Raw genomic sequence first — 288,358 nt, forward strand, 5'->3', positions numbered from 1 at the left:
GCAGCCCGCTCACAAGTGACTGCCGGGCCGGCCGCACCCCCTCCTCTGCAGCTCCTCACCCGGGATCTGCCCCGCCGCCCTTCCAAGCGCCAATGCGGCTGGTGCGTGGTCTTTGCTTCCACTCTGATCCGCCTGATCATATGCTCACTTTTTATAAGGTGGTCTACGTTGGCATGTCCCCTTAATTCTGCCCCATATACCCCATACAAGGCTGCGGGTAGGGTCTGTTTTTCATAAAGATTCAAGGCAGCAGAAATAGCATCCCCCCATGTTTGAAATGGAAGGACTTAATTGCCCCACTGAATGTGACGGAGTGACCCACCTGCTCAACCCAACCTCCCATCTCTTGAAATCTCACCACGAGGTAATAAAAAAATGTAACTTTGGTGCGAGTTGTACTCCTTCCACCTCAAGAACCAATGGTGTGTATTTTGTAAAACGAGGCTTAAACAACAATACTTTGGACTTTTCTATATTCAATTCCAGATGTAGCTCTTTGCATTTAGACATAAAGATCGCCAAGGATTTCTCCAGACCTTCTGGGGTGGTAGGCACAAACACTGCGTCATCCACATAGAATGGCGCTGGGTAATCATTTGAATCCATTTTGGGACAGTCTTGGCACCCCTTCAACAACGCATCAATTATTTCTTGGATATACAAGTTGAATGGAAGGGGAGCCAGAGTACAGCCTTGCTTTACTCCCTTGTTGACCACAAAGGATGTTGTTTTCACCCCCCAGTCCATAACGGACTGAAGCGCTATTTCCAGAGTATAACAGAATAATAATACAGGTTGGATGGGACTTTACGTGATTTGAGGAGGCGCCACAGTTTTTCACTGGAGACTGAATCAAAAGCTGTCCTTAGGTTCAAAAAATAGCTGCCACAATTATATTCTTTTTAGGACTCTGTATTTCTGAATTAACATATACAGCATGAGGCAATGGTCAAGAGAGCCTTTGTTTCTTCTAAAACCAGCCTGTAAGTCTGTAATTACATTACTGTTGTCAACCCAGTCTTGAAGGTGTCCAAGGATTCCCTTTCCGAAGAGTTTTCCCACACTGTCCAATAAAGATATAGGGTGGTAATTTGCCGGGAGGTTCCTTCCACCCTTCTTATATAAAGGAATTATCACAGCCTTGTGCCTCGACTCTGGCATTAAACCCTTCCTAATGATGGAATTAAAACCGTACACAAAACCGGTGCCCAGATACCCACCTCCTCCCTGAACAAATCTGCCAGTATCAGATCTGGGCCTGCTGCTTTACGATGTTTCTGAGTGTTTATGGAACGTTCAACTTCACCTATAGTAATGCATAGTTAGTCGGACGGAAGGGTTGCAATACAAGGGAGGGGATACTGAGTCATAGAGTCCTGGGTTCCAGACAGATTCGAGAAGTGCTGCAATCAAATATCTGGTCACCTTTCAATTCCTTCTCTGTGACCCATTATTTGTAGTTTGTAAGGCATCCGCCAGGGAATTCCATTTGTCCATCACAAATTCTTTCTTTTCTTCCTGGACTACTTTTTTATATTTCGAATGGGCCTGACATAGATTCGTTTGTCGATCTCCCTCCCTGGCTTCCAGACAATATACTATCTTCCTTTTGGCTGCTCGGCACTCCTCATTATACCACTCATTTTTGTGTGTTGCCTTCTCCTTTACCTTCCCCACTGGGGCTGGGGTATGTGGGAGGAGCTTTTCATTAAGCTTTCTGTAGGACTCCAGAGTGTCCGAGTCGTTGGCCTCATTATCACAAATAGCCTTACTTTTACTGTGGATAGATGCGTATATTGCAAGTTTGGACTCCTTTTCTAATACTTTTACCCATTTAACTGATTTACGGGCGTGACCAACAATATTCAGTACTTGAGACTTTGTTTTGGAGCTTGGAAGCTATGCCGACGGTCCCTTCTATCCATAAGGCACATTACTAAGGGAATGATCACTCTCTGTTCTGTCCTGTAGTTCGAAATCAGCAACCCTTGCTCAATGTGCCTCTGAGATCAGGATGTAGTCTATAAGTGACGACCCATTATGACCGTTAAATGTTTCTTTAGCCGGCTGGTATTTTGGGGCTCGCCCACTGCACGATTTAATACTGTGACTATATAATATGCAAGCAGATTCTATTGCATGCTGATGGGTTCATGCTGAGGCTGTGGCCACTACATCCAGAATGTCCCAGGCCATGTCCTGGTCCTCCCACATATCTTCCAATTCGCCCAGAGGTTCAATCTGGAGATTTAGGTCACCAATCGCCAAGGTCACCTTATCTGTGCTTTCGCTCACATACTTCTGATCTAAGGAGTCCTTGAGGCGGGTGAGAGTCTCCATTCTAGCTTCCCCCTACCCAGTTACAATAGATAGAAATAGAAGTTCATGGGTGCCTGTTTCACACTCCTTTACCTTCCATCCTAAATTTACATCCAGCCAAACTAACAACCCGCCACTTGGTCTACCCTTCGCATTTTTTGAAGCGGATACAGGGTATAATTGGTACCATTGAAGAGAGACGGGTTTGATGGCCCATGTCTTCTGTAGTGCTATTACATTGAATACTCTAACAAAGGAGCAACATGACGTATTGACCATCAATCTATTCAAGCCAGCAACGTTCCATGACAGTATCCTTGTTCTCCTCTCTCTTCCTTGTTACAATGGTTCGTTATGCCCAAACAATCAACGTCGTCCAGGTCACCAGTGTAATCATGCTGGGGTGCATTAAATAACGAATTCCTTCGTTATGCTATTTGAGCCTTCACCACATTGACCAACTACTCTATTGAGTGGATTGTTACTTGCACACAGGTGTTGAAAAACATCTGCCGAGCTTAAGACAACCTTGGTTTTATTAGTGGTGTATGCCCTCCGGTCAATGCTTACTTGACCCTCAGCCAAGTCCCAGGATCGAAGGTAGATCTGTATATAATCCTAATGGGAATTTGGGATCCCACCCCCTGCAGCATTCTACTATATTGCCGTGAATAACCGACAAACACCCCTTTATATGCCGAATCCAGTGTGTGCATTTATTTTTTAGACTCTCAGCCTCTTCACAGGTTCTAGGGGCTAGTCTGGGCCTATTAATCATTACGACAGAGGGGTGATTGTCCCTTTCCTGGTTATACACCCCAACACCATTTGATCTAGGTTGTGGTCGGTTTCGTAAGGCAATTAGGTTTGGACCAGTCAGTGGATGGGCTCCCCAACGTTGTGTGTACCTAATGGGATTGTCAAAACTCCTGTGTACCTCTGGTCCCTCCCCCCTGTAGATTAGTTAGAATCCTTTCCTTTCTGGGCAATCTACTCATTGGCATGTCCTGTGGCTTATTCGGGTGCCCCTTTAGGTCCCGTGTAGGCCCTCCCACCTCACAATTACAACCCATTCTGGGGCCATTCCTGTTTCTCAATTCTGCCAATTTAAGTTTAATTTCCCGGATTTCCCCACACAATCATTCCGACTATTGTCTTTCCCAGATCAGCTACAATCAACTTGGTTGCTGTTTTTAGATTATGTTACTCCTGTGTCATGTTACATGTCTCTGCACTGGTGGACTCAGTCTGGGTACCCACTGAGCACTGCTTGTGCCCCGTTGGAATGAGCCTACCAGGGGGTGCCATCTTCCGTTTCCCTTTTAGGTGGATCCTTTCTTTCCACTTGCTTATGACCTGACACCCCCTTTACATTTCACAAAAATACTTGCCGGTGGGGGAGAACTCGCGGATGGGAGTATTAAACAAGCGAGGGGCTCAAAGCGATTTGCTAATGGGATTGCGTGAAGACTCTGAGGTTTACCCCAAACTCTTCCCAGTAGGGTATTGGGATTCTCAGCCCAGATGTTAGATATTTGGCCGGGGGACCCATCATTTGTATTGGGACCAGATACAATTGTGTCAATTATCTCAGTATATATTTCTATGATGTCCGCCCTCTCTGCTCCCGTGGCTAGGGTATTGTTTTTAACAGGGAAAGCGTAATTTGTGCCCCCTTCTTGACCTGACAGTTGTGATAGGCCAAAGGGGACTATCAGATCCTCCTTCTCCGTCAACCATCTTGTTAAACCTACCGTTTTCGATTTCAGAGTTGGGTCTATATCGCAAAAGTCTATCAAATCTGCATTTTCTGGCATAACCGCACAGTTTTGGAGACCTTTTTGGGTGCCTGCGGTATTTGAGTCACCCTTTCCCCCTTGGTATTTAAATTCTCTTTTCTTCTTACACATTCTGCGACATCTATGGGCCTCATTCCGAGTTGGGTGGTAAGGGAAAAATGATGCCGGTAAAGGAATACCGGCATCGTTTCCCTTTACGGCCCATTCTGACCCACCACACCGTTATTTACGGCGTCGTAAAGTACGATGCCGTAAATAGCGGTTTAGTGGCACGCGCACGACACGCCATGCCGTAATTAGCGGCATGGCGTAAACCGGAGCTGATCCCAAGTAAAGCGGACATGGAAAAAACGGCCTCCACAAGACCGCAAAGTACCTTACCGCCATGGAGTAAATACCAGCATCGCTGAGAAGGTGTAAAGGACCCTGAGCAGTGTTTCCAAGAGGAACAGGTGCACTCAATCAGTACAGGTGGAGGCAATGGAGTCTGGCACAGCACAAAAGGAGCACACCCACACACCACACCCCCTCCCAGACCAAAATGATACCGATTGTAGCAGCATTCCTGGAGCTGGCGGCCCTGCTTGCAAGGTAAGAACAACTACAACAGCAACAACAACAACCACAGCCACCACCACAGAGGATACACAGGAGGAGAAGGAGGGTGAGACAGGGCCAGCATGCCCTACCGGTGCAGCCACCATTACCACGCCGGCAGCCCCCAATCCCCCGCATCAGAGCCACCCCCTTCAACCTCACACCAGAGCAGATCCACACCCTGTACCGGCTTGACTGGGACACCATTACCAGCATAGTGGACATGATACATGATGATATCGTGAGCCGCATAGAAATACGCACTGCCACCCCCCCTCTACTGAAGGTAGTGTCTGTTCTCCACTTCCTTGCCACAGGCACCTACCAGCATACAGTGGGGCAAATGCATGGCATTTCTCAGCCCATATTTTCACGGATACTCAAAGAAGTGTTGGATGCCCTCCTCACCCACACAAGGGAATACATATCCCTACCCCAGACTCCCCAGGAGATCTACGACACCAAAGCTGCCTTCCATGCACTGGCAGGCATGCCAAATTGCATAGGTGCCCTCGACTGCACCCACGTTGAATTGGTGGTCCCGCATGCCATGGAGGTGCCGTATCGCAACCGCAAGCAATACCACTCCATCAATGTCCAGATGGTGTGTAATGCCAGTAAATCCATCACACATTGCAATGCCCGATATCCCGGATCAACTCATGACTCCTTGGTTCTGCGGAACTCAACACTACCACGCTACATGGAGCGACATGCCGGACGTCGTGCCTGGCTGCTTGGTGAGTCATCTGAATGGGCCATGGCGTTGCTTTGGGGCTGTGAGTAGTTCTGGGAAGGGGGGGGTTCATACTCCACCGGCCTGGGAAGGGGGGGATGCATGCTCATCCCAGTAATCATCTGTGGCCATGCATGACCAGTACAATTTTCCACCATGAGGGCACACACGATTACCTCATTTCCACTTCCATGCAGGTGATGCTGGCTACCCTCTGAAGCCGTGGCTCATGACCCCCGTCCGCAACCCACAGAACAGGCACGAGGAGGACTACAACAGATCCCATACCCGTACACGCGTGGTGATAGAGCAGACCTTCGGGCTCTTGAAGGCACGATTTCGTAGCCTCAGCCGTTCAGGTGGGGCACTCATCTACAGCCACGAGAAGGTGTCCAAGATCACCATGGCATGTGTAATGCTACACAACATGTGCATCCGTCGGAATGTGCCACTGCCCCCTGACGTGGAAATGCCACCACCAGATGACGATGAGGGGGAGGAGGTAGGAATGGCAGGACAGCAGCCGGGTCCCGATGCACAGGAGGGACGTTCTGTGCGTCAAGCATTGATTGGACAATATTTCTGACTCACAAGTCAGCTGAGGGTTTCAGGATGAGAGGACATTGGGCACGGGGTGTGGGGATACATGTACACCATGTACTGTGCGACATTAAAATACACAAGCAAAATGATCAATGTCCACTCTGTTTTAGTGAATGAACAACCAGTGTATTAAAAAGTTTAAGTTTGAACGTGTACAACAAAACCACCACCCTCACCCCCCTCCCCCTCCCCCCAACTCCCAATGACACACCCTCACCCCCCTCCCCCTCCCCCCAACTCCCAATGACACACCCTCACCCCTCCCCCTCCCCCCAACTCCCAATGACACACCCTCACCCCCCTACCCCTCCCCCCAACTCCCAATGACACACCCTCACCCCTCTCCCCCTCCCAAATGTGTATGCCAGGATGTTCATTGGCCACTTCGTAAGCTAGGGGGATTCATGTTCTGGCGGCGGAGTGTCCGCATTGACCGGCGGACAGGGCTGGTCTGTGTGGATGCACTTTGTGATGGTGGGTACTCCCACTGGGGCTGTGGTCTTGGGTGTGCTGCCTCCAGGGCATCAGCAATCCGGCCCAGCACCTCACAGAGGCGGTTGGTGTTTGAAGTGATTACCTCACCCAGGGCCTGCAGGTCATTGTGGCATTGTGAATGTGATTGACGGTTGTCCCGTAGGAAGTCCTCCAGCAGGGCTGTGATGCGCTGCCCGTGCACTCCATCCGTGGATGGTGTGGCAGATGTGGTAGCCAGCCGTGGTGTTGACCGTGCAGGGCTCTGTGGGCTTTCGGCAGGGGAGGAGGATACAGGACAGGCAGGTGGTGCTCCTTGGCCTGTAAGGATTGGAGTGTCACTCTCCCCAGAGTCGCTGAGTGCGACTTGTGTGTGAGATGGTGTTTCTGGCCTGTACGCTGTGTCACATGTCTCCCCCACGTCAGATAGGTGAACCGATGTAGGGCTCTCCGGCTCGTCGATGAGGCACATGGCAGCGTGCTCCCCTGCCACACTAGATTCCTCTGAGTGGACTGTGGGGTATGTGTCCATTCCCAGTGCAGGCATGGGTAGGGGTGTGGGTGGGGGTTGTGCAGCCTCCATGGGGGTTGCTGGTGCAGGTGGTGTTGCCTGTGGCCTCCTCCTTCCTACAGGCTTCCGCTGTCCCCTGCCTGTGCCCCTGGAGGTGGAGGGCTGGGTGGCTTCATGGCCCTCAGTTTCATGTCTGCTGCCTGTGGGGTGGAAGAGAGAGATGGCATTAGCTATGATTTGGGGGTCAGCATCGCTTCAAGGCTATGGTATGAGAATGGTGTTGCAGCGTTTGGGTGACATTTGGGTGGTGAGTGGGACATTGATCTGGGCTAGGATGGTAAATGCATGCAGGTGTCTGGGTCAATCAAGCTGGCAGAGTACTGTGCTGACTCACAGTGACTGCCTCTTTGTGTGTTATGGGCAGTATGGGTTGTAGCCTTGCAAGTGGCATCAGCCTGGGTCTCACTTGTTACGGCATGATTGGGGGGGGGGGCATATGTGACATGACTGCTTGCCCATCCCTTGGCGGTGGCTTGAATTGGGAATGCATTTACTGTCTTCACTCATGACACTCACCTCCATCTGTGGATGACGGGGCACCGCACTCCATCTCGCCGACCCCCTCGATGGATTCAGGGCCCATCATGTCGGCACAAGTCTGCTCCCAGGGCATCATCTTGATTGGAGATGCTGGGCCTCCTCCTGTCTCCAGGGCCTGGGTCCTGTTGGCCGATAGGATGGCCCGCACCCTGAGACGGAGGTCGTCCCACCTTTTGCGGCAGTCCCTTGTTGTGCGGGGGGTGTTGCCGACAGCGCTCACCCTCTGGGCAACCAGGTCCCATATTTGTTTTTTTCTTGCTATGGTGGCCTTGCGCATATCAGTGCTGAACACCACTTCTGCATTGGCATGCAGGGTGTCTACCAGGACCTGTAGCTCATCCTGTGTAAAGCGCTCCTTGCGGAGGCGTGCGGCTCCTTTTTTGAGTGCTTTTGGCATGATATAGGTGAATGCTGGGAAGTCTCAGGTTCAGAATCTTCCTCCGGGTTCTGTATCAAGGGGATGGCAATGGATTGTGTTTTTAAAGATGGCCGCCTCGCTCCTTCCCGTTCCTGTGCGATGATGTAATTTCCATATCCGTTAATTAGCGGTGACCGTAATTTACGGTGTCCGTAAATTACGGTCACCGCTAATAACGGATAGCAGAGCTTCGGTGGTGGTGTTGTAACGACCGTCTCGCTTCATGCCGCTAAGGGGTTTTACGGGCCCTTTAGCGGTATGCCGCTAGGGGATTTACCGGCATGGCGGAAAGCTCGTGCCCGCAAAGTCGGAATGGCCTGCAAATTGCGGCGTTGTACCAGACCGGACTCGGTCTTTCCGCCATGCCGGTAAAAACCCATACTTACCGCAAACCTCGGAATGAGGCCCTATGTCTTCAAGGTCGTGCAAAAAACCCTTGATCTCGGAAGTCAGGTGATTAGCCTCATTGATTGGTTATAAGATTTTTCAGATTTTGTTTACAGTTGGACCCTGACGGTAAGACCCCTCTGCTTTCCTCTAGACCATTATGCCAAGGATTTACATGAAATGGGGTCAATCAGGGGTAACTGTAAAGCGATGCCGCTATGCAAAACTACTACACAATATTGTACTGGGCTATACAGAACTGTGCAAGATTCAGCAAGCCTCTACAAGGCTAAACAGTGGAAATTGCTATACAAATAGCACGGTTACTTAGCAAAAGTTAATACGGATGCTAAATAGTTTTCTGTGCAAGCAACTATTATGCAGCTCATAAAAAGGTATTGTGAAAGTGTATAGTGTGATATAATACAATTGAGACAATTTTGAGGGTGAGACTATTTTAAATTAATTAAAAAAGCTCTTTGACCGAATTCATAAAATTTCAGATGTGTAAAATACAAAATAATATAGTTTTTTCCAGTAGGAATCACTAACTAGCCAGCAATTAATAAGGACTGTTGGATAAAAATGTTTGCTGGGTCTTGGAGGCAATACAGCTTGCAGTCAATAAAGGTGAAAGCTAAACGAGGTATAAAAAGAAAGGCTATGGTGACTGTAGAAGTGTAAACGGGATGTAATTTGAACTCCAAGATTTTACAAAATCTCCAAATGTTACCAGTCCACCAAAAATTTCCCAGAGTCTTAGGTGTGCGTGGGCCAACAGTCAAACTAACCAGACTCAGGAGCGAAGAACGCCCGATTGGATCGAGGGGCACCCACAGTCCGACTCCTCCCCTTTGCTCACTGGGTCTGGATTAAGGACTAAGGATCAACCCACCTGCTCACCTCTCACCATGCCCACTCAGTACTTTTCGGCGAGTGGGTAGAGGGTAACAGTGGGTGTCGCTGATTCCAGGGGCAATTGAGGCAATTCAGGTCTCTTTGCAGTCGCTCTATGTAGTACGTTGTGTTAGTGCCTCCCCACCTCACGGGTACTAGGGAAACTTGGCGGATCTAGGAGATTACAGGCAATACTGCCTCCCTTCCGCCTCCTATTCCCTTTCAATTCAAAGGATCTTACCGGCTGCCTCTCTCTGAATGGTGACGCCCCCTCTTTTCACTACAATCATCTTTTGTAGATTGGAACTCAGACACTGGTTTTCCAGCTGAAACAAGGGGCAGACCACTTCCACCCATAGCGAGAACACCTGCATCGCCAAGACGGCGCCCTTACTTGCTGCAGGCTTTCGCCAGTCTGGGGAATGAGGCTGCAATTTAAATCCAGGGGGCGTGGCCAGGTGATGAAGGGCAAAGAAATCCTGCTCTACTGCGCCAACACTGCAGCCTTACTTGCTGTGGGCTGTCGCCGCTACAGAGAATGAGGCTGCAATTTAAATCCAGGGGGCGTGGCCTGGTGATGAAGGGCGAAGAAATCCTGCTCTGTGGCACACCAAGTTTAGGAGGAAAGTTGTTAATTCCGCCAGTGACTTAAATATATGAAATATAGGAGGGGGCAAGCATGCAACCTTGCTTTACCCCCTTTCTTATTAGGATAAACGAGGAAAGCTCACCCAAGCCATTTAGTGTTATTTGCCCCACCGTGTTCTGATGTAATAACTGACAGAGCATTCGTAAATGATCGGCAACACCCTGTATCTCTAGTTTGTCCCATAGTTTACATCTATGAATTGAGTCAAACGCTGCTACGAAGTGAAGGAACAGGATGTACAATGGAGGGTTATTACGTTTACTTGATTGCGCAATCAGCGCATTCACTATCAGAATTGTGTGGATTGTGGATAGGCCTTTCCTATATCATTATATGAAGACAGTTCAGAATCTGATTCGCATTAACCCAACTAGTCAATTCCTTCAATATACATGAGGCAAAGATTTTACTAGCTCCGTCCAAGAGGGATATTAACCTGTAATTATCAGGGGTATCTCTTCTCCCTTTTTTATGCACAGGAATAACGTGTGACATCGGCCAGGAGTCAGGAATCACTTCTGTGGAACCTCTTGTCTTTCTGTCCTGATCCAATATATAATGCTCATTTCGAACACTACTTTGTCATCTGATGGGTCGTCTCTAAACATATCCTCATCAGTGACATCAGTCAATCTATATCCTTCCCCAATGGAAATTACTGTTCTCCATGGCCTACCTTTATCCCAACCTTCGAGCATAGCCAATTCCCCTCGCACTATGGCTGCCTGTAGTTCCAAGAGTAAAACCTGTCCCCCTCTTCGTCCATAGGTATCTCTGGCCTGAATAGAAATTCATCAGGTATTCTCATAATATTGCCTACTAAACCGGGTAACCATGTTAACAAAATGTGTAACCCATAGTGGAACACTTCTGGCTCTAACGGCATTCCTCGCAGCGCTATTTGCCCAGTAAATTCCATGATAAATTTGCCTACATTTAAATAATGTATTCCTGGCGTTGAACACACTATGACCTCATCAGTGAAGGAAATCGTCATGTTAAGCTTCGTCATTAAATCTCAGCCCAGTATATTAAATGGTGTCTGCCTTGAATACAACAACGGGACAGACATATCACACTCTCCTATAGAGACTGGCAGTTTCTCAGTAAAAGGAACTACTTGTAGCTCCAGAGGACCCTTGAGCATTCATGGCATTACCTGATGACAAATATTTTCCTTCTCGTATACATGAGCGAGTTGCCCCAGGGTCTACTAAAAAAGAAAATGATTTTCCTCCTATGCTAATGTCAACTCTCGGTTCCTCTTGAGGAGTTGGCATCACCAATAGTACTGAACACATCAAGTCACCCTGTGAGCTGTCCTATTGTGGGTACATAGTTATTACTGTAAAAGGATTCCCTCTCGTGACAGTGACACCACCTACACTAGGAGTCAATAACTGTCCTGTGTTAGCACTCTGTTGCATCTGCATGGGTGTGTGCTGCAAACTCTCCTCTTGAGATGGATTCAATGGTGCTTGCTATGGTTGTAGAGTCTGTTGGGTTTGCAGCACTTGTGCTTGATACACTGTCTGATCTTGGGTGTAACCATCCCTACTTTGTGGGCTATATGCTGGAGGATAAGCTGACCTCTCTCTTGAGAATTGCCCATTATGTAAATACCCTTGGCTCCCATATGTTCGCACAATGGTTCCGGTCATTCCACATGTCCAACACACAGGAGGGAGTCTTCTGATTTGCCCTCCCTGGATGCTTTGACTATCATTCTGAACATTCTGAAAACCGCCTTGATTATTCTGAAAGCCTCCTCTTCCGCGGAATCCTCCTCTGCCTCTCAGCATATATCCGTTCCCACCTTGATCCAACTGCAGTTGGTTATTCACCTGCGGCATATCTGCTGCCTGCTGTGATCCTAGCCCTTCTCCGCTAGTTAACATCGCCCCTTCTATAGCATATTTAGACAGCTTTTTCTGTACTCATTTGGCTTCCTCAAGTTTCATAGCATCTTCCCTCTTTCGAATTTTCTCTTGCTGCATTCGACAATGGTGCACAATGGTCAGCTGTATTTCTGGCCATGGCTTTGCCTCCATACCCACTAGATTCTTGAGCGGTCTCTGTACCTGGTCTGGCAGTCCTGACAACACAATATATGATGCAATACAGGAAATAAGACAAACCTCCTACAGTTGGCACATGAAATCCCTCTGGCTGGTCACTTGAGTTTCAATAGGACCAAAGAGAGACTATCGCTGTACTTCTACTGGCCCAAGATGGGTGTAGATGTAGATATGTTCTGTAGGCAGCTACACTTTAGTGCCCCTCCCTGTGCTGGGAGTCCCTTTTGAGAGGGTGGGAATCGACATTGTTGGTCCCCTAGACCCTCCAACCTCCTCAGGCAACCGATTGATATTGGTTGTGGTAGCCTATGCTATAGGTATCCTGAGGCAATGCCTATGAGAACTGTTACTTCTCAGGCAGTGGCTAAGGCCCTCCTTGGTATTTTCTTTTTCTACCATGGTGGGGTTCCCTAAGGAAGTCATCTCTGACAGGGGATCACATTTTATGTGCCACTACATGCAGACCATGTGGAAAAACTGTGGAGTGACTTACAAGTTCTCAACAGCATACCGTCCCCAAACCAATGGGTTGGTGGAGAGGTTTAACTGTTAACTGTACCATGAAGATCAGGATAGGTGCTTTAGAAGAACCCCTTAGAAGAAAGTAGGACCTTCTACTGCCATGCCTTCTCCTTGATTATAGAGAAGTACCTCAAGCAGGGGTGGGTTTAGCCCCTTTCACCTTCTTTATGGTAATCCAGTCAGAGGCCCTTTGGCCCTGATCAAGGAAGAGTTGGAGAGTGCTCCTTCCATACAGCCAGTGAGAGTCACTGACTATGTGCTAGGCCTCAGGAAGAGGATGGCACTGATCACAGAAACCTCTGAAAACCTGAAAGCTGGTCAGGCTCTGGTCAAGCATTGGCATGACCAGAAGGCCAACATGGGGTTCACTCCGGACCAGTTAGTATTGGCTACTGTGCCTACAAGGCAGAGGGCCTTACAGGACAAGGGGATTGGACCTTTCAAGGTTGTAGTTAAGCTTGGAGAGGTCAATTATTTAGTGAACTTGGACAACACCAAGGAGGCCCCGGGGGTCTATCACACTAACTGCCTGAAGGCTTATGTTTCCAGATCAGAACTAGGAGCTTTGCTCTTAGCCTCTGATCAAGAGGAGAGTGAGCTCTCTCCCTGATCTCCTCAGGGGACAACCTTCAGATGAGACAATTGAAGGAGTGGAACACTCTTCAAATTTGACCCTGCAGCAACAGGACGACTGCAAAGCTCTGTTAAAATCAGTTTGCCTCCCTGTTTTCTCAGACACCAGGCTTGACCCCTTGGGGCCAGCATGCTATTCTCACTGGTGACAGTCTCCCTGTCAAAAGCAGGGGCTACATAATGTCAGATCCTGTCAAATTCCATATAAAAGGAGAAGGTCAAGAAGATGCTTGACCTTGGAGCTATTGAGTCATCTACTAGTCCATGGGCTAGTCCAGTTGTACTAGCATAGCTATTGTAATATATAAAGACAAATACTATCCTTGTGATTGAAGTCACCTCCGGGTGTAGGAGAAGCGTATGACTCATATCCAAGGATTATTCACTGTCTTGTTTGATTCTGAAAAATAATTTCAAAGTCTATTCGTATTACAATCTTTTACCTTTTTAAAGTATGCTTATTTAAAACTGACGTTAAATAACTATTTATAACTCAAACCTTGCGTGTAACTTGGCTACTTGAATTTACAGATTTTAATTGTACATCTCTACAGCTCACATTTACCCCTCTTGAGCTAGGCATGGCTGCTCAGTCATACTACCAACTTGTGTAGTGCAGACCTATATCAAAAGGTGGGTTACCTAATACCAAGCAGATAAGTGTGGTGTACTCTCACACAGTGTGACTCCACCAATTCTTACCTAACAGAAACGCATGGTCATGAATGGCGAACAGTACTTTGTATCGATCCCACTGTGCCCCTATAAGAAGTAACTGATGCAGATCTGTTTGAAAACAATGACGGAGAGATCTTGGAGAACTGTATTCCTTGTGAGATAGGTGCAGTAAAGGAGAGCGCATTGCCCACTGATGGCGGTAGTTGGCCCACCTCCCTTTGTTGAACAAGAGTACGCACCTTCCCAGTTGTGGACATCTAACCCACATGACGTGGGGCTTCTAGAGGAAGTGACCCCAGTACACAACACTAAAAGCAGGAGATATTCCTAACCCTGCTACCATTCTATGTAGTATCCCTAAAGAAGAGACCCATTTTACAGTGGTGGCTCTCAACAACGCCTTCTTTTCGATACCCCTGCACCCCGATTCTCAATATCTTACTGCCTTCACTCATGCCGGAGTTACAAACACACTCGTTTGCCCCAGGTGTACTTCGAAAGTCCAAGTATCTTTAACAGAATACCACACTCTGACCTAGGTAACATTGAGGTACCCAGCACGATCATCCAGTACGTTGATGACCTCCTTTGTCTGTAGCAAACCTGAGCAGTACTGCCGCAGAGATGCCATCACACTTCTCCAACTATTGGCACAGTAGCGATACAAGGTTGACAAAGCAAAATGGTAAAAGAATAATTCTAGACAGGGGAGCATCAGTGCGCGCATCCCCTTGCCCCATCACTATAAAAGACATGCAGCAATTCTTGGGGCTATGTAACTATTACAGAGCATTGATGTTAGATTATGCTGCATTCACATGGCCCACCTACAAGCCCTCTAAGAAGCGCAGAAAAACAACGATGCACTCCAATGGACCACAGAAATTGTTAAAAATGGCAATGATCTCAAAGAGGTAATTTCAACAGCCCACATTATAAGTAGGAATTCTGTTTATTTTTGCACTCCAACAGGCAACTCATGTCTGCAGTACTGACCCAAAAAAAAGCACAATGGGCCACATATCATTAGCCTATTACAGCGGCACATTAGACTTAGTAATGCAGGGACAGTCTGCATGCGAGCAGGCACTTGCAGAGGCCGCATTTGCGATTGAAAAGAGCTCAAAATTTGTAATGGGATGTTCCGTCTAGTTGTATGTGGAACATGCAGTATTGGCCATCCTAGAGGTCCAAATCAATGTTGCCCACACAGAGGGCCTCAGTTTACGAGATCATTTTATCCAGCCAAAACATACACATTGTCCGTTGCAGAACAGTTAACCCTGCTACCTTCCTAACAGAAATGTGTACAAAGCAGGATCCAGCAGAAAATGATTGTGTGACTTACAAGGGAGAGGAGGACAACACCCCCAAGGCCTTAGATAATCCACTAGATGAAGGCGAAGTGCTTTTCGCTGATGGGTCAGCCACAATTGACCAGAACACAGTCCAAAGACATACTAGTGCCGTGGTAGTGCTCTTAGAAGCAGGCAAATATGAAACATTGGTAAAAAAAACTAAAAAAAAGACTGCCCATGCACCACTCAGCACAAGCAGCAGAGCTCATAGTGCTCATCGAAGCACTGCGGGCATCAAAGGACTGCTACTTGACTAGCTATTCAGACTCAGCATACGTCACCACACCAGTGCATGCTGGTCTCTCGCACAGGAAAAGAGGGTCCCGTAGGGTGGACAGTTTCCCTGTGCAACATGCTGCGTCTCTGGATGCCTGGATTTCCGCCCAAGCTGAACCGTTTGCAATGGGGGTTGTTAAATGCACCACCCATACCAACAACACAGACGATATTTCTTTGGGAAACGCAGCTGCGGATGCCAAATTGGCAGAGTATCTTCCAGTGCGCACACCCGAGTACTTTGTCGCCACTCTGCCGACACAGACTGAAAATGATCCATACACTGCACTCCCCACCACACAAATAGGAGAGCTCCAATGCAGAGCACCACAAGAGAAGAACCTCTGGCTAAAAAGGGAATGCAAACAATCACCCACTGACCTTCTGTGGGGGCAGCAGTTCACAGCCAAAGCGTTATTGCAAACATCATTTGGACAACTACATTACACCTCCCACAGCTCTAGACAACACATTGCAGCAGACATCCAAGAGGACTGGTTCTTTCCAAACCTCCAGGAACACCTTGCATCCATGATCACACATTGCACCACATGCCAAGTATTCAGCACTGGGATGACGCTCTGAACATTACGGAGCAGGTTGCACCGCCCAATTGGGACATTCTGTGAGCTACATATCGATTACGCGGACATGGGTGAAAGATGTAACGGAGCACGATATCCGATTGTCAATGTATGCCCCTTCTCTCGGTGGATTGACGTTGGTCCTTGTGCACCTACCGGATGGAAAATGTGCTGCTAAATTTGTTTTCTGAGAGGTTTTGCCCTGATGGGGTGTGCGTGATGTTTTGAGGTCCGACAATGGCACCCACTTTTTCAATGAACTCTTTAAAGAGATCACAGCACTACTTGCCATTAAGCACCGGATGTGTTCAATTTACCACCCTCAGGATCAAGGGAATCTCGCAAACTCTCCAAACATTGCAACATGTTAAAAAAGAACTGGGTTAATTGCCTACCCCTGGCCCTATTCATCTTACACACGCAACCAAGCAAAGACCATCACCTTTCACCCCATGAAATAGTAACTGGCAGGTATATCAGCATCCCCATCTCCCCAGTGAGGAAGGCATCATAGGGCATCAGCGGTTTTAGGTGAGGGGTTCAAAGGTTACCTAACAAATTTAACACGTGCAATTTAATGTCTCCTGCCCCCACTAGAAGTCACACCGAATACTACAGAGGCATCCAACACAGATCCTGCTCCTACCCAATCGCTGCCGCCAGAAGAACTTACATCAGGAACTTCACTCATAAATAGAACAATACCTGATTCCATGACCCCTATGAAGTGGTGTTTTCCACCCCTCTCGCTTTAAAAGTGAAGGGGCTTTGATACTGGATTCACCTTTCGGATGTCTGAGCACCCCCAACTATTTCTCATTAAATTTCCCTATACTCATCTACCTCATATGTAAATAAATACAACATCTACAGTGCATTTATTGGATACTCTCTGCTGCTAAAAACAAGAGCACTTTATGATAAAAACAAAACTTCTCTAAATCAGAAAACTCTTTCTCCCCCGCTTTTGTTCCTTTACCTCTTTTTTCTTATCTCTTCTATCCCTAGCTCCCGTTATTGTTTCCCCTAAAGGTGTAAAGAGAATCGGGCAACCTACTTCAAATGGTTCATTGTATAAAAAAGATATTAGAATATAGATATAACTCTAGATGGCTATACTCATATTTGTGAGGCTTACGCTTTAGTGCTGCAATATTTACACACGTGATGTTTTTCTTCGTGGTTTATTGGAGCAGTTCTTTTATCGGGCAAGCCATCTAAAAGCGGAGCGGAGGGGGAAAATAACAAAACCAGCAATGTAACTGTAAATAACCATAATGTTCTTTCGGGGAATATCAGTAGTAAAAATAGCAGTAATTTGCAGCCACAACCAAATGCATCAAAACGTTTAACTGTAAGTATGACTGATCTATTGATCAATTTATTTCCCACCATATTGAGAAACATTTTCTGTAACACAAGTATCGGTAACAATGCTAATATTAGCAGAATAATGAAAAGAAATGTACCACGGTTAGAATAAAAAGACAAGCGCGTAGGCCCAAATATGATGCATACCATGATTTAGGCCTGGACGCCCTTGAAGATGCATCCGGAGCTATCTAACAGCTGGAGCACGGACATGAGTGCGATAGGAAGACAAACCGCCAACGGTAGCAACTGTTATGCATGCTCATTATACTGCATTTGCCAAGGGGCACCCAAGGTTTTAGTTCCACAAGAAGTACTCATTATAGCTGCACAATGCCTAGCACATCTTGCGCTATGATGGATGAAAGGCACTTTTTAGGCACACAGGGTACAGTTACAACTTTTGAATCCAGATCCCCTGCAATGCACTGAAAACCCAAAAGGACTTAATTGTGTGGAGCAGCCGTATCTGGTCATCAAGGGCTCAAGTAGATCAACAGCAAAATGGCAGGGTACAACACTCATCTGCCTAGCAGAAGGTCTCCCAGGATACAAAGAAGTGGTGGCAATAATAGAAAGGACATGCACACAAACTTGGGCTGACCATATCACAAAATGAAAGTGGATTGCGGTAATGGATAAACAAGTGAAAGTGCATCTAGAGGAGAGCTATGAACTGTGCTTCTATAGTGAAGGAACAGTCTTTGTTGGTGCCAATGAACATTTTAATCAGACACTGCTCATACCAGACCTGAAGTGCACAGCGGCCGTGATGGACTATTACTGGGTGTGTGGCCAACAAGCATACTTGCACCTCCCACCATCATTGAAGGGCTACTTTTCACTGGCCACACAACACTCAGCGCTGCTGGTAATCCCGGAAGAACATTTGAAAGGAGGCCCGCTGCCAGATACTGCCCCAACTGTCTCTCCTTTATTTGAAGAACAAAACACGTTTCCACCACCCGAGTTCCACATCCTGCCAGGAAGAAGCCAGTACAAGTTTCTAAAGAGAATGAACGATCCAATTACCTGTATAAAGACTCTTCCGCACTGCTTGCTGAAATTCTAGATGAATACAGACTTCAGCTGAAACTTTCTTTGCCTCACTCCGGCTGCCCGGCAAACAAGTAGCCACAAATGCAAGTGTATTGTTTTTGTATTTTTAATGTTCTATATATAGTGCATTTATCCAAAGCGCTTTACATAGGAAAACAACGGAACATAAAAACAGTGGTGCAGATCATGGTTCAGCTACAGCTGGTAACAATAAATCAGGGTACTGAAGCAGGTGAGTTTTAAGGAAGAATGGAAGAAGGAGTAAGAAGTAATGGAGCGAAGGGACAGAGGGAGCATGTTCCAATCAAGAGGTTGCAAGTGTTTGCAAATTGTGCGTTGGGAATTAGTTCAACTGACAAACAACATTGAGCACGGCTTCTACGTCATAAAGGTCGAGCAGAGAGCACAAATGCTGATGACAATGCAAAACAGGTATGTTCTTGACATGTAACAGTGATGGAAGGAGGTGTGTGCCTCAAGGTTGGCGATTCTTGCTGCACATTCGTGCCTTCAGAAGACACAGAAAATGGGTCCCTGCCACACATCATCACAGTCATGCATGGTCTACAAGCACGCAAGAAGGAGGAATATGAGGAGAGACTGGTTCGCCCTAGCCTTTGACTGGGCGCCATCCTGGCTGGGAGCGATCATGAAGATGCTTGTGCCTGTCATCGTATTTACCTTGGTCATCTTCTGTATCTGCCAAATGGGAATTCACTGTTGTGCCAAAGCTGTGCCTAGTAGCGCAATGATGATGGTGTCAATTGGTGTACAAAAAATACCTCGCAATACAAAAAGAGAAAGAAATACAAACTGACCATCAACAAGATCACTCTATTCCCCGAATGATCACTCTCCCCTATGGAGATGAACTAGATAGGTTGTACCACACAGTAATTATCCCTCCTCCCGACCCTTAGAATTATGAAGAAGTATGGGTAGATTTAGCAGGTGATGATGGATATTGTTCTCCTGAAGAATATGCCCAGGGAAAGCCTGTGGTCAGTATGTAGTTCATGGATAACACAATCCACCATATGATGAAGCAGTGCGTAGAGAGAATGAGTGCAGGCGCACAGGAGAATTTCTGTCATGGTTCCCCACCATTCACATCTTAGACGGACAACTAGGGTGCGTAGGAGAGTCAGGCAGTCGAAGGCTGGGGCAGCAAATAGGGGGTGAATTACTCAAAGTCTGTGGATAACTGGGTGGTGTTTATCTTAGTATACAGTGTCTATTCCTTAACTCTCATTGCAGGAAACCTGTGACTTCCCTAGGCAAGGTGGAGACTCTGATAAGCAGAGCCGATTGGCCATGGGTGAGTGTAAGGTAGTTTGGAATCTTATCTAGGATTCTAAACTGACTTTCATTCAAGTAATTCCCAGAGCAGGTCACAGCAGGTAGAGCTCCAGAAATCTGAGACTTGGAGTTCAACACAGAGTATCTTTCAGCCCATATCTACAAGAAGAGCCTTCTGAGTCAATTGAGATTAACCAGAGAAGTTAAGAGTTTGAGCAATTGAAAACCACATCATTAAGAAGTTACGGCGAAGAAAGGAAGTTCAGTCAATCAGCTATGTCTAAGAACTAAGTGGATTTATTTCTGAGAAAGATAATATGTAGAGAACAAAAAGAAAAACTGTAGAATGTGTTAATGATTAACCTTGTTTTTATTACTGGCTCCAGAGAAGCAAGAACATTGAAAAGAAGTTCCTTGTTACAGTTACCGAATAGTAGCATGTATTTTAGAAATGTCTGTGAAGTAAACTGTTTTAATGAGAGATTAAGTTAATTGTGTGCATTTAACCAGAACTAAAAGAGGCGGGTGATCGAGCGGTTGCCCGGGTGCCATGCAGCGGTAAATTAATTCCTTGCACACTGACAATCTAATCATAATAAAGCATGAGGAAGTATACTGTTCATTGGGTGCTAGAGAAAATGACCCTGGTACTCGAGAGTGCCTGACTCGCGTACACTCTGAAAATCTCTCCTGTGAGAGAAAAGACTGTCATCTTCATGGGGGGAGTGCCGAACTAGACTACGTGAGTGAAGGAGTCCAGGCCACGCTAATATAACCCAGTCGGCGCAGCAGTTCAGGGAAGTTTTCTTTTCATTAGAAGTAGCACAACATTGTACTGAATATGTCAAGCATAGTAAAAGTTTTGGAAAATTAAATGTTTAAAGTGAACCCTGAAGTTTACCTGAGTTAAGAACTTCAAAGAACAAATCAGAAGTACGTTCTGGAGATATGTATAATTCCATTTTGATTGAAAAGAAGGAAGAAAATACAAAAGTGAAAATGTTTATAAAAACAGCAACAGTTTTCAATTTCCTCAAGTGCCTATCAGACAAAAAGGCATAGGCAGCAGATACTGGAAGGGGTTTAAGGGAATTAATTCAATTGCTGTTGAACAGAAATATTAAGGAGTTAAAATACAAGGCCTGCAAAGCCATGAAGCATTAAAGCACAGTAGGCTGAAGATTGCATAGAGAGATTGGACCAGGCACAAAAACCACAGTGAGATCTGCCACGCTGCCAACCGCCAAGAAACCCTCCTTTTTTGTATAGGATGTTGCCAATGTGTTTAGAAGGAATGTGCCGTTCAAGGCCACGAGAAAGTAACAGGTGCCTTGACTTGCATGCTCATCATGGCCGAGCCAAAGCAGGCCCCTGACCCCCACCCAACTACACGTTATAGACTTTATAAACATCTGAGACCAGAGACCCCCCTGAATTCCACGATAGTCGGTGACCCCAGACCACTGTCCATAAACTAAATGGCCATAAAAGATCTGAGAATATGGTAGTGCCATTTTAAGTTCACAACAATAAGATTTGTAATGCGAGGTGCAGGGAAAATACATTAAAGTACAAAACGAGGGGGGAAACCTTGGGTGCAGATGATGTGATAAGGAATGAATGGAGTATGTGTGTATCAGCTTGATCTAAGACTTTCCTTGTGCCAGTCCCCGAGCCACCCAGGTGCACAGTTTAATGTTAGGAATAACAATGACTCATAGTTAGAAGTTAATTGCTAGTTTGACCTCGGTTCCCTAGAGATGAGCCCAGCAGCACCCACGTGGACGAAGACGGACAGATGAAGATGGACCAATGGCCTGAAATCCCATAGGGAGCAGAGCCTATATGTGTAGTGCCCATCCAATAGGGACGATAGAATGTATTGTTGATTTTTACGCCATGAGTGACGCTGTTTGAAGTTATAACATACTGCCCGTGGTTTCGGGAGCTCTGAACGTTCTGTAACAGCAGAGTCCTTTGCTGATACATATTTTGTATGGAAATAATAACTTGTTATCCTTCCAAGAATTTCTTGAGCCTTTTCCCCTAGTGGGTTGTATTTTTCTGGTGTGACCAGTGGCGTGCCTTCTCCAGTCAAACAAAACTGTGCCCCTAGGCACCCGGCTTCAGAATAAAGCAATTTTGCAGATTCTGCAAACGTAGCCCACGCTTCCCACGTGCCACACACCAACAATCCTCACGCAAGGGAAATCTATGCCAGTGGACGTCTGTGCACCAGCATGCAGCTGTCTGGGCAACTTAATGAAAATTACAAGCATAGCGCCACTGTGCCCTTTATATACGATAGACACATTGTCACAGGGGCTATGCAACACTGAAATGTTCTTAAGCAGACAACTGAGCCAAATCTTGAGTATTTTGAAGTGTGGTCCTGGACTAAGCTCCAGATTATGAAAGCCACCCGGATGCACATTGCCGATATAAATCTTCAGCACTTCTACTCAACCAATGGTACATAGGGAAAATAAGTCCTTGCGTGATTGGGTCAAGTGCTTCACTGGATTTTTCTTGTTGGGACACAGGTGGTTCGGTTGATACACTGACGCTTGGAGCGATGCTGCTGCAATGAAAACAAACAGATAGTCAAGGATATATGGGTCTACCTGAGTCTTCAAAAATTAAGATTATATGAGCAAGGGAGGGAGTACACAGTACACTGTAAATGCAATCCCCACCAAACTGGACATGAGAAAGGAACAGCCTAACAAATTGGTTTGAAATCCCGGATTGGTTTTGTTTAAAAAAAAAAAGGCATCCTTATCTTCGGCCAGTCCTGCTACAGATGTCAGGATTTTTGATGGTGCCATTGCTTCTGGGGACTTTGGTGTCCTAGATGGGATGATAGAGCCAATTTGTGTTGCTGCAATTGAAAAAGAAGTAAAATAAAAGAAATATTATAGACCTACCAGATTGACCTTACCAATATTTGCACACTACACTCTGCCAGTCGGCGCACATCCTCCCCTGCACACAAAGGGACTTCGGGTGCAGAGTCCTAGTGGGAAATCTCCAAAGTTCCCTATAGGCTAGTCCACCCCAGCTAACAGAGAGCCACAGAGAAAATACCTGAAAATGTGACTCATACCCAAGTCAAAGGGGAGAAATTATAGAGAGAGTGAGAGAAAGAGAATCAGCTTGTTATGTATTACCCTTTCTATTCCATGCCTTGAATAGCTCAGAAGTCCAGCCTGCTGGCATTCCAATCATTCATCTACATATTTTACATAGAATCTGACACGGTAGTGCTTAACCCACCAGCTAACTTTCGGAAACATTGAGCAATAGCCATTTAGCTTTTACTGCAGTTCGGTGACAGCGCTGAAGTAGCAGCAGACTCTGCCGCAGCTGCCGTGACAGACACAAGGGCCCCTGGCTTCTCTGCAACATATGCCACCGTGTAGGCGAAGGTCTGGCACCACACAAAAGGAAGCTGAGTTACATGAATTTCACTTTAAATCACTTCTATGGCAGTGGTGCACCCAGAGCACTATTGGTAATGTCATGATATTTAGTACATCAAGGCATGCAAAGACTCGCTCTATCGTAGATTGCTACCGGGTTAGCTCAGCAGGTGGAAAAAACATTGTCGAGATGTTATATATGCAAAACTTGTTAATCAAATGACTTTCTCAATTACTTATAAAAAAGCAAGTGCTATAAAATGTGTTTGGCAATTGGTTGGGGGTATTTCTGCCTCTGTAGTGAAAATCAAAAGTTGGCACCCATGAACCCAAAGTTTAATTTCTCAAAAAACGAATGAATGCAAGTTTCAGCAGCATTTTTGAGTTTGGAAATGACTTTTCCTATGAACGTGTAAAATGCACATTTGAACAATAATATGCACCGAATGTAAAATGCCGGCTTTGAACAGTGATGCCCCCTCCCACCCCAGTGATGTTTATGGCCCATTGATTCCAGTGGTGTCCCTTTCAGGACAGAAAAAACAAACTGGATGAGCAAAGCCAGGAAATGCGCGAGTGACGGCTGGGGAAAAGAGCACAGCGAAGATCAGCGTGCCCCCAGCTTCCCTCAACAAAGCTGCGGACTTGGTAAAGCCTGGTCACGGCACAGGCAAGCCGGTCCCGGTAAACTGCCGGACATCTGATTTCGGATCTCGGGCCTGGCTAAAGCCGGCCCATGGACCAGAGGGGTGACGAGGCAGAGGGGCAGCCAAAGCAGGGCGACCAGTGTTGTATGATATCCGGCTCCCCCACGGCAGATTGCTGGAACACAGCAATCTGCCGTGAGGTAGCAGGATATCATATCGCCGGCAATGCGTGCTTCCGCCCCCGCTTGCCCCCTCTCCACTGTGGCCCCCAATATGGGGGCACAGAGGGAGAGGGATGAAGGGGTACCGGTAAAGGTGTGAAACACTCGCTTCTCGGCACCCCCTCCACAGTGGTTTGGCATCCCTTACCAGGCAAGAAGACGCTGGCAGCACCAGCAGGAAGCAACAACGCAGCCTGGTCGCACGAACCAAATGCAAGAAAGCGCACGTCCAGGATGTGTTTATTACCCGTTTCGTGTCCACGCCCCATCAAGTCGCACTGACTGAGCATGTGCACGGGAGGAGGGGCAGTGGCTCGTCATGCACACTTAAATGAGGCAAAAAAAGGAATTATTGTTTTTCTTTTCTCGCCGTCATTCAAGACCTCTGCCTATAGTATGGCTAGTTTTAAGGCTAAATACTCAATTGTTATCTTGCTGGCAAGACTACGTAGGAGTCTGCATTTTCACTGTATACTAGCATAGTATACATGAACATGCAGGCATCTAGTCAGTGAGACAACACAGGGAAATGAAGGAACTCTGTCTTATACAGACAGCGGAAGAAAAGCCATGGGAGAATCAATAAAGACATCTTGTGGTACAGACAGACTCGGGCTGGTACAGCTCAATGCACTGCCTGGCAGCACCGAGTGGTAAATGCTTAAGTGCCTAGTCTCCAGGATTAGTGCGTAGACTTCAGTTTTTCTCTGGGTCTCGGTGAAGAGCATGGATTCTCTGGGTTTTCCGTCAATATGAGAAATTCCACCATGTGATTGGACTTGGTACTGAATGCAAATACCAGGCATCCTGAGGTAAATCTCTCTCCCCCACCCAGCGCCCCCAGCTCTGATGCGCAGCGCTTCGCAGGGCGATGGGTGGGTGTCTCAACCCCACCTGCCATAAAGTTCTGAGCTGCTTGCTCCGTGTTTGGAATTCCACTGCTTTGAAAGAAATTGTGCCTGCCTGCGTGCAGAGGCCCCCCCCTGCCCTCTGGACCTCCCTTTTTGCCAGTCTTCTCCTGCCATTTGGTGGCCATGAGACCGTGTAGAAATCTAGAGTGTTTCTTGGTGTCGCGTTATTTATGATTATTTTTTTACAATATGGTGGCATGACCAGAGCTGTGTGGGGAGGGCTTGGGTGACGTAATTCTGTTTTTTTTGTTTCTCTTATGTATGCAGGTATGCTGCAATGTTCAAATTAGAACCCCTCACCTCGTAAAGGAAGTAAAATGACAGAATTCATGGCAAGGGAACTGCTGGTGCGTTCCCGCCCCCCGGCAGTTGCGGCCGCTGCTCTTCCTTCAGAGCCCTGGACTGTCGCTGCACTCGTCCCCCGGGCTGGTGGCAGTATATATATCACCCTGTAGCAGGAGGGCTCGGCACATGCCTGCCTATCCTCTGGGTTTATCATAGAGACTCAGGGTTTTCAAGCTCCGGGTCGTTGTCGAAGAGCGTGGAGTCTCTGTGTTTTGGCAGCAGGGCCAGAGTGGCTGCAGCTCTGAGGCTCTGAAGGGCTGGAGCAATCAACATTGAAGCGGCTGTGGCGGCATTTGCATCCCTGAAAAGGGTGCTTTTTTAAATTGTCTGTGATTTTCTAATTAAGGGTTACTTTCATTTGTTCCTGCCAGGGAAGCGCTGATCAAGGGCTTGATAAAATGTTAAAGATATGTCACAGCAGGACTATACAGGCTGCAAGCATTTTCCCCTCATTGTCATGGTTTCTTTTAAGTAACCCACTTGGCACGTCTTATTGCAGGCATTAGCAGATTGCATGTGAATGGCCCATTTCTGTGTCAAGTCCCAGCTCACTGGGATGGGCTGCTTAGCATTTAAAAGCTGAATAGTCTGCATCTATGCTAAAGTAAATACCAGACTAACAATGCATTCTAGTCTATGCCATGTCTGCTTGGTTGACATGAAAACAATGTTTTTACCCTTTATGAGGAATTGCACATTTTATTTACGTCCTGCATAACAAGATGCGTGACGGTAGGAAATGACTGAACTGCATTCTGGGACTTTTAGTTCTAATGGGGGAAACCAGGGTTATATTCTCAAAAGCAACTTAAAGAGGCTGGAAGGCCTCTCCGAGTGGAATGGTGAATGGGTGCGTATTTCAAAATGATGTTTGGAGGCCCCCTTGCTTGCAGCTCAGAAGACCTGCTTGCAGATGTTAGCAAAAATGCCTTTATCTGGATTAGTGTAATTCTTCCAAATGCAAAAGGGCACTGTAAAAATGGTAAATGCGTTTTTTGAGGGCACTGTTCCATGTGATGCAGTTTTGTGCACATAGCATCACACATTCAATATAGTTTACCTTTTTGACATGTGGGCGGAGCCTTGTGTAATTGGACAGAGTCTTGTCAGAGGCAGATTTAACCGTCGCCAGGCAGACAAATGGCGAGCGGGCCCCTGTGCCTTGCCCCGCCCCTTCCCACACTCATCAGATTGTACTTTAAGAGCTGGAACAGGGCCGATGCTTGTGTGCAGCATGTATGGCTGCACTTGGGGGTCGGGGACAGCGGCGGAGCTCATGGGGCCCTGCGCAGAGGGTGCCATTGACTCGACTCAGTCCCTCCCTCTCTCTATAGCAGACTGCAGTGTGGGCCTGGTGTTCTTCCCATGTGGTAGTGATCTGTGCTCTGGTTTATAGTCAAAAAGTCGAATGAAAAACATCGAATTACAAAAATGTCGAAAAAAAAAATGTCGAATTTTTTTATTGTTTTTGTTTTTTTTAATGGGGGGTGGGGGGTTCCCCCACCAACCCCCCGTTTATTTTTACCAGCTAAAGCCACAAAACATATCAATAAAAAAAACACATTTGGGGTTTTTTTCGACATTTTTTTTTCTTCGATATTTTTGCAAGTCGACTTATTTCATTCGACTTTTTGACTGGACACCCTGTGCTCTCACTGCTCAGGTACACCGACGGGCGGCCCATGCTTGTAGGCTGCTTCAGAGAGGTTACAAAAAAGTTATGTTTTGTTGAATATTATGTTGATTGTGCGTCCCATGTTTCTAAAACTTCTGTGCTTTTCTTTATGTACTTTAAACAAGGATTTATTTATTTGTGTGGATGAAATTAAATGTACAGCCCTGGTCGTTTCTTTTTAGTATGTGCTTCTCACATGACACCCTGTTTCTATGACTTCCAGGCTTTGCGTTTGCTGAGCCTATCCAAAAGCAGAACATGCTGGTGGTCTTCCTGCATATGCCTAAAGCTAGACATGCCATCAGATACAGATGGAAATTTTTTATAGAACCCTACACACGTTTCATAGAAAACACTGATCATTGTCCAATAATTAACAATTTCAAACGTTCCTTAAATGAATAGCTTTACTTTCATTATGATATGGGAGCTTATCTCTGGCTTTTCAGTCAACACTTATGTGAAACGCAATGACGCCATATTGTTCTCATCAACACTGTATCCGGCGTTGTAAGCTACTAGCCATGGCTTCTGAATGGTGTCCTCATGTACCATAAATGAATGCCGCAGATGTAAATGGGTACTTTACTGTATTAAAAAGGTAATACGTGTTTTACTTCTGTATGTAACAACGCTAAGGACACCAGCGGCGAGATGCACAAAAGGTTTCTGCAGGCTGTAGTAATTATCCAGTGAAATCACCTCCTGTAATGTCCTCTCCCATTGCCATGAACCCTTTCATCTGCAACATTAGCTTCAGGATTGATCTTTTAATATTACCACTGTTGACAGCAAAACCTGGCGAGGAGGCCCAGCTGTCTCTAGCTAGAGTGACACCCCCAAACAAAGAAAACTTTTTTTTTTAAACAGAACTTAAAAAAATGAATCATTTATCCCTAAAGATCATCATTGTGCAACTCCTCCCACTCTAGGCTCCGCCTCCATGACCCGCCCACTTGGGGCCCTCTGTCAGTTTTGCCCAAAGGGCCCTTTGCCTTAAATCTGACCCTGAGTCTTGTTGGCTGTGGGCGGGGCATAATTGGGCAGGCATAATTTTCAGGGTTTTTCATTTTCAAATGTAGGCAGGTATGGCTTGACAGCTCCAGAGCCATCCAAGCCCGGCGAGCCTATGCAGCAGTACATAAAAAGAAGCTGATTTACAACTGGGAGAGTTAATTGCTGTTCAAACAGTGAAATCCGTGTTGCACAGATAAGGATGAAGAAAGATAACGTATACACTGTGCGGTTTTGTATAAAGCCGGTGAATATAAACCTGGGCCCTCCCGGATGGGACTCCCGAGGGCATAAGCTGGGAGGTGGGGGGTTTGTTTTGGGGCACCTTTTAGGTGCTGCCCTACTTAGCATGCATGTGTTTGGGCGGGCAGCTGGGTCCCTAGAACAATGGAGACCAAGACTGCCGGGTGCCCTCCAGGAAAGTGAGTTGGCAGGGGCAGGCGACAACAGGGAGTCACTGCCCCTGTCGCCTCACATCAAAGGACCCCCCTCCCATCCGGGCAGACTCGGAGCGGGGGCCTTTGATGATCAAAGAGGGGCTGCCTTGCCCCCAGGCAAACATATGCCTATATCCTGCAAGGGCAAGGTAGCCCCTCTCACTCTTTGCCTCGCCCCCTGACGGCTCTAGCAGGCACGGACTGCTGACAGGAGAAAAAATACCTCCCTCCAACCCTGCAAACAGCCTCTAGGAACCCAACTAATGGGGGCCAGGTAGATACTTAACATTGCAAAATTAAAGAAACAAATGGAAAAATTATTTTAAACCTACATAAATGCAAGGAGAGGCTAAAACGCCGTTTTAAGAACCAAACACAACGCCAGGAAGGGCGTTAGACCTTCCAAGGGGTAAAAATACTCAATCATGTAAGACCCAGGCGCACAGAAGCCACCGCCTAGGAAAAAAATGCAATAAAAACACAGAGGGGACCAAAAGATAGTGGATTATGATCGGAGAGAAATCCAGTTATGCTCTAAGAACCCTCCCCCGAGGGAAACTAACTAATAAAAGCGCTTAAGGGGTTTCCTTCAAAACACAAGTGAATCACGAGCCGGGTAGATGGTTTTGTACGATTGGACCGAAAAAAAAGGTCCGACTGTACAAAACGACCGAAAAATGCTACCACCAAAGGTTCGAACACCAAAAGTTTGAACCTTTGGTGGTAGCATTGCAGGTAAGTAAAAACAAAAAAAACTGCAGGGGTGTCCCCCGTAACACCCCGCTCACTATACTGTAAAGCATAGTGAGCGGGGTGCTGCGGGGGACACCCCTGCAGCACACCCGCAAATAAATAAATAAAATAAATAAATAATGGGGGCTACAGGGTTGTCCCCCGCAACACCTCACTCACTATACTTTACAGTATAGTGTGCGGGGTGTTGCGGGGGACACCTCTGCAGCCCCCGTAGTATGTAAGTGTGTTCGCATGAGAAAGGTGCAAACTTTTGGTAGTTTGCACCTTTCTCATACGAACATTCCAGCAGCGGCAAAATCAGCCGCGTTCGGATTACTTAGAATTGTGAATATTCATAGTAAGCCTCGAGGAACCCACCCCCATTTGAAAATCAATGCAAGGAAAGCGCTCAGGGGGTCTTACATAACACAAGTGGATCATGAGCATGGTAGAGTCCTAGTAAGCCTCCAAGAACCCACCCCCTTTAATAAACTATTCAACATATGCGAGCAGGATTTCTTTTTTTTTTTCAAAAAAACAAGTGGATCATGAGCAGGGAAAAGTACTAGTAAGGCTCTAGAACCCACCTCCATGTATAAACAATCCAATAAAAGCGCACAGGGGGTCCAAACACAAGTGGATCATGAGTAGGGTAAGTTCTTAGTAAGGCTCTTAGAACCCACCCTCAGTGGCGAAATAGTTCAGCAAAAGTGCTGAGGGGGTCTCACAACAGAAGTGGATCAGGAGCAGGGTAAAATCCTAGTAAGGCTCTAGAACCCACCCCAGCTAGAAAATAAGCAAACAAAAGCGCAGAGGGGGTCTCATAGCACAAGTGGATCAGGAGCAGGGTAAGACCCTAGTAAGGCTCCACCCCTGAAGAAATAACAATCCCACAAAAGAGCGTGGGGGCTTCAAAAACATAAATGGATCATGTCAGTAGAAAATGCCAAATTTAACTCCAAAGGGTTAAACCGAAAGGCTAAAACGCCTCCATAAAAACTGCAAAACACATGATCAAAAACCCACCCCGAGGAGTATCAAATGCAAGAATTTCTTTTTTTTTATTTGAATAAAGCTACAGTTTTTACATAAAGAAAAAACTTTTGTTTAAAAAAAAAAGAAAACTCCAATCCTTCATTAATTAGTAAAATTGACGTGCCATTCACATTTCCACAGACCAGGAAAGGCAGATAAGACTTTATCTTAGAGTTCCATAGATCATGCTTCTAAGCAGCAGAATGAAAAGGAGAAAACCAGAACAGAATAGAACCAAAAAAAAGAGAAAAAAGGTAACAAACACAGATATCCAAGCGACCGTCTTTCATACAAGTGGGTACAGAATCAGCTCAGACATCAGCTTCGTAAACACAGATTAAGGAGAAAACTGCAGAAGCGCATTGAAATAATTTACAATGGCGCAAGCATGTTTGACATTGTTTCCACTGGAAAGAGACACCACCAGGCCACCATGTCTCCATCATGGGGTGCAAATTGTCCAAGGTACCTAGAGCATAAATCGCAGATTGCCTGGCAGTCCAAAATTAGATGTTTCAGTGATTCAACTGTCCCTCGACAAAAGCGACATAGGTTGTCTTTTGTCAAAGGATCTTTTCTTTGCCATAGGATTTCCTTAGATTTCAGGATGTTCAATCGAAATCTAAGAAATTGCTCACGATAATATCGAGAGTAGCATCGTACCAGGTAGGATGATTGAGAGTTTAGTTTTTTATGTTCAATGCACAACCAGTTTGTCGAAGCCAGCTTTTCACGTTTTTCTAGGTTGACAATCCATGCCGAAGATTCAAATTTTCTTTTTGCATGTTGTGGCCGGATGAACAAGTCGTAGTTGCTAATTTCCACGGCATCGACCCATTCTTGCACTCTTGATCGCCATTGGTCTAATAGGCAGACATGTATTAACTCGTGTTTGTTTGTGAATATGCAGTAGGCCGATGCTTTGCTATCCACTGTCATCTTTCGCAAGAGAGAGTTGGATTTCCAAATAATGTGACTGTACAGTGAGTTCAGTGATAGTTCATGACATAAGGATATGAGTGAGACACATTGGGGAGGGTTGAGGGCACGCCGCCAGAAGCGTCCTTCAAGCTGATTCCAAGTTTGCTCACTGATGTTCCAGCTTACTTCTGCACCAAAATTAAGTATGGGCACTACCTTTTGCAGGTAGAACATTAGGATTGGTGCTAGGGAAAATTCGCCAAAGCTTTTATTTATTTTTGCGGCTTGGAGAGCTAATCTTGAGGACTTCAGTTTCAGATCTTTAAACCACTGGTGTTCGCAAATTGAGTTGTTAAACTGAACTCCCAGATAACGTATGGAATTAACTGAAGACAAAGGCTGGCCACCAACAGTCCACTTGAAGGCTCTGTCTTTCCTACTAGTCACAGATCCAATAGACACAATTTTTGTTTTTTCTGTGTTTATTGAAAGTTCGTTGGTGGATAGGTAGTCATAAAGACAGAGAAGAAGGCGCTGAAACCCAATCTGGGTTCTTTCCATCAAAACCAGGTTGTCTGCAAAGGCAATGTATCTTACAGAGATCTGGTTTATTTTAGGTGGAAAGCAGTGAGCCTGCTCTAAGTGAAGAGGTAGATCCGCCAAGAATAGCTTAAATAAGTCAGCTGCAAGAGGGCACCCCTGCTTTACTCCCCTTGTTGTTAAAATATTGGCTGATAATTCTCTGGTCTTATTGAGACGCACCCGAATCGAAGTATTCGAGTGAAGGGCCATTATTGGGTTAAGGATGCTGGCTGGACGGTATTACCCAAATTGTTTGTTTACAATTGTTCGAATGACCAATTGACCGAATTTAAAGGGTCACAATTGACCTTTTCACAATTGACCATATATATATATATATATATATATATATATATATATATATATATATATATATAGGGGTTTTGGGGGGTTTGGCATTGGGTGGGGGTCGTGGGGGATTTCCCCCCACATATATGTTACAATTGACCTTCACAATTCGGTCAATTGTGAAAAGGTCAATTGTAATTCGAACAGTTGTAAAACGAACAATTCGTATACAACTGGCTGGACAGTTCCATTTGGGCAGTTTTGACCAGAGCAGATCACGATTTATACCATCAAAAGCCTGCTTCATGTCGATGAAGGCTAGATGGATTTTAGATCTCGCTTTCTGTGCTTCCAATTTCAAGATGGTTAATATTGAAAGATTTACATCAACACCTATGTCCTTTGAAAAACCAGTTTGACGTTCATCAAGGATACCAGCACCTTGAGCCCATTTCACCAGATTCAATCTTAGATTAGAGCCAAAGATTTTGCCAATTGAGTCAAGCAATTCAATAGGACGGTAATTTTCAGGAATGTCCCAGCAGCCCTTCTTGTGAATCGAGACCACGATTGCTGTTAGCCATGACTCTGGGAGTTTTTTATATTTGGCAATTTTCCTGATGAGGCCCTCGATAAAAGGAGCCCATGTCAGAATGTTTTTCTTAAGCATCACATTACTGATCATGTCAGGGCCAGCAGCAGGAGAGTTCTTTAGCATCGTGATTGCTCGAGTTATGTCGCCCTGCGACATTTCCACATTCCAGGGCCCGTTTTCACCCCCAAGTTGTGGTTCGGGTTCGAGGTTCAAGTTGTTGAACACCTTGGAGAAGTGCATACACCAAGTATCACCCGCAATGGTATTCTGGGTCGAATTTAGGCTGTTCACATGGCCCATGTTCAGAATTTGCCAGATATCGCGAGTATTTTTCGTTATCATGAGCTTCATCATTAGTTCAGCACGGTCTTGCTCAACAATAATTCTATGAGACATTGCCCAGTTCCTATAGACTGAGCATCTTGCCTTCACTTCTTCTTGCGTTTTGTGTCTTGGGATGTTTTTTTTTATTTGTCTCCAATCCCTTCTTAGTTCTTTCTTTTTCTCATGCATGAGCTTACTAAACAGATATGTGTGGCATTTATGTTGTTTGTTTGGATCGTTGTTGTATGTTATATAGATCGATAGCAGGGGGGTATAGTCCACCCCATGTGGCGAGCTCAGATGTAGTTAGGCAGCCAATCTGGTTCACGCTTAGCCGAAGGCGATTGCTGCCCATATTTGCCTCAACTGGTAGATTGTATAAGGAGGTAGAGGTTGTTGCTGCCAAAAAGCATCCAAGTTTTAACAGCATGTGATCGCTATTGGTCATTTTTTGGGAGTGCAATGTAGTAACCTTCGACTCAAATTTTCTTGAGACCCAGATGTAGTCAATAATGCTATGTGAAGGCCCTCAGTGCCAGGTTGCTCGCGCGGGAATATCACCTCTTACCGCACCATTTAGCATCACACAATCGCGCATTTTCATCGCGTTTGACCATCTTTGCTCTCTCAAGAATTTGCAGAGGGGGTTTTCAGACAAAAGTGGATCATGAGCCATAAGAACAGTAAGAAGTCACCCTGCAAGCATGTGAGGGTGCAAGTGCCGAACCCAGATCAGGTTTGACGCAAATGGAAGGTACATACACCACCTACGAGGATGGCAAACAATATCCTTCAACAAGCGCATACCTCTCCACCTCGCACAGAAAAGACAAGTGAAAAAGGAAAGACCTGCTGCAAAGTCAAGTATGCAATGAATAAGACACAGTGTTGTGGCCTTCAAGGATGCTTGGGTTACTTCTAACCGCCTTTATTTAAAGGACATAACAAGATGGGCATAAATTGTCCATATTCAGGGCAGGGGCAACTACTCACAGTTCAGCCATTGGCCTGTGGGTGATAGAGACTTGCTCTCCACTGTCGAATATTGTTGAGTGTAAGGAATTTCTCCATTTCTCGAGAGACCAACTGGACTCCATTATCCGTCACAATCTCCTCGGGGAGGCCTTCGCGCTGGAATATAGCGGTGAGTGCTTCGATGACTGTGTTTGTGGTAATGTCCGAGGTGAAGTCAACTTCGACCCACTTGGAGAAATAGTCGACCGTGACTATCCCACATTTATGTTCTGGGGGCATGCTGTCCAGAGGTCCGATGAAGTCCAGCCCTAGTTTGCGCCACACCCCTTTGGGGACTTCGGTGGGTAGCATGGGGGCTTGTCCCACGGCCAGGCGCTTGTCACTGTTTCTGCACTCATGGCACCTCTGAACCATTTGTCGTATGTCCTGGTCCATGCCTGGCCACCAGTAGGCGTTGCGTATCCTGCGTCTGGTCATGTTGTACCCCAGATGGCCTGAGTGTGCTCTGTACAGTATCACTTTGCGAATTCCACTGGGCAGGATCACTTGGTCGCCTCTCAGAATGAGACCGTTCATGGCGGTGATTTCGTTGTTCAGCTTCCAGTAGGGACGTAGGCCTTCAGGGATTGTTCTTTCGTCAGGCCACCCATCGTGGACCCAGGCTGCTACGCGCCGTAGAGCATCGTCCTGCTCGAACTCCAGCTGCCAGTGGCGCTCGCTTAGGTCCATGTACTTGCCGGTCCTCAAGTCACTGATAGAGGCTACGCATTCATCTGCTAAAAACGTGGTCCCAGGGCCGTTTTGATTCAGGAGCCTGGACATGCAGTCCGCTTGCGCGTTTTTCCAGCCGGCAATGTGGGCTATCTCGTATGTGTACTCTTGGAGTTTGGCGGCGATCCTGGCCAGTCTCGGGGTGGCAGTCTTGGTGCCACCCGGGCTCCATGTGGATGAGGGGTTTGTGGTCGGTGACCAATCTAAATTTAGTGCCCCAAACGTAGGACCTGAAGTAGTCGACGACCCAGGCACATGCCAACATTTCTTTCTCTACGGTGGAGTATTTCTTCTCCGCTGATGATAGGGCTTTTGATGCAAATGCCACGATATTTTCATTGTCGCCCTTCTTCTGGGTCAGAGTGGCCCCCAGTCCGTACGCGCTGGCGTCCGTTGTGATACATGTGTCCCATTCAGGGTTGAACGGTTTTAGGCATGGTGCTTGCAGGATCCTTCTTTTAATTTCAATGAAGGCTTCATTTTGCTCTGGGCCACAGGAGTAGGTTTCCCCCTTTCCTCAGGAGTTCTCTCATGGGGGACGTGGTTTTGGAGAACCTTCGGACGAATTTAGTGTAGCACTCCGCTAGGCCCAGGAACGAGCGTAGTTCTTCTCTGGACATCGGGGCCAGGGCGTCTGTTATGGCCTCCATAGGGTTCTTCTTGGGGCTCACCCCTTCGCTTAATATGCAGCACCCAAGGTATTCTACCTTGCTCACTCCAAAGACACATTCCTCATGGCGTAGATGAACGCCTGCCTCTTGACGCTTGCTCAGGACTGCCCCGAGTGCTTTGTCATGGGTCTCGTTGTCCTTGGCATACACGAGGATGTCGTCCTGAAAGAATGAAACATTTGTGAGTCCTTTGAGTAGTGAATTCATCATCCTCTGGAATGCTGACGCTGCCGAAGACAGCCCAAACGGCATGCAGGTGTATTGAAAGGTGCTGAAAGGAGTGATAAACGCCGTGAGGGGGCGCGAAGATTTATGTAGAGGAATCTGGTGATATGCGTCACGCATGTCCAGCTTCGAGAAAATTGCTGCTTCTTTCATCATGAGGACAATCTCGCTGATGCTGGGGAGCGGAAAGCTGTCGGTAACAACTTCTAGATTAAGACTTCTCAGGTCGATGCATATTCTGAGGTCGTTACTGGATTTCTTCTTGACTAAAACCACTGGACTCAGCCACTCAGAAGATTCTACTGTCTGGATGGTTCCTTCTTCGACCATCTTCCGAAGGTGGGCATCTAACACAGGTCTTGCCGTGGCCGCTACTGGTCTAACTTTATGTTTCACCGGCACCGCATTGGGTTTCCAACGAATTTTGTGGACAAAGTCTCTCACCTTCCCCGGGTTCACGGAAAACAGGCTTGGGAAAATCTCCTTGAAATTTTGTGCTGCTCCTGAGGAGACCATGAGTACCTATTCCAGAGTGCTGGGGTCCAGTTTAATACTTAATCTGTGTTGGTCGTCCCATCCAAGCACGGCTGGCCCTTTGGGTGAGAAGTACACTTTGGTGGAGGTAGACCTCCCTTTGAATTCAATTTGGGCTCTGATGTAGCCCAGTAGGTTGACGGTTGCACCACCGAAGACCGTTGGTTTTTGCCTGGTCGTTCTGATTTCCACTTGTGCTTGTCCCATCGTCTCCTTGTACGTGTCGATGGGAAAAATTGTGAGGTTTGATCCTGAGTATGCCATGACCCGTGTTTTCATTACGTCCACTTTAATGGTGCAGTTTGGCTTTTCTCTCCTGGCGTGGAGGGCGTTGACCATGACCACCATGGGTCTGTCCTGTACCTCGTCATCGTCGCTTGAAGCGCGGTCGCCATCGACGCGGGAGATGGTTTTTTCCCCGCCACGTGCATGCTGGGGCCACGTGACCAATGCGTCCGCACTTGGAGCACTCCTTATTCTTGGCGGGGCAGTCACGATCATTCGCCATGTGTTTGGTGCTGGCACATCTGTAGCATTTCGACACATCCCTTTGCCTGGGGCCTTTGTCTCTGGGGCTGTCACGGGACTGCTTGTCTCTGCGCCCTCTCCATGAACTTGTCCTGCACTTTCCTGTAGTTGGTGTGAACGACCAGCATGTCACAGATGACTTGTTCTGCGTTATCACCGAAAGCGCAAAGGGATGCCAGCTCTCTCATCCTGGTGATATAGTCATCACAGGTTCGCTCCCTTCTTGTTTACGGGTGTAGAACCTCAGCCTGTGTAGCACCACGTTCTCCTTGTTGGTGAACCTCTTCACTATGCAATGGGTTGCCTCCTTGTAGACATTGTCGTTGTCATCGTCCACTGGTATGGCCGTTAAACTGGCAAAAATGCGCTGTCCTTCAACCCCCATTGCGTTTAGCAGCATTGCCTTCTTCCTGGCGGAGGCATATCCTGTGCCGCCTACAGCCTCCAGATACGTGGAGAAAAGGGGTTGCCACTGCATCCATGGAATTGCCGGGGTCCTAGGTGAGGGGAGAAATGCAGGGGGCGGTGTGATGCCTTGCATGGTGGGCCCGTGGGGCTTTTGGTATCCTCGTCGCCAATTATGTTGTGGCCTTCAAGGACGACAGGACGCTTGGGTTGCTTCTAACCGCTTTGATTTAAAGGAAATAACAAGATGGGCATAAATTGTCCATATGCAGGGCAGGGGCAACTACTCACAGTTCAGTCATGGCCTCCCAGTTACTTCACTGGAGGCAGGGTGTGCACATGGATGGCACACTGTAAACTTCCAGGGCCCCCATGAGGCCTCCTGTGGCATTGGACTTATGCCCTGGAAGCTAGCTGCATGGGCTCCTCAGGGCCCTAGTTATGGTGGCTCCTTATCAGGAGTAGCGCTGTCACCAGACCGCTAGTCTGGCGCTCCGCCAACTTCTCGCGGCAACGTTCTCTTGCGGAGCATGGGTCTGCGAGATCTCGTTATGCCTAGATCTCGCGAGACCACGCTTCCGCGATCATGTGACGTCCCCACACACAGCTCTCTCGTTATGCCTAGATCTCGCGAGACCACGCTTCCGCGATCATGTGACGTCCCCACACACAGCTCACACGCTGGGTCCACCAAATGTCACAAGCATGAGTATGAAGGGCGGCAGGGATCAGCTTTGAGTGGGCCCTACATGGGAGTAGGGCCCCCCCCCCCCGGTCCCCCCGCTCACCTGATTCCTCTGTCCCCAAAATATATTGATATTCTCTTTATGATGATATTATGGTTGGTTTTCTTTTGCACGATGGCTGGTACTAAAATAAAGCTTGTGGCTAAAGTTTTTCCACCTTACATGCTTGTTTCAATCTCCTCATTCCTGACACTGTCATTACTGTCATGTCATTTCTGTCACCTGTATGCCACTCCCCACACAAAAACACTTCCAGGCTTACAGCAAAATGCCACTGCCATTTGGAGGTGGAAAGCACCCTTAAGCAAACAATAAATCCGACTTGCTTGCAGCCGAATTTGTAAAAAAACATCTGCCCTGAGATTCACTCGGTGTGCGCAACGGCCACGAATCACTTTTATTTGTGGGCGGGGCGGAGTGCCGGGGATAATACCTGACAACCAAGAAGACACACAAAGACCCGCTGTAGCTGCAAACAAAATAGAAAATACAATCCCAACGTCACCTAAATGTACCTGGCGCTTCGGAACACTTCCGAGCTGTAGAAGCGCCTTATAAATACTGTACACACACAAACAAAAAACACCTGCACGTGCCTCGCATGGAATGCTACTTCCTCCATGATTCTTTTTCTAAGCACGTAGACGTCCTACGTGAAAACGTCACGGCGAACTAACGGCATTTCCAATCACGTCATTTGGCCAGAAAGGCATTTCAGAAAATGTCGGCACACTTTTAAACAAACACACAATGCAATCGAGTCTCACAGGGACTTTAACTGTGTGTTTCAATTGATAATGAAAGCACCATAAGGCCTCTGTTTACCAAACGTTCGTTTTCAGTTTTCAGGCAGCATCAGGTGAGTGCGTGAGATCCAGCTCCTGTAGTGAAGTTTATACGCATTTCTTTTAGCATCCATTAACTTAGATCGTTCTCACCCCTTTGTTGTTATATTGGTAACAGGAGCCATTTTACAACATCTGCAAATGCACGCTGAAGCTGTCATTTGTTGTACTGTGTACTTAACATACGTTGAAATTAAAAATTGTAAGTACGTGACATTCCAAGCAGCTGGTGTGGAAATTACACAGGGCAGCCTTTTGTTGTTGATATCGTAGACACAGCAGCTGCTCCTAAGTTCATTTATGGTACATTTCAAGCTCTGGGATGCTTGCAGACGCAGTATCTGCTGTACGGATATTTTAAAGACCCTGTTCTGGTCTAAGTGACTATAGGGATGGAAATGGAAACGCATGTAGGTGGGGGGGAGGGAACATAAAACATGTCACCTCTTTGGAGGGGTGGGGTCAGGGGTGGGGCCACCGGCCAGGTTGCGTAATACAGTATCCCATCATCATAGAACCCAATCCTAGCAATTTGCATAAAAGCAAAGGGCATTATGGGAACATCATAATGTCCACAATTTTAAATGTTAAACATACTGGATAGCGATTCACTTAGAAGTCCTTTTAAAGGCATGGTCTAGTAAACATTTTTATTGTCCCTACGGGTCGGCCATGTTTTTTTAAGCCTAAGTGGCTCGATTTTAGAAAACTTTCCTATGGACCTTACCCGAGTTTTCGTCCATTAAACGCACGCGAAAACAAGCACCAGGGAGCCGCCATTTTCTGATAATCCTATCTTTTCCCCGATCGCCCTGGCTGACCTGCTTATGCGGCACTAAATCAATTCCCCCCGCTCCTGAGCCTGACATTATCAAAACATTCATATTCCCCGCCTCTCCCAGTGACGTTACTGTGCTGCGTAGGCAAACGCGCCCAGTCGTCTTCTGCGCGACTCCACACAGAACCCGGAAACCAACACAGATCAACTCACAACACAGCGCGCCACAATTCGGAATATGAAACTGTACTTTAAAATGAAACAGCAACACGGTACATTTGGTAAAGTACATTTATTTGACATTAAATGTTTAGAGAATATTCAGCAATTGCCATATGAACTCCGGAAGCCATTTATTTTCTTTTATCTGTATCCGCAATAACTGTTCTGTTTCATCTTGAGTCACGCGCTGTTCTTTTATGGTACACAGGGTGTTCATTTTCGTAAAAAGAATCACTTTGGAAGCACGGTGAACCGCAAGGCTGTTCCATCAACTAGGCACTAGTCCAGCCTAAAGGTTGTTCTGTTGCTTCTAGCCACTAGTACAGCATAAGGGCATGTGGGCCCTTGGCGATCGTCCCATAATATGGTGGTCATGCTCCAGTTGTTGACACGAAGCTGCAGGTGTCTGCTGAAGAATCCATCCGCCGGTGTCTCAAACAGATGGCAGTGGCAGAATGGGATCAAATGCCTGTTATGAAAACAAAAAAATGATAATTAGTCTCGCTAGCTGAACTTCATTAATATTACTCATTTTATTTATTACGGCCGATCAGAAACTATTTGCTTGCAAGGATAGATCAATGGAGTATGTTCGTCTCTAAAATCAATGCGAAAAGTAACAAGATAAATCGAGTCCAACACACAATGATAAACGACAGTTAGTCTACATGCGTGAGGAATGATGATATGGCATTTGTAACGCGCCTATACTCAAGTGTTTCTAGGCATGACGAGGCAGGTGGGGAACAAGGGCAGACAGACAACGATCCTACTAGGCCAGGTGTCTTTCTGATCGCGCATGGGGAAGGGCTGTACATGGTTAGTTGAATACAAATTAAATAATAGGGCCAGCTGGTAGCAAGTGCAAGGTAAATGCCTGGAGAAGGGGCTGAAGGATACAGAGATAGTCCCGTAGTGCAGGTAGGCAGTGCAGGGAAAAGTGGCTGGGCCAAGGACCGAGATCGGTGAGACCAGTGGACCTGCATGCCCATGTGCCCACTAAGCACAGTTTTACTTGCTTTTCCTAGCTCTTCATTCATTCATTTATTCATGCATCCATTCATTAAATCTTCATTCCGGTATAAAAGCGTGTAAAGATTTACTTACATTATATTTGAAATTTCCATTGTGTCTCTTCGTAATGCAGTCTGTAAAACGGACCGTGCTCTTGACGATGATTTTTCGTATACTGACCTAAAATGAAACTCGGTCTAGTTTCTGAATTTTCTGCCTTATCGTCTCTTACGTTATTGCGCACTCCCTTCAAATGTAGTTCTTTCGGCATGGTCCCTGTCTCAAGGTCAAAAAACAATAGACCCTTATACTTCCAGTGCGACTTGTGGGCCTCATCTGGGCGCTGTCCTTCGCATTCTTTATTTGCAACATCAGGTAGTATAGGCATCTGTGAGAACTTGACGTTTAGAATCCGTCTATGTAGTGCGCCTCAATGTGCAAATGCCAACTGGCTTCTCTCCCAAATGCCATGGCCCGCTTGGCTGGCGCGTTCTAAGTGCCCCAATTTTGTCCCCGTTGTCTGCGAGCTTTGCAGCCCAAATTGAGACATTTAATTTTTGGCGGAAGGTCAGGGAAAGTATAAAGTACCACAGGAGTTGAGTTAAAAGTGAGATTTATTGTTTGTTTGTTTTATTATTTGCAATATGCAAGCCTCCCCTCTGTTAACAGTGCGCAGCATTTACATTTACATGAGATGAGACATGAAAAAAATATATACATACACATATGTGAGGTGAATAGAGAGAATTCAAAGATGACACCCAGCTTGTTCGCCACCCATGATGGTGAAGGTAGGGGTTAGGTTTACAGGTACACTGTACAATAACATTTATTTACAAAAAGACAATCGTATTGCAATTATTTAAACCGGGATTTGTACTTCACAATCAGCTGTGCTTCGGGTGGGCATGGCACAGTCGCAATGTTCGGTGGCAATGGATCACTGCTCTGCACAGAAACGTGCAAAATTCCATATCTGTGCTTCTCTAACACAGCAACAATAAGGCCTTTCACAAAGTCGAACTGCATTTCATCATAGACTGGTTTGATCACCCATTGCTTGCTTCGTTTTGAAAACACCTTAGTGTAGCGAGGCATCCTTACTTTACCCCTAGTCCTAGATTGTTCACGTCCGACATTGCTGTTATGGGCCAAGACCGCTAGTAGAGTGCGATGTTTCATGCCCCGAAAGCTAAAATGCAAGCGCTTTGGCCTGTACTTTAGGCACATATTGTGGAACACCTCCAAATATCCTGTGTGACAGAATTCTGTCAGTCCTCTCAAATCTCTTGATAGAGTTTTGTCGAAAACAATCTTCTCAATGGCTTTGTGTGTCGGTGAAGATGGAATCAATCACTTCTTCTTCCGTGCCTCCTCTGGGGACAAAGGGCCATGTTCACATTGGTGGAAATGTTCATTTGCTGTCCACCGGTGAACGTTGGTACAGTGGTGCATCAGTGACTGCCATTTTTCAAGTAGTATTTCCACTGACCCCTCACAAGTTTTTGAGCTCCACCAAAGATGGTTGGTGATAGAATGTGACCACTGCAGCTGAGATTTTCTTATTGATTGATTTAGCAAGATGCCATACGTCAAATTGATGTTTAATATGTGGGAACTGCTCTCTCATTGTCTTGGCAATTGAAACGTGTCTATCCGTGGCTATGAGGTTGATGTGCATTCCCCTCGATTGTAGATATTCCACTGATTTTATAAAACCTAGTTTCTCCATGGCCACTGAGGATGTACATTGTGTTACCTGCACGACCACCGAACTCACAATTTTCTTACTATCCATGTCCTGAAAGTGGTAGGTGCATTACTTGGCGGAAAATCCAGGGCTGTCGCAATGTCCATCGCTGGTTAGCCTGAATCGTTTGCCTTCGAATGTACTTGCTAGAGACAGTTGTTCAATGGCCAGAAACAGATAATCACGTTGGTATATGTAGTACAGCGCTTTAGAAATGAAATGGAGTCCCACAAACTGAAAGAAAGCCTCTAACTTTCTAAAACTGGAGCCACTAAAAAGTGATGCAGCTGCACACAGTAGATTGCCTGCTGGCAGGTTCCCCAGCATCGGTTGTGCAGACCATGAGAACCTATGATTTAATCTACAGGCGGCATTTATTTTGACGTTACTGCCTTTTATTTGACGAGTCACGTTAATCAATGGCTTCCCACATACTTTCCCTCTAATGGAATGCACACATTTCAGCATACTTATAATTTCCATCAAACAACTGTCAAATACAATGCATTTGCTCTCTTTCATTAGCCTGTCATCATGCGTCAACGTTGTTTCGGCCTTTGACATTGTGGAGATTTCAACACATTGGAAAGTAATATCGCTGATATCAAGTTCTGATGCGTCTATGGATGCTGCGGCTGGTTCATTCTCTGTCATTTCAACATCTATTACTTCAACATTGATGGGAGAACACAACAATGTCGACAGGTTTTTTGGTGGCAAATTTTTGGCGGGTGTACATTGTGTAAATTGATCTGCAACCACTTCAGAGCTATCTTCAATACATTCAATAACATCTTCTTGTGGTGGTGCGGTCGCACTGTAGCTATGGTCCAATGCAACTTTGCTGTAGTCTCCAAACACAGTTAATTCATATTCTGGCCATTGGACATGAGCATCTCGAGCCTGAACACGCCTCGCCTCATTTAATAGTTCCTCCATAGTGTACACGGTCTGGCAAGCCACATCTCTCATTCGCTTCACTGTCTGTGTATGTATAGTTCTGACACCCACGGGTAACTGGAGGAGAGATTGGAAAAGGGATGTTCAGTTTAAACACAAGATGGAGTGTAGTAGAATTGACTGGAAAAAAACATAAAATAGTCCCCAGCACAAACATTTTTTTAAAGTTATGAACTGTTTGTAACTAACCTTTTTTTTTTCTTTGCAACTTTTTTGACTCGACCTTCAACATCTGCACGCTGTAGCTCCGATTCGTTTCCGCATGTCCTCCCTTCCTCTTGCGCTGCAACGACTATATTTTCTGTATCTGCATAGACAGCACGGAATGAGGCTCCATCGTCTCCCTGAAACATAGTACTTTCATTACTGTGTATCAAAATATTGTTAGCATAAAACACATGTGAGGACGAACACACAGGTACATCTCAATAGCCAAACACGATTTAAACATTGTGTGCAACAATCAAATGACAAGTATTCGACCAGTGATGATCTATTTCGATGGAACTGTCAGTATCCATACCTCTGGCTCTGCATGGACTGCCATGAATGGTTGCATGGGAGAGGAGGCATCCGCATCTCCCTGAAACACAGTACCTGCATTAGTATGCTTTTCAATATTGGAAACACAACACACACTTGGGGTCGACGGCACAGGTACATGTAAAGAGATAACCACAAATGATGCATTGTCCAAAAGAATCAAGGAAAATCCAAATATGATCACATTTCATCGACTTATTTCAACGATTCCTTTACATCTGCATCATCTAAATGAGATGTTGTGATTGTGGTGGAAGCTCCGTCGTCTCCCTGAAACACAGTATTCGGATTAGTATGGTTTTCAATATTGGAAACATAACGCACACTTGGGGTCGAACGCACAGGTACATATAAAGAGATAACCGCAAATGATGCATTGTCCAAAAGAATCAAGGAAAATCTAAATATGATCACATTTCATCGACTTTTTTCAACGAATTATTTACATCTGCATCATCTAAATTGGATGTTGTGATTGTAGTGGAAGCTCCGATGTCTCCCTGAAACACAGCACTTGCGTTAATAGGGAAGAAAGTATAGCAAATGGAATCATGTTATATGATCACGCATGATGGAGCTGTCATTATCTATACCTCGTGCTGCTGAAGAATATCTATGGATGTTGCAAATGTAGTGCGCACTTCCGAAAGCTGTTGCGCCGATTCGTATACTTGAATGTCAGGCTCTGCATCAAGTGCAGGGGTTGACGCTCCATCAACTGCCTGAAACATAGTACTTGCATTAGTGAGGATTACAATTGTGAAAACATAACACACACCTGGGGTCGACAGCACAGGTACATATCAACGGCTAACCACGAATGAAACATTGTGTAGAACAATCAAACAACAAGAATTCCAGCTCTGATGATGACGCTCGATGGAGCTGTCAGTATCCATACCTCCTGCTCTCCTGCTGTTGAAGAACATCTAGAAATGTTGTAGATGTGGCGGACGCTTCAGCATCTCCCTGAAAGATAGTACTTGCATTAGTATGGATAACACTAATTAGAACTGAAAACAAACACCAGTGGACGATAACTAAGGTGTATATCAATTGGAAAGCAGTAACCAAACATTCAGTAAAATAATTACACGATAGAATAAAACTATTACTTGACATGCATAAAACAAGTATGTAGCGGATTAGCCTAGTAAGATTACCTGATACGCGCTAGAAGTGGTTGATAACTGCGACCACGTCAAGGATGTAGAATGTTCTTGCTTCAGATTCAAGGGATAGTCAAGAAGTTGTAAAGGTCAATTAATGATTGATAATGAAATGCCAATATTAAAAATAGCCATGTGCGCCGCCAGAATACTTGAAAAATGCTCAATACAGCACAGTTCCCTGTCCCCATATATATATATACATTGCGTTTGTGGGTTATGAAATCGAAAAAGAATATATTGATAAATGTCATTATTCAAAAAACTATACACTCATATCAATATCGAAATTATTACAAGGGATAGAACACCTACAATATCAATTAATCCATTCGGCTACCTACACACTACCGCAAGGCCTAAAGCTAAATCCGGACACTTGACTCACCGGTGGCGGAATGTGGGCGAATAGAGTAGGAATAGCGTTTTCGCGCAATTTCCGTGTCGTTCGCCGTTTATTCTTCTTTGTTACCCAAGAAGTTGTGTACATGTCCAAGGAAAAGTGCCGGCTGCAGATGCGGTATCGATCACCCCTCTTGTCCTGTAAGACTTGTTGGACTCTACTTTCCAGCTCATCCAGTGGATATCCGCAATGTCTGACCCATTCTCTTATTCGATCAACAGTTTTCGGGAATACATGCATTGTAGTGCCTTCAGATTTAGTATGGGTCTTCGAAGGGCAACCGCTAATTGAACAGGCAGGCAGTGTTGATAAATCTGAAAAGTAAATATCAACATTATTATACAATCTTCAAGAATAAAGATTTGATACAAAAGTAAATGAATCATACAATGATCAATGCAAGGTTTGTTTTGGTCGCAGGAACTATACCAGTTCATTATGTGCGGCTTAGTATTTGCATAAGTTGCAGAAATGTATAAATGATGTGACTAAAAACTGAACATGTGACTCATCCCTTGGATGTTCTGTATTGCACGAGAAGGAAACATGCTTACATTATAGACTGGACCCCCGAAGGGTGCAATTCGATGACAATAGACACAGATTAAAATAAGTAGATCTATTGATAGCATAGCAATGGAAACTCAAGTCAATAGCAATGAGACCAATGAACCTAGCACTATTGTGTACTCAACTCGTAAATAGATAGAAATTTAAAAATCTGCGAAATATGACTAGGATACATGGCCTTACCTTGACCAACAAACAGTTGGATTCAGCAAGCAGAGCAGTATGTTTCAGGAGAATAGGTGGGTGGCCACGGGTAGCACACTGATGGGTTTGCTCTAAGCGGTCACAAGTTCACGGATAGCACGACGACGAGCAGATTAGCGTAGATCTCAGTGGTTGCCAGGTAACACGTTCAGGAGTTGACTTGCAAAGCACAAAGATGTTCTCATGAGACATATCAAGTGGTTTATAAAGTATTAGAAACAGGGGTGTGTTTGTGAATGAATGACGTATGTCGTGGTTTTAGGGGGGCGGCCTGCTTCAGGGGAGGTCTGGCTGGAGACACAAGGTCTGAGGAGGCCATGTGACCGATGGCCCCTGGGTGTGGGACACCTTTTGAAGTTCACATGTAGTTTGCGCCCCTGACAGCCCCCCATGCCAGCGGGCATCCACCGGCGCGAACCGGCTTTGATACAGGGGGTTGGATGGATGGGCCTGGGGCGTGCAGATAAGGCACAGGAAGACTGCTGAATGGAGGCACACTTATGTGGATTGCAGGGGGGCGGCCTGCCTCAGGGGAGGCCTGCCTGGAGACACGGGGCCTGAGGAGGACATGTGACCGATGGCCCCATGGCGTGGGACACCTTTTGAAGTGTACATGTAGTTTGGCACCTTGGCCTTTCGCGCCCCTGACAGCCCCCCATGCCAGCGCGCATCCACCGGCGCGAACCGCCTTTATATTAATATATAGTATATCACCTTTATATTAATGATAGTATATCGTTGCTTATCAATAACAAATGCCACACACCGGAGATTCTTGTGAGCACAGACCCACTCTTCAACCGGTGTATTATAGTGGTGAAGACCCTAAGGGCTGTATAATCCAATGGTAATTGTTAGTATAGATATATGTGTGACTTTTATAGAGACATAACCTACTGAAAGACTTTGAACAAGTGTTATTTAGTGCATGCATTATCGAGAATATGTTATGTTAGCTTAGATAGATAGTGACCACCCTGCTTCACAGCGACCAAACCTTCACCCATTCGGAGCACAGATGTCTGACGTCCATCCTTGAATGGAGACAACACTTGATTCATTTAAAAAATCGAGACAACCGTTGTTAAATATATTGTTAAAATATATGTTGTGTTTTATTTTGTATCTTATTTTCATGACACAAAAATACAAGACTTTAAAGATTACACAGGTCAGGTTGCAGCACAGCGAGAGAAAATCCCCTGTACTGACCGCTGTCACTCGGGAACGTTTCTCTAATGACACGAACGGCACAGGCGGGTATCACTCTTCGAACGCGGTGTCCAAGCCTCCCGTGAAGCCACCATGTAAAGGAACGATAGGCCACCAGCCTGTACCACCTGTGAAAAGGAATGAAACAAACTGTTTTTAAATGACCAAGATAAGTTTAATAAACGTTTGTTGTCAATGACAATTCTTGTAACTAATGGCATTTTACACGGACAAATGCTATCTAGACAATGCACAATATTGAACGACTTACATGCGTTACAATGATATGTAGATGTAATTGTGGATATAGTAGAAGAACATGAAATAGGAGTGGCATGACAAGCAGAGTATACTTACTCGTTACTCGGATTACGAGGACGAACAGTTGTGCGAAGTTCGTGCATAAGCACCATCATTATTCTCAAAACGGCCCGTGTGAGGCAGGCTGCCCTGAAGTCTGGCAGCTCGGTGATGCATTGCGGTCGTGGCTCGCCTTCCGAAATGTAGGCCAGGCATCCCGAGTTTTCTCGGCAGCAGCAGTTCTCGTCCTCACTTGGCATTAGCTCGTACCGATTGCATGTGCACCAGGTGGAGACGCCGTCCATTCGACTAGGCCCAGGCTCTTCATCTGTTGATTCGTCCTGCCAACTGCCGTCCGAATCCCCATCGTTTTCGCGTGCTTCCCTTTCCAGTAGTTCCTCCTCGGTATACTCGGGCTCGTACATGTAGGGCATTATTGTAGCCATTGTGTGTTTAAACAAACTAAAATAATTTGTAGCGGTGGTACTGGTATCTGTTCACACGGGCTACAAGCGGCGAAGGTAGCTGACCAGAGCACTGAAACGAGTCACAGAATACTCAAAGTAACACAGAGAGAGGAATGGAATCGAAAATCTGCTGCTGTGTGTTGTGAAACGGTCTGTTTATACTTATTGAGGAAAGAGGCGTCCTGCCATTTCCATGGCGACACGTCATTAGCTGAAGCGCAGCGAATGTTGACACGAGACGTGCTTTGGCGTTGGAAAATGGGCGGTACGAGTCTGCTGATGACAGGCTCAGGGGCGGGGGAATTGATTTAGTGCTGCAAAAGCAGGTCAGCCAGGGCGATCGGGGAAAAGATATGATTATCAGAAAATGGCGGCTCCCTGGTGCTTGTTTTCGCGTGCGTTTAATGGACGAAAACTCGGGTAAGGTCCATAGGAAAGTTTTCTAAAATCGAGCCACTTAGGCTTAAAAAACATGGCCGACCCGTAGGGACAATAACATTTTTTACTAGACCATGCCTTTAAGTGATTAATGAACTCTTCTCTTTTGATTGGTCACAATATTCATCCTAATAAAGAGATGTCTGTAAATTACAGGACATATTGGAGGGGAACGGTTGGGGTGAAGTGGGGTGTAGGCGAGTTGTTGGCTGTGACGGGTACGGATTTGGTGAGATGGCCGATATGGATGATGGGGTCTCCAAAGGTGTGTTTAGAGTTGGCGAGTGTGGTGTCGAAGAAGCAGGGTTTGCGGGTTGAGATCAAGACTTTGGGTCAGGCGTATGTGGCAGGGAAGGAAGGATGTAAGGTGTTCACGGATGGTTCGAAAGATCCTGTGTCTGGGAGAGTGGGTATGGCGTATTATTTGGAAAGCACTGGGGAGTATAAAGTGGGGCGTCTGACGAATGATGTGTCTATTTGTACGGCTGAGTTGGTGGCGATTGATAGGGTGTGTGAGTTGGGGTATGAGAAGGTGTTGGTGTTCTCGGATTCATTAAGTGGGTTGCAGGCGATTGTGGCAGGGGAGGGTGATATGAAGGATGTGATTTTGGACATCAGGAGGAAGATTGATCGGTGTGTGCGTGGGGGAATGGATTTGGAGTTGGCGTGGGTCCCCAGTCACAGTGGCATTTTGGGTAATGAGTTGGTGGATCTGGCGGCGGGTGAAGTTATGAGGAGGGGAACGGTTGATGTGAGGTTGCCTTTGAGTGTGGATGAGGTGAAGGCTGTGGTGGTGAGACGGGTCATGGATGAGTGGCAGGAGAGGTGGGTGAATGGGGTGAAGCGCAGGTGGATGTTTGGTGTTCGTGGGAAAGTGTCGTTGAAGGTGGACGCGGGAATTCTGGAATGAAGGAGGGGGGAGGAGGTGATGCTGAATCGGTTGAGGATAGGGCATGTTGGGCTGAATGACTGTCTGTATCGAGTGGGGAAGCGTGAGTCGAGGGACTGTGCAGTGTGTGGGGTGCCTGAGACTGAGGGACATTTTTTGCTTAGGTGTGAGAGACATGTTGTGGAGAGAGAATTGATGAGGGTTCAGTTGTCTGCGCTGGGTGTGGCTGAGATGAGTGGGAAGGCTTTGCTGCGAGGTGACTGGGTGAGAGGCAGGAGTAGGAGCAGTGTGTTGTTGGATTTTGTGAGACAGACTGGGCGGTGGGAGGAGTTGTGAGTTTATGTGGGCTATGTGTTGATCGGTGGGTTGGTGCACATCATCCTATTGGATGGGGAAGCGCCTGCGTGGGTCCGCCCGCGCATTCAGTAATTAAGAAGAAGACAGCGGGTGTACTGTACGTGAAGATGTTGCAGTTTCTGCTTGGAGTGCTAAGACTTCTGAAAGCTCAGTTGAAAAACCGGCTGCTCGTGGTGCAATGTAACAGGCAGCGCTCCTTGCTAAGTGTTCTCTCGTTGAGGCAGCAGGACCTGGGTGAGAGTGAGACATGTGACTGAGTGGAGCTCCATCCAGCAAAACGTTTTTTGCCACAGCGCTGTTCCGGATCTCTCTATCTCTCTATCTCTCTATCTCTCTATCTCTCTATCTCTCTATCTCTCTATCTCTCTATGTCTCTATGTCTCTATGTCTCTATGTCTCTATGTCTCTATGTCTCTATGTCTCTATGTCTCTATGTCTCTATGTCTCTATGTCTCTATGTCTCTATGTCTCTATCTCTCTATGTCTCTATCTCCTCTGCCGGCTAATAGATTGCAGACGTGTACTGTCTCCAGTTCCAGTGGCTATTCTGAAATAATGCTTCCCCAGGGCTAATGGCTGCAGATCCTGTACTTTCTCTGGGTCTAATGACTTTTCTGTGGATATTACCTGCAGGCACAGTGTCTGTTCTAGGCCTAATGACTGCAGACACAGAAACAACACCTCGACGAATATCAGCAAACACTACCTTCTCTAGCGCTAACGGTAAAGGCCCATCAAATCCCCTAGCTGGAGCGAATGAGTGTAGACACAATACCTGCTCTGGAGCTAATGACTTCCGATACAGTATGCCTGCTCATCAGCTACATCTGACAATACCTGCCCTGTGGAAAATAACTATAGGCACAGTACCGGATCTGGAATACCGAGTCCAGACACAGTACCTGCCCTGGAACGAATGACGTTTGATACAGTACCTAATAATACATTACATATGACAGAATACCTGAATGATGGCATGCACAGTACGTACTGTGGGACGATTCCAGTCACATTATCTGCTCTGGACCTAATGGTATTTAACACAATACCTGCTCATGAGCAAATCCGGGGTTAATGACTGCAAAAACAGTAAAAAACCCCATGCACCCTTCTCGTGTCCTTTCCCACTCCTAATTTCCCCCTGACACCTCGAACCATACTCTCTGAAATGAACGTACAGTGTGAATAAGTAATCAGTAGGGATAAACTATCATGCCACGATTTTCTAAACGTGTTTGGTGCAACTGATGGGATGCTCATTCACTAAACGTGCGCAAAAAAGGTGGTTAACTGTGCACAAAGACATTTAAATCTGCTCATCAAAGTTGTGCACATTGAGGTGCTCTTTTCCCACCAGATGCACAACTGCGTGTTAAGGATTTCTGGACTCTGACCTGGAGGGGCAGAGGTTCAGAAGGCCAGCCTAGTTTCTTGGAACAGGGTAACCTCTGGACAAGCCAGACCAATCAGGGTAGCTATAGCAGGCGGTCAAGACTAAGTCTCCGCAAGAGTGAGGGTGACTGAAAGACCTCAATGAGCACACAGAGCAAGGACACTTACAAATTACTCCAGACAGGTGTTATATCAAAAATATAGACACATTTCTTACAAGGCCTTTGTAATATAGACCATATCAAGAGAATCACAGTATCTCTCAGTAAACCAATACATCACACTCCATACAATATATATACAAGACAGGGGGGCCTAAGGGGTAACTGCACAAAATATGTCGACAACCTAGAGGGGAAGGAAACAAGCAGTGCAGGTAATCTTTAGGCCCAGTTCAACATCAATAATACACCTCACTACGAGGCAGTCCAAGCCGTACGAGGAGAGGAGCGTTGTGCTCAATAGTACATGCATGCGCTTGTGCCAATGGGCGGAATAAGGTCTCTTCAATGATGAGGCGATGCAGAACAAGTTCCCACTATTCAAGAAGGGCCCCCACTTGAAGGTAGAGGCAGTTTGAGAGTGCGGGATGGAGTCGCTATTTTGCAATAGCAGTGGAAAAGAGAGGGGCCCACAGGGGCCACTGGTGCGTAAAAATGGGCTCTTGCGCTAGGGGCCACCGGTTGGGGTAAGGAGTACTCACCGGTCCCCGACGCAAGCAGACCCAAACTTCGGCAGTTCAGTCCACTTCGCTGGCAGGTTCGAATGTGGCAAAAGGACGTCTCGGCACCTTTCATTTCCTGAGATGCATCGATGATTCCCAAACGGGACAGTGGCGATTTCTCTGCTCTGGGTGGAGGAGTCGACCCAGTTTCACTGCAGCAGGCTTCAGGGGCAAGAGGGTCACAAATGCAGTGAACTTGCACTGGACGTTGCCACGGCAGCACTGGACGTTGCCACGGCAGGGCAACACAGTAACCCTCAACTTCCTCACTCCGGTCCTGGCGCACTTGTCTCAGTTCAGACCTGGGAACGCCAAGTGTATGAAATTCGGTGTGAGGGTGCCGTGGACACAGAGCTAGCAGTATACCAAGTTTCGAGGGCCTCCTCGAAACAGTGGCGTTGACAGAGCAAAGCAACTGGGTAAGCTGGTCAGTCCACTGGTTGGCCCAGGGACACTTCTGAGAAAGCTTACTTGCAGGGTTTGATGAAGGTGCTGAGAATAGTTGGTCCCACTATTCCAATAGGTCGAAGCGCCTTCTCAGACCTTCTAGGACGACCAGGTGCAGAGGGGTCCACACGGGACAACAGCGGTTCCTCGGCTTCGTAGTTACAGGATACTTCGATCCTATCCTTTGTTCGGTGTGAACTCAGGAGATCGACATGGTAGTGGTGTTGTCAGCCTCCTCTTATCCAAAGTTCCCTTTGCGCCAAAATGGAGAGGACCCAATGGGAGATCTGCTCACAAACACTCACTCCATACGTGGACCAATCATGGACCACAGTGGTCCCAGGCATTCATGGTGCTCCAGACTCTCTGGCACCCAGGATGTGTATTTGAATCAGACATTCCAGCCCACATCCTGGAGGGGCCCACACACGGCATGCAGAAGCCCGTGAAAGCATTGGGATTCGTAGGAAAGTGCATGACCAAATAAGGACTGACCTGGGTTGACTCGACCTGGGGAATGTGAAGGGGCAAGACGGCCAAAGGACAGGACAAAGAACCTTGTGGCATGGCCATTTTGGAGCCAGGCCACCTATTCATGCCAAATGCGGTAACCACAGTTAACATGGCAGGAAAGGGTTAAAAATAATGCGAAAAGATAGCAGCCAAGTGTGCTATATGGTAAGATACATTGCGCACTTGTTACATGTTGCACAAAAGTTGCAACATGAGGAAAGGACTCAGGGAAACACATTCTCCCAGTACTGACTGTCTTAAGGGCATGTCAGTTTCCCCATAAAAAGTGAGCGAAAGCCCAGAGGAGTGCAGCTGAAACAAAATTTCCCGGTGCCTATTCGGAACAGGTGCAGGGGGATATAAAGTGTATGGGAAGGTCACTTCTGATCCTCTTATGCAGTGAGTGAATGCTTGTCTTGATATTGGGAAAATCTTCCTCGGGACCAGCCCTTGAGAGCAAAAATTACCCAATTCAGCCCAAAATACAGGTTCTATTGTGCCAAGCACTGAACCCATGCTAGTGACAAATGACACCTTCAAAATGTTTTAGCATTTATTCTAAACAGTGAATTTCAGCAACATCTTGGGATTCAAGTTAGAGAAGATTACAAAGCACAATACCTAGAGAAATACAAAATATAGAGAAACATAGAACTTAGAGAAACACAGTCTTGCGCCCCTACAATCAGCACTGGGAGACCCTGACCCTCATAAGCTAGCTGTTGCAAGCCCCGCTCGGAGGACAGCGCTGCAGGGTGCCGACAGAGCAGCAGGTTCCGGACACTCGATTTTGCTCGAACCAAGTCCACAGATCGATCTCCCACCTGAGTCATGTGGGCATGCATTTTTATAATCTCGTGCTGTCAGTCCATGACGCACAGTTCTAGAACCTTCCCTGTGCAAAATATAGGCTTGCTCATGGAAAAACCCAGCTCTGTGAATTTCCACTGTGCTCCTTTCCTGTGCCCCTCCCTGCTTGGAGCCCATCTGCGCGAAAACTCAGGAATGTCTTATCAGTGCCTTCCCAGAGAAAAGAGGATTTGTTTACGAAACCATGCAGGGCTACAGTTAGAAAGGCAGAATATTCTAAGAGAAGTCGAGATGAATTAAGCCTATGTGAGCAAGCTCTAAAAGGCATGCACTCATAGCTTAGTGTTCATAGCGCTTAAGATTGGCTATCTAAGCGCTATATAGGTGCCATAATGTTCCAAACACTCCAATAATGTCTATTAGCTACAGAACTGGGGCCTTCGCCCTGCCTGTATATCTACAATGCATAATGTGACCTACCACTCCTACTAGGCCTGCATATTGCTTGTAGCTCACTACTGCGTAATGGAAGTGCTACAACAGACTACTGTCAGCATTTTTGGCACATACTTTGAATAAACTATTGGCTTTCAGCGGCTAATGCTGTCATCTAAAGCCCTGATTGGCAAATTTGCAATTTTGTGTATCACTACACTGCTGTGTGTGAATAAGCGAGGGAATGTTGTGTGTGTGTGTGTGGAGCTGATTTTGGCTGGTGAGGGAGCACAGTAACAATGCACTTTAAAAAAAAAAGTATTTTATTGGCATTTTCAACAGTAAGAACACATATAAACCCCCCACCCCTTTGCGCTCCCCCTTACCACCCCTTCAATCCCACCTCTCTCGCCAGCTGGTGTACGGGCACTTGCACCATTTGAGAACCCCCCTTCTATAGTCTTCACCTCCCCTAGAAACTTCAGCCACATCTCCTCCCAGCTTCCTGTGAAGGCGACATGCCCAAGTGGAGTGAGTACTCGCACCAGCCATCTAATTTTCCTTGGGCACCATACGGCCCGTGAGTCCTGTTGCAGGTGATGCAGGACAATGTCCTAGTCCGAGAGAAACCATTGGTGATCCCCTTGAATCGATAGGTCACCTACTCCAGGTGCCACAAAGTAACATATTTTACTAACCCATTCGTGTTCTGTGGGGGCAGATTTTTGTTTCCATTTGTGTGCCACCACAAGTGTTGTCTCCGCTATCAGAATGACGTGTCGTTCTATGGCCTTTCAGGGGTATCTTTTCCGAATATGGTCACCAAGGTTAATATGGAGGTAAACAAATCACCAGAGAGGCGAGGAGGGGAAAGGATACAGGATGACACGGACGCTCCCTAAATTCTGTCCTCGGAACTTTCGTATCAAACAGACCTTCCTAATGTACCTCCCTAGCTGATATCGAACAAAAGCTAGAGGAGTGAATCAATGGAAAGGGCATGGAACACACAAATTGCAGGAAATCACCAGACTGGAAAACAAGCAGGAACTATTCAGTATTTGCTCTTAATTAAACACTGATACAGTAATCCCCCGAATGAACTAGACTAACCTGAGAGTAACACCTCCAGACCTCTGGGTAGCTTTGAATACACCTTCTTTCTTCTCAGCAAGAATTACGAGGCAGTCCAATTTGGTCCGAGGTGTAAAGAAGAAAATAGAACAAAACGAGGAAGTGAATGTGTTAGTAAGGGGCTAGCACCCGAACGGCACGAGGGATGCACTCGAGTCAGGTTGGTACACGTAACTCCTCTGGTAGGCGACCAATAATATCCTGTGCACGTATCTTTAATAATGAATGGTAGGAGTAAGGTTTGCTCAAATGGTGGTTCCTTTATGTGTGGATGAAACAACGGAACACAGGAACTACTTAGTTCACAAGTTGCTCTGCGTGTAATAGAAAACACCAGAACATAACACGTTTAGCTGAAGAACTTTGCAGGAACACGTTAAGTCTTCAAACCACGGTTGTGATGATAGTTTTGCCCTTGCTGTGGTCTAAAAACAAAGTAGCGCTAAGCCTGTCGTGAGAACTGGAGTAGGAAGGCTGATTATGTAAATGGTCCGTAAGACGAACCAAGAGGTACTGTGTAGATAGAAGTCGTGGGCAGAGACAGAATTAGTCCATTGAGCAGGCTGTAGTCGGGTAACAAGGAAACAGAATGCTGTGTGCGGAGACTGAAGCTGGAATGGAGTCAAGGATGTCCACGGGATACAAAGTAGCAAGAAACCAATGAAGAACAAACAGAGAGAGCTTCGGGAGCACAGCTATTCAGAAGCACCAAACGGCTGTCTGAGCAAGTTTAAATAAAGTCTGAGGAAGATGTAATCTAATCGCGACACTGTTCTCCTCGTCACGTGATAGTTCAAAGCAGTAACGTCCGGACGCAATGTGCGGCGTCCCTCCAACGCATGTCGTCTCCATGGGCATCTCCCTGTGAGTTGCCAACGTGAATAGAATGGCCTGGCTGTCGTTTTATAAGCAAACTGCCTGCGTTCACGATGCAGAAAGACAGACAATCTGGTTTTGAGGCTGCTAGGTGTGGAAACGGGAAGGAGCAGACGCAGGCATGACACTGAACAACGCCTATGCCCAGGATGGCAATCCCTATGTTGTCCGGCATCTGACTCCCAAAAATACTATTCATTGCTGCACAGATCATGTCCCAATAAGGCTGTATGCTTGGGCATTCCCACCAGATATGCTTCCACAATCTCAGTTCCCCACATCCCCTCCAGCAGAGCGCTGACACAGTTGGGTAGGATTTTATGTAGTTTTTCTGGAGTGAGATGCTATTGGACCATTATCTTAACCCTCATCTTCTGAATCTTGATGGCTCGCGTGAGCTTGGGGATATCTTCCCATAACTGAGTTCCCCCTCGAGCGACTGCCCCACTGCATTTTCCCACCGCTCCATATAGTGCCATGCCTGGCTCCTTGCCCCTTCTGCTATAATCCTATATAACGCTCCTACCAAATGCCTGTCCCTGTGTCCATCGTTGCGAACCGTTCACAGGGCGTGAGATCCCTTGTGGCCGCTGACCTGAACACTGGGTTCGTAAGCCAGGGCCTCAGTTGAGTAGCGATTAAACCCCCCCCCCACACCCCCCCATCTAGCCTGAAGTCCTGCTTGCATTGTGCAAAGGATTTAATGCCCTGACCGAAAACATGTCACGTAGTTTGCGGCACCCTGCCGCCTCCCACCCATTGAAGGGAACCCTTTCCATACCCCGGGTGAACATGGGATTGCCAAACAGCGACGTCAGCGGGGAGGGGAAGGTGGTCATGGGTACCCTCTGCACCATCTCTTCACATAAGTCCTCCCTAGGGCCCCTGTCCTGCTATGGTACATTTGATTTGTTGAGTTTCTCACACACCTTTTACTGCGCCATACACGATTGGATGTAACATAGAAAAGAATTTTTGTGATTCCATAAATTGAAATGTAAACATCCGTAAGAGTGATTGAAAGAATTTTTTAATAATAATGGCCCTTTCTGATTACACGTGTTTCGACACCTCCATGTCTTCATCAAATCAGGGCAAATCTGTGAATTTGTTCATCCAAAAGTAAATAGAATGTTACACCATGCCAAGTAAAATGTCAATGCCGTGAAGTGTCCAATTATACGCAAACCTATTTCAAAAGCCATTATCAACACAAAGTGCGTTTAAGTTGATGAAATAATAAATAAGAAAAATCCATACAGTATTTACCAATTCCACAGAGATTGGGGGGGGGGGAGAGGGGAGGATCAGTAGGGTTTGTACACATAGGGTGAAAAACAAGGGATGTGGAGAGGGAAAAGACAGAAAAAATATAAAGGACAAGGCCAATCAGCGGATTGATTAAGGTCAACATTTGCATATTATTAATTAATATTGATTTTACTCAAACTATAAGTCATATTGTTTTAGATTTTAACTGTCCATGCATATCCAAAACATCTTAAAAGCGCCTAGTTTTAAGGTTTGGGCCAGGGCGTTAATCCTGCAGTGTTAGTAAATCATGAAAGGTGAAAGAACATAAATGTGTCCCAAAACTTGGTCATATTGTCTAGGATTTGGACTACCTGAGAGTATCCACCGAAATGCTATAGTGCCTAGTTCCCAAGTTGTGATTTGGACTAGAACATCAGTAATACAGCATGCATACTTACCGTTATCAGTTGTCAAATGAGTTTGTATTGCGTCGAGGCTAGTGGTAGGTGTTCTTGGGTTAAATCCCACATGCAGTTTAAAGAATAGTAAATGTCATGCTACGTAATAACATGGTCACAAACTGACCTAAGATCCTTGTTGCAATAGATTTCAAACTTGTATGTGTAGGTTTATATATACACTTATGTGGTGTGATTGTGGATCTGCCTAGAGCATCGTAGATTACATAATCGTGCTAGCAAATTATGTCTAAACTAATTTTTACACTGTCTATGGTGCCGTAGAGTGTTGTTTAGTATATGGTATCCTGATCCTGCACGTAATGTGCTAGCAAAATGTGTCCAAACTCATTTCTACACAGACCTTCCAGGATTTTGCGGCATGAAATGGCAAATTTTGCGCCACAAACCTTTATTTATCACAGCATTTTTGAGGGACATTTTGTATTAACTGGAGGGTGTAAGATTGCCACATTGCAGGAAATAGGCAGAGTGCAAGGCTACAAGAGAGCCAGGGTATCACTATTATGTATCTTTTGTATTAATTTAATAGGAAGAGTCCCAGATGTCTCTGGCTTGGCAGAACAGTGTTTGATTTGGCTACATTTCTGGTTTAATGTTCATGCCTATTTAATAGTATTAACTAAATTGATCATTATCAATTGTAATGCTGAACATATTCCCCTTCTATGTTCTCCAATCCCCCAAACACCCACACACCTCTCTCACCAACACACATCTCACCAACTCTCCATCACAACTTACATTCCTTAACCTCTCACTCTGTCATACAAATACTCACGTGCTATGTCACACTGTCAAGTCACAATTTGCACTGCCCAGCCCCTGCCACACTCTAAATCATACTCCCATTTCACACCTTTATAATCTACAATTCCTCCCGCAATATACAGTCCTTTATTCTTTTGTGCTGCTTCTGCATCTTGCATCCTTTCTCCTATTCTATCGCACTCTTCCCTCATCCTTTTTCCCAATCTGAAGCTCACTTTTAAAAAAAGAACGGAGGATATGCTATTTTTAGACAACCCATTTTTGGAAATGAGCAGGTCACCTTATTCTCAAAGGGGACCGTCGCATTTCCACAGGCTTGAGCTGTAGCGCAAATTGTGCGCTGGCCAGCTGCCTAGAATGGTGTTCTGGGTTGTTTGACCGAAGTGTAATTATTTGCAGCGGATTTGCTGAGAATTGATTTGCACTTCAGCCAAACAACCCAAAATGTACCTTTCACCACTTACTTAACTGCTTGGTCGCTGCCGCTTCCCCTGCAACCTTGCAGTGCCAGATCCGTCCCTTTAATGCGGGTCGGATCCGACTCCGCAGGGTCCCTTTTTCGTAATTTCTTTTTTTTCTGTCCCCGCCTCCAATTTTGCAACCACCTTAGACCAAAAATACTGAACACGGAGAGCGGGTGACACCTCCGCAAAAAAAAAACGATCGAATAGTACTGGACGAAATAGGTCACATTGTAACATTCGATAGATTTTTGTCATCAAAATGGACAGTACTTTGAATAGAATCGCTCTCCCGACAGTGTTCTGCAAGCTCCCAGCGCCTTTCACAGGGACAGGCCCTCCAGGTGCCTGCCGCTGTAAAATGCAACCCAAAAAATGCATTTTTATCCTGTTTGAGGAACAGAAATGCAAGAGACACAGCAGCGGTTCATACCTTAAAAGAAATGCATGACAGGGTTAGGAAAGACCCTGTCATGCAGTGGCAGCCCCACATCCTGTGTGCGTGGGGTTGCCTACAATTTCTGCACATTTAAAAGTGCATATTGCTTGGAAATGAGGGATGCGCTTTTATATTGACAGAAACGCCACTTTATTTGATCAAGGAGGCGAAAAAGGCCATCTGAATGGGCGCGCATATAAAATGTGCCCATTCATGTGTCCCTTGTGGATTGGGCTGCACTTTTTTGGGGCGCAAGTGATGAGATGTGTTAGCGCTGGCACCCTGAGTATTATTCTTTTTAAAACAGTAATTTTTGCAATTACTTTTAAACAAATGTGAAAAAACCTTTCTTTTTTTTTAAAATGATGTTTTTGCGCAAAACGGCCGTTTTTGCGGGATCGCAAAATCGCTATAAGCGGGAGGGTGTATCTACACTGTATGTGGTGCTGTAGAGTGTTGTTTAGTATATGGTATTCTGCACATACTGCGCCTTCAAATCTGCCTTAAGCGTCTCGCGGTAGAAAGTTGCCCACATAGTTATTCAGTGTTGCATGACCCCCGCCCCCCCTCAGCTCCCTCCAGCCATCTACCAACACCAATTGGGACATGTGTTCGTTCGAGTAGGGAGATGGCTCCACCAGGTTGTGGAACACACTTGCGCTCCTGTCTTCTCTTGGGTCCCACGCCAGATTAAAGTTTCCTACCAATATTATCTGCCCTTTGGCAAAAGTCTCCAACTTAGTCAGTGTTGCCCCGCCAGCAAGAACCCATCTTGCCCCCTATTGTGGGCATACCATGCTGCCACTGTATATGCCATTGGAAAGAGGCCACCAGATACCTACCCTCTTTCGTGTATAACGATAAACACCCCTGTCTTCCCTGGGGCATTGGATTGGAGCAGATGGCCCCTTGATTTTCAGTTTATGCCTGTCCGAACGTGCGTTTGTTGGAGGGCTACAATTCCCGACTTCCCCCAAGAACTTGAAGAGGAAGTACCAAGCACCATCCACACTCCAGCCGCCCCCTTCAAAGTACCAGGTACGTTCACGCCAAAATATGTGACGTTTGGAGAATAGATAAACCAGTAGAGAGTCGCAGTTGGGCTCTGCCCAGTGCCTATTGGAATAACGGCACCTAAAGTACTGACACCTAAGAAAACCTGGACAGTAAGGTAACCATTGAGAAAACCAAATCTACACGCAAGACAAAAGGATGTTTGTCAGAATGTAATACCCAAAGAAACCAAGAAGGTACTAAAGGAAGACGAATGGTGACGTCATGTGAAATCAGACTGAATGCACATATAGAAGAGATAATGACCTGAGAATACTGACAAGGATACTAAATGCCATGGATAAGGGACATCTTGAGCCTAAGGTGAAACAGTTGATGTCAAGATGAAGAAACTTATGCCATATGCACAATGAAGATATTCAGTTAGTTTAAACGTGTACAGATGCAGGAAATTGCAAGAAGCAAAGAAATCGTGAAGCTTGCTTATGCTTAGTAGTAAAATAGATTGCGGCATGTGCCAACCCTACATATATATACCTCAAAAGCACTTTATAGATGAGTGAAAATCCACTACGCACATGAGCAGAATTGTACAGACATTACTAAAGGTCTCAGAGGAGAGTGTTGCAGCAAACAAATCGAGAATTAAGACGGAGAGAAACCCAGCTGAAGGTAACCATGCCAAGAAGCCAAGGTCGTATCGGGCAGGAAAAGGCCAACAGTTGATACAATTAAGAGAAAAAGAACAGAGTATACTGTGCTGAAAGGTCAAGCTAAGCCACAGATGGTAGAAGACTGGCAGAATTAAATCAAATAAACGAAATTGCATGAAGAAGTCGATTTCAGTGTCCTAATCATGTGACAAGGCAGGCAGGAAGGGATGAGACTTTCACACCTACGTATGGATCCCTGCTATACCCATGGTCCTTAACTTTCTCAGACCAAGAAGCAGACTTGAGGTCAAACTACAAAGAAGTAATTGACACATGACCACTGAGGTGATGATTGATTGTAACATAATTGGGTGGAAGCTGGGGTGCAGACAAACTCCCTGCACCTGGCTGGTTGTTCTGCATGCTGCTAGACGTGAGTGGGAAAGTATGACCTGGGTTAATGCCAACCCTATCATAGTGGACTGTGTAATCTAGGGTCCTATAGTAAGTAGAACCAATGAGGAGATGTATTTTTAGTGACGTTTACATTAGACATCTTGAAGGAAGGGCTTAGTTACCTCACTTGACATTTATTATCCAATCCTTCTCCCCGTTACCACATACAGTTATACTACCTATGTTAACGTTACCTTCCTATAACTAGGTTTTTAAGATTTTGCGTCAGCAATTACAAGTTTTTGATATAAATACTATGTTATTTCTGAAATTAAGTGCAGTTTAAGCGAGAAGGAAGATCGAGCGGTTGCTGATGTTCGTTGAACTCCCTGTTTTTTGTACTTGTCATTAAATGGACTCCCTTTGCCAAACTATTCAGTTGTCATTATTATTTGGTGCAAGAGTTTGAATCTGCATCTCCATCTATCTCGAGGGTGCTGCTGCTCATCTTAAAGGGCTGTTTGGAGACCCCCAAGTCATATGGGCCGGCTGGGGTTCATCCAGTTCAAACTGTTCCACCTCCCTTCTCTTAACCGGGGAATTAAGCCCCCTGACGTTTAGGGAGGTCACCCAAAGCACTTCACTCTTTCCCATGATCGTTTTACCGTGCAGCTCACACTAACAATGAGTGGCTGTTGTTGTGATCCCCCGTCCCCTCTCAACCAGCCTCTAGCTCCCCCCTACCCTCCATCTCTGTAATTGAGCCCTTGTAATTGAGCCCTTGTAACAACCCAGAGCAAATCTGTGCGGGTCCCCCTAAACCCATGTAGATAAACCAACACATCCTGTACCACCCACCTCCACCCGGTATCTTCCCCTAATCTCCCCCAGGCGGGCTACAACATTCCTTTTGTAACCCCCCCCCCCTTTTCCATCAGCGAGGCTCTCTATTCTGAAGTTGGATCTTCTCTAGCGGTTTTCAAGGTCTTAGCTCTGGGTCTCGTTATTCTGTCTTACCCTTGCTAATTGCTCCACCACCTCGTTGATCTTCTGTGTGTCCTCTGCGACCTCTTGTATATGGCGCTCTCCGCTGCATCGGTCTGCTTCTCTTGTTTTTGTTCATTGTTCACCTTTTGCAACGATTGGGACAGTTCCGCTCGCATCATGCTCCACTGTGATTGAATGGTATTCGCCATCTTGTCCATAACATCCTTAAAGCATTGGCAAAGGACCTCCTGGGTGACCACTTAATCTTTTGCTGTGCCTGCCAGCGCCCCCAAATCCTCTCCTGCCCCAGGTCCCTGATCTCCCCAGCCAGTACCTCACTGTCTATGTGTCAGTCTCTGCAGATTGCCCTCCTGTGGTTTCTTCACCGACTTAGGGGCAGCTTGCATATCCTTCCCCTTGTTTTTGGCATTGTGCGTAGGCAGTTCTGATGGGGGAGCCCTGCCCCCTCCTCTTCTCCCTGATATTGTGTAGCACTGTTCAGACCTCTTCTGGCCATTGTTACAGGGCGTAGGAACCTCCTCCCTCTGCCGCTTTGTGTGTCTGCCCTTGACTGTGCAGGGGGTTGGAACTCCCCTCTAACTGTGCGCTGGTGTGCCACTGTTTGTCCTCCTTGGGTTTCAAATTACCCTCCTCCTGGCCTTGGTGCCAGAATAACTTTGCACTGAGCCTGACCAAATGGCCTCTCCCTTATTCTTCCTTGCCCACCGCTGATGTAGGTGGACTCTTTAGCCCTCTTGACTTTAGCTGTGCGGCACCTCCTAGGCCTCTTGGCCGCTTCGGGTGCTGTTCGATGCTGTGCAGCTCTCAGCAGTGGGCTACGGCTATGAGATCCTCCTGATCTCTCTGATTAGACACTGCTTCTCTGGTGCTGGGGGCGCTCGGTCCTCCCTCGATCTTCCAGCTGGAACTCACCAGCCGGGGAGCCCCCGCTCCACGAATCTAACCCCGGTGGGCCTCCAATATTGCAGGCAGCTCCTTCCTGACGGGCTTCTGTTGTCCATCAGCGGCTGCTTTCCACCACCCCGCCTCCCAGCCTCACTGGGTGCTCCGCCGCCCCAGGTATCCCCGAGTGGTTCTTCTTGCTCGCGTGAGCGTGTCTCTCAGCTTGGCCTGCACCAGCCGCGTGTGCAATGCCTCCGTACATCAGATACTGCAGAGACGAAGGCCGCACACCCGCCTCTGCCAAGGTCCCCCAGCGATCCGGGCTGCTGCACTCCACCACCTGAGCCTACATCGATAAATCTCCGCCTGGGGAGGCCTTTATTGTCTTTGGGCCGGGGGGGGTAAGCGCACCATAATCGCGGAATCCCAATCACAATGCACTTTTTTATGGGTGTTCATCATAGATGGCAGTACAAAATGCAGGTTTTTTTTGTTTTTTTTGTTTTAGAAAGCACGATATGTGCTTTTTATGTTGCTGCACTGTTTTTTGGGGCTGCACTGTTTTTTGGGGCAATCAGTCTAGCCATTCTTTTCTGTGGCATGAGAATTTTATTTCTAATGGGATTCTATGACAAATGGAGCATGATGTGTGTTATGTGTCTAGACTGGCATTTAGAGCAGCCAGTTAAGCCATTTCTTATTGTGGCGAGGCTTTTTTCACCAGACAACCAGGTTAAATCAAACATGAGCATTATTACACATCTAGACTCGCCTGCTTTGTGCAGCCAATTTGGACTTCTTGTTGTTAAAAGACATTTTTAAAGGCAAAGCCAACAGGAGTGTGTGGCAGAGCCATGGTGGGCATGTTTTATTATAGTATTATTACTGGCATTATGTTACGTTGATTTGTACCGTGCACTGCTACCACCCAGTGGCAGTGTTCAGGCGCTCGCAACGGCTCTGCAAAAAGGGGGCGGTGAGGTTAGTTGGGGGGAAAAGGGTGAGATTCTAGGTTCAGAACCTGGAAGAACTGGCATCTGTGAGTGTTGTTTTGCATGTGGGCATTTGTGAGCGGCCTCGTGCATTGTAACCATTTGGCTAGGATTCCATGCCTAGGTGTGTGGTAGTGTTTTGTGTTGGTGTTAATGTTGTGTGGTTAAAATGGGTTTGTCGTGTGCACTGGTTAGAAAGTGTCCATAGTGTAATCTTGTCTTGGAGGAATTCTGCTCCTTGTCTGCGCAAGTCTTTGTGGGTGATGCAGAGGGCTTTGAATTTGATGCGCTTTTTTACTGGTAACCAGTGTAGACTTTTCAGTGCTGGAGTGATGTGGTCTATTCTGTTTAGTCTTAGTAGGATCCTGGCTGCTGTATTTTGCACTTTGAGAGTGTTTTGCAGTGGGTTTTGAGTTTTAGGTAATAATTTATATTAAATGTTTTTTTATTAATATGAAATGTTTACATAGATTGAGAAATGTATCATCTTAATAAAGTCATGTGCTTTAATATGCAAACTTTTTTTTAGTGTTTCAGTGTATTTTTGAATGACAAATACAGGTATTGCGAGTGTATAGTGTTCCTTCTCTTGCCTTTGGGGCACAGCATAGAGGCAATGGGATTCCTTAGTCTGGAAGTTTACACAAGCCCTTGTTAGGGGGATGAATCGCGGGGCCATTCAATAATTTTCCCCTCAATCTTTGTATATGTGTGCTGTATTTTGCACCCTTTGTAGTTTCTTGGTGAGTCTTTCTGGTATTCCTAGGTAGAGGCTGTTTGCGTAGTCAATTTGTGTGTGTATGTGGGATATGATTGTGAGGGTTCTTTGGGGGAAGGAGAGGTAGTGAGTAATCCTCTAAGTAGTCGTAGGAGACAGAAGCATTTTTGGGCGATTCGTTGACTAGCGGTTCCAGCGATTGTCTGTTGTCCATGAGTATTCCTAGGTTGTTTACTGCATTGGTAGTCTCCGGTTGTGTTCCCATGCTGATTTACCAGTCCAGTTGTTGGTTCCCTCTGTCGAATCATGCGGGTGAGAGCATTCTTTCTGTTTTTGCCGGGTTCAGCTTGAAGTTGTTCATTGTCATCAAGTTGCTTATGTCAAACAAAGGGGAGGGTCTGGGAATATCTCTACCGGCACGAACGCAGCCCAATGACCTGTTGGGTGAATAACCCCTGGGAGAGACTCTACCAAGTCTTTAGCTCTCTGTCCCTTTCACAGAGAAGACCTTTCCCCGCATATCAGTCTTTATCATGCCCAGGGGCAGTCTAGCACCAAAATGCTAGGCAATTCTCCAGTTGTATATGTCTGTGAGGCAGTTGTTGAGGTTATTTTGCTCCCATGTTCTGTTTGCTTTCACATCGGTTGTGTGTCGTCTGCGTAGTTGTAGGCGGTAAGTCCGTGGGATCAAATGATTTTTCAACAGTGGGGACATGTAGATGTTGAAAATTAGAGGGGATAGACTGGAACACTGTGGGACTCAGCAGTATATATTTTTGGTTTTTGAGGTGAACATTGGTAGGTAGGTTCTTTCGGTTCGGTTTGTTAGAAATGAGTTAAGCCACTTTAGTGCGGATTCCTGTATGCCACATTTCTTCAACCTTTTTATTAGTGTTGCGTGGCTGATTGTGTCAAAAACTACTGATATGTCCAGTAGAATGAGGGCTGATTCTGTTACTGTCATCGGTCTGAAGCCAACTTGTGATTGGTCAAGTATTCCGTTCGCTCTGTTTAAGAAGGATTTTGTAGACCTGGTACTCCAGGATCTTTGCTGGGTAGGGCAGGTTGGATATCGGTCTCTAGTTGCTTGGGCCTTCTGCGCTTTCTGACCTTTAAATCAGTTGTTTGATGTATGCTGATTTGAAGGAGGACGGTACTATTTCTCTTTTGAGTGATAGATTCATTAGGTTCCGGAAGCGTGTCGCTGGGGTTCTGTGGTTGAGGATTCCTTTGAAGACATCTGGGGCGCGGGGGTCCCTTGGAGATCCTTCAAGTTTGGTGTTCTTCATCAGTGTGGGGAAAGTTTCCTCTGTGATTGGTTCTAGTCAGATGAGGTTTGCTGTAATCTGTGTTTCCTCTGTGGTCCATTGGTCGCGGTTGTATTTGCCCCGGATAGGTTGATGGTCTCCTGTACTGTCTATTTTTGTTCTCAGATGGTTGGTGGTGATGTTGTCACAAAGTTTCTGTAGGGGTGCAGGAAGAGGTTTTTTTTTATCTCTTTGATTTTGAAGAGTTTTTTCTGGGCCATGGATACGACTAGGTGGTAAAGAAAGCATGCTCCCCAATGTTCTGAATATGCAGAATGGAGTCACATTGCCCGGCTATGCCCCCAGAGAAATAAGGCAGAGCCCATGGATATCGGAGTCATCGTTGTGCCCAAGGAAGGAAAATATCCACAGCCCGAAGGACCCCCGAAATCCTCCCGAAATCCCCCTATGTGTACACCTGCGAAGCAGAAGTGAATGGACAACCGACCTGGGTCATGATCGACTCTGGCAGACGGCAGTTTGCGTGGAACTGGTAGGTGCTATCCATGAGACTAGCACATTCCTATCTGGTGTGTGCATGGGGATGTGAAAAGGTACCCTACGAAAGAGATCCAGGCTAAGATTGCGGGAGAACAAATAGACTTGAGGGCAGCAGTGTTGTCTGTGCTGCCTGAGCCCCTAGTAGTGGACTCTGATGTCCCCAGCCTGCCTCGTATCATCCAAACCATTGAGCAAGACTGGCTGGAGAGGGCACTGTTCCACGATTGCAAGATCTCTCCTCCTTCTGTTAACAAAAGGAAAAGTAAAGCCGAGAAGAGGGCGATACAGAGGAGGTGGCTGGAGAAAACCATGGTTACAGTAACGGACTGGAAACTAGACGAACAGGGAGACAGCTTCCAGAAGGCCCAGAGCTAGATCCGGTGCATAGTAATACTCGAGCATCCACAGAGGAAGCACAAATAGGGGAGGGCCCATACTTTATCAGACATGAAGGATTGTACTACCAAGTGATAACCAAGCCTGGTGAGTCGATTCAGCAGCTATTTGTACCCACTAAGTACCAACAGCCCGTCCATCTGCAAGTTGGGGAGGGCCACTTAGGAGCCGTAAAGAAGACACAGAAGATATTGGGAAGATTCTTTTGACCTGGTATATATAGACAAGTCACTTCTTTCTGTCAGTAGTGTGAAGCGTGCCTGAAAAAGATCAAATCCGACATCCCAAAGGCACTGCTGCAACCTATGCCCTTGACCCTCGACCCTACGAGCAGGGGCCACAAGTATTTGTTAGTAATTGTGGACTATGCAGTGTTTACCCAGAAGCCTTCCCCTTGAAGAGCACTAACGCACAGCGCATTTGTGATGCCCTGGTCCCGTTCATAGCCAGAGTTGGCATACCACGAGAAATTGTAACGGACAGAGGCAAGAACTTTGTCGACAGTTCTTAAACAAGTCTGTGAAACTTTGCACATTGAACAACTGAGGACTGCCGTCTACCATCCCGAAAGCGATGGGCTGGTGCAACGGTATAATTAAACTATTAAGCAGTTGTTGAGGAAAACAGTGAAGGCAGAAGACCGGTATTGGGACAGACTAATAACTTGGAAATCTCTGACCCTGCGGAACACCCCTCAGTCCACAACAGGGTTTGCACCCTTCAAACTGTTGTTTGGAAGGTCAACCGGACACTACTCAATATATTGAAGGAAGGGTGGGAAGAACAGCCCCAACAAGTGATTACCCTGGCGGGCTATGCGGCGCAGCTCAAAGAATTGGCCAGACTCCTCTCCAACAAGCCCAAGGGAGACGAGAACAAAGCTACAACCGGGGCACCGGAATCCGTATGTTCCAGGTTGGGGACAAGTGTTGGTCTTCCTACCGACTAAGGAAACAAGATGTTAGCGACCTGGAGAGGACCCTATGCCATACACCAAGCCATTGGTCCGGTCACTTACAAGATATGCCAGGATGATGGATGGAACTCCCAACCACAGTCACCTTGATTAGCATCAAGGAAGTTTCTACCAAGGACCTACCCCAGATTGGGGATGATGTTGGAAAGGAGGCCCTCAAGATTAATCCAGACCTACAACCTCAAAGGGTGGAACTGGTGCAATTAATCAATAGATTTTCCCCAGTGTTTTTCAATTACCCAGACGTACCACCAAGGCCTACCATCGAATAGAGACAACTCCAGGGACCACCGTTGGACTACGCCCATATAGAAGCCCGAATCCAGACCATGAATCGGGAGGTGCAGTCAATGTTACAAATGGGAGTGATAGAACCGTCCCACAGCCAGTGGTGCTCGCCCATCGTACTAGTTCCCTAGCCTGATGGTAGGTCCAGATTTTGTATGGACTTCTGCAAACTAAATGAGATCTCCAAGTTTGACACATACCCCAATCGAAGACCTCCTAGAGCCAATTATCTGACCACCAGAGACCTATCAAAGGGATACTGACAGATTCCCCTGCATCCTGAGGACAAGGAGAAGATGGCTTTTACCACCCCCTCAGGGCTATACCAATTCACTGTCCTCCTTGGTGCCACGGCAACCTTCCAGAGACTCATGAACACAGTTTTGAAGGCCCATGAGCAATACGTGGGGGCCTACTTGGACGACATAATTGTTTACCTGAGGAGAGCACTTGAAACACCTGGAGGCTATTTTAGAAACCTTGCAGCGAGCATGACTCTCACGTTACCCAGGTGGCTAACTTTCACACTAAATACTTTGGATACTTTGTGGAACAGGGTACAATACAACCTCAAAAAGAGAAAATGGGGGCGATCCAGAGATTACAGTTCCCGGCCAACACTCGCCAAGTAAGAGCCTTTCTTGGTTTCGTAGGCTCCTACCGTCGATTACATTTCTTGATGATAGCCGCACCACTCTCCAATCTTCTGACGACCTCCACCACCGCAAAACTAATCTGGAGAAGTGAGCCACCATGACAGCCACCTTGCCCTAAAGAACTTCCTCACCGATGAAGCAGTGCTACGATGCCTCAATTATTCTGCACCTTTCATTTTACATACTGAAGCTCCCGGAACCGGCTTCGGAGCCTTCCTGTTCCAAAATAAAGGAGAGTCCGAACAGCCAATCCTCTTCATCAGCAGAAAACTACTACCCCCATGAGATGAGTTACGCCACCATCGAGAAGGAGTGTTTGGCCGTCAAATGGGCTATTGAGTCCCTGCAGTATTTCCTTCTATAGGCCGGCAGTTAACATTGGTGACAGATCACTGCACACTAGTCTGGTAAGCGAGGAACAAGGACACGAATCCCACGATTTTACGATGGGTTTTATCCCTGCAATGATTCTCCTTTCAAACCATTCACTATCCAGGGCGACTGATAGCTCTAGCAGATGTTGTCACATGCTCATGCCCTTCCCGAACGCAAGGTCCTAGAAAGAGCACCAAAAGGATGTATAGCTGGCTGGAGGAGGAGGGACAAAGGGAGTGCTTGATAGACCTCAGAAGACCAAGGGGCTAATGGATCCTTTTCTTTTGTGTGTTAGTTGACAGATGTCGGAGGAGGTCGAGAGGTACGAGTGGGCATACTGAGGGAAGGCGAGTTGCAGTGAAGCCGTAACAAAAGCTGATGAAGGTCGGCCTGCGTTGGGCCGATAATACTGGTGAATCCGGAGGAGTTTTTTGTTGCGCCACGCGAGCGCTGTTGAGGCAGCCCACTTACAGGGCTAGGCAGCAGACACCAGAGAGCCGGCTATCTTGTAACTGTGTGGCCGCTGACAGACAAGGCACCAGTGAAGAGTGAGGTGCAGCAGTAGGAAGCAGAGGAAAGGAGATTCCAAGCCCGCTCCTCACCCTTTTCACTCTCCTACTATGACACGACGAGGGACAATAAAAGGTAAGTGGCAAGAACCTTGATAGCACTGGCAATGTTGTAAGAACTGATAGGAGGTGGAGGGGGCCAGCAGGAGCCAGTTGTATGGGAATAATATAGCAATAATCCCGGGACATTTACAAGCTGCCCAGTGTTGAGTTTTTAAGACTTTAAAGACAGTTGAAACAAAGAATGACGGTTAAACCAACCCTCTGAGAGTCCGTCCTTATTCCCATACCACACTGTGACAAGATTGTTTGCCGATGTGGCGTTGTACTGTTTGAGTTGTCTTTTGGTATCTTATTTTGTCTTGTCTGGTGTATTGTTCTCTCCATTTGGTAAACTGTTAACTATTTATTTTTTGGACATTTTTTAATTTCTTTATTTGTTTATGCTGCTTTTCCACGTATTTTCTCTTCCCCCCCCGGTTCTTCCCCCTGTTTAGCCAGTGCGTAGATAGCCACCACCAGGTGGGCATTTCCTGAGTCCCTTGTGAGATAGCTATTGAATGGGGTTAAAGCTTGTCGCCCCCTTCCCTCACTGGAGTATTTGGACATATCAGTATCTTTCCTCCGCCCCCACTCCGAAGTAATTTTTACATTGGATAAAGGTTTTAATTTCAGCTCCCTCGAACATATCCCAGAGTCTGAGACATCCCCCTTCCTGCCATCTGTAAAACCCCTTCCTTTTCATCCGTGGGGAGAATTGAGGGTTGTCAAATAATGGAGTGCACAGAGAGGGAAACGTGGTAAAGTGGGCTGGCTTCGCCAGCATGTTCCAGGTCTCCTCCATGACCAACACTATTATACATGTTTTCCTGCCTGTTTTCTTTGGGTTTCCACAACACTTCGGCCAAGTTCCCTCTTACCACCGCCTCATCCATACCTTCTCTCGGTCATACCACAGCCAATCTCTTACCACTCTTATCTGTGCCGCCTGGTAATATACTCGGCAGTCCGGTTGTCCCATTTTCCCCCCTGTTATTTCTAGGCATCATCATGACTCGCCTTGCTCACCTCATTTTTTTTCTTCTGATTCCCCATGAATCTCCCCACACAATTCTGAAGGGTTCGAAAGAAAGATGGGGGAACCCATATAGGATGGTTCATTAAATAGTACAGCACTTGAGGGAGGATTGCCATTTTAAGCACATTAATTCTGCCCATCCAAGTTACATTCAGCGGGTCCCAGTTTACTCTTAATTCTCTTCAGCCGGGGTGGGTAGTTGGCTGCATAGAGCAGCTCCATTTTATTTTTGAGATTGACCCCCAGATATTTTATGGAATTCTCCGCCCATCTGTATGGTAACTCTCTCTGGAGGTCCTGTATCCGGGGGAAAGGGGATCATCAGATTCAGTATCTCAAGATTTGTGGGTGTTTATTTTAAGTCTTGCTACTTCCCCAAACCTTTTCATCTCCCCTTCCAGGGCTTCTAGGGATTTTTCGGATTTTGTAGGGGCAGCAGCATATCGTCTGCAAAAGCAGCGATTTTGAGTTCCCACTTTCCAAACACAATTCCCTGAATCTCCTTGTTGGCCCTCACTGCTTTCAATAGCGGTTCCAAGTGGATGGTGTATAACAGTGACGAGAGGGGGGGCGCCCTGTTTCGTTCCCCTTTGGACACGGATAGAGGCTGATAACTGTCCGTTTATTACCAGGCGTGAAGAGGGGTTTTGATAATTTATCCCTGATTTTAGACCGCAACTTTCGTTGGAAAGAGGAACCTCCTTTCAAAATCCTTTTCGGCATCAAGTGTAATGAGGAGGGAGGGCATGCCCCTTTTCTCCACCTTTTCAATGAGGTGAGCTTCTCTTGGTATTGTCACTTGTCTGTCTGCCCTTGATAAATCCCGACTGGTCTGTGCTGATAAGTGGGAGTACCTGCTCCAGCCTATTCATTAACATTTTTGCGTCAATCTTAGCATCCACATTTATCAGGGCTATTGGCCTGTGTGATCCACACGAGGAAAGGTCTTTACCCTGTTTCGGTAGCATACCCACTTTCGACTCTTTCATGGACGGGGTAATTTTCTCGGTCATTCCAAGCTCGTTATAAAGAAAGAACAGGTAGGGTATTAAATAAAATTCAGAAGTAAACCCATCCAGCCCTGGGGATTTATTGATTGGCAGGGATGAAATGGCCCTCCACACCTCATCACTTTATTTTTTTCCTTTTCCAGTACCTATTTCTTGTTGGGGTAATTTTTGTCACCCTTATGCCTGCTAGGTATTCCTTTCATTCCCCTTCTGATGTCCCTTCTGTGCTCAGAATTGTTTTAGCCTTTTCCCTTCGGAGCATCCTTGCTAACATCCCAAACTTTGTTTGCTTTAACATAATAGTTTGGTTTAAGAAACGCTAGGGAGCGTTCCACTGCCCTTGCCTGTATCTGCTCTAATTGCCCCCCTATTTCCCTATATTCCCTCCAGGTTTCTCCGCTTACTCCTTTCCCCATACGAACCATTACCTCCTTAAATTTCCCTTCAAGATCTCCTTCCACTTTTCTTGTCTCTGTGTTTTGCTTGCTATGATCCGTCCCCTTATAGTGGCTTTAAACGCATCTCATTGTATCTGTAAGGATGTATCCCCTTCCCTATTGTCCTGCAAAAACTCCCTAAAAAACCTCCCAAATTCCATCCCCAATCTCCTCCCTCATGGGTAGCACCATTTCCACATTCCCAGGGGTCCTCCCTTCCTTGCTAGTTTCAGTACAATGGGCACATGGTCATAGATGGACATCACTCCCACCTCCATGGCCCGGCCTAATAAAAACTGGGAAGGACTAAACGTAATCGATCCTTGATGACGAGCGATGTACATGAGAAGAATGTGTAGTCTTCCCTGTCGCCTTCCCTCTTCCTCCATATGTCGATCAGACCCAGTCTTTCCATTTTCCCTACTAATTCCTTTGATTGGCTTACCCTGCGTTCCCCCCTGCATTTTGCTTCTGTCTTTTCCTGGGTCCTGTCACACATTGGGGGGCGTATACTGTGGCCACTGTATACCCTTCTCCCCACCCTTACACCTTAAGTGCCAAGTATCTACCCAGAGAATCCCTTTCCATCCCTTCAATTGTAAGATCATGGTTACTATCATGGTATTCTCACTTGATCCCTATCTCGTAGTTGTACATGAGTCTCCTGTAGTGTGATGATATCCGGTCCCTCCCTCCTCAGAAACCTTTCCAGTTTTTTTCCTCTTCACTGGGGAATTGATACTGTTGATGTTCATGGAGATCACCTTTTAGGGCTTTCCGTTCAGTCCCCGTTATGTAGGTAGTTGCTAGTGCTCAACATCCTCCTTTGCTTACGTTCACCCCCACCCCCACCCACCCTTCCCTACGCTGGGTGGAATCAACAAGCCTCAACCCCCCCCGGAATCACTCTCGAGAATCAACCACCCCCTTCACCAGCGCGTTGACCTGCAGATACTCCCATATAATCACTGTGATGGCTCCTCCCACTCTGTCCCTTCCCTCCCCCGGGACTTGAATTGTCTCTTTCCTCGTCCTCCCCAGGCATAGACCAACTCCATTTGCCCTAAACGTGCCTCTGTATGATGTCTCCCCATTTTATCCCTTTGTGGTTGATACCCCCCTTTTTTCCTCACATCACTTGGCCTTTCAGCTGGGGTTGATAACCCCCCTTCCTGCACCTTTTGGGTTTTGCTGTTGACCATTCCCAGCTACTTGGTTTGGACTGACCCTCTGTGTGGGCTCGCTCGTGCTCTGGACTTCTCCTTCTATCCCTAAGGTTCTCAAGCATTCTTCATAAGAGCCGATCATTCTCTGTTTCTCTTGCCATTCGAAAAGTACTCAAAAGGGAAACTTCCATCTATGTCTAATGTCCTTGTCTCTTAGCACCTTCAGGACAGGGGCCATTTGTCTCCTCTTTATTAAAGTTATTTGGCCCAAGTCTTGAAACAGGAGGATGTCCGCTCCATTTTTTGGTATTTGGGCCACTTTCCTTGCTTCCTTTAGGATCTTCTCTTTCGTAATGTAATCGTGAAGTGCCACCAGGACATCTTAGTCTGTCCCCTTCTTCCACTGTTCGTGGCCCCACTATATGGACTCTGTCCACTCTTATGTCTTCTGGGTTCTCCGGGTCTAGGAGATCACTAAATATATTCTGGAACGCCTCCCTCAAATCTTTATCGGGCAAGGTCTTAATATGAATATTTTCCCTCCTAGACCTGTTTTCCAGGTCTGGAGCTCCAGATTTTGGGTGGCATTCGCCAACTGTTCCATAAGCTCTTCCGTTTTGAATCGCCCTCTCATTTATGTTGACTCTCTCCTCAAGCATCACTTTTTATATCCTATAAGGCACCCGCCAGATCCTCGCTCCTATTGTCCATCTGCGGTTGAACTGTGTCTGCAATCTTGTCTCCAAAATTGTTGACATATTGTTTCTGGACTATTGCAATAACTATCTTTTCCGGGGTATCCTGTAAATGGGGATTCCCCCTTCTCTCCCTGACCCTGAGCGTTTGGCGGAGCCATCTCTCAACCCCATATTTTCTGTAGACTCGTATCTTGGGGTTTCTTGACTCCTTTTGACAGGGGAGCAGGGTCTTTTCCCTTTTGTTTTGGACATTGTGAGTTTCTGGGGTCCTATTTCTCGTGCGGTTTTGCCTTGCTGACAACAGTGCCTGGGAGGGCAATTCGGCTCCTAATTACCCCTTTGACGTTTTGGAGAACTTCGGTTGCGGTGCTCTCCTTCCAGCGGCCATCTTGGAATCCTTATGGTTGTTTTATTTGGAGTTTTTTCAGTTCTTCTGGGAGCCATTTTGCTGCAGTTCTTTTGGTATTGCTTTGAATGTTTTAGCTGGTGCTAATTGGTCAAGGGCTTTGGTGATCCAATTGTTATGTGTCTTCTGTTGTATCTATGTTTGTTATGGCTTCTAGGTCCAAGTTCTTCCAGTTTCTTTTGTTGCTGGTGTGCAGTAATTCCTTCCTTGCCGGTAGACCAGTTTGGGGTGTGATGTAGAATGGTATCAAGCAGTGGTCACTCTACACCGTTGATGTAGGTTGCGCGGAGGTTCCGCCTCCTTCGGTTTTCTCTGTTGGCGTGTATTAATTTATAATAGTAGAATATTGCTTTGTTCGCAATGGCTTCATAGTTGTCTGATAAACGTGCTCGTCCTTCGCTTAGGAGGTCAAGGATTTCTGGAGTGTATTGCCATGGATCTAACGTTGAGGAGGCTGCAGCGTAGTTTGCCGGATTGTTGTTACTATTGTTTGTTCTGACCGGTGTGGTGTTGGTTGGGTTTCCGTGCCAGGTGGGTTTTCCCCACTTGAGTCTGTTGGGTGGGTTGGTTCTTTGTTGGGAAGTCCCTTTGTCGCATAGACTGATCAGGTTTATGGCGGGGTTGGTTGGTTCTGGTTAGTTCCGGTTGGTAAATAAGGTAGCTACCCCTCTGTTCCAGTCTTGGTGATGTAGGGGGTGTGGGGTGTGATGGATTCCAATTTGTCTCTTGTTTTGGTTGGGGTATTGTCCATGGTGGAGACTGGATTGGGATGGTTTTTTAATGTTCCGTTTGGTGTCTTGGTTGGGTCTGTATTCATGTTGCTTGTTGGCTGTCAGTTCGTTGTTGCTGTGCCAATTTTGTTTACCACATTGCCGTATGTGGAAAAGTAGCGAGCAATGTAGTCCGTCTTTTTTTTTGTAAGTCTCCTTGACCCATCTGTCGAGTATTTTAGGTTTGTGGGATTATGCTGGTCGGTGCCTTCCTGAGTGGTTTGGCTTGTCTTATTATTTCTGTTGTCTGTTCTGGCTTCTTTGTCTTTCTTGTGGCCAGGCATGATTTGTGTGTTGTGTTCATTTGAGTGGGCGTCCTCTTTTGATTAGTGTTTTTCCTGGTCTTTTTGGGTTAGTTTCTGCTTTGTGGTTTGTCGCATTTGGCAGGTTATGGTTAGTTGAGATCTCAGTTGATGGGATTTTGTGGTTCTTGTTTCTTTCTTTTTTGGATCCTAAATCCTGGAGTTCCTTTTGGTTATGGTTGTTGATTGTTGAATTCATAGTTGAATTATATGCAAAGCAAACATGAATACTGTGTGAATGAATATATGTGAATGCTGTCATATATTAGTGCAGTCAGCATTTAAATGTATTGATTGTGAGGGTGCTGGGTTCCTGCTTTTGGCTGGAATGGCTGGCCCAACATAGTCTCAAGCTTTAACCTTGCCGCATTGGGGGTCATTCTGCACACGTGCAACTAAGCAACAGTGGAGTGACGATCTGTATTCCGCATATGATCCTACAAACTCTGATGTTCTGAAGTAATCAGTAAGTCCTCCCCAACACACATACATACCATTTCCCCTTCAAACCGCCCCACCCCCCCAGCCCCACAAAATAACAGATGCAAACAATGAGAGTAAAAGGGTAGGAAAGGGGTAAAGGACAAAATGGAGGTAATGTATCCTAAAGAAAAACATATCAATAATACATGCTCCAACGATGAACTATTCTTCTCGCTCTGCTAGATGAACCTTAATCGCAGTTGGATGCCATGGCAGTGTTCTCATTTGGTCTCAGAACCTTTCCGTCCCATCTCTTACACTCGTTGGGGTTCATGATATTTTGATAACCCTTTCAACACTCTTTGTGGGTTCTTGACATACACCCAATCACCTTCTTGAAAAGATGAAATGCAGGTACCTTTCATTTTGTCATAATACTCGTTGTATTTACATTGATTTTATTGGACCCTCTTGAGTATACATTCCATGTCTATACTTTTGGAATGGTTCCTCTCTGCCCAAAAAGGATTTAATCTATTGCACACGGATTTAATCTATCTACCTCTCATTACAAAAGGCTCAACACCGGTGGTGGAATAAGGAGTCATCCTGGAAGCATTGAGTGTCTCTTTCAATGGCAAAGAATTTGCCACTGCATTTTTTTATAGTATTTTCGATTACGCCATTCATACGTTCAACTCAACCATTCTCCACAGGGTAGTGAGTCTGTGGTTGATGCCCCTATTCTTTAGAAACTCTTGCATTTCATTAGAGACAAACTGAACACCATAATACATCACTATTTCCTCTGGATCTCTTTCTCTATTAAAACGTCCTCCAAAAACATAACTTTTGCAGTGTTAATGGAGTCCTCTGCAACCCCCCATTCTATTCACTTGGATGTGTAGTACTACTAGACAAATAATGAAAATCTTGTAATCTTCTAGCATCACAAATGGGCTGGTAATATTCGTTGCTAGTTTGCACCAGACCTTGCCTGGTATGTTTATCCGAATGAATGGTGCAATGTGTGATTTCTTGGATTTGTCGCTGTTGGCACAAGGTTGACCTGTTCGGTCTCTCTCAACATATTTGGCCACCAGTATTTTTCTCTTGGGCGTCTCTTGGTAAGATTCTTTCCTAGATGCCCCTCCTGTGCTAGTTGGACAATCTTTCCACTGAGGCATTATGGGGGAATCCAGTTGTTTGCCGCTGAGGAGACATCCACAGACAACACATATCTCATTATTTACTTGAGAATATCCTTGGAATTTGTGTTCCTCCTCTGTCCACCCTTATTGCGTTCCAGCCACATCATCACTTCATATCCTTTCACTGCCTCTTTCCATTCATCTTTGGCGCTCACTGGTAGAATTTGCGCTATAATGCATTCCTCTGCGTCATCTTCTTGCATTTCTTTATCTGCATCATTCCATGGCAATCTTGCTAGACAGTCCGCTACAACATTCACAAGGCCGGCACATATGTCACTTTGATATTATATTGCATTATATCCACCATCTACCTGTTGATCCTTTTTAAAAACTGAGAGAGAATTGGATGAAGATATAATGTGGACGAGAGGTTTGTGATCGGACTTAATTGTCACTGGCAAACCCCATAATAATGTTTTAAAATGTCTCTGTGCTCAATGAATTCCTAAAGCCTCTTTCAATTGTAGAGTAGTTCCTTTCTATTTAATTCAAAACCCGTGAGGCAAACGCTGTCAACATCATTTCCATCTTGGATTTGTTTGAGTGCACACCCCACACCAATGCCACTTGCATCAACCGTCAATATGTTGGTAGCGGATGGAGAAAACATTGAGTTTGGGAGCTTCTCTCACGCTTTCTTTAATATCAAATTTACCTTGGCATCTCTCTGACCATTCATACAATGCATTCTTTTTCATGAGTGCTCTCATATTTTCCATCTTTTTGGCTTAGTTGGGGAAAAACTTTGAATTGTATTCTACCATACCCAAAACGAGCGCAGTTGGTCTTTACTCATTGGTGGAGGTATTTTCAGTATCGTTTCCACTAGCTTGGCCTTGGGTTTTATCCCATATTGAGTAATAACATGTCCTGGGTACGTCACTTCTGTTACTTTGACTTTTCCCACTTAAGAGTGAGTCCTCTATTACAACTAGTTTGTAGCACATAGTTTGTAGCACTCCCAACAACTATGCATCGTGCTCTTCCTCTGTCATGGCTGCCATCAATATATCCTCTTGGAAGTAGTAAACTCCCTCCAGGCCCCCCAAACAACTGTTGCATCAATCTCTGGAAGATGGCGGCTGCTGATGCCAAGCCGAATGGCATGTGTTAGGGTAGACCTTTCATTTATGTACTAATTCCCTTTAACCTTGGAGACCCCCAGCCCTTTTGCTGGACTAAGGTCTTTTTAATTTTAACCCCTGAGTGAGTGGGATCTTTGTCTGCCTCATCTGTTTTTACCTGATTTGGATTTTGTTTTCACTGTTTTTGGAGTCTGACAAACTCCATCTGCTTTTTGTATGGTGACGCACAGCACCTTCAGTACAGTGTCACTGAGAAATCCTTTGAATTCCTCATAAGGTTTAAATACCTTTTTTCTTGTGTGAACTACAGTTCCCAAGAATAGTAAAGTGAAATTGACTTTACTGATTTCTCTTTGTAGGGCCAGCACTCACCATCTTATGTGGAGTGCTGGGGGGCTACTTTCTTGTGTAACATTTTTATGTTACCCTCACTACTCTAAATGGCTGGTGGCAGTGGTTTAATTTTTTCTACCATTGTGCTTTTCTACCTCCGGTTGATCCCTCGGCTGCAGTACAGCACCCATGGTTGACTATTTTGTTAAAATGGCCCATGTCTTCTTTTATCGCCATTTTCTGTTTGTGAGGTCTTTCATGGGTTTTACTCTGTGTATTGAGACAGGTTTGAGGCCTTCTTTTGTCTTGCCTTTGGTGAGCTTCAGCCCTGAAGCCCACCCCTGTTTCCAGTGTGTCTGGAAGGACAGGATGTGAGGGAGGGTCCCGGAACTCCCCTGTCCTCTAGGAGTGCCTGATTGACTGGACAGCCACCCTGCTGTTTTATTGACAGTTTAGGCTGTGCATGAATGGGAGGAATTTGCTTAAATGGCGAAGGTTTTGGGACTACGGGCAGAGTCGACCACTGGCAGAAACACCCGATGAAGAAACCATGAACGAAGCTTGCTGCAACCTCCTGGACCTTTGAATTGCCCGGTGAAGCCCTGCTGCTGTGCTGACCTCCTTTTTCACCTCGACAGAGAAGCTCTGGACAAAACGACTTTTCCCTTTGGGTTAGTGGGACCAACTAACCCCAAGACCAATTGACTGGACCACCATCCCTGACTTGCTGTGCCTCTCCGTTCCTGTGCGAGCCCACTGCCCGGGGGCTAGTGTCCTTAGTCGATAGCAACATCTGCCGTGGGACGAATCTGGCTAGAAGCTTCAGGAGCCTCCTAAGGACCCTCTAGGAGCAGGACCTCCAGATCTAGACTCCCCTCACGAACGTGCAGGACCGAGGGAGTGAAGGAAGTCCAACCAGTGTCCGTGATCCTCATCAGTGATGTTTTCTAAGCGCTGCAACCAGGTGTTGCTGAACCGAAAGAACCCGTAGCTGCCGACGACCTTCCCGAGTACTGCCCGAGTACTGCCGCAGGAGCCCTCCAGGCAAACTCCCTCTTGTCCCCACGACTTAGGCTCGGGAACCAGGGTCGAGAACCAGACACTCGCTTTAGCAAGACGGAATCCAGCTGCACCACTCTTCTAACCAGAGGTACTGTTTAGGCCTGGGGTACTTACCTTATTGCCTTAAGCCACACTTTTCTGACTGGGGAATTGCATTGGCTTACCTTTTTTGATTCCAACTCCCTTCTCACAAGCTTAACAGCTTGTGACCCTACAAGTGATATTCCTGAACTCTCAAACGTTGCAAGACTTTAATCCAAGAAGTGCACCAGGTCCGTAGACTGTGTTCAAATGACATTGACTATCCTGGCTCCCTAAAGGCACTCTTCTTAATCCAATAATTTTGATATTGCTTGTCCCTCATAGGTTGTGGGTTGTTAAACCCTGTTACTGCTGTGAAAGGCTTAACTAGACTTCATTGGAGGATTCAGTTGTCCTAGCATATTCTGAGAATCTGTTCTAACATTTTTACTTCCCTTAACCTTTCTTTTCTGCAACTCTGAATCTGCCAAGTATGCTAGTGTAGTATAAAAAAGCAAATACTATCCTTTTTTGAAGTCACCTCTGGGTGTAGGAGAAGTGTATGAAGCATATCTAAAGATTATTCACTGGCTTGTTCGATTCTGAAAAGTAATTTCAGAGTTGTTTATTTGTATTGTTACAGTCTCACCTTTTTAAAGTGTGCTTATCTAACACTGACGTTAAATAACTATTTATAACTGAAACCTTGAGTGTAAGTGTTACTTGGCTACTTGTATTTATGGATTTCAATTAAACTGCTCCACATCTCACATTTACCCCTCTTGACATAGGCCTGGTTGCTTAGTCACACTACCAACTTATGCAGTACGGACCTATACCAAAAGGTGGGTTACCTAATACCAAGCAGATAAGTCTCTTGTGTAGTCTCACCCAGTGTGACTGCACCAACTCTTACCTAACCGCATGCGCTTAAATCTGAATGCCCTTAGAGGTGTCACAAAGGAGGTGAGATGTTTAGATTCCTCTTCCAGTACAATTTGGTGATAGGCCGACGATAAGTCGAGGGTCATAAATATTTGTCTGGTTTCATCGTCGGCAACATCTCATTAATGTTTGGAAGTGGGTGCCTGTCAATCCATATGCCAGAGTTAGGATCCCTCAAGTCTACACACATTCTGATACTGTTGCCTGGTTTCCGAACAATGACGATGGGGGGGCCAACCGTTCAGAGGATTCCATCGGTTCAATGATTTGTTCATTGCACAATCTCCTAAGCTCCTCTTGTAGAGCGTCTTATGTACCAACTGGTATATTGCGTACCTTGTGCACAATAGGTTTCACATCTCTCTTCAGGATTATACGATGTTGAAACCCTTTAAGCTGTACATTGTATTAGTTAACACTTCTGGAAACACCTAATAGGCTGTCTTGTGAGAGAAATGCGTGCTCATTCACGCTCCAGCTGGGTTGAGCCTCTCCTCTGTGTATCTTCATGCATAGAGCGGATTGTTACTCCCACCCTACAATGGAGGATCCGTTTCTTGCTACCTACAACTTAGAATATGTGCATCTATCCCTCAACATCAGATGAATCCACTTGTAACCAACAATACAGATGGGGCTCTTGCCATAACCAACTGCTCTAACATTTGTTGGCCTTAGTTCTTTTAAATCTTCACCTAGGATGTTGGTATGTATATTGCAATCTATCATGGTATAGGGTGAGCCTGTATCGATCATTTATAGAGTGTGGCCGTTTACAACTAGGTGCTCCCATGGGCCTTTTGTTGTGCTATTGTTAATTGACAAAAGAACTGCAGGCATTTATCTGTCTTGTATAATGGCACATTGGCATGTCTGAAACCACCACAACAATAACATACTAAATTTGGGTTATGGCTTGCTCTGTTGGGGTTTTCAGGCCAATTCCCTTTTTGTCTTCCTGGGATTTGGGTCCTTTCTAATCATTTCTAATCATTTCTAATCATTGCCACTTCAGAACTCTAATTTTTCTTTGTTGGGGTTTGGGGATTCACTATACTTGAGAACCTGCCTGCATCCCCTCCTGAGTACTTAAGCCTTGGTTGCTTGTCCAGGCTATCCTATAGAGAACCTTGGCTAGGGTGTACTGTGCCTTTGTCCCAACCATATGGAGGCCAGAAGTACGTCTACCCCACCACCAGTCTTTATAATATTAAACTTGCATATGACTGGTTGTATTCTCACACTTGGGAACAGGGGGGAATCAGTCAACAAGATAGTGTTGGTTCCCTTTATTGTGTATTTGGGCCGGTCTGCTGTCTTTCCCACTGCAGAGGGCCTGAGACATTAACTCCAGGTGGGCTTCTCTTGCAGCGTACTGCTAGTAATCCAAAAATGGGTCCAAAAGAAAAGCAGTCTATTCAATTCTCCCTTTTCTCTTTCTGCCAGTCAGTGAGTGTGCATGTCCCCATATAGGAATTGGTTTTGGCCTTTAACAAAACCGCACCCTTAATAGGTGTGTATGATTTCTCTAATCTAATCAGTCAATGTATGTGATTGGACAGTATCCCAAAAGTGACCATCAGACTAAACCACCCCCTCCGTGCTCATGTTAATGAAGGGGGCACTAGTGGGAGTGATACATCCACCCAGTTTCCCTCTCATTTGATTTGATGTCCCCTTGGATAATTCTACATGAATCAATTGTAGTTTTCTGGAACATCCTATTCCTCACATATTATCATGTTGCTAATTGGTTCGTCGGATTGCTATCTCAGGTTAATCCCCCTCATGCGATTCTCATATCGGGATGAAATATGGTTGGTATTATAGGTTTTCTTGTTTTACCCTCTGATATTTTTACATAAATTCCACTCCCAGCTCAGAATAACGGGCTCACTGGCACGAACGCTAGGGTATTTGAATCCGTTACGTGTATTGTTACTGCTCGAAAATATCCACTTGTGCCTAATTTACAAAATGAAATGAACGTCAAAATATCGTTTTACGTTCAGCTTATACGGCTATTCACCCGAAACATGTAAAACAAAACTGAAGCCTCTAGGACCTTCCCTTCAAACGTTGATTTGTTATGTAAATTTCACATAGTGCATTTTCTTGCATATAATAAGATGAATCACAATCTGAAATGGCATACCTTCCCCTGCTTGAGATCTAGGCCATGTTTGACTGTTGAGAATTCTGGTAGCCATGGTGCAATGTTCCGCTGCTCGGAATCAATTCTGTATATTTTTAAGGGGTTTAGGTAGGCTCAATGACAAATGGGGTTGTGAGTAACGTTTTGTTTTGCTCTGGAAGGGCTATGAGCAAAATGTCCCAGCACAGTCATAACATTTTATAGTTGAGCTTAAAAGCCTGTGTTCATGCTTTTCTCAAGGGAAAGCATCACCCATATCCTCTATCTTGTTTGGGGATGTTTGCAATTTTACCTTCTAGGACCAAGGCGCTGAGATAGCACAGAGAGTAGAGCGTTCGCTTTGACATCTGTGCATGAGCCTGCCAAAGCAGGTTTGAATCCCAGCAGGGCCAAACCCAGCCTTTTATCTTTCTGAGGTCAATAAATGAGCACCACACACCATGGGTAAGCAGTGCTCAGATGCCTGAGGGTTATTAGCGCTATATATATGCAAATTATTATTATTCAGCAATGCAGCCTTCCTACCTTTCTCCATTGGCCAGTTAAACAGAATAACATTATAACATCTTGGCAATAATTCCTATGAACATTTATAGCTTTCATATTTCTGTATGTGTCTTTTTTTTATGTAGCTGATTCTCTGCTCTGGAAAGGCAAGTATACACAATGCAGGGTCCAATTCCGAGTTTCCTCTCCTATGTAATGCTGTACTTTTCATCTCCAATCAGACAGCTCTCCAATTAACAAGATTGCTGGATTCTTCGTGTGACTGAAGAGATTCCTTTTTGTGCTTTGACCTATAATGTTGGACATATACTCTTGTTTTAGATGGGCTTGTAACATCGCACGTGACATTTTTTGAGTTGCTGTGACAGACTGTAGATCTCTCGTTTGCTCTTAAATGTAAAGTTTTGTTTTCTTTTCTTTCACATAGATTTCACTATACAATGCTTCATAATAAACTGAAGGGGTGTAGTAAGAGCTTTAGTAAATTAAAAGAATTGTCGGGTAGAGGGAAGGATGAAATCCTATTCTTAATCTTTGAAGCTTACTTTTCTATTTTTTTAATTGGGTTTTCAAAGTTATAAAATCAACATTTCCTCTCTAAATCCTTCCCCCTCCATTCCACACCTCACTTGTACACAGGACAACAAATCTTGTAATGAGTTCAGAGTGTATCCAGTATTCGTAAGTTCTGCAGACAATATTGTTCCATATAGTCTCCATGTAAAAAATTCAAAATCGAGGCCCATTCAGATTAACTTATCTTGCTCCCCCTGAATCGTATAGGTGACCTATTCTAGAGATACACAATTCGACAGTTTATGGTATCAGTCTTTAATGTGTGCATGGTACCAGTCTTTAATGTGTGCAGAGTCAGCAGATTTCAAATTCTGAGCCAGAACTAGGAGGGCAGCCAGCTGAAGAATAAAGAAAGCATTTCTCTTATGCGTTGGCCATAGTAGATTGCCCTGTTGCGCCATTCCCAACAGGATTTCCCCCTAGGAGTCTTTGCGAGTCAGAAGCAAACATTTCCTTCATATTCGTTTGGACCTCCCTCCAGAATTGGGGCAACTTAAGACATGCCCACCATTCAACCAATCCCCTCTCCCCCTGCATTCCCGCCAACAAAAAGCTGAGACCGATGGAGCAATCTTATGTAACCGCTCAGAGGGTATAGTGCCATTGGAACATCAACCTAAACCAAAATTCCCTAATTTATATGAACCTAGTAATTGCTGGGGATATCTGACTATAATCGGGACCATGCTTCATTTGTTGGTGTACACCCCGAGGTTTTTACCCAGGCCCGTTAAGTGAGATCACTTGACGGGGGCTCAACTGTCAGAAACTTGCAAAAGTGTTGATATCAAATGTTTATCCCCTTGATTTGAAGTAAAAAATTGCTCAAATGGTGTAAGTGATCTTAAGACTGCTGATTTATTAGATGGAGCCATCAACCAGTAACATACTTGGAAATATTTGAACCGCTGACTCTCCTGGAGGGCAAGCTCCTCTTTATACAGAGAAAAAGACTTCATGTCCTGGCCGAGGAACATATCTTGGAACTTAGTACAACTGGCTGTTTTCCATTCAGAGAAGGAATTGGCTAAAAGTCCCTGCCTGGGTAAATTGTGGATTTGCAAACCGAGGTGTAAAAGGGGAGGGAAACTAAGTAATGTGATTTTGCTTGATCCCCTGATCCCATATTTCCTCCACTAGCCTAGTAATTTCACATAGGTGTATGTTTCCACGGTCTGTCTGTCCTAGGCAACCACAGTTTCTCTCCCATTCTAGGCCCCAGTATAGGTCTTTCCATACAGTACCATCTTCTATCGGACCCATCTCCGAACCATTCCTTTATCACTCATAGCTGTGCTGCTTGATGATATTCTTTAAAATTACGGAGTCCTACTCTTCCTCCCCTGTTTGCAGGGAGCATTAACGTTTTCAATGCCACCCTGGGAGGTTTGTTTTTCCATACAAAGTTAGATATTGTTTTATGTAGTGTATGAAATATGGCGGCCCACGAACAAATGCAATACTATAGGTAGAATTACCAACTTAGTTTCATTGCTTGGCAGGATGAATTCAATTATGAAAAACCAGGATTGTAGACGTTTCTGAATCTCCGCCAACAGCGTGTGTAAATATGCAGAATACAATTCCCCAAGTGACCGTGTAATATTTACTCCCAACACCCGAATACCCTTCGGTTTCCAACAAAGCTGTGATGCTTCCTTTGCTTTGGACACCTTGCTTTGTGTGAGCGCGAGATTACAAATTTCAGACTTTGTAATATTAATTTTGAGACTAGCTATTTTGCTAAACCTTTATGATTGAGCAAGTACCGGAGGTAATGAGTTTTCAGGGTTAGTAATCGTCAAAAGCATATAATCTGCGTATGCCATCAATTTATGAGTATCCCCCCCCAAAAGATATGCCTTTTATTGTGTCTGATTAACGGAGCTGCGACAATAGGGGTTCTAAGTGAATATGTGAAAGGGGACACCCCTGTTTCGCTCCTCTTCAGAGGAAAACCTGCAAGGATAGATGACCATTTATAAGCAATCTAGCCGAAGGGTTCACATAGTTAGCACATTTACCATCACTAGAAACCTAGGACCAAAACCCATTGCAGTCAAGTTGTTAAACAAGGACGAATACTCCACACGTTCAAACGCTTTTTCAGCATCCATTGACACTAATATGGCCCGTCCTTCTTCCTTGCCACCTTTTCCCCTTTATAAATCCCGTCTGATCGGGGTGGATGAGATTGGGCATAATGGCTTCCAATCGATTAGCAAGGATTTTTTAATGTTTTTTTTCCTTCAATATTTGAGAACAGTTGGCGGGCACGACCCACACTTTACTGGGTGTTTCCCCGGTTTTGGAATTAAAATTATTTTAGCCTTTTTCATTGAATTTATTTTGCCACTCTTGGCAAAGACATTGTAGAGGTCAGTTAATTTCGGGACCAGGGTTGTTCTGAACTTTTTATAAAAGGCGGCAACGTACCCATCTGGTCCTGCTGACTTATGTATAGGAAGATTAGCTATTAGGTACATCACTTCCTCTCGGGTAATATTAGCTAAAAGTACTCTCTTGTTTCTGAAATTTTAGCCAACTGAGTTGATAGCAAGTAGTCTTTTTGTAACAATTGGTTGGGGGAGTCTGATTTATATAGGGCCGAGTAAAATTCTTGGAATTGAATTAGGATTTCTTCCGTCGATGTTACTTTCTTTCCTTGTGTGTCTTCGACCCCTCTGTATTGTTTGGACCGCCATTTTCTTTAATTGTTGCCTAACATTCTATCCGCTTCTTTTGCCTTTTATATATACCCTCTGCTTTAAATACAGTAAGCTTTTTTTTTTGTTTGTTCTTTCATGGGGCATATCAAGTCTAATCTTCCTCTTGCGCTTCGGTTTTGCTGCTGCCTTTGCCAGCGATGTGTCTACCTCCATTCGTTTTAAAATCTCCTTTACCTCCACCTCCATTTCAAATTTACGCCTAAGCTGCTCCTATGCGCTTGTATTGCATTGAGTTCCCCCCTAAGGGTCGCTTTAAACGCATCCCAAACCAGATCTAAGCTTGCTTCCCTCCCCCCCGAGGTTGGAAATAAAAAATAGTTTATCTTGCCATCTATTTCCTCGCATAGGACCTGATCTGACAGTATTTCTCTGGGAAATGTCCAGCTCCATAGCTTGGGAATAACTGTAGGGAGATCAAGATCAATCGTGAGGGGGGTTATGGTCGGAAATGTTGATAGTGTGGGTATCAATTTGTATCACTCTACCGATCAATCTAACTGAGGCCCAGAAATAGTCAATCCTTGAAAATGATTTGTGAACATGGGAACAGTAAGTATATGCCCTTTTGCCATCTTTCAAGTTAAGCCAAACGTTTTTAAGCGTCTACTGGTCAAATTTCTGTCTTAGCTGTAAGGAAGGTGGGGGCAGAGCACACTTGGTAATAGAGCTGCTGTCTCATACGAGGCCCCATGCAATTTTTAAATCCCCCATCAGAATCACTTCATCCTGAGAAAATTGTTCCATACTTGCTAATGCTGTCTTCAAGAAACACTCGTTAACAGTGTTTGGGGCATATAAAGAGGCCAAAGTTAGGATTAGTGGTCCTATCTGTACTAAAAGAAAGAGGAACCATCCCTCTTTATCAGCTTGTACTTTCATAATAGAAACCTGCGTGCCCGCCCTGAAAGCTATCAATACCCCCGCTGTCTTGCCCTTATCGGTGGCCCGCCTTAGTATCGGAAATTGTTTTAATTTTAACTTGTATCGGTCTTGATACCTGATATGTTTTGCCTGTAGCGCAATAAGATAAGGCTGATATGTACTTAAGAAAAGGAAACAGGAACGGCTATTAACGGGGGAAATTAAGCCCCCTAATGTTTTGAACACTGAATAACACATTTTTATGCAGCCGCCATCCTGGGTATACATTCTATAGCCAAACATGAGCCTCAGATTCCCATCTCGTGTTCGTAGTCCTTCAGGATGTTGAGGGTTGCTTCTCTGCCAGGGAGGGACCCTTTTGGACATTAGTGAGTCTGTTGCACTGTAGACCATTCCCAATGTTGTGAGCCACCGGGGCATGTGCCCGGGTGTAGTGCTTTAATCTGTTCTTCCTGGTGCAGACGCAGAATATGGGCCCCCTCCTCCTTAGTTGTAATACAGTAATGTTTGCCCTCCCAAGTAAAGGGAAGGTCAAATGGGAAGGTACATCTACATAGTATCTTCCGTGTTTGCAAATGTTGCAGGATTTCTTGCATGTCTCATCTTTTTTGTAGTGTAAGTGGAGAGCTCCTGGTACTATTGAATTTCCTTCCCATTCCGTGTGATCTGTGTCGTTTTTCTCGCTTATTGTAACGGTTGTTCCTTCTGGGGGTAACATGCCAATGCCACCAAGGTGTCTCTGGGCTGGGCAGCCGGATCTTGGCGCTTCAGAACCTACCCTGTGGATCCCATATATTGGAATTGTTCCCGCTGATTCTTTGTATAGTAAATCTTTGGAAACTCCCGTACCTTCCTCTCTCAGGGCCGAATCCTTCACTGACTCGAATATTTCATATGCAAATGTTGGACCTCGATCTGTTCTCCAGATACTCACACTGCAACTCGACATTATGTGGTGCTCGCGCCAACTGTTCAAGGCGCTCTTCCGACATCGTGGATTCCTGTGCCAAGTCTTGTAGTGCCTTTCGCATATCAACTAAGGCAAATTGGAATTCTGTAGTGAAGTTATCGAATTGCAATTGTAAGAAAGTAGAAGGTTTGTCCAGAAACACTTGAAAACATCTTTCCATATCTTCTTTTGAAGTGGCCATGTTGGTCACTGCATTGTCCCCCTGTCCTCTGGCAATTTGCCTGTGTGTTCTGGGTGTTTCTGGGCTCCACCCGATCTAAGCCAGCAGGTTCTAATGGGATTCTCTTTGGGGCTTGTTGGGAGCGTGGAAAGGCGCTCCTTCCTTTTCTCTTTGGGCCCTGGCATTGAACAAATGCACCCCCATAACTGCATCTACTATCAAACAATAGTTATATTTAGTTGCATTCCTTATTTTCCAGCCGCACTTTAAAGTTTAAGCCTTCCAGGAAGTATCGTATACAGCTAATCCAAGTCCCAACGTAGCAGTCCGTAATGTGCTTCTTCCTCTAGAAAATCGTGGTCAGTAGCAATGAATTTCACTCACTGTTGTAGCAAAATTTGCCGTAATATCCTGTGAGGATTCTCTTGGCCTTGTTTGTTCTGTGTGGATGACGCAAGTGCCCCTTCAAATTATGAGGATCCCGACCAAAGATCTGTCCCATCAGTAATTATTCTCTCTGGGGGTCCACACTTAATGTGACCCACCTATAGCAACCTTTAGCACTCCTATCAGGCCCGCCAAAAATCTGGGTATAAGTACAGTCGTTAGCCGCTGGACCTGATAATTGTAACTAAATCCGTTGCTGCGCTAATTCCTGTTACCTTGCGGTGTTGTAGGAGCTTATGGCAACCCAGATGTGGCGCTTCCACATTCAGTCTTTCAAGCGTCCGCTTCTCCCAGCTCCCGTTGCGCCGAGCCTGGCTGGGTCCCGGCTGGGCAAAAAGTGAAGATTATTAACCGCATATGTTGCGGAAGCTATCCAGACTCCTGAAGGGTCACATATCCATATGGGCTGCAAGGTGTGGAGCAAGAGGGACACTCACCAAGTCTGCTTTACGGGATCATACCCGTTACCAATGGATCTGCGGGTCCCTTCGGGAACTTGGCAAAGTATCGGGTGGTGCCCCGAGTAAGGTTCATTTAGTCCCGCTACAAACCATGTAATCGAGCTCCTCCAGGGGATGCCAGAGTCTCTCCCTGCCGACGTGGAGAAAGGGCGGGGACTGCTGCCTCTCAGTCTGCTGTTGAGTCTGAGCACGGTGCGCAACTCGCTTCAGGGCCTCTCCTCCTTAAATCCGCCTCAACAATCCTTTCTAGAGGCTATCCTCGCCTCCGCTGTCGCCAGTTATACCTGGTACGTTTCCCATGCTTTTTGTATGCCCTAAAAAGCTTACATTGCAGGTATAAGCTTACGATGGGGTACAGAGCTCACTGTCGTGACTTCAGTACTTGTTGGCCATCTTGGAATCTGAAGCTTACTTTTCTATTCCTACAAACCCAATTAAAGATCCTCAGTTTGTATGCGAACACTGTTCTGATTGATGTACTCCAGAAGCTACATTTCCAATCACTAGCTAGCTCAATAACTAATTCTAACTGCACCCATCGCTTACACCTACACGGTATAAAATTGGCTGTGCTGTTAAGCAAGACTTCATATGTGGCCCTCCAAAAAGTGTTAGCTTTCACTTTTAAGCGGCTGTTTCTTGACTGCAGTACAGTGTCTCTGTGGAACCTCTTGGCACATCAAAAAAGAGATCTCAAAACGGAGACTTCTCAACTTCTCGACTTTGCCAGAATAAGGGCAAGTGAATCTTTTTGGCTGGGTGTAAACGTATGCCTGGCTGCTGATTCGTAGTGGTGGTATGAGCAGGTGCCCTTGTGATGAACATCTGACCAAATGTCAATACGCGTTAAACAAAAATGCATTTGTGTAAGCCTGCTGCAATGGTAAACTCAACATTGTAGTTGGGAACAAACCTATACTAAAGAGTGGCGGTCGCCATGCTATAGTTAGTTTGAGTATTGAGATACATGGGGAGCTCAAATTGATTTGCTAGTAACTTTTGATTCGCATGATGGATTTGGATGAGATTTTGCAAACTGACAACCCCAGACCAGATATTTTGGGAAACATTTGTTAGAAAATGAAAAAGGTATTAAGAAAATGAAAGCAACAAAAGTGCAGTAAAAATATTTTACAGAGGAGAGGGTGCCTCCTGCTCCTGCTCCCAAAGGTAGAGCTTTATCTCCCATGGTGCTTTGCAGCAGAGAAGCCTTTTAGAAATGAAACTCTGCCATTTCTTTTTTGTTAGATGTGGGAGATATTCGCAAATATCTGAAAACAAAAAGTATAAACAAATGCCTTTTGAAGCAGGAGAAGGATGAAATGACCTCATGCTAGAGGTGGGGAGGAAGAAGAGGACATCATGTGAAATGTGGGTCGAGTGGGGGTTTCCTATTCGCAGTGCTGCATAAATTGTGCTTCGGCGATAAGATGCTGCGAGCAATCTCGGCAATATATGCAGAGCCCATGACATGAGTGGTAAATGGAAAGACCTCTAGGGCGTTCTGCCTTAAGAGAGGCATCAGTCAGAGGGTGCCCTCTGTCCCTACTGCTTGCTCTTTCCATACAGCCATTGGGCATCAAAATTAGACAAGAGGTGCAGATAGGGGGCATAGTGGTGGAGATACGGAATATAAGCTCAGTCTATATGCAGACGTCGTCCTTCATATTAAAAATATTGTGAGTTCAGTCCGGGGAGTGCTTTGGATTTTAAATGACTATGGGCGAGTGTCAGAATTTAAAGTCAATACTAGTAGATCAGTCCTGTTATCTCTTCAGTCGTGGTGTGCGAGACCAGGAGGATGTTATAGGTATTTGGGTGTGCAGATCACTGGAAACCTGGATGACCTACATGCGATTTTTAATTACCCACTGACGGTGCACAAACTCTTTGGAGACATGGTCAAGACTCGCCCTGTCCTGGCTCGGTGTGCTGAATGCAGTCAAAATGACACTGCTCCCTAGGGCCCTCTATTCATATCATGCGCTGCCAATCTCAATGCTAGACTTCCACTTAGTGGAGCTGAAGCGCAGGATCAATAGATTCATATGGCTGGGGCGAAAGCAAAGAGTAGCTATTTTCCCAACCTAAAGAGCAAGGTGGGGCGGGGGGGGTTACCAGACTTTCAAAAGTACTGTAGAGCAGCCCAATTCAGAGCACTAGTCCCAGAGAGTAGAAACAATGGGTACAAATGGAGAATTGCTGGTTTCGGCCTGTAACTTTTGGCGACTGGCAATGGGCCCCGCCAACAGCGATTCCACGTAAAGTCTATAGGCATAGGATCTTGGGTGTGCTGTGGAGGGGGAAGGAGATGGTTCGGGTAATGACAGCGGGAGTCACATATGCCCCCCCTCAATCAGGGATGACATACCAGACTCATCTAGGTTCCAGGACTGGTACGAGGCGGGGGCTTTAGAGAGTGAGGCAGGTGGTTAGAGGGGTAGCTATTGTGGATATAGGGGTGCTGGATGACAGCCTTGTTGATGTTCAAATACCTCCAACTTAAAGGGGTTTTGATGCCTGTGAAATGGAAAGAAATTCTGCAAAGGGGGCTGACACAACTGAGAAAGTGCTGCATACTAAGGCGTCAACAAAGGTATTCGTTTCAAAGCTATATCAGACCCTGTTATCTGCACTCGGAGGGGACAAGAGTGTGCATAAGTGGAGATTTAGGGGGGGTGGAAATCTGGGTATTGAATTAGATGAGGATCAGTGGAGGATGTTGTCCACAGAACGTCCATTGCATTCCGGTATAAGCTGCATGGCATTAAACTATTGTACAGATGGCAATGTATGTCTGTCGAAGATGTTTCCGGCAGTAGACCCAGGATGCTGGAGGGAATGTGGCCAGAAGGCAGATTATTGGCACATATGGTGGGTGTGTAGGAGGTGAATGGATTTTGGAAGGACGGCCTTGGTTGGATTAAAGAATTTGGGTGGGATAGACAGAAGCCTGAATCCCTTATTAGTGCTGTTTGGGGTGGAAGTGCGGGAAGATGGGTGGATGTAAATCTTGCATATGGTTTACTTTTTGCTGTTGGCTGCCCGTGCATGTTTGGCAGAAGGATGAAAGAAGGCAATACTTTGAAGCGAACAACAGTGGGCCTTGAAATCCAGGGATATATATATATATACAATATGGAATTCTTGATTTGGTTGTTACATGACCTGCGACAATCGCGGGAAATGGAGGGCCGTCCTTTCTTAGCCGATAGTTCCAAGGGTGGAAAGCTGATGTAAGCGTATGGACATGTGAATGACGACTCGGCTTATGGACACTAGGGGTTGAACACAGCAGCGTGATGTCCTTGAAGACTCTGTTGAAAGAAGCAAAATCAAACCCTTCTGTTGAGAGAACTGGACCCTGCAGTGGTTCCACGGGAATAAAACAACGTGCAAGGAGGACAATCCCTAAAATCTGAGCATTCACAGTGACGACAAAAGGCAAAGTCCCCGTCTCTTGGGGGTGGGGGATGCTACATCAAAATGAATGATGGCTTACTATACATCTAGCCCCTTCCTGTAATGCATGGCTATTTTAAGAAAAGACCGTAAGGCCCACGCTATTAAAACAGAGTCCGCAGTCAAAAGAAGCAAAACTGCAGGCATATAGGAGCGGATGCTAGTTTCCCGTAAAATCGGCAGTATGATCGACCGTCTGATGCTGCTGTATCCAGGCCAGAACAGTAAGGGATGGGCCAAGTCCTCTTTTTTGCCTCCACATACTGGGCACCCCATCAAATCGGGGTATGCACTCCATTTAGCTGTGTAACCCCTCAACTGGAGGCAGTTAAATCTCTCACGGGTAATCAACCAACGGTCTTTCTTAGTAGAGCATACAGAAAGTAACCAAAGTCTAATTCACATACTGGCACTTAAGTTTATAGAGGAATGTTTATGGATCCAAACATTTCCCGTTGTGCAAGCAACTTTGTCAAATTGCATCCCCATTTTGGCTATCTGACACATTCAAGTACTGCAAACTGCATTTGTGATTCTTTTCTCAGCAAAATGAACTGCTACTGGAGTGCATATTTGCAGTCAGTATATTCGATTTATGTATAGACTGACATTGTTTCACTTGCATTGTTGTTAATCCTACTTAATATATCTGTTGGACATTTCATCACGTACACTAGATTAGATGAATCACATGTAGCAAAATCTTTAAAATAAAAGGTCTTGTATGGATGTTGTATTTTGTTACCTTTGATCAGATTGTTCAAGTGTTCACAATTTAGGCATGCAAATGAATTTTCTTTCGAATGGTTTTGGAATGCTTTCCTGATCGGCTTTAACTAAAATACTTTGTAAAGATCTTTAATGGTGGATTATGGAGCAGCTTCTTAGTTGGATTGTCCAATTGCAATAGTGTATACATTGAGGGTACTTTATCATGTTAAAATACCAAAATAAAGAACAGTAAAAATGACCACTTTTATCCAAAATAGCAATTTAGTATAATTTGCAAGGAACCTTGTCCTTTAGCTGTACCATAGAGATATGGAGTCGGATCCTTTTGTGACTGGTCTCCATGGTAGCCATCCTACTATCTTTCCCACCTCCCTCCTCCGCAATAAAGGAAACGTGTTTGTGCCTGTGTATGCTTTGCTACAGAGCGGCTTTTTGCCTTATGTTCAATTCACCAGAGACCATGTTAAAAGTACTCTCTTCGTTCAGGCCTGTCGCTGGGACCTTACACAGGTTGTAGAGCCTGCTCTGGTGGGCTATCTAGCAGCCCTGTAGTTATGGGTAAGTAGCTCAAACCATAGGAAGAGCACTTTTTGGGCGGCTTATAACTTCACCCCCCCTGGACGAATTCTCACGAAACTTTTCAGAAAAAGTATATGGCCCAGTCAGATTGATTATCCAAAGTTTGGTGAGGTTTCGTGCAGGGGGGCAAAGTTATAATTGGGTGGGGGGAGGTCCAACATTTGTGTTTTTTTCCCCATAGACTCAATGGAAAAAACATTCTGCTCACGCCTACAGCCCAAACCGATACACGGATGTTCACCAAAATTGTGCCATAGAGCTGCGGCTCGGTCCCGAAAGCGTGCATTTGTAAATTTTGGTGTAAATCCGTTCAGTAGTTTTTGTTAAAACAACGAAAATAGGTAAAAATATATGTGATATCTGGGTCCGGTCCGGGGACTCTCTTCCCTATTCGGCCTCCGATTGGTCCGGTGATTGGATGGTGAAAAACTTGAGCTGTGTCGAACCTTTGGAACGGTCACCATGTTGGATTTGCGTGCAGTGCCTGTAGTCCGTGGACATTGCAGTAAAAACGTACTTGCCAAACTAATGAAACATCTCTGGGGAGTTGATGGGTGAAGAGGATGGGATGGGATGGAATATGGCCATAAAATGGTAAAACCGGGTGTTCATTCATCTCTGAAGTCTGCAAACAGTTTGGAACAGCCCTGTGATGTTCGCGAACATCTCTGATGTTCTGGGGCATACATCCATATTTTTGCATTACAGTATTGGTGAAAAGCAGTTTTTGAAAGGCGTATAACTTTGGCGCCACTCAATGAAACGGCCTGAAATTATGTGATATTCTAGACGTTGAAGGCAAGTCCCTGAACCCTCACACCAGAGAGAATACAACTCGATGGAGAAGAAAGGCCCAAGTCGATCTTGTAAGGATAACCAGTTGAAATCTCTCACACAGATAAGAATGAGGGCAACATCAAAGAACTCTGCTGCTAAGAACGTTCTGCCAATAAAAGAGTACAAACAGAGGTTTTAGAAGAGACACATCGTCATAGTGACGAAATACATATAATAAAAACCTGTGCGGCTGGTTGGTGTGCGCCTATACAGGATCCGCCTGTCCCATAAGGGATGCCAGGTTCTGGGAAAATACTCATTTGTATTCCTGCTTGTTCTCAGAACATAGGTTTAAGGCAAAATGAAACAACTGGAACATAATTCCTTTCTCTCTGAGAGACACAGGTTTTATTGTATAGCTGGAGTCCATGGGAACCTCTCTCTCACTCCCCTCCCCATCCAAAGGAGAGTTTGTATACATTTCATATCTAGTGTAGTCTTACAAAAGGTGTTTGACCATGGCTAAAATTGTACTCCTGCCAAGGCATTGGCTTACCCTCTCGCAGCTGTTCCTAGGCTCTGTAACATCCTACCATTGGCTCTGTAAACGAAAGTGGTTCGCTGAACCTATACATAGGCATTCCTAAGTGCTAATGCAAGATATGTTCAGTTTTAATGAACCCATGTCAGAAACCGGCTTCCAAAGCTTGCAATTTTTCAATGCAAAGCTCACAATCGACCCTTTTCTCACATAGTTCCCCTAAACATAAAACTTAATCTGCCACGTCTATAGCTACCATTTTTTTTCCTTTTGTGCTTTCTCACTCTCTAAGGACCTCATGGTGGCAACAGTAAAGACAGACACAGGTGATCACAGTTCAAGGGTGTTTATTGAACTTATAGTGGGTGAGAATAAAATGCCTACTCTAAACCTAAATCTAAGATGGGAGCAAGCTACGACCATCAAATTATAATAAGGCAGTCCTAGTGGCATCTTGTCAAATAAAAACCACCTATACTAAAAGAAATATTGCCAATCCTTACTACTAATTTATAAAAAGCGTGTGGGATCATGTTCACCAGAAAAGAAAGAAGTGTTCACAAAAATGATAAGGCAGGATGGTATGGCTGGGTCTCCCTTCGCCACGTTTTAAGCACGGGACAAGGCAGGACTTCTGAGTACAGCACGCCTGGGCCTCGTCAGCACGAGGTTCACTGTTCCATTCAACAATATCAAAAACCTTCAGAGGCCATGTCTCTTTCCTGCAAATGTCTCTTGCCCTGAAAGGCCTGCTGGTTTAAAACAATAAACAAACAAAAGTTCCTTTCCGTTACATTGGGTGATGATTCTTCACCCCTGGGTCCTCCTCTTTCGGGCTCAGACCCCTCTACAATATCAGCCTTTTCCATCAAGTTCATTATTGCTTGTATTCAAAAGACATTATCTGTTGCATTCATTTGTTGGTTGGTGATGGCTTTTCACCCTTGGATCCCCCTCTTCAGGGCTCAGATCCTTCTCGAATGTTTGACTCCCTCCGTCGGGTGCACTACTGCTCTTCCTTAACGCAGTTCCTGTATTTCTAACACAGTTCATGTATTCATTTTCATCAGAAAGCATGGTTTCTCTTCTCCTAGCTTTCTGTCGGCATCCCTCCGTGGGGTTCACACTTGCCTTGTTTCACAGTTTCATCAGAAAGCGGGGTCTCCCTTCCCCTAGCTCATGTGGCGCCGGACCCCTCTGCACCTGGTCCATGGGCTTTCTTTAAAGTCCAAGCACACACCCACAAGTTCTTTCTTCTTGCGTTAAAAATGTTTCTACTTGCAACCTTGGGCTCAACACAGTTTGATTTGCTATCCGCTTTCTCTGACTCACTGGCTGTGCTGAACCCTTTGGCTTGTTTGATCTCAAGAGTCCAGGACAGTGCCATGGTAGCCAGCTTGTCTCCCCGCCTGCGGTATCCATGCGGAAGGCCCACGTGCACCGTTGACATCTGTTGCTCCGCACGTGATTTCCCTTTCGGAGGCTTTGCAGGTCTGAGTTGAAAAGGGCAAGGGCAGTTCCCCCTCATCGTCCCTCCAGGTCTCGCTGCCTTTCTCGTCCGTTTGAACTGCTGGTGTCGTGTAGCGGTCCCGTGTGTTCGGCCTTGCTCGAAGTGTGCTTTCGTGGCCTGCCTTTTATCCCAGTGGGGAGTGGGGAAGGTAAAGGGCCGTCCGGTGTGCTTGGTTATTGTCAATTGCCTGACTCTGCCGGACCCGTGTGTTGGGACATGTCAGGTAAACGGCTCTGGTGTTAGTCCGTTGTCTGTTAGTGTATGAAAGTGTTTGTGTTGGAAAAAGGGGAGGGGGTAGAGCTTCTAACTATCCTACAGGGTAGGATGGTAAAAGGTGTTACAAGGAAGGGGATACCGCGTCTCAACTCTTGGTGTCCCACTTCCACTCCCCGAAGAACCCTCACCCAGGTGATCCTCCCCCACTGGTCCACCCCCAGGAACTGGATCCAATAGCGATGGCCGTGTCCTGGCCACCTGGACGACATATCCCCGGGGAGCAGTGAGTGAGACACCTTCGGGTTTCTAACAACTCTCACCAATGTTAAAGGACACGCATACTAAACAGTTCTACAATACGCAATCATGTCTGCCCTTGTTACTTCCTGCTTGGAGTGAGCAACCCTACACGTTCCTTCTGCACCTTCATAAGATGGGCTCTTAGCATAGAATAACATAATGCATAATACAAGGGACTGTTTGATTGCCTTTGCAATTTTGTCAATAAAAACATTCCTTTTAATTCTGGGCAATGCCTCAGGGCCGCCCAAGGCGAGGCAGGGTAAATGCTGTTACCATGCAGCAGGCCAGGGAGAGGGGCAGCCCCCACCCACAAGCCTGCCCTTCTCCCCCACAGGCGCAGAGACACAGTCTCTGCCACACAAAGACTGGGAATGGTGAGTTATGAACAATCGCCTCACCCTTCCACGAAGTAACAAGGTGCTAAGCACCTAGGGGAAACCAACAGTCAGGGCTCGGATTCAAAGACCTGCCGCCCCCCCTCACCCCTATCGGGGGGCCAGACAGTCGACTACACCGTCCTGGGGGCTTGACCACAGCCACCACCACTATACACATCAAAGACCTGGGTCTTATAAATAAGAGCAGCATGCTCTAAGAAAACACAATCTGTTTGTGGACCCTGAACGGGGGACCAAAGCAAACAGGAGGTTCGCTGTTCACTCAGCGTCTTCCACTCTTTATTTCTTTACCTTTTAACTTTCACGTTTGCTGTGAGCTTAGCATTGTGTACTTCACTATCATTTTCATGTTCGGCGTACACGCTGTGTCATCCTCTTACTTTGAACATTGTACTGTTCTCTTTAAATTACCGGCATCCGCGCTTCGGCGTGGAAGAACAACAAACCTATCCCCCGCAGTTTAAGGAGGCCCAGCGGTGTTTGGAAAAACAGAGCGAGGCGTTTTTAAGGACCAGGGAATCGTGAAGCTACAGCGAGCCCCTGGAGTGAAGTGCTGAAGAAAGGAACCTGGCGCCGCGGCGATATTGCTACATTATTTCAAGTAAGTCAGCCACGGCGCCGGGTGGATGCAGCGCTGGCCGCTGCGCAAAACCGGGCAGCCGAGTGAAACAGACTCGGCCTCCTTTTGAGGCAAATCAACACAAAATAACAGGCCCGCTACTTACGGGCCAGGTCCAATTTCACACAGAGGGGGCCGCCGCAGGGAGAAATTTACATCAACTTCTTCATTGGAAGCAAGTCAGCACAAAGCAACAGGGTCTGCTGTAACGCGCCTGTTGTTTTCAATGCCTAAAAACGCCAGTTTCCCAAATTGAAAAACTGCACTGAATGTATAAGGTTAGCAGGAACACAGGGGGGTGGGGGGATCTGCCGGAGTAGGAAAAGGCACGCCCAACAGTTTTTTTTTTTTGTGCGGGAGCATGTGAATTTTGTGTTAGAATTAAGAGGGCACTAATTAACCTACCGAGTGTTTATAAAATAGAAAGATTTTACCTGTAAAGGTAAAGGGGGGGGTTACAAGAAGCAAACTAGGGGCCGAGATCATGTGGTCGTAAGTTTGGATCCCCCAAGGAGGTGTGTTTTGTAATTGTAAACGTACTAAAAACACAAACCACTTGCAGACCCACGTATTGTGCCATAATAAGCCCCTTTTTAAGCAGGTGCAAGACAAAGGATGAAGACACAGGTTCGAATCCCGGCAGGACCAAGCTCAACCTTTTCATCCTTCTGAAGTTGATAAATGAGCACCACACACTGTGGGTAATAATAAACAGCGCTCAGATACCCTTGTAGGGCCTTTATAAATGCTAAATTGTTCTTAAAACCATGATACAGTGTTACAGGTAATTTTATTCTGCAAAACAGTATAGCCAACAAAGAGCATAGAATCAGAGGTATACAGGTGCAACATCAGCCAGTTAACAAAAGCGGGCAGCAGCATAATTACGTTTTGCATACATATATTTTTTAATGCACGGGCCAACAAGCCATTTGGTGAATTAATAGTCACTTTCGCAAAGACAACTGGGTAATTAAGCAAAACACAAAGGGGAATAAAGTATTGACAATTATGTTTTTCAAACAGGCAAAGAATAATGGCACCCAAACGAAAACCACAGAAACCCAAATCACCCCACCTGTTGGCAGCAATTGAGGCAGCTGAACATTATGGTTGGGCCTGGGTCAGGGAAAACATACGGCCTACCAAGAGAAGGGGTACCCTTGCCACCTGGCCAGGAGGGCGACCCACCACTAACGAAGAAAAGGAAACCGACAGAGGGCATAGGAAAAGGTAACAAAAACAAAAAACTGTCAAAATTATGCGAAAACATGCAACAATTATTGCTCGAAATTAGGGGTAAACAACCACTCCCCCCAGGCGGGACGGGGCCCGCAGGCTCCACCATACCACTAGAACCAGACATCATTATAGACCCCCTGCCACCCACACCAATATCAACAACACCTGCGCTACCATCCCCAGCAACACCACCAACAGCAGCCGCCATAGGTCCACTTGCGGCAACACCAGACCCGATAGGTGCACTAAAAGCATGGGCAACCCCCAGTGCGAACACACCGGGGCAAACAGGGGGATACGGCAACAGCCCATCAGACATGGTAATGATCAGCAGTGCCCAATTAGATCAAAAACTGAAATCCTTCCAAACAGAAGTCCTGAAGAGATACAAAAGATGCCTGGCATGGAACATTGACATTACCATCAAAGAAGCCATATGAGTTCATCGAAATCTTTTCTCTTATAGAAGACCAACGAAAAGGGAGAGATGCTTTTATGGATCCCAAAAGATGGAGGAAAAAGCCATAGCCAGAAACACCCAGGTCGAACAGAACTGGGACAACTGGTTACAATCCTTCGCCATCCTGGCAACTATCTACGAGGAAGAATTCCCAGAGGATGGTAAAAACTATGGGCATACATGGACAAGATCAGAGAAGTAAACATAGCTCAAAGGGGAAAAACCTGGCTAGCATATGATATTAGATTCAGGCGGAGTATGTCAGAGAGGCCAGCCATAGAATGGGATGAGGTACAAAATGATTTATACATGCTAAATGCCGAGCCTCCATCAGAGGAAGAGGCCACCCAAGCAATACCCAAAAACAACAGAAATTCACAGGGCCCCGAGACTTTCAGAAAATGAAAAACACAAGAAAGGGGAGCACCCCTTTCGGAAGAACCAGCCATGGGTGGCTAAGTCTAATGCCCACAGGCAGAACAAAAATCACTGCCCCAAAGCCAATATCCCACGTAGGACTTTTGGAAAAAACCTGTGCACCTGGGGGAAAGAATGCTGATTAAAAACACACTTGCTCAAACTCCAACGACTATCCTGCAGCAAGCAATTGCACCAGACTTCCAGCCAAAAATGCAAAAGTCTAGCATCAACACCGCCCCGCCAACCCCACTTTTAGAACCAGGCAGAACAATTTTAGAGATGCATTGATGAACTACCAAGACAAAGAAACCAGCAAGGCAATTCTGCAAGGTTTCACCAAGTGTTTCATCATTCCTTTCAAGGGCACAGGGACACATAAAATCCCCAAAAACCTGAAGTCTGCCATAGACAACCCAGAAATGGTGGAGAGCAAAATTGAGAAGGAACTGCTACTAAGCAGAATCGCAGGCCCCTGGGCCCCATGCCTTTCACAGAGTACATAGCTTCACCTCTAGGACTGGTCCCCAAAAAAGAACCTGGGAAAATGAGGCTAATCCATCATCTGTCCTACCCAAAAGGCCAATCACTAAACGATGGCATCCCCCACAAGGAGTCTGCGGTATCCTACACACACTTCCAAGAGGCAGTACGACTCATACAGGAATGTGGTAACAACGCCCTGATGGCCAAATTAGACATTGAATCTGCCTTCAGACTACTGCCAGTCCACCCAGACTCTCAGCAATGGCTAGGCTTTACTTTCAAAAACAAATTTTACAACGACCCATGCCTCCCATGGGATGCGCATTATCCTGCGCCCTTTTTGAGCAGTATCCTGCGCTCTATTTGAGCAGTTCAGCTCTTTTTTTTTTTCCAATGGGCATTCCAAAAAGACCTGGGGAAAAAGTAATTCGCTACCTCGATGATTTCATGGTAATGGGACCAGCAAATTCTGAAGAATGCAGCAGAGCCCTGGCCAAGTTAGAAAAGATGGCCGCACAGTGGGGTATCCCCCTGGCAGCAGAGAAGACCAGACCAGCCACCAGCATAATCTTTCTAGGTATTGAGATGGATTCGGCAGGAGGCTTATGCAGAATCCCAAAAAACTAAGATGGCAGAACTCCTGGAAAAAATACAAGGCTTAACAACAAAAGACAAAGACACAGTAAAGTAAATCCAGTCACTGGCGGGAAGTCTCATCTTTGCAGCCAGAATCATCCCCCAGGGGAAGATATTCTCCAGAAGCCTAGAACTAAAAATCAAATCATACACCAAACCCCACCTACACATCTGGCTAGGCAAAGAGGTTAAACAAGACCTGGACATTTGGGGGAATGTTCTCACAAACTTCAACGGGACCTCACTTTGGAGCACGCCATCGAATACATGGACAAAAAGGGTCCTTTTCACTGATGCAGCCGGGAGCAGAGGCTTTGGAGCCATACTAGGCTCAGAATGGGTGGCAGGACAGTGGTCCACGTCATGGCAAACTGCAGGGTGGACAAAAAACATCACCCTCCTAGAAATATTTCCCATTTGGCTAACCTTACGCATCTGGGGCAGGCAGCTAGCTAACACGGACCACTTGGTCTGATGTAACAACATGGCGGTGGTAGGCTCCATAAACAGAAGATCTACCAAATGCCAGTTAGTGCTGAAAGTCCTACGAGCCATTACAGCAGTCACACTACAAGAAAACATTGCGGTCAAAGCAAAGCACGTCGCTGGAGCAGACAATAATATTGCAGATGCTTTATCTCGTTTTCAGTGGCCAAGATTCTGGGAGCTAGCACCGCACGCCCGAGAACAGATGACAGCAATACCAGCGGAATGCTGGTCAGTAATGGGAAACTAAGAAAAACGGCATCAATGCCAGCGCCAGAGAGCCCAGGCCGGGATGCCCAACAAGAACCAGGCACCTCAAAAATGGGTGCCAACAACATGCCCACAGATAACACTAACCCTGGCACGGGGTTCCTCACAGAGATGGCAGAGAAAGCACTAGCAAGCACTACCGCAGCTCAGTACAGTCAGTGCTTACAAACAGTATTCAATGCTACAGGTCTAAACCATGCAGCTTTGAATTAATAATAGAATTAATAATGATTAAAGACATAAATATTTTTAAAATGGGCGTATGAGCAGGGTTTTAAGAGAGATTGGGCAAAAAGACATCTGGTAGCAATTTCATATTTTTCAAAAATACGGGGAGACTCACACCCCACCTAGAACGCACTGATCTTCTACGCCATGAAAGGCTGGGGCAGAACAGAGGGACCCCAAGTAGACACCGGCCGCCCCCTAGATTTCAACAAACCGGTAAAGATAGCTGAACTGGAGGCCATATGATGGCACCCATACAAGATCATGCTATTTAAAACTGCATTCTTTCTGGCATACTTCGGGGCTTTCCGGGTAGAAGAACTCGTCGCCTCCAGCACCAAAGCCAACAAAGGGTTGGGCATCATGGAGGCCAGGGTCAGACAAGACGGCGTCGGCATAGACATCCAACAGTCCAAAACGGGGGCCAAAAGAACCATCAAAATTTGCTGCATTGATGATGTGGCAAACTGCCCAGTATGCATCACCAACCTTTACTACACACAAAGGCCCAGAGTGGGGGGTGGGGTTTGATCCACAAGGATGCCTTGGCACTAAGCCGCTACCAATTTAAAGGGGTGCTGAGTAAGGCGATCAGCAAAGCAGGATGGGATCCAAGGGAGTTTGGCACCCACTCCTTTAGAATCGGGGCGCCAACTCAGCATGGCAAGGAGGCCTAGCACCACAACAGCTAAAAAACATAGTGGGATGGAAGTCAGACTGCTACAAAAGATGCATCAGACCACAACTAATGTAGCAACCCCTCCCTCTCTCCCCCCCCCGCTCTCCCCAGAAACAGACGGGGAGAAGACCCCACTCCGATCAGAATGGATAGTTGGTCACTCATTCGTCGTCGGGACAGTTCGATGGGCAGAAGAAACCAAAAAGGGCCCACCCTTTAGGAACACCATCGCCTCCTGGTGGGGATACAGAGGCCTCCTCTGGGCCAACATCCACGATACATAGGCCGAGCTGGTCGCATACAGAGACCCGCCAGAATTCCTGATAGTACACCTAGGGGGCAACGATGCGGTGACCACAGGAAGGAGAAAACTACTTGAGGAAATCTGCTCCTCCCTAGCTGGCATTTTACACAACTGGACAGACACAGAAATATACTTCTCGGCCATCATGCCCAGAATCAATAGACATTTCCAGAAGGAAACTTAACAGGGGGTTAGAGAAATTCTGTATAACAAGAGGCCTGGGGTTCATAAAACACCCGGCCATTACTTTGGGTGACCCAGATCTTTTTCTTAAAGACGGCACCCACCTATCAAACCAGGGCATGGAACATTTCTTTTGGAAAATTTCAGCAACCGTAGCCTCCAGAGGGTGCCAATAAGTGAAACTTTCGGGGGAACACGGTCAACCGGCAACCGGCCCGTGTGTGGCGGCACGGGCCAGAGGGGGTAACCTCAGGACCTGGTGCCCAAAAGTATGATTATTGTGATATGATTATTGTTATTTCCATAACCATATCTGCACAATAAAATCCTACAGCCTTTTATTGCCAACACTTGACAAACTTTGTGCTCCAACTTATTTACTTGTGAGGGTAAGGGTTCGGCAAATAGAAGTTGCATGCATACGGGTTCAGCGGTTACTCTTATGGGAGGGGTGGCAAGGTGACAGGATTTAGAATATCACAATGCTATGTGGTAATATTTAAAGCTAACAACGTCAGCTCACACCTGTTCAACCTGACATTTTCGTTTTGTTTAATTTGATAACATATCAATTGCATGTGGCACAAACAATGTAACTTGGTGTCTTGATCTTATAGCATCGGCCTGTTTCATAGAAAAGGCTGCAGCCACTACATCCCTTATTCGGCAGTGCTTTTTTCCACTTGGTCCAATGTATAAGAAAACTATGCACATTGTCTGTTATTTTTTTTTTATTTTTTTACTTGTAACAATAACGTCCCTTTTTAACAAGGTTTTTACATTGAATTTCATAGGTTTTTATTAGTGCAACTTTAACCATAACGACGTTTTTTTCATTGAATATGTATATATTACCACACTAGGGGCATCCAGTTGTACTGGCATCACACTTCCCGCCTTCGCTAAACCGGTCTTCCTCGTTGATCATAGAGGGCAGGCCAGAATGCTCCCATGCAGTGCATAGTGTCATTTATTTGACTAATACATACAGGAGCGCACTGCTCGGAATACCGGTTGAATGTGTCACCGTGCCTCCCTTCTACAGGAGCTAGTGCCTGACCTATTCTGCATCCTGTTTCTACCACGCCTTGCCACACATCGATGGGTTTTCCCGAGGCCTTAGTCACAGAGGTGGATAAGAATATTTATTAAAAGTAGCTTTATCATTTTATTGCAAAATGCCTTTCTCCTCGAGAAATCTCAGGTTGAAGCACGCAAAGCTTACACATAAGCTGGTGGCTCTGGAATGTATTTCCTTTCGTTTAGGCCTGGGCGGCCCTAAGCGGCTCCGGCTGGGTCAAAACTTGGGCTCTGTCCTGACTCTCATCTCGGGTCAATGTTTGCCCAAAGCAGGGGACGGTTTCGAGACCCTCCACCTGCCCGTAAAAAATATAAAAACTGCCCGCACAATGGGGTCCTGATTTCCTGACCTGCCCCAGCCAATCAATGAGTGGCTGGGACTGGTTGGCCTGGACAGGAAGTCAGGTGAGCATGCACGTTATGCAGCGTTAAGCCGCAAATGTGACGTTTTTATTTTTTAGCCCCGGTCCCACCATGCACCCCTTTTCATAGCCCCCAGGTTCCTCGCCCTTTCTTCTCAGACCCTACTCTATACACACCCCTTTCAGCACCCCCAGCTCCTGACGCAGGCCTCTCGTGTTTCGCGCGTCCGTTCCCCTGGCTCGGCTCGCGTTTGCCCCTAAGGGTTGGGGGCCTGACTCTCCCAGCTAAAGTTTCATGTTGTGCCTCTTCCCTCGAACCCCCGCCCCCGTTGAAGTTTTAGGCCAGCTATGGAGAATATGGAGAATCGGCCAGGGTCCTCTAGCTTTTAAGCGCTGGCCTCGGGACGGAACCGCTCTTCGTGCGGCTATTAACGTAACATCATAAGGTGGCCAGGTGCACTGCATTCCTGGGTCAGCTCTGAGCCTGTACTACGGTCCGCTCGGCTGAATTTCTGGGCATTTAGTGGCCTTCAGATTCCGCCCGGCGGACAGGAAGGAGGCAAAAGTTGACAGCCCCTCCCTGCCTCCTCCCTCCCTCGCTCTCTCGTGTCGCTTCGCCAGCAGCTGCGGTGCACGCAGCCGCGCGGCAGAGTTTCTGTGTGAGAAGGGAGTGGTGCTGACTAATCCAGGGCTGACGAGCAGCTCTGCCACCAGAAGCTCTGCCACCTTCCCTCGCCAGGAAGCTGCACCTGACCCGGCTAACGACCTCTGCGTTGTGCTCCAGGGAACGCCCGCCCAAGACCTTTGCCGCAAAAGAGTCCTCCACCCTGTCTCTCGAAACGGAGTGGAGCCAGCGGTACCAGGCACTAGAAGAAGGCAGTGCTAGGAAGCTATAGACGGGCTATGGCGAATAGCCCCTTCTAGGAGACTGGGACCAGAGCCCGGGCTCCCCTGGGGTCGTGTTCCCAGAGCCGCTGCTTCTACCCGCCGGCGTTGCGAGGTACCCGAGACCTAGAACCGGTAAGTTGGTAATCGGGCTAGGGGAGTCCGTGTTGGGTTATCTGGGACCGTATGAAGGAATAGGGTAAAATCCAGGCAGCGGTAGCCTCGGAAGACTGTAGCATTCGGGTGCCGCATCCCAGGCGCCTGCTGGCAGGGTCCCTCCGGACACCCGCCGGCCGAATGCTCTCCCCTTTCAGTTCAAAAGGGTGGCCTTCATCTCTACCTATTTTCAGCTCACCTGACAGGTGGAACACGTTTTTCAACATCGGGAGGAGTGAAGACGGACCAGTACAGGGCGAGGCGCGTATTTAGTGCACGTGTCCAGTCAGAAAAAGTAATGTGGCAAATAACTCGGCCAGAACTGGCCATGAGCCGTTTTGAGTTTCTTATTGTTCCACCTTCGTGATGCTCTGTATTGCACCCAGAGGTCGACTCGATGCTTAGTGAGCTCAGATCTTCTTCTGACATTGGACTGCCCTTTGGTGCACGACGGGATGGATGTAGAAGGCCTGCGTGGTTACCTGCTGACCTACGGCTAAGCTGTTTTATCGACACTGTGTGGATTTTTCAAATGGCTTCTTGTCGTGGCGTCTGTCGAATATATATAAGCGCCGTTTTGCGACTGAATTGACATATAGCTCAGCTGTTGTTCGCTTTAAACTACATACGTTATTGGCTATTTGTATAGCACTTAGTGACATTATGGATTAGAAGCGCTGTGGTGGATGAAGGCACTTTAGAAGACCGTAGTCTGTGCAAACCTGAAAATAAAGAGCATTTACATTGTAGACAGAGACTATTCAATTACTAGCAGAGATGACTTGTTTAAAAAAATTAAAATCATGCAGCTCATTGTGTTGAGGCACAGAGATGAGTGCTATTTTTCGTGGCACTCGGCTGTACTCTATAGGTTGCAGGGCAACAGGGGAGGGGGTATGGGTATTATAGTTTATCAACCTCTAGGGCATCTGCCTATAGTTGAGGGCTCTGCTATACTTTACATGCAGAACACATGCACACTGAATAACATATACCATATAAGTTTATATAAACTCTGCTCGTCATTTAGTGGAACTAGAAATTGTTGTGCATGATCAGTCTTCTCCTTCACAAGTTTAACAGAACACCGACATTAATTTTCTATCTTTGGCGTCTATTTTGTATCTACTTGGCATGACTCTTTTGGTCTAACGTTTGTTTCCCTTCTCTGTTCACAGATAAAACTCCACCGTGGCTCAGTCGTCGCCCTTATCTTGGGTCCGAGACCTGGTCCCTCGACCACCGTCTCTCCTGATGCCGCTTGGACTTGGTCGTCGGAAAAAGGCACCACCACTTGTAGAGAATGAGGAGGCAGAGCTTGTGCGCAGTGGCATGGCCGGGGTGGGCGCAGGCATATCTGGAGGCGGTATTGCCACTATGCAGCCTGGACTACCTCCCCCTCCGCCCAACCTGCGGCCTAGGCTGGTCTTTCACACCCAGCTGGCCCACGGGAGCCCCACTGGCCGTATCGAGGGCTTTACCAACGTGAAGGAGCTGTACGGGAAGATTGCAGAGGCCTTCAAGATTCCACTTTCTGAGGTGCATTTACCATGTCTCTGAGTATGGGAAAGGTGGTGGTGGGAGGGCTTCACTGGGAGGATATGCAGTGGTTTCCGCGGTTCCCATAGAGGTAAGAATGGGCTAAGCTACTTGATGGCATACTGGCAGGAATGTATTGTGGTTGTCGAGCCTAATTAATGGGGGAAGGGGGCAGGTGAGAAACTGGGTTGGCGGTATTGTGTGCCAGTTATTATGAGAAAAAATACTCTGCTACAAACGAGCACACTGTGAGTGCCAGTGGATTGTCACTTCTCTGAGGGTTGTGTTGTGATTGTTAGTGAACAAACAAACTGGACTGAATGTAGTATGGGTACTCTGACATATATTGATTTCTGCCCTGCAGGAGTACAAGGAGCCATCACTTCTTTCTACAAACCAAGGGCCAACACAATTTTAAGAGTAAAGCAGGTGCAGTTAAGATATACCTCCTTCACCTTTTGTTGGAACATGGGCTGATGGAAGATTATACTCTTGATGGGTGTGAATGTGGTTCAGTAGCAAACCAAACGGCGAAGTAGAACCGTCCAAAATAAAGGAATGTTCATGGTTCTATAAAAATATATATACTTTATCGAAGACCACCACGCAGAGTATTACCTAACTAGAAAAACACTACAGAAAACCCACCCCTGTAGAATGATCACAGAATATGCAAAGATAGCAGATGCAGCACTCTGAGTAATGATATAGGGGGAGAAAAGGCCATTTTAGACCACAATGTTGAAAAAGGATATGTTCTTTGGTGCAAAGGAGATGAAAATGACCTAACCAGTGTCTGGGGCCCACAAATGTTCCAATGGGTCAATAGTAACTGTTTCCTGCTCTTGGTGGCACGGCAGTGCCAAATCTGACTTTTTGGTGCAGTGTGTTAAATTTGAAGATTACAAATGGCAGTACCGGGGAGTTCCGGTGGTTTGAATGTGTCGAATGGTTCTTGAAACATGGATCCCAAGTAGTTCAATGGTAAACACTAGGCCCCTGGCTGTCATGGCACAAGGTCTTGCTCTAGCAGCGGATCACTCCTCTGGTTGTTGTGAATCTCACTCCAGGAACTTTGGCATAATATGGGTCCTTGGACTTGGGCTCCCAAATGGGGGAGGCTGGCACACGACTGCAGGGGTCCTTCAACACCATGAGGTACCGCTATGGCTCTGCAGAGAGGCAGTTGTTTTTCCAGGAGCAGGTTCAACCCCCCCAGTGGTCCCTGGTAATCATAAGGGGACAGAGTACGCCTCTACTTGGCACACCTCTCTTCACTTCACAACTTGAGGATTCTAGAAAGGACTGCTCTCCCCGAGTTCAAACAAAATCTTCTTGAAGAGTGGAGTCCAAAAGAGGATTCCAAGATGTTTCTGAGAAGTGGCGTGAGACTGATTTTTTTTAAAGGTAAAAGCCCACTGTGATTGGACTTAAGGTAGCCTTGCTTAGTGGTCTAATCCCTGTTATTAAAAGAAATGGACTTTGGCCTTCTGACATCACAGCCAAGTGCTTTTCTCTAAAGGAAGTCGAGGGGACCGAAGGAGCGAGAGAGTGGAAGTCTTTCCTACCTGTACAGAGCTCTACTGTCTACATTAGCCCTACACCTTTCCTAATAGGATAAAATGCCTTTGGAAATGAAGCACTTTGGTGTGAGGCTACTTCCTATGAATCTGTCTTTCTTTCATGCATGGGCCCAGGACAGCTGCCTTTTGTGTGGCTGTCTCTGGAGGAGGGCATTCCCTACCTTCACAAAGAGATCAAAGAGGAGGCATGGCCATTCAGGTCCCCGTCTGTCACATTGCCAGGATCAGTTTGGCCAGAATGCATATCACCTTCCACAGCTGAGCTAACTGACGGGAGCTGATGCGTCTGATATTAAATTGGATGTGGCTACAGTGATCATAAGTAGGACCATGCACCATGAATAGACTCGGGCATGGCTTATTTTAGAGTTTACCCTGCCACCAACTTGGGCTACTTATGATCATCATTATTCTGGTCCAGGGGTGCATATCTTTAAATGCAGCACCTGCCCTGCAAAAAACAGTCGCTACACCTGTGATCTCTGAACCTGCTCTGGGCCACTGGTAGAGTAGGCACTGCGGATCAGGATACTGATGAAGCACGGCACAAGAACACACTCTGCTTTTTGGCATTGAGTTTATGAAAGGGGAATCTGATCGGCAGATTACCCTACCAGGCCTTTCACACCGTTGCCAGATGCAATTCATCACAGGTACAGAGGCAGTAATCCCAATTAGGGAACCGATGGGAAGGGATCGTCACAGTTTAAGCGCGTTTCTTTGATTTACATGGTGTGCATGCTGTAACACAGTATGTGCGTTCTTTACAAAGGGTTAATGTAATTAATTCATCTTTTTTTTAATGCACTGAATACCGGAGACCAGTTTCCAAGCCCAGGATTCAAACGTGTTGCTCTGCATTGTCTTGCTTCCAAGACCAAATTGTAGCCCCTGAGCTATCCTCCCAGCCCTAGACTGGTGGATGTTCTTTTTTTTACTCTCGTCCATCAGTCGGGGGGATTCAGACTTTCCTGTGACTCTTCACCATCTTCCAATCTTCCGTCGGCCATCAAAGATTTGATTAACATTTTTCTGGCCAAGTAGATTTTGAGACTGCCCGAGAATGGGGCCTCTATAATCTTTTTTTCTTGTATGAGCAATCTTCCAATTCATCTTGTGGTGTATAACCTTCTATGTCACAGAACCCGTTTACACAATGGCCTGCTATTGCTGCTGTCCCCAGAAACGGCTTTGCAGCCTTTTAGGCATCTTAAAGGGGGAAATACATTTTCGACATATCACCATTGTTACTTTCCAGACTTTGGACTGAAAGGTATGATTGACAACCTGGAGACATAAGAAAAGGTCTCACTTTCAGTTTTTACAAATAAATACTTAAAGGAAACCTTGATTTCCGTCTGTATGTTAAAAAAAACAAGACTAAAAACGGAAAATGGTGAGCCTTAGTTTTAATGTAAAGTAAGGAACCTTTTATTTTTAAGTTCACTTATCACATTAAGTTAGTATAGGTCAATGTACACCTAAATGCCAAGGGATTAAATCGCACCCAATGGGGATGTGGATACCCTGTGTGGTATGAACCGTGGCATGACCACAGAAATTAATATAATGTAAGAACAGGTGTTTTTGGCACGAAAATTCAACTTGTATTAGAGCTCAGCGCTCCTGATAATATTTAGAATTGGTATGCATTAAAGTTGTGAGTAAAATGATTTTTTTACAGAGTAAAAAGCAAGTCTCATTTGCAATGGGAGTAGCTTATAAGTAAATCAAACTTTTCTTTGGCTAATGCAAGTTAAATAAACAAAAACAATTCTGACTTTTTACACACACTCAAACAGATCACTTTCATAAACCTAATATCTTCAGATTCCTAAAACCAAATAAAAAACCTAAAACAAGCAAAACCAACACAAGAAAAATAAAGAGCTTTAACATTTGATCATACCTCATCCATCAAACCCCTAACTTGCCTCCATTCAGGACACTACCCATTTTATCCATAAGTTTCATGGCCCTCAGGAGATGGACCACTTCAGTTGTGAGAGAAATCTCATTACCAGATGCTAGTCTCTCCCAAAACATGGGACAGTCCAAGAAATCTGTTATGAACAAATCTACTAAATAGACCGACTGTCATGATCTCTGCTTCCAAAAGGTCAGGGTTTTCCCAACTCCCTTGGAAGCAGATCCATAACCCAGGTTCCGAGGGCCAACCAGTCCCAATTGGGACCTTTTGGACCCAGTCCTGGCGCCAGTGGCACCAGGCTCATAAATGTGCCCAGTCCCAGCGCTGGAAGCGCCGGGCTCATGATGCTTGGGTGGACTTACCTGCAGCAGACCATGCTGCTTACTTGCCTGCCAGCTGAGCCTCTGATCCTCTTCTGTTTGGAACTACTTTTCCTGTTGGGTGGAGCAGGAGCCACTCCCTAGATTCAGAACACTGGAACTCTTCTGGAAAGCAGGAACTCTTTTCTTACCTAGGCGTGGCTGTGGAAGGAGACACCTAAGCACTACAGGAGGCTATTTAAACCACACCCGGTGGATGAATCTTGCTTTGCGTTATTCTGCATCCTCTGCAGCAGAACGCTCATCGTGTCTTCTGCATCGGATCCTGGGCCTAAGGAAAAAGGCTTACCATCCTGAATCCAGTCTTCAGCAACACCTATAAAGACAAGAAAGAACAGGTTAGCATTCCGGCATCTGAAAGACAAAGGCTTACCTACTCTTCGTGCGCTCCGGAGGTCTTCACACTGCATTCCGGCATCTGAAAGACAAAAGCTTACCGACTCTTCGCACGCTCCGGAGGTCTTCGGCGCTGCATCCTGCATCTGAAAGACAAAACAAGGTGCGTTTAAAGACATTGGGGAACTTTGATACTCACGTGCTATTACTCCTTTCCACATCAACCCCAGTGGGTATTCCGGCACCCTGCAGCCGCTCCGAACTCGTACCTGCAAAATAAAAGACAGTTAGAGCGCATCGTGAAGCAGGCAACAAGCGCTTACTTACGTGCTTCCAAGCGCTTCTATTCATCATACGGACTCCATCTTCAACTCACTTCAGCCCGTCATCCGCCATCGCCGGAACCTGCAAAACAAGAGACTGCTAAAGACTTTAAAGACAATAGAATTACTCGAAACTTACCGTTCGTGCAGTAAACGACGGACAGCAGTCCTCTGAAGTCAAGGGGCCTGCGCTACCGATCCAGTGAAGAAACTGGTTACAGCACCCTGCCCCGAGGCAGATGGAGAGCTCGGCATTCACTTACCTAAGGTGAGAGCGTTAACCTTTGGGGGTCTACAGGAGAGCAAAAAAGGGAAGAGATAGGGACACCCCAATAACCCCAGTTCATTAATCCCATATTTTCTGTCTGCAGACATCTTACTCTTGAAGTCAGGCATACAGTGCACAGAGGTCCGGCCCAAAGAGCCAACCGGATGCTACACATCACCTTTGAAGATACGGTAGTCGCCCAGTCAAGACCGGCGCCTCTGCGAGAATCAGGTGAGCGTTACACCGACCCTCAAGGTCCACGTGCCCGGACATTCATTTAAGACCTGTTTAGTGGAGTGCTTAAGACCCTGCTCTCATCCCTGGCAGATGTCGGATGGATATGCTTCTCTATCTCTTGCATGTAAAATTTCTAGTGTTGGCAGTATATTCAGCCTAAATCTAAGAAAGTCAATTTGCATTCGGATCCGATGACCTTCTCAGATATGTAGCCAGAAACGATCTAGGTTTATCGCAGATGGTGAGAGATGAGGAAAGCTTTAGTAATCTCATTAGCTCAATGGTTCGTATCCAGTCCCCTCTTTTAATGCTTTCTTTGGTTTGTAGCGGGTTCTGTAGCAGGGTATCTGGGTCCGAATCCATTATCCTAAGAATCTCCATGGATCTCTCCTTAAGAGCACATAAGAACCGATTGTCTCCCTTCTGAAACTAGACCCGACATATCCTCGTAGAGGGACAGAGATGGAGGGGCAAGAATTAATCTATACATAGAAATTCACCTTCATTCCATCCACGTTAAACGAGAGGTCAGGCCCAGTTCAAAACGCACGGAAACCATCGGGACTGAGTTAGGCAGGTTCAGCGTTCTCTTCCACAGCTTTGCCTCAATCAATGACAAAACACTGGGCATTGCATTCCATACCGAATAGTAAGGAGGGAACTACTTTTCCCACATAGTACTGAACCAGTGGTAGGATAGAAAATGTACAGAATTTCTTGTAAATTTTTATCATCTGGGATCCCAGTTTCAAAATTTTGATTTCCAGGTCCTGGAGAACTGATTCTTTTTTAGTTGGAAACGCCGAGACCTTACAGCCCAGGTAGGTAATCTAGTTTAGAATTGGCACAACTTCATTATTCAATCCCAGGTAAAAGATTTTACCTTTTTTCTGAGGTTGTTTAAAAATTACAATACTTGATTTTGAGGGATTTATTATCAGTTGTTTTTTCCTAGCATATTTTGCAAGGGCTTTTAGTAAACGCTGTAAGCCAATTTGCGTATAATCAAAAATAGTGATGTAATCTCCGTAAGCCAGACAAACTATCTTTGTTGTACCCAATTTAGGGCTCACCAAAAGTAGACCTTGGAGCCAATCAAAGAGGTCCACCCGAAAAAGGTTGAAAAAAGAAATGGGGCAACTAGGCATCACTGTCGAATGCCCCCATTTATTTTAACCTTCTTAAATAAATCCCCTAACATAGACAGCCTAACACAAGAGTGTAGAATTCTGATGTAGTGCAATCAGAAGTGACAGCAGACTATCCGGCATGCCCCAGTGTATTTTTACTTTTCCCACAGCCTACCCCTATTGATGGTATCAAATGCCTGGGTCAAATCGACCCTGGCACCAAACGCGGATTGCCCATCTTTTTCTAAGCATCCCGCCGTGATACAGCTCAGGACTAGGCCATTTAATGAAGTTGATAAGCCCTTTCTAAAGCCCGTTTGGTATTTGGATATTATCGTGTGCTCTTTAGCCCAGACTTCCCGGTCTCTTAATACAAACCCCGTAAATATTTTACTGTCCACATCAAGGAGCGATATAGGGCGGTAATTGGATGCCGCTAGACGGTCACCAAACTTAAAAATGGGCATAATGATGGAACTTTTACAGGAATCTGGGAAACTGCTGGTCTCCACAATCTGATGAAGGCCTTTCAGCAGTCTAGCCCAGACTAATGGATTATCTTTTAATATGGCATTGGTAAGGCCATTGAGACCAGCCGCTCTAGAGCCTGATGATTTCATTATTAAATTTGCAATCTCCTCTGTAGAGGAGTATAGAACCCATGGTGATAAGGAAGGACTCCCTAGAATAGGACATATGGAGCCAAGATACACTTTCTCAAAGCGTTCAACCCAGACCTGTTCTTGAATAATTGCATCCTGCGGTTGGTTAGTCCTAGGATTTATCAGAGCCCAAACATTTCGAGAGTTCTTAAAGCAAACCGCCCTCAGCATTTCTTCCCCATCTTTCTGCAGTGTCAAGGCCAGATGAGATCTAAACCAATTCCTATATGAGTTACTTATTCTTCTGTTCTGCTCTCGGCAAACCAAATCATTGAGCTCATTTTCTCTTTTTTATGAATCTTCGCACTCTTCTCCTCTCTCTTTTTTTTCCTCCAAGATTTGCAAATCTATATGATGCACATGCGGTGGCCTAATTTTCTGTGTTTCAGTATTTGGAGGGTTAAGGGACCAGAGCAAATCTACAAAGGTATGTGGGCTATACTGCCGTGATAAATCCTGATCAGAAAACTTTACTACATATACTTCCAGATTTCTATTCAAAATCTAACCCCCTTTATTACATCTTACCAGTCTATTTCCTGTATGGCTAACCAGTGAGTTTTTAGACTGATCATGTCCTTGACTCCAGTACCACCCCAAACTGAGCCTCCAAGAGATCGTGGTCACTCAAGCCCCCCATGTAACTTTAAAATTCTTACAACATTCAAATAGACCCCTTGCGACACAAACATAATCAGTGATTGAGTGAAGAGATCCCTCCTTTTCCAAGTCAGAGCCGCAGGGATGTCACCAGTCGCACTTCCATTGAGAACCTGCAAGTCCCATTCTTCCATAAGCTGACACCAAAAACTCCCATCCCGAATCTTTCGAATATCCCCATCCCCTACCAGATGGGATGCTTCAAGGCACTGTGAGTTTAGGTCACCCATGATAACCATCTCATCCCTGTGGAAGCAGGACATTGCAAGAGTCAGGCGATCATCTAAATTCTGAACAAACTCAATGTGCGGAGTTCCAATAGAGATTGACCAAAAGCCATCCCTCTGAGCCTTTTTTGCTCTTCACCCTGGCTCTTACCATCAGGAGACCTGGGAAATCATCATAGAGCATCTCTGACTTATCATAAATTAAGTTTCTACAGAGTATACACAACCCCCCCCCTCCCAACTGGCCTCTCCACTCCTAGTAGCTAGCTGATAAGAAGAGAACCCCATCAATATCAAAGGCCAATCTCGCCCAGGATTCCTGAAAAAAGATTACATCAAAATATTTAAACACATAACTCTTCATAGGTTCAATACAAAAGGAGTTGAAACCTCTCGAGTTCCAGGAAACCGTTCTTATGAAAGAGACTCTTCTCCACTAGCCCTAGTTTAAGAAAGATCTGAGAGACTATCTCTGGCACTAAATCCAGGACTGTTGGAGTAGCTGGTAGAGCATTAACTTTCACCATGGACAAAGCAGTAGAGGGAATATTTGACATAGAGCTTGAGGTCAGTGTCTTTACATCTTGCAAGACAGTAGTTATCATTAAGCCCCTCCTATCCCAATCAGAAATTGCCCCCAAAAGGGATTCAAAACCCAGTCTAGATCTCAGTATGACTTTTGCAATGTCTGTATTTGGCAGAAACGGAAAACCCGCTCGCTCAATGTCTGCCTTTGTTATATATTTTAGGCTGGGAATTGCTTTAATTTATTTCTTCAAGAATTGCAGATCGATTCAAAGAAAGATTAGATCAACTGTTTGGAGCAACCCTTGCCAAATAAAGAGTTACATTGTGCGATGAATTCTTCAACTTACCAGGATTTAAAGACAAATGTTGGCTATTATTGATGGATTTCATAGTGGGGACTTCGTTTCTAGGAGGAATCCTTAAACTGTTTACTGACACCCCCTCTGCTACTATGCCGGGAGCGCCAATGATTGGCCGGCCATTAATGCAGACAAGCCATTAGAAGATTGATCCAGGCCCTTTACAAGAGTATTCAACCCCCCCCAGGCAGATGTTCCTCACTTGTGTTCTTACCCATCTCCTTGCCCCTGGATTTAAGGAAGATTGGGGCAATCTTACGAGGGGGATTAATCACTGCCACCTTAGAGCTTTTTTTTAGGAAGATTGGAGCTATCTTTAGATCTGGTTTAATTGAGTCCGTCTGACTTCCCACGGTCATTTTCATGATAACCGGATCCAGGATAACAGAGGACCCCCGAACCTGACACCAAACAAGATTATTTTGTAGTAGGCCTCCTTGCTTCAACCAATTGCCCTTTCCTCTTGTTCTTTGCCCTCATTTGCTTCTGAAGGCCTTGTAGGTTACGGACAAAGCGGTTCGTACTGGCTATGGAATGGGACTTCTTTGGTCAGAGGTCCATTTTGACATTTGCTATTGGGGATTCTACACAACCACCAACTTGTTTAGATAGTAACATTTGATTTCTCTTCTTTTTCCTTTTTGATTTCCCATTAAGCTTCTTCTTAGTGGTTTTTTCCTGTTGATTTTTCGTGACATATAGGGCTTGGTCAGAACCAGCCATTGTTCCCACCGCCTGCCCAGATGTGGGAAGTTCCGACTCCACAAGTTGAGCTAGTCTCACAAATACATCCATGGTGGATGCAGACATAGGAGTATCATCCAAACCCACACTCGCGGACATCGCCACCTTGGGCTTTGAGCAATGATAACCTTCCCCCTGTGCAACAGTACTAGATTCAGCAAGTTTCACACTCAAGGAAGCCGTTTCCAGTTAAGCTCCCTCCGATTGCTCTACCAATAAATCCTTTTTTGAGCAATGATTTTGTGAAAAAAGACGAGATTCCTCTCAAATTTCACTCATTAGATCGTTTACCGCCGATTTCAGCGCCACCATTGAGATCTCATTGAGATCAAGGTCCTTGGAAATCTCCAGCAGCAAGCGCGAGTGACATTGAACTTCTGTTTTTAGACCCTCAAAGACCTTGACCAATGAGCTCAATACAAAATTTAAGGCAACAATTGAGGCAGAACCCAACATTTGATCCCTTGCCTCAGCCTCCCCAATTTTGTCCTTTTTTACACTAGATGCAATGGACTTATGCTGTACTGAAGTCTCTACAGCTCTAGTTGCATCCAAAAGAGCAGAGATGGCATTCAATTCCTCAAAGTTTGGCGGAATGTTGGTATTATTAGTGACCTCCTCAACCAAGTCTATATTTGGCACTACCAAGGCAATATTTTCCCCTTTGGATTTGAAAGGCGCCGTGTTGCATAACCACCTTTCCAGACTTCTGCCCTTCATCTCGGAAGCTAATCCGTTGCCCCTCCCTTCCACGGGTAAATAGTTAAGATAGTGTTTTTTATCGAGGTTGCTGTCAGGGTGTAATCTCGTTTCATAGTCCAGCAATCTTGCAATAGGTGGGTATTGGGTGTAGACACTCCCACCTCTTTTCGATCCACTGTTGGTAAAAAAAAAGTAAACCAGAGCCATAAGGCACCTGGCCATCCATGGGGGGGAAAAAACAACCTTTACCCTGCAGACCACCATTTTCAATCTGAAGGGGTCTACAGGACAGACTGTCCCACATATGGGAGGATGATCATTGTCAGGCTGTACCTCCAGTACTTTTTGATCAGCATGCCCCAGAACGGAAGCACTACGAAGATTATAGGACATTTTTTGCTCATGGCTGCTTATGAGACCTCCCCTTCTTGTAATGGCACCAGACCTGGGACTAATCCTTGTTGTGCTTAATGATCGGCTCAAAGGTGAGGCACCCGCAGTCTCCAATAGTAGCGCACCAATCAGAACACACTCACCGGAGGCTTCCCCCTGATTGTTAGGTCAAACGATGTGTAACCCTTAAATTGACAGGCACTTTCCTAAAGCTGTCAAAGGGAGACCATGCCGGCGATAAGGGGAGGACCGATTGCACAAAGAATAGAAAATAAACTGCCTGCCTGCCCGCAAAAAGGGGTCAAGTGACAGGGTGCTGCCTTACTGCTTGCCTTTGCACTAAGGCACTCGCCGCACTCCCCGCAGCAGCTCATGTCGGGTCCGAGGGCCAAGGGGGTTACCTTAATTTTGCTGTTCAGTCTGGTCTGGACTGGGGATGAAGTACCGGTGGCATCTCCCACTCGCCGTGGCACCAAAAGCACCAGAAGCAGCAGGCGCCTTTTTCCAACTCACAACTTATCCCGGTGGTTCTCCACACTCTGCACTCGAAGCTCTTCCTGCAGCTTCCAGGCTTGTTAGAGGAAAGTACCTGGGGGCGTCAAGCCACGCTGCTCTCTGTGTTGAAATCACGTAGCGGCCGCTTTCGACGCAAAATCTGAAACTATTTTAATTGTAAAAAATGTAAAATCTTTCTTTGCACCTAGCTATTAGTGCACATTAACAGATACATTTTACCTTTTTAGATCAGGCAGTACTAATAGAACAGTTTCTTCATATCGCTCTAATGTACAGGGGCGAAAGTAGAGGGACGGGCTCCTTCCTATTTATTCATTTCGTATTTTTTGTTGGGAGTATTTGCTTATTTTAGAGAGTAAAATTGGCCCCTTATATGTAGGGCTGTTAGAACGACAACACCATTGTTTTCCAACCGACTAATGTCCGAGAAGTGGTTATGGTGTTTTGGAAAATGAGATTTTACTCGCAGTCTTCCCATGTGTTTTGAAGAGGGGTGTTTTGCATGACAGTCTCGCAGTAGTGTCACATGCGTGTTGTTTGCCTGTTTTCTTTCCTTGGACTCTTGCCCCACATGGTGATAGGCAGAAGGGTGCAGGTGTTCTAGCCGAGAGTAGCCCATGCTCTCTGGTTTATCTGGTTTTTGGTATTTTGCATTTTATCACTTGATCAATCGGTTTCACCTCCAGACTGAGCAACATGCACCTACGTCATTTCAGAGCTGGGGTGCTGTGATTATTCATAGAATTTTGGTGGAGGGCTTTTATGGCCGGGTAGTAGCTTGCAATTTTAAATGTTAGCTCCTTGAGAATAACGCCTTCAACAAATTAAGGCCTCATAAAGTTCAATCAAGATCCAGTCAGGGAAAAGTTCAAGACCATAGATCCATCTTGGAATGACTTTCGCAACATAAAACCTCAAGGCCGGCACAAGCGAAAATTGACCATATTTAATGTCCACCTGACTCTTCTGAGTTGCAAGTAGTACAGCGGGTGGTCCATAATTGGATAGCCCAAGTAGACCAAATGACTCATGGCTTTGATCTTGTTTATGGTACAGGTAAAGGAGGATTTCATTTGGATTCTACGTAGCTTTAAAATAACTTTTTTGGGACTAATACATTATTTAAATCCATGTATTCTGTAAAGCTGTTAATAATTTCTGGAGACCGATTAGGGGGTTACATCGATTAGTGTAAAGTCATCTGCGTAAGCCGCCCATGAGCACTGGATATTGCCAATTTTGGGGGAACCATTGATGCTTTATTCAGGTATCGACCGACATCTGATACAAATAAATTGAACAATGTCGGGCAAACAGATACCCCTGTTTTAGTCCGTTAAAGGTGGGGATGGCTTGAGTCATTAGGCCTTCCTTCTTACCCGAACAGAGGATTCTTTGCAGAGACTAATCAGAATATTCAGAAGGCCAATAGGCAGACCCAACATATGTAACTTGTGCCACAGCTTCCTGTGGTCGACTAATTCAAATGCCTTAGAGAGATCCATTTATGCAACATAAACGGCTGCAGGTGTGTTGTGGACAATTCTAATTTCTGTGTTCATTACCTTCAGCCCTGGGGACCCCTGGCTCTTTTGCTGGACTTTAAGACTTTTTAAAGTTTAACCCTGGAGTTAGAGAGAACTTTCTCTCACTTTCTCATGTGTGTTTTCACCCGATTTGGATTATGTGCTTCCTCCGTTTTTGGGGTCTGACAATCTCCATAGGCATCTACTTTATGTATGGTGACACACAGCACCTTCAGTGCACTGTCAGAGTAGATTTCTCAAGGTTTAAATAAACGTTCTTGTGAGAACTACTGTTCCCAAGAATAGGAAAGTGAAATTGACTCTACTTAGCTTTTGTCTTTGTAGGTCTAGCACACACAACATCTTATGTGATGTGCTCGGGGTTTACCTAGTAGCCCCTTATCCTACATTCTCATGTAACATTTTTATGTTACCCTCACTACTTTAAATGGCAGGTGGCAGTGGTTTTAATTTTTCTACCATTTTGCTTTTCTACCGCTGGCTGTATCCTCAGCTGCAGTATAGCTCCCGAGGGTGACTGTTTTGTCAAAATGGCCCTTGCATTCTTTTTTCGGCATTTTCTGTTTGTAAGATCTTTCTTGGGGTTTACTTTGCACGTTGAGCCAGGTTTGAGCACTTTGTTTGTTTTGCCTTTGGCGAGCTTCAGCCCTGAAGCCCGCCTCTGTATCCAGTGTGTCTGGAAAGGCAGATGTGAGGGAGGTTCCTGAAAACTCCCCTGTCCTTTGTCTCTAGGAATGCCTGAATGCAACCGTCCTGATGGCTGGCTCTCTGGCTGTCCTTTGAGGACCGCCACCCTTTGTGTGATTGACAGTCTGGGCTGTGCATGAATGGGAAAAACCTGATTAAAAGGCAAGGGTTTTTCAACCAGAGACCGAGTCGACCACTGGGAGAAACGCCCGATGGCGAAACCGAGAGCGAAGCTTGCTGCATCCTCCTGGACCTTTGAATTGACCGGTGAAGCCCTGCTGCTGTGCTGAAACTCCTTTTTCAAATCGACAAGTGAAGTCTGGAAGGGACGACTTCTTCCCTTGGGTTAGTGGGACCAACGATCCCAGAGACGAACTCCACTGGACCATCTTTCCCGACTTTCCCGACTGGCGGTACTTCTTTGTTGCTGCAGGAACCGAATGTCGGGGGTTGAGATATCCATAGTAGAGTGCAACGTCTGAAATCTGGCCAGAAGTTCCAGGAGTCTCCTAAGGACCCTCCTGAAGCAGGACGACCAGAGTTTGAGTACACTCACTAGAGTGCAGGACCCAAGGAGTGAAGGAAGCCCAACCGGTATCGGAGATCCACGGTGATGCTTTTTACTGAGCGCTGAAACCACAAAGTGCAGCTGATACGAAAAGTGCCAGTAGCTGCCGACGACCTCCAAATTGCTGCTGCAGAAGCCCGTCGGACGTCCTTCCTCTTGTTCCCATGACTGAGGCTCGGGAACCTAGAGTCTGCATCGCTGCAACAGTACAGAATCCAGCTGGACCACTCTTCAAACCAGAGGTACTGTTTAGACTTTGGGTCCTTACCTCATTGTCTTTTTGGCTGTGCTCTTCTCAGTTGAGATTTGCATTGGCTGCTTTTGAGAGTTGATCCCAGCTCTCCTTTCACAGGCTTTACAGCTTGTGACCCTACAAGTGATTGCTACAAAACACTCTAACTTTGCAAGACCTTTCTTTCTCAGAAGTGCCTCAGCTCCATAGACTGCTCCAATTGACTTTGGCTGTCTTGACTCCTCCCTGCAGACTCTTCTAGTCCATTGACTTGACTTTGGTATTTCTGTCCCTAATAGGTGACTTGTAGATCTCATTGGAATATTTAATTGTCCTCCCCTATGCTGAGAACCTATCTAACCTTTTTCCTTCCTTTAACCTTTCCTTTCTGCAAAATCAGAATCAGCAAGTGTAACTAGTGATATATAAATGCTATTACTGTCCTTGTGAATCTAGTCACCTCCGGTGACGAGCATATCCAAAGAGTATCCACTAACTTGTGCTGATCCTGAAAAGTTGTTGCATATCTTGCCCTTTTTAAAGAATGCTTATTTAAAAATGGATGATAAATAACTATTTATAACGGAAACCTTGAGGGTAAGTGTTTTGGTTACTTGTAAATATGAATGTTATTGCTACATCTCTGCAGCTCACATTTATCCCTCTGGCTGCGCAGTCACACTACCAACCTGTGTAGTGCAGGCCCCAACCTTTGTAGTACAGACCTATACCAAAAGGTGGGTTACCTAATACCAAGCAGATAAGTGTTGTGTAGTCAATAACAAACCTCTGCAGTTGATGCCCATACCTTTTCGAAAACACAGCTGGAATATATTTAATATATTCATATCCCTACTGCAATCTTCTATGTGTTTCAGAATAACAGGGGCAAACATTTTCGAATTCACTAAACCATAGTTATTGCATGGTGCTCAGGCAAATGCTGCTCCAGGGTCTGAAGGTGATCTCGCACACCTTTTCCAGTTGATTAAGGCTGGAATGAAGAACACAGAAGGTTATTTTTCCCTAGGTCCCTTACTGACTTTTGATGCCCTCGTAAAGCACTTGACACTACTTCTGGTTCCATCTCAGTACTTTTTAATACATGAACAGACACTAGGCCTTTCTGATATGTCCGTGTATGATGCAGAGACCATTTGCAGTCAGGAATATGGTACCATAAAATTACCGGAGGTGGAAGCTGAAGGGTTAGGGAGAAGGCTGGCAAATAGTCATTTTCACAACTAAAGAATAACTTTAGCTTCCTTTTGGGATTAGTCCTTTTTGGTCTCTGGTTCACTTTCCTTTGGTGTTGTTAATAGCAATCACTTAGTCCTTGGCTTTAGGTGTCCTCCACTCCTTCCTTGTATGGTGTGCTCTTTTGGTACAGATGTTGTAGGTCTGATTCTTGTTCTGGATGCTGGGCATCTTCCTTGTCACCTGGCACTTGCCCCAGAGGTCTTTTTACTCAAGCTCTCCTTGAACGTACCATGTCCACTTGCCACAGAGCGCCTCTCATGATGGATCAGGAGGCCAGTCTTCACAATTTCCATGTTTCTGCTCGGCTTCTCTCATTCACACCCTCCTTTACTATAATCTCTGTGACCCTCTCCCTCCCCTCAATGCCTTCGTTGTCCTAGGTTGAAGAGGAATAGTATGAGAAGGTGAGAGACCTTCAAAGGAGTAAAACAGTGTTTCACCACTTCCTTTCTACTCTCTTCTTTGGAGGTGCTTCCTTGCACCCCGTTCTGTTTCTCCCGTTCTCCTGCTCCCTGGCAATTCTCTATAACAAAGGTTCTAGCTCTTTCTCTTTATTCTCCTCTTCTCCCCCTCCCTGGGCTTTCATTTCATGCTGCAACTCCTCCCTTTTGTAGGGCCTCAGTTTCCACTTTCTTTAAGGCTATTCGTCTACATTCCCATTCTTGTAGACGTGCCTCTCCCTCTTTGTACACAATTTTTCTTGTCCCTTCAGTATTTTTACTTTTCCTACTTCCCAGCTTGCTTTCTTCTCTTTCCTCGCTCTGTGTTTGTTTGTCTGCCTTGCTTTCTAAGTCTTTCCTTTCAACCATTTCTCTTTTCTGCACCTATGTTGTACTGCCCTCACCTCCTTATTTACTCTGTCACTCCCACAACACAGTAATTCCACCCCCCTCCAACCACTCCTAACCCTTTCTTTTTTAGCCAGTGGCACAACACACTATCCTTTCTCCCGGACTCTCCATCTCCTGCCTTTGGAGTTTGTAAAATGCTTCTGATCATTTTTATTGGGCATTCGTTTTCCACTCGTTCCTCTTGATTTCAAAAGGGACCTCTGGATTCAGATTAGTCCTGCTGTGTTGGAGTCTACTTTTGCTAGATGCATCTAATTGCAGTTCGCTTATTGGCATGGGTCTGTGACGCTAGCCTTCATCAATGTGAACTGGCATCTTTAATTTCATTGACTGCTGTTGAGTAGAGTCGATGGTCTCGTGCTCTGCCATGCCCCACCTGTGCCGAGCAAAGTGTTTTCCATGACCACTCTCGGGGCATGCAGGATGTCTTGCAAGGTACTTAGGTTTGCTGGTTCAAAGTCTTTCTCTGGCCTCACCCCTTTTGCACACTATTCCATCCCTTTTCCTCATAGTTCTCAGGTTGCTGAAAGAAGCTGCGGTTTGAAAGTTTTAGGAGCTACGATAGGATAGTATAAATGTAGGATTTCTATGGATTTATGAGATTGAGGGTTCCTAGGTGTACTACCACTGGGCCCCAAGTTAAATCTACATCCCAAGGTTACCCAAGTCCCTGCACCAGCCTAAACCATGGCACTTGTCACAGCTGGAAACCAAAAAATCCGGAATACAGGTAGTCTGGCCTCAAAATTTGCACTAGCCATTGCCTAGTGGTAATTTACTCTTGGCGAGTAGGAAAAGTGTGCTGTGTACATGTGGTAAACTGGGGTGAAAGTGACATTTTACATGTGGCTAGTAGCTTGCAATTTACTACCCCTCTAGGTGGTAGTCTGCACCCAGAACCTTATAGATATAAAAATATCATTTCATAGCCAGCCACGGTTTACTCAGACCCACAGATGCCTTCTAGTTTTGTAACGTGAAAGCTAAACTAGTCCCTCAATTTGCCATAAATTACCAGCGTCCATCCACATCTGATCTAGTCTCCTTGACCATTTGCCACTCGGGAAGGGGGAGTTCTTGGTTTACATCTAAATGAGGCATCATCGGGTCTGTGTAACCATAGAACTAAACACCTAGTCTAGCGGATTGGGGCACTCCATCTAAAACTGGAGTAGTGTCAGGAGAGGGACTATGCTATCCACCTTACAAAGGCGTGGATGGCTTACCTGTTTAAAATGACCACTTTATAGAGGCACGCTAAAAGACTAGTCTGACCACTATTTGCATGCTTTGTAAAGGAAGGTTATAGCTACCTTTTACATGTGCGTACTGTTCTACCCACCAGAAGACTAATGCCGACTTAGGATTTGAGTTTGCTCCAAGAGCCTCCAATTCCTCCTCCTTGGAAGCACACAGAGTTCAATTATTTTAAATATTTTTTTTTTCTTCTGTGGCACTTAACCACTGAGGGTTTCATTTTATTTTTTTAAGTGTCACAGAAACCAAGACAACATATTAGAAGATTGGTGTGCTTCCACTGAGGGAGTATAAACATAAAAGAAGCATCACACATATAATTACAGATTTTAAAGACATGTAGTGGCCAGAAAGTGAAATGCTGTGGTGAGTTCTCAGGCTACCGTATTGCCTTCTGATAAGGGACACCTCACCAGTGCATTACTGGCATTCAGTAGCCTCTACTGAGCAACTTGGAGCAAACTCCTTGTTGATCCAGTTCTTCTCCTGTGCCATTGTTAGACAAAGTTTGTATGCAGTACCCTCTGGGAACACTTGAAACCACTCTGACTACAGGTATAGGAAACCCAACCTTTGGTATAAGCTTGCACTACAGTTTTGGTAGCGTGTTGAGCAGCCAGGCTTATCTCAAGAGGGGTCAATGTGAGCTGTAGTAGAGTTACAGAGATTTACAGTTACAAGTATTCAAATAAACTCTTACAGGTTTCGTGAATAAACAATTATTAATTTATTCTTTAGTCATTTAGAATAAGCCTTCTTCAGAAGAGAGCAATATAACCGTAACACTCAAATACACTTCATGAAATACACACTCTTAATATCTCCTTTGGGATGGCCCACAGCCCCTACCTACCCCCTCAGGTGACTTCAATTGCTAGGGTGCTGGGGACATTAATATATCACTGTTGAATTTAGAGTCCTATAGTAATAGGTCAAAGGAAAAGATTACTTGGAACAAACAAGAGACCACAAATATACTTAAGCGGGCAAATACTTTCAGATCCCCCAATAAGAGTCATTCAGTGGAAGAGGCTAAGCCAAAGTCAATAGGCAAAAGTCTGTGAGCTGAAGCACTTCTTTGTAGGTAAGTAGAAAGTCTTTGCACAATGTTTTAGAAGTCTTTGAAGAAAAGAAAAATCAAATGTAGGGCCACAAGCTGATTAGACTTGAGTAGTAGAAGATGCAAGCAACTCTACAGTAAGAGGTAAGTTCTCTCAGACTTTGTACAGTACATTTAAAATGAAGAGAAGTTGCAGCAGATGACTCCTGTTCCTGTGCAGCTCTGCAGATCTCACTGTTCCTGGGCCTCAGTCATGGGGACAAGAGGAAGGGCGTCGGGGGGGGGGGGGGGGGGGCGAGGGGAAGGGGGACTTCTGCACTACACTGGGACGGTCAAAACTCGCAACCGGCAAATATTACTTTCAGTGGCTGTTCAGTGTTTCAGCTCCTCGCGTCTACTGCAAATAGTAACACCGCAGTTCCTGGCTGTCAAGATGGACTTTCCTTGCTTCTGGGGTCCTGCACTCTGTTGAGGGGGCTCTGGCTCGGTCAGTTCTGCTTTCTGGGAGTCCGGAGGATCTTCCTGGAGCTCTAGGCCAGCTTAAAAGCAACGCACACAATCTCCTCTCCCTGGCTATATGGTTTCCAGCAACAACTCTGGAAATTCAACCAGCTCTGAGGTGGATGTCCAGGTGACTTACTTTGGAGTTGATTGGTCCCACCAACTCAAAGGGAGAAGTCGTCCTTACAGGGGCTTCTTTGTCGATGCGAACTTGATGTTTCAGCACTACTGCAGGGCTTCACTGGGCAAACCAACGGTCCAGGAGTTGTAGCAGGTGTCTTCTTCAAGTTCTTCTTCGGTTCCTTCGTCCAGTGGTCGATTCTGCCTTCCAAGCCAAAGCCTCATATTTTTATTTAGTTCTCTCCCATTCATTCCAGCCTAGCTGTCAGTCACCCAGCAGGGTGGCTGTCCTTGCCGGGCTGTCGGCTGGCCAATGACCACAGAGTGCTTTTGGGTCTCCTCGGAGATTAAGCACAGGAAGTTTCGGGCACCTCTCAGTTCCTGCCTACTACCCCAGACACCCTGGAACCAGAGGCGCACTTCACTTGTGAATCCCGCCAAAGGCAAAGCAAACAATGGGACCAAACCTGGTCTGGCGCGCAGAGTAAATCTCAATAAGAACCTTTCCACAAAGAAATGGTGAAAAAATAAGGCACCCTGGGGTGCTTTACTGCATTGCGAACGCAGCCAGCGGTGAATGCACACCATGGTAGTTAAAACGAAACTACTGCCACCAGCCATTCAGTGAGAAAAGGGTAACATAAACATTTTTATATGAGAAGCTAGACAATGGGGGGGATACTAGGTAACCCCTCCAGCGCCCTATTGTAATATAGTGTTGTGTGCTGGGTCTAGAAAGTTACAAATGTAAGTAAAGTCAATTTCACTTTACTGCTCTGGGAAACATTAGTTTATCCCAGAGAAGGTATTTAAACCTTTAGGAAATCTGAAAGACTTCCCCGTGCCACTGCACTGAAGGTGCTGTGTAACACAATGTAAAAGATGATGCCTATGGAGTTTGTCAGACTACACAACCAAAATAAAACTGTGTACAAAATCACATTAAAATACATGAGTGGGAAAAAGGGTCTCGCTCTCTACGGGTTAAAATAGGTCTTCAAAATCCACCCACGTTGCTGGGGTCTCTAAGGTGGAGGGAATTAGCACATTTCTGAGAATTCTTCCTAACAGCCATCCAGGTGGATTGCTTCTGGGAGGAGTTGGTGCCTACAACCCTTCAATTCTTGGAAGAATCTGATAGTTTGAGGCCCTTCAGGACCAGGGTGGATCTTATTGTGCACCTCTGGTCCACTTTAGAAAAGGTGGGGTTACGCTGGGTATAAAAATCCTCATGCTTTTCTGTAGCTAGAGGTTGATTACTGAACGTCCATGTCCAATATTCCCCCACAAGAAGGTTCAGGGTAGACCAGACTTGGGTTTTGGGTTGATCTATTAAAGGGAATGCAATAAATTGACTCCTTCCCTGCAGGAGTCCAAGGATGAGTAGAGGCTAAAACGCACAAGAGTAAACTGGCACAGTTAAGAGATATACCTCCTTCGCCTTTTGTGGTAACGTGGGCCAAGGGAATGCTATATTCTCCAGAGGGGAGTGAATACGGTTCATTAGCAACTCAAACAGCGAAGTATAGCAGTCCAAAATAAAGGTATGTCTAATTGAGTTTCTAGAAACCTATATACTTTAATCAAACACACCATGTACAATTATAACTTAAGGGACAATTCTCATTTATGGCTAATTTCCCTCACCTAGTGAGTCCCCTAGCAGCTTTGCTAGACTTCTGGAGTTTATTTCTATCACTTGGTAAGAGTGTGAGCTTTTCCCCCACTCTTACCCATGTTTTGCCATGTGTCTTTTACCTGTTTTTGTGATTGTGGGCTCTGGAGTACACCACTTCAGTAACCCCCTTCTTTTGTGTGTTTCACAGTACCTTCAGTGAAGTGACACAGGGTTGTCTTTTTAGACTTCCCACCTGACTACAGTCCCCCAGAAAAGGGATAAGTTTCCATTAACTTTACTTAGTCAAATTACCACAGATCCAGTACACCCGATCTTCCATGGAGTACTGGAAAGGGTTACTTTGTATCCCTTTGTATCCCTTTGTATCTGTACTTCCTAGAGCATTGTTTCGCTCTTTTAACATTTAGACTTGGCTGGCGGCTGTGGTATCTACCCTAACTTTTCTACCGTGATTATATTAGATAAACGTGGTATTGTTTTAGGCTATTATATTAGCCTCGAACTTAAACCTGCTTCACCAAATACTTTTTCTTTTGCCTCCGGTCGGGTTTATTCGCCATTTCTTTTTGTTAAAGTCCTTCTTGTCTTACTTTGTGCGGCAAACCAGGTTTGCCTCCATTGTTCACCGTCTTTTGGCGGGCTTCTGCTCGGAAGCCCTCCTCCAGGCACCTGGGTGTCTAGGTGGGCTGAATGTGAGGGAGGGGTGTAGTCACCCCCTGCACAGGGTATCCTAGGAAACCCAAGTCGCACTTTGCCATGATTGGCTAAGGTGGTTGTCCTGGCCGGACAACCCCCCCTGCTGCGTCATTGACAGCCAGGCTGTGTGAATGGGGGATTTTCGCATAAAAGGCAGGTCTCTTGGGCTAGAAGTCAGAGAGTCCCCACAGGAACTACAAGGAACCGAAGAGAAGCGGAGAAGAAGTCGACTGCTGCAACTACCCCGTCCCGGTGAAGCCCTGCTGCAGTCCTGACCTATCTACCCTTCGACAACCAGAGAAGATCCAGTCCGGAGTCGTCTTCCCTTGAGCTTGGTGGGGATAACCAGCTCATCTTCCACAGCCAGAGGATCCTCTTCTTGGTCGAAATCGCTGCACACTGCTGTAGTGATCCGGATAGCCGTCTGAAGAGCCTCTCCTGTTTTTAAGGAGTGCACCTTTTATTCATCCCTTTGTAGTGCAGACCCCTCCAGTCGTCGTCCTTCACATCGAAGCTCCAGGAACCGTGGATCTTCGGGAAAGCATCAGGAACAACTGCCAGGGCACCAGCTTCTCCATTGAATAAGGCACCGTGTTCTGCTTGAGGAATTAGGGTGAATCCCTTTTCTTCATCTCCAAGGCTTGCCCTTGTCTTCCCTCTTTCTTATAACTTTTGCTTCCGAACATTGACAATATCCAAGTACTCTTGGCTACGTTGAATCGTGAACTGCTCGACTGATCCTCGACAACAGGCACCCAGTGTCACTTGACCCTGGCTCCGGCCCTTTGACTCTTGAATTCCTGTCTGAGTGTCTGCCTAACTATAATATTGCCTATGATTTTTGCCTCCAACTCCCTCTGGGTATCTCAGGTGCTAAGTGTGTTTTTTTGCCCCTGTAGCATTTCTTGTCACGGATACGAGTTTATTTAGTAGACCGAACTGTCAAAAAGTGATCGCAATCGTATTCACTGTAACATGTCTTGTTTCATAACACCGGTCCATTCAAACACAGGGTACTTACCTTGAGTCATACCGTACAAAGGGAATTGGTTAGTCGTAGTATATTTTATGTGTGGTTTTGAATTTAATAGAAGTGTTGTGTTTATAACAAATGGTTTAAAAATAAATGTACTTATATTTTTCTACCTGAAACCTTGAGTCAGTATTTGCTTGAGAGACAGTAATTGTGGTCCCTTTGTGTAATCTCTGCTACTGCTCATATACTCTTGAGATGAGCCTGGCTGCTCTGCTACTGCTACCACTAACATAGCAGTACAGGCTTGTACCAAAGGTAAAACTTGTATTGCCACCTGTAGTCTTAATTGTGTGTAGTGGTCCCTAAGGGCACTGCACAGGATTCTGCCTAACAATAACTAACTAGAAGACACTGTAAAAACCCACCACTGTAGAAAGAACACTGAATGTACAAAGATAGAAAAGGCAATAAAAGACCTCATTGCTTGAAGGATATGTTCTTGAGATTGCAAAAGGGATTAAAATGACCTATTCAGTCTCTAGGGCCCAGTGAAGGACTGGGAGGGGGGTGTTGAGGTGCACAGATGTTGGTCAATAATGCCTTTGTAAAGGACTTGGTTTGTTTCGACTGAGTCAAACTAGGCTTCTCTGTCGTTCGTGGGTTCTCTTTGGTTTGAAGATGCTACGGTACAGCAGCAAGCTGGCGTCCAGTCTGGGTTGAACGAAAAGTAGCTGCTGTCTGAAATGTTCTACCTGAGCTGTGCGAATCAGGTGGTCACCAGGTTCGTTAGCCGGGCAGGTACCGAGATGTGCAAGCGGGACAATTCTATGCAGGGGCTCGGAGGTCTCGGTTCAAGAGACACCAGCGTTGGTGGACTGGTGTACAGGAGTGGAGATGACGAGGTTGGTGCTTCTGATGGGGACTCGATCAATGCACAGCAGCTGCACTTCATTGGATAGAGTTGAGGCAACAACATGCTTCTGCTAGCGTGGTGTGGTGGTGAGCAGAGTCAAACTGGAAAACAGCAGCCTGAAGAACAAGGCAGCGCCAAAGGGTCCTGAGATTTTGCTCGGTGTCAAACACACTTAAAACATAGTGGGCCGACGTTGGTGACTAGGATCTCTACTTTTCTGGATTCCAGGTGCCGCAAGTCCCTCTTTGGGCTTATGACAGCTATCTGTTGTGCACCTGTTGGGCGAAGGGTGTTGCCTGCCCTCACAATGGGATCAACGGAGAGGCATGACCGTTCAGGTTCCTGTCCTGTCATTTGGCAGGCTCAGTCCATCTGACCGGAATACACATCTTCCACTGCTGAACGGACTCGCAGGAGCTGACACGTGTGATATCAAATTGGATGTGGCTGCAGTGTTCATAAATGGTGCCATGCACCATAGCTTAACTCAGGCATAGCTTTGTTTTAGAGTTTAACCAACCCCCATCGTAGCTACTTATGATAATCTTGGTGTTCTTTTTTACAGGGGGCCATATCCTAAATACGGCCCATGCGCTGCAGCGACTTGGCTATCATTGCAGCAGTCAAATGGGAAACTGTGACCTCTGAACCTTCTCTGTGAAATTGGTAGAGCAGGCGCTGCAAATCGGGATACTGGGTCAACTGGCCATAGCTACACACTTTGAATTTGGCATTTTGAAGGGGGAATCTGATCAGCAGATTACCCTTTTAGAGATGGCATTATACTCTCATTTAATTTAAATAAAAAAAAGCCAGGACTTCACGACATTGGCAGATGCAATACATCACAGGGATGGAAGCCTTTGGCACTCTGAATGCCCTTTCAATCTCTTTGTGTGGTTAGAGGTTTAAGTCCATGTTCCGCATAGTCGCTACCCAAACCTCCGAAGACCCTATATCAGATATTCGGAAGACCCACAAGTGTTTCGTTCACACAGATCTAGTGATCTGTCTCTTCTGGCAGTGGGGATGCTCTAAATGTACCAGGTTTACATTGTGAATGGAATGCAGTTTTCCAGAGGTGGAGCCTTGCAAAAGCATCTGTGCATTTATCCCACTACTCCTTTTATTTATTTCCTGAAGTGGAAACCTAGCTCGAGGGCAGTGGAGAGCTTTGCAACAGGATTGTGCCAGAATTGGGCTTGGCATTTTATACCTTAACACAGTACTGTTGGTGGGGGAAGAGCAGTATTTTTATTGTGTTGCTGAACTGGAGGATGGTAGGGTTATTTTAAGCCTCTTTCTGGATTATGGTTGGGGCGTGGCAGGAGAAGGACTGCTTGCATGTTTTCTCTTTGTGGGCTTGCTTTGACTCCAACCTTTTGATAGTCTTGCTTTATGAGGTACGAGGGCCTCGAGAGGTGTGGCGGTGTGGAGTTTAGCCGCTATATATGGTGTTCTGTTTGAGACTGCTGTGTGAGTGATACATGCAGTTTTTAATATGTTCTTGGCAGGCAGGGGGAATCCAGTGAACTGTGCGCAGTGTTGGAGAGATATGGTCGAATTTGCGGGTGCTTTTTAATGAGGCGGGCTGCAGCGTGCTGTTGCTTTGAGGGGGGCAGGTATGTAGCTAGAAACCCAGGAAGGAGGGCATTTTCCCTGATAAATGTTATGTTATGTTATTTTGCATTTATATAGCGCCTTATATACCATTGGTATGGTCTGAAGGCGCTGGTAGGTTGAACGCCCTTGGGAACCGAAGTTCAGGTCAGTAGAGAGAGTAGGGGGGAGTCAAAAAGTGCGTGTGCGCACCATGTATGTGTGCAGCTGGTGCGAGAACAAGTGGTAGCTGCTTCTTAGCTGTAGGTGTGGTGGTTGAGAGATCAGGAGTATGTGTTCGCTCTGGTCGGCTTTATCCGTAACGAGTGTGGCTGCGTTAGGCCTGAGAAGAACGCCTGGCTGGGTGGTGAGAAACCAGCAATGTTTACTTGGAGTGATGTGGAGTAAGCGCGAGATGTAGATATGAGAACAGTTATACGGAATGGTGTCATAGTATCTCTGTGTTCTAGATGAGTGGTGGTGTAAGGGAGAGAGTAAGCGTGGGGTGTGGCGTGATGTATGTTTTCAAGAGTTTCCTTCGAGTGAGTGAGATACTGAGGGTTTGGACAAGCATACGGGATTTGTTCTGGGAAATTACGGTTGGATTATGCACTGTGTGTGGATCTGTAGCCATGCGGTTTTTTATGTATAAAGAGCAAAGGCAATGAAAGATTCAATATGAAATGATGGGGACTCTAACCCTATACACATGAAGTCATAACAGACTTGGTATAATAGTTTTTAATAGCATATTATTACAAAATTTATTCGGTCAGAGAGTATTACACAAAATGTAAACCCACATAAAACCCACTACAAATACAACCTACATAATACAATTCAGCAAAAAATACCTTGCTAATGTTCTATACACCTACATGAGGAAACAGCAAAAATGAACAATGATCCACTTTGTGTAGTCACTTCATCGGCCCAAAAGGTTCTGTCCCTAAACAAATACTGGGACATTCATAAGGGGCTATTCACCAGAAGTTCAGAGATTTTCTTTTTTGATAGGTCACTTAATTGGTCTCCACAGTTTAGCAACCACGCCATACAAATGTCAAAACTAAAACAATAAAAAGCCACCAATTTATACCACCAAATTTATTGATATCACTAAACAACACAGACAGCTCCGCAAATGGAAAACAATCTGGTCAGTGAATGTTTTACACAAACATACACTCATATTGGATCAAAAGTACCTGCTCACTATGCATGTTATTATCCCAAACATACTCCTCCTTAGTAGGACTGATATTGGTTAGATGCAGGCATCAATTTGCCTCCGCCAAAGCACTGAAACGAAAAGAACGACAGTCCCCATGCCAAATGAGCACCGGCTCTTTGGAATATTGCCCAAACGCAAAGGATGTTGAGAAAGGTAAGGAAGCACACATACCTGGTAAGTCAGGTAACCTAGAAGCTTGCAAACGCTTCTCAAATGATACCAAATACAAGTTGGTACCTATGTAGATACAGCAGACCAATAAAGAAAGACATATTCAGGGTTTATTTTTACATTTCAGACCCAATTTAAACGTGCCTCCACATAAAACATGTCCATCTACAACTAGATTATCCACAAGGAAATCCTGTGAACCAAAAAATGGTTACTCTCTCACAGCATTCAAGTGTCACGAAGGAAACATGATGGAAACCCCAGCAATATGGCACACTTTCAGCTAGTTCACAGAAACCAAAGATAAATATTGCAGCATATTACAGCAAGGATTCAATCATGCTTAATCACCGAAGAGACTTCCATAGTGGCAAAAAGAAAAAATACTTGTAACTCTTCTAGCCCAAGCAGTGCATGATTCCCCCAAATAAGTGGAAACGCCCACAAGGCACCCAAACGGAGCGCCGACTCGCGAACTTGTCGCGGCGGGTTTCTGCAAAAGTCACTAAACCACACACATGCATTCTCCAACTCACTAGTTTTCATCCAAGAGGTTCACTCCTAAAATGCGGAAAATCTACAGAGCCCCGCACATCTGAAAGTTTCAAAGTAAACACTGTCTGGCTTTACCCAGACTTCAACAACAAATGGCAATGAAAAACTGACTACCCGATTTGTCGGACAAGCAAAAGGAAGGGAACAGGCTCAAGCACCACTGTGCGCCATCTTGGAAAATATCATCTGATACAGAAAAGAAATGCCAGGACCATAATTAACACATCTTGGTTCAACCATTCGTATTGTGTAGAACACATGGTAAAAAAAAAAAAGATTCCTTCTGCTTAAGGACATTCCATTTCATGTTCCAATATTTTCGTTCTACTTAAGGACACTACATTTCATATTGCGCTTGCACTAGGTACACAATTTTCTATTAAAGAGTTGAATAAATCACCAAAAAAGAATTACTCATAAAAAAAGAAATAGAAGATATGCCTTAATAGGTGTTCCTGATACACCATTTGACGTTCTGCATAGGGCGGTGCATTTCATATTTCACTTATTTACACAGGGAACACACTTATCTCCTAGTCATTGTACTAACTGCACCAAAACATATCTCATAGAGGTCATGGCACATCATTTGCATAAATGGTTCTCATACATGACCCTTCTGAAGCATAAGGCAACACCAGGTCTCACTGATGGTACCCCCAGAAACATATATCATCTCCTGCTTATAGATAGTCATTGTGGAATATAGACATGATGCCATTCAAGCCCCTCATCTAGCCGTGTGATAATTGGTTTTAAGAATAGTTTTCTGCTCAAAAGTGAGTAACCTTTGACATCTTCTTTCGTCCTTTTAATCTTCTTCAAAATGACCCACGTGATATTCTCATGTGTGTGTGCCCTTTTTCTTTATAATGTTTAACCAAAGGGGCCTGTATACTGTGCTCTGAGTCTGGTTTTGCATTTTTTGTTGGTTTTTCCTCTATATCGCTGCCCACGCGGGCAGGTAATGATGTATAAGACATTTTTGCTATTACAGTTAGTTTGATTTTTGATTCCCTGTTGAAGACCGATGTCAACTTCATTTGTTTTGATTTTGTATTGCCACATGACACAATGTCCACTGGGAAAATGCCCTCTACCGGTGTTATGCCCCACAGCGTAGATTGTTTAACTGGTTTAGGTGGTTTCTCAGTAAAATTATTCCAGATGTTCTGACTTCTCTTGAAAGCCCCCAAGGGAAGGAATATTTTCTTAGTAAACACCTTCTTCCAATTTCTCATGATGACCGACTTTATTTTATAAGAAAGATCTGAAAAGGTGTTCACAAATACTGGTGCTGTTTCTCATTTGGCTTTTAACAGAGATTTCTCTCAAAGAGCCTCCCGGTTATTATTGTACGTTCTCTTAGCCGAATCTTTGACCAGTTTGCTGGGGTAACCTCTGGCAACTAACTTGTCAAAAAGCACATTGGCACTGTCTTCATAATGCTCTTTCATACTGCTTTGGCCTTTCAACCTTAAGAACTGGCCAAATGGTAAATTAGTTTCAATGTTTGGCATGATGACTCAAAAAATGGAGCAGAGCATTTCTATCTGTGGGTTTACTGAAAGGGTTGACCCAAAGTTTACCTTACTGTTGAAAGATGGTAATATCCAAGAAGTTAATCTCTGCACTACTGATCTCCTTCGTGAATTTTAGAAACCTATTCTGAGCATTCAACACAGTAAAAAAACGCAATTGCATCTGTGTGGGATCCCTTCCATATTATGAAGATGTCAATGATTCCAAGCCATTGTCTGACTCTTAACAATCCTTTTATCTTCATATACTACCTGTTTTTAAAAACATTCAACATATAGGTGACCTAAATGAGGCGCCATGGCTACCCCATCGCAATTCCCTCTACTTGTTGGTAAAAACGTCCTTGAAAATGAAAAACATTTTTGGTCAATGCATATTCAGTACACCACAGAATTAACACATTACTAACTGGATGATCATCTGTTCTGTCCAATAGTATATCCTCTACTACTTCCATAGTTGCCCTTTGGGGTATAACCGTGTAGAGAGATTGTATGTCAAGACCTAAGTGGGTTTCAGGGTCAAAAGAGGCACCCTTGATCTTACTGATAGCATCCTTGGTATGTGCATGTGGACATAGCCGGCATTAGTGAAGGTGCACAATTTGGTCTTGCCTCACCCCATGGTAAGGAAGCAGAGTAGTTCATTATGCAGCACGTTGCTCAGAGAATGTGATGAAATCGGAAGAATTTGCGGCAGGATAAGTAGCGGGCGATTGAAGTTCAGTTGTGGTATAAGCGAGTTTCATGACAAGCCCTTTTTTTGGTTCCATAACGATTGTTTGTAGGGGAGCAGCACAACAGTGACAAGGCCTATACCGACCGGCTAAGCCTCATCCTGGAGGACGGGGGCTACAGCATAAGCACACAATGTTTGGGGCAGTAGTTCTGATAAGTTAGAGGTTGCAGGACAGATGGCAAGGCCGTGTTTGGCAAAAGAGTTGAGAGGTGGGATATTAGGTGGCCTCTGGGAGGTCAAAAGTGATATATGTATAGGTTGACGTGGCAGTACCGTTGCAGGAATAGGGCAGACAGGGCAGACAGCAGTAGGGACCATTGGGAACAGAGAGGTGTGTACTTCTAGGTAAGGTAGATGGGACAGGGCAGGGGGGGCAGCAATCAGTCATTGAGGTGGCTGTAGCATATCTGTGTGCCGGCGGCGTACTACACCAGACAGCAGTTACAGGTTCTTGAGGGTAGCATATGGGAAGTGGCCATGAACAAAGGTGAAAACTACGAGTGTGCCTGTGTGCGGAATCGGGAATAGATCGCCTTACCTTGCGCAGCATTGTTTGGAGCAAGAGAGGGTTACATCGGACAGCGAGGTTCAGGAAATAGCAGTGAAGACCACAGTCAGATAGTCATCGATGGGCAGATAGTGTGGGTCCGAGGCGCCGTTCGTGCTTGCATTGGGGCTACAAACAGACCCTGGGCCGGCTTCCTGAAGCAGGAAACTCGCAAGAGAAGCCTTGGCCAATCTGCAAACAGCGGAAGCGGGCATTTCTCTGTTGAAGGTCTTCACAGCCGCGAGGTAGTAGCAGCAGCCCGCTATGCATGAATATTGAGAAGCCCAGCAAGGGCTTAGCTGCTGCAGAGCTCTGTGGCCAAGATATTGAATAGTCAGATGATAGTGATTGGGGAGAGAACAGAACATTTGGGGACCCCACAAGTGACGGGGAGTCGGTTGGATCTGAATGAGCCCATCTGTACGACCATGTGCCTATTGGGTAAGTGAGATGCAAACCATTTTAAGACTTGTCCAAAGAAGCCCATCCTGTTGGCGTGGAGGGACACAAGTATTTGGTGATAAACTGCGTCAAAGGAAGCTGATCGATTTAAGAGGACTAGTTGAATCGAGTCCCCAATGTCATGATTCTGAGTGCATGCATAGTCACTACTTGGATGGTTGCAGTCTCAGTGCTGCATTTGGGCCTTAAGACAGACTGGTAATCGCAGAGTAGGTCATGCTGTTTATTGGCAACTACTTTCTCGATAAGCTTTCAGATGAACGGGAGGCGGGGAAATGATAACAAAGTTACAAGTAACACAATGGAGGCAAGGGAATGTACCAGTACGTTGGGTTGTAGGTCCTTTTATTGCTGGTTTAGTTTGCACCAATTCGTCCCTTAGGTTCCTACTACGTTGATATGCAAAAACTGGTTTTTCATTAAACAGATTCTGTACTCTGTCATTTTTTATTTTATTTTATTTTATAATTAGGTTTATTTCTCTAGTTATGAGCCCATTAGTCTCCAAAAATAGTTTAATCCTTCTTATTCAAGCCTACTGGCTTGATTGCAGCCTTGACACTTGCATCGCGCCCTCTAGCGAGGAGCCGCGATCACGTGTCATATTTAGCTAGGTTGCTAAGCAACACTCTGATGCAGCGCGGCCAGTCTGCTACTGGCAGACATAAAGAGAACAGCTCCGCTATACTCTGGGTGACGGTAAGCTTATTCTTTACACTTTACCACAAACGTTGTGAATTGCAACGTTGTGAATCTCGTGGGATTCTAAACAAGATGCGTCTATATTTACAGAGACTGCTTTACATTGGGTTCGGGGAGCGATTCGTTTTTCTGACGATCTCAGCCCCTTAGTTGAGTTGCCACATTAATTTACTTCATTCAGGTAACAGACAACATTCCGTTTTGTATGGCCATAATTTATGAAGACATGACTTTTCACTGTTTGATTGCTTTTATTCTTTTTTCAATTTCCGGTCCTCCTTCTACTTCTACAAACATTATTGCTGGGTATGTTTTTTATTATATTTTATTTTCATATGCTATTTAACTGGATGCTAATTCTATTTCGACATATTTTCATGCATGTTTCACATAATGGTCATATCCTTGGGCTTGGATTTGTTTCATAATATTCACGGTATTGTTACTTTCAAAAATATATATGTTATGTTTATGTTGTTTAGACTTGCCCTGATGAAGGAATTTGTATTCCGAAATGCATTGGCCCAATTTGAGTCTGTTGAAAGAGTGACTTGTGGCAGAACTCTTCCTCACTAAAAATTATTAGTGACTTTGCATTATTATTTTTGGATAGATAAAATCATCATTGAGAAAACAATATTACTTTTGAGTTTTTTTCTAATCATCTTTTATCTCTACACTAAGTGTCTACCAACATTGTAACTAATTAAAACCCGGATTGGGATTCAGAGAGCGGCTGTATGACTGGGTATTGCACCTGGTCTCTTGCTTCTACCATCAGGAAAAGGGAGACATTTTCCTGACTCGCCAAGAGCGTGTAGCCCAAAGTGCTTGGGACTATATCTGGGGGGAATGGCGCCCTTGCTCTGATAAACATGTGAGCAGTATTGTTTGGGACATTTCTATGCGGGATGGGAGATATTCGCCCTGACAACGTGCGATACACAAGACTATTTTGAACTGAATAGAACTTCCAACAAACCTGGAAATGAAGCCCTGGAGAAAGGAGTCATTCTCCTGGTATCGGCCTGAATGATACTACTTTAGTTATAGTTTCTAGTGTAAGTGACAGAAGACAGGCTTTCATGATGTAGGACAGTGGACATGTTGAGGTGACGGATATCCCGACAGTCACCGTAGATCTTTTAGTTGAGGCATGTACCTCCCACCCCTAGGCTTTCCTTTCTCTTTTTCACTGAATAAGTATTTACCTACAGACCTGCCACCTCCGTGTCGGCCTCCTTCTGCACCCTTATACTGGTTTGGAGGTATTGATGTGACCCTTGCTTTATCAATTTTGTTAATGAAGAAGCTGCTTTTTCCTTTGCAAATCTTTTGTGAAGCCTTCACCTGGGCACAGGTGTAGGCTTGGATCAGTATTTGACTAGTTCGAATAAGGCTTTGCTCCTGTTAGAGGATGCCTCAATGGCGGAAATAATCCCTTAGCCTCAGAGATCATATGTTTGCGTTTGGTACGCAGAGATTTGAGGGATAAGAGTTCCTCTAGCCTGTGGTCCTTTTGCCACTGCTTTTCAAAGGATCTGATGGACCGTATGTTTTCGGCATGCTTAGGTGTGTACCAGGGTGCAGAAGCTTTGACTTTGTTGCGATTAAACTTCAGAGTTGCTTGGGCATCCACAAGTTGGTTAATTGTATCCAGAAGGGCTGAGGCATTCCCTACGGTGGGGAATGTTGTGAACATTGCCTCTAGTGTGTCTAGCTGGAAATTCTTGGAAGAGTCTGTGCTCAAAAACATGGTGTTTGGCCTGACCTTTGTGGGGCAGCCTTGTGTGCAATATGAGAAGGGGGATTGTGGCATGGTCAGTCGAGGGGAAGGGGGGGGGGGGTTTTGAGCATGAGGGTATCGGTACAAAGGTGACAACTAGGCCAAGGTGTGTGACCTTTGACATGTGTGTGGGAGATTACGATCTGTTTATGCTCCTGGAGTCGGTCAGAGATGATGGGGAGTACCGTAGGTCTTTTGCTGGTTGGGATCCGAGGATGTTGAAATCTCCAAGGAGAGAATGAATAGAGTAGGAAACCTTTGCAGAGGAGAGAAAGTTAGAAAGGTCATTGATGTAGCTGCCACTCTTTTGAGGTAGCCTGTAAATAAGTGGGATGTAACAGTTGTTGATTGAGAACTAGCATGACAGGGATTCAAAAGGAGCTGTGTGTGGGATTGGGGATTACAATGCAGAACAAGCCAATCGTATGGATGACTATCACCCCACCTCCAGTTTTTCTTGTGCGGTCATGAAAACCCATGGCGGCTTCAGTACTTTTTGCCAGATCACCTTGTTCCAGCCAATACACATTTTTTCCACTGTAGCTGATCTGATTTGTTTGTTCCATCTTGAGCCTCTTCCTCAACGTGTTGCCTTCTATCTCACTAGTGGGCACGAGAACCTGGGCCATCTAGTTGCTGACATTCTGTTCAATGGCCATTAGTAGGCTGTGAAAAAAATGCACTAGATGTCAGTACAAGTTTCTGTCTTCAATTCTTTCAGTGGGTTCTAGACTGGATCACTTTGGTAAATGGCTCCACGGAGCAAGTTCTGGTATCACAAGACCAAGCCTGTTGATCATAGTGTCAATTCAAATCTGAATATTGCAATTTCTGCAAGGTTCTTTGAACTTAGCTCCAGGGACTTGACAATTGTAAAAAAGAAGAAAATACTCCCAGCAGCAGTTGTCTATTCCCAGCAATTGTCTACTCCCAGTACCTTTTCACTGACCCTTCATCTTTCCGTTCTGTGTGCTCTTTTGTGTATTTTTTGTTTTAGTTTGGTCTATGAAGTGAAAAACAGAAAGAGCCACCTATAAGCCAAACTATTGCATTACAGTACAGGTAGGGGAGGAGGGATACAAAGCTTTTACCTGTTCGGTTATTACTCACCCATTGACTGCCAATGGCCATGCTAATCCTTATGTCCATCCCCAGTCACTTCCTGACCCTCCCCATCCAAAACATATCCTCCTGGGATCTCTTTGACCTAGATTCATCAAGCCTTACCATCAAACCTTGAGCTTGTACTGCCTGCCATGTTTTAAGCAGTTTTCTGAGCGTTAATGACTTAATTGGAGCTTTAAACGCAGTACTGGTGTAATAACAATTCTTAACCATGTCAGCCTTCAGCCACTCAATTTATTTCTTTTAAAAATTGTTTATTGAATGTTCAGAAAGAACATTAACACCTTATACATAACGGGCTACTAATTCAAAACATGTTCACAGTATGACAACAGGCCCATTAAATGTCAAATGCGAAGTGCAAAAATTGTGAAGGAAGGACAAGGGGATAAATAGGAGGGTTAAAATGTGAGCCATACAAATCATTAAAATCATCCAAAATGGCTGCATGTTTATCGAGTCACAGATTATGCTTGAATGGACACTTTTTTTCCATGCCGGAAACGACAAGCTGTGAAGCCAGTCATCAACCATAGGTCTGGCATCACTCTTCTAATGCAGCAGGCTATATATTTCTTAGCAACCACAACAGCCCTATAAGCCCAGGAGAGCTTAACAGCAGACAAACCAATATCAGCTGGCAATAGGCCAAAAATACATCACACAGCTATGCAAGGTAAAGTAAGGGCCAGCACAAGGTCCATACGCTGGAGAACTTCCCCCAGTACGGTTGGACTTTCTGACAATTAAAAACCATATGCAAAAGCCCTTTTACAATTCCAACATAACTCCTACAGACTCAACCCGCAGGAAACCAACCTTGCAGGGGAACAATAGATGTAATGAATGATCCTGTGCTGTGTAAAGGGCACATTTAAGTCGATCTTGAATGCTGTATGGACCAGCACATATGAGACCATTCAATATCGGAGAGTTAATTGGAGCTGTAAAGGTACTACTGGTGTAATAAAATGTCCTTAACCTGGTTTCACTTCTGCCACTCAATTTTTAAGCATTATGCATGTCTTGCACCGAAATACTGTTAAAAACAAAGCAAACCTCACTTGCGGTCAGTGGCAAGCCCATGCAAAGAAGCTAGCTCGATAAAGCAGCTTCTCAGGCCTCTGGTTTCCGTAGTTGGCTTCATTAGTCAAGTTGTTTTCTTTGCATGGCCTTGCCACTGTGTTTGAGATTGGCATCATGCAAGGAGATGAACAACAGATTCAAAGTTGAACTATCTTTTATTAAAGAAAATGTCAGGATGGAGTAAGGCCTAACTTGCCCTATTCTAAGGTGGGATTTCCCTACCTAAATAAATGAGGAACGTCAGTGTCTGTAAGTTCAACGTGAAAGTCTGTGTCTAAATCCTATACTTGCCCTCACAACTAGTACAAAACAGTGTGTAGGGATATTCACCATAACTCAAATAGTGTTCCAAACATGAAGTTCTGAGCTACTTTCTGCTCTGGCTTATTAATCCGCTTTCTCTCCCAAATGCCAATAAATTCACCACTAAGTTCAGTTTCTCCTCCTTTGAGTATTAAATGAAATACAGTTGTATTAAGGTCAGGATGCCCTTCCCCAAGTTCAACACAGTTCCATGATACCAAAGCTTAGGGTTACCTTCCCCAAGCTTAATGTTAATGTCAAAAACAAGTATCTTGAAGCATTAGTCTTTAAGCTGAACTTGTATAACTCAGGGTTCCCTTCCACATCTTTGATGCTTATCAATATGTTGTTTCCTGCTTTCACTTCAGAAAGATTTCTTGTTGACATAAAAAAGTTCTCTGGTCAAGGCGCAGTTTCAGACCACACGGTCCACCCATTACAGATCATGCAACCAGGAACTTCCAGGTTTCTTTTAGAGTTCAGGATATGATTCAACAAACCGTTGTTTAAAGAGCAGCTTCACAACTTATTTATTGTGCATTTGTTAGATGATTATACAACAAGTAAAATGTGTTTCAAATCGCCCACGGGGCAAGAGGGAGGAAACCTGGATTAGAATACAATGAATACACTGGAGGATAAAGACGAAACCTACTAGGCCTTGTGAGCATTCAGATTGTGCAGGTACAGAGATAAGGCGATGGGAGGGGAAGTGCTGGAGTGCCCTGACTCGCGAGAGCAGCAGGTGCAAGTACCCAGTGTAGGAAGTGCTAAGCAACTTTCATCTGTTTAGAAAATGGGATTGTGCAGGCCTACAGTGGCGAAGGCTATAAAGTGCCAGGGCAAGAGCTGTGTGTATGCAGAGGCTGCAGGTGACTGGGTGTGGGAGGCCAGGGCCACGAAGGACACATGGTCCCTGGTCACCAATCACTGCAACTGTGAGATTAGCAGAGGAGGGAAGAAGGTAAGGAGGAAATTAAAAGGTAAGTCTTGAGGAGCTTCGGAATTTGTGGAGGTCCGACACAAAACAAAGAGATGGGGAGAGGGGGCTGTTCCATAAGAGGGAACCAGCTGAGGAAAGATGTAGGCCTCTGTTTGGCAAAAGGCTTGACACACAGAGTTGGTACCCGAGGAACATGGAGGTCTAGAGGGAGAGTGTTTAGTAAGAGCAAGTTGCAGATAGCGTGGTCCCTGGCCACATCACAGCCTTATGGATGATGCAGAGGGATTTGAACTTGATCCTTGCAGCAGCCAGTGCAGAGTTTTTAGGGCAGGAGAGAAGCGGTCCCTGGGCTTGAGGCCAAGGATAAGATTAATACCCTATTCTGGATTAGCTGGAGCAGTCGTAAAGTGGAAGATGGTAGATTCAAGAGAAGGCTGTTGCAGTAGTCAAGCCTAGAGAGAGCCAGAGTTCTGTTAACATTGAGCTTCTGGGGGAAAGGGAGAAAAGGGAGAATTACTTTGAGAAGGAAGAGTTGAAAGTTGGACTTCTTGGCAATGTCCTGAATGTGAGGGAGGAAGGAAAGAGAAGAGTTGAAGATGACTCCGAGGTTTCTAGCTTCAGATGAAGGAGAAGGGGAAGAGTCTGTGGAGGATGGCCACAGTTAGGGGTAGAAGGAGGGAGCAGGGGGCCCCAATAGGAAGGATCTCAGTCTTGCTGGCATTGAGGCATAGATCGTTGGAAGTGCACCAGGCCTGGATTGCAGATGGGCAGTCCGGAATGATGGAAGATGCAAGACAGCCGGTAGTTTGAAAAAAGAGTTGTGTGCCATCTGCGTAAAACTGGAAGTTGGGGGAGAAGGTGGAAATGAGGAGTGCCAGCTGAGCAAGATAAGTGTTGAAGAGCCAGATGGAGAGGTTGGAGCTCTGGGGAGGACCCCCATAGGTGGAGAAACAGGTAGGTGAGGAAAAGGTATGCAGAATAATCTGGGAGGAACGGTCAGTGAGTGCAGAGGAAAGGGTGCCAATGTTGTCCTTGATGGTTCTGGAGAAGCAAGGGGAAACCTGTTTAGATGAGACTTTAATGGAGAGGACAACTTGATGACCTAATAAGGTGTGACAGGGGAAAGGGAGGTGAGGGAGGAAGGAGGGTGGGAGGCCATAGGAGGCAGGGCAGTATGGGAGGGGCTGAGAGCAAGTGTTCTCTGGATGTCGAGTTTTAGTGGTGAAGTGTGTGGCCAGTGTGTTGTTGAGGGCCTGGGACGGATGAGGGGAGGAGGAAACTGCGGAAGGGTTGGCTAGTGCCCTGCAAATTTTAAAGAGTTCAGCTGTGTTGTTGGAAACACCAAATATGCGTTCCTGGATGTGAGCCCTTTTCTTGACACGGATGGAGAGTTGTTAGGGAGAATTCTCTGTTTAGGCTGAATTTCCCTACCTAGTGAGTCCCCCAGCAGCTTTGCTGGATTTCTGGGGTTTAATTTTTTTCTCCTGCCAAGAGTGAGACTCTTTTACCCTCACTCTTGGACATGTTGAGGTGTGTTATCTTGGACAAACCTTGTGTTGAATGGGCTATGGGGTCTTTTACTCCATAGGGCCTCATGTATTTTTGTGATGTGGGTCACACAGCACCCTCTGTGCCGTGACCCAGGGGTGTCCTAGGGACTCCCCAACATAGACTCCATACCCTGGGACTGACTACTGTCTCCCAGGGCATGTAAAGTCACCAAAGACTTTGCTAGTCTTGAATCCTGAACAGAACCAGTACAAACCATCATATTGTGGACGTACTGGCTGGGGCAATTCGATTGCCCCAGGGTCTGTTAGTCGAGGGGGCACGTCTCCGTCCCCCCTGATCGAGTTTTGGCTGGTGGCAGTGGAAACTACTTTTTATATTCGACCGCGAATATTTCCCTATGGGATTTCCCATTGTTTTAGGCTAACACATTTAATTAATTATTTACGGTAGCCTTAAACATACCGCCGGTTTATATATTTATTTTTATAACTCCGGTTGGGACTTTTTGCCAAAACTTGATTCTAAAATGGCGTTGGTGTTCGCCTCTGTAACTCTGACCCAAAGTGGAGCCCTTTGTTCCACTTTTGGCGGGCTTCTCCACAGAAGCCCTCCAAAGTGGTGCCACTCTGTCTGGGGTACTTAGGAGGGGTGGAGGGGGATTTAGGCACCCTGGACTGAGTTACCTTGGTAACTCAAGTCGCACTCCGTCCTGATTGGCCCAAGTGGTGAGCCGCCCGGCTCACCACTTAGCATGTTTGAGTGACAGCTAGGCTGGGTGAATGGGGGCTTGCTGCATAAAAGCAGGGCTTTGGGGACTGGGACTTCAGAAGTCGCCACAGGACCAAGAATCCGACGAGGGAAGAGCTGAGCCGACCTGCTTCGACGACACCACCCGGTGGAGCCCTGCTGAACCGTCTCACCACTTTTTCCCGACGACCGAGGAGAACTCTTAACGGAGTGGCTCCTTCCCTTGACTGGTGGGGACAACCAGTTTTCGCCTTCTTTCCGTTCTTTTGAGGTATCTCGTGGCCGCCTTGCCTGTGCCAAGCACCCCGGCATCCGGAATACCACACTTTACCCCCATACCGCGAAAGTCGGTACCAACCCTTTAACCGGAGGACTCCGCGGCTGGTTTCTTCCCGGGCAGTGCTACGACCTTTCTCTTCTGCTCTTCAGCGAGATATTCTTCTCCCCTGACCGACGTCGAGCCTTGCTGTCACTGCCTGGAACAACTGCCCCCGCTGGAGGATCCTTTCCGCTTAAGGTACTGTGTTCCGCCTGGCTTCCCTTGCCACCGACTGTACGGGGTAGATTTAGTCCCCGGCTTTCGAACCTGGGAGTGCCTGGGACACTTTGGCTAAACTTTCTGAGCCACTCTAAACTCTTTTTGACTCTTTGCAAGACTTTGAATCTCTAACTAACAGTGTGATCTTGGGCACATTTTCGCTCCGGCTACTCTAAGAGTGGGCCCTGCCTAGTGACTTTTGCTCACCTGTGACTTTATTCTTCTTTAAGCCTATTGCAAGTGTTCTGGACCTTAGAGTGGTGTGTCTAACCTATTTCTGCTTTTTCTCTCCCTTTCTTGGAAACTACTAGAGTGTCATCTAACGTTAAGCACTCACCTCTGTTTTAATTAAGTGGTGTTAACCTAGAGTTGTCTAGATAGGAGAAAGGATTGAATTTACTTTCATTATAACTGTGTTGGAGTGTTTTTACCATATTCGTTGTTAGAGTGTTTTTACTTATGTGTGTTTTTAAATAAATAACTATATTCTTTTGAAACCAAGCTCTGGTCAGTGTTTGCTTGTGCTATTGTGTTTTGGTACATATTGTGTATACTTTGCATACTGCCTAACTCTTCTTGAGAGAGGTCTGACTGCTCAGCCACAGCTACCAGGTAAATCTGGGTGGTGCGGACTGCTACCAAAGGGGTTTACTGCTCTACCTGTGGTCTTAAATCTTTTGCAGTGTTCCCCAAGGGAACTGCACAGGTTTCTGCCTAACACTGGTGTACAGCGGTGGGATTTGTATTGAGTATACATTTTATTGTGCTTTAGATACCTTAGTGCAACTAACCACAAAGCTTAGCACTGAAAAAGTAAAACCTCTAACATGTCAGTTATAGAAAGCTATAGTCAAGAGTCCCTTGCAGCCAAAACTGCTGATTGTTTAAGAGTGCTCTGTAAACATAAGGATCTCCTGACTAAGGGCAAGAAAATGGAGCTGATTGAAAGATTGTTAGCTAACCAAAGTCTGGGTGATGGTTCAGAGGAGCCTACCACTCCAGCAACTGTAGATGACAGTATTGAAGTTAACATGGAGCAAAATGTTGATGATTCTGAGGAAGAGTCAGAAGAGGAGGGTGAGGCTGTTGTAACTGTCCCCCCTAGGCCTCTGCCTGCTCTACCTGCTGTACCTACTGGACCTTTACCAGGTCCCACATTTAGTCCTCAGTACTTTGAACTGGAGAAAATGAAGCTAGAATTGGAGTATAAGAAACTTAATGCTCAAACTGACAAAGAACTAAGGCTAAGGGAAATGGAGCTCAAGTATGACTTAGAAATGAAGAAATTATCTGTTGAGAATGTTTCTCTCTCTGGCTCCTCTAGAAGTTCCAGTCCTAAAAGACCCCGGATGCCTAAAGAATTGGTTGGTATGTATGAGCCTAAGTTGGATGTGTTGGATTGGTTGTCTCTGTTTGAATATAATCATGGGCTCCAGAACATCACAGGAAATGACTTACTCACCTGGTTGTTCTCTAGGCTTCCCCCTGTTGCAACTGATGTGGTAATGGAGATGGGGGAGGAGGATAGGAAGGACTATGAATGTGTGAAACTAGCTTTGATAGCTAGGTTTGGGAAGACCCCTTCCCAGTATCTTAAGAGGTTTAGGAACCTCAAAAAGCATGATGGTACCCCTTGGGCTACCTGGGTGAGTGAATGTTTGAAAAACTTAGAGGGATGGATTAAGGGTTACAAGGTGAACACTTATGAAGGTATGAAGAATTTGTTTATGTTGGAGACTATTTATGATGCCTGCTCTCCTGAGCTCAGACAACACTTGGCTGATTCCAGGGAGTTAGATTCCCGGAAACTGGCTAGGGCTGCTGACTTGTGGGCTGCCAACAGGGCCACTCACAAGGATTCTGGGGTAACTCAGAAGAAGGATGGGGAGAAACAGCCAAAAACAGACTCCAAAGAGAATTCTAATAATTCCTATCCCAAAGAGGGCCCCAAACCACAAAATAACCAGGGTAAGCCACATGGGAAACCTAGTCAGGCTACTGTACCTTCTGGCCACAAGCCAGAAGGAGGTCAGAACAAGCCACCCTTCCAGAGAGCATTTGGACAATGCTATGTCTGTCAGGGTACTGACCATATCAAAGGAGATCCCAAGTGCAAGGGTAAACCTGCAGGGATCAGCGCAGTCTCCTTAGCCTTCACTCCTGAGGATGAAGTACAGATGGCTAGTGCCCACTTTGAACTCTTTGCTGAAGAACCCTTGGGTCTTCAAGCAACTGTAAACTTAGAGCCTATGGGTCTGGTTAGTCCCCAGAATAGGGTTGTGTATAACTCCCTACCTGTTAACTCTAAGGTGTATTATGTGGACAGTGTTCTTGTCAATGGCCAGGATACTCCTGCCAGGAGAGACACTGGGGCCAGCAGAACAGTAGTGGATGAAAGCTTCTTTCAACCTGAGGATGTGGCCAAAGCACCCAAAGGTCCCACTAAGATGTCTGGAGGCCCTGTCCAAATGGTTCCTATTCTACCAGCCCTCATTCAATGTAACAACATGACAGTAAGGATCCCTGTCAGTGTTCAGACTGAGGTACCTGGGAAGGTCCTGTTAGGGAATGACCTAAGAACTCTAGGAGTAGTGTCACATACCCCCAGGCCTCCCAGTATGGAGAAGCAGAACTTAACCAAATTGGCTAGAAAGGCTACCTTGAAGGACCCTTCTAAGCCTGTGGGACCCTCTACTGAGAACCCCACTACAAGCCCTGGTGTTAGTAAGTTGACCTCTAACCCAGGCACATTTCAGGATAGTATGCTAGGAACATGGGAGCCCCAACCAAGCGCCATCATTGTTCCCCTAGTCTCAGAGTCTCTGACTCCCCCTGCTTCTGAGGAAGAGGTGGATAGACCAACTAGGCCCCTATCTGGACCTGAGAGAACTGGTAATTCTCAGTGCTGGTGGAAAACCAGAAAAGGAAAGTCTAAGGCCAAAAACCTTCAGACTGTTGGACCTTCTACTGAAGACCCCAACTCAAATCCTAATATTAGGGGGGAAACTCCTAAAATAGGTAAGGGTAGATCTAAGAGGAAGGGGAAGCAGGTACATTGCCTAACCCCAACCCCTCCAACCAAGAGGCCTAAGACCCAACCTGCTCCCACAAGAGAGGTGGTGAGGAACCTTGGAGGCCCCTCTAGATCTAAGGGAATCCTTTATAAGGACCCCTTGAAAAAGCCTAACATAGGTTCAGAAGTTGTACCAACTTCTGAGGGACTGGTCAACCAGATCCCCTATAACAAAAAGACTGATGTTCCTCAAAGGGTCTGTAGGTCCGTTAGCTTACAAAAGAAAACCTTTGAGTTCTCCATTGAACATAGGTCAAGGTGTCACCATCAAAATGCTGATGGACTCTCTAGGATGTATATCATCGACTAGAGGTATGAGGTTCATCCAGGAGTGGATTAAATCCTCCTGTCCCTTAGTCTGGGGGGGGCGAGTGTTAGGGAGAATTCTCTGTTTAGGCTGAATTTCCCTACCTAGTGAGTCCCCCAGCAGCTTTGCTGGATTTCTGGGGTTTAATTTTTTTCTCCTGCCAAGAGTGAGACTCTTTTACCCTCACTCTTGGACATGTTGAGGTGTGTTATCTTGGACAAACCTTGTGTTGAATGGGCTATGGGGTCTTTTACTCCATAGGGCCTCATGTATTTTTGTGATGTGGGTCACACAGCACCCTCTGTGCCGTGACCCAGGGGTGTCCTAGGGACTCCCCAACATAGACTCCATACCCTGGGACTGACTACTGTCTCCCAGGGCATGTAAAGTCACCAAAGACTTTGCTAGTCTTGAATCCTGAACAGAACCAGTACAAACCATCATATTGTGGACGTACTGGCTGGGGCAATTCGATTGCCCCAGGGTCTGTTAGTCGAGGGGGCACGTCTCCGTCCCCCCTGATCGAGTTTTGGCTGGTGGCAGTGGAAACTACTTTTTATATTCGACCGCGAATATTTCCCTATGGGATTTCCCATTGTTTTAGGCTAACACATTTAATTAATTATTTACGGTAGCCTTAAACATACCGCCGGTTTATATATTTATTTTTATAACTCCGGTTGGGACTTTTTGCCAAAACTTGATTCTAAAATGGCGTTGGTGTTCGCCTCTGTAACTCTGACCCAAAGTGGAGCCCTTTGTTCCACTTTTGGCGGGCTTCTCCACAGAAGCCCTCCAAAGTGGTGCCACTCTGTCTGGGGTACTTAGGAGGGGTGGAGGGGGATTTAGGCACCCTGGACTGAGTTACCTTGGTAACTCAAGTCGCACTCCGTCCTGATTGGCCCAAGTGGTGAGCCGCCCGGCTCACCACTTAGCATGTTTGAGTGACAGCTAGGCTGGGTGAATGGGGGCTTGCTGCATAAAAGCAGGGCTTTGGGGACTGGGACTTCAGAAGTCGCCACAGGACCAAGAATCCGACGAGGGAAGAGCTGAGCCGACCTGCTTCGACGACACCACCCGGTGGAGCCCTGCTGAACCGTCTCACCACTTTTTCCCGACGACCGAGGAGAACTCTTAACGGAGTGGCTCCTTCCCTTGACTGGTGGGGACAACCAGTTTTCGCCTTCTTTCCGTTCTTTTGAGGTATCTCGTGGCCGCCTTGCCTGTGCCAAGCACCCCGGCATCCGGAATACCACACTTTACCCCCATACCGCGAAAGTCGGTACCAACCCTTTAACCGGAGGACTCCGCGGCTGGTTTCTTCCCGGGCAGTGCTACGACCTTTCTCTTCTGCTCTTCAGCGAGATATTCTTCTCCCCTGACCGACGTCGAGCCTTGCTGTCACTGCCTGGAACAACTGCCCCCGCTGGAGGATCCTTTCCGCTTAAGGTACTGTGTTCCGCCTGGCTTCCCTTGCCACCGACTGTACGGGGTAGATTTAGTCCCCGGCTTTCGAACCTGGGAGTGCCTGGGACACTTTGGCTAAACTTTCTGAGCCACTCTAAACTCTTTTTGACTCTTTGCAAGACTTTGAATCTCTAACTAACAGTGTGATCTTGGGCACATTTTCGCTCCGGCTACTCTAAGAGTGGGCCCTGCCTAGTGACTTTTGCTCACCTGTGACTTTATTCTTCTTTAAGCCTATTGCAAGTGTTCTGGACCTTAGAGTGGTGTGTCTAACCTATTTCTGCTTTTTCTCTCCCTTTCTTGGAAACTACTAGAGTGTCATCTAACGTTAAGCACTCACCTCTGTTTTAATTAAGTGGTGTTAACCTAGAGTTGTCTAGATAGGAGAAAGGATTGAATTTACTTTCATTATAACTGTGTTGGAGTGTTTTTACCATATTCGTTGTTAGAGTGTTTTTACTTATGTGTGTTTTTAAATAAATAACTATATTCTTTTGAAACCAAGCTCTGGTCAGTGTTTGCTTGTGCTATTGTGTTTTGGTACATATTGTGTATACTTTGCATACTGCCTAACTCTTCTTGAGAGAGGTCTGACTGCTCAGCCACAGCTACCAGGTAAATCTGGGTGGTGCGGACTGCTACCAAAGGGGTTTACTGCTCTACCTGTGGTCTTAAATCTTTTGCAGTGTTCCCCAAGGGAACTGCACAGGTTTCTGCCTAACAAGAGTCTGTATTGCCTTTGTAGCAGGTGGCTGGCCAGTTCGTCAGAGGGCCAGCCTGAGGTTTGCCACTTCTGTTCCGCAGTCTGCGCTTGCGTTTCTGGGCTGGAAGTTCTGAGTCGTACCATGTATTACGCTTGGAGGAGCGTAATACATGGTCAGAGTCAGAAGTAGCGTCTATGGTTGGTGAAGAGGGAGGAATGAAGGTGGATGGGAAGGCAGCAGCTGACAGATGTTTGTGAACGAGGTTGACAGAGCTGGTGGAGTTGCAGTCAGAGGGCCGAGCGGACCCAGGTAAGAGGAGAGGAGAGAGTGGTCTGACCAGGAGAGAGGTGTTTTGTTTCTTTCCTTCAGCTTACTATAGGTGTTGCCTTCATGCATTTCAACATCTCTTTACTTCTGTATTCCAATAAAAGCTAGCTTACTTATTTAACTCAAGACAGCGTTCAATAATGGTGTCTTTTGTTCAGTTAATTCAGTCTGGTATTCACCTTAATTTATTTCAATTATTTCATTCAATTAAATATTCATTAGAAGCAACGTAGTTGGTTTTATCCCATATGTTTATTTACTTTCACTTGTTTCATTCAGTTCGTTATTCAATATAAATAACGTGCTTTGTTTCAGTCAATGCGCTAAGTTACTTTCTTTCCTTTCATTCAGTTCGGCATTTAATAGAAGTAATGTAGCTTCATTCGATTGACCATTACTGTTTGTTCTGTCTGCTTCAAGCGCCCCAGGTATTTTAAGTCCCAGACGTTTACCCAGTATTGGCGGCTCCTTCTTTCTGCTTATGTCTTCTGAGAGACGGCCAAATAGCCGGTCGCTCCACTTCTCTGGCTGTTATGTGGGGCTACACCTTTGCCTTCCTGCAGTGCCTGCTGCTCGCCTATCCCATTCTGGGACCTCCGGTCTTCCTTCACCCTCCAACATGATTCCCAGGGCTTCTTGTGGCATACCTGCGTCTCGGCTTCTTTTCCCACACAGCTTCCACTCTGGTCCTTCTGCTCTCCAGGTTTCCCCGGTCTCTGACAGCTTCTGATGACTTCACCATTTATGCACCTGTGCTTGTTGAACAAATTGCAGGTGCGGGTCGGGGGATGAGGGGAGGGGAGAGCGAAGTGGAACACTTTTAATGATTCATAAAGGTCGGGGGAAGATAAAGTTAACTATCCTGAGGATACACACATAATCTGTTGGTTGTCTCCATGACATCAGTCTGGCTTCAGAGCCGCCAGAAGAACACAAACTGCTCTCCTGAACATCCGTGAAGACCTGCTCTCTAAACTTGGTTCTTATCTCCCTCTGTCCTCTTCTTACTCAATCTCTCTTATGCCTTTGACACGGTCAACCATGTCATCCTGCTCAACTGTCTCTGTGATAACCTGGGTATCCCATTCAGGCCCTAGTCTGGCTGACCTCGTGCCTTTCTGATCGACCCTCCCAGGTCCAACTTGGGTCCTTCCATTCCTCTATATCACTCTCTACCTGTGGTGCTCCCCAGGGGTCTAACCTCTCTCCCTGGCTTTTCAACCAATACCTTTCACCTCTCGCCCACTGCATTGCCGCTCTCTGTTCCAACTTTCAGTGCTATGTGGATGACACTCGGCTTGTTTTCAGGCTCTCCTCTGCCACCTCTTCTCCTACTCTCATCTCTGACTGTCTGCTATCCAGGAGCGGTGAGCCACTAATGAGCTCTGCCTTAATGCCAATAAGCTGGAGATTCTCCTCATCAGCACACCTGCACCCTCCTTTCCGGTCACTCTCTGGCCGGCCTTCCTTGGCCCTCTTCCTGCTCCCACCTGTGAGGCTAAGAACCTCGGGGTCATCTTCGACTCCACATTCTCCTTTTCTCCTCGCATCTGTGACGTCTTTTAAGAAGTCAAACTATGAACTGCACCTCCTCTGAGGTATTCTTCCTTTCCTCTCCTTCCCCCAGAAGCGTTCTCTCTCTCGGCTGGACTACTGCAACAGCCTCTTTCTAAATCTGCCTGCTTCTACTCTCCGCCCTCTGCAACTAATACAGAACAGGACTGTGAGACTTGTCCTTGGCCTCAAGCCCAGGGTACCTCTCCAGCACTGAAATCGCTTAATTGGCTCTCATTGGCTGCAAGGATTAAGTTCAAGACCCTCTGCATTGTCCACAAGGCCTTCTGGGGCCTGGGTCCTCAATAACTCTCTTCGTAAATAACTTCCCACTCTAGCTCTTCGCTCCTCAAATTCCCTCAGGGCCAGATGCTTCTCCAAGCAACGAGTTGGTGGTAGATCTTTCTTCGGTTGGGGCCTCCCTCTGGAACAACCCCCTGCCTCTCTGAAACTTGAGGTGAACTATCTCCGGTTTCAGAAGCATCTCAAGACCTTCCTCTTTGCTTCTGCCTTCTCTCTTCCTTTCCCCTGCTGATCTCCTGTCTGATACTGCACTGGTCACCTAGCTACCCTCTGATTTCAGGCCCTGATCCCTGCCCGCCTAGTTGTACACACGCACTGCCTCCTGGCAACCCTTGTACTTGGCTCTGTATCTGTAACCCTACAGTCCCCCCTAATTGGACACCCACTGTCTGCACTTACCCTTGCACTTCCCACCTACTGTCCGCACTACTTCTTGTTGTTTTAATCCCATGTACATCACTGCCACCCTCCCCCCTGCGCTTTCACAATCTCAATGTCACTTGGCCTAGTAAGATCGTTCTCTGTCCTCCCTCTGTTCCCCACCCTTGCCTCGTTGCGCCTTGAAACACTTGGGCACGTTATAAATGTCATATCATATCATAAGGAGGATCCTGAGATTTATTCCCATGTATTTCATCCTTATCTTTTCTCTTCCGTTTAATATATCTGGTGTGATGCAGATTCCTACCTTTCTCTGATACCAGAAGAACCGTATCCCATAACCTTATCTGGTATATTCTTCCAGGAAGAAAGATATGGAATACTGTGTCTCAACTATGGGCATCCCACTTCCAATCCCAGGGGATCCTCCCTCGCTTGTCCGCCCCCAGTGGCAGGATCCAAAAGCGATGGCCTTTCCCTGGCTACCTGCATAGTGGATCCCAGGGGAGTAGATGTGAGAACATCACTAGGTTTCTCACCAGTGATAATGAATAGTTGCAAGAAACCCTTGTGTTCATGGTTTTTCTGTCTGCACATTACCCATTACGTTCCAAATGCATCTACCCATTCAAATGATGTGCAAGGCAGCCACTTTGGCTTCTGTAAACGCTGCGTTTTTAACCTTGGCTTCTGAGTCAATGCTTGTTTTGGCCATACCATGCCATTGGATGTCTATGGTTACACCCTTGGATACAGTAGTCAATATACTGACTCGGCCCATAATTACTTCTTTGCTGTAGAGTCTATCTTGCTTAAAGGGTTTTGGGGGTAACAAGAATAATTGGTTTCCTTTTAGTTTATTATTACATCATCCCCACATCCTTTAAGTGATGCATCTGCCATACCTTCCTGAGTGGGTGCCTGGCCTATTTCTGTGTATGTGCTCCTGATCCTCTTTGGTTTTTGACTGCTTTGTCAAGTCTGTGGCTCCTTCCACCTGTGGAGACTTACTTACCATATGTAAAGTAATTGGGATGATTAAGGGTATGCAACAGTACACTGAGTCAATTGCACCCTACAGTTACAAGCACACTTTGCTTACTAGCTCTTTAATGGCCATGGTCGTTTAGCTGCAAAAGGGGTCATTGCAACACCGTCTTTCTGTGGGAGCCCATTTATAAAAATTCTCAGACAAAACTTAGTACTGTTGGTCAACCCCTCACCTCTGTCCCTTTCCCTCATTGAAGGTGTTTTCAAACCCAACGTCTGATATTGCCTTCATTATAGTTGTGCAATACATTCCGGGGGAAGTAGGATATCAAATGTTAGTCCTATATGTTATTTTTTTTGCACGAGAAGTTCATATGTCTTATAGCGACTTATAAGTTATGTAATATGGATCATATGACATTATGATGAATGTGAAAATAGAGTTGGATGCTAGAATAACTGCACTACATAGTATCGCACTCTAAGAATCAGCATCTATAGCGATGTTTGTAATGGTGTCAAATGGTTTTTATCAGGGGGGTGTGTGTGTGTGTGTGTGTGTGTTTGTTTGTTTGTTTGTTTGTTTGTTTGTTTGTTTGTTATCGGCCATCTGCTCTACGTTTTCAAGCCCGTACCCAAGATTATTACTGAAGGAATTAACATGTCTGGTAAGCCGGATCTGCTAGCATTCTCACAATTCAATTCGCTCACAATGTTGTTAGTTTGGCTGGGTGATTCCAAGGCCACTCTCGGTCCTCCCCGATTTTGGTTTCTGGCACCTACTAGCACTTTTCTTCCTCCTTGGGGACTGGTGGTGAACCACCCTCCATGTGGGGCACAAGTTTGCTCTTTGTGGTGATGGGACCTGCTGGCAGTTGGGCTCTTACATTCCTTCTTTAAGGGAAAGGACACTTGCACATTGCACTGTTGTGATGCCAAGGTGGCATGATCATATGCTCCTGTTTCTCACTGGGAATGCCAGCCCTTCCCCAACTTACTTGTAGATTCTGAGGGGGCAATGAGATGCTCACTAGCTGCTTCCTTAGACAATCTGCTCTTACCTCCTGCCAATCTTTTTTCTCTCTCAGGTCATGTTTTGTACCCTGAACACACACAAGGTGGACATGGACAAGCTTCTTGGTGGTCAGATTGGCCTGGAAGATTTCATATTTGCTCATGTAAAGGGCCAGAAGAAAGATGTGGACGTGTACAAGTCAGAAGATGCTCTGGGGCTGACCATCACAGACAACGGAGCGGGCTATGCTTTTATCAAGGTAAATAATACTTTCCAATCCTCTGATGTGGGGACATGGACCAGGTACTAATAATTGCTTTATATTACCCAAAATACCACTGTTTATGCAAGCACCGCAGAGGCCCTACCCATTCATTTAGGACTCGTTTAGACTTAACGATGTTGTAAAGCCTATTTTGGTGTTCCATTATTTGAGTAGGTGGAAGGGGAGGGTTAGTTGAGCCTGTTGAGTGATGAAGGCCAGAAGGGGCTGAATTTGCATTGAGTTACGTTTTGCCTTACACTGGGCAGACTGAGGGAAACTTGCAGGTTGGATGCTTGTGTACGGTATCAAGGCATAAATTGGTTTTCAAAAATTGATTAGCAAAGTTTGCTAATTATCTTCTTGATTAGAAATGTTGTCCTAATATTTTGAATGTCGCAAGAAGTTATTTGTACCGAAGACACATACTTCGGCGGTATACCAACCTGCTCATTTTGACATTAAAGAGCTGAATCTGGCCTTGCAAATTATTTAAAAGCTCGGCTGGACTCTCAGGTCGAGTGACTGTTTGCCTCCTTGACCTAATAAAAATGCATTCGAACCATGGCAATGGATGATAAAAAATGTAAATGCATTTTCTGTAAAATGGTGCATGTCACCACAAGCCAACTTTATGTTAAGCACACTGCTACCAGCCAGAGGCCAGCCATGCACAGTGAAACCTTTGTCTTTTTCCGCAAACAAAGTATATTTTAAATAAAAGTTGTGCACATCCTCTGCAAATGTTACTCGCCTTTCATAAAATCTACTGGACTATGCGAGTGGGGGAGTAGACTTTGCGAGCCCTGGTTGAGATTCTGTAAAGTGTTTCCTGCTTGAATGGACACAAATAAATAGATGAAATAAAAAGGCCCTGAAAACAGTTTATCCAGCTCTCTCCTTCATGTGCCAATATATAATGTAAGACTGGAGAAAAATGAACTCTGGATGCTAGCTACAGTGGATGGTATTGCAGTAGATCTGTAGATGTATAGTCTATATGGAACTACTGATCACTACTTTGCATTAACATCTAGTTAGCTTTGTGTATTCATTATGTAAGAGGAAAGAAAGTAAGACTAGGTTGAATATTGTAGTTTGTGGCCAACATTCTCTCAGGGTAAGCTGGTATAAAGCAACAGGATGATGACCTAGAATGTCAAGCAGTATGCGATCAGCTCATGGGTTGAGTACCAGCTGCATAGATGCATGCAACCAGCAGGTCACAGAACTAGGTTTGCCATCAAAAGCACTTGGCTGTGTGATCATGTACATTTTCAAGAGTTCACTCATCAATATGATGCAACGTCCCCAACAAAACTAAATATATTTGACACTGAGATTTAGATGCGCTAACCTACACTTTACTGTAACGCCAGGAGACAGTGCAGTGTTTTATAGTAGCAATGTTGTAATTATGCATTATGTAACAACTGAAATATTTAGGAATGGAATTACATGACTGTCTTTTAAATGAAAATTAAGTTAACGCATACTAGTCTTTGCCAGGCAGGATATAGTTAGCTAATAAAAGTGTTATCCTGATTGCATCTGGTGTGCAATTATTTGAAAAACAGAAACATCTTGCCTATCACGTCCACACAGGCCTCTGGCACTTAAGACCGGAGGAGATGATTATTGCTGCACAGCCCCTCTCTCCATCAGCCCTTTTGAACTTGCAGTCAACTGAGAAAAGAGGGTGGGGAGTGCCTGCTGGCAAAAGGAATGCATGATGAGCTGTGCTTTCATTGAACATGGTTATTTAAATAACTAGGTTTGCTACCAGTGTTTTATCTAGCAAACCTACAGAATTGTATAGCAAATTGCTATGCAACAATGTTTATTTTATGCCTTGCGGTATGGAGGGCTAAATGCATTTAACTCCATGTAAGCAAACATTTTAAATATGACACTCTGATCCAAATTGCTTCACTGAAAAGCATCAGCACAGATATAATGTTGGTGTTAATGTAATATGCATACATCTCTGCGTGAGAATGTAAACCATGAGATGTAAGAAAACCGCAACCTTTGATCTAATGCACTGTAAATGCTAGTCGATCACTTGTCTTATTTCAATGTATATAGGGTTAGTCAGATCCTTTCGGGCCCTGATCTTTAGTTCCCACTGTCGTGTGCTTAATTTCCCTTCACGTGCATGTTTTAGAATTCCTGCTGATGGGATGGGTCAAGTGGCAATTCTAAACCCATTAAGGAAACGTGCTGCCTTTTTAATTCTCTGAAAAACATAACACCTCCCTACAAACGTCTCTCCTCTCACCAAATGTGTCAGTATAGATGGCCTCTGTTCATGAAATAGGATTGGAGATGACGAGTGTTGTACGTAAATCTCTCCAATGGGAAGAGTTTGGCATTTTATGTATGAGAAGAACATACCCCATGGGATACGGGTCCGTGATGATTGACATCCTTGGAGAGATTTCTCTACCCCTGCCCCAACACCAAGAGCTAGCCCTTCAGCCACAGCTGATGACTTGAACCATAGCTTCATTTGATTTTCTTCATCCCTCTCGCTACTGTTGCTTGCAATTAAGGCGGCGCCAATGCCTGGCTCTCATTCATGTTTTAGTTTTGTCCCTTTTGTGGTGATTTACCTCTATTCATAAGCCGAAGCTATTGCATTGGAGTACAGATGGATGTGAGGAGTGACAAGCAGTTTGGGGGATTTGTACCCATCTCTTCATCATCCTTGTCCATGCTAATAATCCATTCGGTCATTCCTATCCACTACCTTCTCATCCCTACCCTCCTGCAATTTTTTTGAGTTCACTCACTCACACAGTAGCATTGTACTGTATTGGACCTGTCAGTGTTGCCTCTAAGCAGTCTTCTCAGAGTTAATAGCTTAATTGCATCTTTAAGCAAAGAATTCCTGCGGCACAAAAATGTCTTAACCAAATGTGGTTTCAGTCACTTTATATTTATGCCCCTTGCATCTGTTCCTTGCACGGAAGTCTTTTTGAAAATGGAGTATTAGTATAGCCAACCGTGTTTACTAGGGTATAGTTCAAGGGTCTGCAACCTTTGGCTCTCGATATGTTTTGCACTGCAGGTCCCATCAGCACTAGCTGAGTAAATGGTGAGGGATCATGGGAGTAGTGCCTCAAACATTGGAGAGGCAAACGTTGCAGACCCCTGGATCGGTGTTAGATTTGTGAGGCACTGGCATCCCACGGTTCCCAATCATGCACAGGTAGTAGTACCATTATGGCAGTGGCTAGCAAATGCCTCTCCCACTCATACATACAAGCTAAACCCGCTTCTTATTAAATGGGTGCATTGTTTAGTCAATCCAGTCAAGCCTACCTGAAACCCATGTTACTTTTACATCCAGGTTTGACTTTTGTTTTTTTTGCTTACCTTTTCTCCCCCAAAAGATCAGCACCCCAAACTAGTTTGCATTTTAATTTTGGAGGTTGCTTCTTGGGCCTCTTCCTGCTCACTACTCTTCTCTATATAAAGTACCTGTTTATTATAAGTGAATGGCCTGGAGATAAATCTAGAGATGTTTGTGTGACATCAGTGCCCCTTAAAGGCTAGAAGAGCCGGGTCTGATTCATTCACGTGTCACCAAGCACCAGATATGACTGTCAGATATGCTAGGCCTCTGGAAGTAAGAACCTGTCGCAACATCTTCAGATGGCCGTCCCGGCGCTGCTCTCCATTTCTGTTTAGTGCCCTTAATGGCCCTTCTCTTTCAGTAGGAGCGAGCCTGCACTCTTTGCTTGATGTGCATTTCCTTAGCACAGGGTGTAGCCAGGAGCTGTCAGTAGCCTTGAATGAAGCAGAACCACCATTTGTTGAAAGTGGGAACACAACGCCCCAGTGTTTTTTCCTTTTTTGAGGCATGTTGCATATACCCCCACCCTCATCAATTCAAGTCCTTTTTAGAATGCTGCTACTTTTTTCCAAGCCCATTGGTAAAAACACATTAGGTTGTGGAGTCTTGTTGATGTGTCCTGCCATCTGTTCAGGATCTTTCGATCAGTTTATGAATGACCCCGTAGCATGTACATAATTCCCTTTTTGAGCCCATGATAACCTCGGGTAATGCTTCTATCCTGTGGACATAATTGGGCCACATTTGCCCTAAAAGTTTAAGGGACTAGTCACCATTCCTTTAGCATGTGATGCCTAATGGGCTTTCTTGTTTACCCACTAGAGGATTAAGGAAGGCAGCACTATCGACCGGATGCAGCTGATCAGCGTTGGCGACATGATCGAGTCGATCAACGGGGAGAGCCTGATTGGTTGTAGGCATTACGAGGTTGCTAAGATGCTGAAGGAGCTCCCCAAAGGCAAAACGTTTACATTGAAATTGATCGAGCCACTAAAGGCATTTGGTGAGTACGGAACAGGATTTCTCTGTAGCTTATGCTCGTGGGATGTTAGGGTAACATCGCACGTGGCATTCTGAACGCCCTTCTCGCCTCTTTCCTAGTCTCTCGTCTGGGTTTTTGTTTCACTCTTAGTTTTCGACAGCTATTTGTCATTCACTCTGTGCATATGTGCCACTTTTTCCATTCCTCCCACACTGCCTTGGCCTTCTTCCTTTTGCTTCTTTAGTTGCCATATCTTCAATTCTGTTGTTGCTTTGAATCTGCAGCCTCCCTGCATTACTTTTATTCTGGCTTGCTTCCATCCTCACTCTGGCTGCACATGTCGTTCCTCCCTTTGCCTTCCTTTCCCTTCCTCTTCTCGGATTGTGCTTCCACACGTTGGATCTTGTGTATCTTCGGGCAGGAAGGGTGGAGTTCCTGACAGACCTGTCTGATGGATTCTGCAAAGTTGCTGACAAAGCATTACTCTGCAGAAGGTACTTGTTTTAATGTGGTGAGTTTCCTGCTTCTGCATCTGTTTGAACACACAGACGTGTTGCTCCCAGCAAGGTAAGCATATGCTGAATGGTTGTTAAAAACGTAGGGTGTGGGGGCTTGCACTGGTGAAGCTGTGAGCCTTTCAGCTGTTTGACTTTGATGTCGGTTTGTCTACATAACATGGAAGTTACTAATTTGAATAATGCAATTCACGTTAAGGTGGACTTTACACTTTTGAGCAGTTTGAAGATCATAGAAGCTTTTTTTTGTTATATGGGGTGGAGGGGTATGTTGTGGACCTATTTCGGGAGGAAGCATTGAACGTTGCTTTAAGGCTTTTTAGGGTACTTCTAACTGATTCCATTTCCCCTAATCTTTGTAGATATGATTGGCCAGAGATCTGGAGGTGCTAAAGTGGATTCAAACCCTCAGGTTGGCACCGGGAGAGGAACTCTCCGATTGCGATCTAAAGGACCTGCCACTGTGGAGGAGCTAGTAAGTGCAAAACAAACCGGGCATGTATTGCTGTCTGGGCGCTCCCCTTCCTGCCCATCCCAAGAAAAAATGAATTGACAAGGTCTGATGTGGTCTTACTTTTGGCATTTGATACCCCATCTGCCAGTCAGTGTTCCAGAAGGTCTGTATCCAGTCTTTGTGGGGGATTGGTTTGTGGGTACAGTGTAAAATGACTTTCATGGTTCTTCTCCAGAAGTTTCAATCCACATTGTATTGAATCATTTTTACTCCCCTGCCCCCACACACTTCAGTTTGCCACCTTTTGACCCCACCCCACCTACCTTGACATCATTGCAATGCAATCCTTGAAGCAAGCACGTTTAGCAAATTGCAATTAGTAGCAAGTAGATGTTAATTATAGATGGACTGGAGGCCAGTCAGTCATTTTCAAAATCAGGTCCTGGGTTGATCTCGGCCCGAAAACCACCAACTCTGCTTAAGCTGTACCCTGCAGCTACGACCACTACCGGCCTTGTGGGTGGGGTTTGCTTGCTTATTCTACAGCCTCGGTCATGGGACTAAATACCCATCACCTCAAAGTCAGAAGATGGTCCTAGGATTGTCCGTCAATTGTGTTCCATAGACTGATCATTGCATCGTGTAAAATGCAATTGCTTTGTGAGGAATTGCCATATGGCAACGGTTTACATCCCTGTTTTTTAAAATTTGTGGTAAGTAATAGAATGATGAGGGTAATTGCATCTCCAGAATGGGTAATCTGCTAATCGGATTCCCCTCTTCCGTTGACCCTATGCCAAAAGCAAAGTGCACTCATTCCCTGCCATATCAGTAGCCTGATCTGTGGTGCCTGCTCTACTTGTGGCACAGAGCAGGTTCACGGGTCACAAGGTGCCCACTTGACAGCCGCGGAGACACCCAAGTCCCTGCGGTGCATGGGTGTCATTTAAGATGTGCCTCCCCTGTACCCAAAACTATGATGCTCATAAGTAGCCCATGCTGGTGGCAGGGTAAACTCATAATAAAAGATATGCTTTAACATAAGCATAATGTATGGGACTACTTGTGATCACGACTGCCAAGTTCCAATTGATATTGCACATGTATCCGCTCTGCTGTGGAAGGTGATGTGTATTGTGGTCAGCCTGATGTAGTCTGTCAAATGGCAGGTGAAGAACCTGGAGTGCCGGGGCTCCTCTTTTGATCTCTTTTGATCTTTGTGAGGACAGATAACGCCCTCTGCCTGCAGCACATAAGGCAGCTGTCTTGGGCCCAGGCATCAAAGGAGCACACCCATTCAATAGGAGTAGCCTCACACCAGGATGCTGCATCTCTAAAGGACTTTGTTCTCAGTGAGTAGGGAAAGGAGCAGGAATATGATGGGCAGGAGGGCTATGGTCAGTGGAAGGAGGCTTACACCATCTTGATTCTCACTGCCACTCCCCCCTCTCTCTTTCATATCCCCTCAACTTTCTCTTGAGCAAAGCACTTTAGGTGTGTTATCAGATGGGTAAAATCCATTTCAAGAGCAGTGATCGGGCTGCTAAAGTAGGCTAGCTTTAGTCCAATCACATATTTGTGCATTTAAGAAAAGGGGTCTTCCACCCTTTCGTGAGTTTCATTCAGATTCTTGAAGGGCCGCAGAATCGTTGTGGTGATCTCACTGGACTTCCCTTGGAGAGTTGCATCCCCATAGCCCTCAACCGGATGTGAATAGGAAATCGTCCAAAACAGAAGGAAGATGTGTCCCATACCACTCCAAGGGCACATCAGGAGTAACCTCTGCTATGCATCGGGACCTAATAATCTGCACCAGAATCTGCTGATCTGGGAGAGCAGACCCTGAAGGGAACCATCCTATTCTTGGAGTCCCACTGAGAGGTCCTCGCAGCAACGGAGGACCAGCCGAAGCTTTGTTCTACAGCACCAAACCTGTAACTCTGTGCTCACCGCACCTGGAACAAGAGGGAAAATCAGTTGCGCTGGTTGCTGCACTCCTCCACCACATCGAACATTGCTCGCACTTTTGACCAGATCGACACTGCATCTTGTCCTGGCTAAGCTAGTCACCTGCTAGGCCTGACGTGACCGCCAAATGCCGGGACCTGACCCAAATCACTGTAGAGTCGCACGCTGTCTCTCTTACCGGGGGTAACAACCACAACCCAGTTAGATCTTAAACTGCTGTCTCATCGACACACCCAAGATCACCACTTCGCTGACTCGAACCGCTGGAACGTCCCTCATTGATCCTCTCCCTGCAGCTAACCGACTCGGCCTGGCCAACTGTGAAGTGTTCCTGGGACAGTCCCCCGACCTGCGTACTTGATGGCCTCCCTACCCGTCAGGCTGAGAGATTCCTGTGTCTGCGGAAGCTGCTGAACCACTGACAATCCCCCTTGAAGTGTAATTCTCAGAACTAAAATACAACTCGGCTCTGTTAACTACACCCCTAAGGGAAAGCGGGAAGTGGATAACATAAAAACACCAGGTTGGTAGCGTCAAGACTAGCCGATGCAGAACCTGCAGTGAATACATAAACGGACACAAATCCTCTCATTACTTACTTAACATCGGGGTTTATAAAGACTTTAAATCCATAACTAAAGTGTAAAGAATCATACCTGGTCCTTCTCCTAAAATTTCTTAGAGAAGATTGCAGAAGTTGCTGAAAATCTTTCTACCTCTTACTTGTTTGAAGTCAGCAGCAACTTCTTTATATTTAGCAAACCTGGGAAGCCTTGACCTTTGCCTTTTTAAAATTGAACATAGTTCCAGTACAGGTTGGCTTTAATGAATTCTGTTCCTCATTCTTTTCATTTAGTTCCAAACAAGTTCACAATGCAATAGGGTACGTGGATTCTTGAAGAAACGCACGCAAAAGGAACACCCGCGCTGCAGATTCCACATGCAGAAGAGTTCACGCGCTTGAGCACACATGCGCTGAAAAACCCCCGCCCTGAAGATTCCTTAGCAATTTCTGACGCGCGCACGAGCTGAAGAAAACTCGTAGCAGTAAAAGAGTTTTTGCACGCGTAGGAGTTCAACCATACGCCAAAGGCAAACGCGTCACACGTATTCCAAACGAGACGCTCACACGTCAAACCTTGCGCTTACTTTCAAAACGAACACCAAAGTTTACGCACTCAAACAGTTCAAAGTTACAAGTTCAAAGCTCAAATTTTACGATTTCTCACTTAGAATGACTTCAAGATAAAAGCTGAGCAGTGGTTTTAAAATCCAAATGAAAGTCACTTATCTTCAGAATGATTTTCAAAGAACTTCAGGATTTCCAGTCTTTAGAACTTTTTCCCGACAATCAAGGATCTTCTCCTGAAACCCCTGAAGAGTAGCAGCTGGACTGCTAGAGCCTGAAAGTTTAATTCCCCCAGGCTCAAGACTTCAGCAGGAGCAGCTACTACACACGTCCTCACAACTGGGGTTTAGATGATGAAAGGCAAAGAGTGACAGTTTAGAATGTTCATTGTTGTCCTGCTGTGCTCTAATCGGAGCTGTCACTGAGAAACTCCATCTTGCCTTGGGCCAGAACCAGGATTCTGTATTAAGAAGTTGAGGCCAAACCAACCACAATAGAAAACTTCCTACCCACACAAGACTAATCTATAAATCCCCAATAAAGGGGGTAGTAATAAAGGAAACCTGACAATATCGCACAAAGCACCCATCTTCAGACCTACTCGATGCACGCTTGCTGCTGCTGCCTCTACAACCCGAACTGAGTCTGATCATCTTGTATCTAGGTTCAACACCGGGTCTGACTGCGTCAGCCCCCAAGATCTGAATCTAGGTAATGTTGACTCTGAACTGCCCCCTCGGTCCACTTGGACCCTAGAGACTGGTTCGGTCACAATCCCTCCTGTTTTCACCAAGATATCCTTTTTGTGGTTAGTACTTTACTTGCCACTCCAGGAGCCACGCTCAAGTGCTACTTTCTCCACTCTGTCGCATCTTCTCTGTTCTTCCTTTGGGGTGGGTTTTTGTACAGTGTTTTCATTTGTTCTACGTGTGTGTGTGTGTGTGTGTGTGTTTCTGAGGCTTGTGTGGATCTGCCTAGATCACATGCTATGCATAGGCCGACATCTAGTGGTAGTCGTGAAGTATTACATGATTTGTTTTCGAAACTCGAAAAGGACGTTGACTGGGCATGTCAGTAATACTATTCCTAGTGTGACGTCTATTGTACCCATGGTCCTTCATGTGTCGAAGGTCCCTCAGATTGTTTTTTTCCACCACCGTAGTCAGATGCTTGTTTGCAGAGTTCTTCAGGCTGATGCCTTTGATTCGAAAGAGTTTATCTTAGACTTTTTTCCTATTCTTTCCATAACCGACAATTGCTCTCTGCATGATATTCTGCAATGGAGTTTGAAGGACCGACCCATTGTCGACAACAGAAACATCGCCTCGCGGACACTGACCGCAGCCTACACAGGCCTCGGCCCATCACAGTAGGGAGAGGCCATACTTCTCATTTTAGAGAATGCCTAATCTTTTACCCTAATTTCCTTCTCTTCGTCGTGCTGCTACTTCCATTAACCATGAAAAAAACTCCTTTCAGGTTTTTCCCTTCCTGGTATAGGAAGTACCCCTGGGTAGAAACACAGGGTGTGTAACTACGGTCTCCCACGGGGATCACCCCGAAAAGAAATGCAAATCTTGCAAGCTCTTTCAATCCTAGACATTAAAGGACCGTTGAACCACGCACTGGGCCGCCCACGCTATGCAGGCCGATGCCTACATGTCGGGTTCCAGCGCCAACCTCCTGCAGGAGCAGATAAATAGCCCACCTAGTCCCTCAAACCAGTACATCCAACAATCATTTGAACAATTATTGAATTGACCAGAGTGTGGGAAAAGGGGAATTGGAGAACAAAGCAAACGATCAGGAAACACTGGAGTTCTCACTGATAGAAACCTTGGGACTCTGGTTACCTGCAAATGAAACAGCAATTATTAAATTTTTAATTAAAAACTCATTACCATTTTCATTATGTACTTTCCCTGGACCCCTTGTTACCTGACAGTCTCTGTAACTTTACTTAGAGACTTTTGAAGGAATATCTTTATCATTTTACTTGCTCTTCTCTGCTGAACTCTTAAGACTTCTAAATCCTCAAACTATCTGATTAACTCTGTTGTGAAGAATCTTCAGTTTTCTAGCCTTTGACTTGTAAAGAATGCCTTTGAAAATGTGTTGTACAGCTCTATTGGGACTTCCTGCCAGATTCTTAAAGTGTCTGTAACTTGCTGAATTCTCTTGTGTTTCTAGTAATTCGATATTGAATTCTTCATTAGTTATTTTATTGAACTATGGCGCGCGCACCCATTACCTGATGACTCGCGCCACCAATGGATTACAACACTGAATAACGCCGCCTTCTAATGTTGGAACCACGCGCTGCCACTGGATCGCGTACAAAAATGAATTGCAGTCTTTAATTTCATACGCACTCGTTTGCAACTTGGAGCCACTCGCTGACTAAGGATCGAAACCACGCTACAAAGAGGACTGCTGCACCGGCTAATCTCCACAGATACGACGCAACAAAAAATACGTATACGCGTATACAAGAAACTTCCTGGACGCGCCGCCCCACGTCACAAGGTCCTTTCCTCACTCTGCCGACACGCGGCGCATTACGAATGCCTCTGCTCTCGCTGATTGCCTTCTTAAGACGCGCGCAAGCTATGTTTTGTTATTTCAAAAAATCAATGCGCACATAAGAGATCGAGCATTCAATAGAGCTTTGTAGTTACTTTTCTTTTCCAATAACTATTTACATTGATTGCACAACAAATAGTCTTTAACTTGTCTTCAATAAATTCTTGAAATAAATTAACTTTCCAGAAACTGAACTTGAGTTAACTTAAATTATATATAAACTGTCTCTCACAACTTGGTTTAAGCAATACTTTTTCCTTTTCACTGGCATTTTCTGATGAATTGAATTTTGTATTCTGAAGTTTCTTTAGTTTCTTCTTTGAATTACTGGAGCTCTGCTGCGCTGTGACCATCCATGAATTGTTCCTGAATGAAAGGCAGTTTAGAACCTTTCCTTAGGTTCCAAACTGCATCACAGTAGCCAATGACCAATCATTGCTGGACAGGGAAGTACTCCACCATCTTGAGCTGGGAAAATAGTTGCTGGCTGATTATTAAAGCTCAATTAAGGAAATGCCTTTTCAATGCAATTGACTTTACCTAGTTAGTAATGCCTAACCTAAAGTCTTCTATTTCCCGGGGACCTGACACTACGTTGACGTGGATGGAGCTTCCAATGATGACAGCGTCTGTGTCCTAAATGACACAGACTCCCATGTGCAAACCCCCGACTCCAACAAGCAGGCCAGCAGACCGGTTACGGGTCCTGTTACGGAGGCTAAACCCGGCGACTCAAGCATGCACACTACACACTACACGCCACACCAAGCACACCCCACGGCTGACTGTTGACCATGCTGTCGACCGTTGAAAGCCGCGCAGTGTTCACAGGAAAGGTCCTCAAACATCCCTGTCCTCTGGGCCATCACGATTGCCGCATGACAGGCTTCCGAAACGGACCTTTGATTGAGTGTCTGACACCGCACATTAAACAGATGCCCTTCTGCGTGCCGAAGACATGCGTCGAAAGGTGCTTCGACTGCCCCTTCCACTACCTCTAAAATGAGAACTCGTTAAAAGACCCGTCCCAGGCCCTCATTTAAAATCCAAGATTTCGAATCTCCCAAAAAGATGAACCTCTACCTAGGTCCTCCTAGGTCTCTACCTAGGTCTAGGTCCTCCACTTCTCAAGATTGTGGCCCCTCCAGATATTAGGACACCCCTACACCCTCAGGCACCATGCACCACAAGGAGCCTACATCCTTGCCAGACACACCTACCTCCGTATTCCCAAGGTCATCTGAGTGGACTCCAGAAAGCTGTGATAGCGTCATGAGGAAGATGCCCTCTTTTGCAGACTTCATGGGCCGGCACCATACAGAACTGTTTAGTCTTCTGGGCCCATCTCACATAGCTAAGGATGAACCAGCAGCCAGGAAGGCATGCCTGAAGACTGTTCAGCCCAGCACCTCCACCCAGAGCCAGGCTATCCCTTGGCTCCCCCTCCCAGGACTTATATTTTGTTGACACCTCAGGTCACTTGAACCTGGCTCTCAAGGGGACTAGTATTATCAGGACCAGGATGACCAAGACAAATTTAACGATGACGACGTCTACGTCATCCAGTGACCAGACCATCAAGGCCAACAAGTGACTGATTCCCTGGTCGACAACCAGCTCCAATACAATGAGCTGCTCCTCAAGGCGCAGTGCATTTTAACATAGACGCACAGGAGTTCCAAGTCGATATTTGTGGAGGACATCCCCTGACATCCCCTGGAGACAAGAAGTCTGCAACACAGTTCATTCTGAGACGCATTCAACCCTATCTCCTAACACCTAACCTTACTCGAGCAGTCAATCCCCGCATTGCGAAGGCGTTCAGACCGGCCCCTACCGACCTTTTAGCCATCAGGGGTCCACTACAACCCGACTCCCTGGTGGTTACCACAACTAGGAAAAGAGCAGGCACACCTTTTAGCCTCTGCAGAGGCCCCACCAGATAAAGAGTAAATATATTTCTGATGTTTGTTAATCTGCTTAGAATCACATGCTGTGCATAGGTCCGACATCCAGTGGTCACTGCGGAGTATTGCATTTTGTTTTTCGTAGCCTAAAAGGGACGTCGACAAGGCGTGTCTGAAATACTATCCCTATAGTGACGTGCGTTGTACCCACAATCCCTCACGCGTCGAGGTCCCTCAGATTTTTCTTTCCGCCCAGCTACTGGTCGCCTTTACGCAGAGCTCCTCGAGAGACATTGCAGATTTCATCTCCTCGACCTTTGGTCGTTTTCCTATTTAATATATAACACATCGATCCCTCCCTCGACGCAGTTGTGAAGCTGTCTCCGTTGAGCAAGATCTTCGACGGAGGGGACGAGCGGAGGAGATCCTTCGGCGTTGCCGAACACGTGGCCTGGCCTCGCAGGCCAAATACAGTAGGGAGAGTGGGGTCGTGGGACATCTCTGGTTCTTTTCTGAGAATGCCTTTCCTTTTCCCCTTCCTTTCCCTTGGGGTCGTTATCACGATTTATTGCCTCGGCTATGGAGAGGACACCCTTTAGGTTTTGCCCGCGTTGCAAGGGCAAGTTTACTTGGAAGGACAAGCATTCACGGTGTAACCGCTGCTTGCCCCTCGATCACAAAGAAGAGGGTTGCACGGCTTGTCGGCTTCTTAAGCCAAAGACTCTAAAAGACCGTAGGGTCAAGAGGTGGGCGGCCTACGCTATGTCGAAGCCCGATTCTTCGCCCGCCGCTGCTACCACCGACAGTGACGAGGAACGTGATAACACGACCTCCGCTACGGAAGTCGTAGACCCCGCTAAAGAGCGCTCGCGCTCTTCGTCGTCTGTCCCCGGCCCCGACGGGCTCGGCTCACGCCCTGCTTATGGGGATGAACACCCCGGCGACACTGACGCACACGATACCACACATATGCACACAACCCATGGCTCTTCTTCGTCGAAGACGAAGAAAGCATCAGCGCCCAAGGAGACGCAGGTTCCACCGGCGGCCTCCTCGGACCGTTCAGGTTCGAAGCCCCTCTCGCAGCCGCGACCAGCGACTGGGCTTTCGGCAAATAAGGGCGCCGCCCCTAAACCATCGGCCGGCGCGCACCAGCAGAGAGCGCACGCCGCCGTAGAACTTTCGACACCCGTAACGTCGAAACCACAGCCCTCTGCTGACAAACGAGTCGCAGAGAGCTTGGCGAGGATCGTTGTAGCCGACGCCCAGAAGCGTATGCCGAAAGACACGTCGAGCGTTACGCAAAGGTCGAAAGACATGCCGAATAAGCCCGAAGAAAGACAGGGACTACCCCCTTCAGTCGGGGGGACCCCCAGCACACCGGAAGGCTTTTTGGAAGGCGACGGGACACTTTCCTCGACCTTATGGGAGAGGTCGAGCCGTTTTCAGCTAGATGACACTAATTTTCCCTCGCTAGACCGCTCAGGGGTACCCCATGAAACCATGGAAAGGCTCCATCTCTGCATGGAGAAAATGGAGAGGTTTATGAAGACCCAGAACCCTCCCACTCCCAAGAGGACAAGAGAAGGGCCTCAGGAGGACCCCAGGGCCAAATATCCGAGACTAGTCTATCCCCAGCAGGACACAGCCTCAGATTTCCATAATGTGTATGACCTGACTGGTGACTGGTGAGGAACAATACTTGGAGGAGGAGGATGAATTTGTGGACGATGAAGAGGGACAGAACCAGGAGGAAGGTCTGGAAGACAGCCCAGACATGGTAGGAGAAGGCTTCGGAGAAAATCCAGAAGAAGGACCTTCTCATCCCTGGCAATCCCCATCAGTATATTCGGACACTGATGTCCTGAACCTAAATCCTCCTGACAATTCACCTGTTAGAAACACGTCTCCCATTGACGATCAGCCCACATTCAATGCCCTGTTGCGCAGAGCAGCAGCACATTTCGAACTGGACACTGGGGAGATCTCTCCTGAAATAGACTTTGTGGAAAGAGTAATAAAGGAGAAACCCCCGGTCAGCCAGACCATTCCCCTCCTCGCTTCAGTGAAGAGAAGAATCATCCCTTCGCTATCCACACCCGCACTAATCAGAGGAGTTAATCCAAGAATTGAAAAACTTTTCACTCCTTCACCCTCAGACCCGCTGTACATCAGGGGACATTCCATTCCGGATTCCCTTGTAGTAACTAATACAAGGAAGACGGCAGGGGTGCCGCTGTCCACCAGCGAGGCACCACCTGACAAGGAGGGCAAGAGGTTATATGCCCTTGCAAAGAGAGTCACATCCTCGGCTGCCTTTTTGGCAAGAATTGCGAACAACAATTATTTGCTAGCTAGCTACGCAGACGCGCAGTGGGCCAAGCTGCGCAAAGACGCCGAAGAGGCGCCGGAACCACTACGTACACGCCTCCTATCAACTATTGGCGAAGGAACCCAGGTCAACCAGAGTATTGTAAAGAACTCTCTGGATGCTGCAGAGACAGCGGGACGTTCCCTGGTTCAGGGAATACTCCTAAAACTCCATGTATAGCTGCGCAACTCAGGGTTCAAACCGGAGACACAGGTGTCTTTAATAAATAAACCTGTTGAAGACTCAAACCTCTTTGGGAAAGCGGTGGATGAGGCTCTGGAGATGGCTAAAAAAGAGTTTGATACTATCAAAACTCTTGACCAGATCTCTAAGCCCACTACCAGACGCGGCTATGGCAACAAACGCTTTTTTTGTGGCCAACGCCAACAGCAGAATCAGCAGCAACAGTACCCTGCCACCAATTACCAGACCAATAGTGGCCAGTACAGCCAAAGAGGCCAGCGCCGTGGCAAAGGGAGAGGTCGGGGATCCACCCCCAGAGGCTCCCAAGCCCCCAACAACACCAAGTGACGCGAAGATTCACGCCCCCTCCCATGCAACACCGGTCGGGGGCCGGATAACATCCTTTCTTCCAGCATGGGAGGGAATAACATCAGACCGCTGGGTACTTTCCATCGTAGCCCACGGATACTGCATCGAATTCAACGGCTCCCCAACATACAGACTCCCGAGGGGACGACGCATGACACCAGAACACCTTGCCATCCTTCTCCAAGAAGTACAACAACTGCTGGAAAAAGGAGCCATAGAGGTCGTGCCTCTATCTCAGGGAACGGAAGGTATTTATTCAGTGTACTTCCTTGTACCCAAAAAGGATCTAACCATACGCCCTGTATTAGATCTGCGCCCAGCGAACAAGTTTATCAAACCCCAGAAGTTTCGTATGGTGACCTTACAGGAAGTGATCCCACTGCTTTCACAGGGAGATTACATGACAACATTGGACATGAAAGATGCATACTTTCATATTTTAATGTTGCCAGCGCACAGAAGATACCGCAGGTTCATGATAGAGGGCAAACACTACCAGTTCAGAGTGCTACCCTTCGGCATAGCATCGGCACCAAGGGTATTCACGAAGGTACTGGCAGTGGCAGCGGCCCACCTGCGCAGGTTGTCCATCCCAGTTTACCCTTACCTCGACGACTGGCTCATAACAGGGGATTCTTACGAAACATGCTTCTCCAATACCCAAAATACTGTAGACCTTTTGTTCCAGTTGGGCTTCTCCATCAACGAAAAGAAGTCCAGCTTAGACCCCAGCCAAATCAAACAATTCCTAGGGGCTCTAATTCAAACAAAGGACGGCCTTGTCTTCCCCTCCAGCGAGAGGGTCCAAAACATGCTGTTTCAGATCCCCCAATATGTGACCGGTCGGGAGGTGACGGTACGCAAAGCAATGCGCTTGCTAGGTATGATGGCGTCGTGTATTTATTTGGTACCTCACGCGCGCCTGCGCATGCGCCCTATGCAAGAGTGGCTCAACAGCCACTGGTGTCAGGCCAGCGGACTATGGGACGATCTGGTGGTGGTCTCGCAGGCCTTGGTTCTCTCGCTACGGTGGTGGACAAAGGAAAACCTGGAAAGAGGGAAAACCTTTGCCACACCCGCGGCGGAAGCCACTCTAACCACAGACGCATCCCTCACAGGATGGGGGGCTCACCTATCCCATCAGACTGCTCACGGAGTGTGGACTCCGAACGTAGCTTCCAAACACATAAATCTACTGGAGCTACTAGCTGTGTTCAAGGCGCTAAAAGCCTTCCAGGAACACCTACAAGGCAAGACTGTGTTGGTCCTTACAGACAGCACCACAGCCATGTACTACATCAACAAGCAGGGGGGCACCCACTCTCCAGGACTGTCCAAACTGGCCCAAAATATATGGAAGTGGGCTCTCAAACAAAACATGTTCCTACTGTCACAACATGTACCAGGGGAACTCAATCTGCTGGCAGACAAACTCAGCAGAGATTTCCCCCTGCCCGAAGAGTACGAATGGCGACTGCACGACGACATCGTCTTCGACGTCTTCACACAATGGGGTTTCCCAGAATTAGACCTGTTCGCAACCCTGGAGAACTCACAATGCCAAAGTTACGCCTCCAGGTACCCCCAGAACCAATCCAAGGGGAACGGTCTGTCGATGCAATGGTCAGGGAAATTTGTTTACGCTTTTCCCCCCCGACTCCCCTTCTCAACAAGGTGGTGCACAAGATGCACCAGGAACAAGTGACCATGATACTGGTGGCCCCAATGTGGGCCCGACAGCCATGGTCTCTCACTTGATGGAGATGTCTCTATCTCCCCCAGTGAAACTCCCCTGCCCGTACAACATGCTGTCACAAGACAAGGGCAGGACTCTGCATCCATGCCCCCAGAACATGAACTTAGCAGCTTGGCTCCTGAGATCATAGAATTCGGACATCTACAGCTCCCGCAGAGATGCATGGACATCCTCAGGGAAGCCAGAAAACCTAACACTCGCCACTGCTATTCTAGTAAGTGGAAGAGATTTGTCATCTGGTGCAGAGGAAAAAGCATCAACCCGATTGACTGCTCTCCCACACATATTGTTCTATACCTGACCCACTTGGATTCAGGTCTAGTGTTCAATTCCATTAAAGTCCACCTAGTGGCACTTTCTGCATACACCACTTCCCAACTCAAAGTGTCGTGGTGGAAGATCCCTGTTCTAAAGGCCTTCATGGAGGGAGTAAAGAGAATACCCAGCTCCCGGATGGGACCTTAACGTGGTACTTATCAGCCTCATGGGCTCACCATTCGAACCCATGCACAAAGCATCTCTTAAACACCTCACTCTTAAGACTGCTTTTCTAATAGCTATCACCTCCATCAGGAGAGTAAGTGAACTACAGGCTCTTTCTGTTCTAGACCCCTTCGTTACAGTTCACAGAGATAAGGTGATTCTACGCACGCACCCAAGGTTTGCTCCGAAATTCCACGTAAACCAGTCTATAGAACTGCCAACGTTCTTTCAAAATCCTTCCAACTTGGGAGAAAAAACTCTGCACACACTAGATGTGCGCAGAGCGGTCATGTTCTACATGGAAAGAACCAGACCACTGACGAAGACTAATCAGTTCTTCGTCTCGGTGGCAGCAGGAAGAGAAGGGGATGCAGTTTTAAAGTCCACTATTTCTAGATGGATTGTTCAATGCATCACTCTCTGCTATACTCTTGCTAAGAGAGAACTGCCCTTTAAGCCAAGAGCACACTCTACTCGAGGCACGGGGGCGTCCATAGCATTCATTGCAAATGTTCCCCTTGAGTCCATCTGCAAAGTGGCTACCTGGAGTTCTGTGCACACCTTTACAAAACACTACTGTCTAGATGCACACTCGAGATCTGACTCCCAGGTGGGACAGGCAGTATTAAGACATCTTTTCTCTACTGTTCCTTCTCATAACCCACCGCCAACTCCGGGTACTGCTCGCTAGTCTATGCACAGCATGTGATTCTAAGCAGATTAACAAATATCAGAAGACAATGCATTACTTACCGTAAAAGCATTTCTGATGGTTGTATCTGCTTAGATTCACATGCGCCAACCCTTCCTCCCCGCTCGGATGGAAGGAACATAGACTTCCTTTTATATCTCTCTTTTCTGTACTCACTCACGTCTAGAAGGCTCCCTCAGGGCAGAAAAATACAAACAGAGGGACCTCGACGCGTGAGGGATTGTGGGTACAACGCACGTCACTATAGGGATAGTATTTCAGACACGCCTTGTCGACGTCCCTTTTCGACTACGAAAAACAAAATGCAATACTCCGCAGTGACCACTGGATGTCGGACCTATGCACAGCATGTGAATCTAAGCAGATACAACCATCAGAAATGCTTTTACGGTAAGTAATGCATTGTCTTACACTCTTGGCAGGAAAGTGGCTTACTCTGATGCCTCTAAGACCAGGAGATCCAACAATAGTACCCTTTTGGCTAGCCACAGTTGCCATAGATGGAACAAACTGCTACTACAAATTGAAATCGTCCCAGAGCCCATAAAATCTCAGCTCCTAAAAACTATAACTGAAAGCAAACTGGTTTCTAACTGCATCATAGAAAACAACCTGGATGCTGCGGCCGTATTATAGCTGTAGACCCGCTCATTAGTTGTCATGCCTGGCTTAGACAATCCGAATTAGTTTGTCCCTGCAAACCAGGCAAACAAAGTTATTTATTCAACGTACTTCCTTGTACCAAAGAAAGACCTAACAGTACTAGACTTGCTCCCAGCAAATCTGTATGTCAAGCCACAAAAACAGTCATTCCCCTTCTAAAGCGGGGGACTAGATGGCAACATTGGATATGAAAGTTGCATAATTTCATATTTCAATGTTCCCAGTGCACAGAAAATACCTGCGCTTCTAGATAGCAGTAGAACTCTACCATTTCAATGAGCTCTCCTTTCGCATAGCCTCGGTCCAAGGTTGTTCACAAAAGTGATAGCAGTAGCAGCAGCGCATCTACAGAATCCATCCCAATGTACCCTTACCTGGACAGCTTGGTGATAACGGGAGACCCCTCAAATTTGCAAATTCAACACCCAGAGAACTATTAACCTTCTATTCCAATTAGGTTTCTCCATCAATGAGAAAACGTCGTCTCGTTCCCAGTCAAGCAAAACTATGCCTGGGTGCTATTATAAAGACAAGAGATGTTCTGGTATTCCTCTCAGACAAGAGTTCCGGACATGCTTCTACAGATACCTCACTATACAGCCGGTCGCCAGATAACTGTACGCAAAGCAATGCGCCTGCTCGGGATGATGGTCTTGTGCATCTACTTAGTTCCACATGTGCGCATGTGCCCAATGCAAGAGTGTTTAGCAAAACCATGGTCTCAGGCAAGCGGACAATGGGATAATCTAGGGGTAGTTTCGCTAACCGCGGTACAGGCTCTTCGCTGGTGGTCCAAGGACAATTTATTGAAAGGAAAACCCTTTCGCAATCCACCAATACAGGCGATACTAACAATGGACGCCTTACTCTCAGGATAGGGAGCCCATTTCCTGCACCACACAGCTCATGGGCAGTGAACACACACCACAGCCCAAAACCACATCAACCTCCAAGAACTTATAGCAGTTCTCAAGGCTCTGCAATCATTTCAGCAGCATGTACTAGGTCAGACAGTACAAGTCCTCACTGACAGCACCACTGCCATGTTCTACCTAAACAAGCAGGGAGGGGCACACACTCTCTCCAGGTCTGTCCAGACTATCCCAAAAGATTTGGAAGTGGGCACTCAAACTGAACATGTTCGTAGTCTGTCAACACGTTCCAGGAGAACTCGATGCTGTAGCAGACTCTCTAAGCAGAAATCATTTTCCAGAAGAACACAAGTGACAACTCCAATGAAGATATTCTAGATGATATCTTTTCCCTATGGGGTTATCGCCCTTTAGACTTGTTTGCCACAAGCCAAAACAAACAATGCCCATAATTTGTGTCCAGGTTTCCCCAACCAAAGTCCAAGGGTAACAGCCTGTGGATGAGTTGGTGTTTTGCTTTCCAAACATGTGTAGGGACCACAGAATGACCATTTGCACCACTACACAGAATGAAAGTTCTTGGACTCAGGAAGGCAATGATGCACAGTTAGACCATTAGTTGGAATATAGTTGGCTCGTTACCAGCCCTTTATTCATAGTTCATAGGCATACATAAAACAACTGAATAAATGCAACTTATCACAGATAGATACATATACAGACTTTAACAGAAACTAATACATCACCGTTGGTGGAGCTGTAGAGAACACCTTCATCTCGCCTGAAACACTGCAAAGTCACAAAGCAGGTAGGCAGAGAGATTAGATCAACTAACGTGGTCTGGAACGGAGCATCCTCCCTCTCAGCAAGGCGTTTCCTTCACTCCCTCAGCGGATTCATCCACTCTTCTTATATGGTCAGAGTCTCCGCCTTCCATAGGTTACCGAATGTCCCCGGCCTGAGTGACAGACTGCAAGTATCGGAGGCCCTCTTAAGGTGCAAATATCCAGACCATGGAAAAACCCATCTCGCGCTACTCTGGTCCCGTTCCCAGCACCCCTTATCGGTGCACCTGGACATCGCTGCCTTTCCTCCTAGCTCATCCTTGAACGAACAATGCAAAACTATCCTACGATGTGAGCTTGTCTACTTTATACTAAAATATCGTAAACGCTGCAGAAATTATGTTTGCGTCTAACCGAGCACACAGCAAATGCAGACTTTCATTGCAATCTGGAAGTGAATGTCCAAAATGGCCACGCACCAGCGCCGTGTTTTAGCTCATTTTCGCTCAAGCACTACAGTTGGTCAGGGAAATTTGCTTATACTCCCGTTCCCCCTCTAACCTCCCCATCCCCCGACACCACCCCTCAGCAGAATAGGGTGCATGATGCACCAGGAGCCAACCACGCTAATCCTGATCCTCCAATGTGGGCAAGACCACCATGGTTTCTACACCTGCTCAAACTGGCAATGTGCAAACCAATCAAACTCTTGTGCTCCTACAATATGCTTTCCCAGAACGGGGGTTGGGGGGAGGGAACAACACTCCATCCTCAGTCTATGAATTTGCCAGCCTGGCTCTTGAAGTCATATAGTTGGGGCACTAAAAACTTGTATGGATATCCTAAGGGAAGCACGGAAACTAAACACTGACACGGTTACTTCAACAAGTGCAAGAGGTTTGTAATATGGTGCCAATTGCAACCCTTAAAACAAATAGAATGTTCCCCTTACCCCATTCTACACTACATGCTTCACCTACTAGACTCTGGCCTAGTATTTAACTCAATCAAAGAACTTAGTGGCTCTGTCCTCATACTCCACTTCACAAAACAAGGTGCCTTGGTGGAAGGTTCCCGTTATTAAAGCTTTTATGGAGGGAGTCAAAAGGCTATACCCTCCCATTGCTAACCCTCCACCGGATTGGGATCTTAATGTTGTGCTATCAGAGCTCATGGGTCCGCCTTTCGGGCCTATGCACAAAACCATCTTAAAATACTTGACCTACAAGACTGCCTTTCTAGTAGCCATCACCTCAGACTGGTTAGTAAGCTACAGGCACTGTCCCTAGGTTTTCAACTAAATTCATATCCAAGTTCCATGTCAGCAAATCCATTACGTGACCTACTTTTTTCCAAATCCATCAGCTGAAAGGAACCTCCATGCACTAGATGTAAGGAGATTGGTCTTGTACTACGTAAACAAAACTAAGCCAACTCTTTGTTTCCATAGCAACTGGCAGTGAAGGGTGGGGTCACATTTCAAAGAACGTAATCTCCAGATGGATAGTGAAGGCAAGCGTCCCCAGCCAGCACGATCCTCCCCGCAATGAGAGACAATGAAGGACTCTCCCAAATCGGGAATGAAGCCAAGACAGAGTGCGGGTGAGCTTAAATGGGAGTTTATCAATCAGAATAGGGCATGCAAAGAACTCTGCAAACTCCGAGAGCGCTCTGTCTGACAATAGCAAAGACAGGCGTATATATTTACAAAAAACGTCATAAGAACCTACATACTATAGGGGGCACAAGTTTGATGGGATTGGGTGGCGATGACTAACTATAGGTGCTGCTGCGATGCGGTTGGTCTTGGCTGGAGAACGTCACTGGTCAGCCTCGTGGGTTGGGCTGGGCCTGGCAGGTTGGCTGAGTTCATCCGGGCGGTGTTGTTGTGCCATCGCGGCCAGTGTCAGAGATGAATGTCTTTTCCTGACTTATTTGCCCTAGCCCATGCACACCGCAGTCATTCAGTCATTGCAATATTATCTTTTTTAGTAAATCTTCCAATAGGTTATTCTACAGGTTAATGCAACACAGGAGGAATGCACCTTGTGAGGGGTCTGATGGTAATATGTCAGGACATGGTTACCATTGTCCTGTTGACCGGGGCCATAGGTCGAGGTGCTAAGCTTCAGGGCCTGGGACGGGTGGTACAGGCCTTTCTATCTTGTTAGAAGTTGTTATGGATGTGCCGCTGTGTGTTGTCAAAGTGTTGGGTGTCCTGATTGCACAGGGCCATAAGTCTAAGATGATCCGGTGGGTTAGGGGGTTTACGAGGGGGCGCCTTTGGAAGAGTGTGTTCAGGCGGAGATTTACTGCTGTGCTGTAAATAATGCAGGTGGCGGGCCGCGGCCTTGGGTGCTGCAGAGGGGGCTGCAAATCTTTGAAGCGGCCCCAGTCTGGTTGGGGGAGGTGGAACAGCGCGGCGCGGGCCTCTGCTCTCATGTTTTGGCAGTCTTCGCAGGGTGGGAGGGGGAATGGCCTTGCACGTGTTCACAAAGGTATCTCCCTCGTGTGTTGCCGACTCTAGGTAAAAACATCACACACATTTGAACACTCTATAATACTTATTCAAATCACTTTAAAACCTGCATTTCAACTTTGCTGGATGTGACTCGATTATACCCAGTCTGAGCACCTTACTCGTACACTATGCTTTAACAACTACAGTATTTGGTTATAGGCATATACATTTGCAGTAAGTGAGGTAGTAGAGCAACGTTGGTGGAGTACATAGAAGATGACCCGCCACTGTACGTGACGGTGGTGGCACATAAGGGGCTTAGGCATACACACATGACACGTGCATTCTCGCGCATCTTTCACATGAGCCCTCTGTATGGTTACATTCGTCTCCTTATGTACTCTAGCAGCATTAGTTCGGTTATAGCGCAAAACCCATGGAGTGTAAGTTTCCCAGTGATACACGTACCAAATGGATCCCTGGAACTCTCCTTCATTATTAGTACCCAACTGCAGTGGTGTGGGCTCGCCATTGCTTATATCATGGAGGCATGCTTTCTATGTTTATACATTTTACAGATTTTTGTAATATAAGAGATTTTGTGGAGGAAAGCATACTTTGAAAGTGGTCTTGGCATTCATATGTAAAGGCTTTCTGCCATCTGATGACCATTTTACCGTTCTCTTCATCGCCCAGGCCCGCTGGCCGGGTCATGTTGGGAGCGATGATACACTGCGGAAGGTAAAATGTTACAATGTTAATGTAGTATGCTAGCTCATGTCCGTCTTGTTCGTGGGAACGGGCTCGCAGCGGATCTGCCAGGGTGCTGCGGTGACGGGGATAACTGGAACTCTCCGAGGGTGGGGGCCGCGCTACAGTGCGCTGAGCTCACCCCATCTTTAGTAGACAAAATGGTTTCTGAGGCCTAGCTAAATTCAATACATGCGGGCAATGTCTTCAGCAGGTGAGCCATCCACCACCTGGGCCCTGGTGGTAGGGAGGGGACGCCCGATGAGCCATTGCCCTCTTCTGGGGTGGAGATGTGGGCAAGGGGGGTCTTTTGGACCACTCCTCCCCTACATTTCCCCCCCTTTCGTTACTTAAGTAACGAATACTTTAAGTCCTCCATCCTTCTACACTCTGCTTCGTCCATCACCGCCACGTCCCATGCAGGTGTGCCTTTTATGGGCATCCATGCTCTGCACACCCCCCGTAAGCTTTCCCCTCTTCTGGCATATTCATCTGGGGTACAAGTCAAATATATGCATCCGCCATCTCCCGCCAAATCTACCCACACCTCCTGATACCATTCTAGTACACGGGGCTCTCTAATGGTGGTGTGCCATGCTTTATCTATGATATCTTTGTCGTGATAGATAGGCACTAGCTGATATCTTGGTGTGTCATCTGTTCCTGTTTGTACCTGCACTTCCTGCATGTTTTGTATTGTCCCACGGGTGTTGCCCATTGTCACCATCATAATTGCACCATTTGGTACTGCGTTAGCACAAACTCGAAGACCCACCTGGCACAGGCAAAAAATTAAGAGGAGGAACACCACAGCTGGCATCAAAAATTTCACAGTTGTTCCAAGCCATGAGGGGACCCAGGAGAAGATGTTGTCGAACCATGTACTGTCTTCTGCTCCACCTTCCATTTTCATTTTTTCTCCTAGTTTGTGGACTGCTTCGATCACATGGGACAGGGAGCCGTTCTCTGCGTCTTCAGAAGGTACGAAAGTGCAGCAGGCACTTCCTATTTTTTGTTATCTGGAGCTATTTTGCGTTTGCTCTTGCTTGGACACTTGAGACGAGTGAGGCAAAGAATGTTTCTGCTGAGCTGAATAATCGATATTTGACTGGGATCTGAGCCAATAGTTCTGATGATTCCTTTGATATGTAGTTTGATGCTCGTCTGTTACGGTTCAGCACCTCTCCCTTGTTTCCGGAAGACAGGACATACATTTGTGACTCTGCAGTCGGCTGGGCTGCACTCTGTTGAATTTGTTCTTGTCTTTTTGCTGGCGTCGATGTGGCTTTCTGGTATTACCATTAGGGCTGAGTGCAGAGTGGCCATTGAGTAGCTGCCACTCCATGACGGGGGGAGGTGTAGGTATGCCTGGTTGCCGCATACCCAGTACGTGTCCATGAGGGACGCTGTCCCTTTTCTCAAATCTGGGATGGTGAGAGTCTTGTTACAGTTCTTGTTTGTTCCCATAGAGGTCTTCCCCTCTCCTTTAAAGCATAGTTCATAGTCTATTTCGTTCTGTAGTTTGAAAGGTTTTTCAATGGCGGTTACCCAAGTTAGTTTTGAAATGTGTTCTTTCCATACTGGTGTGCATGTTTCTTCTATCCACTGCAATTTCTCTGGTGCCACACCTCTCAGTGCTTCTGCTTTGCATATGACTTCGTCATCCTTCCATTTGTTGTCAGAAAAAAGTGTCCCTTGTATTACAAAAAACGGTTCTTTCAAGCATACCACCCCTGCCGTCTTTGGATAGCACGTTTTCTCGTTCTGCAGCATTTGAAAAATAACTTCATGTGCCTGGAAGGTGTTCTTAATCCTGCATAACGTGAGATGAAGGAGACATTGGGCATCTATAATTGGCAACTCTTTGGGTAGCAATACTTTGGGTGTACCTGAAGCGTGAGGGATGAGGGAGCAGACATAACGGCTCTCATTTGTTGTTTGTTTAGCTGTGGCACTCATATCTGCATACCATTTATTTGTTTGGTGGGGGTGTCGTGGGTCTTCCATCTTATCTAGACCTAACCCATAGTACTCATAATACTTTCTTCTCCCTGCTTCCCTCTTCCGTCTGTTGTTCTTGTTCCTCATATACTTTCCAACTTTTTGGGCGAGGGATAAAATAGACCCCCCTTTCTCGTTCCCGCCCCCCTCGGCCCATGCATCATATAATGTTTTGTGTATTGCTAGCAGCTTCTTCTGTTCGTCCCTGACGTTATCTTGCAGGTTGTTTTTTAGTATGGGGGCAGGCTGGCTGGTGGGGGTGTTATACAACCAAGATATGGCAGACGGGTTTCGGTCATTTAAACTGCGGGCATTGTAATTAGATATCCCTGGTGGAGGCACTGTGCTGTTTTGCATTCCACCTTGTGGTTCTTTCTTTTGTGAGATGACAGCATTGGATGGTGTGGTATGATAGCCCCATACAAGTTTAGTTCCGTCCCATACCAAAAAATCACCTTCCCTAGTATTGACACTTGCAGTTGTATTGGTCCCAATAGTGCTGTTAATCCCAGTACTGTTAATCCCTCCCCCCTCGTTCATCTCGATAGAGATGAACGCTACAAACCAATATGTAACCAGGCCAAACATTAGTATAAAAAACAACGTAATGCACACGGATAGTCCACACTCATACGAATATCTGCATCTCTCATGTACTAATTCTCTTATTCTACTTATTCTATCCGTTGCAGGCTGCCCGTTAGATGCCATGGTAGCTCCTGTTTGAGATATAAAAGTGCATTAAGTGCATGCATGTAAACATTTTGCTGGCACCATCAGTGCCACTATATATATTGACGGGGAATGGAAGTGGGTAGGGTTGCAGGGAAGGGTATTCACAGATAAGGGTGTAAACATGTCATAATTTAATCACTTCATTTATTTCATATAAGTCTTCAGGAAAAAAAAAGGAAAAACTCGTGTTTTTTTTTTTTTTTGAGTAACATTTAAAAGGCAATGCAAGTATACCCATCAGTCATTTTCCCATTCAGGCCCAGCACTAACACACATACACAAGTCCGTTTTCAGACACTCTGGTCAGTTGCATCGTTTGCTGTTGTCTGTGTCTCCTCATCCACCTCCTCCTGCACGCTACTATATGCTTTTCGTACATCTGTCAAGTGAATCCAGTACCTCAAACCCTTTACTTTCACTGCCGTGGGTGTGCAAAACACTACCTCGTAAGGGCCATGGAACCGTGGTGCATTCCATCGACGCACAAAACTTCTGACATAAATTGAGTCACCCCGCATTAGCTGTAGCTGTTGTTCAGGCTCTGTAACAGACCCTGCTATGTTTCCCTCCTCTCTAGTGAAGGGTGGAGAGAGCTGCTTTGATATCGCGCGCGCTGCCCTTGTCAATTTCTTCAGATAGTCTGTAAATTCATCCCCCAATATCGCAGCGCTTCTGTGTGCATCTGAGTGTTCGCGCAGTGGAGAGTGTGCTGTGCACATTCGTCTCCCAGTCACGATCTCGTGCGGGGACAAATGGTGGTCTTTGCTCGGCTGATTCCTCAGCTTGAATAGCGCAAGGGGCAGACAGTAAATCCAATTCTTTTTAAGTGAAAAGCATAGTTTTGATAACCTGCCTTTTAACAGTCCGTTCATCTTTTCCACTACGCCATTACTTTGAGGATGATAAATCGAACACAACTTGTGTTTTATTCCCAATAATGTAGTGACTTCCTTGAAAAGTTCGTTTACAAAATGAGTGCCATTATCTGAGCGAATCGCGTCACAAATTCCCCAGCGCGGGAACACCTCCCCCACTAGGAACTTTGCAGCGCTTTTGGCATCAGGTCGTGCACATGGTCCTGCTTCCACCCACCTTGAGAATGGGCATACAACCACAATCATGTATCGTGCGCCATTACACCTTTCACCCATGTCCGCGTAATCAATATGTAGCTCTCTGAATGGGCCAACGGGTTTTGGAATTGTTCCCCGGAGTGTGCGTAATGTCATTCCTGAATTGTATATCTGACATGTTGTACATTCCATCGCTAATCGAGATACGTGCTCCTGGAGACAGGGCACGAACCATTCTTCCTGTATTTCTGCTGCGATGTGCTGTCGGGTATTGTGTGCAGGGAAGTGAAGTTGTTGAAACGCAATTTCTAATAACTTGATTGGCATTACCACTTTCCCGGAGTTGTTTTGTCTCCATAGTAAGTCTGTTGCCGACTTGCTGCACCCTCTTTTTGTCCACGTCAATTTTTCGTCTGCACTAGCTCCTTCCTGTAATTCTAATATTTGTGATATAGGCATCATGCTGTAGCCCTCTGGGAGCTCGTCGTTTGTCTTGTGCTGCAACATGTACTCACCTGCTTCATATTTCTGAAAATAGGAAGCTTCCTTGGCGGCAGCGTCCGCTGCCGCGTTTCCCAAAGACACAACGTCTGTGTTCGATGTATGTGCTTGGCACTTCACTATTGCTACTGCAGTAGGGTTTTGTAGGGCCTCAATCAACTCTTTCAACAATTCTGCATGTTGTACTGGTGTTCCGTCTGCCCGTCGAAATCCCCTCCGCCCCATCTCGCTAGACCTCCGTGTACTGTCGTTGTAATGTAAGCTGAGTCTGTGTATATTCTCACTGCGCAACCCTTTGCTGCATGTAGTGCTTCAATGAGCGCAATCAGTTCTGCTGCTTGTGCGGAGTATTGTGATGGGAGGCGGTATTGTACTAGTGTTTCATACTCACCGTCCTCTAACCTCACTACTGCCATACCGACATGTTTTTCTCCCGTGTCCACGTCAATCGATGCAGACCCATCCACGAAGTACACTTCCCCCTCACTCAGAGCGTTCTCACACACCACTGTGTCCTCCCCTCTTTCTCCTGTGTAGGTCGCGCAATCGTGGTCCTGCATGTCCTTTAGTGTGCACGCTTCTGTAATGAATGTGGCAGGGTTCACTGTCTTGCATCTCACCACATGGATGTTGGCGCTAGACAATATAATCTCGTAGGCTGTCGTCCGCTGTGTCGTCAGTGTGCTTTTTGACCTCTCAAGTATTGCAAATAATGAATGTTCCACAAACAACGTCACAGGGCAACCCATTACTATTGTGGCACTTTTCTCAATCGCGAACGCGGCTGCAGCGAGCGATTGCTCGCACGCGAAATGGCCTTGCATCACGGCATCTAAAGTACTGCTATAGTAAGCCAGAGGCTTGTGTCCTAGGGACGTCTTTTGTGTCAGTACAGCTGTCATGAGTGTTCCCTTGCAGTGTGAGAATAGGAAAAAACGCGTCCATAATCAGGGTTTGCAAGCACTGGAGCGCTTGAAATTAGCTCTTTTAATAATTGAAATGATGTGCTCATTTCTTCTGACCAATCTATTTTTTTGTTCTCCTGTTGTGCCTCCTTGAGTGCTTGTAGGAGGGGCCTCGTTTATGCTGCATAGTATAATATCCATGCTAGGCAATAGTTGCACATCCCCAAGAATTTCTGCATGTCTTTCACTGTTGTGGGTTCTCCTACTGATCTTATTGCTTCTACCCTGTCGGGAATTATTCTTTTTCCATCTTTTGATATCAGCTGCCCCAAGTATAAGACCTCTGTCAGGCAGTACTGTAGCTTCTCCTTGTCTACCTTGTACCCCTTGTCGGCTAGTAGAGTCAGGAGGGTTGTTGAATCCTTTCTACATGTTACTTCATCTTGTGCACACACTAATAAATCGTCTACATACTGAATAATCGTACTCTCAACTGATAGGTTTCCCAAGTCTTCATGCAATATGCGATTGAATATGCTCGGGCTCTCACAGTATCCCTGTGGTAGTCTGCAGTGTTCATATCTTTTACCCCCCAGTGTAAATGCTGTAAGGTATCTACACTCTTCAGCCAGGGGTATTGAGAAAAATGCGTTTTTCAAGTCTACTACTGTGAAATGTGATGCCACTTTCGGGATGCTGCATAGTATTGATGCAGGGTTCGGGACCAGAGGGAACTCCTTCTGAATTACATCATTTAGAGGGCGCAAATCCTGTATCATCCTCCAGGACCCTCCTTTTGCCTTTTTGATTGGATAAATACATGTGTTACATGGGGAGTTTGAAGGCACTATTATCCCTTCTGCTAGTAGTGCATTTATTGTCTCTTTTATCCCTTCTTCAGCTTCACGGGACAATGGATACTGTTTCACTCGGGGTAAAATCGCTCTTTGCTTTAGTTTTATTACCACAGGCTGTACTCCGTGCAACAGCCCTACATCATGGGGGCCTGTTGTCCACAAATTATTTGGTACTAGCCTCATGTCGTCATCAAAAAATGACGGCGGTGCTCCCACCACTGCCATCAGTTGAGCGGGGACTTCCCTAGCTTGAATCAAAATATCACAGGGCATTGCTATTTCCATTACAGTTTCACCATCCCCCTCTGTCTCTGAAAAGAGATCCTCGTCTGTTAGGTCTCTTAGGACGATATTGGCATCCGTGCACAGTACTGTACGCCATTCACATCCTTCCATATCTAATCCGATCACAACAATCCTTTTCGCTGATACCTGTACAGCGTGCAGGTCTAATGATATCACTGACCCTGGGGCTGTGTCGGGGCACCCTATTACTTATTACTTAAACTTATTACCTCTATTGGTGGCTCTACTTTTGACAATTCTTTAGCATCTTTCTGTATCATCAGTGGATTGTCTGTGGTGGATGGTAGGTCAGGGTTTACTGCTGGTGCTTTAGGCGGTGGTATCTCTTCAAATAACCTCCAGAGATCCAATATTTCCCTCCTATTATGTAAGTGCTTCCCCTTGTATTTCAAACAAAGGCATGTGGCCACCATGTCCAGAATGCTTGTATCAAATGACCCTCCCTCGGGCCATATCTGGGGTAACCCCTCTCCCTTCAGCTCTGTTACCCATTGGTCGTGATATTTCTTAATCTGCTCCGCGTACCCTGGTAGATTCTTACAAATATGTGACAAGGGTGTCTCGGCCCCCATCTTTGTGTCCTCCTAGTACTTGTGTGTCTCTGTGTGTTCGCTACTATAATGTAGATGTATTACCAATATTATTTTTCGTTTTCTACTTCACATTCAATAATGGACTCCTTTGGGTTCTTCCCCCTGCCTTCACAGCACAAAACTGGCTGTACACAGTTTCTATTCTATTCTATATGGGGGGGGGGGCACATACAAGACCAAACCATCATTTATTTCGACAATATTAACCCGGAAATCAAAAAGGTACCCACTCACTTCACTGTGTCATTTTTGTCTTCAAAAATTTCTATCCGGTCACACTTACCATGACCATTTAACTACTATACATTTATAGCCGTTTTACACATTCACAACATCAAATTGTCGTCTGACACATACGAGGTGCACACACCTCTTGGTAACACTCTATGCACAATTCAAGCTGCCCTCCCTTTCCTCCCTAGCCGGCTGTCCCTGTCCGTCTTACTTGGATATATGGATGTGCATATATATATATATATTTTGGTCTGCTCTTCCCTCTTCTAGTAGGACTCTTTCTCTCTTACTTTCTCCCTAAGTTTGTGCTGATCTCACTTTTTATTTTCCCCCTGCCCCTAAAGAAAAGAAAAGAAAGAAGTAATAGCGGTCACTAATGTATTCTCAGTGCGCCCTTTTGCTGAACACTTTTATCTTATATTCCACTTCTTCATATATTCCCAGTACTAGTCAAGATAGCACTATGCGGCGCCGCCTTCCACCCCCTTTCGGAACTAGGTTCCCGTCACTTTTATCTCTTATTCACCTCTTAATCCTAATGGCCATATGCAAAGAAAAAGCAAGGAAATTTTAGAATGATCCTTAGTAGATCTGCGTACCCCCTCTTCGTTCCCTGTCCTACACTTCTTTCCCCACTCCCTTTACAATCGCTCGCACTCAATACTCACGTGCCCGTCTTGAACCGATAGTCTCCGAAACTGGGTCCGTCCAGGCAGTGTTGCCGTCAGCTCAACAGTCAGCCCCGGCGAGCGGTACTCAAAGGGGATTTTTCAACCGGGATCCTGTACCCTCTCTCTATTGAGTGCGCACTTCTTAGTGTACCGGTCGCCGTTGGTGGGCAGCCTCCCGGAGCCGGCTCACCGTGCGTATCCCTTTTCGACCGGAGATTCTCGTGCCAAAAGGGGACGGTAATGTTAGGTCGGGAAAGAATAATAATAATCACGCTTTCGGGGTCACCACTGAAGGCAAGCGTCCCCAGCCAGCACGATCCTCCCCGCAATGAGAGACAATGAAGGACTCTCCCAAATCGGGAATGAAGCCAAGACAGAGTGCGGGTGAGCTTAAATGGGAGTTTATCAATTAGAATAGGGCATGCAAAGAACTCTGCAAACTCCGAGAGCGCTCTGTCTGACAATAGCAAAGACAGGCGTATATATTTACAAAAAACGTCATAAGAACCTACATACTATAGGGGGCACAAGTTTGATGGGATTGGGTGGCGATGACCAACTATAGGTGCTGCTGCGATGCGGTTGGTCTTGGCTGGAGAACGTCACTGGTCAGCCTCGTGGGTTGGGCTGGGCCTGGCAGGTTGGCTGAGTTCATCCGGGCGGTGTTGTTGTGCCATCGCGGCCAGTGTCAGAGATGAATGTCTTTTCCTGACTTATTTGCCCTAGGCCATGCACACCGCAGTCATTCAGTCATTGCAATATTATCTTCTTTAGTAAACCTTCCAATAGGTTATTCTTCAGGTTAATGCAACACAGGAGGAATGCACCTTGTGAGGGGTCTGATGGTAATACGTCAGGACATGGTTACCATTGTCCTGTTGACCGGGGCCATAGGTCGAGGTGCTAAGCTTCAGGGCCTGGGACGGATGGTACAGGCCTTTCTATCTTGTTAGAAGTTGTTATGGATGTGCCGCTGTGTGTTGTCAAAGTGTTGGGTGTCCTGATTGCACAGGGCCATAAGTCTAAGATGATCCGGTGGGTTAGGGGGTTTACGAAGGGGCGCCTTTGGAAGAGTGTGTTCAGGCGGAGGTTTACTGCTGTGCTGTAAATAATGCAGGTGGCGGGCCGCGGCCTTGGGTGCTGCAGAGGGGTCTACAAATCTTTGAAGCTGCTCCAGTCTGGTTGGGGGAGGTGGAGCAGCGCGGCGCGGGCCTCTGCTCTCATGTTTTGGCAGTCTTCGCAGGGTGGGAGGGGGAATGGCCTTGCACGTGTTCACAAAGGTATCTCCCTCGTGTGTTGCCGACTCTAGGTAAAAACATCACACACATTTGAACACTCTATAATACTTATTCAAATCACTTTAAAACATGCATTTCAACTTTGCTGGATGTGACTCTATTATACCCAGTCTGAGCACCTTACTCGTACACTATGCTTTAACAACTACAGTATTTGGTTATATGCATATACATTTGCAGTAAGTGAGGTAGTAGAGCAAAGTTGGTGGAGTACATAGAAGATGACCCGCCACTGTACGTGACGGTGGTGGCACATAAGGGGCTTAGGCATACACACATGACACGTGCATTCTCGCGCATCTTTCACATGAGCCCTCTGTATGGTTACATTCGTCTCCTTATGTACTCTAGCAGCATTAGTTCGGTTATAGCGCAAAACCCATGGAGTGTAAGTTTCCCAGTGATACACGTACCAAATAGATCCCTGGAACTCTCCTTCATTATTAGTACCCAACTGCAGTGGTGTGGGCTCGCCATTGCTTATATCATGGAGGCATGCTTTCTATGTTTATACATTTTACAGATTTTTGTAATATAAGAGATTTTGTGGAGGAAAGCATACTTTGCAAGTGGTCTTGGCATTCATATGTAAAGGCTTTCTGCCATCTGATTACCATTTTACCGTTCTCTTCATCGTCCAGGCCCGCTGGCCGGGTCATGTTGGGAGCGATGATACACTGCGGAAGGTGAAATGTTACAATGTTAATGTAGTATGCTAGCTCATGTCTGTCTTGTTCGTGGGAACGGGCTCGCAGCGGATCTGCCAGGGTGCTGCGGTGACCGGGATAACTGGAACTCTCCGAGGGTTGGGGCCGCGCTACAGTGCGCTGAGCTCACCCCATCTTTAGTAGACAAAATGGTTTCTGAGGCCTAGCTAAATTCAATACATGCGGGCAATGTCTTCAGCAGGTGAGCCATCCACCACCTGGGCCCTGGTGGTAGGGAGGGGACGCCCGATGAGCCATGGCCCTCACCTGGGGTGGAGATGTGGGCAAGGGGGGTCTTTTGGACCACTCCTCCCCTACAATAGTCAAGTGTATACAACTATGCAATTAATTATCAAACAAACCCCTGCCTTTCACACCAAGAGCTCACTCTACCAGAGGTACAGGAGCTCCTTTAGCATTGATTGCAAATGCCCCCTTAGACGCTATTTGCAAAGCGTCTACTTGGAGTTCCGTACACAACTTTACTCGCACTACAGCATTGACGCCCCTTCTAGACGAGCAGTGTTAAAACATCTATTTGCCGCTGTACCTTCTCACAACCCACCTCCTTCTCCATATACTGCTTGCTAATCTATGCATAGCATGTGATCTAAGAAGATCCACAAACCTCAGAAGGGATACATTACTTACCGTAAACTTATTGCTGATGCTTCGATCTTCTTAGATTCACATGCGCCCACCATTCCTCCCCTCTTGGAGTCAAAGGTGCATGGACGTTTCTTGCTTTATCGCTTTATTATATATGTACTCGTGCTACCTCATATCCGAAACAAAACAATCTGAGGGACGTCGAAGCATATACCACCATGGGTACAATAGATGTCACACTAGGGATAAGATCCGCCCAGATGATATCCTTTTTCAAGTTTCAAAAACAAATCATGTAATATTCAGCGACTATCCCTAGATGTCGGCCTATGCATAGCATGTGAATCTAAGCAGATACAAGAATCAGAAATACAATTACCGTGAATAATGTATCCCAATTGTCATTCTTCTAGAACCTTAATTGGATATTCCCTTTTATTTTGGAGTGTGATACTGTGTTTGGGTCCCTATTGGGTCACCTTCACACCCCTCTTAAGAGCATAGCCGTCTCTCGGCCCACGTTATCACAAAAGGAGGTATATCTCTTAACAGTTCTTAAGTTTTGAGGAACTTTTTTGTATCGATATCATATATTGGTACCTTTACGACCTATTTTTGCAATTGTTGCTTGTAATTTTCAATTTATTCTTGCTTGTATTTCTTTGTTAGTAGCTGTTTGTCGCATGAGTGTAGGCTAATACGGAGACATTGAGTTCCTCTACTCTGTCTGTAAACCTTGAAAAACACACACTTGTACCTGCACTGCTTTGCGCCAAAGTAGGTGAAAGAACAATTCTCATTCCGATTGGTTGGTTTTAAGGTTTAGCCCTTTTGGAGACACGTGTTTCGGCGTTCGCAGTCCGCCTTTTTCAAATCTGGGCTATTTACAAAAGAATACAAAAATATAAAACGGCAAAATAAGGTTCAAAACGTTAAAGACCTTCTATTTTTTAAATTTTTAAACCCTGTTAAAAATCGTGACTTTTCTGTGCTTAAAACCCACACTTTCAAATTTCTGAAACACAATTTTATGAAACGCAATCTTTGAAAAACCCCCATCACACCTCGTGCATCTTACGTGATCCTTATTCTCTCTGAGCATATTTTTGTAGTGAAGGGCTGAGAAGTGAGGGGGGCTGAGAAGTGAGGGAGAGCTGGGGGTGCGGTTGCAGGGGGGGTGGTGGTTTCCCTTGTCATATGATTGGTCTCAAAGAAAAAGTTCTTGGTATCTCTTACCCTTTACAAGATTCTCTATTGTGTATAGTTCTAACAAGTCCTGGGTTCAATCCCACCTACACAAAAGAAGACATGTATGTTTTGGTCATTACATAAATTGTATTTCGGTTTTAGGTTGGTTCACACTTTGAAAAATAATTCAACACTTAGTCCATACGTTTTGTGCTTTTCAACTTAAATATTTTGCATTTGAAAAAATGTGTGTATTTGCACTGTTTTATCGTTTGCTCCTTGCTTAATTTGTAAAGACAAAACATATTTTCTTTGGCTTTCTAACTTAAAATATTTTACATTTGAAAATATATATGTGTATTTGACTATATTGCCATTTGCTCCTTGCTTATTTTGAAAAAGCAAGACAGTTTATTTAGTAAATATTTAACAATGCCCTGATGGCAACTGGGTTTTAGGTGGGAAGCCCACCACTGGCTGCAGACACGTTACAAATCGTGCTGCACGTGTAACCAGGGTTTTGTGATTTGGGACAGGAATAGCAATGCACGCGGCGCTTGACATTTGAAAAACTATAAGCAACCCAGCATGTAAAGGAATTCAGAGGATGTACAGTTTCAAGAAGGAAAAAGGATGCACTCTGGATACTGACAGGAGGGTAGTTGGTAAAGTAATTAATCGCAATAGTTCATGAATACTTGGTTTCCGCACAAAGGGAGCAATGGGTCATAAAATATCACTAGGGGCCTTCGGAGAAGGACCGGGGGAAGGAACCACAATGTATCTTCTGCTTGTAGAATTCCTTGGAGCTGGACAGGGTTGAGTCAGTTTCGTGGTGCTTTTCAGCTCGATGACAGTTGAAAATTGGAGACTGCTGCGGGTATCAGGCCGGCGGCAGGCGGTCCTACACGGCAGCTCAGGGTCAGGAATTGTATCTGTGCTGGTTGGCAGGTCTGAAGCACTGGTCGAGGTGTCTCCGACGACGTTCGCGACTGCAGCGTGACAACAGTCAGCGGTGCAGTTGGTCGCAGCTCAAGGGTCTCGACTGGTGCGAAAATGTCCATTAAAGTGGATGCTGGTTGAGGCTTGTCGATGCACGCCTCCTACCTTATTTACTGGGCTCAAAGCTGAGGAGAGTGTTACAGACAACAGCCTTGTCCTTGGTTTGGTTCAGAGACTCTGGCACTTCCCACCCAGGAATCTTGCTTGCAGGGCATGCTGTGTGCTGGCTGGGTACCGGTTCTGGAGCTGCCGGAGGGTCCTCTGGATTCAGTATCTCCCTCTGTTCCCTTGGAGATGTTTAGGATAGGGATCTTGCTTCCCTTTTTGGAAATTCTGCTCTTCCTTCACTGGCAGAAGCTGTTTGGCAGATTGTACCTTCGGCCGGGGTCCAAATGAGTTGTTCTTCTTACTCCTTGTAGAGTCTTCAGATGATCTGCCAATGGAGGGGCTTGGCCCTGTATGAGGTCATAACCAGAGTGCTTTACAACAGAAAAGATAAAGGGTCGGTTGTGGCTCAAAGGGTCTCTCTGGTAAATTGAGCTCTCTGTGGTTCCTGATTAAAACGGCAAGCCTCCCTAGATGCTGCGGCAGGATCAGACATTTGGTCGCCACCAAACCGCATACGCGTACCTTCTGAATGGGGTCCCCCTGTGGGCATGACTTCTGTAAATACATATTCGAGTGGATTGTGTCCTCCAACGTATTCCTCATCTTAGATGTATTGCATCCAGCTGTAGCTGCTTCATAAAAAAAATTCTTGTCAGAAGGCGCTGTGTGTCGGTCGTCGAGTTGGTGGTCCCTTGAAGGCCTCCGTCGAGGGTGACGTCATCGGGTGTATAAGTGGCATGTGCGGCGCCTGTTAGTCTCAGTTCTGTTTTTCCGCAGTATACGTTGCTTCGGAGAATCGGCGCGCCTCGAGTTCTGTAAAGAATAGTAAATAACAAATATGTCCTCGTCATCGACGCCACCACAACCCCGAGATCGGGTTTCAAAAGGTGCAAGTCGTGCGGTTCACAAATGTTGATTTAGACCGGCACCGAGAGTGTTTGTGGTGCCTCGGAGAAGGCCACGACATAGAGACTTGTACGAAGTGTCAGGCGATGACGGGGAAGGCCTTGCAAGAGAGGAGGGGAAAACTACAGGTAGGTCATAAATTTGACCGTAAAGCCTTGAGCGTCGAGTCGAGGTCCCGTGAGGAGAAATCTCCTCGACGCGAAAGGCATCGCTCTAGATCCTGAAGCGATTCCCATTGCTCGTCGTCTTCGACAAAAAAATCGAAGAAACAACGCCACAGGTCCCCCTCCACCTCGTCCTCGGACGAATCCCCAAAAAGGATCAAATGTCCTACTAAACATTCATCATCCGAAGAATTGGAAGCATTCAGGTTCAAAATGAGGGAGGTGTTTGAGAAAGCGAAGCCTCAGTCCGCGCCTTCCTCGGAAGCCGGCCGGGAGCGTCATCGCTCCGACACTCGCGTGCCCTCAAGCCCGGGTGATCGAAAGAGGAAGGATAGAGAACCTTCCAGGACTCTGAGCGAGAAAAGCCAGTCGAGTCGACCGCTCGAGGTCACTGATGCCGTCCGAGACCGAACACACCTCGAAGGGCAAGCCTTCGAAGAGCGCTTCGACGTCCTCGAAGCCGGCACCACCGAAAACTGGTATTACGCCAACGCCATCAACACCTCTGTCGACGTCCACCCCGAAACCTCCAGTTCGGCAAAATCAGCCAGGGAAAGAGAAGGCTACAAGACCTGTAATGCCTTCAGGACCCATTAATACTCCTCCTCCACCTCTCCCACAAAAGGTTTTTAAACCTCTTCCTAAGAAGGAGTTTTTCAAGTCCCTGACCTCAATTCTTGAGGAACAGGAGAAATCTGATGTGGAGAATGTACCCTTTGGGCTAGAATATGGCACCCTAAATGTCCCAGAATGCCTGATTTCAGAAGAAAGCAGGATGAGGGATTTGGTTCAATCACTGCACAATGCGAGTGGTATTGATACATCTCCTGAAAATGACTTTGGTAGACCAGAACCAGGAGAACATGCCAGTCCGTCATACCGTCAGCTAATGACAAAGGTAATAGATTATTTAGGATGGGCCAGACCTCCATCCCAATTTATCCAAGATGATCTAACAGACATATTGGATCATGGTTTTACTGAAGACCCAATGCTACCTTTTCACGTAGCCTTGCAAAATAGGGTGGCCAAAAATTGGGAGACTCCGGATTCTATTCCACCAGTGAATAAATCCCTTACCTCAAAATACTGCCCTGCCAGTAGCGACCCCGGCTATCTGTCTAAACATCCCACTCCCGAGAGTTTGGTCATACAGGCATCCACAGCTTCTAACAAACTGGCGTACCCTGCTATCCCTCCGGACAGGGACGATAGGCGTGTGGATGGCTGGGCACGGAAGGTATTTTCAGCTGGGAGTATGGCGTTAAAATCAGCCAACTTCACATGTGCCTTGGCAAAGTTTTCGTACACTCTGTGGGAGTGCATTGCGATGGCGGTGGAGCACATACCAGAATGGGACGAGAGGGAAGGATTCCTAGCCATCGTTAGAGATGGAAAGGAGACTATGCAGGAATCCCTTGAATCTGGATTGGACACTGTAGATAGTGTGAGCAGGTCCATGGGCACTAGTACAGTAATGCGCTGATTTGCATGGTTACGTAAGTCGGGTTTCGCACTAGACGTGCGGAACCGTCTCCTGAATATGTCCCTTGACGGGTCTCACCTTTTTGGCAGCAAGGCTGACTAGAGCCTGGAGAGGTTGCAGATCTCAAAAGCAGCTGCCAAGTCCTTGGGAGCTGCCATCAGGCAACCTCAGCCTTTTCGTGCACCAGGTCAATCTTGGAGGGGACGATCCTATCGTTACTACTTCTCATATGGAAAGGCGCGAGGAATGGCCAGTCAAAGGGCCCAGAGAAAGGCTACTCGTGGTGGACGAGGAAAACGTGCAAAGCCAGCTCCAGCTACAGCCTCTCTGCCATCAGCGGCTGCAGCAACTGCCTCAAAACCACTTTGAGGACTTGCATCACAAGACACCTGTAGGAGGCAAGCTATCGCAGCATCTGCAAGAATGGCGAGCCATTACTTCAGATGTTTGGGCTCTAGAAATAATAGCCCATGGTTACTGCCTTCCTTTTCTAACGCAACCTCAAAACAATCCACCAAGGAGACACCCTTTGAAGTTTTCAGACCCACTCCTACAGCAGGAAGTTTTAACCCTGCTGGTGAAAGGTGCTATAGAACCGGTACCTACAGCGGAGAGGAACAAGGGATGGTACTCCCTGTATTTTCTGTTCCCCAAAAAGGACAGAGGACTGAGACCCATCCTGGACTTAAGAAACATGAACAAGTTCCATAGAAAGGACAAGTTCAAGATGGTTACTCTTTCTAAGATCCTTCAGGCCCTCCAACTCAAGGATTGGTTGGTGTCATTGGACTTCCAGGATGCTTATTCTCATGTGCCGATTAATCTCAAGCACAGAAAATACCTGAGGTTCGTAGTTGGCGACTCACACTATCAGTTTCGAGTCCTGCCGAACAGGTACTAAATCACCTGAAAGTCACCTGCTACTTCCTCCACAGACTGGGCTTCTCCCTCAATTTCAAGAAGTCACAAATGACACCTTCTCGACGGCTCCAATATATAGGAGCAGTACTAGACACATCCCTGGGAAAGAGCTCGCCTCCCAGTTTGAGGACTTAAGACATTCTTCAGATGGTTTCCAAATTCCAAAATGCCCAAAATCTTCAGGCCTACGACTTCTTAAGGTTGCTCGGCCTCATGGCATCCTGCATTTTCCTAGTGCCAGATGCATGTCTGAGAATGAGATCCCTTCAATGGGCTCTAAAGACTCAGTGGTCCCAGTTCACAGGTCGAATGATGGATCTTTTCCAAATTCCGAACAAGGTTCGTCAGGATCTTCTATGGTGGACTTGTTCAGAGAATATCCTGAAGGGAGAACTTTTTTGGAAACCATGGCCGGAGATCACAGTAGTGACAGATGCCTCACTCAGGGTGGGGGGCTCATATCAGCGGTCGTTGGTCTCCATCGGAGTCCAAACTACAGATCAACCTTCTGCAGCTAGGAGCAATCAGACTAGCGCTGAAAGCTTTCCTGCCATCTGTCAGGGGAATAAATGTCCTGATAATGACGGACAACACAGTGGCCATGCATTATCTAAACAAAAGAGGAAGTGTAGGGTCACTACCTCTGTGCAGAGAGGGAATGCAGCTCTGGTATTGGGCAATCCAAGAAGGAATCTCTTTAACGGCAGTTCAGCTAGCCGGGGAAGAGAATATGACGGCAGACGCTCAGAGCAGGCAGAGCATGGTGTCTCACGAATGGGAACTGGCTCAGGAAGTCATTCAAGAGATCTTGGCCCTTTGACGTCACCATGCCCATAAATAGCCACGCGCTGCGTCCGTTGCTCAGTTCTGTTTTTCCGCGCTTCGTGGGGCCTCGGAACGTCGTTGCTCAGTTCAGTCAGGATTCTATATCTACTCGAATAAATACCAACTCGTTCTCACTGGCATCTTCATTGGAACCGACAACGCCGCGATCCGGCTTCAACAAATGTCGAGACTGCAGTAATAAAATGTCCATAACGGATCCACACAGGATCTGCTTGTGGTGCTTGGGAGCCGAGCACCATTGTTCGGAGTGTGAGGACTGCATGTCCATGACGGCGAAAGCCTTGAAGGAGCGCAAGGGGAAGTTCGAGAGAGGTAAGTCAGTCAAAACCTCCTCCAAGGTTTCTTCGGCTGAGTCGAGGCATTTGTCCCCTCACCGTCAAACATTCCCATTCTAGATCTCGAAGTAGCTCCCGTCATTCGTCGAGATCAAGACACTCAAAAAAGAGACGTCGAAGATCCCCTTCCTCGTCGTCTTCTGTTTCCCCAGAAAGGGTCTCCTGTCCCACAAAACACAGCTCTCAGGCTGAGTGGGAGGAATTCAGAAAGAAAATGTTAAGTGTCTTCGAGAAAGCGGCCTCAACCCCCTCGAAGACAGCTGAGGGTGATACCCCGGGTGAAAAACCCAAAAAATCAAAACGCCGCGAGTCGCTGTACCCGGCGAAACATTCCCCCCGAGAGTGCCACGAGCCATCGGGTAAGAAGGCATCATCTTCGCCGTTGTCGAAGATTCCTTCGACGCATGGATCGGCGCCGTTGTCGAAGGATTCTTCAACGTATCGGTCGATCGACTCGACGCCATCGTCGACGCCGACATCGACGCCGATGAAAGAAGACCAAGGCTACTCCAGAGCCAACGGTAGTTCCAAGGGCCTCCGGCTCGACGCCGAGACTGTCGTCGACATCCTTGAGTAGGATCCCGATCCTCTCGAGTTCTTAGAGACCTCTTCCAGTCTTCTCAACGCCATTCTCGGCGCCTTCGAAGCCGGTCACATCGGCGTCGACGACGACAACGTTTTCTCGCCCAATAATGACGAGTTTGGCTCCTTCTGCCTTAGAGATGGGTTTTACACCATTTCAGAGGTCAGAGTACCCTGGACTATCCTCAATTTATGAAGAGGGGGAAGATTCTGACCAGGAAACATTTGGGTTGCAGAGGATCACACTGCCCATTTCAGAGGATTTCACCTCTGAGGAAAGAAGATTGAAGGACATACAGGAGTCACTACATGAGGCAAGTGGGCTGGACACTTCCCCCAGAAGTAGAATTTGTTAAGCCAGACCCAGGGGAACATGCCGAAACACCCTATAGAACCCTTATGGCAGGAATTATTGAATTTATGGGTTGGTCTGCGCCTTCGCCTGTTTCAACAGGATGACCTGACAGACATATTAGATAAAGGTCCATAGGAGGACTCTGTGGTCCCCTTCCATGCAGCCTTACAAAGGAAAATTACATCTAATTGGGAAACTCCTGAAGTTATCCCTGCGGTCAATAAAAGATTGTCTGCCAAGTATAGGGTAGCGGCTGCTGACCCTGAATACTTATCAAAACACCCGACTCCAGAGAGCCTGGTGGTCCAAGCGGCAACTTCATCTAGCAGTAGGACCGCTTACCCTACTGTCCCACAGGATAGAGATGACAAGAGGTATGATTCTATGGCGAAGAAAGTCTTCTCTGCTTGTAGTATAGCGTTGAAGTCCATCAACGCCACCTGTACGCTCGCCAGGTTCAGTCACACACTGTGGGAGTGTGCTTCATCAGCGGCTGACTGCATACCCGAAGGAGAGGAAAAGGAAGCCTTCCTTAACATTATTAAAGATGGCAAGGATGCCATGTGCGACTCACTTCAAACTGGTATCGATTCTGCCGACCGTATCAGCAGGGCCATGGCGGCAAGTACAACAATCCGCAGGCATGCGTGGTTGCGAAAGTCTGGCTTTGCTCCAGATGTACAGGCCAGACTTTTGAATATGCCCTTTGACGGCTCTTCGTTATTTGGAAAGAAGGCCGATGACAGTCTGGAAAAGTTGCAGACATCTAAAGCAGCGGCAAAATCGTTAGGAGCTGCAATCCGCCAAACTCCTTTTCGCCCCTCAGGAACCTCTGGAAGAGGAAAGTCCTTTCACTATTATTCACCATTCGGGAAAGGTAGAGGACAGCCGGCTCAAAGAGGCCAAAGAAGACCTACCCGAGGTGGACGGGTCAAAAGTACCAAAGCCACAGCAGCAGCAGGTGCCTCTTTTTACCCTCGGCATCTACATCAGCCGCCCCCAAACCACTCTGAGGCCTCTCCACACAAAACACCTGTAGGGGGCAGGTTAACTCACCATCTGACGGAATGGCAGGCTATAACGTCAGATGCTTGGGCATTGGAGACAGTTGCCCAGGGTTACTGCCTACCCTTTCTACACATCCCTCAGAGTCATCCACCGGGGCACAGCTCTCTAAAAGTTCCAGATCCGCTCCTCTTGCAGGAGATCATAGACCTGCTAGAGAAAGGTGCCATAGAACCGATACCTGTAGCGGACAGGAACAAGAGCTGGTACTAACCCCCCCCCCCCTACTTTCTCATACCAAAGAAAGACGTAGGACTGAGACCCATCCTGGACTTAGGAGAATTGAACAAGTTCCTCAGGAAGGACAAGTTCAAGATGGTAACTCTCTCTCAGATCCTTCAGGCGCTCCAGCTCCAGGACTGGCTGGTATCTCTGGACCTTCAGGATGCTTATTTCCATGTGCCAATCCATCTCAAACACAGGAAATACCTGAGGTTCACAATTGGCGACTCTCATTATCAATTTCGAGTCCTGCCATTTGGGCTGACCTCCGCCCGAGGGTCTTCACCAAGCTAATGTTGGTAGTGGCTGCAAGACTAAGGAGGTAAGAGATCCACGTCTACCCCTACCTGGACGATTGGCTGATCAGAGCTGTATCTTCGGAACAAGCTCAGATCCAGCTAGATTGTCTGCCACTTCCTTCACAAGCTGGGTGTCCCCCAATGGGACGACGAGTATGTAGCTCCTCCCCGGCCGTCACAAGCTGGGCTTCTCCCTCCATCACAGAGACTCCAGTTCATAGGAGCGGTCCTGGACACTTCCCTGGGAAAAGCCTCGCCACCAGAGGTGAGGGCTCAAGATATTCTGCAGATGGTCAACAAATTTCAAAATGGCCAACATCTCCCAGCCTTCGACTTTTTGAGGTTGCTAGGCCTCATGGCATCCTGCCTCTTCCTTGTGCCAGAGGCTCACCTGAGAATGAGATCTCTTCAGTGGGCACTGAGAACTCAGTGGTCGCAATTCTCAGGGAGAATGACAGACCTCCTCCGGATTCCGGACAAGGTAGCCCGCAACCTTCAATGGTGGACCTATCCAGAGAACATCTTGAAAGGAGAACTGTTTTGGCAACCATTGCCAGAGATAACAGTAGTCACAGACGCCTCACTCACGGGGTGGGGAGCCCATACCAACGACTTGACCATCAGCGGTCGTTGGTCTCCATCGGTGTCCAGACTACACATCAACCTTTTGGAGCTGAGAGCGATCAGACTAGCGTTGAAAGCTTTCCTGCCATCAGTACAGTCCTGATAATGACGGACAACACGGTGGCCATGCACTATCTCAACAAAAGAGGAGGTGTAGGATCACTGCCACTGTGCAGAGAGGCAATGCGGCTCTGGTTTTGGGCAATTCAGGAAGGAATCTCTCCACCTAGCCAGAGAGAAGAACTTGACAGTGGACGCTCTGAGCAGGCAGAGCACAGTCTCCCACGAGTGGGAGCTAGCCCAGGAAGTCCTTCAAGAGATCTTTGCCCTTTGGGGAACCCCTCAGGTGGATCTGTTCACCACAAGCACCAACAAAAAGTGCGATCTGTTCTGTTCAAGGGAATTACCCCCGAGAGGAGCTCTAGGAGACGCGTTCGTAGTGGACTGGGAGTTTCCACTCCTCTACGCGTTTCCACCAGTCCCTGTTATTCCTCAAATGATCAGGAGGTTGAGAAGATTCCGGAAAACCATGATCCTAATTGCCCCGGACTGGGCCAGGAGAACGTGGTACCCGGACCTTCTAGATATGTCCATCTGCCATCCAATCCGTCTTCCAATCAAAGAGAATCTTCTCTCGCAGAAGGGAGGTCAGGTTCTCCATCCAGACACCAGAACCTTCACGCTTGGCTTCTGAAAGGGTGAGGTACAAGGATTGGGACCTCCCTGATGACGTCATGGAGGTGTTGCTTTCGGCCAGAAGGCCAGCAACAAAGCCTTTATACCGCTGCCGTTGGAACAAATTTTGCAGCTGGTGTAGGGAAGAGAATATCGACCCTTTTTCATGTGGTACACCAACGGTGTTATCGTTTCTACTCTACTTAGCAAACCCAGGCCTTCAAGTTGGCACCGTAAAAGGCTATCTCGCAGCGCTTTCTATCTTCAAGCGCACTGCGGAGGAACCATCATATTTCAAACTACCTCTTTGTGATACAATTTCTCAAGGGATTAACTAATGTTTATCCTCCAAAACCATTCCAGGTTCCCTTATGGGACTTAAATTTAGTCTTAAACTTCCTAATGGGCACTCCATTCGAACCACTTCACTCTTGTTCGCTGAGATTTCTCACGCTTAAAACTGTCCCATTGGTAGCACTAACATCTGCTAGGAGGGTGAGCGAGCTACAAGCTCTCTCCTGTAAACCCCCACATACAATTTTCCACAAGTACAAAGTTATCCTACAGGTGAAGCCAAATTTCCTCCCAAAGGTGGTTTCTGAATTTCATATTACTCAGAAAATTACCTTACCTTCGTTCTACCCTCCTCCCCAACCGGGGAAAGAGGAAGAAAGGCTACACAGGCTGGACCGAAGGCGAGCTCTCAGCTTTTACATCAGCAGAATGGCTAGGATCAGGCAAGCAGACCAACTGTTTGTAGGATACTCGGGTCACAAGTTGGGACTATCCATAACAAAACAAACCATTTCCAGGTGGATTATTTTGGCCATACTGGAATGTTATAAACTGGCAGGGAAAGAGCCACCCTAAAATCAAAGGGCTCATTCAACCAGGGGTATCGCAGCCTCTTCGGCTCTCCAAAGAGGAGTACCGGTCCGAGCCATATGTGCGGCTGCCACATGGTCGTCCGCACATACATTCACAATATTTTACAACCTGGATTCCTCCACTAGTCAAGATACCAGATTTGGCAAGGCTGTATTACATTCGGTCCATCCCTAAAGGGATACATAATATTCTTACTCCCACCTCAAATCACATGCCACTGCTATGGGAGTCTATCAAAGATAAGGAATATGTCGGAGGACACAATCCCTTCGAAGAACAAGTTACTTCTTACCTTGTAACGTTCTTTCGATGGGATGTTCCTCCAAGGTATTCCTTATCGCCCCTCCCATCCATCCACGCAGTAATACTACCCTTGTGGTTGCAGCTTACGCTCCTTCAAGGTAAATAACCAATTCAGGCATGACTTTTCTTATGCTACAAAACGGAACTGAGCAATGGACGCAGCGCGTGGCTATTTATGGGCATGGTGACGTTGGCGGCGATACGGTGGCCGTCAAGGGGCATCGACGCGCAGCGCCCTCTACAGAAAAAATTTCCGAAGCCAGCAAGCTGGAAACGTATTATCAAAGATAAGGAATACGTCGGAGGAACATCCCATCGAAAGAACGTTACAGCATTGGATCTTTCTTAGATTCACATGCTATGAACAATTCCCTGTCGTCAGGCTGGAAATCCTTGGTTAACTTTACCTTGGTAAATATAAAAACACTTCTAGGTGTTTGTTTTGTATCCTATCTCCCTCCTTTTGGGTGCTTTTGGTGTCCCCCAATGGGACGACGAGTATGTAGCTCCTCCCCGGCCGTCTCCCTTCAGATTCTTACCGCATGCCATGCTGGAAGGAGTCCTCATGTGTTTCTCCTGAGAGAAATCTCCACGCTTCATTTCTTCAACTTCATCTCTTCAAAACTTCAGGACATTCTTCTTTTGTCAGATAGGTAAAAAGAGGGGGGGGAACTGTTGTAAAGTGCTCATCTGTGAATGCATGATTTGTGAGAATGTTGGAGTCCTGTTGTAGAATGTTGTCCCGTGAGTGTGTGTGAAGGTTCCAGCTCATGTCAGTTGGAGCTGGGCCTAACTGGTTGATGGGACCCAGTGGTGTCCTCTGATGTAAAATCTTGATCTAACTAAGAATAAACCTCAAGTGTTTCACCTGCAAAGTGTACTGAGGCTGCTTTACATAAATGGTGACGAGGATGGGATAATGGATGTCCCCTGCGCAACATGCTAACAGGGAAAACTTAAGAATGTGCGTTTGAAACGGGCAAGAGATATCAAAAAGGAAACAATTTGAGTGTTAAGAGCCCAAGAAGGAAGAAGGAAGAAGTTAAAGCTAGGCTCGGAAGAATGTTGCAAGAGAGCTGTAAGAATAACCCTGGCGGGGAGGGGGGGGCAAAGTTAAGCCCCAAAGGTGAATTGATGCCCCAAGAGCGAAGCAAGTCCCAAAGTGGAGAAGTATAAGCGGGGGCAAAATGAAGGGGGGAAGTGTAGTGAAAGAAAGCCCCAGCGCTTGCCCAGGGCACCAGTGAAGAAGAAGCACTCCAAAGTATCAAAGGGGTTGCTGAACAAAGAGGTTTTCGCAGCGCAGACTCTAAAGAGCAATAGTGAATTTGAAGGGGAGTAAAGCCCAATGCAATGGTGGATGCAGCATCAAGTGTTAAAGCAGGAAGAAAAGATAATCCAGTGCTGATTCAAGGGTTAAAAAGGGCCTGAAGAGCTGCATACTCAAGTGTAATCACCCCGCAGCAGGGAAGAGTCAAGATAGCCCAGCGCATATGGCCCCGTAAAGGCACTGGGCGTTGTGTTCTTGGACAGTTCCTTGGTATGGTGAATCTAGGAATATAAAAGACACATACCAGCCGGTGCATTTAATAGAGCTGCATTTCACGGTATGCTGGGAGTTGTATGGCAGCCACAAGAGACTAGCAGGGCAGTGTCAGGGGCATAGAGAATTGTTTGGGAACAGAAGCTCTTTTTTGTAACGAGAGGTGATAAAAAGTAGTGAAGTGCTGTGTACATTAATGGAGCATAATTCTGAAGAAGAAAATTAAGTTATCGGGTGATATTATGTCTGCAGTATCCTTTTGTTTTTACAATGTATGACATCGTTTATGAGATGTCACTGTTCTGGTTAGAATTGTCATGCATATAAGGTATGTTTGCTAGAGCGGCATGTTGAAGTAATTGGCTGAATTGCTGATTAACATATGCTGCAATAGAGGATATAACTTGTTAAGGATTTGCATCTATGCACTTTAGAAATACAGTCATTGTGTTAAGTGTGTTTAAGTGAAGAGCATGAAGTATGCCAGGAGTGGCGAAATGGAAGAGCCTGTGTGTGTCAGTTAGTGATAATGATTTGAGGCTTTGCAGGTATCTGTAGATTACTAATGGACATTTATTGACTTTATAAAAATGAGTTATTGTCTTGCTAGACAATTGAATGTGTGTGATGTATGCCTGGTACGTCAAGATGTTTGAGCCAGTGTAAGAGGGCTACAGGTAATACTTTTTTGATGCATTGCAGGGTTTATGTTGTGCAATACAACAAAGAGTTTTAGCGCTACAACATGACTTTTCACCATGCATATTTTTGTTTGGTCCTAGCAAAACCAAACTAAATTGTAATAATTTGAATGCATAGATCATTCTTGGTAATGATGGTAGTATAGCGCTAAGTGATCTGAAATTTACCAAGGATGACAGAGGGAGATTATGACAGCAAATGTGCAAGAGTGTGGTACCCTCGAAAGTTTAAGTTGAGTTTGTGCCTAATATACTTAAATAAGGGAGGTTGTGCCTCCCACATTGAGAATCTGGGTGTCAGATGAAAATAGGGGTCATGCCCAAAGAAGATGTTATACAAGGTCATGCCTCCGCAATGGTTAAGGAGGTGAGGTCACGCCTGCACTCAGATATATATGTGGGAGTAGTAAGTTTCCCAATATATTTAGTAAGAGGTCACGCCTCTACACGGTGGTAATGGTTAGGTCGCACCAAGGACCATTTATTTAGAAGGAGGAGGGTTCCCTGACAGTTGTCATAGGGAGGTAGTGCCTACCGCCATGTATCCTTGGTGAGATAGTGATTTACACAATATGGAAGGGAAGAAATCTCTTTTTAAAGCCTGCACGAACTAGCTTAAAAAATGTTATTGAGGGGGACAGGTATGAACAATGTACGTATTGCCTTCCCTCGCACCACTCTGCAGAACAGTGTGCAATTTGTAAAACCTTTAGCACAAAAAATGTTAAGAGAGAAGACACCTGGTATGCTGGCTAAATGAGGGCCATCACCCCCTTCGGAGGCAGAGTCCTCAAGGAGCCATGAGCCCCCAGGCACACAGAGAAAAGAGAATCCAAAACAAAAAGGGCTAACTCTGAAGACAGGCTATCAAAAACACCTAAATTGGTAATTTAAACGGATTTCAACAAAAAGCCAAGCACCGCTGTCAACAGCGGAGGCGACGGCCCAATCTCTGGCCATCTCGCAGATGGTAAAAGTACGGGCAATGGCTCCACGCTCACCGACAGTACACTGTCGAAAAGGAGTTCATAGACTGAGAAACCGTCGACGACGGAGCAATCGACCGCTACAAAGGGGCCTGCCCCGTCGACGAGCTTGGTGACGGAAAAGCAGTCATGAGAACACTGCTCGACAACGAGCAAACACTCGTCGACGGACCACTCGATGGTGGACAAATGCTAGTTGACGTCCAAACATTAGTCCAGGGACCACTCATCGACGGATAACAGCACGTCAACCATGGATAAAGAGAAGCGCTTGTCAGCATGTAAACCATAATCTGTTCTGCCTAAAAGTGGGGAGGATGCCTCGCCACAGCAGCAAACAAGACAGGAAGGAGAACAGAGTGGTCCAGCTCACAATTCAGAACCAGCCCATCAGGTGCCACAGCACTCGAGAACAAATACAGCTCTAACCAATCACTGCACCGGTCTCTCCAATTATGTACTCGCAGGTCATGTCTGAAGACATCCTACAGTACCAAGTGGATTCTGAGTTTGAGGCACAGCACTCAGCATCCCCCGTCTTCTCTGACGACTCCATTATAATGAAAAAGCCTACACAAACTCCTCCACCCCTGAGTTCACCACATCTCACTGTAAGGAACTCATGGTGGAAACAGTGAAGACAGACGCAAGTGATCACAGTTCTAGGGTGTTCATTAAACTGTATAATTGATTAGATAAACGCCTAATCGACACCTAAATCCAAGATAGGAGCATGCTACGACCATCAAATAATACAGTCCAAGTGGAGTCTAAGGGCCTACATTGAAAGAAACCTATTGCTTGTCCTTACCGCTATGCTACAAAATAGTGAGGGATAATGTTCACACGCAAGTGTTCTCAAAATGATAAGTCAGTATGGTATAGCTAGGGTCTCCCTTCCCCAGGTTTTTAGCACAGGACAAGGTGGAACTCTTGAGCACTGCACACTCCTGGGCCTGACGAGCACAAGGTTACAGTTAATTTCTAAATTATCAGGGCCTTCTCTGGCCAAGTCTTTCACACAGTCTCTTACCTCAGATGACCGGATGTGTTGCAACCAACAAAACAAAAGTTCCTTCAATAAATCTTCACAGGGCGATTACTCTTCGCCTTATGATCCCCCTCTGCCTGGGTCTGATCCTTCGTACAAAGTGGGCCGCCCTCCGTTGGGTTCACTACGGCCTTTCATTCAAATTCTCAGCAGCTTGTAATATTCAAGAGTTTTAATGTCTTTTTAAACAACCATTCATTGTGGACAACCCTCAGCCGGGTCCACTTTTGTTGTCACAATGTTCACGGGCGTATTGTGCATCACCCTAATTCGCAGGCATCCCTCAGCTGGGTTCATGTTTGCCAAATACACAATTCACTTTGCTTTCTCACAATGCAGGATCACTCTTGTTGGCTTTCCTCTTGGCATCCCTCCGTCGGGTTCACATAGCCATTCTAACAGTTCATGATTTTGTAATATAGTTCATGATTTGCCCATCTCATCAGAAAGCGGGGTTACCTTCCCCTAGCTTTCTCTTGGCATCCCTCCGTCGGGTTCACACTTGCCACAATTCACACGACAGTTCCTTTTAGACCCCTTAGGTTCTTCCTTTTTACCTTAATACGGATCTTAGCCCACAGTCAGGCTTTCCTTTAAGCCTGCAGCCAGGCTTACCTTTAATCTCCTCCTGGCACTTGTACTTTCAACAAAGGGCACCAGTCCGAGTTCTTTGAATGAGTGCCTGTGCAACGCAGGACCACTCTGCATCTGGACCTTCGCTGGGGTTTCTTTAAAAGTTCAAAATACACAAGTTCTTGTCGCAAGTTCTTTGTTAACATTGTTGCCGCCTGCAAACTTGTGCCCAACAGTTTGGTTTATTATCCGTCCTCTCCGACTCACCGGCTGTGCTGAACTGTTGTTTCTTTTCTCGGGAGTCGAGCACGGCACCACAGCGGTAATCGCTCCTGCTTTGTCTATCCGCGCAGGAGGGCCCCGTGTACCGTTGACACCAGTCACACCACACGCCAGCTGGACCTATGATTTCCCTTTTGGAGGCTTTACGGCTCTGAGTGGAAAAAGGGCAAGGGCAATTCTCTCCTCGCCGTCCTTTCAGGTCTTGCCGCTTTTCTCCTCCATTTGAACTGCCGGTCCGGAATAGCTGCTTCCTCGTGCGTTCAGCCTTGCTTGGAAGTGTGCTCTCTGGCTCCGCCTTTTATCCCTATGGGGAAGAGAAAGGGCTGTCGGGTGTGTAATTGTTGGCAATTGCCAGACTCTGCCTGACCTTTGTGTTGGGACATGTCAGGTATACGGCTCTGGTGTTGGTCCGTCTTAAAACTGGGACACCCTGGCGGGCTTTCATCAGGAATTGCATCCCTCATACTTCCCTGGGGAGTCTTTCTACCTCCCTAGTTCATAAACCCTCGTCCTAGAGGGGTTGCTAAATTCGGAAGGGTGAGATTTGTAGGGTTTGAAATTAATGGGAAAAATCCATAAAATAATAGTTGGACTGTTTGTTGAGGGAAGGACCAGGATGATTATTGTGAATTGAAAAGGAGGGGCCAGGGGGGGGGGGGGGGGGTTGTGAGAATGGTGGTGTTTGGTTAAAGCAGACTGGGAATTCGGGACATAATAATCAGAGGGAGGTTGAGAAGAATATCTGGGAGTACTGAGGTAAGCAACAGGAAAGCAGGGTTTGGATTCCTAATCGGTTTACCAGATTCTGAGGGGCTGTTGGATTCTGGTAAGGGAGATTCATTGGGTGAAAGGGAGTTAGAGGTAGAGCACCCTATAAAAGCCTCAGGGACTTCGTCCTCTCCTTCTTCTATAATACAGCGTCTCGCCTGGGGCGCTCCCCCGAGCATAACTTGGGTTCCCCTACCCAGGTGATCCTCCCTCGCTCGTCCACCACCAGGGTTGGGATCTGAGAGTGCTGACACTTCCCTGGCCGTCTGAATAAGGGATTCCTGATGTCTACTTGGGAGAATACCCTCAGGTTTCTCACATCCCATTGCAGCCCCAGGAAACAGCCTGCATCCAGGGATAAAGACTCTAACACCATGCAAATTCGCTGCACAGAGCAAGACAAAGGGGTTAAAGCAGACTGGGAACTCACCAATACAGACACAGATCCAGGCCCGCAAGATACAATGTCCACCACTTCCACTGGATCTCCTCAGCAGGATGACCAATGGGATACGGACGATGACCAGTTAGATGACCTATGAAAGGAAGGCATGGTATCAAGAATAGACGCACACATGATCACAGTTCAAGGGTGTTTACTGTATGGGTACGTTGGAAAAATGCCTAATCTAAACCTAAATCTAAGATGGGAGCAAGCTACGACCATCAAATAATAATACGTCAGCCCTAGTGGCGTCTTGTCAAATTATACTAAAATAAACAATTGCCAATCCTTACAACTAAATACAAAAGAATGAGGGAGAGAAAGAAAGAAAGAAGTGTTTGCAAATGATAGGTCAGGATGAGTTGCCGGGGGTCTCCCTTCCACCCATGTTTTTAACCCGGTACAAGGTGGGACTCGGGAGCATAGCACACGCTCAGCTTTCCCAGCATGAGACTACAGTTCCGTTCTCAGATATCCTGACCTCTGGTGGTTGTCACTTTTCTACAAAAAGTCTCTTGCCTCCGAGGATTTAAGATGTTCAAAACAGAGTTCCTTTCTGTATGCACGTTGGGCAATGACTTTTCACCCCTGGATTCCCTTCTTCCAGGCTCTGATCCTTCTTGCCTCTCTTTGGGTGATGCTTCTTCACCCATGAGTCCTCCTCTTCCGGGCTCAGACACCTCTCGAATGTCGGCCTCATTCTGTCGGGTTCACTATGGCTTGTATTCAAAGACATTTTCACCTTTCGCATTCACAAATCTTAATGTCTTTTTAAATAGTTCACTGTGGACATCCCTCTGTCGGGTTCACTCTTTGTCGACACAGTGCTTTGCAATGCATTATGCTTTGCCCCGTTCTGCAGGCATCCCTCCGTTGGGTTCACTCTTGCCAATCTTAGAACCTTTCTCTTGCGGCTCTCCTACGGCCTTCTGGTTTTGGTAGTTTCAACAGTAGGGGGAATTAACTTGAGTCTCCTGAGTGAGCACCCACATGGTGGCGGACCCCCCTACAGCCAGTTTCCCCTTGAAGAGTTAACAGTACTTTAATTTCCCTTTACTTTGCCATTCTCAACTTTCGTTCAACACAGGGAGTTTCTTATCGGTTCTCCCCTCGACTCAGTGGCTGTGATGAACTGCCTGGCTTTTCCTTTCGTCTGGCGTCAAGGACGGTACCACGGTAGCAAGTATCTCCCCCTGTCCTGATTATCAGTGTAGGAGGGTTCTGTGTACCGTTGACATCTGCTGCAACACACGCTGGCTATTGTTTGTGGTCTTACGATTCCACTAATGGATGCTTTGCAGGCTGAGGTTGGAAAAGGCAAGGCTGCTTCTCTCCTTATCGCCCCTTTGGTTATCGCCACCTTGCTCCTCCTCTTGAACTGCCACACTTGGATAGCTGTCTCGTTGTGCAGTTTACCTTGCTTGTCGTGTGCTCTCGGGCTCCACCTTTTATCCCTGTGGGGAAGGGCCGTCGGGTGTGTGAGATTCTTGTCAACTGCCTGACTTTGCCTGACTTTGCCTGACTTGTGTGTTGGGACATCAGGTAAACGGCTCTGGTGTTAGTCCGTTGTCTTTCGTACTATGTGAAAGTGTTGGTGTCGGAAAGGGGCGAGGGGTAGAGTTTCTGAGTATCCTATGTGGTAGGATGGGCAAAAGGTGTTAGAAGAAGGGGATACCGCATCTCACCTGTTGGTGTCCCACTGCCACTCCCGAGCCCCCCCCCCCCATCCAAGTGATCCTCCCACACTGGTCCACCCACAGGAACTGGATCCTTAAGCGATGGCTGTGTCCTGGCCACCTGGATAACAGATGCCCAGGGACTAGTTCGGTAGACACCCTCCGGTCTCTCACACCAGGCAGATTAGGTCCTGAAGCCATTGTCTCCCGATGAAACTGGGGAATTCCACACACTAACCACAAAAGCATGCCAAGAATTTGGCCTCATCGCCTTGGAGAAGAGAAAAAATGTTTTTTGTTCAACCATATGAACAAAAGAAGAAAATCAGTAGTGGCAATCCCAATCCTTGACCATGTGTGGGAAGAGGGACTCTGTACCATGAGAAACCCTTTCACTCAACCAGCTTTTAAAGGTAGGCTTGAGAGAAAGTTCAAAGCGCCGGACACCACCCCGAAGTCTCACTTCACAACCGTCACTGGAATCTGTCATCTCAGATGAAGCAAGCTGGAAATCACACACCCACGCATGCAAATGTATGGCGCCAACAGAAGCTGAAAGCCGGAAAATGGACGCACTGGGAAAAAAGGTGTTCACGGTGGGTGCCAGTACAGTGAAAGTGGCCAACGCACTAGCAATAATGTCCAGGTACGACTGTGAGATGTGGCACAGGTTGCCGCCTATTTTAAAGCACTTAAAGCACTTACCTGAGCAGAAACATGCCAAGGCAATACCCATCTTAAAGGAAGGAGAGGAAGCCGCAAACCATAATATCAATATTTCCATCTCAGGGTGGTGCTACGAAGGCAATGGTGGCTACATTGCACCGATTATTAAACCTGATGTGCAACAAAAAGTGTTAGACATGCCATTTGAAGGTGACAGTCTATTTGGAGCCAAAGTCGATGAGGCACTGAAGACAATAAAACTGACATGGGCACTGTCCACTCTCTCCCCAGTCTTCAGACCAAATCTACCTTTTGTATGTTTCGGGGAGCAGTGGGAAGGTCAACTTCCTCTGGAAACACCAGAGGGGCCAGTCAATATTGGAAAACCTTGCAGTATTCCCATGCATACAAAAAATCATCCCAGGAATACCAAGGACCAAGGGAATACAGACCCCAACAGCGGAGAGGATCCTGTGGCTCTCAGAGGGGTAGAGCGAAGCCTCAGGCCTGACTGTGTAACACAAAGGGCACCGGTGGAGGGAAAGTATCACACCAGCTACATCGGGGGCAACAAATAACGGACACATGGGTTTTGCAGGTGGTTGCATTCGGCCACCTGTTAGAATTCGACAAACACCCACCGATTTTTTTAAAAAAAAGAAGAAAAAAAAAAACCCACACCGCATCTAAAGGTGCTCAAACGAGAAATAAAACAAATGTTAGCAAAAACCGCCATACAAAAAGTACCAAAACAACAAAGAGTAAAAGGGGGTTTCTCTCGTTATTTCGTGGTGCAGAAGCCAGAGAAAAAGTGGTGCCTTATACTAGACCTGTGCAAACTAAACAAAGAAGCAAGGCTTCAAAAGGTTCACGCTACAACAAGTCATGCGTGTGGTACAGCCACACGATTTCCTAGCATCTTTAGACCTAAAAGACGTATATTTCCACATCCCGGTGCACCAGAAACATTGAAAGTACCTGTGTTTTGCAATAGCAGGCCAGCACTATAAATTCAAAGTGCTCCCATTAAAATCAGCGCCTCAAACCTTTACAAAATGCCAGGCACCAGTCGCGGTAGCCCTCCAAAAAGTAGGCCATCACGTCTATCCATATCTAGACGACTGGCTAGAGTGAGCACAAACAATGGTGGGGGCACACGCATCCATCGCAGCAACAGAGCTCTTACCGCAGCAGCTAGGATTCGAGAGGCAACTTTGAAAAATCCTCTGTTGCTTTCCAAAAGCCTGTTTTTAAAGCCTGACTTCACACTATACAAAGTCCCAGTTGGTCCCTCCGAGGACAGAATAAAAACACTTGGGTCGCTAATATGCATTTTCAAGCCAGGAAAAAGGTTATCAGTCAGAGTGCAAGGGGCTCCTGGGAACCATGGCCTCCTGTATTCCCCTCATACACCACTGCAGGTTAAACATGCGTCCTGTACTAGAGTCCCTTGCCAGCAGATGGTCCCAGATCACAGGGTCGTTGGACGAGCAACTACAAATCACACCAAAATTTGAACACCAACTACAGTGGTGGGCAAAGAGACATCACTATAGAATGCTGTTTTCAAGACCCCATACCGGGCAGCACCTTGGTAACTGATGCCTCACTATCCTACTGGGGAGCACACGTGGGCTCAACCACATAAACAGCAAATGGGCGCTGGAGGAAACCGATCTGCCCATAAATGTGTTGGCGTTCAGAGCGGTCGGCTGGGCGCTGAGATCTTCTCTACCAGTGCTAAAAAAAAAAAATACACGGTTTGGGTTCTGATCGACAAAACCACAACCATGTGCTACCTCAGAAAGCAGGGGTGAGATCTCCATCCCTTTTTCAGGAAGCACAATAGATTTGGCACTGGGCCATCGTCAACGGGATAACGCTACAAGCGTTTCACCTTCCAGGCATAAACCACGAGGTGGCAGTCTGCCTCAGCAGGACAGCCAGCCAGTGCCACGAGTAGGAGTTATGCGACTACCAGTTCAAGTACATATTTGCTCAGTGGGGGTGTCCCAAAACCGACCTGTTTGCATTGAGGCAGAACACGAAATGTGCACAATTTGCCAGCAGGAGCAAGGGTCAATGGGGTACGCATTCTCATTCCCTTGCAGCAGTCTCTTCGCTTACGCCTTCCCACCTTTTCCAATCATCCACAAAGTGATGCAAGTGATTCAGATGTGCACATGCCAGGTAATACTAATAACCCCGAACTCGACGAGACAAACCTGGTACTCCAACCTTCTACACTTATCCAAAGGAAAACAAATACTTCTCCACGATCAAGCCATTATAATATCCCAAAACAATGGAAAAGTGCTGCATCACAACCCGCAGTCACTCAAGTTGACAGCTTGGCTCCTGACTTCGCAGAGTTTGGGCACCTGAAATGATCACAAGAATGAACGAACATTCTGGCCTTGGCACAAGATCCGGCTACATATCGCTCCTATAAAAGCAAGTGGAAAAGATTCTGCACTTGATGTGCACGACAACAAAACATTCATCCGCTTTTGGCAAGCCCGGAGGCTATCCTACCATATCTCCTGTCATTAGCAAAAGGAGGGCTCGCCCACACCTCGATAAAAGTACACCTGGCTGTAATTTCCAGGTATACCAGAAAAAGGGGAAATACACCCCGCTTCAGTGATCAACTAATCAAGCATTTTCTCAGTGGGTTGTTCAGAACTTTTCCACCAGTAAAGTTTCCACCACAATGGAGTCTAAACATTGTCCTAGCGGGACTCATGAGAGCACTGTTCGAGCCATTGGCAACAACACACCTAATACTCATAGGCATTACATCGGTAAGAAGGGTTTCAGAACTACATGCACTTAGTTACAGAACCATACTTGTGCTTTAACAAAGTTAAAGTGGTCCTTACAACCAACTCGCACTTTATACCAAAAGTGCCATCGGAATTCCATAAACGTGCATCAGTTACACTACCAGTTTTCTTCCAAGAACCAAAAACCCTGTGTTGCACTCCCTAGATGTTAAAAGATCTCTCAAATACTATCTACATAGGACAGAGGCCAACTCACCTTAGCTGTTTCTAGCCTACGGATATCCAAACCAAGGAAAGGCCATCTCTAAGCAGGGAATTGCAAGGTGGATATCCTCCAACATATCCTTCTGCCACGCCAAGGCGAACAAACCATTAACTGGACCAGCCCAGGCCAATTCAACAAGAGCCACAGCTATTTCAGCGGCAATGTGGTCCGGAGTGGCATAAGACCTTTGTCAAGCAACCACCTGGAAGTGCCACACATCTTCACTCAGAATTGCTGCCTTCAGGGACAGCACGCTGCTGATGCAAAGAATGGAAAAGCAGTCCTACAGCATCTGTTCAAATAAGGTAGGCTTTTTACCTGTTTTCCTACCACCATCTAGTTCATACTGCTTTGAAATCTGTTCATAGCATGTGAATCTATGAAAGATCCAATGCTGGAGGAGGGGTATGTTTCTTACCTGTAATTCCATTTCTCCAGCATTGGTATCTTTCATAGATTCACATGCGCCCTCTGGCCATCCCCTACGGTAAAAAACCTCCCTCAGATACTCCAAATACAGCACATACTGGGTAGAATAAGAAAGGAGGCTGGAGGGGAGGAGCTACATACTCAACGTCCCATTGGTGGACACCAAAAGGAGGGAGATGGGATACAAAACAAACACCTGAAAGGTTTTCTATATTTACTATGGTAAAGTTAACTGAGGATTCACACCCTGACGACAGGGAATTGTTCAAAGCATATGCCATCTATGAAAGATATCTATGCTGGAGAAATGGAGCAAGATGACTTACTAATTACTGTATTGTATTTTATCCCTTTCTATGTTGTGTTTGAAATGCATAATAAAATGTCATTCTTCAGCTCTTGGTACTCTTTCTCCCCCTTTAAAAGCAGAAATGGTATTTGTATTACCATTGTTTTATGGTTTTATTGTACAGTGCCCCACTGTCCTTAGGCCAGGATTTTTGCACTTTATAAAATACAACTCCAGTGACCTTGTCAGTGGTGTTGTGTTTATGGCGTGCCTGATTGGTAGTTGCTGCTCACCCTCGCCGTAATGTAACGTTTCTCTTATTGTCGCTTTAAATGGGGGAGGCACGTTCCCATGCAGGAGAGGCCTGCAGTTATCACCGGGTTGCCGGGGGATGTAGGAGGCAAGAGGCACCCCCCTCTCCTCTTGTCAACGTTGCACCACTGCAGGGCACCTAGTCTTCGATTTCTGCCCTTAAAAACTCGTTTTGCGCAATGGGGGAAGGACTTGGATGTTTGTCTTTGTGGATGTTCGATTACTTCAATACAAAATTCCTGAATGTGCTGACCTAGCAAAAGTTGCTCCTTATGTTGCCCCTTTCCTTTGTGTTCGATTAGGGGTTGGTCCACAAGATTCACATCGGATCGTGATCTTCGACCACTGGAAGAACTGTAACTTTCTATAGAGTCTCCGATTTCTAAGCATCTAGGCAATAATCAACCACGAACACTCCCATACTAAACATAACACAAATACCCCATTCAAGTAAGCATGCATAGAAATGCAATATATATTGAACATAGTCCCACACAAACAACAAATAAATTGGTCATCTCCTACCCTTTAAATAGCAGGCATTATTCATTAGGGTTGGGTTGCAATACAGTCCAGACTTGATATTTTTCTCACATTACGTACCCATTCAATGATGAACAATAACACCCTAAAGTTCTCGGAAACACCCAACTATCATCCAAAAAGCATTTAAACATTTTCCGCCCCTATGTATGATGTGACATATAACTCACCACAACATACTGTTAAGTGACTTCAATTCAGCACTCCAACTAAGTCAATGCCTAGTGTGGGATGCCCAAGGGGAAGCCCTTATTTATATATTTTTATGACAAGTTCATAGATCTGGATGATAAACCCTTGTATAATGCCCCTCTCTTTGAATCCCCCTGACCTCACTGAGCCAAGAAGTAGGTTTGTTTTGCAAATTAAAAGATTTATTTGAAAAATTAAACTATATATATATATCACATTTTTATGAATAAATTAATATTTGATAGCACACTTATGAATATGATGATCAACAATGGGTAATGTTACAATTGCACACTCTTTTCAATCAGTGAAGAGTCAGTATAGAAAGGATAAGGTAGCAGAGAATACTTTTATGGTTTCAAGGAAAAGCAATGATGGAAAGAATGCAGCACAGAAATAAACTGATATGGTTTCAACAAGAGATAATATGATCACTTTTTCTTTTGACAATTCACTCCCGCCCTCCTCCCCCCCTATGCAATATAAGGAGATGGAAGGAGAGCACACAGTTTTCAGGAATACAATGAAATGCAATACAAATTCCAATTCCCCCCTAGCAAGCTTAGAGCAACCGATATGCTTTAAAACGGGCAGAAACACTTTTAAATGCGATTTGCAATGAAGTGAAAAATATGCTAAAAATGATTTTAATTCCCTATAGGAGATTCAGGGTAGGTGACGGCTACTTTGAATTTGTTCAAGTCAACACTAGCACTTAATCAGGAACGATTATCAGATTGAAAACGAATTTCAGTAGTTGCAAGCAAAAGACAGCTATTTTTGACAGGTGGAGAAATTGAGTAAAATTGCAATTTGCTGCACTTTCTCCGAGTGCGTCGATCGCGATCACGGAAAAACTATAAGGAGTAGAAAGTCTTGGGCTTGTTGGAAAGCTTAGGTTCTTCGCTTTAAAATGAAATCTCGTTCCTAGCAAGTATGGTTCAAAAGATACGGACGATTTAGTGGAGGTAGATTCTCAGAAATAAAGTAAGATTCAAATGACACTTTCACAGGTTTGAAATCACAGAATGGACACACAATTTCTATGCCGTTCTAAATAGGTTGAAATGGATGGGATGAGATTATTTTAGACTAAGAGATTGGTTCTGCACAGTTCTGGCTGGATACTCGCACTATAAATTTGAAAGGAATAGGCCTCGTCACAGATCTGGTCAACAGGTTTAGCTGCGGTTCTCTCTGCTCTGCAGGTCTAGATCTCTGATTCTGGCAAAAGTTCTTGGCACTGCACAGCGGTCTGGTCTGCGGTTTTGGATACAGATCTGCTTTCTGGGTCTGGTTCTAGCAAAGGTTCTTGACTAGAATCAAACAGCACAGCCCGGCTGTTTTATTCTGATGTGCGCCTTGGAAGTCTGGGGTAAATCAGTTTGCAAAATTGTAAGGCCAGCTGAGAATACTTTTAGCTTACAGTAGGCCTTCTGCTTCAAAGTTCTGGAATCTGGAGTCTGGTTTTCTAAGTTCTGGTCTCTGGATATTGCCTGAATTTGAAGTCGTCCGTCAAAGTGCTTCGCAAGAAAGTGGAAAGAGCAGTCCCTATCTGGGTTTCAATGGTTCTTTTTATGTCTTTTGAAAGTGGGTGGGAACGCTGACTTTCTATGCCCAACCCTCTGAGGATCCTGATAGGCTAGAGGATTATCTGTCGCCTGACTGGGGAACTGAATTGTGAGTCATCCTGTTTCATCAGGCATCATTTCTATGGCATACAGAAAGAACACTCCCCTTGTCACTTTGCACACAAATCTATTTTTGTCTTAAATGCATATTTATCTATGTACAATTTTTCTAATATTATATGTCCAGTTAACATATTTTCTATAGCGCCAAACCATCCAATCCCTGTCTTTGTAAGATGTTGTGTTCACGTCTGACAGAATTCTGCCCTTTTCATCCAGAACACAACCTCTAAACCTTTCCAGAATTTACACAAATGTGCGCAAGGAATATGGGCATCAGATGATGAAGTGTCAGATTTTTAACATACATACATTGGGAGTAATACCCTATTTTCCGCTACTACCCCCCAGAACATACCACAGAGTCCTAACACCTCTTAAAATGTGCACAGAAAAATCACAGGAATAATGATATTATTGATATACTTTTGACAATTTTGTACTATGAATTATCCATCTTCTTAAAATTATGCTCCAGCCCAGAGGGGTGTGGTTTCCCAAAGCACATGGGGAATTTGTGGTTTGTCCACTTCCTCCAAGCTGAGCTGGCTCACAGAGGCAGTGCCCCTCCCGTTTCCTTCCAAGAGGAAGCCATTTACGACCCCCTGATTTAGCAATTGCTTGGAGCAAAGGGAAGTTCATTGTTCTGTTTCCCTGCAGTCCCAGGTACTCCTCCCCTGATTCAATCAGAGAGGTGTGATCTCCTTTTGGTGGGGCAGCAGAAGGCAGGCCAGGCCTGTGAATACAGTTGCTGGGCAAGTTTCAACTCCTGTCAGGGGTAGTTGCTGGGACAGAATTCAGTCCCTTTAAACCAGGCTTCAGCCAAAGGTCACTTTTGTTCCCATTTTTCTTCATTCAAATCAAACTTACAATTTTGACACATGCAGCTAGAACGCTGATTCTAAGTTCAAAACCATGACATTTAAGCAGTTGCAACCTATGTGACACTCAAAAGTAGGTCACTCATTTATTTTAAACATTTCGATTTTAGTGGCTTTAAATCTCATTTCACCTAAGCTGCTGACATCCACAGCTCAGCCAGTTTTGTTATGAACATTATTTTAGGCTCTTCATCTTTCCAGATTTGGTATGCACACAAGACTTCATTCTACCAGACGTCTGCTGGTGTTCAGTAAGATTTTTGAATATCTTGCAATGTTTGAAATAGGCATTTTGAGCTTGCATTCAGAGAAACAAAGGTGATTTTGAAGCGCTTTTTTGAGCCAACAGGCACTGCAGTTTTTCCTTTGGCACCACGTTTCACTCATGGCGCTTCTGGCCCATCACGCTCGCACTGGTGGGTGGCGGGTCAGGCGACTATTTTGGTGTGTGCAAAAACTGCGGTTTTCCAGGATTCTGGCGCAATTGTGGGCTTTTCGACCATCTTAGATTTTCTAAGCCCGCAGCACCAAATGTTGCAGCATAATAACTTGAATGTGGGTCGATACACCTGACAATACACTGCGTATACAATCCCAGTTTTAAAGCAATAAAAATTAAATAGTCATGGCAAATGGAGGACTTGCACGGAAAAGAACCTTCAACTTAGGATAAATGTAAAGGTGCATCCAGCAAAAGGGAATTATAACATTTTATAATTGGTAAATATGTGCCATGTCACCAGCAACCCGTAGACATCCCCAGAGACCCTGTTAATATCCAAATGAAATCAACAGGTATATTATAAAGGGGTGGTCATCACCTAGAAAGAAAACATGTTAATAGCCAACCTCAACATTCTCAACAGGGCATGCATCAACCACTCATGTCCCAATCTACCTGACCCAGGACAATCATATTTAAAATATTCCCCAGACTTATGATAGCAGTGTGGAACAATATCCCTGGCCTACTCTAACATGTTCCGTTAATCTGCAAGGTAAGATCCAGAATTGGAAACAAAAGGCCAGGCCATCCATCTAATGAATTAATAATTACCTCCCCAATTCTAACCACATAGTAAATAATACTACTCTAAAGGAAGACCATTTATAATTAAGGCACAAGTAGGTCAATAGGCAGACAAGATAATGGGGGGGGGGGGAAAGGAGCGTACACTCTACCAAATACTCAAATGCCTCTATGCCTACCGTCAATACGTAACCAATATATACCATCCAGTCATTAAATCGGAGTCCAATAATTTTAAGCACCAACCCCCATATTTATGCTTCCATAACATACAGATGAAGACTCCACCCATAATTTGCCATTACTAGCCCGAAATAAGAAAGAAGAATACGGTATTACATCATACATCAAAGAGTACCAGTAACACATTCCTCAATAGCATCAGTGAGTTTCATGGACCAATTACATAACCCAGATGAAAAGCTTCATGCAGCCAACAGTAAAGCAGTTAGTATCAGTTGGAATTCAGCAGCGACATCTCTGCTATACTGAACATGGGTGATTAGTACTAATCCAGGCCAATGCTCCGTGCAAGGAAATCGGGAGGAAGCCTTGGTTGGGAAAGTACATACTTGCAGGCACCGGCAGTCTTGTAGGTACAGACAGAGCCACTACTGCTAGTCTGGCTCAATCCAGGGGAACGGCATGCCACGGAGGGTACACAATTCCCCAACTTCTTGATGCAAAGGCGACCACAAAGTCATAAAAGAAAGTATTTTCCCAGTGTGAGTTCATGGCCATGGAATTCTTGAACCAGATTTATAGCCTTCACGTCTAATAATATTCGAATCCTCCATATTGACATGCAGCAGGTCCGTGGATCAAATCCTGCCATTGGGAGACGTGGGCCAGATGTCATTATGTTTATTTATTTTAATTCTTATAAAGCGCCAACATGCCCGTAGGCCTCAGGGCGCACATAGAAACTTAACAGGACAGACAAACATATAGAGAAGCCTAAATAGAGCAGAGAAGGAGAAGGGTCAAGGAGTTATTCCATATTGAACAAATGGGTTTTTACGGCGCGTTTGAAGACAGAGTAGTTCTGAATCTGCCGCATCTGGGCTGGAAGTTTGTTCCAGAGCAGGGGTCCCTGTGCATCAAGAGTTGTGCCACCAAATTTAGCTGTCCTAATTTTGGGCTGTTTCAGAATGATGGCCAAGGATGAACAAAGGTTCCTAATGTTTGGCTTAATGCTTATACGGTCTGACAGGTAGGTGGGACTGCTGAGACTAAGGCATTTATGAGTCATGGTTAATATCTTATGGGTTATCCGGTGTTTAATGGGGAGCCAATGAAGTTTTTTCCTAAAGGTGGAAATGTGTGTGCGACGGGACTGAATGAAGATATTGCGCATAGCATTATTCTGAGCCACTTGTAGTGATTGGATGTTGAGAGCTGTGGTGCCCGCTAGGAGGCTATTACAGTAATCCAATCTAGAATTAATTAGTGCGGTGGAAATAAGAGCGCAGTTCTCTTGTGATATGAATGGGCGAATGTATCCTATTCTCTTATTTATAAGACCACAGCTTGATTTGATGCTGAAGACATGAAATTTCATTGAGAGATCTTCGTCAAGAACAACTCCCAATGTCTTAACCTTCTTCTGAACGAGAATGGTGTTATCAGCAATATGGAAACTAGCATAGTCGGGATCTAGTTTCGCCCTGGTGTTTTTAGATGCCACAATGAGAATTTCAGTTTTTTTATCATTGGGGGCAAGAGAATTGCAGGCCATCCAGTCTTGTATAGCTTTGTATATTTTGTTGATGGTTGCAGAATCGCTGCTATAAAGGCCACTCAGCTGTATAACGACTTGAGTATCATCGGCGTAGTTCGTGTATTGCACGCCTAGTTTATTTAAAAGGTCAAGAAGAGAATTGGCTATCGCCCACGCAAACCCTTACCATTCTGGGACCCAGAAAGGAGGCAATCCATCTGGATGCATTTGCGGAGCACCCGGCGACCTCTCTGAGCCTTGACACCAGTAAGCTGTGATCAACTAGGTCGAAGGCTGCGGAGAGGTCAAGTAACATGAGCAAGGCAGCTTGATTATTATCAGCTATGCTAGCTAGGGTAGATTTGAGATCTAGCATAGCTGTCTCAGTCCAATGACGTGCCCTATAGCCCGACTGACGGGTGCCCAGGATAATGTATTTTTCGACATGGGCCTGTAGCTGTAAGTAGGCCAATTTATCAATTATTTTGAGAACATAAGGCACGTTGGTAATATGCCTGTAGTTGTCTTTATTCGCTGGATCGAGGTTCTCCTTTTTCAGTAAGGGTGTGATCCATGCCGACTTTAACAGTTCCGGCACCAGACCCTCATCAAAAGAGAGATTTACCAATTTAGTGATCCATGGGACCAGAGTTTCTAAAGACTCTTTAAGAGTACTTGTAGGACAGTCGTCAGCAGGACAGGACGTGTCTTTGAGGTCTTTTATGATTTTAGATACTTCATCTTCAGTGTAGTGCGTAAAGGAGAATTGAGGAATATCGTTTTCGCAGTTGCTGGGCGAAGTGTCTGTGAGGTTTTGCGTAAATGTTGCTCCCTTAATGCACGTAACACCCTCTTAGTTTGCAGCGCGATGAAAGATGAGAGATTGAAACCCCAACCTGATTGCAAACACTCCCCACCTAATCAACTTGGATGAGACAATATGTGTGAACTTGGGCCAAGACAGTGTTGGAGAGTATAGCCGGCGCATTGACTGTATGAAAACTACATGCCCCAATGATCCAGACTTCATCTTATGTCAATCAAACCTAAAGTCGCAATGGGATGTTGAATGACGGAGTAGCTGCGCACTCCTCAACAGCACCTGCGACTCACCGATCGACCGTGGCACTCCTATCGGCTGGGACATTGTCGGTACACGCCGCATAAAGACCGGAAACATGAAATTGCAGCGTATCCAAGTATCAACATGGATGTAGAACGCCAATTTCCTGAATCTCATAGGGCACGTATGAGGCACGTTACAAGGTGCTTTACTCCAATCCTTAGGCCATATTACGGAGCATGAAACGAAGAATGCTGAAGTGAGTTTCCTTTCAAAACATCACAGGGTTCCAAATCTTCAACTATAGATAGGCGGCAGCGCCATTTTAACTAATGTATATCAATGAATGATTAAAAAAAAAAAGTAGTAATAATACATTTTTGTAAAAAAGGTAGCGTTTGAAAACAGAGTAGTTGGAAGTATTAAGTGCATTCCAGTCTTGCCAAATCTTTGGCCTCTTTAAAGGAATTCCTAATCAATAGAGTTTCTCTAGGATAGTCAGGATACACAAATATTTGGTGTCCCTTGAAATATGTGTTCCCCTTCCTACAAGCTTATTTTGTCATGGTGTTCATCAGGGTAATCAAGATTTGTCTCGCCTTTAGACCAGCATTTTTCCCCACTCTGTATAAATTGTCCACATCTCCTGGGATAATTTGGTCACAACCAAAACAAAACTTCAGTATATCCAACACCAGCTGTATCAAATCATCATTGGGACTTTCTTCCACCCCCAACAAGCCTTACATTTTTATTCCTGATCCTCAAGTCCAATTCCAGTCCTTTTTCTTTACCCTTTTGTACTTCTCTCAAAGTATTGTAGGCTCTGAAGCTCCCCGTAATTTCTGAGGACATAGATTGAGAACCATTTTCCAAGACAGTAATCCTACTATCCAATTGAGAAACCCTCTTAGACAAATCATCCATTGAAGTATTGACATCCCCCACATCCTTAGCCACTTTTCCCAAGTCTTGGGCCATCCTGAGCATCAAAGAATAAATATCCTGAGTGCTAGGTACTTCACTCATCTCTGATGCCGGTTTTGATTTCTTTGGTATGGGGTTTTACAATATCATCAGTAGCAGGAGGGGGCCAGGAGCTACAGGATTATGCTGCTGCCTCTGCTTCCTGCATTCCGGAATCACCTAACTTTGTATAGAGTGTGTCTGATTTCCCCTCCACCCCCAAGAAAGACGCTTTTTAATGTGGATTTTAAAATAGAAGGGATTGTAAGGGATAATCTCCCCTTTTGGCTTCTTAATTTTTCATTTGTCTACCGTCCCATTCTTTATCTTCCGAAATATAGATGTACCAGTCACAGCAAATGTCTGTGCAGTATCCAGTGAAACTTGTCTGTTGCTTTCATGACGAGATTAAAGTCACCCCGGTTATCACCGTCCTCTTAGCCCAAGAGTTGACCTTCTCAAACACCTTTTTAAGACATTCTTTCTGGCCCAGATTAGGACCTTATCTGGTGCAGCGATAGTGGTGACAGTCCTTTCGATTTCACCTCCATTACTCTTTTGACCAGTTCGCAATTGCTTATTCAGAAACAAACCACCCTCTTTGTACTCTTCAGATGCCCAGTTAGATACCCCAATCACCAGGCCCTTAATATTTGTCTAGGCCTCTCCTATATTGCCTCTTGTAGAAAAAACTTTTTCTTTTCTACAAGTTGTCCCAATCTCTTCTATCTGTTTAAAGGGAGAACGTTCAGCCTGGTCATTGTCCCAATAGCCTACATATGGCAGATTTAATAGTGCATATTTTGCTACCATGTGCCGTATTGATGCGTAGGCCAGCATAAAGTTCAAGTGCATTTGATAGACGCAGGGTCCCCTTTATTCCTCCCATCACTTTCAAATTGGGATTTTCCGAGTAGCTAAGGCAAACTTTCAAACAATAACGCGCAAACCTAGGTTTCACCTGGGCTTTACTGGAAATCCCAAGTTCTAAGCACAACACGCAATTCGATGTACTTGGGGTGAGGCCACCTAATATTTGTTTTATTCTGTTTTGAATCGCCTCCAAAGTGGAACTGTTGTAGTAGCCCGAGATCTCACTTCCCATATAGCAAAAGCATGCAGAGCTTGGCCTTGTAGACGCTGAGACAGCCATCAAACATCTGCCCATCGTTCATATGATAACATCTTTGCAGCCCCCCTAGCCTTGCCTCGGCCTTCATGGCTATTTCCTTTATATGCCTTCATGATTTTGGAGAAAAGTAAATATAGGTAGCAATATGACTCAACTACCTTAATCTGTTCAATGTTAAGTCCCCCAGAGTATCGAAGTCTGCCTTTCCCAAACACCAGTACCTTGGTCTTCACCCTGTTCATCCTTAGGCCGTGAGCTGTGAAATATTCTTCAGCATAAGAAAGACCTCATTGTGACCTCCCCCAGATCATGTAGAGCTTTGTCATCAACATACACTCAGGCTCTAAAGGGGGAGCTGTGCAGTGAGGGTGTTTTTTTTATTTATTCTTTTTTTAAACCTTACTGCCTGCTACCCTGAGGTTAAAGTCGGAAGGAAACGGTATGAGATCCTTAGTGCAGTCCTACCAACCTCCTCCATAACAAAGGGAGATGGTTATTGTTATCTGTCTGGGCTCCTTGCATACAAAAATGTTGTGTGACCAGTGGATAGCAATGAGGGCCAAGTTTAACTGACTGGGCTTGTGGGGTTACAGGTAACTATTTCTCTGCTCTCTTTGGTGGCACTGCTAATGCATGTCTTTCATTTTCAGCCTTCAGCATTTGAGGAAAAGGCCATAGAGAAAGTGGATGACCTGCTGGAAAGCTATATGGGGATTCGAGACGGTGAACTCGGTGAGTGAGCTTGTATGCACATGGGAAGTATTTTCTTACGGGCCATCTTCCACAGGTAAAAACCTCTGCTGCTGAGAATGAGAAGGTTCATCTTTGCTCTCTTGGTTCCAATAAAGACTATAAATGTGTTGCACTGCAAAAAGGGTAATGTTCCCGGTGCCCTTGCCCTTTACGTCCAAATGGGACGGAACTGCTAAGCTTTTTATGCGACTGTCTTCTGTCCACACCATTCCCTCCCCATGCTTTCCTGTCTCACGCCTGTGAAAATGCTTAGACGTGTGACTCGGAAGGACTGCCTCCATGCTGCTTCTCTTTAGGCTGAGTGTGGCTGCCGCTCCTGCATTCCCTCCACACATTTGGTGCCTTCGATAGTCTGTTCGGGGGAGAACACTTAAACTGCTGTGATTTTTTTTTTATTTTTGACATTTTACCCTTTATCTCTAAATTGATTTTTTATCTTGTTTCTGAAATGTACAGAGTTGTTCAAACCCTGACACTTCCCTACAAAATGTTCCTCTTCTATTGCAACCACCTCGGCATGTGGAATGCATAAAGGACTTGGAATGGTAGACAATTTCCCTAACGCTCCCCTTAAAATCCTTGCCTCGCCCTTTAGGTGCCACAGAGCCACTATGGTGCCTTAGAAATGTACAAGCAAATCCATTATCCCCTTTTGCTCTCTAAAAAATGCCACATGTATGTCTTTCCCCACGTACTATCAGTTATCTGGCACCCCAGGGCACATATCTCCTAGGATGGGGGACATGAGAGCATGGACTAGGTTGTCTAATACTTACTATGCTGAGTAACCAAGTTTGTAATGTTACTACTGTGTGCAGGGAAAGCCTTTGTCTTTTTTCCTGGTAGCAGTGGGAAAGGATTGGTTTATGGGGGTGCAGTGGGAAATGTGCATGGAGTTTTTTTAATGTTATCTAACTGATCTGGTTGGGTCTCTGATGGTTTGTGTTGTGCTGCTAACTACTGGAGCTTCGCCCGAGTCTTTGCTTGCTTCATCTGATGGGACGAACTGCCATTTTGTGAGGTAGGAAGACAGGATGGTTATATGTCGGGAGTTGCATTGTTGGGCGAGTTTTGGATAAGGGGGCCGGGGGTTCACTATTTCAGTCATGCAAGCACTTTGAGGTAGCTGCAAAAATGGCATGTTGTGCTATACTAAGCGCCTAAATGAATAGTACAATGGAGAGTGACAAGGGTTACTAGAAGTAGGGAGGGGGATTCCCTTCTGATATTGTTTTACTCATGATGACCATTGTTCTTTCTACAGCTGCGACCATGGTGGAGCTTGGGAAGGATAAGCACAACCCGGACGAGTTTGCTGAGGCACTGGATGAGAAGCTCGGGGACTTTGCCTTCCCGGATGAGTTTGTGTTTGATGTCTGGGGTGCCATCGGCGATGCCAAAGCTGGGCGATACTAACCACAGACTGTAGTGTCTGGTATAAGAAGAGAGAGACTTCCCTCCCCTCCACACCGTAAGTGGGGCGTGAGCAAAGTACACTGGACGCAATGACTGCTGGACTTGTGCGCTTGGTGCTTTCACAAGGCAGGAAGGATCACTACAAAAAGCCTTTCTGCATCCATGCCTTGGCAGCAAGAGGTGCCCCTGGCAGTTCTGGCTAGTGCGAGCCCCTGCACAATGGACTGTTGCATGTGCAGGCCTAGGGGCATCTTTCACTCTTGAGATCCGAGATGCTGGATTTCTTCTCCCCAGGTTTCCCACTTCGGTCTCCTACTGCGGCTCCTGAGGGCAGGTGGGATGACGGAGAGGTAGCAGATAATGGTTGGGTGTGGTGAAATGCAAAATATGAGATGTGCTTCCTATCCCCAGGTGACACGTGTGTAAGCAATACGGGCTCTTGAAGATAAACTCAGGGGGTGCTGCCTGCAAGAGATGCTTCCAAAAGACTGATGCTCACCAGCATGCCTCAACGTTAGCTACTCGGTACGCCGTGTTTTTAGGGTACTGTATACGTGGATGTGCTTGGATCCTAGTACTAAATGCACTCCATGTTAATGGGCAGTTTACCATTAGGTCCGTGTCTGTGCCAATTTTACCGGCTGCCAGCTTTAGGCCCTCAGGTGTATTTCTTTGTGAAGTCAGTTATGCTTTCAGTAACACTATTTACACAGAAACAATGTGTTTGTTAGATAAGTCTTTTCAAGACATCTTGTAAATGCCTGCCCCCGCCGCCTCCCTCCAGGATGAACTACGGTGTGTCTTGCATTCATGGAAGGTGGTATTTCTAAAGTGGAAAAAGCAATCTTTGTGCATATTTCGAAGATCACCTGTAAACTGGTGGGAGGGGTTGTAACTACACAAGTGATCACTCGCTACCCCTATAGTTTATTTGTGCAAAACAATTCTAGTACCCTCTTACAATGACATTAAGTGGTGCACCATTAATAGTGGCACTTTTACAAGGCCCTTGTCTTGCTAGGACGACACATCAGTGACGTCAGCAACCGCCTTTTATATTTTTTTAAAAAAGGAGCAGGAACTACCTTGCTGCCTTCGAACTTGTTTGGGGGGGGGGGTTATTGCTCAAGCTTCCAGTGAATGGCCAGACTATCCCTCCTTTCTCTCCAATCCCCATCTATTTATTGCTTTTTTTTCCCACACCGCTCTCTTAGGAAAAGGACTCATGACCTCACCTGTCCACTGCGTATGGTGCTATTTCAGTCAACCGCTGTCTCTGCCGTTACACCACCCTCACCCAAGCATACCATAAGCCTTAGGCTCTGTCTGGTAAGAGACTCTCCTGTGCTGGCCATACCCCTGGATCAGGCCTCTTTCCACTATACAGGGTCAGTACTGGCCTCCCTCTCGCATGGATGGTTACAGTTTTTCTGGTAGCCTGAACCATCCGTTTTTAATAACAGGGGGAGGAGAGGTAACAGTTACTTTAGTGTTGGTGGGACTAGCTCAGGCATTTAGAGCTTCTTTGGCAGGTGTGTCCCTAGTTCAAGACCTCCGTAGATGGTGGGACAACTTTGTATGTTGGCTGTCCCATCACCCTAACCCAAGCTCCCCTCTGCCTCCTTTAGAAAGAAACTTGTTTGGGCACCTGGACTGGCTTCCCCGCTGCGTATTTGAATACCTCAGTTTCCTATATTTGCCTCTGTCCAGGGCATACTTCTAGCTTATAGTTAGGTCACCAGGGCTGCCTGTCCTTTAGCCGTGGCTGTGGCTTGGTCTCCTATGATGCGCCGGTGCTCAGGCTTCCAGAGCTTGTGAAGGCAGAAGGGGGGGTCGCCTGCGTGGTTTGTCCCAAAGCGGCTCTATTTTACTATGGGGCGTGCCACTAGTGGAGGCTCCCTGAGCCATCTCTATAGGGTATGCTAATAATGTAGGCTCTCGGAGCTTCCTCCTCCTTTATCGTGCCCCTAGCTCAGGTGCCTAGAACTGCTGTGCACCACTGGCAATGCTAATTAACCTCTCATGGGTTTCTCTGTAAGGCAACAAATGGCCCAGGTGCTTTGTCAGGAGTGTCCTGTGCTAGTAGTGCTTGGAGATCATCTGTCTGGAGGTGGCTTTATGAAGTGGATCTTTCGAAGGGAACATGTGCAGAGTTACCATTGATCTAGATGCGGCAGGGGGAGGGGATGACTTGGCCATCGTTTGGTCACCATTGACTGGTGGACTGGGAAAATTTGTGTTCCTGATGGAAGTCATTGGATCCAGAAAAACCCTTTGCTTACTAAGAGTAACGTGAATGTCCTATTTGGCCATTGTCAAGAAGCTGAAGCTCTTAATGGATGTGCGCATTTGACTATAGATACAAGGTTTTGCTATATTTCGTTTGTCTGCTATTCCAGAACTGTGAAAAACTTTAACCTATAGAGCGGGGAACAGATATACATTTGTGTTTATGCCATGTAGCTCTGGATGTGGGTTACAAATGTGCTCATCTAGCCAGGTTCAATGCTCGAGGACTAGGAGTGAATTTCAGTTTGTCAATGGAAGAAGCCAGAGTGGGTGGAAATAAAAATCACCCAGGGGAACCAGCATCAGGCGGTGCCTGTGAGCAGCAGGGCCTGCAGACTGGCGTGCACCAGGCTCTAACTGTGAGAATGGCAGTGCTGGGTACAGAGACTGAGAGGCCCTTCCTGGAACAGCAGAGCCTACAGACAGGAACACGGAGGGCTCTTAGTGTGGGAGTCGCGAGTCCTGCCCAGAACCAGTAGCACCTTCAGAAAGGCGCACAGTTGGCTCCAGCTGTGCTAGCTGTAGGGATGGGTCCTGTCCAGGACCCTGCGCTCCTGCAGATAAGAGCACAGGGGGTTCTAGCTGCCCGGTTTAGCGATGGGTTCAGTCTAGTAGCAGTGGTGCCTACAGAAAAGAAGACAGAGGGCTCTAGCTGTTCTAGTTGTATTGATAGGTACAGAAACAGAGAGGCCCTGCCTGGGACCAATAAATGCTAGAGAGAGTAGCACAGACCGCTCTAGTGGGGCCAATGGCGATGAGCCCTAACGTGTACAGATGGCTCCAGCTGTGCTGCAGCGATAGTCCTGCCTGGGGCAGCGTAGGCTACAGAAAGCTCTAGCTGTGCCACTGGTAGTAATGGGTACAGAGGCCCGGTCTGGGACCAGCAGATCCTAAACATAGGATCACAGAGGTCTCTGGCTGTGTTAATGATAGTGATGGATTATGCCCAGATCCAGTGGAGCCTGTAGAAAGGCTCACAGAGGGATCTAGCTACGGTACAGACACAGACTGGCCTTGCCCTGGAGCATCGGGGCCTACAGCGAGGAGCACTGGGGCTTTTGCACTGACCGGAGAGGCCGTGCCCTGTCCTGCTTAGATGGAGGGGCTCTTATAAACAGGAGCACAGAGGGTTGGTGGATACAGACAGTAGAGAAGACACTCAACTTGGCACCAGCAGACCCAACGGGAGTGCAGAGAGCCCTTACTGTGCTAAAGTTGGGATGGGTCCTAAACGGCGATGCCATGCCTGGATGCAGGAGATCTTAAAGTCAGGGGAACAGGGCCCCTGCTGTGAGATGGTACTAATGGGTGTAGTGCCCTTCCTGGTGAAGGATTTGCCAGCTGGTAGGATTGTGTCAGTACCCATCAATACCTTAGTGCAACAAAACAAAAACAGCCCATATCAGGGAGCGAATGTATTCCCCACACTAGTCCAGCGGCACCTGCTGTGGCTGAGTGTGGGTTGCAATTCTCTGTCAGCTGTTACTGAGCCATTGTACCCGTGATTAGATACGTCTGTGACAAGGTGGCCACGAAATCTTTGTTCTTGGTTGAGTTTATTTTGAACTTTCCTGGCACACACCAAGGTGCAGGTGGTCAGGGGTTTGGAGCAGTCCGATTTACCCTTCCAACACCCCCTCCCCAGATTCCCTCCCCACACTCTCTCCTCGAAATGTACCATTCTCCCTCAATCATTAATGAGTTCTCTATGCTCCCCACACTCCTTCAATTACGGCCTGAGAATAATATCCCTCCAGGCAGGCGGTTCTACCCAGATGGGCATGGCGGGGGCTCCAGAAGTAAGGGACAAAGAAGGAGAAATCACGAAAACAGGAAAAGGGAAGGCGATGCAAAAAAACATGGCGAACAATAAATGGAAAGGGCGATAAAGAGAACGGGATGATCAGGAAGTGACCGAGAACAAGGCAGATGAAGAGTGGAGAGTGTGAAGGAAAGCAGAGAGATTAGCCAAAAGGAATGATGCGGCAAGGAGAGGAGCAGGTGAAACAACCGCCGAGCCCTGGACTTGAGCGGGGCTGCACGAGCCAGAGAGCAGAACATCTGCAAGTGAGAAGCAGAATGGAGGGGAGAGAGGCTGGCTTTACGATCGCGTGAAATCGAGTGGCATATAACACGTTGCTCCTCAAGGGTAACCTTAAAATGTTCTTTCCAGTCCAGTATAGTTTCCCTTGAGTGGTAATGCTTGGATTTAAATGAGGAACACAACATGTTGGCTACATCTCTGCATAGAGAGGACTTTTGCCAACCAATCCTGGGTCCGTTACATTACAAGTTGGTAATAGAAGGCCCTGAAATTTCCAGCAGCTAGAAAAGGAGGCGACATGAACATCAAGCCGGGGAACTGTTGCAACAATTGATTACCCGGGTGTGCACACTTCGGATAGTCCGCCCTCTTTCCGTCATTTGTCATGCACTCCAAGTTCAAGCCGGGCACACCGGGCTGCTTTCCAGATGGTTTGAGCACCACAAGTATGGATTGGTTTTTAAGCTGACTGGTGGATGCACATCGCCTCACCCGGCATGGATCCTCCCAGGAGTCTGCAAGTGTGCCTAGGCCTCTTTACATACAGCAATACAAGTTGATTGTGGCCAATTGACCTGAAAGTATAGCTGGCAGCCGTCCTCGCTCCCTCCCTTCCCTGTACCCCAGCTCCTAATGTGGGTGACCGAAGACTACTTGGCAAACAGTACGATGTAACTTTTTTATTCTGTGAATTTTTTTCCTGTTGCAATGCTGTCTTGTAGCAGAAGGAGACCTCCCTTTTGCCAGGTGGTCTTTTCTGCATCATGGTCGCAGCACTGGCGGGTCAGAGTGTGAAATGCTGGTGGCTGTAAGTGGTCTTGATGCTGCTGTAGGAGGGAGCAGAGGCACGCCGAAGTACCCTATGACCTGAGCAGCTTGCTGTCCTTACCCCTATCCCCTTGTTGTCCTCATACATTAACATTTCTTGGTACACGCAGTACTCGCCAGCATTGCATTACTTAAATTGGTAGGCGATTGGCTGTGGCCCACCTGTATCCTGTGTGCTGGGTTTGTGGGGACAGCTTGCTGGAGGCTGCGCATGTGTCACTCAACACTGTTTTAAATTATGAAGCGCACGTTGATTTCAGAGGAAGGGGCTGAGAACTTCTGTTGGCTAGGGTGTCCTCACGGCTTGTGTGGCCCTCCGGATGAGTGCCCTGGAATAGAGCTATTACTTTCCATAGCTGTGGCACAGGAATATGGGCTGTTTCCATGGGGGATATTTTTGTATTTTGTATGTAAATGTCTCTTAACATAAAATACTCGTAACAGTGTCTCTGTGCCAGAATTTTTGTAATGCAATTTTAGTTTACAGATTGCAGTCCCATGCCCTTGATGTTGCTTTTGATCCGTTTCCTGACTGGCAGGGGTCTGGAAATGTTCGAGATGGACCGGATGTGACAGATTTCACCATGTGTACGAAAGTACACAAGTACAGAAAGACGTGGCATCATTTGTACCAACACCACACCAACCTCAATCTGTTACACGTCAGTTTCCTCTCATTCAGCTCCACACCCAAAGACTCGTCCTGAATACCAGTCAGTTTCATGTTACTCATCCATTATTTCGTGTTACTCACCTCTTATTCTAAAATTAAGGGTGCTTTCTAAATCGAACACATTTCGGCCAGCAACTTACTCGGAAGTAAGTGTGAAAGCCGAGATAATCTCCAGACTTCAAGTATTTTCCTTCCTTAGTCTGATTTTCTGCTTCTCTTAACCTCTCCCCCACATGTGGCGCTGTAATCCTTTTAATGACCTCTTGGGACCCCTGTACGCAGCTCATTTTTAATTTCGGCCTTATTGTAGATGGCTTGATAATTTGGGTTGAATTGCCTAACTTTCCTACCTACAACACTACTATACTCCATATGGATGTCATGCACTCCACCTGCCTCATGCTAACTGGTCATTCTCATCAGCCTGTCGTTGCTTGTGTCATTTTTCTTTCTTTTTTTTCTTTTTTTTGTATGACCTCCTCCTCAGGTCACTCAATCCTTTTTTTTTCCCGACCCCCCCCTTTTTTTTTTCTCCAACCTCCTCCTCAGGCAACTCCATTCACTTGTCCTTTTCCTAATTTTCAATCAGCCACCCCCTCAGGCTGTTTTTCTTTATCTTGTATGTCTCTTTTGCGCCCTCCTCCATAGGTCTCTTGCACTGTTCCCCACCGCCGCCTCCATGGACTTACCATTAGTCCCTTCAGCCACCTCCATAGGCTGATCATTAATTTCTTTTTCGGCCCTTTCCTTGGGCAACATTTTCTTTTTTTTCTTCATCATTTATGTGGGTCAGTTATCTCCTCGTCACCAGTTGTTGTGACCTAAATTCCACATTTATAATCCATAATATTAGTGATCACTCTGAGATAATGAATAGGTCTTCTTTTAATGTCTCATCTTAACTGCCTTCCAGCTCTCACCAGCCCTACATTCCCCATTCCATTCCCCAGGGTTCTCTTGCCCACATGCCATATTCTACTCGGCCACAACACTTGGCACATTACAACCTGGAAATAGAACGAAGTCCCCACCCATTCCATGGTTCCATTATTGTAAATACTCATGATCTACACCCAATTGGCGCTCCAGTGAACGCTGATTAAACTTCAACAACCTTAGATATGCCTTGGACTGTGTATCTCCAATTCTCCTGCAAGAAGTCTCTTGCCAAAATGTTTTACTCCAGAGATACAAACCTTTGCTACAGTGAAACTGCGGTTAGTCTTAGTGTGCTGCACCTCATCGCCTGCAATGACGAAATCATAAATGCCAAGGAAGCCAGTTCACCGCAAGGATCTGCAATGCCCAAAACATTGAGGGCCTCTCCACAACGGCTCATGGCAGCAAAAAAGTCGCCACCTTGTTTTAGTAACTTCCCAGCTGTGGATAAGGACAACCCTCAAAACACTGCAGCCTCATTTAGCCCTCCAAACTGGCTACCTGATACTCCTGCTATAGTGTGCTCCCTTCAAATGTATTCCTTTCGCCACATCATGGATTTGACTCTCCAGTCTCATTCTTTCCTAATTGGGTCCTTGCCATTGCCCTTTGACCATTGCCCAGCTGCTCTTCTTTTAGTTACTTTAATCATCTATGAATTCTCAGATCAAAGTTTACCCCTGAGATCGGATTACCAGACCTCAAATTAGGTGTTGTTCACTCATTTCTAATAAAGCTATCAAATTACCATACCATACAATACATGAAGATCTGCCATCTTCCCACCCATCGTACTTGTTGCTAAGCTCATGTGGTCCACCATTGCTTGCTATTTTGAAAATAACCGTCTCCAGCCTGGTTTCTGCTCCATCTGCACCAGAATCCCTGTTCGCCTCTATCCTGGCAGACATTTGAATGATAGCTGGGTAGTTGGTGCTCTCGCTCTCAACCCGCCGACTGCATTTGACATTGACACCCATATCTTTCTCTCCACTGGCATACCAACTAGTGTTTTGTTTTAGTGGATTAACCATGTCCTCTCCAGAAAACATCACTTCACTACACTTCCCCATTTCCCATTTTCAAATGTTCTGCACAACATCGTCAGTGATGTAATCAGGGGGTTATTCTCTCTCCTAAGCAACCATGTCTCTTTTGCCTTCTGCGGTACGACGTCCTTTCATTGCAGGATATTTTATTGCGGGCCTTTTTACCACGATATTTTTGCAGAAAAAAAAATCATTACATTTTTCGGGGTGTGGGGGTTGGAAATAATTATATATTGGGTGTGGGTGTTCGTGGATATGTAAAAAAAAGTCAGGGTTGGGGGGAACCCCCCAGACAAAAAAATAAAAAATGTGCTGACTTTTTTTTCTTAACAAAATCTGCGGTAAAAAAGCCAGCAAACAAATATCCCACAATGAAATGACATGGAACTGCCTTCTGCACCCCCATACTGGCATTCTTCATAACTAATACCCCCACAAACCCCTCTGCATTGCCTACTGTGCCTTAACAAGTAACATCAGTCTTTTTAGGACTCCCAACATTCCGTACGATGCTCCATATCATTACACCCCCTCTCAGATGTATTTATTGTTTGCTTGTTGGGTGCTTATACATGTTAAGGATTTCAATCAGGCGACACACACCTAAGTCTCGGGCTAGTATGCAGCGCACGATTGAAATGCTTATGTTTTTATGTTAGATTCAATATTGAGATGGTACACCACTCATATCACACCCCCTTTTCAAATACCCCGGGTCACAATGGACCATTAATCAGGCTGGTTGATAAAATGTAATATTTTATTTATTTGAAAATGAAAAGAAATCATACAATGTTTAATATGGGGCAGCGATCACCAATGGGGTGATAATATCAATAGGAATGTAAGCAATGCACTTAGTTTAATCTTCTATTGACACATCTACAAAACACCAGGAAATAGGAGCACTTTTTGATTTTAGGAAAGATAGCACTCAAGTTAGAATTTCCCCCTGCAAGGTTCCCTCAACCCACAAATAATCAATTCTGAGTGTATAAACGGAAACAGCAGGTAATCAGGAATGACAAATAGGAAACAGAATTGAAAGCTGACCTTCCCGCCCCAAATAAGAGAGAAAAATGGATTTCAAACCCCTTTGCAATGCTAAAAATGACACTCGGACATGGATGAATAAAATAATGAATGTGTGTAAAAACCTTGAAGCAGATACATTTCTTCACTAAAGCAACAATGCAAATATACTACCAATCCCTAAGAAAGGATAACCAAGAGCATGCAGTTTGAAAATGAGTGGCAGGGTTTAAAACATGTTGCAGCAAATGACACGTTGGAAACTTAGCAAACTTTGCAATTCCCGCCTGAATTTACCCTAAACGGTTTTTAACAAAAACGGGTGAATATACTATGTTGGGGAATTGCTATAGATCACAGGTACAATATGGAAGTGAAATTCAGTCTCTAGCTGGTAAATTGAATGAGTTATGCAAGATCTAGAAAGGTGCGTTTTGAGTAAAATGGAGCGGTGAAAAAGGAAAGGAAATCAGTTTTGACAAGAACAGTTTTACTCTACACAAGAGTATTCAGACTAGGCCACCAAAGAGGGATCAGTAAGCTCCAGAGTTGATTCGCGAGTTCAACCCTAGCACCTCAGCGCCCAACCCCAGCGAAACCAGTCCGATCACTCGAAATAGGACTAAGGGCTTAGGATTTACACAAGGCAAAATTACTGAAGAGATGATGCTAGCACTAGAAATCAATGGCAGGGTGGCAAGAATGATTCTCACGGTATTACACAGTATCAGGATAAGGATAGGGTGATTTGGAGAGGGGAACTAAGGGCAAGGCAAGGCATACTATGGTTTTCTATGGTTCCCAGTCCACTTTAGTTAGGATTTTGGGACAGTCAGCGTTCTGGTCTAAAGGACAGCGGGACAGGATCAGCTGGGCAAGGACAGGATACCAAAGGATAGTTCTGGTAACCGGATGGCACTGGTACCTCTGGATGCAGTTATTGGGCAGCAATTGGTGGACTGCAAGCCAGGCTGGTGTCAGGAGGCTTCCCACAAAAATACCACCGCTTCTCTCTTTGGGTATTGGGATTTTAAAAGGGAGGCCTTGCTGGAAGGGTCAGCAATGTTTGGCCTGGTATTTGGATCTGGAATCTGGATCAGTGCAAGAAGAAGGAAACTGGAACAGGACGCTACGCAGGAAATCAGGAAGAGAGTGTCTAGAGTCTTGTCAGGGACCCTTATTTATAGTGCATAATGACATCATCAAAGTAGAGGCTGTGCAGGGTTAACTAAGCACGCCCCTAAACTACTTGGATTGGGCAGGGGTGCTAGTCTCTTCCTTTCTCTCGACTGGTTGGATTTCCAAGGGAATGATGTCCCGTTTATTAGGTGAGTTTTGCAATGTCCAAAAACTCCCACATTTACTTTACTTAAAATCCGATTTTTCCAAAAACATAAATTTACACCATTGCAATCTCTTTGCAAATTATATACACAGGTTACATATTATGTGCAGCATATATCAGTCCAATCCTCCAGTCTGTGCGACCTTGTTTTGCCCTACTACCAGTTTTTCGAGCTTTTCAATGGGATTTATATTACTCAACATTCTAGAACTTTATACATGGGTGTGGATTATCATGAGGGATGTATGTACAAAAATGCACATTTGCAGCATGGATGCTTTTCTTGTAATCGGTCATATTTTGTAACTTCTGTTCGCCATGCAGCAATGAAACCTATGACGTCTTAAAAGAAAGGCCATAAAATTACTTCTAAACAGTAAAATATTTACATTTTTCCAAAGTCCTGCTGCAGAGACAAAAGTCTTTACATTTTTATTCATGAAATAGTCTTTAGAAGCAAATGGCAGTTCCTTTGTTGGGTCATTTTTTTTTCTTTAACTTCAACTGCTGCCAACTGTCATTTCCTTCAGCATGGTGGGGATTTCTCATCTTAATTGAAGGTTTTATTGCCCCTTCACACTTCACAGGTTAGTGTCCCAGGACTTCTATTGTCCCAGCCTGAAGCACAGACAAATGTCGACGAGCGTGTGAACTTTCTTTGTCCTGGCACATTGAAGGCAAGCGTGCCCAGCCAGCACGATCCTCCCCGCAATGAGAGACAAAGAAGGACTCTCCCAAATCGGGAATGAAGCCAAGACAGAGTGCGGGTGAGCTTAAATGGGAGTTTATCAATCAGAATAGGGCATGCAAAGAACTCTGCAAACTCCGAGAGCGCTCTGTCTGACAATAGCAAAGACAGGCGTATATATTTACAAAAAACGTCATAAGAACCTACATACTGTAGGGGGCACAAGTTTGATGGGATTGGGTGGCGATGACTAACTATAGGTGCTGCTGCGATGCGGTTGGTCTTGGCTGGAGAACGTCACTGGTCAGCCTCGTGGGTGGGGCTGGGCCTGGGAGGTTGGCTGAGTTCATCCGGGCGGTGTTGTGCCATCGCGGCCAGTGTCGGAGATGAATGTCTTTTCCTGACTTATTTGCCCTAGCCCATGCACACCGCAGTCATTCAATCATTGCAATATTATCTTCTTTAGTAAATCTTCCAATAGGTTATTCTACAGGTTAATGCAACACTGGAGGAATGCACCTTGTGAGGGGTCTGATGGTAATAGGTCAGGACATGGTTACCAGTGTCCTGTTGACCGGGGCCATAGGTCGAGGTGCTAAGCTTCAGGGCCTGGGACGGGCGGTACAGGTCTTTCTGTCTTGTTAGAAGTTGTTATGGATGGGCCGCTGGATGTTGTCAAAGTGTTGGGTGTCCTGATTGCACAGGGCCATAAGTCTTAAGATGATCCGGTGGGTTATGGGGTTTACGAGGGGGCGCCTTTGGAAGAGTGTGTTCAGGCGGAGGTTTACTGCTGTGCTGTAAATAATGCAGGTGGCGGGCCGCGGCCTTGGGTGCTGCAGAGGGGGCTACAAATCTTTGAAGCGGCTCCAGTCTGGTTGGGGGAGGTGGAGCAGCGCGGCGCGGGCCTCTGCTCTCATGTTTTGGCAGCCTTCGCAGGGGGGAAGGGGGAATGGCCTTGCACGCATTCACAAAGGTATCTCCCTCGTGTGTTGCCGACTCTAGGTAAAAACATCACACACATTTGAACACTTTATAATACTTATTCAAATCACTTTAAAACATGCATTTCAACTTTGCTGGATGTGACTCGATTATACCCAGTCGGAGTACTCGTACACTATGCTTTAACAACTACAGTATTTGGTTATATGCATATACATTTGCAGTAAGTGAGGTAGTAGAGCAAGGTTGGTGGAGTACATAGAAGATGACCCGCCACTGTACGTGACGGTGGTGGCACATAAGGGGCTTAGGCATATATACATGACACGTGCATTCTCGCGCATCTTTCACATGAGCCCTCTGTATGGTTACATTCGTCTCCTTATGTACTCTAGCAGCATTAGTTCGGTTATGGCGCAAAAACCATGGAGTGTAAGTTTCCCAGTGATACACGTACCAAATAGATCCCTGGAACTCTCCTTCATTATTAGTACCCAACTGCAGTGGTATGGGCTCGCTATTGCTTATATCCTGGAAGCATGCTTTCTATGTTTATACATTTTACAGGTTCTTGTAATATGAGATTTTGTGGAGAAAAGCATACTTTGCAAGTGGTCTTGGCATTCATATGTAAAGGCTTTCTACCATCTGATGACCATTTTACCGTTCTCTTCATCGCCCGGGCCCGCTGGCCGGGTCATGTTGGGAGCGATGATACACTGCGGAAGGTGAAATGTTACAATGTTAATGTAGTATGCTAGCTCATGTCCGTCTTGTTCGTGGGAACGGGCTCGCAGCGGATCTGCCAGGGTGCTGCGGTGACAGGGCTAACTGGAACTCTCCGAGGGTGGGGGCCGCGCTACAGTGCGCTGAGCTCACACCATCTTTAGTAGACAAAATGGTTTCTGAGGCCTAGCTAAATTCAATACATGCGGGCAATGTCTTCAGCAGGTGAGCCATCCACCACCTGGGCCCTGGTGGTAGGGAGGGGATGCCCGATGAGCCATGGCCCTCACCTGGGGTGGAGATGTGGGCAAGGGGGGTCTTTTGGACCACTCCTCCCCTACAACATTCACAGTTTTTCAAGCTGGAAATTATCACTTGCGTGTCCCGGAAGTTTATGGTGTGTCTCCCTTCCTTGGGAAAGTTTCATGGCCGGAAACTGGAATAACTTTTTTTGAGCGCTTGCAAATTCAGCCCATGCGTTTTAAACTCTTTAATTTATTATTTTGGGTCCTAAATTAAAACATACCTGTGAAAGAAAATGGCCTATGTGTGTATTAGCACCACTAACATAATCCCTTTACATTGCTAAGTAAGCAGGCTTTCATTCGGCAATTTATTTTTAAACAGGACATTTTTTTTTCTTCAGTCAGCAAAGCCCATTTCCACAGTGTTGAGGGGGCAATGGGGTGTGAAATTAAACAATTAATACAATTAAATACATAAATATTAAATACAGTGGATTGAAGTTGAGGATGAACCTACTATACCTTGTGAGTGTTCAGAACGTGCAAGTGCAGAAGGGAGGGGGAATGGTATAGGTTCTGTGGTGTTCATGGGTGAGGAACAGGTGAAGTCCAATGTAGGGTAAGTGCGAGTCACCATGGTGGAGGGTGAGACGAGGCAAGTGCTGAGGAACACCGAAGCTGGGGGCAATTTGGTGAGGTAAGTCAGGCCCCCGAGGATGTATAAGGGCCCTGCACACCAAACAAGCAACTGTGTGATTAGCAGAGGAGAGAGAGGGGGAAGGAAGAGGTAAAGAGGAAAGTCTTGAGGAGCTTCCGGAATTCAAGAAAATCCTGCTCAAGACGAACAGGGAGGGGAAGGCTGTTCCAGAGAAGGGAGCCAGCAGAGGAACATGATCGACCACCCGCCCTTAGCTAAACGCTTTACACACAAAGAGTTGGTGCCAGAGGAGCGCAGAGGTCTGAAGGTGGAATATTTAGTAAGAGAGAGTTGCAGATAGCGTGGTCACCTGTACTAGACAGCCTTCTTGATGATACATAGGGATTTGAATTTAATCTGTGCCTACTTGTTGCCTTGAAACTTGTTCGTACCAGAAGGTTGCTATCCTTTACCCCTGGTTTTCATGTGAGCACCTCAAGGGTGAACAGTGTGCTCAAGTCATACCTACAAATGAATCAAGAGCATGTTCTCCCAATTAGAGTGATGACCTTGTCCAGATGTCTTCACTCCTTTACCCAACCACAAACGGGAAGAGGTGAGTAAGTAGTTAATGCAGGTTGAAGCCTTGGTCACATTTAGAGAGCAAGTATCCTCATGCCACACGATGCATCTATTTCCTTTTAGCATAGAGGACCACATCGAATATTACAAACTACCCTTATAAAGGTTCCTTTGTTTCAGTAAGTTCCACCAGCACTAATTGACCTGTTATGCAGGGAGCAGCTTCCCTGCACAGCCGGTCAGATAGCACAGGGAGCTACGCGCTCGCCCCTGATGTGTGCATCCTGCTTTGGCAGGTTCGTATCCGGGCAGGGCCAACTCAGCCTTTCATCCTTTTGAGGTGGATAAAATGAGTACCACTCTGTGGGATAATGACTTCTGTTATTTGAGCGCTCTGAGACCTACGGGTGTGTAGTGCTATATAGGAAATACATTATTATCTAATTTCTGAATAACTACGAATCCCACAATCCCAGTTCTTTCCACTTTGCAAGCACAACACGTTTAAAACAATGTTCAATTGCTCTATTATAAGCTATCTGGCAAAGATTGTGCAGGAGGCACTGCATGTCATTTGAAGCACATTGAGGCAAAGAGCTGATTGCCACTGCCCCTGAGCCCACCAGCAGAATTGTTGCCCAGTAAAGGACTCCACCAATGCTCGCTCATAAAACAGGGAGGGCGAGTTGAGCGGGATTGTGCTTTCCCCTGTGCCATTAAGAGAATCCCAACTCTCCTTCATAAATTACTAGGAGCAATTGCTATTCTTTGGCAGCTTTCCTGTTGTGCAAATTCAAAGCCTTGCAATAACCACCTTAGCAACATGAACCACAGGCTTGCAGTAGAAAGCATGCACCAGGATTTCTTGTGACCACTGAACCGACCAGAAAAATTCCTTCCCCTGCCTCGCAGACCAAAAGGCCTTAAAATATATTACACCCATTGCCCCAAAAACCGAGACGTGAACAGTCTCACCGACCTAGCTAACGTAGGAAAAGAAACGGGCCGATGAGCCTTCTAGAAATATTTGAACAATGGCCACCCGACCTTCTCCGAGTCGCTGTCCGGTCTCCATTTGGCCACAAACAATTGACCACACAATGAATTAACCTTTTGCAAAACTGGAGAATGTTCTCAGTTGTAGTTCTTTGAAAAACATTAAAGTTATTACGATCGGGCATTAAAATAAACTGCCTGACGGGCAAGAAACTCTTGCATTGTACACACTTCCGAAAAAAGCCAGAAAGGTTTAACATCACCAACTTCTCCTAAAGCCTCTGCAAGGGAAGCACATCAATACATGCCAAGAATCAAATTCATGTCTCTGAGACAATACCTAGCTATAGGAGGGAGCTAAATCCAAGGGCCCTTCAATAATTAACGGACCAGCTGTTGAGAGCCCAATGGCCAACCACTCGCCCACCAATACAAGTAGCCAGCCTATGCCAATTGACAGTCTGAGAATCAGAGGAGGTGGGCAAAGGGGCAAATAATGGGAATAATACCATTACTGTGCCCCCAGAACTGTGACCGCTGAAAAAGCAGACTGCTTTTTTTTACCCCCTTTACACCACATATATGTGGGAGAGGGTATGGTATATAATACAAGTTGGGGAGGCTGCGTGGGGTCTCCCCCGCATATATATGTGGTGTACAAGCAGTCTAAATAAAATAAAAATTCAACATTTTCGAGGTCGCAGTAATGACATAGATTCAAATAATGTACTGCCGGGACACTGCTTGCATGGGATCTAAACCCCTTCCACGGCACCAACGAACCCAAGCCTATCGCATGGCCTGATTGGCCATGATGGTTCTGGACTTGTACCAGGATTTGTTGAGAAGTTCTGAAGGCGCTGAGGAAATACTCCCAATCACCAGCATGATGCTGCATGCCACAAATCGAAGGGATTTGTCATAATAAGAGGATGGAGATCTCCCTGCTTGTTCAAAAGGAGATCGCGATCCCATAGCGTTATTATTGGGTAATCCCACAACCTTTCTAGAGCCAACAGGAGAACCATACACGGGAGGGCCAAAGTGATGCATTCGCTGCTACATCGCTCCTTTGCTTCTCATTGTGTAATAAAGCCCAGGCTATCATTGCCGAGAGAGTGAACGTACATGGTGTCCGTGCCCCAAAACTGGAAGCATGTACCCATCGCCTCTCCAAATGTGTCCAGCCTCCGGAAGAAGTACCCCGAATAGCTGGCTTTTGAGGGGAGAGGCAAAGTGATCTATATGAAAAGGATACCACCTGCTTTGAATGGAAAGAAGCCTCCCCACCCAATGAGGGTATCTGGTCTTTCCATCGAAAATACAATGAATAAATCGCAAAAAGAACAGCGGTCCTCCTAGGCCTTATGACGTTTGGAGCGATCAAGTGCAGTGAAAAGGGGGAAAAAAGGGGTGAATCCCTGGACCCATGGGTCCCGAAACAGGCCAGCAATTGTGTTAACACCGTCAAATACGTACCCCAACGGAAGCCCATTGTGGTAATCCAGATACACGTTGACCTTGGGTAAACTTCCTTCGAACTCCATGACCTCTGGGCCCTCTGCTCCCGACTGCCTGACTTCGCTGGGCAAAGAACGTAGGTCTGGGAAAGAGGTGGGGGTCTATCAAGCTGCCCATAATTTCTGTGTGGACCCAAAATCCGTGTCGGTGTGGCCAGCAGAGTCCCACCCCACGTGCCCCTGGAAGAGACCCACAGAGAGAGGATTATGTGCAGAGCGGCCCTGACTATGTCAGTAAACATTGCTGAGACTTCTGTAGCTGTTTACGCCCATGGGCTTTGTATAGATCACCATCTACTGGCTGATGCAGAGTATTACATATTGTTTACTTCTAACGTAAAATGGAATCGGCATGGGCAGTGCTGCCACACCTTCTCTACGTGTGCCTAGAATGCTCTGCACTTTGACATCCCCCAGACATTTATTGTATGCATCGGTGTGGTTGTGGGAGTAACAGCAATTTAGATTGTGCTATAAGCGGTCTGCTTTTTTTAACCTCTAATACAGTGCACTACTTTCTAAAGTACCTCCAAGACACTTGGGGGAAATAAACTTTCATTCACGAAAGGTGGGAAAACGTGCCCTTTCAAGAGCCTCAATGAAAGTCGGCAAGGATAGATGTTATTCACCAAGATGGCATAGAAGAGGATTTGCCAGGGAAGAATATGAGGGCAGCCAATATTTAGGGAAGAAGGGGAGGCCCTTACATTACCCTCTGGACTTCGTAGAAGACCTTGAGCCCTCCTCAAACTCTCCTACTGGTGAACAGGGCAAATGCACTGTCCCGTTGAAAAGGGCTGCTTCCCATATTGCTATTACAGCAGAGCCTCAAGAAGAGGAAAACATCTTTGAGGGACATATTGGAGCAGCTGAAGCCCTTGGCTAATTGAGAATTGCTTCCCAATTTTAAAGTCTGTTGAAAGCAGATCAATATAACACTAAAGCAACTATCCAAACCCTGTTCTATCATTGGTTGCATTGAAAAGAAGTGCCATGCTTTGCCATAAAACCGGAAGTAGGTGAAGGCAGCAAGCCATCCCAGACTCTTTAGTGGTCACCACAGCAAGTAAAAGGTGTGGTTCACTGGCATCAACTTCACAATTGCCTCCCAATGAAGAGATCAAAAAGGGTGGTGACTGTGGATGCCTACAGCCTTAGAATAGCAAATTGAACAGGCCTACTTGCCCGTTATGACCGAGCCCACTTGGGCCAATTGGACACTGGTTAAAGGCATGCCTCGGGCAATTCAACCTGTAGTTCGAACCATTAGCAGGGAAGGGCAGTTAGCATCCATTGCTGTCATAAAGGTTTGCCTAAATGCAGCTGGAATGTGGGCAGTAATTTTGCAATGATTATCAAAAGGTGCGCTTGGCTGTGCTGCACCGGGTTTAAGACTGAAACGCAGGCTACACTGCTCAACCAACACCCCCCCCCCCCGAACCCCCCTCACCCCCTGAGAAAGCTAGTCTATCCGGCAAGCCTGTAGACCAAGCTCTTGGCAAAGCAAAGGAGCACATTGAAATTGCCTACTAATGTGCTTGTGCTGTCTAATCTGTACTTTGGACTAGCCCACTGTGCCACCTACACACACCATGCAGCTCACTAGAAACCTCCTCTGCAAACTCTTCACTGCCACCATAGCTGTGATCCTCGCACTCTCTCGAAACATCCTGCATCCTATTGCCAGCCACCCCTTCCACACCTGCCCAGTCACCACCCACACTACCCACATACACACCACACCACCTATGTACATCACCCTAGAGCCCCATTGCTCACCTGCACCACCTCCCATGGAGAACTCCACCACTAACACACGCACCAGACTTAGAGCACGCACCCTAACAACAGAACCTGACTGCCTTCCTCCATCCTCCACTTTTCATAATCTCCACTTAGGAAACCGATTCACAGACAAATACACTCTGCACCTTAAACACCTTCTCACACCCACACCCAGGCCCATCCAAACACCCCACCACATTAACACACTAAATACCTCTCACGCTTCAAACCGCCCCACTACCACCAAAATAACATCTACATCACCTCTCCACCTCAAATGTGCCCTGCTCAATTTTAGATCACTCTCGGCGCATGCCCTAGAAATTAATGACCTCTTAACCAATAATAACATTGACCTACTAGCCACCACGGAAACTTGGCTACATGAGGCATCCGGTCCTGCCATCGCCCTTGCCCTCCCAGACGGTGTTAAGATGGATTTCTGAACTCTGACCTGGGGGGCAGAGTTTCAGAAGGCCAGCCTAGTTTCTTGGAACAGGGTAACCTCTGGACAAGCCAGACCAATCGGGGTAGTGATGGCGGCGGTGAAGACTAAGTCTCAAGCGGGGTGAGGGTAACTGAAAGACCTCAATGAGCACACAGAGCAAGGATACTTACAAATGACTCTAGACAGGTGTTATATTAAAAATATAGACACATTTATTACAAGGCCTTTGTAACATCGACCATAGCAAAGAATCACAATAATACTGAAGTAAACCAACACATCACAATCGATAAAATATTTATACAAGACCGAGGGGTCTAAGGAGTTAAAAGCACGAAATATGTAGACCACCTAGATGGGGAGGAAAACAGGCAGTGCAAGTAATCATTAGACCCAGTTCGACATCAGAAATTCACCTAAGAGGCAGTCCAAGCCCTACGAAGAGAGGAGCCTTATGCTCAGTAGCACATGCACATGCTTGTGCCAATGGACAAAATAGGGTCTCTTCATGGGTCTCTGACAGTTCAGGAAGGTGGATGAGGCGATGAAGAACAAGTCCCCACTACTCAAGCAAGACCTCCACTTGCAGGCAGAGGCAGGGTGAGAGTGCGGGATGGAGCTGCTATTTCGCAACAGCGGTAGAAAAGAAATGGGTTCCTGCGGTATGGGTCACCGTTTGGGGTATGGACTACTCACCGGTCCCCGACGCAGGCAGACCCAGACTTCGCCAATTCAGTACACTTTGCTGGCAGGTTTGGATGCGACAAGCAGGATGTCTCGACACCGTGTAGTTTCCGCGGTAGCAGGTTTCAGGTTCAAGGGGGTCACAAGTGCAGCGAACTTGCACTGGTCGTTGCCGCAGCAGGGCAACACGGTAACTGCCTTTACTCCGGTCTGGGCGCACTCGTCTCACTTCAGACCTGGGAATGCCAAGTGTACGAAATTCGGTGTGAGGGTGCCGGGGACACAGAGCAAGCAAGGTACCAGGTTTCGAGGGCTTCCTCGAAACGGCGGCGGTGACAGAGCAAATGTCCCGTGTAGGCTGGTCAGCACACTCGTTGGCCCACGGACACTTCCGAAGAGGCTTACTTGCAGGGTTTGATGAAGGTGCTGAGAATAGTTGGTCCCACTATTCTAATGGGTCGGAGCGCCTTCGCAGACATTCTAGGACGATCAGATGCAGAGGGGTCTCGCGGGGCGACAGCGTGCCAAACCTTCCAGCGGGTCACCAGCGGTTCCTCGACTCGGCTTCTTGCTGCAGGATGCTTGGCTCCTTATCCTTTGTTCGTGTGAACTCAGGAGATCGACCTGGTAGTGGTGTTTTCGGCCTCCTCTTATCCAAAGTTCCATTCGTGCCAAAAACGGAGAGGACCCAATGGGAGATCTGATCACAAGCACTCACTCCATACGTGGACCAATCACGGACCACAGTGGCCCCAGGCAATCAGGACACCCCAGACTCTCTGGCACCCAGGATGTGTATTGGGAACACACGTCCCTGCCCACATCCTGGAGGCACACACACAAGGCATGCAGAAGCCCGCGAAAGCTTTGGGTTTCGCGGGAAAGTGCATGACCAAATGAGGACTGACCCGGGTCAGCTCGACCTGGGGAAGGTGCAGGGGCAAGATATCCAAAGGACAGAACAAAGAACCTCGTGGCATGGCCATTTTGGAGCCAGGCCACGTATTGGTGCCAAACGCGGTAAGTGGGATAACATGGTAAAAAAAGGGTTCAAAACATAAGATAAACGATAGCTGCCACCAGTCATGTCCGTGACACACCTGCACAGTTCATAATAAGTCCAGTGAGAGTTTCTAGGGCCTTTGGAATGACTAGAGACCCAAGGATGCAGTAAAGTAAGTTACATCGCACTCTTGTAACATGTTGCACAAAAGCTGCAACATGAGGAAAGGACTAAGGGAAACGAAGTCTCCCAGAACTGACTGTCTTAAGGGCATGTCAGTTTCCCCATAAGAATTGAGCGAGAGCCCAGAGGAGTGCAGCGAGGGCTGTGGTTCTCTGGCAAAGGTTAAAAAGTTTGGGGTTTGGCACATGGAGGGAAAATTACATTCAAATGTGAAATCTTTCCTAACGGACGGCTACACCATTCTCCGACAAGACAGACAAACTCGACAAGGAGGAGGAGTAGCTCTCGTATTCAAAGATAGCCTCTCTCTCAGACCCATCAGCCACCCATGGCAGAGCAACTCCGATATTCTCACCGTCAAGCTCTCTCTATCCCCTAAAAGCACCATCAACATACACAAGCTATATCGTCCCCCAGGCCTCACATCAGACTTCCAGGGACACCTCACCCCCCTACCTAGCAATAACATCAAAGTATCTAGTAAGACTCTTCTTCTTGGAGACCTGAATCTAGGTCTCAACGACCCCAAGGACAAAGCTGCAGCCACCCTTGCTAAAGAACTCCACGACCTAGGATTCACTCAAAGAATCACCACCCCACACATAACAAAGGTCGCATCCTCGACTGGGTCACAGACCACAATTGCCTCACCTCTGTCACATCCAACACAGCTCTACCATGGACCGACCACAACTACATTGAATTCACCTTGCCCTACACATATTGCACCAAAAAACTCTTGCCCGCTCCTCCCACAAAAGCTAGAAGCTCCAAAAAGCTCACTGCAGACAATCTACGGCCATACCTTAACATCCCAGCACTTGCCCACCCCTTCTCTAACGACTCTAACACCCTAGTGGATATTTACAAACATACTCTATGGAATGCAATCAACGCCATAGTGCTACTAGAAAACAAAAAATGAAAAAGGACTCTTCACTCAAACTCTTGGTTCACTTCAGAAATACAATCCATGCGCTCCTGCAAAAGAGAGGCACTACAAAAATGGCAAGCCAACCCATGCGACCTCACCAAGAATTGCTTCAACCTTATCTCCCACCAATATAAAGATGCCATCACTAAAGCTAAAGCTAACGCCTTTAACACCTGAATCATAATGACAATCTAAGGAAATCTTTACTTTCTTCAAGGAACTTACTTTTGCCCCCAAAATCCCCGACGAGATCATCAAAGATGAAGCATGGTGCGCTAGTATTCAAGCAGCCATGCTTAATAAAATTAATCTTCTAAAAAAAAAATTCTGGTCCACTATAATGCATTACCCGTTAACACAGAGATCAATAAGTCGCAACCCACTCCTCTTCCCAAAAAGCCTCTGTTCTCTTTCAGAGACATCTCAGAACTTGAACTCATTAACATCCTTAAAAATATAAAACCCTCGACGTGTAAAGGAGACATATGTCGTCCTAATCTCATTAAAGATTGCGCAGATAGCCTCGCTCCCCTACTGACAGCCTTCGTTAATGCTTCCTTCAGAACAGGCATCTGTGCCCTTCCTCCTCAAGATCTTGGACAAAGCTGCCCATTGCCAAATCCAACAATTCCTTGAAGACCACTCCATCCTAGGCACCAGACAATCAGGCTTCCGCAAAGGACACGGTACAGAAACTGCCCTAGTTGACTTAAAAAACCAGATCACACAAATTATGGACAAAGGAAAACCAGCCCTCCTGCTTCTCCATGACCTCCCGGCTGCGTTCGATCTGGTGGACCACAAGTCTCTCAGATCACCCAATCAGCAAACTTCTCCAAAGAAGCAGCGCTCTGGGTCACCTCCTTCCTGGAGGGTAGGGCCATGAAGGTCTTCTCCGACACGGCCAATGCAGCCCCAACCACCATCCACTGTGGAGTCCCACAGGGCTCCTGCACAGCACCCACTCTTTACAACCTGTTTACTAATCCCCTCTTTGACAAACTTGATGCCCTGGGTAACGCATACACCAACTATGCTGACGATACCCAGGTACTCCTTCCACTCTCTGGAGTATACCACAAAGATGCTGAAGCACTCGACACAATTTACTCCACCATTCAGGCATGGATGGCAGCTAACGACCTCTGCCTCAATGAGGACAAGACCAAAGTCCTCCTACTAGGTCAAAAAGCCACTCTAGCCAAACACGACAAATTATACAAAGCCACCATTCCCGCGTCCACCTCTGTGAAGACCGTAGGAGTTCACTTAGACTCTACCCTATCCATGACTAAACAGGTCAGCGCCATCTCCTTCGCATCAGCCTACACCACCAAACTTATAAACGCAATCAAGCCATACCTCTCCAAACCCAACTGTCTAGCTATAGCTAGAGCAACCATCGGCGCTACACTTGACTACTGTAATGCCCTCCTAGCAGGCATGTTAGCAAAGAACATCAACTGACTCCAAATCACACAGAACAACGCACTAAGAGCAGCACTAAGCATCGCAAAAAGAGACCACCATCACCCTTGCCAGACAGAAAGCACACTGGGTCCCAGTTAAAGAACGCATCACATTCAAAATCCTCACTCTCACCCACAAATGCCTCCCCTGTTCAGCACCTTCCTATTTATCCGAAGATTTACTGAAATCCACTTCCACACTTCCAGTCAGGGCTTGCTACCCAGACACAATACTCACCCCACACATAAACAAAGCTACAGCTGGAGGGCTAGCATTCCCCCACATAGCCTCCAAGCTATGGCACTCCCTACCTGCCGACATCAGAGGCGGTAACTCCCTCCCTGCTTTCCGGAAAAAGCTAAAAACTACCCTCGTCACCTAACCCCTCCCTCTCCCCTCTCTGTATTGTAAATAATGCATATGTCTACGCATCTGTAAATTAGTAGTCAAATGTAAAGCAAAATGTATTGTAAATAAGAAAAGTGATCTGTAACTAAGAAATATGCTCTAACTAGTGCCACGATGCCTCTGGGCTGCCGTGCGTGTAACAAATGCGAATAAATAAAACACTTGGACCACTAGCAAGCTGCGCTGTCCGAGACACTGACACAGAAGCAGCAGACTTTACCAAGCCCAAAGCCAGCAACCTTTCAGTCATGCCCATCGGGGCATTTAATCTGCCTGCAGTATGTGGGAGCATCTGTCCCAATCCCTCCTACAAGGGCAATATCAGCAATATCAATCCACAGGGTAGAGACATGGTTGTGGAAGAGAGACAATTCCAGGGGCACTCTGGGAGTAATAACATTCACCCACTTATGGGGTTGAGGGGTCATACCCTTCAAGTGGGTTCTGGACAAAGTGCGGGACAGATCCTGTTGCCACACAATATACCTTCAACACATCACACACTCTTCAAGAAATGAGTGGCGGCCATGGAGGAAGTACTGCTTCAAGTAGGAAATTCAGGTATTTACTCATTATACTTCCTGCTTCCAAAAAAATATCTAACCAGTTCTAGACTTAAGGTCAACAAACAAATTTGCCAAACCACAAACATTCTGCACCTGCACCCTACAAGTGGTAATCCTGTTGTTAAAACAGGGGGATTTCATGACCACCCTGGACTTGAATGATGCATGTTTTATAAATTCCCCGAGCATCGGTATTATCTGCGCTTCAGGGTGGGCAGCTGCCACCATGAGTTCAATGTGCTTTCTTTTCGGATAGCATTGACACCTTGTGTTCCACGAAGGTGCTAGCGGTAGCACCAGCGTCTCTTTGCAGAAGGGAATTCAGGTTTATCCCCACTTGGGTGACTGGCTCGTAATGGGGAGTAGCACCAAACGATGTCAAAGCTACAGTCAGCCTGTTACATTAACTGGGCTTTTCAAACTTAGAACTGACAAGTTATATTACCAGCCAAAACAAAACATCTATGGGAGTGCAGTTAGCAATCACCTATACAGATGAGGATAGGGTGCCCTAGCTAAACGAGTTCATGACCGTGCAAATAGTCATGAGGCTCTTAGGAATGATGGTGTCTTGCAGCTGCCTCGTTCCTCATGCACGTCTGCAAATGCCCCTAATATAAGGAAGGCTAGCAGAGTGATGAAATTGTAAATTTCACTTCTGGAGGAGGTGGTGGGTGTTGAGGTGCCGAATGTGATGAGTTTGATTGTATTGCTATTAATGATTTGTTTTTCTTTTACTAAATATGTTAATTAAAAAAATCGAGATAATATTTACAACATTGTCATTTTGCATGAGCAGGAAATAAAACATGACATTATGTACAAGCAGGAAGGAAGCCACAAGCAGAGCCATGATGGGTTAGTTGGTTTCAAGGGTGGCAAGCCATTTATTAGCGCTTGCCCTGAATTGGGAGAGAGCAGGTACAGTTCTTATGGCTGTAGGTGTAGAGTTCCATAGTTTGGATGCTAACGCGGGGAAGCTAGTGCCTCCGGATTTTTGCCGGTTATACCTGGGGACTTTGAGGCAGTGTAGTTGGGCTGATCTGCTGGGCCTGGACAATTGGTTTTTGGTGAATCTGCAGAGAAGGTAATTGGGTGCCAAGTTCGATCGGCACTTATGAGTAAAGGTACGTGTTTTCAAAGAGATTCTGTTATTGATGGACATCCAACCAGCGTTGCCTCTTGTTTCAGAAATGTGGTTGGATCGGGGTATGTTGAAGGCTGCTCTAATAGCGTTGTTTTGGAGGACCTGAAGTTTATTTAGATTTCTTTTGCTAGTTCCGAGGTAGAGCGCGTTACAATAATCCAATTTGGATAGGATCAGCTCTCTAGCTAAGGTGCAACAGCTTGTGGGAGAGAGAAAGGGTCTACAGGCGTTTATTAATTTACAAGTGTAGGCTGTAGCGGAGGCTATGGCGTTCACTTGTTTTGTCAGCATTAAGGAAGAGTCAAGATAGACGCCTAAGGTTTTAACGAATTTGGAGACAGGGATGTTAATGCCGTGTATAAGGAAGGAGTGGAAGGTAATGTCCAGTTTGTTTAGTTTGGCTTGTGAGCCAGTTAGTAAAAGTTCTGTCTTCTCATCATTGAGGCAGAGGCTATGTGTGGCCATCCACGCCTGAATGATGAGGTAGATTTTATTTAGTAATTTTGAGTCAGTGTCATGATTGCCAGAAATTGGGATGAGAACTTGGGTGTCATCTGCATAATTAGTGTAGCTGGCACCCAAGTAGTCCAGGTCGTCGAATAATGGCTTGGTAAATAAACCCTGATTGCCGCAGACCCAGGAGGTTGTTTGTTTCCAAATGGTCTGTATTTGGAAATAGGCTGCCCTGTCGAGAATCTTCAAGAGGAACGGCACTGTGATGATGGGCCTATAGTTTGTGGGGATGTTTGGGTCAAAGTTAGTTTTTTTTTAGGAGAGGGGGTACCCAGGCATCTTTCAAGTTGGTGGGGACTGTTTTGGATTCCAAAGATGAGTTGATGAAGGCTGTGATGGGCGGTGCAAGATCTTTTGCTGCCTCTGGGATGACAGCCGCAGGGCATATATTGCCTTGGCAGCGGGTGGGTTTTAGGCTAGTGATAATGTCCTCCACTTCAGTGATGAATAGTGGAGAGAATTTGAAGAGGTTACCAGGAATATCTACCGGGCGTTGGATTTTAGGGGGTCTTACGTTTGTGCTAATGTTCATTTATTTTCATTTCAATTTTGATTTGTAGCTGCAAGATTTTATCAAGTAGGGCTGCTTGTATCTTGTTGCACGAAGCCTTCTCTTTAGCACAGGACTCAGTGGGTGGGATGGGCGATTCAAGCTCTGAGGATCTTAAAATGTTCTTTAGAACCAGATTTAGCATTGGAAATTCTATTATTATAAATTACGCTTTTTGTTTGGAGAATGGCGAGCTTATATGCCTTTGCAGCTTTTAAGAAGGCATCTCTGGTGAGGGTTGATGGTTGGTTTTCCCAAGCCGATTTGGCTTTTCTTTTATTGTCGCGTAGAGCTTTAAGGTTAGAGGTGAACCAGTTATTTAGATGAGCTTGAGGCTTGGCTTTCCGTAATTTCAAGGGGGTAATAGTATCTATGGCTTGGAGGAGCGTAAGGTTGTAGAGCTCCACAAAGGCAGGAGGAGCCAGGAAGCTGGTTGAGGTAGGGTGTGAACACGGCTGAATGGTAAATGTGATGGCATGATGGTCAGTCCAAGCGCATGGTGTATTGGTGAGGATGCTGGTTTCACAATTGAGGTCAGCTATCCAATCAAGAATTGTTATGGGTAGGTTTGTTAATACTGTGGGAAAAGCCTAATTCCATCATTGCATTAGCTGGAGATGTGGCTGGACTGTCTTTAGGGTCGAGAAAGCCAAGGTTAAGATCACCAAGGAGTAAGACTTGGGGTCTGTGGCAAGGAGTTGTTGCAAATCTTCCTCGAGTGTGGAGATAGGACCAGATGGTCTGTAAATAAGATGGATCTTAAGGGTGCGTGAGGCAGCTAGGGGGAGCTTCACAGAGAGAGGTGCGGCAGAGGGGAACGGAAGGTGTTGGAGGGCTCTAATTCCAAGGTCAATTTTGCTGATGATGGCAATGACATCGTATTTGGAAGATTCTCTGTCATATCCCGTGATGGTGTCTTTGTCAGGGATGGCTAATGCCAGGGAGGGACTTGCTCCAGCATGCAGCCAGGTATCTGTGATGGCCAGAAAGTCTAATTGATTGGCTATGATAAGATTGGCCACGTCTAGTGCGTGGGCTGTCAGTGACTTGGCGTTGATGAGGGCGCCTTTGATGGACATGCTAGGATTGCTGCTACCAGCAGTGACTTTCATGGTGCGGGGAGAGTCCCTGTAAGTGGCATTCTTGTGGGCCTTCCTAGTTTTGCTAGTGGTAGTGGTGGTTGTAGGCTTGCTTGAGATTTTGGTAGTCCGTGTAGGAGTATGAGCTTGGATGAATCTGGATCTTAGTCTCAGATTTGCGGTTACTGAATCACATGGTTGATTAGGAGTGGGTCGGGAGGCGAAACGTTGGATCTATTGTAACTGTGAGAGGTCTATAGTGTCTGTATGTATCTTATTGTAGGATTGTGGTGGCCATTGTGGTAGGTAATAGAATTAGGGTGTGGTAGTGTAGAGGACATGGAGATAGTTACACTTCTCATATACACTGCTGCACCTTTCGCTTTCACTTTACCAGTCTTCCCCGAGCCGGGGGAGCCCACGCCTTTTGTTTTGAGTCTCCCAGGCTCCCCTGACACGGCTGGCGAAGTATTTATAATTGCAGTGCCTTTCATTTTATGTTTTCTGTGCTTCCCTGGGCTTCGGGAGCACAGCAAACGTAACATAAAAGTTCAGACAGTTATTTTGTCGGCCTCCTCTCTTCATGCTAAGCTCTGCTCTCTGGCAGCAGTATGCAAAAGCTGCCAGTAGGGGCTTTTGCTTGATTTGTGCTGTGAGATCAGAGCTTAACCTGAACAGAGGCGGCTTCTGCTTTTACAAAATGGATGCCCCCATTTAAAAACTTTGAGCCACATTTCACCAAAACTTTACAGAGGCCCTGTCTTTAAAAATATATTTTTTAAATATATTTTTGATTATGGCCCATCTTTTTAAACAATAACAATTTTTCTGTGAGCCACCCCTTTAGCTGCCAGAAGCACACCCATCACCAGGCGGGGGCTCTCAACATGCTCTTATTTAGCTTATGGAATCACAATTTGAGCTCATTCTCAATTTGCAGTCATCTAGCTTGCCTTGTTGCCAACACATCTATTTGGAGTATAAGTGAAATTCAGGCATCCTTTAAAGATTTGGCAATTCACAAAAACAAGTCGGTTTTAAGAATACATCCACGTTTTGTACAAATATTTACATCACAGGTCCATGTCAAGCAATCCATTGAACTTCAAACTGTTTCCCTAATCCACATACACACGGAACAAAATGTATGACATACGCTAGACGTCTGCAGAACTGTGGTGTTTTACATGGACAGAACAAAGTCCCTGCAAAAGAGCAGTTTTTCGGGGCCGGATCCCTGTAAACTAATCTTCTATTGTGTGGTGAATTATGCATTTCGTGCGTCAATGTTGTAAACTGGCTGTTAGGAACGATTTTCAGAACCAGTTCTGGGTCGAGGGTTCTGAGAGGCAAAGTTAGGTGATCAGGAAGGGATTTTCACAACCTCTCTCAAGGTAGCATTAATACAGACTTGGCAGATAAGGGTCTGGTGTGTAAGTACCATTATCAACAGTTAAAGACCTTAAGTAATAGAGTTCCAAAGAGAAGCATACAGATATTAGACCATTACACACTATGCATGTAAAACTAAATAGTACTATATACTACAAAAGCCAAAGACACTTTGGGCCTCATCATGAGTTGGGCGGTTTCGCGACTGGCTACCACCTAACTGTATTTGCGTTACCCACCTGTATTACCGCCTGATCACGGGTTGAGCGGTAAATGTAATAACCCATTGGGACCATTAAACTCAAAGGGGGAATTTTCGGTGCAATTACCGCCGGCGGCATTACCATGCAGTAATTGTGCTGAAAACCAGCATTTATGTTCCGCATTTAGCCCCAGCTTAGAGCTTACCATTACCACCGCATTTAAGGACTACCGCCCAACTCGTGATGAGGCCCTTAGTCTCTCACTCGCACATAGGAAGTCTTAAAGTTTACCTGCATGTGTTTTCTCTACTGCAAACAAACAATTAAAGTGTAGTTTATAGGCATCCATGTGTTAATATCCCCGCAAAAATATTGCCATATTTTTGCAGCGATATTAAGGCATGGAACCTGTGGGATACGCCCCCGCAACCCTGCATTATTTTTAAAGAAGGGGCACACTCCTGCAAACCCCGCTCCCAAAAGGATGGAGGATGTCAGAGGGGAAATCCCAGGCTGGTGCTCCCCCAATCACAGTGAGGTGAGGGTAGTGTTAGGAAGTGGACCTTGCATCCATGGTTTCCACAGGAGGAAGGGGACACTAAGAGTTTTAGGTGAACTCACACCCCATACTCTTATTTTCTGAGTCACCACCCCCGCAGTGTTCGGAATCAGTGGGGGGCACTTCAGTCATTGGTCTTGTTGGTGAGTGCTTGAGTGAAATGGGTGGGGGACCCAGGAGTCGCAGATGCAACGGCCTTAGCAGGCGTTAGCGATTGGATCTGGCTCAGAGACAGGATGGTACCAGCAGTCCAGACACGACATCACACCACACCACAGGACAGCAGCTGCCAAGAGGTCTGCGAGGAGACCAGGCGTCTGCGGGACCCCCGGGATACAGCAGATAAAGTGCATCAGCAAAGAAACCCTGGTCAGGAGTCGGCAGGTTTGGTTTGTAGCGGCAGCATATAACAGGCCCCTCTACATGCATGCATGCATGCGAGCAGCAGCAACAGGCATCTATCTTCTCTGGCCACGTGTGCAGGATCTGAAGATTCCCACGCTCAGAACAATGACTATTGCTGCAGAGAGGCTTCAGTGGATAGACCGCACACAGGGTGAAACTTCTGCCAATGGCAGGACACTGATGTAGGATGCAGGACTGGTTGATCTTACCAGTTCAAGGGTGGACGGCACCTTTGAAGGTATTTCCTGGTTGCAGGAGAGACAGCAGGGCGTCACTGCTAGATGGCTTGGGCAATGCTGGTTGTAGCTAGCAGCAGTTCTGTGTTGTCAGTGCAGTCTTCTCTTCTTTGGGTTCTTGGCTCCAGTTGGTGGTTTCTAGAACAGCTGCAGAGCTTTTATTTTTGAAAGTCCAGGCCAAGGATTTCCCCAGCTCACCAATGGTAAGGACCTGCACATTTCAAACGGGTAAGGGCTATCCAGTCATGAACACCCATCTATCCAGCAACAAGCATCTCCGGGAAACAATGTGGATTGAGACCAGACCGTCCCAAGCCTAGTTTCAACCAGTTCAGTCATGCAAAGCACTTTGCCCGGGAGTCCCGGCCAAATCATGCAAAAGTGTATACCCTTCTGTAAGAATTTCAGACCCTAGTGGGTAGCAAGATGACCAAAGGATAGGATTTAAACAGCATGAGGAATCCCTTTTGCGCATATGATCTGCAAATCAACATTAAGTGGTTAAACCAAACGGTGCACGGTAGTGCACAGGAAGAATCAGTGAAATGTGGTTCACTGCCACTAGCCTGTTTAAGGCAGACCAAAAAGGCAACAAAAAAAAACATTTTCCATACTAGAGGGAAAAGGGAATACAAGTATTAATGTAACACACCGCTTAAAGTGGTGTGCTACAAAATGAAAACATGAAATGGAGAAACGGCCCCTCTGCACTGGGAGCCTTAAGCTCACCAGTGCCCCCAAAATAAATGCGTTGAGCAGGTCATTGATGCTAAAAGGCTTTGCTTACCCCATAAATCAACCACAGTTCCAGGACAAAGAACCATATACTGGAGGTCCCACTGAAATCAATGGAGGAAAAGTTGCGCAAAAAGAAATGTCCCCAACATTGGCGCATGTGCCTTTACCCCACAAGAGGTAGAGGAGCCCTTTTGGCATTCAGCAAATGCTCTGCTAGATGCTATATGCAGAGCAGCAGCATATTTACAAAACACTAGTATGTTGATGTACAGACTATAGCAGACTCAAGTGGGCGAATCTATTCAATAGCTTGTAGTATACCACTGTCCTTCAGCTCACCCACCACCTTCTTGCTAGTCTATGCAAACTATGTGAGCCTAAACTGATTGACAAGCCTCAGAAGGGAGATGTTACATATCCTTTAATGCTATTTCTATGTCTTATACCTGTTTAGAGTCAAATTAGCCCACCCATCCTCCCAACGTAGGAGCTGCAGAATACTGGCTTCTTTTTTTCTACTGTGATCACATGTGGGAATAATATCAGAAAAGATATGATCTAAGGACATCAATTTGTGGAGCCTCATGTCTACATGTAAAGCAGGGATAGTGAGGCAGCACTGCCCTTGTCAATGGGCATCATTATGAGTCCAGCGGTAACCCTGCCGGTGTAACTGTTGGGTTGTGCCAGACCTGTTAAATTTTATCTGCGGCTGACTTCCCGGTGCCACCAGAAGAATGCAGGTCTGGCAGGCCGGGAAGTCAGACACCGGTAAAATGTAAGTCCCCATTCCCATAGAGGCCGATAGGACTCTGTGGGAGTGGGGACTCGGAAGTGCCAGCACCGTTGCTTTTGTAAAGTGGCTACCTATCGTGGCTGCTGCGCACGGCAGGGTCAGACGTGTTGGGCACAGCTGCCACGGCAGGCAAACACATAGTTTGCCGGTCCGGAAATAAGGGTGCCTGTGAGCTTACCAGCACCCTTATTTCCGGACTGGAAAACTTGTAATGAGGTCCAATATCTTTTTACTTTAGAATGAAACAACTTGTAATACTCTGCCCCAACCACTAGTTGACAGCCTATGCAAAGCATGCAACCATAAACAGATAGAAGCCAAAAAAAGACTATTACTGGGTACACAATGTCTGCCATACGTCCTTCCCGAGTACTTATTCAAAGGTATCCCCAAATGATCTAAATCCAGATAAACAAGTCTCCAATGAGTTAGCCATGCCTGCCCACTTTGGGCTGATTTTCTCTCTTGTATCATAGATGTATTGCCATCATATTTGAAACCAGCTACTAAACTCCTTATAACCCAATGGACAGCTCAGAAGTGTGGCATCCTCTGTTAGATTGAAGTTTTTTCAATAAAGGACCTGTGGAGTTGAGCAGCCAGTCCTTACACATCATTTTCCAGGTTCTGGCTATGCCCTTATGCAGGTCTCAGCCATACTATGAAAAGAAGACCACTATCTTCTGGTATACCGAAGGTGTCACCGTTGACATCTGTGATTTATTTGAGTCCCTGAATCAAGCTTATTCATAGATGTTCCCAGCATAGCCTGCCACTAAATGCATGGAGCCCAATTCCTTAGAATTGGGATGCGTACGGGACTAGGGATCAAACATAGGGGTTCCTGAAGAGTCTTACAGCTCAGAAGAATCATTCCCTGGTTCTTCCCCACAGTGATCTGCGTCACTGCGCACCACTAAGGCAGCATCATTATCATCGGTCCTATGTTTCCTTGCATGCCGATTTTGTGGAAACTTGTTTTGCTGAGCCTGCTTTCATCGCTGTGGAGAAATATACCCTCTCAGTGCCCCCTCGCCTGTTATATCCCAAAGTGGGGGACACCCCCCGCTGCAACCCTCTCCACCCCCCCCCCCACAAACACACCATGCCATCTGTTCCGTGGTGTACAGCCCTGCCATCCCCAGACTCGGCACCCACCCTACCATTCCCCACATGTTACACATTCATATACTCTCTCACACTCTCAGCCCTCTAACCCCCAAATGAATAAATCGAGACCCTCATTCCATATGTCCCAATGGGAGAGGCATTGTGGGCCTCTTAGTGAGCTTGGGCTACTCCTTCCTGGCCAGATGAACGGGTAAGAGCTCTAAAATGTTACTATGTAATGTCTCAATATGCAATAACTAAGCCGTTATCTATGTAATAACACCAAGATGCCTGAGTGCTTTCTAAATGCAAAACAAAACAAAAAAAAGAATCAAAGTGCCCAGTTGGCACAGAGTGGGGTGTAGTGGTAAATCAAGCCGTTTGAATGCAGTGATGGCACCAGGTCAGTGATGCTGGGAAATTCTATGTACTATACCCGCTTTTCCAGCGAGCATATCAGCCAATCAAATCAAACAAGACAAACTTGGCTACTAATTCACAAAACCACACAAATGTGCACTGCAGGCAACTTGCATTAGGAACAGGAGAGCTTGTAGCAGGACACTGATGCTGCTATCAACATAAGTAAAGTACGAGGGGGATGTATGGGAAACATTTTCTTTAAATCCTAGTTTATTACGCCTGTACGTTCTATATCACATCATTTAATAACTGAGAGAACCCATGCACAAGGTATCTTCATACCCAAAGGAAAAGCTCACAATCTTAGGAGGCCAACACACCCCAAGAAGCAACATCATCACCAGGCTGCAAACCAAGAAATGCAGGACGCAGAGATAAACCAAGAAAAGAGTCTTTTGCCTGCCACACACCAAAACCCTTGAATAAATGATGAGTCCTTTGCCTGCTACACACCAAGACTCTTGAATAAATGAAACAAGTAATTTGCCTGCTACACACCAAGACCCTTGAATAAATGAAGAGTCCTCTGCCTGCTACACACCAAGACCCTTGAATAAATGAAGAGAGTCCTTTGCCTGCCACACACCAAGACCCTTGAATAAATAAAAAGAGTCCTTTGCCTGCTACACAGCAAGACTCTTGAAAACATGAATAGAGTCATTTGCCTGCTAAACACCAAGACTCTTCAAAACATGAACATAGTCCTTTGCCTGCTACACACCAAGACTCTTGAAAACATGACGAGTCCTTTGCCTGCTACACACCAAGACTCTTGAATAATTGAAGAGTCCTCTGCCTGCTACACACCAAGACCCTTGAATAAATGAAACAAGTAATTTGCCTGCTACACACCAAGACCCTTGAAAAAATGAATAGAGTCCTTTGCCTGCTACACACCAAGACTCTTGAATACATGAAAAGAGTCATTTGCCCGCCACACACCAAGACCCTTGAATAAATAACGAGTCCTTTGCCTGCTACACACCAAGACTCTTGAATAAATGAAACAAGTAATTTGCCTGCTACACACCAAGACCCTTGAAAAAAAATGAATAGAGTCCTTTGCCTGCTACACACCAAGACTCTTGAAAACATGATGAGTCCTTTGCCTGCAACACACCAAGACTCTTCAAAACATGAAAAGAGTCCTTTGCCTGCTACACACCAAGACTCTTGAATGAATGAAGAGTCCTTTGCCTGCTACACACCAAGACTCTTGAATAAATGAAAAAGTAATTTGCCTGCTACACACCAAGACTCTTAAAAACATGAAGAGTCCTTTGCCTGCTACACACCAGGACTCTTGAATAAATGAAAAAGGTAATTTGCCTGCTACACACCAAGACCCTTGACTACATGATGAGTCCTCTGCCTGCTACACACCAAGACCCTTGAAGAAATGAAGAGTTCTTTGCTTGCTACACACCAAGCCCCTTGAATACATAAATAGTCCTCTGCCTGCTACACACTGAGACCCTTGAATAAATGAAGAGTCCTTTGCCTGCTACACACCAAAAGTCTTGAAAACCTGAAGAGTCCTTTGCCTGCTACACACCAACACTTCTGAATACATGACGAGCCTGTTGCCTGCTGCACACTAGGACTCTTGAATAAATGAAAAAAGTAATTTGCCTGCTACATACCAAGACCCTGGAATAAATGAAAAAGGTAATTTGCCTACTACACACCAAGACTCTTGAAGAAATGAAGAGTCCTCTGCCTGCTACACACTGAGACTCTTCAATAAATGAAAAGAGTCCTTTGCCTGCTACACAACAAGACCCTTGAATAAATCAAAAAAGTAATTTGCCTGCTAGACACCAAGACCCTTGAAAACATGACAAGTCCTTTGCCAGCTACAAACCAAGACCCTTGAAGAATTGAAGAGTTATTTGCCTGCTACACACCAACACTTCTGAATACATGACGAGCCCGTTGCCTGATGCACACTAAGACTCTTGAAGTAAATGAGAAAAGTAATTTTCCTGCTACACACCAAGACTCTTGAAGAAATGAAGAGTCCTCTGCCTGCTACACACCAAGACCCTTGAATAAATCAAAAAAGTAATTTGCCTGCTACACACCAAGACTCTTGAAAACATGAAAATTGTCCTTTGCCTGCTACACACCAAGACTCTTGAAAACATTACGAGTCCTTTGCCTGCTACCCACCAAGACTCTTGAATGAATGAAGTCATTTGCCTGCTACACACATAGACTCTTGAATACATGAACAGAGCCCTTTGCCTGCTACACACCAAGACCCTGCAATAAATGAAAAAAGTCATTTGCCTGCTATACACCAGGACTCTTGAAGAAATGAAGAGTTCTTTGCCTGCTACTGGCCAGGACCCTTGAATACATAAAGAGTCCTCTGCCTGCTACACACCAAGACTCTTGAAAACATGAAAAGAGTCATTTGCCTGCTACACACCAAGACTCTTGAAAACATGAGTCCTTTGCCTGCTATACACCAAGACCCTTGAATAAATGAAAAAGAGTCCTCTGCCTGCAACACACCAAGACCCTTGAATACATGAAGAGTCATTTGCCTGCCACACACCAAGACCCTTGAATAAATGAAGAGTCCTTTGCCTGCTACTCACCAAGACTCCTGAAAACATGTAAATAAGTTCTTTGCCTGCAACACACCAAACCCTTGAATAAATGAAGTCCTTTGTCTGCTACACACCAAGACCCTTGAATAAATGAAGAGTACTTTGCCTGCCACACACCAAGACCCTTGAATAAATGAAGAGTCCTTTGCCTGCTACTCACCAAGACTCTTGAAAACATGAAAATAAGTCCTTTGCCTGCAACACACCAAGACCCTTGAATGAATGAAGTCCTTTGTCTGCTACACACCAAGACCCTTGAATAAATGAAGAGTACTTTGCCTGCTACACACCAAGACTCTTGAATGAATGAAGAGGCATTTGCCTGCTACACACATAGACTCTTGAATGCATGAAAATAGTCCATTGCCTGCTGCACACCAAGACTCTTGAAAACATGAAAATATTCCTTTGCCTGCTACACACCAAGACTCTTGAAAACATGAAGAGTCTTTTGCCTGCTACACACCAAGACTCTTGAATAAATGAAAAAAGTCATTTGCCTGCTACACACCAAGACCCTTGAATACATGACAAGTACTTTTCCTGCAACACACCAAGACCCTGGAATAAAAGAAAAAGGTCATTTGCCTGCTACACACCAAGACCCTTGAAGAAATTAAGAGTCCTTTGCCTGCTACACACCAAAACCCTTGAAAACATGAAAATAGTCCTCTGCCCGCTATACACTAAGACCCTTGAATACATGAGAAGAGTCCTCTGCCTGCTACACACCAATACCCTTGAATACATGAAAAGAGTCCTTTGCCTGCCACCCACCAAGACCCTAGAATAAATGAAGAGTTTTTTGCCTGCTACACAACAAGAACCTTGACAACATGAAAAGAGTCCTTTGCCTGCTACACACTAAGAATCTTAAAAACATAAAAATAGTCCTTCGCCTGCTACACACCAAGACCCTTGAATAAACGAAAAAAGTCCTTTGCCTGCTACACACTAACAGGCCGATTCATGGAATCAACGTGCGCCGAAAACACGGCGCACGCGTGCGAAAACGTGCAATTCGCAGTGAAATAGCGAAAATCGCAGTGCAAGTGCGATTATCGCAGTGCAAGTGCGATAATCGCACAGAAAACATCGCACATCAATTCATGGAAGTCCGTGCACGCGCAAAATGTGGGATGTGCGCTGAAAAAGTGTGCGGCACATGCTGGCGCACGCTGGCGCACAGGTCATTGAACGCCGTGCGATAAGGCCACAGCGAATTCGCACATAGCGCGGCGCACATAACAAAAGTAGGCGTAACACGGGGCGTCACACGCAGAATGGGGAACAACTCGTGAAAATGTGGGCGTCACGGGGGAAGTACAGGAGGCAAGTGCGCAGAACGCCCACACGCTCGCCTACAACACATATTCATGGAATCGAATAGGGAAAAACAGCGCACGGCCAAAGACGCGCACAGGCCCATACATGTCCGCCACACGAAAGCAGGCGGTAGCGTCCCTGCGCAGAAAAAAAATGTGTGCCAGAGAAGGCCCACGCGCGATCGGGCCTGGGGGAGCGTGTGCGTGTATTCCTGGGGTGCGCGAGAAGTCCCACACGCAATTTGCCTGGGCGCGTGTATTTCAGGGGTGCGCGAGAAGTTCCACACGTGATTTGCCTGGGCGTGTGTATTTCAGGGGTGCGCGAGAAGTTCCACACGCGATTTGCCTGGGCGCGTGTATTTCAGGGGTGCGCGAGAAGTTCCACACGCGATTGGCCTGGGCGCGTGTAATACTTCTCGCGCACCCCTGAAATACACGCACACGCTCCCCCAGGCCAGATCGCGTGTGAAACTTATCGCGCACACGTGTTCCCGACACCCATAATACGCGTTCCCCGCTTTGCGTTTGCTGTTTGCCAGTCCGGTAAACTGGTACAGGGTTGGCGCAGCCCTTTGCGATGGTTTTGCGATCTTGAAGGCTTTTCCTTGCACGAGAGCGTTCTTGGGGACGTAACTGGCGCTGCTGCAGGGTCGCTGCGCCACTCTGCGCCACATCTGCTTTTGGAGGTGAGAATCCATGAATACGCTGTGCGCGGAAATTGATTTTATCGCACGCGGCTGGCGCAGACATTTGCATGGGCACGCTGTGCGCCAGCCGCGTGCGACACTTTTGAGAGGAATTACATGAATCAGCCTGTAAGACTCTTGAAAACATGAAGAGTCCTTTGCCTGCTACACACCAAGACTCTTGAATAAATGAAAAGAGTCCTTTGCCTGCTACAAACCAAGACTGTTGAATAAATGAAAGAAGTAATTCGAAGGGATTGTGTCCTCCGACATATTCCACATCTATGACGGGTAATCACCACAGCTGTGCTGCAGTGATTACCTGTCATTGATGTGGAATACGTTGGAGGAACATCCCATCGAAAGAACGTTATCAGGTAAGAAAGTAACTTGTTCTTTGCCTGCTACGCACCAAGACTCTTGAATGAAGAGTCATTTGCCTGCTACACACCAAGACTCTTGAAAACATGAAAATAGTCCTTTGCCTGCTACACACCAAGACTCTTGAAAACATGAAGAGTCCATTACCTGCTACACACCAAGACTCTTGAATAAATGAAGAGTCCTTTGCCTGCTACACACAAGACCCTTGAATAAATGAAAAAAGCAATGTGCCTGCTACACACCAAGACCCTTGAATAAATGAAGAGTCCTTTGCCTGCTACACACCAAGACTCTTGAATAAATGAAAAAAGTTATTTGCCTGCTACACACCAAGACTCTTTGCCTGCCACACACCAAGACCCTTGAATAAATGAAAAGTCCTTTGCCTGCTACACACCAAAACCCTTGAAAACATGAAAATAGTCCTCTGCCCGCCATACACTAAGACCCTTGAATAAATGAGAAGAGTCCTCTGCCTGCTACACACCAAGACCCTTGAATAAATGAAGAGTTTTTTGCCTGCTACACAACAGGAACCTTGACAACATGAAAAGAGTGCTTTGCCTGCTACACACTAAGAATCCTAAAAACATGAAAATAGTCCTTCGCCTGCTACACACCAAGACCCTTGAATAAACGAAAAAAGTCCTTTGCCTGCCACACACCAAGACCCTTGAATAAATGAAGAGTTTTTTGCCTGCTACACAACAAGAACCTTGACAACATGAATAGAGTCCTTTGCCTGCCACACACCAAGACCCTTGAATAAATGAAGAGAGTCCTTTGCCTGCCACACACCAAGACCCTTGAATAAATAAAAAAAAGAGTCCTTTGCCTGCTACACAGCAAGACTCTTGAAAACATGAATAGAGTCCTTTGCCTGCCACACACCAAGACCCTTGAATAAATGAAGAGAGTCCTTTGCCTGCTACACACCAAGACCCTTGAATAAATAAAAAAAGAGTCCTTTGCCTGCTACACAGCAAGACTCTTGAAAACATGAATAGAGTCCTTTGCCTGCTAAACACCAAGACTCTTCAAAACATGAACAGAGTCATTTGCCTGCTACACACCAAGACTCTTGAAAACATGACGAGTCCTTTGCCTGCTACACACCAAGACTCTTGAATAATTGAAGAGTCCTCTGCCTGCTACACACCAAGACCCTTGAATACATGAATAGAGTCCTTTGCCTGCCACACACCAAGACCCTTGAATAAATGAAGAGTCCTTTTCCTGCTACACACTAAGACTCCTCAAAACATGAAAAGAGTCCTTTGCCTGCTAGACACTAAGACTCTTCAAAACATGATGAGTCCTCTGCCTGCTACACACCAAGACCCTTGAAAACATGAATAGAGTCCTTTGCCTGCCACACACCAAGACCCTTGAATAAACGAAGAGTCCTTTGCCTGCTACACACCAAGACTCTTGAACACATGAAGAGTCCTTTGCCAGCTACAAACCAAGACTCTTGAATAAATGAAAAAAGTAATTTGTCTGCTACACACCAAGACCCTTGAATAAATGAAGAGTCCTTTGCCTGCTACACACCAAGACTCTTGAATGAATGAAGAGTAATTTGCCTGCTACACACATAGACTATTGAATACATGAAAAGAGTCCTTTGCCTGCTACACACCAAGACCCTTGAATACATGACGAGTCCTTTGCCTGCTACACACCAAGACCCTTGAATAAATGAAAAAAGGCATTTGCCTGCTATAGACCAAGACTCTTGAAGAAATTAAGAGTTCTTTGCCTGCTACACACCGAGACTCGTGCATAAATGAAGAGTCCTTTGCCTGCTACACACCAAGACTCTTGAAAACATGAATAGAGTCCTTTGCCTGCCACACACCAAAACCCTTGAATACATGAAAAGAGTCCTTTGCCTGCTACACACCAAGACTCTTCAAAGCATGAAAAGAGTCCTTTGCTGCAACACACCAAGACTCTTAAAAACATGACAAGTCCTTTGCCTGCTACACACCAAGACTCTTGAATAAATGAAAAGGGTCCTCTGCCTGCTACACACCAAGACCCTTGAATGCATGAAAAGAGTCAGTTGCCTGCCACACACCAAGACCCTTGAATAAATGAAAAGAGACATTTGCCTGCTACACACCAAGACTCTTGAATACACGATGAGTCCTTTGCCTGCTACACACCAGGACTCTTGAATAAATGAAAAAAGTAATTTGCCTGCTACACACCAAGACCCTTGACTACATGATGAGTCCTTTTCCTGCTACACACCAAGACCCTTGAAGAAATGAAGAGTTCTTTGCTTGCTACACACCAAGACCCTTGAATACATAAAGAGTCCTCTGCCTGCTACACACTTAGACTCTTGAATAAATGAAAAGAGTCCTTTGCCTGCTACACACCAAGACCCTTGAATAAATGAAGAGTCCTTTGCCTGCTACACACCAAGACCCTTGAATAAATGAAGAGTCCTTTGCCTGCTACACACCAAAACTCTTGAAAACCTGAAGAGTCCTTTGCCTGCTACACACCAACACTTCTGAATACATGACAAGCCCGTTGCCTGCTGCACACTAGGACTCTTGAATAAACGAAAAAAGTAATTTGCCTGCTACACACCAAGACCCTTGACTACATGATGAGTCCTTTTCCTGCTACACACCAAGACCCTTGAAGAAATGAAGAGTTCTTTGCTTGCTACACACCAAGACCCTTGAATACATAAAGAGTCCTCTGCCTGCTACACACTGAGACTCTTGAATAAATGAAAAGAGTCCTTTGCCTGCTACACACCAAGACCCTTGAAAACCTGAAGAGTCCTTTGCCTGCTACACACCAACACTTCTGAATACATGACAAGCCCGTTGCCTGCTACACACCGAGACTCTTCAATAAATGAAAAGAGTCCTTTGCCTGCTACACACCAAGACCCTTGAATAAATGAAGTCATTTGCCTGCTACAAACATAGACTCTTGAATACATGAAAATAGCCCATTGCCTGCTACACACCAAGACTCTTGAAAACATGAAAATAGTCCTTTGCCTGCTACACACCAAGACTCTCGAAAAGATGAAGAGTCCTTTGCCTGCTACACACCGAGACTCTTGAATAAATGAAAAAAGTCATTTTCCTGCTACACACCAAGACTCTTGAAGAAATGAAGAGTCCTCTGCCTGCTACACACCAAGACCCTTGAATAAATCAAAAAAGTAATTTGCCTGCTACACACCAGGACCCTTGAAAAAATGAAAAGAGTCCTTTGCCTGCTACACACCAAGACTCTTGAAAACATGATGAGTCCTTTGCCAGCTGCAAACCAAGACTCTTGAATAAATGAAAAAAGTAATTTGCCTGCTACACACCAAGACCCTTGAATAAAGGAAGAGTAATTTGCCTGCTAAACACCAAGACTCTTGAATGAATGAAGAGTAATTTGCCTGCTACACACCAAGACTCTTGAAAACATGAAAAGAGTCATTTGCCTGCTACACACCAAGACCCTTGAATACATGACAAGTCCTTTGCCTGCTACACACCAAGACCCTGCAATAAATGAAAAAAGTCATTTGCCTGCTATAAACCAGGACTCTTGAAGAAATGAAGAGTTCTTTGCCTGCTACAGACCAGGACCCTTGAATACATAAAGAGTCCTCTGCCTGCTACACACCGAGACCCGTGAATAAATGAAAAGAGTCCTTTGCTTGCCACACACCAAGACCCTTGAAAACATGAAGAGTCATTTGTCTGCTACACACCAAGACTCTTGAAAACATGATGAGTCCTTTGCCTGCTACACACCAAGACCCTTGAATAAATGAAAAAGAGTCCTCTGCCTGCAACACACCAAGACCCTTGAATACATGAAGAGTCCTTTGCCTGCCACACACCAAGACCCTTGAATAAATGAAGAGTCCTTTGCCTGCTACTCACCAAGACTCTTGAAAACATGAAAATAAGTCCTTTGCCTGCAACACACCAAGACCCTTGAATGAATGAAGTCCTTTGTCTGCTACACACCAAGACCCTTGAATAAATGAAGAGTACTTTGCCTGCTACACACCAAGACTCTTGAATGAATGAAGAGGCATTTTCCTGCTACACACATAGGCTCTTGAATACATGAAAATAGTCCATTGCCTGCTGCACACCAAGACTCTTGAAAACATGAAAATAGTCCTTTGCCTGCTACACACCAAGACTCTTGAAAACATGTAGAGTCTTTTGCCTGCTACACACCAAGACTCTTTGCCTGCCACACACCAAGACCCTTGAATAAATGAAGAGTCCTTTGCCTGCTACACACCAAAACCCTTGAAAACATGAAAATAGTCCTCTGCCCGCTATACACTAAGACCCTTTAATACATGAGAAGAGTCCTCTGCCTGCTACACACCAATACCCTTGAATACATGAAAAGAGTCCTTTGCCTGCCACCCACCAAGACCCTTGAATAAATGAAGAGTTTTTGCCTGCTACACAACAGGAACCTTGACAACATGAAAAGAGTCCTTTGCCTGCTACACACTAAGAATCATAAAAACATGAAAATAGTCCTTCGCCTGCTACACACCAAGACCCTTGAATAAACGAGTCCTTTGCCTGCCACACACCAAGACCCTTGAATAAATGAAGAGTTTTTTGCCTGCTACACAACAAGAACCTTGACAACATGAAGAGTCCTTTGCCTGCTACACACTAAGAATCTTAAAAACATGAAAATAGTCCTTTGCCTGCTACACACCAAGACCCTTGAATAAACGAAAAAAGTCCTTTGCCTGCTACACACTTTAAGACTCTTGAAAACATGAAGAGTCCTTTGCCTGCTACACACCAAGACTCTTGAATAAATGAAAAGAGTCCTTTGCCTGCTACAAACCAAGACTGTTGAATAAATGAAAAAAGTAATTTGTCTGCTACACACCAAGACCCTTGAATAAATGAAAGAAGTAATTCGAAGGGATTGTGTCCTCCGACGTATTCCACATCTATGACGGGTAATCACCACAGCTGTGCTGCAGTGATTACCTGTCATTGATGTGGAATACGTTGGAGGAACATCCCATCGAAAGAACGTTACCAGGTAAGAAAGTAACTTGTTCTTTGCCTGCTACAAACCAAGACTCTTGAATGAAGAGTCATTTGCCTGCTACACAGCAAGACTCTTGAAAACATGAAAATAGTCCTTTGCCTGCTACACACCAAGACTCTTGAAAACATGAAGAGTCCTTTACCTGCTACGCACCAAGACTCTTGAATAAATGAAGAGTCCTTTGCCTGCTACACACAAGACCCTTGAATAAATGAAAAAAGCAATGTGCCTGCTACACACCAAGACCCTTGAATAAATGAAGAGTCCTTTGCCTGCTACACACCAAGACTCTTGAATAAATGAAAAAAAGTTATTTGCCTGCTACACACCAAGACCCTTGAATAAATGACAAGTCCTTTTCCTGCAACACACCAAGGCCCTGGAATAAATGAAAAAGGTCATTTGCCTGCTACACACCAAGACCCTTGAAGAAATGAAGAGATCTTTGCCTGCTACACACCAAGACACTTGAATAAATTAAAAGAGTTCTTTGCCTGCTACACACCAAGACTCTTTGCCTGCCACACACCAAGACCCTTGAATAAATGAAAAGTCCTTTGCCTGCTACACACCAAAACCCTTGAAAACATGAAAATAGTCCTCTGCCCGCTATGCACTAAGACCCTTGAATAAATTAGAAGAGTCCTCTGCCTGCTACACACCAAGACCCTTGAATAAATGAAGAGTTTTTTGCCTGCTACACAACAGGAACCTTGACAACATGAAAAGAGTCCTTTGCCTGCTACACACTAAGAATCATAAAAACATGAAAATAGTCCTTCGCCTGCTACACACCAAGACCCTTGAATAAACGAAAAAAGTCATTTGCCTGCCACACACCAAGACCTTTGAATAAATGAAGAGTTTTTTGCCTGCTACACAACAAGAACCTTGACAACATGAAGAGTCCTTTGCCTGCTACACACTAAGAATCTTAAAAACATGAAAATAGTCCTTCGCCTGCTACACACCAAGACCCTTGAATAAACGAAAAAAGTCCTTTGCCTGCTACACACCAAGACTCTTGAATAAATGAAAAGAGTCCTTTGCCTGCTACAAACCAAGACTGTTGAATAAATGAAAAAAGTAATTTGTCTGCTACACACCAAGACCCTTGAATAAATGAAGAGTCCTTTGCCTGCTACACACCAAGACTCTTGAATAAATGAAAGAAGTAATTCGAAGGGATTGTGTCCTCCGACGTATTCCACATCAATGACGGGTAATCACCACAGCTGTGCTGCAGTGATTACCTGTCATTGATGTGGAATACGTTGGAGGAACATCCCATCGAAAGAACGTTACCAGGTAAGAAAGTAACTTGTTCTTTGCCTGCTACACACCAAGCCTCTTGAATGAAGAGTCATTTGCCTGCTACACACCAAGACTCTTGAAAACATGAAAATAGTCCTTTGCCTGCTACACACCAAGACTCTTGAAAACATGAAGAATCCTTTACCTGCTACGCACCAAGACTCTTGAATAAATGAAGAGTCCTTTGCCTGCTACACACAAGACCCTTGAATAAATGAAAAAAGCAATGTGCCTGCTACACACCAAGACCCTTGAATAAATGAAGAGTCCTTTGCCTGCTACACACCAAGACTCTTGAATAAATGAAAAAAGTTATTTGCCTGCTACACACCAAGACCCTTGAATACATGACAAGTCCTTTTCCTGCAACACACCAAGACCCTGGAATAAATGAAAAAGGTCATTTGCCTGCTACACACCAAGACCCTTGAAGAAATGAAGAGTTCTTTGCCTGCTACACACCAAGACACTTGAATAAATTAAAAGAGTTCTTTGCCTGCTACACACCAAGACTCTTTGCCTGCCACACACCAAGACCCTTGAATAAATGAAAAGTCCTTTGCCTGCTACACACCAAAACCCTTGAAAACATGAAAATAGCCCTCTGCCCGCTATGCACTAAGACCCTTGAATAAATTAGAAGAGTCCTCTGCCTGCTACACACCAAGACCCTTGAATAAATTAAGAGTTTTTTGCCTGCTACACAACAGGAACCTTGACAACATGAAAAGAGTCCTTTGCCTGCTACACACTAAGAATCATAAAAACATGAAAATAGTCCTTCGCCTGCTACACACCAAGACCCTTGAATAAACGAAAAAAGTCATTTGCCTGCCACACACCAAGACCCTTGAATAAATGAAGAGTTTTTTGCCTGCTACACAACAAGAACCTTGACAACATGAAGAGTCCTTTGCCTGCTACACACTAAGAATCTTAAAAACATGAAAATAGTCCTTCGCCTGCTACACACCAAGACCCTTGAATTAACGAAAAAAGTCCTTTGCCTGCTACACACCAAGACTCTTGAATAAATGAAAAGAGTCCTTTGCCTGCTACAAACCAAGACTGTTGAATAAATGAAAAAAGTAATTTGTCTGCTACACACCAAGACCCTTGAATAAATGAAGAGTCCTTTGCCTGCTACACACCAAGACTCTTGAATAAATGAAAGAAGTAATTCGAAGGGATTGTGTCCTCCGACGTATTCCACATCTATGACGGGTAATCACCACAGCTGTGCTGCAGTGATTACCTGTCATTGATGTGGAATACGTTGGAGGAACATCCCATCGAAAGAACGTTACCAGGTAAGAAAGTAACTTGTTCTTTGCCTGCTACACACCAAGCCTCTTGAATGAAGAGTCATTTGCCTGCTACACACCAAGACTCTTGAAAACATGAAAATAGTCCTTTGCCTGCTACACACCAAGACTCTTGAAAACATGAAGAATCCTTTACCTGCTACGCACCAAGACTCTTGAATAAATGAAGAGTCCTTTGCCTGCTACACACCAAGACTCTTGAATAAATGAAAAAAGTTATTTGCCTGCTACACACCAAGACCCTTGAATACATGACAAGTCCTTTTCCTGCAACACACCAAGACCCTGGAATAAATGAAAAAGGTCATTTGCCTGCTACACACCAAGACCCTTGAAGAAATGAAGAGTTCTTTGCCTGCTACACACCAAGACACTTGAATAAATTAAAAGAGTTCTTTGCCTGCTACACACCAAGACTCTTTGCCTGCCACACACCAAGACCCTTGAATAAATGAAAAGTCCTTTGCCTGCTACACACCAAAACCCTTGAAAACATGAAAATAGCCCTCTGCCCGCTATGCACTAAGACCCTTGAATAAATTAGAAGAGTCCTCTGCCTGCTACACACCAAGACCCTTGAATAAATGAAGAGTTTTTTGCCTGCTACACAACAGGAACCTTGACAACATGAAAAGAGTCCTTTGCCTGCTACACACTAAGAATCATAAAAACATGAAAATAGTCCTTCGCCTGCTACACACCAAGACCCTTGAATAAATGAAAAAAGCAATGTGCCTGCTACACACCAAGACCCTTGAATAAATGAAGAGTCCTTTGCCTGCTACACACCAAGACTCTTGAATAAATGAAAAAAGTTATTTGCCTGCTACACACCAAGACCCTTGAATACATGACAAGTCCTTTTCCTGCAACACACCAAGACCCTGGAATAAATGAAAAAGGTCATTTGCCTGCTACACACCAAGACCCTTGAAGAAATGAAGAGTTATTTGCCTGCTACACACCAAGACACTTGAATAAATTAAAAGAGTTCTTTGCCTGCTACACACCAAGACTCTTTGCCTGCCACACACCAAGACCCTTGAATAAGTGAAAAGTCCTTTGCCTGCTACACACCAAAACCCTTGAAAACATGAAAATAGCCCTCTGCCCGCTATGCACTAAGACCCTTGAATAAATTAGAAGAGTCCTCTGCCTGCTACACACCAAGACCCTTGAATAAATGAAGAGTTTTTTGCCTGCTACACACAAGACCCTTGAATAAATGAAAAAAGCAATGTGCCTGCTACACACCAAGACCCTTGAATAAATGAAGAGTCCTTTGCCTGCTACACACCAAGACTCTTGAATAAATGAAAAAAGTTATTTGCCTGCTACACACCAAGACCCTTGAATACATGACAAGTCCTTTTCCTGCAACACACCAAGACCCTGGAATAAATGAAAAAGGTCATTTGCCTGCTACACACCAAGACCCTTGAAGAAATGAAGAGTTCTTTGCCTGCTACACACCAAGACACTTGAATAAATTAAAAGAGTTCTTTGCCTGCTACACACCAAGACTCTTTGCCTGCCACACACCAAGACCCTTGAATAAATGAAAAGTCCTTTGCCTGCTACACACCAAAACCCTTGAAAACATGAAAATAGCCCTCTGCCCGCTATGCACTAAGACCCTTGAATAAATTAGAAGAGTCCTCTGCCTGCTACACACCAATACCCTTGAATAAATGAAGAGTTTTTTGCCTGCTACACAACAGGAACCTTGACAACATGAAAAGAGTCCTTTGCCTGCTACACACTAAGAATCATAAAAACATGAAAATAGTCCTTCGCCTGCTACACACCAAGACCCTTGAATAAACGAAAAAAGTCATTTGCCTGCCACACACCAAGACCCTTGAATAAATGAAGAGTTTTTTGCCTGCTACACAACAAGAACCTTGACAACATGAAGAGTCCTTTGCCTGCTACACACTAAGAATCTTAAAAACATGAAAATAGTCCTTCGCCTGATACACACCAAGACCCTTGAATAAACGAAAAAAGTCCTTTGCCTGCTACACACTAAGACTCTTGAAAACATGAAGAGTCCTTTGCCTGCTACACACCAAGACTCTTGAATAAATGAAAAGAGTCCTTTGTCTGCTACAAACCAAGACTGTTGAATAAATGAAAAAAGTAATTTGTCTGCTACACACCAAGACCCTTGAATAAATGAAGAGTCCTTTGCCTGCTACACACCAAGACTCTTGAATAAATGAAAGAAGTAATTCGAAGGGATTGTGTCCTCCGACGTATTCCACATCTATGACGGGTAATCACCACAGCTGTGCTGCAGTGATTACCTGTCATTGATGTGGAATACGTTGGAGGAACATCCCATCGAAAGAACGTTACCAGGTAAGAAAGTAACTTGTTCTTTGCCTGCTACACACCAAGACTCTTGAATGAAGAGTCATTTGCCTGCTACACACCAAGACTCTTGAAAACATGAAAATAGTCCTTTGCCTGCTACACACCAAGACTCTTGAAAACATGAAGAATCCTTTACCTGCTACGCACCAAGACTCTTGAATAAATGAAGAGTCATTTGCCTGCTACACACAAGACCCTTGAATAAATGAAAAAAGCAATGTGTCTGCTACACACCAAGACCCTTGAATAAATGAAGAGTCCTTTGCCTGCTACACACCAAGACTCTTGAATAAATGAAAAAAGTTATTTGCCTGCTACACACCAAGACCCTTGAATACATGACAAGTCCTTTTCCTGCAACACACCAAGACCCTGGAATAAATGAAAAAGGTCATTTGCCTGCTACTCACCAAGACCCTTGAATAAATTAAAAGAGTTCTTTGCCAGCTACACACCAAGACTCTTTGCCTGCCACACACCAAGACCCTTGAATAAATGAAAAGTCCTTTGCCTGCTACACACCAAAACCCTTGAAAACATGAAAATAGTCCTCTGCCCGCTATGCACTAAGACCCTTGAATAAATGAGAAGAGTCCTCTGCCTGCTACACACCAAGACCCTTGAATAAATGAAGAGTTTTTTTGCCTGCTACACAACAGGAACCTTGACAACATGAAAAGAGTCCTTTGCCTGCACCACACCAAGACTCTTGAAAACATGAAGAGTCCTTTACCTGCTACACACCAAGACTCTTGAATAAATGAAGAGTCCTTTGCCTGCTACACACCAAGACTCTTGAAAACATGAAAATAGTCCTTTGCCTGCACCACACCAAGACTCTTGAAAACATGAAGAGTCCTTTACCTGCTACACACCAAGAATCTTGAGTCCTTTGCCTGCTACACACCAAGACTCTTGAAAACATGAACATAGTCCTTCGCCTGCTACACACCAAGACCCTTGAATAAACGAAAAAAGTCCTTTGCCTGCCACACACCAAGACCCTTGAATAAATGAAGAGTTTTTTGCCTGCTGCACAACAAGAACCTTGACAACATGAAGAGTCCTTTGCCTGCTACACACTAACATTTCTTAAAAACATGAAAATAGTCCTTCGCCTGCTACACACCAAGACCCTTGAATAAACGAAAAAAGTCCTTTGCCTGCTACACACTAAGACTCTTGAAAACATGAAGAGTCCTTTGCCTGCTACACACCAAGACTCTTGAATAAATGAAGAGTCCTTTGCCTGCTACAAACCAAGACTGTTGAATAAATGAAAAAAGTAATTTGTCTGCTACACACCAAGACCCTTGAATAAATGAAGAGTCCTTTGCCTGCTACACACCAAGACTCTTGAATAAATGAAAGAAGTAATTCGAAGGGATTGTGTCCTCCGACGTATTCCACATCTCTGACAGGTAATCACCACAGCTGTGCTGCAGTGATTACCTGTCATTGATGTGGAATACGTTGGAGGAACATCCCATCGAAAGAACGTTACTAGGCAAGAAAGTAACTTGTTCTTTGCCTGCTACACACCAAGACTCTTGAATGAAGAGTCATTTGCCTGCTACACACCAAGACTCTTGAAAACATGAAAATAGTCCTTTGCCTGCTACACACCAAGACTCTTGAATAAATGAAGAGTCCTTTGCCTGCTACGCACAAGACCCTTGAATAAATGAAAAAAGCAATGTGCCTGCTACACACCAAGACCCTTGAATAAATGAAAAAAGCAATTTGCCTGCTACACACCAAGACTCTTGAAGAAATGAAGTTATTTGCCTGCTGCACACAAAGACTTGTGAATACATGAAAAGAGTCCTTTGCCTGCTACACACCAAGACCCTTGAATAAATGAAGAGTCCTTTGCCTGCTACAAGACTAAAAACTCTTGAATAAATGAGGTCCTTTGCCTGCTACACACCAAGACTCTTGAATACATGAAAAGAGTCCTTTGCCTGCTACACACCAAGACTCTTGAATAAATGAAGTCATTTGCCTGCTACACACCAAAACCCTTGAAAACATGAAAAGAGTCTTTTGCATGCTACACACCAAGACCCTTGAAAACATGAAGAGTCCTTTGCCTGCTGCACACCAAGACTCTTGAATACATTACTTCCATCGGTCAGGCTGACCACTTCTGCCCTGTGTTTCAGGAAGGAACTGAAGAGCCTGCCCTTCAAAGACCGTCTCGGAACCGGTCTCTTGAAATGCTGACTGCCCTCTTCTGCCCACATAAATTAGCAGCCCCAGCCCTTCCTGTAAATTTGGTACCAAATCCTCCCCTCTTGTGCAACTCGTCATTGGTTGCCAGGTAGGTTTCATCTACAGAAATCCCATACATTTGGGAATGCATATTAATCTGGCCAGTGTCATACCAAGGGTCAGCTCTGCAACTAGGTCATTCTCGGCGACAGCTGAGGGCGCTAACAGCAGAGGTGCCCCAAGTGGTGCCATTTTGGCATTAACACCATCAACTCTGGCCCCGTTCTGAGGCTGAGTGGCTGCTGAAATGGTTCTCCTGCTGGTGCAGCATACATTATTGCACATGTCCTGTCACTCTCACAAGCAGCAGTTGGACCTGCTCTGATAGGCCATGGTCCCTCTGCATGAAATAGCTAGCAATCGTCCACACCCTGACTCTTTTCTGTCTTGTTGGGCTCCATCATAGATGTCTAGCCTGAGAGGGGAGTGAGAGGTTAGTGTGACAAAATGACTAATGCCCTGCAGGAGTACAGGGCGGAGCAGGGACGTCATTTGGAGGTTGCCAGGGGTAGCAGGTGCTACCCCTGGCTCTGCCTCTGCTACCCTTAGAACTGTCCTTGCTACCCAAGGGACACCGGACAAAGACGCAGTGCCAAGAGCAGTTATCTGTGTGGCACCTGAAAAAAAGCAGCTGAATGTGCCACAGCTTTTTGCTCCTGGAATCTCGATCTCGATAACTGGAAAAACAACAGGGGTCCAGGAAAAATCACAAAGCTGCCATCACTAGCAAGTTGGCAGTCCATTAGCGAAGAATGCCTGAATGGTTGGGTTCAGAGGCGGGACTGACTGTGCAGCTCATACCCGGTACTGTAGCAACCAGAATGGTATGGGGGCTAGGTCTAGCTGGAATGGGTTAGATCAGCCTGATGTACTCAGTGACAGCACGGCATGAGCGCACATTTCAACAGTGTTCCTCATTGTCTGCTTTGCACATCCAGTGAGCCACTGGGTCTGTGGTGAGAGGGGTGTGCCCCAATCCTGCCTGGGCACTGTGTCTCCTGGCCCAGATCTGCCAGACCTGCATCATGGCACACTGATTGATTGATTGACTGATTGATTGATAAGTTATTTATAATGCACCTATACAAAAGTGTTTCAATGCACAACCAGGCAAGGGAGGGGACTAAGGGAGAAACAAGACAAACAGATCTTACTGGGCCTTGTACCATTTAGATCATGCAACTGCACAGACAAGAAGTGCAGGGGAGGGGAAGGGGAGAAGTGCACCCAGAGCAGCAGGGCCCTGATTTAAGTGCAAGGAGGGCACGGCCTCCCTAGGGAATCACACCCAGGTAGTGCAAGGACAGCCAGGAGGCAGTGCAGGAAGGCCAGGAGGCACGTGCAAGGGACTGGACAGAGTCCGGGGGGCCTGGTGTCCTATATGAATCGGAAGAGCACCAGGCAGCCAGTCAGCATAACTATGCAGGGAAGGGGAAGGGGAGCAGAGCACCCATTGCTGAGTTAACTGCATGGAGCGAAAAGGCCTCCCTAGGGAATCACACCCAGGTAGTGCATGGATGGCCAGGAGGGTGTCCAGTCAAAGGATTGAAAACAAAGGATCGAATGCCCTTTTGTTCGAAACCAAAAGGACCGGAAAAATGTTTTTGAATGCTTTTATATTTATTTATTTATATGTTTTTTAGTTTGGAATGCATAAAAACGACACCCGTAATACGCGTTCCCCGCTTTGCGTTTGCTGTTTTCCAGTCCGGTAAACTGGTACAGGGTTGGCGCAGCCCTTTGCGATGGTTTTGCGATCTTGATGACTTTTCCTTGCGCGAGGGCGTTCTTGGGGGCGTAACTGGCGCTGCTGCAGCATCACTGCGCCACTCTGCGCCACGTCTGCTTTTGGAGGGGAGAATCCATGAATACGCTGTGCGCGGAAATTGATTTTATCGCACGCGGCTGGTGCAGACATTTGCATGGGCACGCTTTGCGCCAGCCGCGTGCGACACTTTTGAGAGGAATTACATGAATCAGCCTGTAAGACTCTTGAAAACATGAAGAGTCCTTTGCCTGCTACACACCAAGATTCTTGAATAAATGAAAAGAGTCCTTTGCCTGCTACAAACCAAGACTGTTGAATAAATGAAAAAAGTAATTTGTCTGCTACACACCAAGACCCTTGAATAAATGAAGAGTCCTTTGCTTGCTACACACCATGACTCTTAAAGAAGTAATTCGAAGGGATTGTGTCCTCCGACGTATTCCACATCTATGACGGGTAATCACCACAGCTGTGCTGCAGTGATTACCTGTCATTGATGTGGAATACGTTGGAGGAACATCCCATCGAAAGAACGTTACCAGGTAAGAAAGTAACTTGTTCTTTGCCTGCTACACACCAAGACCCTTGAATAAATGAAGAGTTTTTTGCCTGCTACACAACAGGAACCTTGACCACATGAAAAGAGTCCTTTGCCTGCTACACACTAAGAATCATAAAAACATGAAAATAGTCCTTCGCCTGCTACACACCAAGACCCTTGAATAAACGAGTCCTTTGCCTGCCACACACCAAGACCCTTGAATAAATGAAGAGTTTTTTGCCTGCTACACAACAAGAACCTTGACAACATGAAGAGTCCTTTGCCTGCTACACACTAAGAATCTTAAAAACATGAAAATAGTCCTTCGCCTGCTACACACCAAGACCCTTGAATAAACGAAAAAAGTCCTTTGCCTGCTACACACTAAGACTCTTGAAAACATGAAGAGTCCTTTGCCTGCTACACACCAAGACTCTTGAATAAATGAAAAGAGTCCTTTGCCTGCTACAAACCAAGACTGTTGAATAAATGAAAAAAGTAATTTGTCTGCTACACACCAAGACCCTTGAATAAATGAAAGAAGTAATTCGAAGGGATTGTGTCCTCCGACGTATTCCACATCTATGACGGGTAATCACCACAGCTGTGCTGCAGTGATTACCTGTCATTGATGTGGAATACGTTGGAGGAACATCCCATCGAAAGAACGTTACCAGGTAAGAAAGTAACTTGTTCTTTGCCTGCTACAAACCAAGACTCTTGAATGAAGAGTCATTTGCCTGCTACACAGCAAGACTCTTGAAAACATGAAAATAGTCCTTTGCCTGCTACACACCAAGACTCTTTTCATGTTTTTAAGATTCTTAGTGTGTAGCAGGCAAAGGACTCTTCACGTTGTCAAGGTTCTTGTTGTGCAGCAGGCAAAAAACTCTTCATTTATTCAAGGGTCTTGGTGTGTGGCAGGCAAAGGACTTTTTTTCGTTTATTCAAGGGTCTTGGTGTGTAGCAGGCGAAGGACTATGTTCATGTTTTCAAGAGTCTTGGTGTGTAGCAGGCAAAGGACTCAAGAGTCTTGGTGTGTAGCAGGTAAAGGACTCTTCATGTTTTCAAGAGTCTTGGTGTGGTGCAGGCAAAGGACTATTTTTATGTTTTCAAGAGTTTTGGTGTGTAGCAGGCAAAGGACTCTTCATTTATTCAAGAGTCTTGGTGTGTAGCAGGTAAAGGACTCTTCATGTTTTCAAGAGTCTTGGTGTGGTGCAGGCAAAGGACTCAAGAGTCTTGGTGTGTAGCAGGTAAAGGACTCTTCATGTTTTCAAGAGTCTTGGTGTGGTGCAGGCAAAGGACTATTTTCATGTTTTCAAGAGTTTTGGTGTGTAGCAGGCAAAGGACTCTTCATTTATTCAAGACTGTTGAATAAATGAAAAAAGTAATTTGTCTGCTACACACCAAGACCCTTGAATAAATGAAGAGTCCTTTGCTTGCTACACACCAGGACTCTTAAAGAAGTAATTCGAAGGGATTGTGTCCTCCGACGTATTCCACATCTATGACGGGTAATCACTACAGCTGTGCTGCAGTGATTACCTGTCATTGATGTGGAATACGTTGGAGGAACATCCCATCGAAAGAACTTTACCAGGTAAGAAAGTAACTTGTTCTTTGCCTGCTACACACCAAGACCCTTGAATAAATGAAGAGTTTTTTGCCTGCTACACAACAGGAACCTTGACCACATGAAAAGAGTCCTTTGCCTGCTACACACTAAGAATCATAAAAACATGAAAATAGTCCTTCGCCTGCTACACACCAAGACCCTTGAATAAACGAGTCCTTTGCCTGCCACACACCAAGACCCTTGAATAAATGAAGAGTTTTTTGCCTGCTACACAACAAGAACCTTGACAACATGAAGAGTCCTTTGCCTGCTACACACTAAGAATCTTAAAAACATGAAAATAGTCCTTCGCCTGCTACACACCAAGACCCTTGAATAAACGAAAAAAGTCCTTTGCCTGCTACACACTAAGACTCTTGAAAACATGAAGAGTCCTTTGCCTGCTACACACCAAGACTCTTGAATAAATGAAAAGAGTCCTTTGCCTGCTACAAACCAAGACTGTTGAATAAATGAAAAAAGTAATTTGTCTGCTACACACCAAGACCCTTGAATAAATGAAAGAAGTAATTCGAAGGGATTGTGTCCTCTGACGTATTCCACATCTATGACGGGTAATCACCACAGCTGTGCTGCAGTGATTACCTGTCATTGATGTGGAATACGTTGGAGGAACATCCCATCGAAAGAACGTTACCAGGTAAGAAAGTAACTTGTTCTTTGCCTGCTACAAACCAAGACTCTTGAATGAAGAGTCATTTGCCTGCTACACAGCAAGACTCTTGAAAACATGAAAATAGTCCTTTACCTGCTATGCACCAAGACTCTTGAATAAATGAAGAGTCCTTTGCCTGCTACACACAAGACCCTTGAATAAATGAAAAAAGCAATGTGCCTGCTACACACCAAGACCCTTGAATAAATGAAGAGTCCTTTGCCTGCTACACACCAAGACTCTTGAATAAATGAAAAAAAGTTATTTGCCTGCTACACACCAAGACCCTTGAATAAATGACAAGTCCTTTTCCTGCAACACACCAAGGCCCTGGAATAAATGAAAAAGGTCATTTGCCTGCTACACACCAAGACCCTTGAAGAAATGAAGAGTTCTTTGCCTGCTACACACCAAGACACTTGAATAAATTAAAAGAGTTCTTTGCCTGCTACACACCAAGACTCTTTGCCTGCCACACACCAAGACCCTTGAATAAATGAAAAGTCCTTTGCCTGCTACACACCAAAACCCTTGAAAACATGAAAATAGTCCTCTGCCCGCTATGCACTAAGACCCTTGAATAAATGAGAAGAGTCCTCTGCCTGCTACACACCAAGACCCTTGAATAAATGAAGAGTTTTTTGCCTGCTACACAACAGGAACCTTGACAACATGAAAAGAGTCCTTTGCCTGCTACACACTAAGAATCATAAAAACATGAAAATAGTCCTTCGCCTGCTACACACCAAGACCCTTGAATAAACGAAAAAAGTCATTTGCCTGCCACACACCAAGACCCTTGAATAAATGAAGAGTTTTTTGCCTGCTACACAACAAGAACCTTGACAACATGAAGAGTCCTTTGCCTGCTACACACTAAGAATCTTAAAAACATGAAAATAGTCCTTCGCCTGCTACACACCAAGACCCTTGAATAAACGAAAAAAGTCCTTTGCCTGCTACACACTAAGACTCTTGAAAACATGAAGAGTCCTTTGCCTGCTACACACCAAGACTCTTGAATAAATGAAAAGAGTCCTTTGCCTGCTACAAACCAAGACTGTTGAATAAATGAAAAAAGTAATTTGTCTGCTACACACCAAGACCCTTGAATAAATGAAGAGTCCTTTGCCTGCTACACACCAAGACTCTTGAATAAATGAAAGAAGTAATTCGAAGGGATTGTGTCCTCCGACGTATTCCACATCTATGACGGGTAATCACCACAGCTGTGCTGCAGTGATTACCTGTCATTGATGTGGAATACGTTGGAGGAACATCCCATCGAAAGAACGTTACCAGGTAAGAAAGTAACTTGTTCTTTGCCTGCTACACACCAAGACTCTTGAATGAAGAGTCATTTTCCTGCTACACACCAAGACTCTTGAAAACATGAAAATAGTCCTTTGCCTGCTACACACCAAGACTCTTGAAAACATGAAGAATCCTTTACCTGCTACGCACCAAGACTCTTGAATAAATGAAGAGTCCTTTGCCTGCTACACACAAGACCCTTGAATAAATGAAAAAAGCAATGTGCCTGCTACACACCAAGACCCTTGAATAAATGAAGAGTCCTTTGCCTGCTACACACCAAGACTCTTGAATAAATGAAAAAGGTCATTTGCCTGCTACTCACCAAGACCCTTGAAGAAATGAAGAGTTCTTTGCCTGCTACACACCAAGACACTTGAATAAATTAAAAGAGTTCTTTGCCAGCTACACACCAAGACTCTTTGCCTGCCACACACCAAGACCCTTGAATAAATGAAAAGTCCTTTGCCTGCTACACACCAAAACCCTTGAAAACATGAAAATAGTCCTCTGCCCGCTATGCACTAAGACCCTTGAATAAATGAGAAGAGTCCTCTGCCTGCTACACACCAAGACCCTTGAATAAATGAAGAGTTTTTTGCCTGCTACACAACAGGAACCTTGACAACATGAAAAGAGTCCTTTGCCTGCACCACACCAAGACTCTTGAAAACATGAAGAGTCCTTTACCTGCTACACACCAAGACTCTTGAATAAATGAAGAGTCCTTTGCCTGCTACACACCAAAACTCTTGAAAACATGAAAATAGTCCTTTGCCTGCACCACACCAAGACTCTTGAAAACATGAAGAGTCCTTTACCTGCTACACACCAAGACTCTTGAGTCCTTTGCCTGCTACACACCAAGACTCTTGAAAACATGAACATAGTCCTTCGCCTGCTACACACCAAGACCCTTGAATAAACGAAAAAAGTCCTTTGCCTGCCACACACCAAGACCCTTGAATAAATGAAGAGTTTTTTGCCTGCTGCACAACAAGAACCTTGACAACGTGAAGAGTCCTTTGCCTGCTACACACTAAGAATCTTAAAAACATGAAAATAGTCCTTCGCCTGCTACACACCAAGACCCTTGAATAAACGAAAAAAGTCCTTTGCCTGCTACACACTAAGACTCTTGAAAACATGAAGAGTCCTTTGCCTGCTACACACCAAGACTCTTGAATAAATGAAGAGTCCTTTGCCTGCTACAAACCAAGACTGTTGAATAAATGAAAAAAGTAATTTGTCTGCTACACACCAAGACCCTTGAATAAATGAAGAGTCCTTTGCCTGCTACACACCAAGACTCTTGAATAAATGAAAGAAGTAATTCGAAGGGATTGTGTCCTCCGACGTATTCCACAACTCTGACAGGTAATCACCACAGCTGTGCTGCAGTGATTACCTGTCATTGATGTGGAATACTTTGGAGGAACATCCCATCGAAAGAACGTTACTATGCAAGAAAGTAACTTGTTCTTTGCCTGCTACACACCAAGCCTCTTGAATGAAGAGTCATTTGCCTGCTACACACCAAGACTCTTGAAAACATGAAAATAGTCCTTTGCCTGCTACACACCAAGACTCTTGAATAAATGAAGAGTCCTTTGCCTGCTACACACAAGACCCTTGAATAAATGAAAAAAGCAATGTGCCTGCTACACACCAAGACCCTTGAATAAATGAAAAAAGCAATTTGCCTGCTACACACCAAGACTCTTGAAGAAATGAAGTTATTTGCCTGCTGCACACAAAGACTTGTGAATACATGAAAAGAGTCCTTTGCCTGCTACACACCAAGACCCTTGAATAAATGAAGAGTCCTTTGCCTGCTACAAGACTAAAAACTCTTGAATAAATGAGGTCCTTTGCCTGCTACACACCAAGACTCTTGAATACATGAAAAGAGTCCTTTGCCTGCTACACACCAAGACTCTTGAATAAATGAAGTCATTTGCCTGCTACACACCAAAACCCTTGAAAACATGAAGAGTCCTTTGCCTGCTGCACACCAAGACTCTTGAATACATTACTTCCATCGGTCAGGCTGACCACTTCTGCCCTGTGTTTCAGGAAGGAACTGAAGAGCCTGCCCTTCAAAGACCGTCTCGGAACCGGTCTCTTGAAATGCTGACTGCCCTCTTCTACCCACATAAATTATCAGCCCCAGCCCTTCCTGTAAATTTGGTACCAAATCCTCCCCTCTTGTGCAACTCGTCATTGGTTGCCAGGTAGGTTTCATCTACAGAAATCCCATACATTTGGGAATGCATATTAATCTGGCCAGTGTCATACCAAGGGTCAGCTCTGCAACTAGGTCATTCTCGGCGACAGCTGAGGGCGCTAACAGCAGAGGTGCCCCAAGTGGTGCCATTTTGGCATTAACACCATCAACTCTGGCCCCGTTCTGAGGCTGAGTGGCTGCTGAAATGGTTCTCCTGCTGGTGCAGCATACATTATTGCACATGTCCTGTCACTCTCACAAGCAGCAGTTGGACCTGCTCTGATAGGCCATGGTCCCTCTGCATGAAATAGCTAGCAATCGCCCACACCCTGACTCTTTTCTGTCTTGTTGGGCTCCATCATAGATGTCTAGCCTGAGAGGGGAGTGAGAGGTTAGTGTGACAAAATGACTAATGCCCTGCAGGAGTACAGGGCGGAGCAGGGACGTCATTTGGAGGTTGCCAGGGGTAGCAGGTGCTACCCCTGGCTCTGCCTCTGCTACCCTTAGAACTGTCCTTGCTACCTAAGGGACACCGGACAAAGACGCAGTGCCAAGAGCAGTTATCTGTGTGGCACCTGAAAAAAAGCAGCTGAATGTGCCACAGCTTTTTGCTCCTGGAATCTCGATCTCGATAACTGGAAAAACAACAGGGGTCCAGGAAAA

The 288,358-nt window shown here is 45.8% G+C and overlaps 1 protein-coding gene across 2 annotated transcripts; it reads left to right on the forward strand.

The window, feature by feature from the left end:
• Window positions 1-38,622: 38,622 nt before the first annotated feature.
• On the forward strand, window positions 38,623-234,610 carry GIPC1 (GIPC PDZ domain containing family member 1). Of its 2 annotated transcripts, none has more exons than XM_069603957.1 (7): window positions 38,623-38,711; window positions 108,466-108,826; window positions 157,896-158,081; window positions 162,268-162,448; window positions 163,305-163,417; window positions 227,485-227,566; window positions 228,852-234,610. In XM_069603957.1, the coding sequence occupies exons 2-7, from the start codon at window positions 108,542-108,544 to the stop codon at window positions 229,001-229,003; spliced, it is 999 nt and encodes a 332-aa protein (XP_069460058.1). In that variant the 5' UTR covers window positions 38,623-38,711; window positions 108,466-108,541; the 3' UTR covers window positions 229,004-234,610. The 2 variants fall into 2 exon arrangements, with proteins under 2 accessions (XP_069460058.1, XP_069460057.1); XM_069603956.1 differs by lacking the exon at window positions 38,623-38,711 and adding an exon at window positions 106,872-107,266.
• Window positions 234,611-288,358: the final 53,748 nt, after the last annotated feature.

This window comes from Ambystoma mexicanum, chromosome 3q (assembly GCF_040938575.1).
Source record: "Ambystoma mexicanum isolate Mex_15411 chromosome 3q, UKY_AmexF1_1, whole genome shotgun sequence".
In the NCBI taxonomy this organism is placed as follows: Eukaryota; Metazoa; Chordata; class Amphibia; order Caudata; family Ambystomatidae; genus Ambystoma; species Ambystoma mexicanum.

Coding starts and splice junctions, on each gene's coding strand:
- GIPC1 (XM_069603957.1), top strand. CDS start 108,542: ATGCCGCTTGGACTTGGTCGTCGGAAAAAGGCACCACCACTTGTAGAG. Junction 108,827..157,895: donor TCAAGATTCCACTTTCTGAG/GTGCATTTACCA, acceptor TTTCTCTCTCAG/GTCATGTTTTGTACCCTGAA. Junction 158,082..162,267: donor CGGGCTATGCTTTTATCAAG/GTAAATAATACT, acceptor TTTACCCACTAG/AGGATTAAGGAAGGCAGCAC.